General features: G+C 35.0%; 2 long non-coding RNA genes across 2 annotated transcripts; one reads left to right on the forward strand and one right to left on the reverse strand.

The window, feature by feature from the left end:
- Positions 1-593: 593 nt before the first annotated feature.
- Positions 594-77,049, forward strand: LOC140697358 (uncharacterized). Its single transcript, XR_012074316.1, has 5 exons — positions 594-825; positions 9,672-9,745; positions 68,348-68,545; positions 71,853-71,957; positions 76,668-77,049. It is a non-coding gene; the product is annotated as an uncharacterized lncRNA (long non-coding RNA).
- LOC140697359 (uncharacterized) lies at positions 43,130-191,140 on the reverse strand. Its single transcript, XR_012074317.1, has 4 exons — positions 191,013-191,140; positions 190,049-190,216; positions 110,147-110,201; positions 43,130-43,328 (listed from the first exon to the last, which is right to left on the reverse strand). It is a non-coding gene; the product is annotated as an uncharacterized lncRNA (long non-coding RNA).
- Between the last annotated feature and the right edge of the window lie 97,218 nt (positions 191,141-288,358).

Below are 288,358 nucleotides of genomic sequence, written 5' to 3' on the forward strand. Positions count from 1 at the left end.
ATGTATATATTCTACCCCTTGGGGACACAGCTACTGGGAGTCGTGATAACTCATAAGACCAGACGAGTCGAGGGTCATGAGCATTGTACTGCACCCTTTTGCTAAAAAGTGGTGCCTTTGTCCAAGTCCAGGGCAGTGTCATTCTGAGTCTGCCAGTGGGTTAAATGCTTTTTACGTTTTTTAAATAGTGGAGCAGAAAAGGCAAACCTATGCCCTAGATACGTATTCTTTCTGTTCAAAATTAACTGTTGGCTTTTTCAGGGTAGAAGGAGTTGCATGTAATCAATGTGTCACTGGAACCGTAGGTTAAATCCATTTCACCTGCCTTCACTAATCAAGGTTCTTTTAAACTTGCTTGTCCTCCAAATGGCAAGTAGCCTAAACAATAAGATGTTTGCCTGACTTGTTTCCTAGGAACTTCGAATCAGCCGCACCTGGTTCCAGCTGAGCTGATTAAGACTGGCTAGGACCCCTGACCCTCCAACTGGGCATGCGCAAGTGTCCGCGCATGCCCTTTTGGAAGCGTGGGCGGCCCATAGCTTAGTTACGCCTGCGCAGAACACCTTTCACCACGCTCGCCACGCTGCCCACGCCCCCGTGCCTCACACCGCCCTGCTTCTTTGTTATCCCAGCACTCCGGTCCGGCTCCCTTCCTTCCACGGAGGTGGATTTGAGATTTGTTTTTCCATCTCCAAGCCTGGCTGCCTGGCAAGTAAACCCTCACTTCGCTGCAAACGTTGAGGTTTCGGCGCTCCGACTTGCTGTGCTCGAGCAAGAGGAACTGGGTTCGGTCCCACCGCCAAGTAGCTGATTTGTTTCATTGAGGTAGGAAGCTGTATCGGGATGTTGTGTTGGTGTCTGTGGCTGGCAGGTTGGACGTGGTGGCTAAACTAGTTTGGTTGTGTGGGAACTTAATGCCGTTGGTCCCATGTATATCTTCCATCCTTAACAAGAGGAGTCTTTTTTGAAACTATTGTGTCTGCTCTGGGGTGGATGAAGACACAGGCCGGGTGATCAAATCAGAGTTACTAATGCAATAATTCTGTCGTTTTGGTTGTCATAGTGCCCTTTCTGTAGAGGATACTCTCTGGTGGGGTTAGTTAGAAATACAAAGAACCTCGCCCTCTGCACCCACTTCAATAATACCATCAACATGTCCCTTCTGTGACATAAAATTCATGTTTTATGGCAAGGCAAGAAAAATTTAAACAAATTTCCTCTGTCCTTTGGCCTCCTCTCTTCCCCTTACTGTGCACTGTGTATCTGCACTGTGCATCCACCATAGCTCCCCCATCGGCAGAAATACCTGCTCAGCTATAAAGAGCAACATTCTCCTAGTATCGACGAGAGGCTCCTTAAAAATAATGTTCTTTCTTTATAAGGGGTCACGTGGTGCTTAGATCTGGATTGTGAAAACTGTCATAATACGTCACGTACAGTACAGTCCTCTGTCTCAAAAACCTTACATAACTGTGTCTTGACTTCTGCCACGCAGAACTGTTCTCAGAGCTTTCCGAAGTGATCTTCCCGGGTTATAATCCTCCAATTTGGCTCAAATAAAATTTTCCATTCCTTTCTTAGATTGACTGATTAACTTTTCATTGACACTCCCCATGCCTGATCTTCAGATTTTTCTCTTTCCAGGCCTGGACCGATTAGCCAAGTCTTCTGTTGCTGCATGTGTCTTTGAGTATTTTTACCTTGGGCTCCATCACAAAGCACACCACCTGGAGCTTTGCTCAGTAAGAGGATTCCCCTCACTTCTGTCTTCAGTGGGGCAGAAGGACAGCAGCAGGTCATTTTAGCCTGCATCCCCAAACTGAGCTAATCTGCCTGTGAACAAAGCTGGCTACTTTCCTTCCTCTGTGGTCTGGTGATTGAAGACTGCGCTCTACCCCTGTGTAGCCCCAGGTGAAAGATAGCCACAGCAGCAGTGGTAAATGCCACCGGAATCTGGGCCGCACGTTGCTGATGTGGCGTTGCAGGCATCTCCTTTTGTCAGTGGGATCAGGGTCTGGAAATAGGCTCAGGCTCATAAACTTGGCAGAGGATCATGCCTTTGAGACGTCCTCATAAATCTCTCCCTCTTCTCCCCTATTCTTCCTCTTCCTCCCTGTCTCTTCCCTCACTCCTTCCCCCATCCATTTTGTAAATTGAGCAAGATGTCATTGGCTATCCAACTCTCTTGACCCTAGAGACTGAGTTTTATTAACCACATGCATACCTCATTGCAATCAGGCTTTCTTGGCTTTTACTTCAACTTGTCTCTGTTAGGATAATTGTAACTCTACTTGCTTCTGGTTAAATACGTCCACCTGGCCTCTGTTATGGAGGGGGGGTTGTAGGCAATCCTCATTGTGATCAGTCAGCTTGGTCCTATAACAGTATTACCACCACCCCTGTTACAGGGGACAGCAACTACTGAGCTTTCCAGTAACGCTGTGTTCTTCTCACTAGTGCATTCTGTATCACTTTGGTACATGGGGTGCCTTTCAGGTCTTTCTGCAGAACCTAGGAAGCTAGAGGATCTTCTAGTCTGACATTCTATCCACTCTAACATGCCTACCTCTCTGAGGCTTTTGATCCTCTCAGCATCTACACAGGCTTTCCTGTTTACGTTAATGTGGACCATTACTCTCTCCTTAGTTCAAGAGCTGCATGTTAATACTGTTTCCAGAGATCCTTGCCAAAGCATTATGTCCCGTATCATAGAAGAATGCCCAGCACTTCCCCAGGCATATTGTGGCTTTGGTAATTGGTGACTGGCCATGAGGCGAAGTGTGAAAAAAGGTGCATGTGTTGTCTTGAAAGGCAGAGGCTTCAGTTGTATGTTTAAGCTAGAAAGTAGCTTTACCATCTAACAGCAAGGAGTGGGCTACTTTGGCAGGTCCAGAGAGAGTTCTCTGGACTCTGGTGTCTCAAGGCTTTTGAGTTCAGTGAAACGTATGCCCTCAAGCCAGGTCTCGATAACTTTACTCTTTCCCAGCCACGCTTGGCATAACAAACGTGGGGCCTATGGATGAGGCTAAAAGTTAACCTTCCCTGAACTTTGCTACTTATTGAATTAAATTGAATTGCTGGCCCAATTCATTAGATTTCTCTTCCCCTCTTCCCTGGAACTCTACTGCCCTTTATAATTAAGTCTGGGCTTCTTCCTTAGCTTTACTGCCCTCTGGCTATAGGAGATGAGTTTCTTTTTATTCTGCCAAGGAGGACTTACGCCTTGCTCGCTTCCTTTTATTCGGTGATTAATCGCCTGCTTTTTAATGTCTTCCTTCAGTACATAAATGGCACCTAGTAAGACTTGTCAAGATATGACATTCTTATAACTTGTGCTTCCAGGGAACTTAAATGTTACACACACGCCAATGTGTATCTATCTTGTCTCAAAAGTAAGATATTTACTATTGGCAAAATTTAGCAGTTGTATTGCAACAGCCTGCAGCCAGTGGGGTCTTATTTTGCACCTGAGTGTCAGGTGGTGCAGCTCTCAAATTCTGTTTTAGAGCCTGCTTCCTTGGACCATTCCTGGTACCAACAGTTTTATGGTGATTTTGCCTGGGAAACAGACTATGAGGCAGAGCTTTTCATGATGAAAATTTATAAGGGACTACCCTTAGGGTCAACATCTGTGGAAGGGTAAAGGAATCGAGGGTAAGCAGAGGGAAAACTGAAATGTGAGGCAGACCTAGAGGTCTCAGTTTATCCTTTGGGAGCTCTGGAGATGGAAAACCACTTCAGAATTGCTCCAACTGGAGGCAAGGGCACCAGCTGTTTATATCCAGATATCAACCAGTCATTGGCTTCATGCTGACCTTCAGGAGGGAGATGTGACCTCAGATAAGTGTATTCTTTTCAGCTGAGAACAGTTTTCCTGCGATGGAATCAGCTAAGAGCCATCAGTAGCTAGTACTCCCAGCGGCTGGGGGAGGGTGTGCCTTACTTTAGAAGGAGTCCCTAGGTGGCACACACCACTACTCCAGAAAATATGCTGTATTTTAAGTGAGGTTGGCAGAAGATCTATTTAAAATACTTCTTCAAATATTCCTAGCACATATTGCTAGTATTATGTCACCAACAACATGTAAATACACCATTATATATAAGTTTATCTGTGTACAGATATATCCATCATGAATTATGTGGGTCTTATATGTTTACATTTTTCAAACAGCCTGGAAATATATAGATAATTATAACAAAGTATACTAGTAAATCATTTGTATTTTATAAAAATCTGATTACGGTCCCTTTTTTATTATAAAAAGCTGACACTGACAGTGGAAAAAAAGGAAAAGAAGAAACTTAAAGACATGTTACATTACTTGTAGTTTTCAGTACAAGAAAAAGGCAGGAATAATTCATGGTAGCCAAAGGGTTTGAAGAGAATAGAGTTTTACAAATACTTTGGAGGAAAGGGAGCATGAGATGTAAGGAAGGAACATTAATAAATAAAGGCTGGTAACTTAATGATGATTCTGAAGGTTCTGAGCTATTGAGCTCATTTTTAAAAATTCATACTGGAAAGAAATAAAGGAATGAAAGCTTTGGATTATTTATCAATAATCAGGCAGATCTTGGAAAATTACTAAATGATAAGAAAATATGGTGACTATCACCTTTTATAGAAAAAATGTTAAATAAAATATTAATAACTGGTCTTAGGTTTCTCTCTCTTTTAAATTATTCGTGAAGTTATAGCCTCTACCTCTCATCTCCTCACTATTTGGCTCTTGATTTTGGTCCTTAGGCAATTTCAGCAGTGATTTCCATCCCTCTGAGTTGGAGGATACACTGCTCTCCCCAGCCTGGTGACTTCTGCCTTCTAGGCAGCCCACCAGCTGACGCTCCCACTACAAAAATGTCAGCGATCCTCTTTGATGACTGCGCTTGTCAGGCCTTGGCAGTGCCTTCAGGCAGAAGTTACAGGCAAACATTAACACTAAGCTCTCTCAAACTATGACATGATAGATATGTAAACAAGATAATCTTGATCTACTCGTTTTCTTTCCAGTAATCATACCTGTTTGCAAGAGCTCTACATTTTATAAAGTGAACACCGTCTCTGTAAGAGTTCAGTCTATTTTCCACTCTGGATTTGAAATTAAAGTAAAACAAAACCATGCCTGAGGAAAAGGTGAAGTAGTCGTACTGTCTTCAACTAATATTCTCAGGTTCACAAAATGGGTTTTTTTTTCAGCTCTTCCTCATATTCCTGAGAAGATGACCGGCCACAGCCTTGTTTTAATATTACTACTACCAATGATGAATCTCAGTGTTTTCCTATAAGATCTATTTTTAAATTTTTAATCTATTTTTATTATTAAAATATGACAAAAGATGTTAATTTGTGACCATTCATATTACTCTTACCTGCCCAAGAAGTACCCAACAGCGTTTTCCTTTGCCAGAGTGATTCCTGGGCCATTTTTATACATATGACAATAAAGAGCAACAGGCAGTATCATGAAGCCAGAAAGGCCAGTAGGGTTTACACTGGAAAAATAGGTGCAGTTGAGAAGAGGCAGATTGCCCCAGGACAAGTGACTGTGTTAAGGCCTAACTTGTGTCCTCTCCAAATTCAGATGTTGAAGTCTCAGTCCTAGTACCTCAGAAAGTGACCATATTTGGAAATAAGGCCTTTAAGAAGGTCATTAAGTTAAAATGAGGTTAATTAGGCTGGTCCCTTATATGACTGGTGTCCTTATAAGAAGAGATTAGGACATGGACACCTTCTTAGAAGGAAGACCATGTGAAGAGACACAGAAGATGGCCATCTATGAGCCAAGAACACAGGCTTCAGAAGAAATTAACCCCGCTAACACACTGTCAGACATTCATCCTCCAGAATTGAGAAGATAAACTTCATTGTTTCATCTGCTCAGTTTGTAGTACTTTCTTATGGTAGCCCTTGCAAACTAATACGAAAGGAAAAATCTGAAATGGCCAAATAAAGATTGCGTTCTGGGACGTAGGTTGGGGTATTCCAGGAGGAAAGACTGAAACTTTAGGTGAAGGTGCCTTGTGGCTTGGAATTCAGGACAGAACAGAGTTTAAGAATGAATATGGTAAAGCAGTTTGACATTAGGAATAATCCCTATTGGCCTCTTTTTTTTTTTTTTTTGAGGGAGAGGTTGCAGCAAAAATTTCAAGTTATTTTAAATTATTTTTGTGTATCAAATAAGTGTTCTTTGACTTGGTAGAGATTAGAAAAGCCACCAAGTGCTTGATTTCTATGTGTATTAACAATTACCAGCTACTGAGTAGCTACTATGTAACATAAGTTTCAAATATTACCTCTAGCCATGACAAAGGGATATTTCTAGGCCAACAGATGTGAAATAACTTGTTCAATTTAACCTAGAAATTAAATTCCAGAGTTGGAATTTAACCTAGATTAATCTGATTGTAATGACTGGGTTCTAGATCATACTGTGCAGGACAAGTGTGTCTGAAAGGCAGCTGGTGGTTGTGGTAGACTGCTGTTGCCTTGCCAAGATCACCTTTACTGGCCTGAGATCACCTGTTCCCCAGTTTCTGTATGTTGGCTGCTAACAGCTGCGGTTAAACTCTTCTCCCTAGAATTGCCATTAGAATGGGAGACGCTTTGCTTCAGGGTAGGCTGGCTCTGTGGACATTCCTGTGCTAGAAATCCCCATGGGGTTAGACTGAGGCTGCATTTTATCTGGATGTACGTGTCTGTAGGCTTCTTTCTTTCTTCTGTTTTTCTCACTCCCTTATATGTTTCATCTGAGAACAGTATCTCAATAAGTCACTGGCTCAAGAATCCTTATCCAGGGACTAAGCTTCTAGAGAATTGTCGTGATGAGCTAAATAGTAATATGATTGAAGCTTATTATAGGCAAATACAGCGATACCAAAAAAAAAAACTAGTTGGTTTTTGACACGTAGTTAAATAGGCATCACATCACAGAGAAATAGTTTAAAACATGTAATCTGGAAAAAAGTGGTTATTGGGATCTACAATATTATAAAGACAATTAAGTGTTAGTTTTTAGCACGGACTGTAATTTTTGCCAAAGTACATTGGCTGGTACATAAACTTTACAGGTTTTTATGTGTCAGGACTACTTTTGATTGCAAGCGATAGAATCTCAATTCAAATTAGCTTAGTCCAAAAGAAAATTCATTGCCCTTCGTGTCTGTGGAATTCAAGAGTCAAGTTTACTTTAGACGCAGTCGGACTTAGGGGTTTCGGTTACTTATTCTCTCCATCCTTTGCCTTGGTTTGCTTTGTGCTGTACACGTATAAAGATGTCTCTGTATAGGTGACTTTTCTAAGGCCTAGGAAAGATTCGCATTGGCCTTCCCTAGCCATTTGCTAGTTCTGAGGTTAATTACTGTGCCCCACAGTAGGCGGGAGTGCATACAACCCGGTAGTGCAGATGCCACTGCAATGAGAAGAGGCAGATGTTGACAGAATGACTGTAGTCACACACAGTAAGAAGTAGTTCCTAGTGGAGCCATGAAATGGGGCATGTGAAGGTATAGTAAGCAGACAGAAATACTTTTATAATCTACAAGTGATGCTATTAGTGGAACATGAAAAAGATAGCGAGATCCAGTATGTTTGTGACATGCTGGATTAATCAGACTGGAAGGCATTTGTGAATGTAGGGCTATTCCATTCCTTAATATGCTAAAGAAAGCTTTGAATTTCCAAGATGGACATGTTACATATATGTTACTTTCCTAAATTTATATGAATGTAGAACCAGTTTTTAATGTATTCTATGGAATCCGGACACGACTGGGTTCAAAAACAGATGCCTCTACTTATTAGCTGGATAACTTCGGAAAATCAATTGAACTCTCTGGGCCTCAGTTTCTTCAGCTGTCAACTGGAATAATTAAGTGTACTTAACATGTTTGTTATGGGGATTAGAGAATGTGTTATAAATGCTTGGCCTCTATAAATGTAGTTTTTATTGGGCAAGCTAGTATCAACGTGGAGGCCCTTGAATGCTTCCCAAATGTGTTTAAATTGTTTTAAAATAAAGTGCTTTTAAGTTATTTTTTTTAATTGAAGTATAGTAAGTTTACAATGTTGTGTTAATTTCTGGTGTACAGCACAATGCTTCAGTCACATAGGAACCTACATATATTCATTTTTCAGATTCTCTTTCACCATGTTACTGCAAGACGGTGAATGTAGTTCCCTCTGCTATACGGTATAAACTTATGGTACCTTTTAGCTTTTAACAAACTGAGAGGTGAATATGGTGTTTATGAGGATTACCTTATGAGTTGGGTATAGGTTGAAATGAATTTGAGGTGACAAAGAAGCCAGAGATATGGAGGGTAGTGGAGAGGTTATTGGAATCAATTGTGAATTGATAGGTATCCGAACCAAGGAAACATAAGGCAGTAACATACAGCTGTTAAGAACTAAACCATAAAAATGATTAGAAGACTTTCAGAATGGTCCAATTCAGCAGTTTACCATGAGAATTTAATTTTCAAATAGTTGTTTAATTGAATAATGATGGGTGCTAAAAGATGTGTAAGGTCCTCTTTTCCCCAGGTTAATAAAATACCATGCTGTGAGATACAATAAAATTGCAGAAGTGTAATCATCAGTAGAATCTTCCCTTATGTACAATTACTTATTTTGTATAGTCTACGTTTCTGCTAAGAGTGTGATATAAAATAGGAGTTTTATATCATATGGGTATCATTTAAGAATAATTCTAATTTAGAGTATGTACTTAGACTATTTAAATTTAGTGTTGTCTCAGATATGATTATTATATATGGCATTTTATCTATTTTCAAAATTTTAGCAGAGTAATACCATACAAAAACCGAAGAATCCTCAAATACAGAAATGGATTTCTGGGATTAGTGGTAGAAATTAAGAAAAGAGGAATTGAATTTAGTATCTGAAAAACATTGTCATTTATTTGTGTTTAATGGTGGTTTGTTTAATAGGTTTTACAGAGATATAATTTTACCTATATTTGAGTCTTAGTATTGTTATAAAAATACGCTAGAAACAAATTAAGAAAATTCTTATACTTATTGATGGATTTATTACTTACGACTTAAAATATACTAGTGATTAAGTATTTTTCTTAAGCTCATTAATGAGACAGGATAAAAAGCAAGACTATACTTCCGATTTACAGAACACAACTGCCTCCACAAATAGTTTTTTAAATCACTGCTCTTTTAGGTAGGATATTTTTGGTTGCAAAAGATTCGAAAAACAAAAGCTTGAGCCAAGAAACAATAAAAGAGGATGTCAAGGAATGAAAGTAAACGTCAAAAAACAAATGTTGCAGGAACAGAAGAAACCTGGGCAGTTTTGTAGTTGGTGAAGCTACACTGTTAATGTGACTGCTTCAGCTGGCTGTACCTGCCTGCCTGTTTCTTCTATGTGGAAGGTGATAAAATCGGCCTAACTTGGACTATATGTCAACCTTAATTCAATCCGCTGTGGCCAAGTTTCAGGATCCCGACATAGAAGGATCCGTTGCCCTTCTCTTAGAAGAGCTAGTGTGCAGACCCACAATAGGTGACAAGTACATTTGCTCAATCTAGCAAATTAACTACAGTTTGATCTTTAAACAGGGATAGCAGAGAAAAGATATACATAAATTTGCTCGCCTTAAAAATACCCTAATTTTACAATTCTTGTGTTTCTCTAGGTTAACTTAGAGTTGCCATCCTGGGGGTAGTCAGCAATGCATCAGTCACACAATCTGAACATCCTGAGTTCCAGGTAAGCTTGATAGATGAACTTTTTACCTAGGAATCACTCTGAGCAGTTTCTGTTTGGAAAAGGAAAAAACATACAGTGTTTTGTAGTGTCTCTGCTGTTGTTTAATTATTGAAACTGTTTTAAAAATTTCAAATGTAATCTTTTTTTAAACTGTAGTATAGTTGATTTACAATGTGTTTACTTTCTGGTGTACAACAAAGTGATTCAGCTATATATATACACATACATACATACATATTCTTTTTCAGATTCTTTTCCATTATAGGTTATTATAAGATATTGAATATAGTTCCCTGCGCTATATGTAGGTCCTTGTTTATTTTATGTTAATTAATGTGTATCTGTTAATATCAAACTCCTCATTTATCCCTCCCCTCTTTCCCTTTGGTAGCCATAAGTTTGTTTTCTATGTCTGTGAATCTGTTTCTGTTTTGTAAATAAGTTCATCTGTATCATTTTTTTTAGAGTCCACATACAAGTGTTATATATTTGTCTTTCTCTGTCTGACTTACTTCACTTAATATGACAATCTCTAGGTCCATCCATGTTGCTGCAAATGGCATTATTTCATTTTTTATGGTTGAGTAATACTCCATTGTGTACGTATTCCACAACTTCTTCATCCATTCATCTGTCAGTGGACATTTAGGTTGCTTCCATGTCTTGGCTATTGTAAATAGTGCTGCTATGAACACTGGTGTGCACGTATCTTTTTGAATTAGAGTTTTCTCCAAATATATGCCCAGGAATGGGATTGTTGGATCATATGGTAACTGTTTTTAGTTTAAGAAACCTCCATACTGCTCTCCACAGTGCCTGCACCAATTTACATTCACACCAACAGTGTAGGAGGGTTCCTTTTTCCCCACATCTTCTCCAACATTTATTATTTGTAGATAGTTTGATGATGGCCATTCTGACTGGTGTGAGGTGTTACCTCATTGTAGTTTTGATTTGAATTTCTTCGTATACCTATTGGCTGTGTATGTCTTCTTCTGAGAAATGTCTATTTAGGGCTTCTGCCCATTTTTTGATTGGGTTGTTTTTAGATACTAAGCTGTATGAGCTGTTTGTATATTTTGGACATTAAACACTTGTCAGTCGCATCATTTCAAATATTTTTCTCCCGGTCCATAGGTTGTCTTTTTGTTTATGGTTTCCTTTGCTGTGCAAAAGTTTTAAGTTTAATTAAATCCCATTTGTTCATTTTTGTTTTCATTTACATTAGTCTAGGAGATAAATCACAGTGTTTTTTTTTTTTTTTGGTTCTAAGTCAAAGTGTATTCTGCCTATATTTTCCTCTAGGAGTGTGAGTATACAGTCTTACATGTAGGTCTTTAATCCGCTTTGAGTTTATCTTTGTATATGGTGTTAGAGAATGTTGTAATTTTATTCTTTTACATGTAGCTGTCCAGTTTTCCCAGCACCAGTTATTGAAGAGACTGTCTTTTCTCCATTGGATGTCATTGCCTCCTTTGTCATAGATTAATTGACTATAAGTGTGTGGGTTTATTTCTGGACTTTCTGTCCTGTACCATTGCTATGTCTGTTTCTGTGCTTTTGATTACTGTAGCTTTGTAGTATAGCCTGAAGTCAGAGAACATGATCAAATGTAATCTTAACATCAAATTCCAACTTAACTAATAGAAATGGGGTTGCTTTGACTGAAGTAAGAAAAGATGCTATTGGCATTCCTACTTGCTTGGATTTTCTCCTTTCCCCTTATAGTTGACCTTCGAAGTTTCTTTCCAGAGACCCATATCATTGCAGAATACCATCTGAAAATCACTAGTGTAGTAAAAAGAAAAAAAAAAAGTGTGCATAGGATTTTGAATCAAAGGATTAGTTTTATAAAATGCTGACTCTGGCACATGCTAACTTGGAGACAGGCAAAATCATCTAAATTCCCAAAATCTTCATTTCTTCAGCTGAGAACTATAGATAATACCTATGCCATCTAACTCATTCATGACATAAGTCACCCACAGGAAACTGTACAGTGCTATACACTGTTAGTTGATATTGTAATTGGCACCTATTTCATCACCTTCTTAGGAAAACATCCAAACTACTAGCTCCTTTAAGGTCCTCTCTGGTCCCCATTGACCACATGCTCAATGATTTCAACAGACCCTTTTTTTTTTTTAACAACATTTTTTATTGATTTATAATCATTTTACAATGTTGTGTCAAATTCCAGTGTAGAGCACAATTTTTCAGTTATACATGAACATATATATATTCATTGTCATATTTTTTTCTCTGTGAGCTACCAGAAGATCTTGTATATATTTCCCTGTGCTATACAGTATAATCTTGTTTATCTATTCTACAATTTTGAAATCCCAGTCTATCTCTTCCCACCCCCTGCCCCCTTGGCAACCACAAGTTTGTATTCTATGTCTGAGAGTCTATTTCTGTTTTGTACTTATGCTTTGTTTGTTTTAGATTCCACATACGAGCGATCTCATATGGTATTTTTCTTTCTTTTTCTGGCTTACTTCACTTAGAATGACATTCTTCAGGAGCATCCATGTTGCTGCAAATGGTGTTGGTTTTTATGGCTGAGTAGTATTCCATTGTATAAATATACCACATCTTCTTTATCCAGTCATCCATTGATGGACATTTAGGCTGTTTCCATGTCTTGACTATTATAAATAATGCTGCTATGAACATTGGGGTGCAGGTGTCATCCTGAAGTAGGGTTCCTTCTGGATATATGCCCAGGAGTGGGATTCCTGGGTCATATGGTAAGTCTATTCTTAGTCTTTTGAGGAATCTCTATATCAACAGCCCCTTCTTTAAAATAATTATTTTGGCCTCCAAGTATATATTTAGTCAGTGACAATATATATATCTTGACAAAAACCAGGTATTCAATTATGTTGACATCATATAGCTTACTTTAAATGTGCTAGTTGTTATTTATATTCTTTGATCCTAGAAGAGTGAGGAGACTGAGCATGAGCAGAAAGAAAGGCTGCTAAATCACTGATTTGACCCCATCCCAGGAGCTCATGCAATCTAAATGTGAATAGCAACTGTCTCCCTCTAAGGCTCCTCCGAGGTTTGTTCATAGAGATAAAGAAGGGTACCCAAGGGAGATGGAGACAAAGCACCTTCTTAATAATATTCACTTGAATATTCACATGATCATAAACCATGCAATGAGTGACAGACAAAAACTGCTTAAGTTGAGGCATACATTTTCACTCTATTTTGGATGCTGGTACTTTGACAATGCATTTTAAGCTCAGCATTTATTTTAAAAAAAATTCTCATTCAATTGTGTGAAAGCCACTCTTCTCAAGATAGAAGCTTTTCTGTAGTAATGTTGTCTGTTTATATTTGAAGCCACTAGGGCCCTGGCACCTACAGCTGGAATACTCTATTTTTAAAGGTATATTGTGTCTGTTAATACAAAGGTCATGATGTAGATTTTTGCACTTAGAATCAGCATGAGAATGTGGGACTGTTCTTGCAGAACTTGGCTCCATCAGCAAATAAATTAAAATAAACTGGAGGCTTGAAATAGACATAATCCTCCTTCCAAGTGTTTCATTTAGAGAATGACATCCTGTTTTCTTCAGAATATCATGCGTAATTCTGCATATGAATGAATTTTGGAACAGAAAAGGCCCAGCAAATGAAATATATGAAATAACTTAGAATTTCAGGCCTCAGTAATAAAAATAAGTGATGATGCTTTTCCGTTCAAAGTGTGAAGGGAAAAAGGAAACCTGAAGCTTAGTTACATAAAGTTTTAGAATTTTATAACAATTTGTGACAGAATTGTAAGCTGAATTCTCCCTTTAAGAGAATATAGTATATCTTTAGTACAATTTACCATTTATCTTATAAGGAAAATTTTGACACAGTTTGGCTTATCGAAGTCAGACCAACTGTCTGATTATTAATCATCAGTGAAAATGTATATTTAAAAAATGATTGGACCAAGGCGTCATTCACCTGGAAATACTTTGATTAGGCTCCCAAAGAAGCCTGGAAAGGCTTTAACTGAAATCCAAAATAACCACTGTTAAAGTTGTAGAATTTCTCAGTTGTCAATAAAACCCCACTAATATTTTTAAAAAGTACAGTGACATGCTACATTACATCAAAAAATTAATTTCAATTTATAGTCTTAAACATGTCTTCCATTATGTCGCTGCTGAAACTGACCCACTAGTTACAGCATTCTTGGCCCATGTTATCCCTAGTACTTTTATGTTGGATTTTACTACTGTTCTTCTTTTGAAAGGAATTGGGAGCTTAGCTGAATCCCTGTCTTGAGTAAAGAAAAGATCAGTAGGGTTCTTTTATATCTATCATGGCCTAGAATGAAAGAATTTTTTTCCAGACTTAACATCCTTTCAGAAAGTAGTGTGAAAGCTTACACTGGAAATGTCACGGCAATTTTTGTATCAAGATGATAATGGTGAAAAACAATTATTTGGAACAAGTTGAATCTGTAAGATCCATGAGTTTCTGTGAAATTTGTGTCAAAGATTGGCCAGATGCTTATTAGACTCTCCCTTTTCTTCTGTACTGTTTTTTAGTCCTTTTGATTATAGGTGGAGTCATAAGAGTGGTTGCCACCAATGAAATGTGAACATGAGTGATGTCACTTCTCGTGTAAGGCAGTTACAAACTGCTTCACAATCTCTTTCCCTGTTCTGTTGACTGGATGTGAATTTGAGGCCATGAACTAGAAATGGCCAAGTGTTGGTTGTACTGGCTCTCTGAAATTCTCCACACATTAAACCTTTTCTTCCCACTCCTGGGGGGCCATCTTGTACTTTGGCAGGAGCCAGCAATTAACATTTATATTGTCAGTCTTTCAAAATTTGGGCTTTGTTTATTAAATAACTAATATTACTTACTCTAACTAGCACATACTCAAATAGAAAGAGGTAATAGTAATTGTGATTACAAAAGGCAATAGTGATACAAAAAAATGTAGGATGTAGGCAGGACCCAGTAAAGACTGGGAATGGAGTGTAACACTTAGGTAATTCAGATGCAATCACAGCTGTTCCAGGTAAATGATGAACTTGATAAGTAATGGTAATATTAGGACAGGTTTTACTGGGGCCAACAGTTTATCAACATTGGTTGTCATAATAAGCAAATACAAACATGTTTAAATAATACTGTGATCTAAGTGTTTCCCTGGCCAAATGTCTCAAAAAAGGAGAATCGATAAAGAAGACACAAAGTTCTCACCTCCCAGGAGATGAATTTTCTAAATGATACTATTAATTATCATAAAATATTAATGAGTCATGCATAAAATTTTAATAGCGCTGGCAGAACAGGTCAATATAACATGATATTAGGGCAGTGGATTTTGTAATACTGTTAAAATTGGGAGTGGATGAAATACATGTTGAGATTCAAACTAGGTTTCAAAAAACTGATAAGAATGAACAAAAAAGCTAACAAGTTAATTTAACAAATACTTGTTTATTTATTGAGTGCTCACTAATTTTTAGACTTTGTTCTCCATGTTTGGGATATGGGTGCCTACATTCTACATTTTAATAAGTTTAACTATTAAAAGAAATGTCACCCTGATGGCAAGTGTCTTAGGTTTGAATCTCCAAAAGAAAATAATCCTAATCCTGTATTTTGACCAACAAAGAGTAGATGGATAAACTCTGATTCTTGGCTAGTTTGATTTGATACCCTTTTACCTTGACTTCTAATAAAAATATTGCAAACATTTTATAAAGTACCTACTTCATATTATTAGAATCATAAAAGATACTAAAGCAATTAAAGTTATAAACAAAGTTATGAATAAAATATTAGATATAATGAGACATATACTTACCATGATGGTTATATGTAAATAATACTTTAAATTTTTATATTAGTTGTTTTTGCAATATGTTTTATCTGCTGTTTAGGATGACTGAAATGTTAAAAGGCACCCACCCATAATTTAAAAAATTGTATTCAATTTTAATTGTCTAAGGGTTTTTAATCAATCAAATCTATAGGTAATACTTATACTTAAGAATTTAGTTTTCAATGTTTCCTTCATTTGTTCTGAACTCCAGGATGATTGGGCAATATGACTGAATTTACCTTCTTGCAACTCTGTCTTCTGAAAAGTATTGAGCTAAGGAATGTAGGATGTTGACTGGTTCATACTGTATTAAGCAGACTGTACTCAGGTATCAAAGGGGTTCATTGTTAAGTCTCTGATTGGTGGGTTTCAGCTGTACTGAATCAGCATAGTCTCCAAGAATGGTTATTTGTACAGTATAAAAGTTAGGTGAGGAATGAGAGTTAGGCTCCATTCCTAAATTGAAATGGTTTCCGTAAAGTTCAATTTCATCTCTTGAAATGGAATGTTCCTTCTGAGGCAGAGGACATAGAATCTGCACCTGAGATGTTTCAAGAACTCCTGATGCAATTGCTGTTTGGCTGAATGCTATACTACTGTCTGTGTACTTTGAATTTACGTGAGCTGGGCATATTTTGTGTCCTGTGAATCTTCTTTCAGATTCCCAACCAAGGACAAATTGAAATTGAGTCAGCAGTTGTGTAACACCCAAGGCTTATTTAATGTATTTAACAAAATAAAAAAAAATCATGTATGTGAGTCTTTTTCCTTATGGAAAATAATCATCAGAAATTAACAAGTCCATGTGTAACTGCATGTTATTTTCCCGTTTAAAAATAATCCCAAGGGCTTTGTTCCGGAGGAAGTTAGTAATGAGACACAGATAACTTATCCCCACTAACCTCCAGCCCATGACTGACTATGGAAGCTATGATCTATGATGTTTGCACCTAATCATTAAATGTCCTCTCTCCCCCCTCTCTTTTTCTTCTCTCCTCTCTCTCCCCCTCAGTCTGTCTTTATTTTAGTCTCTGTCTAGGCCGCCAGAAGTAGAGGATTTAGTTGGACTTTTTATCATAGGCAAATTGCGTTAGATACAGATCCATACTGTTTATGTTAGATGACTGGTAAATGTTAATTGACTACATTTCATGCTACAAAGAAATGATAGTTCTGTAGGATGAGAAAGTTACCTCAATTGTAGTTTACACATAGTCCTCTAAATTATTTTTATAGTTTAAATTACTCCTGCTTCAACAATAGGATTTGAATTAATTTGAACTCTTATAATTGTAATACTAAAATGTAATGTGTTTGAAGAAGGGAAGAGATTATTATACAAAAATTCTGGTCTATGGGTTGGGTATAGCTCATTGGTAGAGGGCATGCTTACCATGCACGAGGTCCTCAGTTCAACCCTCAGTACCTCCATTAAAAAAAGAAAAATGATAGTCTAATATGGTTTCAGTTAATCAATATATCTTGTTTCCCATTTATCAGTGAAAAAAAGGGACATCATCTTATTGCTTGTTGAAAGGCAGTGTATATCCTTTCATTAGGAGAAGAAAAATAATTTTGCTGCTATTTAATTATGGAAGTATGTATATTTTTAATAAAAGGGCATAACTATGCAACCCTTATTACCTATTTATTACATTGAGGTGGCTGAATATTGAAATATAATCCAGAAAAAAATGTCAGGATGTTAAAAATAATATGGTTCAGGTATGAGGCTGAAAACAAGAATAAAATTTAGGGGAAGGTAGGACCATATATACTTATCCTTTTTCTTTATTTGTCTTAAATAATGGTTATTTGGGTTTTGGCAAGTGCTGCTTATAACAAACTCAAAATCAGTATCTTGGATAGTACTGATATTCTGACTTTTGAATGTTACTGGATTTTCTCTTTTATGAGGAGCCTATGAAAAAGCTATCAGCTCCTTTTGTAAAAATGAGGAAATTGAGGCACAGGGTTGGTTAAGTAACTTGCCCAAAGGAATAAACATGAAGAGGCAAAAGACCAAAGGAGTTTGGTCTCAGTCTGGCTCTAGGACTATTGCCTCAGGGCATCTACTGTGCTGTCCGGAATCATTAGGATCTGGGTAAATGCAGGTTCTGGTTACTGACTGATGGGTGATCCCTGTGCTTTAACAAAGTAAATGAAGTCATAAAATCATCAGCCTGCATTTGCTTCCAGGAATTGTTTCCGGGCATTGTTATCACCCTTCAACCTACAAAACCATTTCAAGGAGGCCTGTAGCTAATACTGTCCTAGGGAAGTATCTTTCTATTTATCCAGATAATTGGTTGGAAACCTCAATTTCCATGTCATAGATTAATAATAGATAATTTAGTATTTAAAATTCCAAAGCTAGGTATTAGAAATTAACTACTTTAATTGAAAGAAGTCAATTAGTCCTACCAATTTAGGGCCTGTCCTGAAATGTTAGTCGTGAAAAATTACACCGTCCATAACTAGGTTATTAAGTAACTGACCTATCTGAATGGAATTATTTAGCATAGTCCTTTCCTAGACTGCAGCCAGAATGATGTGGAGTTTTGGTACAACTGTTAATGTTAGGCTATTTTCCCATTATTTATTTTCTTGTCAAGCAGTTACTTTAACCAAGTATTAAAGTAATCTGTGAACTACAAAAAAGAAATGGTTTTAGTTTTAAGTCGCTGCCTTTTATCATGCCGGTGAATTTCCTTTTTTTTTTTTTTTTCTTTCCTTCCTAAATGACATCTTTGGAAAATCCCACAGGGTTACACTTAGGTTTTAAATCTTTCAATTTTCATAAACTTCTGTCTAGTCTATTTAAAACTTCCAGTCCCATACCCAGTTTAAAGCTTTGTAGCCTCCTTGTTTCCCGTCCATACTTGTTCAACTTGTGTTCACTTGGCCTGGAAGGCAAATTACCCCTCCTGACGTTAAATGCCCTTCCTCCTTTCCTCTTCTTTTAATTTACTCCTCCAGCAGGTTAGGATGGAGAAGAGGAAAAAGGAGATGACTTTTCAGTAACAATGGTCATCTAACAAGGACTCTGGGGGGCAAGTTTCCAAATGCTGAGCTTTTAAGTGATTATTATATGAGGGCCACAGGGAACCTCCAGCTTCAGAGTTCACTGTTTTTGGAAGTTGTCTGTGATCAGATTTCTTCATCCCACATACCATCCCTGCCACTACCACAATATCCTACACTTGACCCACATGAAACCCACGTATACGTGTCTTAATCAGTGAGAATAGCGCAGCCCATTCTGTGGCTGCCTGTCTGAGCTTATTTTTCTCCAAGTCTCTTCAGCCTTGGCTCAGATGAGCACAGGAGGGACAGCACAATCTACTATATATACAGACAAAAAGGTCAGCTAGGGAATAAGACACCTTTACTGTAGACCCCCCAACCCCATCCTATATGAGTGGTTTTCCTGGATGCCCTTTGTTTTCCCTGAATGGAACCCCTTTTCTTGACTCAAGTTCGTAAAGGGGAAAAGCATCAGTCATCCTCCCCATTAAAATCTAAACTATAGTTGTGCAAATTACGTGAAAGAGAAGATAAAAGGGAGAAGATGGAAACAGTTTGAATTCAGTCATGTCCATGTACAGTTTATAGGACAAGGGTGCCCCCAACCCCTGAATTTATTATCAATAATTAATTGACATTTGATATATTTCTTGTCATCACAGTGTAGAAATGCAACAGATATTTGTATATTTTTTTTTATCCTGCAATGTTCCTGAATTTATTCATTCTAATAGGTTTTTGGTGGAGTCTTTGGAGATGTCTACATATAAGGTCATATCATCTGAAAACAATTTTACTCTTTCCTTTCCAATTTGGATGTCTTTTCTTTCTTTCCTAATTGCTCAGGCTAGAATTTCTAGCCCTGTTTTGAATAGTACAACTGAGTCTGCTGTTACCTGTTTGTCATATGTGGCCTTTATTATGTTGATGTATGTTCCCTCTATACCAACTTTTTGCAGAGTTTTTATCATAAATGGATGTTGAATTTTATCAAAAGCCTTTTCTGCATCTATTAAGAGGCTCATGATTTTTATTCAGTTTGTTAATATGGTGTATCACATTAATTTGTGGATATTGGGCCATCCATGCATCACTGGGATAAATCCCACTTGATCACGCTGTATGATTCTTTTAATGTAATCTGGATTTGGTTTGCTAATAGTTTGGGGATTCTATGCTCATCAGTGATACTGGCCTATAATTTTCTTTTTTGTGATATCTTTGGCTTTGCTATCAGGGTGATGCTGACCTCACAGAATGAGTTCAGAAGTGTTCTGTTCTCTGCAATTCTTTAGAATAATGTGAGAAGGACAGGTGTTAACTCTACTCTAAATGTTCGTTAGAATTCACCTGTAAAGCCATCTGCTGCTGGACTTTTGTTTGTTGGGAATTTTTAGCTATTGATTCACTTTCATTATGAGCAGTTGGTCTGTTCATATTTTCTATTTCTTCCTGGTTTAGTCCTGGGAGATTGTACCTTTCTAAGAATTTGTCCATTTCTTCTAGGTTGCCCATTTTATTGGCATATAATTGTTGGTAATAGTCTCTTATGATCCTTTGTATTTCTGTGGTGTTGGTTGTAACTTCTGCTTTTCCATTACCTTTTTTATGATTTATTTTTTAATTTTTTAAATTGAAGTATAGTCAGTTCCAATGTGTCAGCTTCTGGTGTACAGCACAATGTCCCAGTCATGCATATACATATATTCCTTTTCATATTCCTTTTCATTAAAGGTTATTACAATATATTAAATATAGTTCCCTGTGTTATACAGAAAGAATGTGGGTTTTAAAATCTATTTTTATATATAGTGGCTAACATTTGCAAATCTCAAACTCCCACATTTATCCTTTCCCACCCCCTTTCCCTGGTACCTGTAAGATTGCTTGCTATGTCTGTGAGTATGTTTCTATTTTGTAGATGGGTTTATCAGTGTCCTCTTTTTTTCTTTTTTTAGATTCCACATATTAGTAATATCATATGGTATTTTTCTTTCTCCTTCTGGCTTTCTTCACTTAGAATGATGATCTCTAGTTCCATCCATGTTGCTGCAAATGGCATTATGTTGTCATTTTTATGGCTGAATAGTATTCCATTGTATAAATACACCACAACTTCTTTATCCAGTCATCTGTTGATGGACATTTAGGTTACTTCCATGTCTTGACTGTTGTATATAGTGCTGCTATGAACACTTGGGGTACATGCATCTTTTCAAATTATAGTTCCCTCTGGATATACGTCCAGGAGTGAGATTACTGGATCATATTGTAAGTTGCTTTTGCATTTGATTTGGGCCCTCTTTTTTTCTCAATGAGTCTGGCTAAAAGTTTATCAATTTTTTTTTTATCTTTTCAAAGAACCAGCTCTTAGTTTCATTAATCTTTTCTATTGTTTTCTTAGTCTCAGTTTCACTTATACTCTGATCTTTATGATTTTTTTCCTTCTACTAATTTGGAGTTTTGTTTGTTGTTCTTTTTCTAGTTCCTTTAGGTGTGAGGTTAGGTTGTTTATCTGAGATTATTCTTGTTTTCTGAGGTAAGCTTGTATCACTCCAAGCTTCCCTCTTAGAATTGCTTTTGTGTGTCTCACAGTTTGGATTGCTATATTTTCATTTTAATTTGCCTGAAGGTATTTTTTGATTTCTTCTTTGATTTCTTCAGTAATCCATTGGTTGTTTATTAGCATGTTATTTAGCATTTATGTGGTTTTTGCAGTTTTTCCTTGTAGTTGATTTCTAGTCTCATAGCATTTTGATCAGGAAAAAAACGACTGATAGGATTTTAGCTTTCTTAAATTTACCATGATACTTGTCTTGTGGCCTGGCATATAATCAATCTTGGAGAAGGTTCCATGTGCACTTGAAAAGAATGTGTATTTGGCTGCTTTTGGATGGGATGTTCTATATGGATAGATAGATCTTTTACATCAATTTTATCTGATGTGTCATTTAGGGCCAGTGTTTCCTTATTAATTTTCTATCTGAATGATCTGTCTATTGATGTAAGTGGGGTTTTAAATTCCTTTAGTATTATTGTGTTACTTTCAATTTCTCCCTTTATGTCTGTTAATATTTGCTTTATGTATTTAGGTGCTCCTATTTGTGGAGCATATATATTTCAATTGTTTTATCTTCTTGGATTGATTCCTTGATTATATAATGTCCTTCTTTGTCTTTTGTTACCATCTATGTTTTAAAGTCTATTTTGTCTAATATAAGTATTGCTACCCTGGGTTTCTTTTGATTTTCATTTGATGTAATACCTTTTTCTGTCCCCTCACTTTCAGTCTATCTTTCCTTATATCTGAAGTGAGTCCCTTGTAGGCAGCATGTATATGGATCTTGCCTTTGTATCCACTCAACCACTCTGTGTCTTTTGATTGGAGTGTTTAGTCCGTTTACATTTAAAGTAATTATTGATATGTATGTATTTATTGATATTTTGTTAATTGTTTGAGGGCTGCTGTAGTCCTTTTTGTTCTTTTGTTCCCTTCCTTTGTTATTTAATGACTATATTGTTTAGATTATTTTCACTTTTGTATGTGTATCTTTCATAGATTTTTGGTTTGTTATTAACATGTGGTTTCTATATCGCAGTCTATATTGAGGATTATTTTATGTTGCTGATCTTTTAACTTCAAGTGCATTTAAACTACCTTGAATTTTTACTCTCCTTCCCTCCCCCCTCATTTACTGTTTTTGAAATCCTATTTTTCATCTTTTTGTTTTGTGTGTCCCTTAACTACTTTCTGTGGATATAGATGATTTTACTACTTTTATCTTTTAACCTTCTAACTAAATTTATTTGTGGTTCATTTATTATATTTACTGTATATTTGCCTTTATCAATGAGCCTTTTCCTTTCATAATTTTCATGTTTCTAGTTGTATACTTTCCTTTTTGGCTTAGAGAATTCTGTTTAACATTTCTTAAAGATAATTTGATGGTGCTGAACTTTTAGTTTTTGCTTGTCAGTGAAACTTTTGATCTCTCTGTCAAACCTGAATGAAAGTTTTGCTGGATAGAGTATCCTTGGTTTTAGGTTTTCCTCTTTCATCACTTTACATATATCATACCACTCTCTTCTGTACTGCAAAGTTTCTGCTGAAACATCAGTTAATCATTTATGGGAGATTCCTTGTATGTAACTTGTGGTTTTTTAGTATTTTCTCTTTATCTTTAGTTTTTTCCAATTTAATTACAATGTGTCTTTCTTGGTGTGGCCCTCTTTGAGCTGATCCTATTTTGGAGTTTTTCTGCACTGTAGACCTGGATATCTCTTTCCTTTTCCAGGTTAGGGAAGTTTTTAGCTATCATGTCTTCAAATATGTTCTCAGCCCCTTTTTCTTTCCTCCTTCTGGGACACCTATAATGTGAATATTACCATGCTTAGTGTTCCCAAAAGTCTCTTAAACTATCCTCATAAATTTTTCTTTTTTCTGTTCACCTTCCTTGATGTCCACTACTGTCTTCCAGCTAGCGGATCTGTTCCTCTGCATCACTTAATCTACTATTGATTCTTTTCAGTGTATATTTCATTTCAGTTATTGTATTCTTCCTGTCTGGTTTTTCTTTATATTTTGTAACTCTTTGTTAAAAGCATCTGACTTCTCACTCTGTTCATTCATTCTTCTCCCAAGTTTTTTTGATTGTCTTTGTGATTCTTACTTTGAACCCTTTATTGAGTAGATTGCCTATCTCCACTTCACTTAATTTTCTTTCTGGGATTAATCTTTTTCCTTCATTGGAACATGTTTCTCTGTTTCCTCATTTTTCCTAATTTGCTGCTTTCATTTCTATGTATATTGTAGGTTGGTTAAATTTCCCTGTCTTGGAGAAATTGCCTTTTACAGAAGCCCTTATGTCCTAGCAGCACACTCTCTTCTGGTCACCAGAGCTGTATACTCTAGTGGTTCTCCTTATGTGGCTGCATGGGTCCCACATGGTCTGACTGGTGTGGCTTATCTTGTAGTCATGGCTGGCTCCTGTCCAATTGGTTGCCAAGCCCTGCTTTGTGTCGGGGCTGACAGCCAGTGTTTGGTAGGCCTGGGTCATGAGGCATTTGGATGCAGAACCCCAGGGGGTCCTGGGACTAGTGCTGGCTTACTGGTGGCGATAACCAGGATTTGGGGTGGGTAGTTGGGGAGCAGTGTTCCTGGAATTCTAGTGTTGGCCTGCTTTTGTGTAGGGCTGGTTCCTGACATGGCTGGCTGTAGGTTCTGGTGTCTCCTAAAGCTTATGCTGGCAAGCTGGTGAGAGAGGCTGCATCCAGGCTGGCTGGCTGGCTGAGGAGCTGAAGGTATTTCAGAGTTGGTGGGGTGCTTCTGAGAGTGGTGTTGGCCTGCTGGTTGGTGGAGCCAAGTCTTGGAGTCTCTGGCTACAGGGCGCTGATGTGTCCCGCAGCTGTTGTCAGCATGCTGTGGGTGGCACTGGATCCAGGGGCCAGTGGGTTAGGGACCCAAGGTGTTCCAGAGCTGAAGTTCACCTGCTGGTGGGCAGGGCTGGAGCCTGGGAGGCCTCAGGGCTGGTACCAGCTCGCTGGTGTGTTGGCTGGGTCCTGACAATGCAGGTTGTCTTGGGACTGATTTGTGTCCAGTGTTGGGTGGGGTCAGGTTCAAGGAGATCCTGGGGCTGGTGCCACCCACTGGTATGTAAAGCTGAGTCCTGGGGCTAGTGCCAGTTTACTGGTAGGCAGGCCTGGGCCCTGGGATCTCTGACTGGAGGGTCCAGGGCCCCCAGAGCTGGTGCTGGACTGCTGGTAGGTAGAGCTGGTTCCTGACAGAGCTGGACACAGGGTCCAGGGTGTACCAAAGCTTGTGCCGTCCTCTTATGAGGGTGGTCAGATCTTGGGACAGCTGTCTGAGGGTCCCAGATTGTCTCAGAGCTGGTGTTGGTCTGCTGTTGGGGCTCAGTTGGTTCAGGGGCTGGTGCCAGCTGGCTGGTGGGAGGGCTGAGTCTTGACAAGGCAGGCTGTAGTGCTGCTGTGGTCCTGGGGCTGGTGTCCACCCGCTGGTGAGCAGGGTCAAGGCCCTGCATGCTGGTGTGCAGGCCTGGGTCATGAGCCCTCTGGTGTACAGGGCCGTGTTGTGTCTAGGACGGCTGAGAGCTCAGCCAGCTTTCCTGTTGGTGGGTGGGGCTCTGTCTCTGCCTGACTAGTTGCTTGGCCTGAAGAATCCTGATAACAATGCAGGCTGGTTGGTTGGGCTGTGGATGTGTCCTGATGTTAATAATCCAGAGGGAGGATTCCAACATGTCACCTTCCAGCACCAGTGTCTCCGTGGTAGAACAAGCTCCCCAAAACGGCAGCCTCCAATGTCTTTTTGTCCCCATAGTGAGTTCTAGTTGCCTCCTGCCTCTCTAGGAGGCTCTCTAAGCAGGGTGGGTCTGACCCAAGCTTCTTTCCAATTACTGCCTCTGTCCTGGGTCCTGGAGTATGAAATTTTTTTGTGTCCCCTTTAGGAGTTGTCTTTATTTCCCACAGTCCTCTGTAAGCCCTAAGTGAGCCCTGTTAGCCTTCAAAACCAAACATTCTTGGGGCTCATCTTCCCAGTGCAGGACACTCAGGCTGGGGAGCCCAGGATGGAGTTCAGCCTCCTCACTCCTTGAGAAGAACCTCTACAATTGTAATTATCCTCCAGTTTGTGGGCCACCCACCCAGGGGTGTGGGCCTTGACTATACTGTGACTCTGCTCCTATCTGTCTCCTTATGGTTCCTTTTTTGTATCTTTAGTTTTTAGAAGATCTTTTCTCATAGATTGTCTTTCTTGTCAATAGTTGCTCTGTGAATAGTTGTAATTTTGGTGTGCCCCTGAGATGAGGTGAGCTCAGTGTCTTCTAACTCTGCCACCTTTGTATTAGGTCAGGATATGAATTTGTGAAAGTTGAACCATCTTTGCAATCCAGGAATAAATCTCACTTGACCATGATATATGATCCTTTCAGTGTCCTCTAGGATTCAGCTTGCTAATATTTTGATGAGGATTTTTGCATTTAAGTTCATCAAGGACATTGGTCTGTAATTTTCTATTGTCACAGTGTCCTTCTCTAGGTTTGGTATCAGGGTAATGCCAGCCTAGTAAAATGAGTTTGGATGTGTTCCTTACCCTTCAGTTTTTGGTAGAGTTTGAAAAGGACTGACATTAGGTCTTCTTGAAATAGTTGATAGAATTCCCCAGGGAAGCCATCTGGTCCTAGACATCTCTTTGTTGGGAGATGTTTAATTACCAATTCAGTTTCCTTACTCATAAAAGGTCTTTTCAGATTTTATATTTCTTTATGATACAGTTTGGGTAGACGGTATATTTCTAGGAATTTATTATGATTCTTCCTAAGAAATACCTATAATTATTTGGAAGGTTTTTGTTTGATCTATCTTATGTTATCCTCACATTTATTTTAAATTATTTTTCATTTTCCTTTCCATAATAGAGAAACCCACAAATTTGTCCTTCAAGACAACTGCTGATGCAGATAAAACTTTTATTATTTACTATTTCCAATGTAGATTTCAGATGTAGTGCATATAAAACAGGACATTGTGTGTGGATATGTGTGTGTGAGAGTGAATGTATGTGAATGTTTTCAAAGAAATGTCTGCCTTATACTCTAGACAATACATAGCTCTCTGTTTCAATATTACCCTACAGATTATCACTCAATTTTATATCAATATAGTACTTGAATCTTGATGTCAGCGGCAGTCAATAAAGAAGAGGAATCATATCTCCTTTTGACAGCTTTGTGACCATAATAGGGTTTTGCTTCTGAGGTATTTTATTTTGCCTCTAAAGTATCCATGAAGAGTCATCAAAATTAAAACACTCAAAATTAAAGATTAAATTCCAAACTATTGCCACATTTTCAACAAAACTGCCATCATATGCAATAGACATGAGCATTGCAATCTGGAGCTAATGTAGACTCATGTCAATTCAAAAAATCTTGATTGCTAGCCATACATCATATAAAACTGGAATCTGCTTAGCCTTCTGTTGCCCTAATGTTGTACAGTAGCAGAACACACAAATCCTGGACAATTTATTCTCTCTTGTACTCATCAAAATACACCATGCAGAGGTATGAGGGCCTAAGTAGCACATCAGATTGCTTATAGAGAGGTGCCTAGAAAAGAAAGTCACTGTGTTGTCCCCTTCATCAGAAGTGTCCCAGATGTGGTGGGGGTGCACAATAGGGCAACCTAGAACTACAGTATAGAGGTGATAGATGGTTAAGTTCATTCCTGAGGTTATTAACAATTAAGATGATAAAATCACGTAGGCAGCATTGAGGACATTTTATATAATGGCAAGAGGGCAAGCGTCCAACACACTTAAAATATGTATCTTAATTTAATTGCTTGGTCAAATAAGGCAACATGATAATTTAGCCTTAAACTGCACAATTTGAAATTGGAATTTCATTTACCAGAAGCTGTCTTTTTACTCTTATTCTTGAAACAACATCCCAATACTGAACATAGCGGTAAATCAGTAACCTGAGGTATGAGGCATTTTGCTTAACTGAGGCATTCCTGAGCATTTAAATCAAGGGGCTGTGAATCTTGGATCAATAAACTGTGATGAAATCTTACATTGTTCATAGCAATTTTCTCATACAAATAAAGCAAAATAAATATATATATATTTTGTAGTGTAACAGTTGTACCTAAGCATTTTTAACCTTTAGTCAAAGAAATCAGATTTGCAAAATATCTCTGAGAAGAAAATAAAGCATAGCATTTTGAACAATTATCAAACAACCTAAAATGTCAATATTATAGAGAAATAGCTGTTACTCTTGATAACACTTCAAACAACCCTTTACTATAGAATCTGGGAGTACTGTACCTGAATATATATAAGACTCAAACAAAATTGGGTCATATTTACATAAAAATGATTTTATGCATTTTTTTTATGCTTAGGGTTACAAAACTGCAATTAGATACTTTGAGAGGAACACTTTAGTATTTAAGGTTGAAGAAGGGCAAACAAAGACTGGAGAAGATGCTAAGTCTCCATCACAGTGTTTGCAAAGGCCATGTAAAGGCATAAAAACTGAAGAAGTTGAGATGATAGCACATCTCAGCTTGGATATATTTTGCACCAAATTGATGTATAATGTTTATTCTGCCTATGCATCTTGGGAGGAAAAGCCCAATCTTGATTATCATTAAACTTTCTTTTTAGTTTCTCCACTTTATAACACATTAGAGAACTAAGAATGCTCATATCTGCAAAGAGGAGACTAGGACATCGAGTCTTTGTATAGGATCCATGGAGGCTGCATTTTGTACTAAGAAGTCTAGGTATCTTTTTCTTCAATGCTATTAGAAGAAAATTCTGTTCTTCCAAGGAGAAGAAGAAAAATTTATTGTAGAAAGCTAATTTTTGGCCATTAAATCTTTCATGGTATTTTCTGTAGTTTTCCAATTGTATTTTAAATTATTTAAATTTAGATTGAAGATTCTTTTTTCAGTCACCACGAATAAAATTTTTTAAACTGATATGAATACACAAAAGTAAAAATTAATCTGGAAAATTTAGATTATGGAGTAATATAAGTAATACAGAAAGCATGCATTATTTTGAACTGCATACTGTAAAGAGAGAGGATGGATTATGTCTTCTTTTTCTTTTTTCCCTAAAGTATCTGAAGACTAGAGTAATTGTCCCCATAGTAAATCTAACAGGAATGGTTTTATAGATTGTGAAATTGGGGTCCAACAGTGTCAAGACAGAAGGTCATAGAGCAAATCAGTGGATCAGAAAGGACAGGAACTTGGAAATTTCTTTTACCCTCACTATTACTCAATGAAAATGCGTTGAAAAATGAGGTTAAATTCTTACCAGTTGTCTGGTGAATTAAGATTGTGCAGATGGTCAATATATAAGATTTTGGACATGTACTTTTATATACTTCTTTGATTTGGTAGTTTTTCTTGATTATATATTTATATTTCGTTCTATTTGACAAGTATCCATTTTCCTCAACTGTTTAAAATAGTCTTAAGATCATAGGTATCTTTGAGTTGGACTTATGAGAAACAGAAATAAAGGCTAAGCAGAGACGATTGCCATGAAGCAGGAAAACAGGCCAGTAAGCAGAACTTGATGCATTTTCTGCAGTTTAGCTGGAATTCTTGGCATTTTATGTTTTAATGATAAACAGTAAGAATTATGCTCAAGAATCACATGTATCTCTTTAAGTCAGAGAGTAATGCAGACTCCTTGAGCTACTAAAGAGATTTTTTGGTAAGCATCTCTATGTCTGCGTGTTTGGTTTAAAAATTTCCTAGTACACTTATACATTATTAAAGTTTGAGACTGCAAAAGTAGGGGAAGTAATTGAAACCCTGGGTCTTCTTGCAAAGTTATTTCTGCTTATGAATGGCTTATTTCACCCCCTTACCTTGAAGTTTCTGGACACCCTCAAAAAAGCTCAGCTTACTACTTGCCTGCCCATTAGTGAAGTCCACTCTGGTAAAACTAGCATACATCCAAATAGGAGTCAGAGTGAAACGACAGTACTGGGTCTTTGAAGTCAGCAGAGAAATGACTTCAGATCCTTAAAGGTATTGCATTTTCAACCTTGGAGTGGAAATCGAAGAGTAAAATTGACACACACACAAAAAGTGTATATATATATATACATACATACACACACACTAAGCAGATTCAACTTAACATAACATTTTAGAAATATGCTAATTATCTGAAGGGGAAAAAAGTGGTTTGCGTTTAAAAAAAAAATGGAACCCAAAGTACTGAGTCGGAAAAAACAGATGGATTCAATTTAATACCAACTGTTGTCTATAAGATATTAAGGAAAGGATGTTCTCCTCTGTGAAGATTTTAAAGAGATACACAATAAAAGAAGAAATGACTGTGGAGGCATGAAACATAGAGCCTAAAACCTCAGCTCACTCAGGATATTATGACATTGTATGTAAGCGGGCTGATTTGGGGAGAGAAGCAAGCATATCTGTGGCCCTACCCTGGGTGAGACATTAGATGGAAAGTTAGGTAATGTCAAAATCTGAGACAGAGAGAATGATGTGTATAGGTAAATTCCAACCTGTGGATTTGGGAACTTGATGGGTTCTGTAAACCTCCTTTTTCTCTCACAGGCATGGAGGCTGGTGGACTTAACGTTTTTCAGCGTTAGCAGGTCCACATTGCTTTGTCTGCTACTTACCTGTATCCCTGCAAGGACAGAGTTTAGGCTGGGACGCACTAGGGTTCATGCTTTTGGGTGTGCTTATCAGTCAAATCAAGACCGTAGCACACAACAGCTGAATGTTGCCTATGGCCTCTCAGGAGGGAGACCACACAGGGAGGGTGGAGAGAGAAATGTCTATGGTTGGCCAAGTTGACTTAAGAGACAGGATGTAATATAACATTTTTAAATATGCAAGGAGTCAGAAAACAGTATGTCTCCTGTAATCTGCTCTTTTAGAAGAGAAAATGTTAAGGAGGAAACATAAAAGAGATGGCATTCGTGAAACAAGAGATTCCCAAAGGTGAATCATGGCAGGAATTCCCATTAACGACAGCTGCCCGGGCGAAATCAGAGTAGGAAGACAGGTATGGAAGGGTGGTGTCCAAGGGGAAAAAAGGAGCCTGAGGTAACTGGGCATTTGGGACAATTATTGTGCTTTTACAGATCTGTTAAAGCATGTTAAAAATCAGCTACAGAGTCATAGATAAAATGAGTAATAGTTCTAGACAAAGCTGTGGGAATGGAAACTTAATCTGTGTGTATTACACAGTCAACAGTAATGCAACCATCAAAAATTTCATGAAATATTTGAATGGACAGAGTAAGGAGTTTGGAATACAGAGTAGAACAGAAGATTTGAAAGAACTATCTCATAACAGAATGTTGATATTCTATGAAATTTATAAATATGAAAATTATATAAGTACATTATTTAGAAATCTGGAGATTAATGGCAAAGGAAATATTCAAGGGTACTGCAAGTTGCTGACTCAGAAGTGAGACTTAGAGTAAGAGAAGTCTGGAGAAGATTATTTTTGATATATACTTTTCATCACTAGTCAATTTTTTAAAATACACTATTTAAAAAATAATAAACAATTTTTAAAAGTAAAATATCAATAATCTACATATTTTAAGGATGCATTTACTTCATATGTTGTTAGTTTTTAGTTATTAGTCCATAAAGTTTGGTAGGGCATATGTTCTTACTCAGAGTTTTCAGACAGGAGTTTGAACCTCAAAGGGGTGAAGTAACATGCCTAGGTTTACATTTTCCTAAGTGGTGCAGGGGGTATAACTTGAGTCCCTTTCCAGGTTAGTGTTCTATTTACACATTGCTATTAATTCAGATTTTGGTTGCAAGTTTAATATGTTTTCTACACAAGGATACATTTTACTGGAAAAGTCTAAACATAGTGCTTTATTTCCATTATGAAAGTATTGGTATACGATGTGAAAACAGATGAAAAAAATTTACCCATTTAGTAATTATTTAAATTATCAAAAGCACTGAGATTCTTGAGAGCATCTAATCAAGTTCAATGAATTTATAAATAGAATTTTTCTTAATTTTCAACTTCAGACAACTTCATCTTGTTTTTTAACACTGAGCTGTAGGGGAAAAATATATATATTTTACAGCATTAGAAAACAAAAGGAAATTGGCTGTCCTTGTGGAACTCTGCACTGTGTCCAAGGATAGATCTCTCTTGTCCTGCCTTGTTCACATCAAGGAAGCTCTGAATACCTACGACATGTGATATCCACCACACTCAGCGACACTGAGGATTCAGAGAAGCTATGGAAACCAGAGGCCAAACAAAAGACAATTTAGACTCTTGGATCAGATGTCCAATTATGTCACAGATTTTTTTCCTCAAGCTTGATTAAAAGTGATAAATTGTGGGGTGCAGAGCTGATGGCGACTGCATGAGTTCAGTACATGAATGGAAGAGAGGATTTCTCTTTTTTACAGAAGAGCAGAACTAAGGAAACAGAAAGCGTAAGGAGGAGATTGAGCTGATCTCATCTCCCTGTTTTCAGGGTTTTGAGTTTTGTTTCCTCTTGCCTGGTAAGAAAAGAGTTACTGACCACAGAAAAGACATGCTGTGAAAGACACAATGTTTAAACGGAGGACTTAAGCATAAATACAAAAGACAAGAAACATAGCATATAAATATATCTAAACGTGTGGTTGTGGAATTAATTACTGAACTAAGGGCAGTGGAGATCTCTTCTATCTCGGTCCTGTCTAGAGCTCCTTTTCTATTCTTGAAATTGGCTTCTCTTCTAAGAAGCCAGTTACAAATCCTTTCACATTTTTCCAGGTAGATCCTTGGATAAAGATAATTTGATAACTGCAAAGAATTCTGGGGAGTTTTTGCAGTTGTTTAAAGTTTAGATATTTATTTGCAGAAACTTTATCAAACTGTATTTGAATAGCTTCAGTTTTCCAGTTTTTGTTGTTAGACATGACTCCCGTATGCAGATATTTCTGGTAATAACCTCTCTTTTACTGAGATGGGGCAACCTGAGTTATTTTTTTCGAACCATGTATTCCATTCATACTTCATCTGCCACTTGGGCAAGTATTCCTTCAAGTGGCAGTAGCTGTGAGTAAAAATGATGGAGTTACGTTTTTTTTTTTTTTTAGCAATTTCATCACCTTTATATGTTTTTTGTATATGTAAGAGGAAAAGTCAGTGACGTTGGTCCCATATTTGCTTTGAATGTTTTGCCAAAAATTTTATTAAGATTTTCAGCTAGTCAGCTTTTCCATACATCAACTCTTGAGAGTTTCAGTGATGAATTCTGCCAACCTCTCATTAAATCATTTCTCCAACAAACATTTGAGCATCGAGAATATGCTAGGTTAAATGCTTGGGTTTAGCCACACAGGGGGAAATGTGGTAATCAAATGAGGCGACAGGCAAAAACAAATTTAAAAAAAATAAAATTGTGATTGGTAATAAGTGATTTTAATTATGATTTTGAGGAAACACTGGATTCTAAAGCCTCCTCTAAGTCATTAAAGAACATTTCTAGCAGCACTGTGACAAGCAAGTCATACCTTGGTCCTTACATGCCTTTGTATTAGTTTCCTAGGGCTGGCTGCAAAATACCACAAACTTGGTGGCTTAAAATAACAAATTTATTTTCTTGTGTTCTCAAGGCCAGAAGTCTGTAATCAAGGCACCAGCCAGGCCATGCTTCCTTTGAACGTTCCAGGAAGAATCTTTCCTTGCTTGTTCCTAGCTTCTGGGAGTGGTTGGGAATCTTTGGCATGCCTTGGATTGTAGCTGCATCACTCCAGTTTCTGTCTCTTCCCCCTGTGCTGTATCCGTCTGTGTTTCTGTGTCTTCACATGACCTCAGAAGGATATCCGAATTTGTATTAGGGTCAACTCTGATCCATATGACCTCATCTTAACTAGTTGTATCTGCAATGGCCGTAATTCTAAGTAAGGTCACATATATTCTTTTTCACCATGGGCCTACTACAAGATCTTGTATATATTTCCCTCTTCTATACAGTTATAAACTTGTTTATCTATTTAATATATACCTGTCAGTATCTACAAATCTCAAACTCCCAGTCTGTCCCTTCCTGTGCCCTCCCCCCGGCAACCACAAGTTTGTGCTCTGTGTCTGAGTCTGTTTTATATTTAAGTTCATTTGTCATCTTTTTTTTTTAATATTCCACATATGAGTGATATCATATGGTATTTTTCTTTCTCCTTCTGGCTTACTTCACTTAGAATGACATTCTCACGGGACATCCATGTTGCAGCAAATGGCATTGTCATTGTTTATGGCTAAATAGTATTCCATTGTATAAATATACCACATCTTTATCCAGTCATCTGTTGATGGACATTTAGGTTGTCTCTGTGTCTTGGCTATTGTAAATAGTGCTGCTATGAATATTGGGGTGTGGGTGTCTTTTCGAATTAGGGTTCCTTCTGGATATATGCCCAGGAGTGGGATTGTTGGGTCATATGATAAATCTATTTTTGGTCTTTTGAGGTATCTCCATACTGTTTTCCACAATGGCTGCACCAAACTGCATTCCCACCAGCAGTTTCCCTTTTCTCCCCACCTTCTCCAGCATTTATCATTTGTGGATTTTTGAATGATGGCCATTCTGACTGGTGTGAGGTAATACCTCATTATAGTTTTGATTTGCATTTCTTTGATACTTAGTGATATGGAGCATTTTTTCATGTGCCTATTGGTCATTTGTATGTCTTCATTGGAGAAATGTATGTTTAGATTTTCTGCCCATTTTTGGATTGGGTTGTTTGTTTTCTTATTAAGTCATATGAGCTGTTTATGTATTCTGGAGATCAAGCCTTTGTCAGTTTCATCTTTTGCAAATATTTTTTCCCATTCTGTAGGTTGTCATTTTGTTTTGCTTATGGTTTCCTTTGCTGTGCAAAAGCTTGTAAGTTTAATTAGGTCCCATTTGTTTATTTTTGCTTTTATTTCTATTTCTTGGGTAGACTGCCCTAGGAGAACATAGCTGAGGTGTGTGTGAGATAATGTTTTGCCTATATTTTCTTCTAGGAGGTTTACTGTGTACTTCAGCAGAAATTGACATTTATTAGTAAAAAAAAATGAACTTTGGAATCAGACAGACCTAGATTCAAATTTCTTTCTTCTTTTTCACCTTGGGCCAGTTAGTGATCCACTGTCCTTTGTAAAATCTGGATTAAAAACTATCTCAGGTGATGTCAGACACATGGATTCATTTAAAACCAAGCAACGCAAGTAGATGCCATCTCCTTCCTCTCTATATCTGTATTTCCAAAGGAAGAGAGACTGTAACAAGTCTACCCAGAGAAGTGATTCTTGGTCAAGCTGGGAAAGATAATGCAACATTATAGTCATTTGGACTGAGTTCAAGTACTAAGAAAAGGTAGATGACACATTTTCTATGAGGAAAATAATCTTTAAGGAAATTCTCTACCTTTAGAGGGAGAAAACAGTTGCCATGCAGAAAAGTCTTGCTCCTTTAAGCATTGGCCTAAGACTAAGTTGTAAGGACCCCGTTCAAACTCCTCACTGCTGAGACTTTGACCTCATCCTCCAGAGGTGAATCGAGCATCAATAATGCAGTTAATATTCATTATTTATTTATCTGGAATAAAGACATGGCGTGATCTGGAAAGGGATTTTTAAAGAAACTGCAAGTGATTGCTAATGGAACTCAACATTGCTTGTAGGTCTCCTTGGGTAACAGCCTACTGGACTCAAAACCTTATGTGGCCTCTGACTTGGAACAGTTGTTACCCCTATCCGTTCTCTCTCTCTCTCTTTTTTAATAGCACATCCTGACCAAAATGCCCCCGTCAATCTAGTCAGCCCTCATTATACTGCATGGATGAAGATTCTCGGTTCCCCTCTCTTACCAGTTTCACCAGACCTAGTGCAGTTTTCTGATACTGCAGTATCAGATTTAGTCAAATTTAACACCTTTGATTCTGACCATCTTCTTGTCTTTCCATTCCTGGTGGTGCAGTATCAAGACTCAGCAAGGAATTTTTGGTCCTTTCATTATACCTTTAGAAATTGCAATAGCTGAGTTACCTAACTGATTTAGTCTTTTGCTTATTGCTCCATGTGAATATTAAAATAACTGCTTATTTGACTTAGTAGAAAACCTTCAGTGTTACTTTATTTTTAAAAATTCCTTTAAACTTGAGTGTATTCCCTGAGTTCTGTTTTTTTAGAAGTCTGATAAAAATACACATAGATTTCATTGCCATCTGGAGAGGCAAGAGTTGCCCCAGAGAGGCAAGAGTTACAAATAAAAATTTTCCAATTTCTGAAGTTGCTTATGGGGGTGAGAGTGGGCTATAATACATGAGAATTTTAAAAATATTTAATGCATGTTATCAAACTTTGAAATTTTTGCAGATGTTTGTATACATGGAAAATAAACTATCACTATTCTATTACCAAAATATATAATCAAATAACTATAGATACAAAGAAGTTATATTTTTTTGTAGGAAATCCAAGAGATGTGGCTTAAATATTCATAATCTTACTGTTTTTTATTCAGAAGAGAAAATCCTGTTTTTATATTCTGCTATTTGTGTTTTTTAGACTTAGCTTGTGTTTTTGGTATCTGTAAGCAGATTAAATACAACCCTTTACAAAAAGTCATGCCTCAGTAATGTTAAAAGTACAACAACAATTCCATCTGGTGCTTTCAGTAATAAAACCCTTGAAAACCATCAAAATATAACTGCCTTTGTATGTCATGCCAAAGCTAGTTTGGCTATGGTGAGTTTCCAAAATATGTATAATGAATGTAAAATCTCTCCTATAAACATTAGAAATGCACTCTATAAAGGAGTGCTTAAGTGTGAGCTGATCAAGGTGAGAAGAGGTGCAAACATTTAAAAAATCATACAATCTCGTTGTAAACCATGTTTTTGTGGCTAATGTGTTATTTTATTAATTTTTCTACCCATACACAAAAGACGAATAATTGAAAAATAGAAGCAGATTACCTACTGTATCTTAGTGTGTATTTATTGTTGAACTGCCACTTTTTGGTGAGAATATTTAATAAAAATGGTAACCATCATTATCAAAACATTTTAATGTAAATAATATATAAAAGTAATGAAAACATGGTATCTTTATCCTTATTCAGATTACATCACTTGAATATAGTGTGGTGTATGGATTACAGTAACTGCTTCCCTGAGCCTTCAAACAGTAATGTCTTATCATTGTTAACTACTTGGTGAAAGAAAGTGTTTCATGAAGAATGGTTTTGAAATTTGTTTAAAACTTCTAATAAGATAGTACCCTGAATATTATTTCTTTCATTTATATGATAGTTTATACAAAAAACTTATGGAAGCATAGTATTTAATATTGGGAGGAGCTTAGTAGAAATAAAACATCTCAATTGGTCTGCTTCATTTCATCAGACAACACTATGTAATCTTTTATTTTCATTTTCCTTTGGCAGTCAGGAACCAAAAAGCCAACAGACAGAATGATTAATGGCAAGAATTATTTTATCTTGGCTATAGTACAATTACTATGTTTGTTTTCCTAAAATTAAAATTTTTAATTATCCAAGCAGTACATGTACAAAATACCCTTTAATTAAAAAAATCATAGATAAAAGTAAAGATTCTCTTTAAAGTTTACGCTAATCCCAGATGGCAACCAAAGTTTCCTTTAGTTATCGTTCCAGAACTTACCTCTTGGTGCACTTGTTCTACTTTATAGTTGCTAAAATATGAAATCAAATATTTTCAAGGCCAGTAAATGTTTCCAAATTGCCTTCGGGGAGACTCCAACAATTTATATACAGTGACATCCATCCATTCATTAATTCATCAAAAAATATAAATTAAAAAATGTGTATTTCCTTGAGCGTTACAGCAGTTGTAGTCATTTTTCTTTCCCAGATCATTATATACCCATTTTTGTGCCCTGTTCTTTGCCACAGAAGGATCTTCTACTTAACTGTATAAATGGTCTGGTTTCCAACTGGGTTCAACCTCAGATATGTGACGAAAGAGCAGAGAGAGGGAGGAAAGTAAAGGTGAAGCTCAGTCTCTGACTGGCATCTTTGGGCTGAGTGTATCCCTCACACGGAGGGCACATCTCCTTTCTTCTTCCTGAGCCCAGTAAGCACTATTTCGATTCTTTGGGTATCACTGTTATAAGAGTATTCGTGCAGCAAGACCTAGGGTACTAAAATATCCTTTCTGATCCCCTCTACCCGATCACATCTATTTAGTCTGTCCTTCGTTAAACATTCCTTGAATGACCCCAGGCTGAGTGTGCCACTCATTTTCTACTGGGAAACTGATCCCAGAGCATTTTAATTGCTAAACACTGCTTTAACTGCTGGGAATACAGCGGGGTGTGGGGGGAGTGAAATGCAACACAATGGAAGAGTGATTGCTCCCACAAAGAAAAGCCCAGGCCCAGATGGCTTCACTGGTCAATTCTAGTAAATATTTAAAGAAGAAAAACAAAAAATATGAATAGACCTTTAATAAGTAAAGAGGGAGTTTTACAAAAGATGGTTTAAAACAATCATTTATTCAGCTTATAATTCTGTGAGTAAACAATGTATGCTGGGCTCTGATGGGTGCTTTTCTTGGTCTTGGCTGAGCTCACACATGAATCTGTAGTCAGCTGCTGAGTGAGTGGGCTGGCCTAGGAGGGTCTAAAGTGAGGAAGCTCACCTCTTCTCTTTGTAGTCTCTTAATCCCCAGCAGGAGCTCCTGGGTTTGTTTATATGAAATCTAGGCAAAATTACATCAGAGGAGAAACATGCATGGTTCCCTGGTGCATGAGCTTGGAAATGGCACATCATAATTACCCTGCATTTTATTGGCCAGTGGAAGTCACAGTTCCAGCCTCTCTCAATGGGGGACGTTCTAAAGTCATACTGCAAAGGATAAGACTGAAGGCTGTTTTATAAAATCTACTACAATTATCCAAATTCACTTTACACTTAATTGTAACTCAATGCAGAAATTTCACCTGTTCAAATGGCCCTAAACTTACTTTTTCCTTACGTTTTAGGGTTGTTTAAATATATTCTGCATACAAGTTGGTTGTCAGACATGAGATGAGAATATTTTCTCTTAATTTGTGGCTTGCTCATTTCTTAGTGATTTATTTTGATAAGCAGATTTTCTTAATTTTGATGAGATCATATTTAATAGTTACTTCTTTTATGGTCAGTGCTTTTTCTGTCTAAGAACTATTTGCACACCTCAGGCTTGCAGATAATCTTTGTTTTCTTCCAAAGCATTGTTTTATCTTTTACACTTTGGTCTATGATACTGCTCAAGTTAATTTTTGTTGTGATATGAGGCTTAATTTATCTCCTATGTACTTATCTATTTCAACACCATCTTGAAAAGACTTTCCGTTCCCTATCAACTTGCTTTGAGTTAAAAAAGCAACTGACTGTGTGTGGTGGGGAGTCTTTTTCTAGTGATTCTGTTCTTGGTATTGATCTGTTTGTCTATATCTCCTCTATTTCCACACTATCTTGATTTTATAGGAAGTGCTGAGATCAGATAGTGCAAATCCTCCAAATTTGTTCTTCTTTTTCAAGACGATTTTGGCTATTCTATATTCTGTGAGTTTTTATATACATTTTAAAAAAGGCTTGACAATTTATACCAAAAAGGCTACCGTGAGGGAGTGACATTAGTAAGATGGTGGTACAGGAATTTCTAATGCTCATCCCCTCCTGGCAACAGCCACTTGAACACAGAAAAGCTCCTTGGCGTCAGTATTGGCAACGGTTTTTTGGATATGACACCACAAGCGCAAGCAACGAAAGCAAAAATAAACAAGTGGGACTACATCAAATAAGAAGCTTCTTCACAGCAAAAATAAAAGAAAGAGGCATCCTACAGGATGAGAGAAGATATTTGCAAATCATATACCTGATAAATTATTAACCAAAATATGTAAAGAACTCAAACAACTCAATAGCAAAAACCAAACAATCTGATTAAAAATAGGCACAGGAACTGAATAAACATTTTTCCAAGGAGGATTCAGATGACCTACAGGCACAGGAAATGATGTTCAACATCACTGATCATCAGAGAAATGCAAATCAAAACCACTGTGCCATATCACTGCACACCTATTAGAATGGCTGTTATTGAAAAAAAAAATCAAGAGGTGACAAATGCTGGCAAGGATGTGGAAAAAACAGAACCGTTGTACACTATTGGTGGAAATGTAAATTGGTGCAGCTACTAGGGAAGAGAATCTGGAGACTGCTCAAAAATCTTACAACCAGAACTACCATATGACCCGGCAATCCCACATCAGGGTATATATGTGAAGAACATACAATCACTACCTCGAGGAGATACCTACACCCCCATGTTCACTGCACTGTTGTTCGCAATAGCCAAGACATGGAAACTGCCTAAGTGTCCAGTGACAGATGAACGGGAAAAGAAAATGTGTGTGTGTATGTATGTGTGTGTGTATATATATACACATGCATATTACAGACACACGCAGAGGTATGTTATTCAGCCAAAAAAGGAAGGAAATCCTGTCACTTGTGACATGTTTGGACCTTGGGGACATTTTAATAATTGAAATAAGTCAGGCAGATAAATATTGCATGATCTCCTTTATACCTGGAATCTAAAGCCCAACTCATAGAAGCAGTAAAGTTGTGGCTGCCAAGGGCTGGAAAATGGGGAGATGATGGTCAAACAGTGTGAACTTCCAGTTATAAGATGAATAATGTCTGGGGATGTCATGTATAGTATGAGGACTGTAGTTCATGATAGCATACTGGAGAGTTTCTCACCACACACGCACACACACACACACACACACAAAAGTAATTAGGTAAGATGATGGCTATCTTGAGATTTGAGTTTATACTTTTTGGGGGCTTACATTTATATTGTTCCTTAGAGGAATACTGGACTCTGATTCTAGAAGCCTGGAGGACATTTGGAAGAAACTAGTGAAATAAATGTGCTTCCCTTTGCCAATAAAGTGCCTTAGAGACACCATCACAATGTCTTCGGGGAAAGTATCTAGACTCATAAAATAGAACAGGAATTTTTTCTTTTTCCAAGGGAGACTCTCTGATTCCTCTGTTACGCCTCTTTATAGGGCCTTTTCTTTTCACATATAAGTCTGCTTAAAGCTGTGAATTCAGCTTTTATTATAATTTGGTAAAAATTAGATTAAATGAAATTGCTACAATTAATTCTTACACAAAATCAGAGGAATCCCTCATCTCCTGGTTAGATTTTGAGCCAAGAATTTTGGACCTCAAATTTCTAATTGATTTTCTTTAAAAAATTCAGTAGGTTAGAAACAATCAGCAAACCAGCACCTTCTTGGCTTACTTATTATATAATTTTCCTATGACAGTAGAGTTATTGGTTGTTCAAAGCCTTGCCTTCAGTAAGTCCTTCATTCCAGATGTCCAGAAGTTATCACTTATAATGCCAAGATGTAATGGAGGTCAGACTCACATTGGTAAAAAACCAATGAAAGCTTTATTACTATTACTACTACTAATTACCATGTTTTACTATGGGACATGTAGGAATATATTTGGTTTTGAGCATAAGAGGAAATAAAATGATTTTAATTTTAATAAGGTCCTCCTCTATGCTCTGCTGAAAGTAGATGACAGGAACAAGGATAAAGGCAGGGAGGCCAGTAAGGAGTCGATCAGACTGATGGCAGTGACAGATAATAGTAACTTGTAAAAGCTGCAGTGGAGATGGCTATCTTTTGAAGGTAGAGCAAACAGGATTTGGTGAGTAATTGGAGATGAGATATGAGAGCCCAGGAGCCGATGGAAAAGATCACGTTGCCAGTTACTACTGTGGGGAAGACTGCATGAGCAGGAGGATGAGAAAAGGGGAGTAGGGTGGGATGTGGTATTGGGAGTTCCACTTTTGACCTGCTAAGTTTGAGATGTCTATTAGATACTCAAATTTAGATGTGAAGGAAGTGGTTGAACATTTGAGTCTAGAATTCAGGGACAGGTTTAGGCACAATATAAAATTGTAAAAAATGGACAGTCAGTTCATTTCATGTATTGAGGAAATTACATATAATCCCTGAAGAAGTCAGAATAGACAGAGGAAGTTGTTCAAGGACATGCTCTAGGAGGACTATAATCTTTACACCTGCTAGTATGAGAAAGATTAATTGAAATGTTAAAAGATTGTAAGCCATGAGGTCTAAGAAGAATTAGGAGATGTTCTGTGATACAAAGAAAGTCAGTCTTGCCAGAAGAAGGGTGTCATCTAAGTGTCAAATGCTACAGACAAGGCAAGTAAGATGCAGGCTGAGAAACTGCTATTGGGTATGGCAACATGGAGTTCACTGGTGATGCTAACAAGAGTGGCTTCTGTGGGGAAGGAGTGAAGGACTGATTGTATCAGGTTCAGGAGAGAAAACAGAAAACAAAATGTTCAGAGTTTTTGCTCTAATGGGTATGGGGGATGCTGAAATCATTTCTTGTTAAACTATTCCTATTTTCTCATTAATGCACTACTATTTCTTTATGATCATTCTATATTTCTATTTCATAATAGTTTATTATTAATTCTCCACTTTGAGAGATGAAGTTATTATCACTATAACTTTGACTCCAATTTCTCCTTCCCTACAACTTACGTTTTTTTATTTAGAATATATTTAGACCTGGTCAGAGTCTGGAGCACTTACGTTCCTAGTCTGTCTCTTCAGTCCTCCACGTTTCACAATCTTAGTTCCGTATTTTTATGATTTCAGTAAACACGACCAGTCCTTCGAAGTGGCTGCTCCATTTCTGAGTTGTGTACTTCGACTGTCTCTTGGTTAGCCAAATCCCAGTACGTGGTTTTCCCTGAAGGGCTCATTCATGGATGCTGTTGTCTTTGGGTTTCCTTGCATCTGACAATCTATTCCTTTTGTTTTCATACTTGAATGAAAATTAGAGTGAGTATAATTTTCCTGGTAACAGTTATTTCCTAGTTAATTGCAAAATTTTGCTGTTTTATTTCTGGTTTTGTAAATAAGTCTTGAGTCCAGTCTGATTTTTTCCCTTTGTGGGTGACTTTCTTTTTCTACCTAGATGAAGTATACTTCTAAAATACGTGACCTTTTTAACATCCAGTATAGAACTCAATGTTGATTTTTATCTTTTAATTCATTTTGGTATAATTGGCATGTTTAATCTACTTAGGCAATTTTTCATTTCAGGGAAGTTTTGCTGTGTCATTTCTCTGAATTCATTTCTAAGATCTCCTTTGATGCAGTCTCCATTTTGGGACACTTCTGTGGGATCATCAGTCCTCTTTGTCTGTTATCTCATTCTTAGCATTTTCATCTCTTTGTCCTTTTCCTCAGTGTTTTAAGTGGGAATATAAATTTCAGCAATAACTTCTTGCTGTGGCTGGTTTTATTAGATAAACTAGTGTATCGTTCTAGTTTGTAACATGTTCCTTTGTTCTCTTTGTGACATATCTGAGAGAGTTTTGTAGTATAGGTTTTTTGCTCCATTAAATATACTTGGTTTTTTAATGTGTTCTTCATTCAGTTTTGCATCTTTTCTTTGCCAAAAAGAAAAATCTCAGAAAAATCAGGTAAGTTGTTTTAGAAAGCCAGTATGTAGAATGATGTGAGAACCTAAGCCTCTTTTTCTCCTGGTCTAGGTTTTATTCCACAATTTTGTATTCTTTCCAGAGCTTGGTCTTGCTATTCTGTTCCAGAAGTCAAAGCAATTACAAGCCGTGGACAGTAAACTTAAAGCAGCATTGTCTGAACTGGAATGTTTCTGTACATACTCTGACAAAGTGATGATTAATACGCCTAGTCTCCTTCCAGTGCCACTGTGAAGCTAGTTACCTTCCAGGGTACATGGGTGGAAAATATATGCTGGGAGGAATGAAGGCAGGGCAACAGACGAACTATGAAGCTAGAGAAGCTGACATTTTAGGGTCCCTAGCTTGGCCGGACCTTTGCAGGAAAAATGTTTTTCCTCCCAATAGGAGTTTTCACAGTGTTTTGCTGATCAGCTCTTCCTGTCAATTTTTTCAAGTAAAAAATATGTGATCCTCAATCACTACCTCTTTCCAATCTGGTCTCCACTTCTGCAGACTTTCCCTCTTGTCAAATGGCATTGTTGTCTCTACCGAGACTTCTGGGACCTAAGAAAGTGGAATTGGAGATAGATTTAGTTTGAGCTTAGATGAAATTTACATTTGCTTTTTCCAGGAAACAAAGGTATCACTTATCTGGATCAACTACATTACCTTTGAAATTTCCACCCTAATATGCTCACACCTGGGTGTGGACTCAGGCTTTAGTTCCAGATCTTAGCTTTCTTTTTGACATTTGACCCAATGTAAAACAAGTGTTTGCACTGATTAAACCAATCTGGTTTTAGCTGAATTTTTGCTTATTTATTTTGTTCTATTTGGTGATTTTTTTCCCCCTGTGAGCCCAGGAATGCTTTAAGAAGTATGTTTGTGGCAATTCAAGCCTATTTATATGTTAGTAGAAGAGTCTTTTTCTATACATAGTTGTCAGGAATCAGAATTCTTTTAGCATTCAATATTTAGCACATGTGTTTAAACTTATGTTTTCCAAGTATGTATAGAACTGTTCAGCATTTATATTCTATGTCTTAGAACAAAAAAACCCCCGAGTAATCATTCTGTTGATTCTCTTAGCTATCGTCTGTCAAATTTGATCAAAGAGAGCCTTTGTCACTCCTTAGCATCCCTGTTGATTTTGTCAGTTTATTTCCAGATGCATTGATTTGCCCCATTTATATGTATTTGTACATAAAAATTTAGCTTGCCTAATTTCATTGCTCATATTTTCTTCCTGCAACCTTCTTCTCTCTTGGATTAAAGTAAGGTATACTCTAGGGATTTTTCCATTAAAAATTTATAGGTGATATACTTTGAGAATTTTCATGTTTCACTGTTTTCCTCCCACCTCACACTTGCTTATAGAATCTGTTAATTCTCCTTTTAAAAATGTTGTGTACTAGGTTTTATTTTGATAAGTCAGATGTCAGTTTGAATCTGATTTTTTTATAGATCTAATATCTTCCGTTTGAAAGGGTTGATTTTTTTTTCTTTTTTGATGTTAACAATTCTACTACACGTATTTATTTGTAAATATTTATGTATTTGTTTACTCTTCCACCCAGCACTTCCTGGCCTTTCAGTCTGTGCGTGCACCTCTTTCCTCAGCCTTGGAGTATTCTTCTATTTCTTTAAAGAGAGTTTTTCTTCGATTCTCTTTTCTTCTTCAGTCTCCTTTAGAGGGATTTAAAATGTCTACTTCCTTTTTCTGTTTCTTTTGCCTTTCCCCTCCATAATTTCACTGTCAATTCTTCATGCTGCATTCTGAATAGGTTCCATGGCTAGATCCTTGAGGAAAGTAATATGCTGTTTAACTCTTTAAAAACATAAAGCCAGCCGAACTACCATTTTAATATTTAATGTTTAAAAAATATTTCAACAGCCATTTAAAATGTTCAACTGTTTCTCTATATTTTCTTTGATAAACTATCTTCTGTCTTACTGATTATATTGTTGTACTTCTTTTAAAATTATGTTCATTTTAGAATCCCACAGGTCACTTTTATCGCAGGCTTTAATGTTATGAACACTTATTTATTAAAAATCAAAATTTATCTAAGCCCCTGGAGAGGCCAAGTAAACGCACGAATGCTTCATTCTCTGCCTCTACTCTGGAAGACAGAAAGAGATATAATATGAAATGATAATGAAAAACCGTATAGGAAGGTTCTAAGGTTGAGTCAGCATAAAAGGTACAAATTGAAAGTTTGGGATTATAATACATAGGGATTGATTTAACTCTTTGCTCATGGTAGACTCTTATGATACTCTATGCAATTGTAATTAATCTGGTTTGTTGCTATGATACCGAATGGAGCTTGGGTCTGCTTGCCCACTGTGCAGCAAAGCCAGTGACTGACGCCAGGCTGTGGTGGGGGAAGGTACAACATTTACTGCAGGGCACTAAGCAAGGAGAATGGACAGGTAGTGCTCAAAAGACCTGAACTCCCCAGTGGCTTTCAGGCAAAGGTTTTTAAAAGCCAGAGTTAAGGGGGGAAAGGTTGTAGGATGTGTCATCAGCCTGTGGACAATTTTCTGGTTGACTGGTGGTGAGGTAGCGAGGTGGTGGTTCAGGATTCTCTGCCATCAACCTTTTGACTCTAACCAGTCTAGGGTCAACAGTTCGAGGTCTGCAGTTTCCATCCAGTGCGGATCTGGTTTCTGTAACAACTTAAGAATGTGTGTCCGATATTGTTACCTGTTTTCCTCAAGGAGAACTAAGGTCCTATGATCTTAAATCACAGTTTGAATTACTGCTTAGGTTGCTATCTCTTTCCTTGTTCAACTGTTTCGCCTTTGCTCCCATTTCTCCCCTTCTTAAATGATTAACTGCTTGAGCCTGTCCTTTGGAACTCAGGGATACCTGGGAGACTAAAGCGTTTTCCACAAATAAGAGGTGGGGGACACAGAGGGGAACTGTGCTGGGAGGTGCCTCAGGGTCCTGCCTGGTTTCTGTCCCCTCTTTTGTTTGATACTTCTCAATCCTAAGGGGACCCAGGGCATAACGAGGAAGGGAGTAAAGTTTCGGATAGAAGTTAAACTGGGCAGGGGAGTTCAGTTTTGGGGGGAACTCCATTTCAATCCTCACACCTGTTTTAACTTTCCCAAATCTTTGAGCAAGTAGGACAGTGCTGCTGCTCTGGGTACTTCCTGCTGAGAAAGGGCATAGTCTTGCCTCAATTTGGGATGGACACAATCTTGGATCTAAGTCTTGCATAATTTAGATCTCAGTCCCTTGATCTACCGTTTTGGTGCGACAGACCCAACAGGAGGAGGAGTGATAACCTGAACTTTTAATGAACATTGGAAATAGATCTCATCCCCTGAGGAACTGAGGAGAATAAGCCTGAAAACCAGTCTGAACCCGGCACCTTCTGGGGAGACTTCTTGTAGCAAAGTAGCCAGTATAATTTTATCTAAGAAGGTATTAACTTCTGATATGGTATTAACATAAACATAATGGGCGCTATTGGCCATTACACATATGTCTCCATTTTCTGCTAAAATTAATCCAAAGCAAATTTACTGTCTAGTACTGTTCTGTCTCAAGAATCTGCCTTCTGCTGGGAGGCTAAGGCTTGAATTGTTTCATTTGCCACTACCATCCCTAGAGTAAGAGAAAGACTTCATAGTTACAAGAGGAGACCTTGAGACTACAAGGTTTCAGTTGTCAGCTGCTGGCAGGTACTGTTCTGAGAATGGTCGGTGGTGTCCTTGAGTCTGCTACAGTTCAGAAAATTCAGGCTCTCAGTAAGATGCCTGAACCACAGTTACTCTATTTTGATTTTTACATGAACTCTTCCTTAATGGTTAAGAATGCATATAGATAGACAGTGCATGTTTGATAGCCAAAAATAGGCTGTTCTAGTTTAAGTTAAATCATGTGTAAGCCAGAATGACTTCCCCTACCTCAATATGTGAAATTTCCTTCCATCATTTCCTCTTTTTGTTTGCAAATCTTTTGATAGAAAGTATTGATAGTCAAAATACTTATCCTTCAGTGCCAGGATGATTGCTGCCTGTCCTTTGGTTTTAGGTCCACTCTTGTATGTATGTCTGTGTATAACATACACACATACATATCTGCTTAGTGTTCCATGCTAGGGGAAAGCTAAACAGACATAGTTAACAAACTCAGAGGTATGCTAATGGGGAAATATTTTATAGGCTACACATTTTATCATTTATACCACATTGTCACAGAAACATTGTACATGTGCTTTTAGCAGCAGAGTTAACCCAAAGTGATACATATTAAGAGTAGTTACTCTGTGACAGCTTCATTAGAGAATTTTCTTTCTACCCTGAACATTGAGTTCAACAGTATGGTTAGAAGTAACAGTGACTTTCAGTTGTGATAAGGAGACAGACATCTTTTCGTCTTGGTGTGGCTGTCCTTTGAGGTCAGCAGTTCTTTCTGTAGGCCAGTCCAGTGCTGGGGCCCTTCTTAAGGGACTTTCTTAATTCAAGAGGTAATTTCCTTTTCTTTCACTGTGTATGAGCTAGTTAAGTGCACCTGAAAGAGTCCTTTTATCTAGATTGGAGACAGTTCTTTAAATGTTGCCTTTTATAGTATGCGTAATCTGCTGGCTTTACAAGTCATCATCGGGCATTTGATCTTCACTCACAGACAGACTGCTGCCGTAAGCTTCAGAATCAAAGAGTATTCTAATAATTCAATTAAACTTTATAATAATTAACACAGCAACAAGGTACTATCTGGTAATTGAGTCATAAGCAGTACATATAGACCTCAGTTAACAAAACTAGAATTTAATACCCAGTAAAACATCTTTTTCTCTCTGAAATTAGCCTCATTTCTTCCAAGTTTAGCTAAATTAAGACTGATTTGTTTGCAAAATAATTATGGTTAATTGATCACATAGGCTCTTTTAAATTGGCTGTGCTTGAATTTTTCATAAATCTCAGACTGAACTTTTTTTAAATTTTATTTTTTATTGAAGTGTAGTTGATTTACAATGTTAGTTTCAGGTGTACAGCAAAGCAATTCAGACACACACACACACACAGGTTTTCAGATTCTTTTCCATTATATGTTATTATAAGAAATTGAGTATAGTTCCTCATGCTATACAGGAGGTCCTTGTTGCTTATCTATTTTATATATAGTAATGTGTGTCTGTTAACCCCAAACTCCCTCCTCCACCCTTCCCCCTTTGGTAGCCATAGTTTGTTTTCTACGTCCATGAGTCTATTTTTGGCTTGTAAATTTTCTTTTTGATTCCACATATAAGTGATATCATAATATATTTGTCTTTCTCTGTCTGATTTACATCAGACTGATCTTTTAAAAGGCCTCTCAAGGCCAGGAAAGCCATGCCAAAGGCTTGTCGCAGATTCTGCCTATGATATCTATAGATTTTAGGGAATTCTTCTCTTCCCAAGGTCTCCAAAATATCCTGTGATTCCTGCACCTGTCAGGAGGTGACTTGACTTTATTCACCTGGTAATGCTGTGAACATAGGGGTTTCCAATTTCTGGAGAGATCAGGGAAAGAAAAGATAAAAGGGTTTCAATTCTGTTTACAAAGTATAATTTGTCAAGTTGCTGGAAGTCAAAATTAGCTTGGGAGGGTGGAAAGGTTACCACATATCTTGAAAACAGATTAAGAGCCAGTAATATTTCAGACAAAAACCATAAAATTAATCACATTCACTAGTTCACTCAGTCATACCTAACTAATCCTTTCTGCTAATAGTTTTATGAACACTTCCTATTTTTCACTAGGATTCTTTAATTTCTTATCCAGTTCAGTGGTATTATGAAAGGTATCAGAAACCAGTACCTGTCAAAAAGTCCTTTCTATGAATCTTAAAAATGAAGCATTTTTGCAAGAGCATCAGGGTACAATAGTAACCGTCTATGAACGATGAGACTTTCAAAGGCATTGATAAAGGTCCGATTACAATGCAATTGGTAAAGAAACGTGGTTACTGCTATGACATACACTTTAAGATAACGAGAATCATGACTAACATTTTATCATTTCATAACAAATTTTTAGGAGTTCTGTGTAATTTCCAGGACATTTTTATTTATGAGATTTACTCAGATAATATAACCTAAGAAGGTTTGTCACCACTCATTTGACCAAGGGTTCCCATATAATTTGATACCAAATAATCCTGATTGGTTTAATATCTCTTTCTGAGATGCTTCAGGGCCATTTGGAAGACTCAGAGTTAGCTTAGAGGTCAAAGGGAATTGAATTAAGATTTGATCTTTGGGAATTTTGTCAAAAATATCCAAAGGCTTCAAAACACTTGGGCAAATAGGATTATAAGTCATTGTGAAATAATACTTACCTACTTAACCAAAGTGACAATAAAAGATTTTAAAGGCAAATACAGAAAGTTACAACAGGGGACTTAACAGATTGTGAGTTTGCCTTTTATCAAAAGCAGGTCAACATTCCAAGAAAATTTTGTTATCTTAATAGGCAGAACAAAACCAAATTCCAATCCTGTACCAGCCTACATTTAATAATAAACTGTATTTACCTAATTTAATTTAATCCACTTGCAACCTAAGCATGCACAAAACTCTTAGGGTTCCTTTTCCATAAATCTTCTACAATTTTCTTTATCTATATACCATTTACCCCCTATTTTCTTTTCCATTGAGAAATAATCAGCTTTAAGACAATATCACTTTATTTTCCCCTAAAAAAAGGATTTCTATCCCTTATACTTTTTCCCCTTGCAAATAAAATGTTCTTTATTAATTTTTAGTTTTAATTATATGATAGAATTCTCAACACTTAAAAACCTTCATTTCTAGTAAAAACTAATAAGTAAAAAGTTATGAACTGTCTCATATTTGCATTCTGTAGCTTAGAAAATGTATAAATACTATTTCTAAAATCATGCATTTCCTTATAGAAAATGTCTGGTGCCATTTATAAATAGGCTTCCACTTACAGAGAAATTCAAGATATTTAGGACTACTTTTAGTAATTAATGCTTCAACACCTTATTTGTGAATGATCTAGGTAGTTTATAAACCTCCATGATTTCACTTAATTTAACAAAACTGTAAAGTTTCAAGTTACCAAAATCTAGAGACTATTTTTAAGTAGACACTCCTAAAACATAATTATTCTCAAAGACTTCACTCAATAACTTTTCTCATTTGTATCTAAATTTTCATCATATCAAGTTATTTTTCTTTTTTGCAACATCTATAATATCATATTGGACTTCTAGTAAGGCTAGGTACAGTAAAAATATTACATTTAATGTCAACTCTAGAGATACGTCTATGTTAAAGTTTAAACTAACTTTAACACTAGACATTAATAAATATTTCCCAGGTCATGTGAACCTAAAATTCATTTGGGTTAGCTTCTTTTATGTTTCTGTAAATTTATATAAGTTCTTAATTTCCTTTATTTAATTGGATTAAAGATTATTTAAAAATTAATTTTGATAATACCATAGGAAGGTAAAGACATGTCCTATCTATAATGTACACAGACATATATATATCCATATAGACACAGACACCTAATAGTTTTCCTGCTTGAGTTTAAAAGGCATCTCCTCCTCCCCCCCCACCTTTTTTTCTCTTCAGTGCCAGGAATTGGATGAGCAGATAAAAGGTCCTGAGAGCTCAGGTAGAGTATTTATGTCTTAAAGGCGTAGGGAGAAAAATTCAAGTTCCTCCTGTAAGGACCTGTTCCTTAGGGTCAGTATTCTGAAAAGATACATTTATCATACTGGCTTTCTTTAACTGCATGAAAAACCAGTTTTAGAATGTCAAAAGAGCTCCATCTTGACCATTTTTTTCTGGAGTCTAAAGAATATTGTGGCCACGTAGTATAAAAAATAGCTTTTTGGCTTTAGTCATGGAACTAGAACTAAAAGTTGTCCAGTTTTGTAGGATGCATCCTAAAGGACTATTTTTAGGAAATGAACTTTTGTTTTCCATGCCTGCCAATTAAAATGGTGCACATATAAATATATACTCTCACACACATGATCCAAGCCAAACCAATTCGAAAAGGCTCATTTTGATATGACAGCAATAAAAGCTTATACAAAAGGAATTTCAGCCCATTTAAAATACCATTTTCTTTTTGTTACAGCAGCATAACTAAAAAGTTCCCAATTTTGCAAAATAGACCCTAGGGGGACTACCGGGTACAACAGAGCTCTGCTTACCCACTGTTAATTATTCATGGCCAGTGTTGTCAGATAGTGAACAATCAAATCGATGCAAGCAGATGGGTCTTTGAGGGTCACAGTTGTCTGACTAGAGCAGGAGATTCCCAGCCATCATTACAGATAGTGCCAAATGACCCACAGACTTCTCAGTCCAAAAGAGAAAATCCATCAGTGCAATGCTCCACGTTGGGGATGGAGCCAGATGACCAGGTCTCAAAGCACAATGCAGTCAATGCAGTGCAACAGAGAACACCCTGCAGTCCTCTCACGCGAGCTCTGCTTCTCACCAGAGACATCTCAATCAGCCAGTGCCTTCTTTCTTTCGACACCACATCAAATGTGCTGTGGACCCATGACACCCTGTCGATGGCAAGTGCTCAGGGCTGTCCATGAGACAGAGGTACCCAGGGAACTGCTCAACAGGACCTGAGAGCTGCCACCAGCCAGGGGCCTATGTGCCATGGGCAAGCTGCCCTCTCAGGGTGGTGGTCCCTCCATGGTCGCCAAAATTGGTATTGAACTGAACCTGGGTCTGCTTGCCCCCTGCATACCAAAGGCAATCTAACGACACCAGGTTGTGGTGAAGGAGATTGCATTTACTGCAGGGCACTAAGCAAGGAGAATGGGCGATTATTGTGCAAAAGACCTCAACTCTCCAGTGGCTTTAAAGCAAGGTTTTGTTGTTTTTTGGCAAGGAGTTTTAAAGACACGGTTAGGAGAAAGTATTGTAGGATGTGTCATCAGCTCATGGACAATTTTCTGGTTGACTGGTGGTGAGGAAGCAGGGTGGTGGTTCCGGATTTTCGACCATCAACCTTCTAACTCCAACCAGTCTAGGGTCAATGATTTGAATTCAGCAGCTTCTACCTCATGGGGGTCTGGTTTCTGAAAAAAACAACTTGAGAATGTGTTTCTGACATTGTTACCTGTTTTCCTCGAGGAGAACTAAGGTCCTCTGATCCTCACAGTTTGACTTATTGCTTAAGTTATCTCTTTCCTTGTTCAACTGCCTTTTCTTTGCTCCCATTTCTGCCCCTTCTTAAATGATTAACTGCTTGAGCCTGTCCTTTGGAACTCAGGGATACCTGGGAGACTAAAGATTTTCCCACAGACAAGAGGCTGGGGACACAGAGGGGCTTGTGCCAGGAGGCCCTGCAGGGTCCTGCTCGGTTTGAGCTGTAAAACTTCTATGGTGCTGGCTTTCCTAGTATGTTTGTACTGTCTTCTTTGCATTTGAGATTTTCTGTTAGATACTCTTCTGGTCCGATTGCCTAGTTTCTTTGGAGGGTGCTGCAGTTCTAAAAATAGGCTTTTACACTGCCTGTTGTTCATGAAGAGGAGGGTGGGGAGGGATGCACAGAGACAAGATCTGCATGTACCTTCCGGGTGGGTCTTCCTATTCCCCTTGGAAATTAACATTCACCTGAGACACTGCTTTTGCTAATTACTAAAGTGCGTCTTACGCAGAAGGGAAATGATCCCAATGGATGCTTCATAATGCAGAAGGGATTGAATGGCAGCATGTGTGAAAAATACATAGGAAAAATTTAAAAGTATCTTTACATTTAAAAGAAAAAAAGTAACTAAATGTTTGAGTTTTAAAGTAAATAAGGAAACCAAAACCTTCGATAATGGCACAATTTTAGAAATAGGGTAAATGGAATTGAACTGCTGTAAGGTTCTCATGTTTGAGATGTAGTAAAAATACATATTCAAGGTAGACTAGAGGCAGCAATAATCTCTACATTAATTACTAGCTAACCACCAAAAGAATAATACATAACAGTATATAAGAAATAAGTGGATAGAAGAGATAAAATAGTAAAGATAATTATTATTCAAAGGGAGGCTAGAGAAGAAAAATAAACATGAAACAATTAGAAAGTAAATAGCAAAATGATGATTTAAATCTACCCATATCAATGGTTCAATTAAATGACAAGGATAAAACTATTGGATGGAATAAAAATATAAAAGAGCCAAACGTTTTCTCTTTACAATGTCACACTTCAGATGTGAACACAGAGGGACTTAAAAAAAAAAGTATACTGTGAAAATATTCAAATACTAACCAAAATAAATTTGATGTAAGTATAATATGAAAAATCTTCATATAGGAAATATTATTAGAGGCAAGTAAAAACAGTTTATGAGAATAGAATGGTATTTGTAAAATGGAGATAACTGGAACATTATGCTGTACACCAGAAACTGGCACAATGTAGCTGACTGTACTTCAATTAAAAAGAGAAAAAAATGGGGATATAGCAATCCTAAGTTGCTTCAAAATGCAAAAAGCCAAAATTTAAAGATATAACAAAAATAGCCACAATCACATTTGGATATTTGAACACAAATCTTGGTAATTGTTAGAAAAGGCTAGCACAAAACTGTAAAAGGAACAACACAATTAATTGACCTGTCCTATTTGACACTTACAGAGTCCTACACCCAAGACAAGAAAAATGTACATCATTTGTAGTAAAGATGGGACACTTTCCAAAACGAATTTATATGCTAGACGCTTAAGCAAGTATGAACAAATTTCAAAGTATTGAAATAATACACAGGATGTTTTCTGATCAAAGTGGAATTAAACTGGAAAACAACAATGGAAAAATTAGAAAAGGAAATTAAGTATAAGGTTTAAAACAACCCATGGGTCAAAAAAAAATTGCAAAGATAATTATAAAATACTTTGAACTGAGAAAAATAACATGGCTTATTAAAAACTTGTGAGATGCAACAGAAGCACAGCACATAGAGACACAGCATTAAATGTAAATATTGGAAAAGAAGAAGGGATGAAACATTTCATGGACCTACAAGTTGAATAGTCATGAAATATCCTGTGTTCAAGAGTCATTCTACATTCAGGATGGTAACTGATTTATTTGATAATTTTTTATATTTTTTGTTAGTCTTAAAATGAAAACATACACAAAGGGAAGTATGGTTCATAGAAATTAGACTATTCTGTGGTTCTTGTTAAAAATACACAAACTGGATTCCACTCCAGATCTGTTTTATCTAGAATCTGGAGTTATAGTTGGGAAATATGCATTTTTCACTATTTCTCCAGTAAATCTAAGTACCAGAATACTTTACAAACACTTCCAAAGAAACACTAACCAAATGCTACATTAGAACTTTTTAACTGCAATATATACCCTCCATTCTTCTAAATACTCCAAAATTCATACCACTGAGAGACCTCTTGCGTTCGTTTAGAGGTAAAATTGTATCCTCTACTACGACAGATTCGTTAAGATTTGAAAAACACAAAAAAGCAGACTGGCATCAAACTATCAGTTTTCTTTCTTGGAAAACCAAATTATTTTTGCAACTTTTTATCTAAAGATTTCGCCACTTCTTCCCAAATCCAGATCTGAGCCCCACGCACAAGATTTGGTCTGCAGCTGAACGTTTACTAAGGTGGCCTAAGAAAAATTACTGTTTTATACTCATCCTGAGAGGGGGAGATAAATTAGGCTGCCCTTCAAACCTGCTTCTAAACCGCAGACCCAGACATGTACCCAGGTGTGCTTAATTTACGAAACCTGGATTCCCAGAAGGAATGACCTTTCGCTAGAAGCTAGCCTAGAAGTGAAAAGGGAAAACCACCTCCAGTCTCTAATAGCTGAACCCTAGGTAACAGACAGAGGAGTACTGACAGCTGTGAGAATCTTGTCATTCCACCCATCAGATAAATGGCTCCTCCTGAAAAGAAAGAGAAGGGTGAAGGGAGAGGCAAAATAGTTTTCCCAATAATCCCCAAAGCGCTGACACTTCCACTGTAATAACTCCAAGAACTTGGGAAAATTATCCACAGTCCAACATGTTAAGGTACCCACGTGGATGATACATGTTTTTAAACTTGCTTTCACTTAACTGTATTTAAATACTATTTTTGGACTATGTAGAGGAATATATAAGAAATGACCTAGGAAATTTTTATGTTTATTATAAAGACGTTTTTGAGGAAGTGGCTCACTGTGTTAATGCTGTCTTCTCCCAAAGAAGACCTGTGGGGAAAAATTCACTCTGACCTTAGTTCCAGAAATAGTTCTTCTTCTCTTAAGCAGCTGAAAACCCTGTTTGTCCAAAATGAAACTCACCTCTCCTTCCTCAAAACACATTCCTCCTCCTGTTTCTTTGTCTTGAAGAATGGTGCAGTCAACCAAAGATACGGTGCTATTCTTTCTTGGTTCTTCCTCTTTATTCATGTTCCGTATGCAAGCAATCACTAAATTTTGTAAATTTACCTCTTTTATATCTCTCTGTTCCCACTCTGACCACCTTAGTTGCCTGGATTACTAGAACATCATTCCAATGTGTGTCATTGTGTGTCCTATCTTGTACTCTACTAGGCCATGTGCTTTGGTCAATTTATCGTAATATTTTAGGAAGTAGGTTGAAATCAGATACTTATGCATTTGTTTCACAGACTGGACCGTAAACACTGAGAAGATAGGTACTATGTCATGGACACTATAAGTAACATGATTATTTTTCCTTATGTTAGACATCTATAAACTCATTCTAATTTGTATTTCAATTCTGACAATGATATAGGACCTCCTGTATTAAGTAGTATCTCCATGGATTATATCATACTTTGGATCTTAGCTAATTTACTCATTTACTCAATTTTCCTCTAGTTTGTATTTTAAGTCCAAATCACCTTTGGAATTAAGCAGGATATAAATTAATAAAAACATTAATTCAACAGAGAGACCTGGGCTGGCAGACAACCAGCAATGTCCTTGAGGAGAACCAGTTTCCTGTAAGTCAGTCACATCTGGAGAACCATTAATCTTATTGTGTGCATGTCTGTGAGGTTCCATGTCCTTTTATACCTGTAGTCTCAGTAATAACATGCTTCAAGCCAACTCAGCTGTTAACTGTAAGGTATTAATAGGTCTGCCCATAGAATGCTATTTTATTTCATGCTTCACATGCTCAATGGTTTTGACCTTTTAAACATTATTAATAAATGTCATAACTCTCTTTGACCTCATCATCTTTAAAAGACATTTCTAAAAGCATTGCTGAGAGACAGAATATTAAAAAATAATTTTGAAAAACTGCTGAAGATAAGTGTGTAAGAATGTGAAAAAAATCTGAATAGTTTTTCAATTCTGTTACTCATAACCCTTGGGTTATTTGGAGAAACTTCTGGGGCTACTGCAAGGGGAAAGAGGATATAGATAATTGGCTGGAAGGATATTCCTCCCTTTCTTGAGTTTCTGCTTCAGCCACAGTATTCTACTTTTTGGAGGCTTGTGGTGGGGAGTTTAAAAATATATATGTATATATATATATATTTTTAAGACTACGAGTTCAGATCTATGTCATTGTTAGAAGTATTTTCATTTAATCAAAAAATCTTACCCACAAACACCCAACTTGCTGAGTCATTTTCATCTCCTGCGTAAAGCCCTCAATACTGATGCTTTAATCTTGAACAGTCCTAAATTTTAATCTAGACTTTAATAGGATTAATAACACCTTCAAAGATATGTTACTCATCTACCTGCAGAAGAGGCAGAATCTTGAAATATAATTCTTTAAAAATGTTAGATTATTCTTACGTGGCTAGTTTTATACATGCTGAATACAACTGGATCAGATTAAAGTTACAGAGGGAAAGTATTCAGTACACAAGAATTTGAAAAAGCAAGCATGAAAATGAACATTTTTAGCAGTTAACACTAATTCAATTTGTGGTGCAGCTCAATTTGGAACTGAGAGGACTACAAATTGCCTTCTAAGTACTTCTGATTCACTTAATCAGGAAAACTTCAAGAAGCAAATATCTCGGGATAAACTGCACCACAGAACAGTTGTTACTGAGCATCTGGCAAAATACCTAAAAAGGATTATTCTTATGAACAAGATTTTTAAAATCTACGTTTTAAAACCATTAAATGAGCTAAATCTGCATGATCACTACTACTCCATTATCTATTTAAGAAGACAGAATACAAGAACCAGTGTTTCCTAGATGAACCAGAACATTTCCAGAATGATGAAAAGTATTCCAGCCTACTGAGTATAAAATTAGATGCTGGAAGACGGTGGCTGGCTCCAGTTCTGAGGTCATGATGACTCTTCCTTATGCTAAGCAGATGAAATGTCAGAATAAAATCATAGCCTGGCTTTAGTTATGAATCTTAAATTAGGTGAGATAAAAAACCTTTTGAAGTGTCATGTACAATGATTTAAATCTGAGCTGCTCATTCTTATCCAGGGTACTGGAAATTGTATTATCTACCATGAAGACAATGTGCTAGCTAAGCTGACTTTAAATGAGCTTGTACCCACCCTATGGGACCAAATGAAGCATCTTCTCACTGCAGTTAGTTTATAATCATGAGCATGCTTCTGGATTCCACATCTTGTTTTACTTTCTTAATACTGCAACTGGTAGGCAGCAAACCACACAAAGCCAACTGCCTCGTTTCACCCCCAAAGGCAAGATACACTTAATTTAGACAAAGATTGAAGGAGTAAATTCAAATTTGTCTAGTGTTCGAGAAGCTTAAATATCTGAATTGAAATTTGTAGGAGGAGAAAAGGAGAAATTAGCGTGGAACCTGCTGTTTCTGACACCTGACCGCACTGTATCCTAACTCCTACTTTGAGGAATACTGGCTAGGAAGGGATTCAGTATGTTAGCATCAGTACCCTTTGCAGAGGGCATGAGTCTCTAAACGTTTTAGTCAAGGCTACTACCATTATATCCTTAGTATTTGGATAAAAGAAATTATTACCATTATGGATGCTTTGGTGAGCCTAAGAGTTTTCATAGATTGTATAGCCTTGTGACATCTGTAGCTCAGCCTTCTGAAACTTGGAGAACTAATAATTTAGATGCACAGAACTTTTTGATTTAAAATTTTCCTTTATCCACATCAAAGTGTTGGGATAGATAACATTCTCTGCAGGACTAATAACTTCAGAGCTCAAAGGAACAGCATCCTCCAAGTTTAGCTCTTCCATTCAGCTCTACCTGGAGGAAAATAAAATCAAAACTTTTCACATACATAGCTTTCTAGCTCTTTCTCATTTCTTCCTTTGGCCCCCCCGAAATCTTCTGTCACTTTAATATGAGAAATGTATGTCAACATATAAATACATATACACATACTGCTTGTAACAATAAATAATATGCCATCTGAATTATGAGAATTTTTCACCAGACACTCCAGAGTTCTTTTTTTCTTTTAGTTTTTTTAAACGGAGGTACTGGGGATTGAACCCAGGACCTCATGAAGGCTAAGCAGGCACCCTCCCACCGAGCTATACTCACCCCCACTCCAGGGTTCTATTTATGTTTAGTTTCACATCATGTAGAGACAGGCCAAGAGTGTCTGGAATCTGAATTTATTTATTGATTGAATATTAAACATGGTCCCCAACTTCAATTTACATAACAGATTTTCCACCTCTCTAATTATATCTTCCTAATTAATTTTAATCACATTCCACTGCAGAATTTTAAACATGTCTTTGGGTAGTCCCTTCCTGCCAATGCTTTGAATAGACTTCTCTATCATTTTAAGGAAACTGATTAGTACTTCCATGTGTCATCTTTTGAAGGGCTTTCTAGAATTTTAGTAAGTACCTTGGTTCCAGTCAAGTTTGAGACATACTCATGATAACCAGAAGTTTAATTACATAGTATTTTGGGGGGCCAGATTCTTGAAGGAAAATGGAGAGTATACTACAATCATAGTAACCACTTTAAAACAATTTAAACCATATGTCGGACACTTAAAAGAGGTGGAAAATAGGGAATAATAAATTGATAGCTCTAGTCCAAGATAACCTTTATTTTTGAGGTTAGTTTCTATAACCAGGTTGTACAGAAGAACCACTAAGGGTAGTTTTTAATAATACTGGTGTCTGGGTCATAAAATTTCTGAAAGAAAATCTCTAGGGATATGTTTTTCTAAAACTTTTCCTGCATGGTACTTATACAACCATATGTTTTTTTAAAAAAAAGAAAACAAAAAACAAAACAGGCATCTGGGAATCACTAGTTAAGAATTTTATGCTTAAAAGCCCTTAATTAAACTTTGCATCTCATTTCTTACATGTAAAAAGCTTGGAAATCACACCGTCCCTACATTTAAAAACAGCTGGGAAAACTAAAAATTAATGATTTCTAAGCCACATCAAAAACCTGAGGTTGCATAGCCCCAAATCTGTAGAAACCAGTATATCCAGAGAGCTCTAACAACTGGGATCTGCTTACCTGGAGTAGCTGGCACTGGAGCCTTTACATGGTAGGAACACTTGCTGGACAATTTTGATGGATTGCTGAATGTAATTAGTGTAAGAAAGTCCTCAGGATTACCATCTTGGAAGACTCCAACACCTCTAGGAATCCTACCAATTTCTTGCAGTGAAGATCTGAAAAGATGCCTGGTGGCACTGGCAGGGAGAAGGGAGGAGTAATCTGTACGCAATACGTCCAGAGCCTTCACCATAATAAAGATACACTGTCCAGGTGAAGGAACTTTAGCAGAGCATAGTTCTAAGTCTAATTTCATAAAGCCTTCTGCTTTAAGTAAGAGGGGAAAAGCAGAGCCAATGGTGCTCTGGAACCCAGTAACTAGAGAAGAAATAGGTGGCAGAGGAAGGGAAAAAAAAAAAAAAAAAAAACCACAGCTGTACCAGGGGACAAACACACATGAAGGTCATGGCTCTGAAAAACAGGCCACTACAACAATAAAGAGATTTAACTGGAAGATGAGAGAATGCTGCCTTTCCTCATACCTTATAGTACAACAAAATGAAACACAAAGAGAAAAAAGAATAAGGAAAGGTAGAACAGAATATCCAGGAACTTTGGGACAATTTCAGAAGTGTAAAATAAAATATGTGTAATAAATTCCAGAGTAAAGAAATGATAAGAATATCTGAAGTAATAATGGCTGAGAAGTTTCCAAAACTGATGACAGACATTAAACTACAGAACCAAGAAGTTCAGACAACACCAAACAAAATACTAAAAACATGAACAAACAATAACGAAAGAAACTCATTACAGCTACATATATCATTTTCAACCTCAAAGATAAATCTTAAAATCAGCCAAAGAAGAGTATCATCTTAACTTACTGATGAACAAATATAAGATTACAGTGAACTTATCAGAAACCATAAGAGAGAATAGAATGGAGTAAATATATTTATATATATATATGTAAATATATATAAAATTTTGAAAAACATCTATTGAAACCATCCTTCAGATGTGAAGAAGAAATACAAAGTTCCTCATCCAAAAAAGCTGAGGGAATTTATTGCTAACTAGAACTGCCCCACAAATCTTAGAAGACGTTCTCAAAGCAGAAAGAAAAGAATACAGGGTCAGAAACTTAGATCAGAATAAAGAAAAAGAGAACAAAGAAGAAAACAAAGGAAAAATAAAATATTTTGTTTTTTTAAATTATTAATTGATCTTAAAGGTATCTGCTTACTTTAATAGTAGTAAGTGTTTGGGGCATTGCATCATGAATAAGTAAAATAAATGACAGTGATGTTACAAAGAATGAGAGAAAAGAACTGGGAATTCTGTTTCAAGTATTTGTACTACATATAAAGCAGTATAATATTTGAAAGTGAACAGAATAGTTTAAAATGTGTATTAAACTCTAGAGCAGTTACTAAAATTTTTTAAAAATCAGTGTTGATGTACTAAGAGAATCTTGTAAAATGCTCAATTAAAAAAAACAAAAAGCAGATAGGGGAAATAAAGAACAAATGCAACAGATAGAAAAGTTTCAAATATGGCATATTCATCCAACTATAGCAATAATTACTTTATTTATGAATGGTCTAAGTACACCAATTAGAATTGATTTAAAAAAAACCCCACCAAGATACAACTGTGTGTTGTCTAAAAATAACTTACTTTAAATACAAAGAAACAGATGTAAGGAGAGCAGAGATGGAGAAAAATATTATGCTAACGGTAATCAAAATAAATGAATAAGCTATATTAATGTCAAGCCCAATTATGAACAAGAAAGATGATCTCGGTTTAAGAGGTGGTTTAAATAACGAAAAAAGGGTTCAATCCTCAAAAAAACAAAACCCACAATATATGTGCACTCCACAATACAGTGTAAAACACATGAGGAAAAAACTGATAGAGTTAAAAATAGGCAAATCTGCTATTTTAGTTGGAGGCTTCAGCATCTTTCATTTAGGAACTGACAAGTCAAACAGGAAATCAGTAGGATACATTTGACCCAAACAGCAATATAAATATACCTGTTCTAAGTGACGTTTAGAGAATGCTCCCTCCAACGGCAGCAGACTGTACACTATTCACATTATTCTCAAGTTCACATGCATTCATCACAATTTACTAACTTCAGAGCCTTTAACTGTACTTGAAAACATTTTAAAATAGAGATTATGTAAACTATGTTCTCAGGAAAGAATGGAATTAAACTAGAGCTCAAAAACAGGATAACTGAAAAATTTCCAAGTAATTGGGAATTAACCAAAACACTGCTAATACTACATGGGCCAAAGAAAAAGGTATAATAAACTTAAAACACTTTGAAGTATGTGAATGTAAAAATACAATATATAAAAATCTGTGGGGTGCAGCAAGAGCAGTGGTTAAAAGGAATTTTATAGCATGAAATGCATGTATTGGAAAAGAAGGTTGATCTAAAATCAATAATCTAAGCTTTCTCATTAGGAAATTAGAGAAATGAGAATAATCTAAGTCCAAAGCAAGGAGAAGAAGAAAAGCAGTAAAAAATTACAGTAGAAATCAATGAAATGTAAAACAAAAGAATTTAAAAAATTAACAAACCCTAAAACTAGTTTTTGAAAATTTCAATAAAATCCATCAACTAGCCAGGCTAACAAATTTTCATCTAGAAAAAATTAGAATAGATTTATAAGGAAGTTTTGAAGATAGTAAAATTTTCACATGCCCTATGCCCAGTTAACATCTTATATTAATAACATAGATATCACAATTAGTGAAACAATATAGACCCATTATTATTAACTAAAGTTCATGCTTATATTAGTATTTGTTTGTTTCAGCAAGGTCCTTTCCTTGTTCCAGAATTCAATCCAGAATACCACATTTAACAGAAGCATTTAGGAAGTAATTGTTCTACTTCTCAAATTCAATGTCAACCTCAATTTTGATTAGCTGACAGAATTTTTTAATTCCCTAGAAACGTATACTTGTTTTGATGTATTCTCTATACTATCTACCTAGAGGTCTTTCTTAGTTTGAGAAAGCTAGTAGATTCAGGTATTTTAAGCATTCACATTTACTGTTTTCTTAAAAAGTGCATGTGATTTTGAAATTAACTTCTTTTTAATAAGGTACTTATAATTGAGAACTTAATTTAACACAGATTTTCCTTAGAAATTACACTCTAAGCTCCTTGTTTTAGAGATAGTCAGCTTGAAGATACAAGTGAAATGCTTTTCCAGGATAATAGAGCTAGTTAGTGTCAGAGCTCACGTTACAGTACAGATTTCTAGATTCTAAGTTCTGGGTCTTTTCCTCTTCCCAACACTGCTAAATTTCCACCCTTATCTTTATATTCCTCTAGCCTTATGTATAAATTAGGACATTTCCTCCAGTTTTATTCTCATATGACTGGGAACAGATTAGGATAACACTTCTATATACTTTTCCAAAAATTTATAGCTGTAGAATATTTTTTGAAATATAATGCTTCTAAAATGTTTAAGAATTAACTTTTTCAAACATCTTCCAAGATTTTTCTTGACAATGATAGTAAATCACTGCAATACAGGTTTGGTATTTTAATCTCTGAAATATTATAAGCCATTTTAACCAGAAGATGGCCCATACATAGCACCTGCACTGACCTAATAGACAGTAATGGCTCATTTGTAAGTTTTATAACCTAGGGGTTTAATATTTCACTGCAAAGACTCTAATAGGCTTTGGCATGAGAAAAATCTATGGAGGAATCAGATGGCTTTTACAGATTATTAAGTAAATAACCCTCATTTAAAGCATATACCAGTAATAGAAGATTATGCAAATATTAAAGACATCTTTTTTTTTTTTTTCCAACCAACTGCTTGAATTCTACCCTTCTATAGTTTTCTGTCATGGTTCTGGCTTCTGAGAGGTTGATGTGCATACTGTAAATGATTGTTGAGCACACTTGCTTAAGAGAAAAAATACTGAGATCATTTAAGCTCCATTACATCCTCAGTGTCTCTTGTTTCTCTTAGATTACACTCCTTATAACAAACGTTTCATTCAAAACATATAATGGGTGATTTCAAATATTGGTTTTACAATTAGTATATTATTATAAAGTGTTTACTTAATTTTGAATAAAGCTTTTCTACTTATTTTTTCTGCCCCCTGCAGTTTATCAACACATTTTACCAAACTTTTATTTTATACATACAGCACACAGTTATGCTATTAAAAATATAATTTTTTTTCAAGTATTTTACTGTAGAATGCTCTTTAGAAGATATACTCTTATTAGAGTAATATCAAACAATTCTCATGTAAGTGGCCCTGCCTGACAAACTCTTGGAAATACCTGACTCACAGTATGTTGGCCTACTTGCCATTCTGGATGTTGGACAATCCTAGAGAACCAATAAGATCTCCCCCACTCCAATGAATGGAGTAAGCCTTGTCTGAAAAAACCTATCATATCTTATCTGAAACAACAGCTATATTGGTGCATGGTCTGGGATGATTCAAGATGATGTTCACTGAGGAATTACGAAGACAAGGAATTTTGAAGCTATCAACCTGTCAGTGAGGCAGAAAGGCGCAGGGGTGATGACTGCAGAGGAGCGGCCACGCAGACGCTGCTCCTTGGAGTTCAACTATCAGGCAGTTAGGAATATTTATCAAAATTGAGATTTCACATGCGTTCTGACATAGCAATGGTATTATTTGATTTGTATACGGCTGACAATAACTATCATACAGGCATACACAGGTATGCGTATATATGTCTATATATGTGGCTGTTAGAACGAATACAGAAGCTGCTTATCTATTTATATAAAAATTTCAAGATATACTGCTAATTAAATAAATCAGTATTCAGAATGCTGTGTAGAGTGGGCTAAACTTTGGTGTCTAAAGGTGCGTATGTGGATAGTTGTATATGCAGGTATGCTCCTGTTACCTAAAGTATCTTTGAGAATGTCTTTGTTTTTCTTTTTTTATTGAAGTATAGTCAGTTACAATGTGTTGATTTCTGAGACTACCTTTGAAAGCACGAACAAGGACTGAGAACAATGGCTGCCTCTGGGAGGATAATGAGAAGCCAGGGCAGGGTTAAGGTAGAGGTTCATTTCTCCGTCGTGTGGTACTGTTCCCAATGGAAGAACAGATAAAAATGTAAATAAAACATTAAAAAGAATTATACACATTAATTGCTACCATTAGTATCTAATCTATTCCATTGACCTTCAAATAAAGTATTGATGCTTTATTTTGTTTATCTCCTCATAAATGCAGAGTATATCTTAAAAGATGTTCCTCTATTTTATATTCTAGAAGTGCACCTTTGAACTACCTTTATCCTGATTGTTCTTCTGTTTCCATGTTGGTGGATTTAAATTTCACATTAGTATGTAGCTCTCAGTTTAGATGGTTTATTTTTGTTCCTTTTCCTATTCTCTTTATACGTGTAGAAAATATAGCTGAAATAATTTCCAAAAGTGGCACTGTGATTTCCTGGACTCATTTACCTTTTGAACTTGCTTTCCTGAGAACATTTCTATTTATTATCATTAGTAAAAATCAATTTCTTGAGGCTCATTTCTTTAACAAAGTAATTTCCTTTTTCCCTCTGTTTATATTTAGGAAATCCTCATTCAAACTTACCTCCCTCTCTACCCTTGAATAAAATGAGGTGGGTGACTTTAATCCCTTGTTGCATATATTTCTCTTTTGTAGATGTTTTTATCCTTATTAGACTTAGGGGGAAAGGTATCAGTAGCCATTTCTAAACAACTTGTTATGTATTATTCATCTAAAAAGTCAGGATTATATGAAGATGTTGGCTCAGTCGTAAGGAAACATTTTGTTCTATTTGAAGACTTTTTTAAAAAAAAATCTGTCTCGATACCTGGAGAAAGATTAAGTTATGTATACATAACCCCTTGTTCACAATTTTTAAAAGTGCCATAGAAGTATTTTGTATTTCTTGTATTTCTGGGTTTGGGGGGGGTGGGGGAGAATGTCACCTTCATTATATTTCATTCTCATTACACTTCTTGAGCACCCTTTCATATTTTGCATTATCTGCATATTTACCATTAAGTTACTGGTTTAAGGAACAGCCTCTTTGACTTCATTTAAATACCAGGGTGCAGGCTATTTGATAAATAACTTTTCTTTCTCATTATCAAATACAGCTTCTAACTAATACAGAAAGTTTCCTAACTAATATAAAAAGTGACTTTTTGAAGTAAGATTCTTAGTGAGAATCAAAAATATGAGGCATGGACTTAGCAGCTGGATGGAAGGAAGCGGGGAAACTAATACTGGAGATGTACTCCAACAAGAGCCTGTGTCATCTATTACAAACATATCCTTTTCCCTCCTTCACAGTGTTTATACATAAATACACACACATCTGTATACATTTCCCTATACAGCTGTATATATACATACTGAGAATTATAACGTATATGTGTACAGATAAATGGTTTCCTTTGTATAAGGCAGCATCAGAATATTTTTGTCTACTCTTCAGAGTCAGTGGTAAGTATGAAAATTATTTTTACTAAGAAATAAAACTGTTGGAAACAATGTTGGTGATCACATAGGGATGGAATGAGGATTTCCCAGGGAAATGGAAAAGCACATTTTACTCATAGTAACTAAATGAGTGAGATATTATTATCCACATTTAAATGAAGGAAGAGACAAAAGTGAATTACTTTCACTTTGCATAATTGGTAATAGCTTGAGATTTAAATGTAATATTCTGTTTGAAGGAGTTACTGAATTGACCCAATATAAAGATGACACAGGGACAAAGCCACCTTCAAGAAAACCAGGTTAAATGGATATATATCCAAGTTACTTAGGGATCATTTGACAAGAAAGAGTTGAAACTATTAGTATATTTTCATCTCCTTGCTACTGTGTTTTTATAGACTGAAATTTAGATTAAAATATAAAATATCAGCTACTAATACAGCCGTTTTTGAAACAGATTTACCTTCTTAAGTACGGTATTTGCCTTTGTTTGGAAAGATACTGAGGCACATGGCTGATTGTAGTAGGTTTAAAACCTTGTAATTACTAATATAAAATTTGAAATTAGGCAAATTATTGAAGGAATCTTTCACAGATGATGAGTGATTTTGTGAATGATTTTTGTAATTCATTAAACCATTTTCAGCACTGCCTGTTAAAATATTATCTCTAGGTAAATTACTGCTATGTGCCTTTAATGAGATTATAGTACGTGCAATTCAAACACCAGCTAGAACTTAGCAGAAATTTTTTTTTAAAAAGTTCCTCAACCACTACTTGAAACCAACAACTAATTTTTTTCCTTATAAGAAGCTAGTCACATCCCAGACACACATCTATTAGGTGAAACAGTACTTAAACATTTTTTTTACTTATCTATAACAAAACTCTCTAACATATAGGACGGCAATATAAAGACAAATTATAAAAGTCTGAACATTTAAACATTACAAATATAATCAATAAATTTGAAATATTGTAGAAAAGAAAAAATTTTGTTTTCAAAGTACTTTAATAACAACATTAATACATTTCTGGCAGTAAAAGTGAAATTTTATTATCTGGTTATATCTGCCATGCCATATCTGTGTAACAAAATTTCTATAATGGTGGTAAGTTTTGAGTTGAAGGTGAACCTCAGGTTTTTCCTAGGTTTGTGTGTACTGCTATGACCCAAGACTGCACGAGGCAGTGTTCTGACTCTTTATAAAGTTGTGTAGTAGATCTCTTCCCTCATGTACACTGTATCATACACTCTGTTCCTCCTAGGGAATACTCCTGTTTATGTTAAAAGGCCCTGCCCATAAATAGTATTTGCAATTATTTTTGTGTAAGAGTAAATACCGTCAGGAAATCATGTACTTTCTAAGAAAAAAAGGTCAAACTGAAGTACAAGTGATGACCTAGGGGTAAACAAAGAAGGACAAAGAACGTTGCCCACCTCCCAGTTCTTCAAGGACTGAGCTGTAACCCACGGCAGGTGCTGACAGACAGTGAATCATCAGAGGAATTCAGGATGAAAACCCGGACGAAGCGCTTTGTGCTTTGGGAAGACAGGCCCACTGATAGTTAGATGTGTCTCTCAGGATGAATTTTCATGAACCCAGATCCCTGCATCTTCCCATACATAGAAAACCACTAAAATCATTAACTTGAGATATCTGTTCTTTGTGACTAGCAGTAATCTTCTACTAAAATGAATGTTTGCATGCATTCCTCAGCCAAAAAATCATATATAAACTGACCTCTCTCTTGCCTGTTCAGAGCAGTTCTCTCAGAGCTGACAGGCTGTCCACCCAGGCTATACTTCTCAGTAAGATCCCGACTAAAACTTAAATTCACAACTCTTATGTTGTTCGTTTTTCTTTACGTTCACAAAGCTAATCTAATAATGACAGAGAAGCAAACGAGGGATGGCATCTTAGTGTAATTCATCAGCATCGCTGTGATAGTGCTGCACAGGAAGCAGGGGGTTACAACAATTAACATTATTAATTGCTCACGGATCCATGCATTTTTGGCTGCTTCTCTACTTAGTTTTGTATGTTGTGATTTGCTGAGATTACCTCTGCTAGGGTCCCCTGGGACGGACCACAGCGTGCGTGTTCGGATGAAATCTGTTCCACCCATCTCCTCAGTGTGGGACACACACAAAAGAGCATTTCTCATCTGGGACGTGGGTTTTCATGAAAGGAAAAAATGCAAGAGGAGGAAACAGAAACATGCAGTGCCTCTTAAGTTTTCTGCTCATAACTAGCACACATCACTTCCGCTCAAGGAACTTCTGTCCCCTCATTCAGGAGTTCATTAGGACTATGTCTACCCCAAGTTATTTCAAGATATGCTTTGCCAAATTGAGTTCCACTATTAGACATGGCTTGAAAATTTTGTCTATAATAGCCTGATGGCTGATTACCATGTATCTCCAGTGTCAATGCCACATACCTTAGGTTGTGTTATGGCAGTATTGTACATCTGGTATCAATTTCTGTGTTGGTCTGGTTTTGTTATAATTATGCATAATATTCAGCTGACAATTCTGACATTTACAATGCCCTGCATTTCAATCTTGCTTTAGTGTTTAACAGTTTACTATGATTCTTCAGAACTCTACTGGACTTACGTCTGCTGGACTTGGATGTAGGATGTAAATTCGGTGAAACACTGCTTCACGTGTCTCCTTGCTTTGGGAACAAGACCAGGATGAAGGAGCAAATCTTACAGGAGACATGTTCTCATAGTAGAAGACAGAGGAAATTAAGTGGTGAATGCACACATGAAACATCTCTGAAAACCTCTGCCAGGTACCTGCAAATTCTGCTCTGCCCATCTTCCCTGGGTCACAAAAGTCACCTGGCCAAGGCAAAAGTCAGTGGGAAGATAATTTTTCCCCCACATTAGACCATGGCAGGCGTGAGAAAGGAAGACTCATGATTAAATAAGACAATCTACATACCTGATAAACCAGATAAATACCCTTGCATTTTTATGTCCCTGCCATTGGCCTACTTCATTTCAAAGATACATAGTATCCAAAAATACTTCACTAAGTTAGATGAAGTCATTATCCAGCTGACTCATTTGGCTGTTTATAAAATTAATGCTAGAGTTTTGTATACAAATCATCAATTTTATATGGTTTTCAATCTCCACATAATAGAACAAGGTGAAGAAACGATGTTTCTGAAACTAAAGGCCAATACAATAATTATTAAATAACAATTATAATATACTGATAAAGTTTATGACAATACCCAGATCAGGTAAATGTTTCCAACAATACTGGCCAATTTATTCAACTTTGTAGTATGCTGTGTTGAAAGATGAAATTACTGAGATTTCAGCTCTCTAAGGAGTAGTAATAGGAGAGGTTTTGAGAATTTTATTTGTTAGGTTATTAATGTACACATAAGCTCACTGAAAAATGAAGCTGTCTTTGCCTCCGTGCTCAGTGCCATTAATTTTATCACCAGGGAAGAATGTGTACAATAACTGCAGTTTCTATATTTCAGCTTTTGCAAAAAATCTAGCAATGATATGAATCAGAATGATTCTTTAATAATTCTGAAATATATATACATTCAAGCAGTTAGACATGCCTACATGAGACGTTTTGCTTCTAAAGTTCTTTGAACATGACAGGTTGCTAATGCTTTACATCAATATTTTATTAAAATATGTCATAAACTCGATTTGACTTGTCTATTAAAAATTAAAATCCTTGTTCACAAGAGCTGGTCAAACAAGACTTATTAAGCAAACACAGTGGGGCTGAATACAATATATATTGTCTTTTAACCTTATACCAATCTCAAGAATTCTAAAACTGTATAAAATGTTTTTATATTGACAAGTGACTCAGCCCTAACCCTGTACTTAGGGAATAGCAAGTTATTGTCCAAAATGTGTCCTCTCTTTTTTCTGGTAACATGGTGAGACTATATGTCCCACTTCCATTTCAGTGAAGGGTGTCTATATGACTAAGTGATTGGTAATGGAATGTGAGCAGAAGTGATGTTTATCACTTTGGTGTTTAGTCCACAAGAAGGTGGCCTTATCCTTTCCATGGACAGAATAGTTAGAATTCAGTGATTCAGCTTTGAGACAGTGAAAATGGGTTGTGGGATGTGACTGCAACATGATGGAAGACACCTGAGTCTTCGAATGTCCATGTGAACAGAACTGTCCTGTAAATATTAAATATTAATTTATAACTAGTACATAAAAGTGAAATTAACTTGTTTGTTTTTTCAAACAACTGTGTTATGGGGCTTACATTAACACTAATGAACTCATTATAGTCATTTGATTTAGCAACAAGGCATAGTAATTTTAGTATTACCTTCTTATATAGTACATACACAGGGAGATGTTAAGATCAAATCTCTCACCAAATGTCAAGTTCCTCTTTTTATCACTTTTCATCACATGGGCTAGTTAGTATGTTTTTGATAATGGAAAAGATGGACCTCGTTTTACATTATTTTACGTCACACAAAATAAACACACCAAAGATCAAAAAGGACCACTGCTAAGTTATCCATATGCAAAAACATGTCAGTTTTGATATTTCTCATTTAAAGTTAAAATGAGTTATTCCACATTTCTTTTTTAGAGATTATCCTTTCAAGAAGAGACGTTTCAAAAATCAAATGTAATTGAAAACTCACTGAAAACAAATAATACGCAAAATGATATCTGGATTGTTTATATACCAAGTCTGAAACCCTTGTGGATAAGAAATGTACAAGAATAAAGAATTCAGGGTTTTATATTTGTCTTGAAATGTAGTTATTTAAACTTTAGGAAAGGTAATTGTTAACTGTAAAATGATATACTCTATATGAAAAGATATAGAGAAAATGGGTTCTTTTCTACAGTTTAAACCCAGAGGGACTCTCCAGAGTAGCACGGTGCTAGGCACTGACATAAAGCATAAGGATGAATACACATTTCTACACAAAGCATATCTGAAATCTGTAAGTACTTTTAATTTAACTATTGACCAAGTTATTTTAATGTATAATTTTGGGGATTCCCAAGTTTGTTTTTTTCTTATTTCAGACATAGAGCAAAATAAGCCAAGTTAAGTCTCATGCACTCACTCAATATTTGCAACTTGATGTAATAACAAACACTGCCCAGAGCAAATGTCATCATTGACGACTTACGCTTCCACAGTTTAGGTTCTCCCAAGTGCAGTCCTGAGGAGCACAGGGAAAGGGCTGGGCAAAGTGGGACAGAAAAAAGCTAATAAAGAATATGTTAATGAGGGATTGCTCCTAAGGACAACTGAGGCTCAACCTTTCAGGGGTGTGGGGAACATCTGAAAAACACTGTAGAACCCCAGGATTGTCTGACCAGCGGGAAGGTAGTGTTCATCTACTAACTCTCACTCTGCACTGGTGGAGCACCGCTCTCAAGGGTGCTAAGTCCACCCTGCAGAACTGCATCTAGTGGTGCGGAGTAAGCGCCCCGGTGTCGGAGAAAGCCCTCAGGCAGGGAAGGGGGACAGGTGCAGGGCCTGCCTGAGTACAGAAGCAGTGAGCATGTTGGAGACTGCAGCTACAGGTGAACTCAGATGGCTCAAGGCCACGTGCTGCCTCATCGACAGCACCTGCCACACTCCATTTTCTCCCTATGATCCTCTGTTTATCTATTCATCTAATATTTATGGAACACTTTTCATTGGGAATGATCTGTTCTAAATGTCTGGAAAACTGCGGTCAACAAAACAGAATCCTTAACTCCTATGGAAATTTTATTCCAGTGAGAAAGACAGGTGTTAAAAAAAAGCAAATGATTATATATTTAAGAGACAGAGGAAAATATTTAGGATTTAGATAAATTGTCTACATCTCCCTTCCTCACTCCCCCAAGAACCTGGGAATGACAACCAGAAGTTTTTTGTTCATTTTAAGTAAAAACTCTGCCCTCTAGGTATCTGAAAACAATGAAACAGACTGCCTCCTGAATTAAATCGTTGAATTTTTATATGTTAAAGATAATGTAGACTTTGTGGATTACATGAGCTATTTGATTAAATGATAAGTAAACTCTTTTCTGACTTTGATTAGTGATTTAACTTCAAAATTTCTTTGCCTCTTTTAGAATTAAAGAATATCTGAAGTATTTTCATGTCACCAAAGAATATACTTCAAGTTGGATATATCTTTTCTCTCAGGGAATTTCATAAACTATGTACGGAGCATGTGTGTAAGTTTTAAACCCCCAGCACCATCATAACACCTGGTATGTACTGGGCACTACACTATCTGTCCAAAGGATATATGCACAAACTTAATTTAAGCATTAACTTAAATATCTTGAAATTATATTAGTATTTTAATTTTCATATTTGTATCAAAGCCATTTCTGCATACATTTTCTCCTACATATTTTTAAAATCTGGTAGTGAGTTGGCTGCAGAGTTTAGAGAGGAGAAAAAATTTTCAATTATTCTAAAATTTAAGACAATGTTCTGCACTTGAAACTGTTTAAGCTTTGAACACAGTGATATTTCTTTTGAAATTTGTCATTGGTAGGAATAAGCATGCCCCCAACACCTGGTTTCTGAAATATCCTATGTAAAGTGTATTTCTTGTATACAAAAACCAGGAAATTTTGGAGAAGAGTAATTTATGAGAAGTATGTATAATAAGGTAAGGAAGTTTCTGTCTTTTGATTATTTTTCTCTGAACCAAAAACAAATGTTGAAAAATCATAAGCTTCCAAATAGTGGAGACCCTTGCCTCCTCCTGGCTTTATATCAGAACAACAATGTTAGGTAGTCTCTCTTGTTTGTTCTTTGAAAAGTATGATACAGATTGCCTTAGATAAACATTTTAAACCAATAATGAGGTGCATAATATTACAGCACTAATAAAGTTTCAGGCATTTCAAGGAAATTACTACATGTACTATATACACACACACATACACATAGACACACACTCACACACACTAAGTAGAGGCTCTAGCTAAATTCTACAGCAGTTAATAATCTTTGTATAAAACCATTATAATTTGATAGTTTCAAATGAGGGGTATTTAAAATATTTATATACATATTATAATTGATTCCAGAAACTGACAAAACAAGTCCAAAATTATGGTCATATAAACATGATAACTACTTTCCAGGAATCATTTCTATTAGACATATAATTTCACAATAATACTTGTCAAGCTACACTTTTAGATTTGCGTAAGAGTTTGATGTGTATGTTCCTAAACTTTATATATTTATATGATACATTATAAAAGAGAAATACATAATTAGAGACGATGCATTTTTAAATCTACACCCACAAGGTGTTATGTTCAACTCAAGATATCTTTGGATCCCCAATATAGATTTGTGTAGATTTATTCTTAATGACCTGAATAGCCCTTCTTAAGATGGCAAACTCCCTCCAGACTCCTAGAACAGAGGTCTGGAAGCAAGTCACAATTTTGCTACGAAAAATGGGTTGTGTTACGCTACAAGGCAATGGTGGCTTTTTTCATAAGCACTGTGAAGAGTATGGGAAACTGCCTTATGGACGAAAAAGACTAATTCTAAATATAAGTGCGATATTCCTTAGATACATGTTAATACTTACATTCCTGTCTTAGACATATCCTGAACCAAGTTTGCAACCATTTATCAAGGAATGAAAATAATTATCTAATTATTAAGACAAAGTATCTAATTTTTGTGTTTCTTTAATCTCTATATTTAGATGATAGCTCCATATAAAGTGACAGAAGTGATATAAAATGGCACAACTTAATGTAACAATAAAGCCAGTACCTGTGATCCGTTCATTATTCCTCAACCTGGTCAACTGTTTAAGACTGAATTATCTTTCTTTCCTGTAACCTGGGATTAATGTGTGTACAGTTCCTAGCGTTATATCAAGTACTTGAAAGGCCATCAAATTAACAAAACGAATAATTCTTCCCTTTTAGTAAATAACAGCTCAAAATAATTTAACTGGAGATAGTCATCATGGCAATAAAGCTTATCTTGCGTTGATGGATACTTGGCAGGACACAGATTATTAGCATCTGAGATGTAGTGTGTCCTTTCTCCACCTTTTTCTTTTTTCTTGTATTTTTCCTCCTTCCATCTCCCCTTGTTTTCATCTTTCCCTTGCGTGTTTCCTTTTCTCCTCCTTTCCTCTGAATTCCATTCTGTTATAGTCAGACAGGGTAATAAGAATATCCCTGCTAGCCTCCTCTTTACCTTGATTTACCACTTTCAACTTCACTAGCTCTTGTTACGCTGCCTTTCCCACCAATGTCTTTGGCTGAGGAGAAAGCAGATGAAGAGTTCAGAGAGGTTACGCCTCCGTTCATCAACCACTGGCAACTTGTTTTTCATTTCTTATTCTAAAATAATAGTTGGTTAACCCAGTGCTGACTAGTATGGTGCTTATGCCGTATTTGTTTCCTAGAGAGACACTATCTTTGGCTCTTACTGTATACCACTTTAAAATGCTTTGGAACACAAGCTAACTGCCTCAAATTCACTCTGTAACATAGATGATATTGAGGAGGAGTGGGGGAAGGGAGGCTTGCTTGCGTGCACGTGGGTGTGACCGTGCATGTGTAAGCGTGCACATGCACATGCACTCACACACACAGGGTAGGGAACACACAGTGCCTATACTAAAATGTGAAGTCCTGTCTGCCACACACAGCATCGCGTTAGTAAGCGCCACTGAGCTCAATGCGCACATGGAACTAAACTGAAGGATAACAAATCTTCTACATGTTATTATTAAGCCCTGAAAACATAGTGTCCTGAGGTATGCCGCAAGAGCCGCAAATTCTTTAATTCCCCTTTCACTGAGAGTCGGAGTATGTTCTTATTCTCCCTAAATCTGGGCTGGCTCAAGACTCCTTTGATGAATAAAAGTAACATTCTGTGCTTCAGCTCTAAAACATCTAGCAAGTCCTGTCTTAGCCTTTTGGACCTCTGAGTTCCCATGAATGATGTCCAGCGACTTTGCTGTGGAGACTATCTGGAGAGACCCTGAAATTACATCACAGATGGGTCTAGCTGAGCTCAGCCTTCAGCCTTTCTTTCCTTCCCAAGATACCGGATGAGCAAAGCAACCTCGAACCATCCAGATCAGTGCAGGTGCCAGCAAAATACCATGACTGAGGAGTTGACGCATATGGAACAGAAGAATCACCCCGAGCTAGTGCCCAGACTGCCGCCGCACCAAACGCTGAGAGATACTAAGCGGTGGTTATTTAAAGTCCGGCACGTTGTTGTCGGCCACTTATCAGTAGATCAAAAGACCATGCTCTGCAGGCATGAGAAAAATCTACTTAGTCTTCTGATTATTTCTACGGCTTCTGCATATTTTCCATTTTCCATTTCATGACAATATCCTGTGGTCATGACTTGGAGTGGGTACGAGTGGAAGAAAGAGAAGGAGAGGGCACTGAACGGTTTCTCCCATCAAATACCCTGATATATTTCCATTTTCCCTTCCTGTGTTTGTGATTTTAGAGAGAAACAGAGCTAAGACAGAAGAGCACAACATAAATAAGAGGTCTGTCTTAGAGGAAAGGGCCAAGAGCTAGCCTAGTTGATGCCACATACCCACAGTGCTGCACAAAAGGAGAGACACTTCTATGACTTGGGTTCAAAGCTGTGATTTAGTGAATGCACTGCTGCTTGTAAGAGTTACTGAAGAAATCACGGTCCACACAGGCAGCTCTCCATAAGTCTGAGCACATTTTCTGGTTTTAGCAGCTCCTACTTCTATGACACAGTTTCAAATTGGGCTTCAGTTTTCCTTTGAAGCATTTTTTTCTTTTCTTTTCTTTTTTTTTTTGCTCAGTCTGCTTCTTTTAAAGGCCCTCTTTCAGCTTTTAAACAGATGAAAGGACGCACGGAACTCAATTATTTTCAAAAGAATAAGACAGAAAAACAATAATAGAGACTGACAAGTTGGGTGAGAGATACCTTTGTGACTTACTTAAAATAGGTCAAAACATTTCAGACTTCGTGATGTCAACTGTTTAAAATTAGTTTGATAACATGTAGTCTCCCAGTCTGCATCCACACAGAATCTCATCATGTGGTCGCACTGCACTGGCAGAACAGCACCAGAATAACACACAGCCTGTGGACGTTCACATCACCATCGCCAGGTCACGCTGGTGTATTACTGACACGTAACTGTAAAAAACTCCGCTGAAAAGTGTGGCTAAACTCGACAGTATTTCAAAAATATCTTTTCATGACCAAATAACTTGAAAATACGTGGAAAGATTAGTTGGCTGATTTGATAATTATAAAAATGAAAAAATGATGATTAAGAAAAATGAAACTGAAATTCAGAATTTAAGACTTTACCAGACATTGCACTGCCCAGTTTTCATAAATTATTTGAAATACCTGTAAAGATACAAAATAGTATCCTAAATTTCAGCCTTGCAAGGAAAGGTCAACAGTCAATCTATTGCCAAAATCTTACATGATTTTCTGCTAACTGGTTTATGAAATGTATAGCGAAAATAAGGAAAATTTGGCTACCACTTGAAATAATGACTGCTAGCTGAAGCTACTGAATTCCAGTGAAATACCCATGAAAACACGACAAGAGATACAAAGTCATAAAGCAGCTAAAACCTGTGAACACTGATCAAAGATTTGCCAAATCCCTGAAGAAACCATTACCAACCATATCAGAAATAAGACCCTAAAGCAAGAAATAAAAAGAGTTAGGAAGGTGATAGCAGATTTCCGTCCAATCACAAAGAAAGCAAAATCTTCTCAGATTAGAAAAAGGGAACTTTTCTATTCCTTTCTCCACCCAAAATATACATGTATACACCTTACAGGATTAGCTTTCTGGTTTTTCTTTCCCCCAAGAATGTGACTACATTGGATGCTCTTGTTTTCACTTGTTTCCATTTCAGGGCTCAGTCTGGCACCCAGTGACCTGGATGGACCCTAGGACATCAAGTCCATCACAGGGAAGGACAGAGATGGAAAAAGCTGGAGTGTTGCTATGTTAGGGTTACGGTGGCTCATGTCCTGTCTCTGAAAAGGAAAGAACTGCATCCTGCTTCAAGTCTCCCAGTAATAAATTCCTCTCCCTGAGTCAAGGAAAACCCTTTAATTTCAGAAGAATCATTTTAGATAAATGAACCTTAAACAGCAGACAGTTGGGGACACATGTTTTATAATCCAGATTATTTCCTAACTCAGAGATTTAGGAGAGCAGAAACAATTTACCTATTCTATTCATGTCAAGACCTAAGCCAGATTGGAGCTCACTCCATTTAACATGAGAAGACAAAAAGCACCTGCATTTTATAATAAAATCAATTTTTAAAAAGGCAAAATAAAAACTAAAATAGCAGTGAAGATAAATATGAGAATTGTAATTGTGTACTCTTTAAAATTCAAGAAAAAAGATCATAAAAAATAGGTAAAAGCTGAGATGGTAACAATAAATTCAAATGAAAAGTTTTGATAAAAATTAAGTGCAGAGAGAGGGAGACATGAAGGGGGATCTCACTGAGATATAAAAATATTATAAGGAAAATTAACAAATTCTTAAAACTTGACCTGTTTTGAATGAAAACTATATAAATTAGAATCAGTATTATAAAGAAAAGTGTAGGTTTGTCTCTTATATTCCAGAGAAGATAATTAAAATCAGAGGACATTATTAAATATGGGGTATTAATATGTGATGACAGTAAATTACAGATATGAAGGGCAGAGAAGGAAATGCAACAAAATATAACATGTATCCTTGAAAATGAAAGAAAACCCAATCTAAGGTAACATAAAAATGGATACGAGTAAGAGAAATAGCAAAAGTAGTTCTTAAGGGAGTACAAACATAATAAACATACTCAATAACAATTGTCTGGTTATGAAATCTATAATTTTTATCAGTAAAATCAAATATATGTGGGAGGGTATAGCTCAAGTGGTAGAGCGCATGCTTAGCATGCACGAGGTCCTGGGTTCAATCCCCGGTACCTCCTCTAAAAATAAATAAGCCTAATTACCTAGCCTTCTGCCAAAATAAAATAAATAATACAAGAATAAATAAAATATAAAAAAAAATATAAAGTAGAATCAAATGTAATCAATGTTAAAGTATTTCTAATAAATATAATGCTGATTTAAATTTGACAGAATAAGGACAAATGAATAAGGATATCTAAGAATATATTTAAAAAGAAAAGTAATGTGTACTCTAACACTATACTAAACAAGATCTGATTTGGGTGAATGAAACAATATAGGAGTAGCTTGAAACAGTCACTTTGCATCTCATTTAATACCTGCCTTCCATCACTGCATATACTGAACATCAATAGGGTGGTCCTAGTGGGTACAAAAAGTAAAAAATCAACAGGTAAAAGAGATTCATCCCAAAGAAAACTGTCAAAATTTGCTGGTGAGATGATCACTTGCATACAAGCCCAAGAGACTTTGTAAGAAATTATTATAATAAAAAAAAGAGTTCTGTAAGTTTTCTGGAATAATACAAAAGTCAACTTACACAAATCGACTGTATTCCTGAACACCAGCACAAATGCTTAGAAAAAGTTACAGATAAAAAAAGGGGATTTTCCTTTTGTCTCTAAATTTTGGCTAATGCACAAGACAGGGAACAGTGATGTGCACCCACTGATCCAGACGGCCTTAATCTCCCCCTCATCTCCTTAGACAAGCTTTTTCCTGACTCAAGGCCCTGTCCTCCCTTTATGTAGGGCACTTACTTCAGAAAAAAAAGTATCACTAAGGAATACAGAGCGCCTTCCTCCCCGTCTCTGTGGGAGGACAGGAGCCTGACTTCATTGGAGCCTCGCCCCAAGTTGCAAAACTGCTTCCACTTAGGAAGAGAAGACGAAGTTTACTTTTCCCTTAGCTAAAGCCAATTAGCAAACACAGGTGAACTAAGAAACTCTCCAACTCTTTATTTCAGCAGTGTTGGTCTCAGACTGAGCTCCGGCCTCTCTTCCCTATTGCAATAGTTTTGAATAAATCTTCCCTGCCTGTTTAATTTTGTCCAATGAAATCTTTGCTTTGACACCACACTTACATTTGAGAAGAAAGGGGAACCCAGAAATTGCAAAGAGCTTGGGAAAGTAATGAGCAAGGGAGGATACATAAAAGAACTTCTACTCCAGGTCTCCAAAGCATAAGAAAGGGAAAAATCTGAGCTGGGAGTGAGATTTAAATTTTAAGGTGAAATCAACTGGAACTATCATTTTAATACCTAAAAGTGAGTTATAATTACTGAGATAAAATTCGTTCTGTAATTGTAACAAAGTGTTCTGAAAGTGCTGGCCTGTGTCTTAGGAGTTACTCGAGGCACGGATTAGGGGAAGGAGATGAAACAGTTTATTTAAGGGCAGTTGGATAAAAATACAGATATTTCTTGAGGTATTCATCCAAGTTCAATATTTTAATAAGATATCTAAATAACTTCTAAGAAGTATATCACTTACAGTATTAACACAATTAATTACTTTAAATAACTGACAAAATATGTGTAGGACTTTATTGGAAAAACACAAACAAAAAAAAACAGTAAGCCACAATAAAAAGGTATAATATAATCTATTAGGAGACAAAATATTAGTATATTACATATATCCCCAAATAAATTTCTGATTTTAAAAATCCAAATTAGACTGCTAATGTTTCTCCTACCTTTTATCATTTTTAGTCTAAAAAATGCAATCCAGGTAGATTAAAGGATTAAATGTTAAAAGCAAAACTTATAAAATACAGTTGACTCTTGAACAACATGGGGTTTGGGGGTGCTGACACCTCATGCAGTCGGAAATCCGCGTGTAACTTTACACGTAGCCCTCTGTACCCCTGAGTCCACAGCCTCGAACTGAACCAGCTGTGGAGGGTGCAGAGCTGCAGTGTGGGTTTACTGAAAGAAATCTGCATGAAACGGACCCAGGTGGTTTAAACGCGTGTTGTTCAAGGGTAGACTGTATAGGAACACATTTTAAACACGTCACGTCAGGGAAGACTTTTTAATGAAAGGTGTGAACACTATAAAGCCTACAGGAAAAGATTAATATAAACTGACTACACCAAAACTTAGAACATTTAATCAAGAAAAAAATATATAAACAAGGTAAGGAATGAGGATCAGAAACTGTGAGAACCGTTTCCACAGACTGCCACGAGCATCTGTGCACACCTACAGCTCTTGCACCCGACTTCACGGCTCAGAGGTAGCCTGTTCTTGCTCCTGTGTGCAACCGAGCCCCATACCTGTGTGGTAACTTCCATACCCTCTTTTGTATCAAGAACACTGCTCTAGTAATTCCTCCCTGCTTAACCTATACATTCAAATGTTTGCTTTCTACGAGATAATGCTCATTAGTTTACAAGTAGACTGGATTTCTCCCATTCTAAGTACGACATGATACGCAAAGTTTCTCTTGAACCCATTTTCCCTGCCTGCTATTTACTCATTGTTCTGCTTCCCTTTCGTGGCACCAGTCCTTAAATGATTTTTCTATCCTCCTCTCTTTCACTGGCATTCTCACGTAAACCCAATCCAATTAGGCTTTTGCCCCACAGACACTGTGCTCATGACTCACGGTGTGACGCCACTGGCACACTTAGAACTAGCATTTGTCAAGGCTGACCATGCCCTTCTCTTTTATTCACGTTCTTCCATTTTCCCTTATTTTTTCAGAGTTCACTTTTCACCCCTTCGCAGCTTCCTTCGCTGTTTCTTCTCTCCTTTCTTTGCTCTAAGCATTGAGGTAGCCCAGAGCTCACTGCACGTTCCTCTTCTCCTATTTCCCCTTTGAGATCTCACTCATTCCCGGTGCTGGAAGTACTGTTTCTGCACCAGCAGTTGAAAGATTAACATACCCAAGGCCGATTTTTCCTCCTAACATCCAGACCTGTATATATATAATTGCTGATATCATTATCAGAATGAACTTCTAATTAATGATCCTTTTAGCAATATCTTTAAAATATTTCCAGAATCAGACCTTTTCTCACCACCTTCACTGCTTCTTAGTCTAATGGCTACATTCTCTCTCCCCAGATTTCTGTAACACTTGCTAACTTGTCTTTCTGCTTTTACTTTGCCTCCTTCATTGGCTCTTCTTTAAGAGAGCAGCTGCCAGAGCAGAGTTACAGCTTAGAAAGCTAAGTAACTCCTCGCCTCAAAATCCTGCCACAGCTCCCCACTTTCTTCAAGTTAATGCTACTGATCTTACATATCCTGCAAGGGCTGTATGCTCTCAGTGCCCCACTTCAGACATCATCTTTTAAAATTATCTGCTCCACTCCCTTCCATTCAGGTGGTCACTTTCCTTTTCCTCTAACATTCCGGGCGTGTTCCTGCTTGTGAAACTTTGTTCCAAATGGGAAAATATATGACAAATAATTAATGTTTTTATTACATAAAAAGTTTGTTCTACATTTTACATATAATTCATTATCAACCAAATGCAAACCATCACATGTGATGCTAAAAACTGGCAAAGAATGTGGACACATATGTCAGAATATGAAATATAAATGAGCAATAAAGCATATGTACAAGGGAACTGCAGTTGGCAGTGTAATTCTTACTCTTGAGGGCTATTGTACATATTGTATCAGGGACATGTACTATTAATGCTCTTTTAAACAATTCCTCATCAAATGACATGTGCTAAGGAAATAAAATGCTATGATTGTGAAGTTTGACACATACTCATTTTATCACACTATTATTTATGCTAATTAAACTGGTGAGATAAATTTCTGATTTTTAAATAGTGATATAAAATATATTTAGTAGTTATTCAGAATAACATTTTGAGGAATATTTAATGATTCAGAATATGAATTCAAAATGCAAATGCACGTTTATGTATTTATTAATTGTATGTATATGAGTGTGTGTGTGTGTATGTGCGTGTGTGTGTGTGTGTGTGTGTGCACCAGAGTAGAAACACACTGAAAGGGCCAATGATTATGATCTCCAAGTGGTGGGACCAGAGAATATTTCAAATGTATTTTTTATCCTTTGCTATATTTTACATGTCTTATAAGATATACATTAGTGGGCTTCAGAATTTTATAATCAATATTTTACAGATTAAGCTATGTTGTTTCATGTTTGTTATGTCAGAAACATACGGTAATGACCAGGTCAGGACTTAAAACAAACAGGAGGAAACTGAAACTAGAGAGGGTAAACAGAAAGCATCTGAAAGTCAGTAGATTGGTGTTTTTTTTTTTTTTTTTTTTGGTGGGGGGAGGTATTTGGGTTATTTATTTATTTATTTTTAGAGGAGGGACCGAGGATTGAACCCAGGACCTCATGCATGCTAAGCATGCGCTCTACCACTTGAGCTATACCCTTCCCCCTAGGCTGTCTTATTTTTAATTTTATGTGATGTTATATATAAAGGTTTTAGATCAACAGAATATTTCATCAACACTGATGCCATATTATACTCACAAAGCATTTACATCCACTATCTAAGTTGAGTTTTCACAAGACTTTGAAGTAAATGTTAGTATTATTATATGTCTTCCCCAAAGTCAAGCACATTTATTAATTTACAAATAGATTCTGAGTCCCTGGTATGTGCCCAGGGAACTCCAACATTGACACCCCCTGGATTCAGGCCCATTTCCTTTGACTCCAAGCTCATACACTACAAGCACTACACTAAAGTAATAAGCATTTTTTGGTGAGTTCAATTTGAAACTTTTGGGTTTTTTTCCCTTATAGGTTTCTGTTTGTCCTTTCACAAAGTAATTGATCTAAATCTCCACTTTGCAAACAAAATCCAGACTTTGTATACTTTGTAAATAATCCAATTAAAATCTGAATCGTCTAGATGAAATATTTCTCTTCTACGTATCCGTTTGCTGGTGGCCACCTGCTTACACTATACTTAGAAAGCTGCCAAACAAATACATCCTTTCCACTTGGTAACAGGAAATAATTTCCAGGCCATCACCTTCCACATTATGTTTCATCTTGGCATTAATTTTAATGAAATAATAATGTACTTGGCACCAGAATATCATCTACCATCCAAGGATCTCCAAGTATGTAACAAACATTAATTAAGCACAATAACTCTGTAAAAGAAAACATCATTATCACTATCCTGGAAGTGAATAGATTATTTAACAGGGAAAATAATGATGGGGAAACCATTTCGAACTAATCGGAAGGGAGTAAGCTGCCAACTGGATTGCTTTCAGTGCATTACCTTACTCAGAGGAGTAGGAAAAGGGCTGGGAATGAGCGGGGACTGCTAAGAGAAGGAACCCCAAATCCTGAGATTGGGGTAAAACATTTCACCTCTTTACCCAGTTTAACATATGAATGCTCTCTGATAATAAAGTAAAAATATGCTTGGTCAACAATTTCCTTAGCCTGAAAGCACTATATTCAAAATCACACACACACAAAAAAAAAACCCTAGTCAAACCTAGTCCATGAAGATGTTTGTAACTGAGATGATTAGATGAAAGTTAGATATACACAAATACTAAAATTATGGCTCCAGAAAAATGACTCAAAACTCAGTCTTCTGAAATGAATTGAGATGCTTGCTTATGAAATACAACATATTTTAAAATCTAACGTAAAGAACAATGTTAACATTGTCAACAAAGGATTTCATTATCTATAAATAAAAATATGAAACTGAGGTTTTCCATTCCAGTAAAATTTTTTTGTGTGTTAGATGAGCCTATTAATTGCTGGATAAGGAGATCACTTTGATCATTTTCATTTGGCGTGGTAACATCTGATCATTCAGTATCCCAAACTCAGTGATGGTCTTTACCCCAAATAGAAAGGGCCAAAAGAATTTCAGTATGTTATCTGCATCCAGTAAATGTACTTATAAGAAAGATGCCTCATTCTGTTTATCGTGCAGCTTTGTTGTATTTGACTTTATCTAACTTTAGTAACTGCTCGACTTCGTGCACTTCCACTATAAAGAGATTTCACACATTTTGCTGATTTGCAATTGGCAAGGACTTTCAAAGGTAAAGCTGTAAAGAAACATCAGAGGTAAGGGGCTAATGTTTTGCTCAGGTAACATACTACATTTGCATTTCCTAATGCTCTTGCAATTTGTAGAGGTTATACTGTGTATGAAAGACGATTTTAGAATTACTTCTATCCTTTTAAGCATAAGTAGATGAAAAATGGCGAATGAAGATAAGGTTGGTTATTAAACTCTGGAATATGCAGAGAACGTTCTAATGAATTTCAGCTTTTGAATTATGTCATCCATAAAAAATAGTTTCTCAGTATTTTGATTGCCTCTTCAAAAATACTTGACAACTGCATGCTCTGTAAACATATGAACTCTAGGGAATGTGCATGTTCACTTAGTTACAATGTAATAAGGCTGGGATCATTTTATTAAATACTAATTAAATAGTTTACAGGGAATTCTAAATGCTTATTATGAGCTAATCCAATCCTCTAAAAAGAGAATTGTTAATGTTTTAAGTGTTGCACTTAAAAATAGAAAAGTAAATTGATTTTTTGCGTAAAAGTGAAATTACTTACAATGTATCACAGAATTGCTCCTTTTGAAATATTTCATCTCAAATTTTATCCTGCCTACATTCATTCTTATTTCATCATTAATTTAGGTACAACATTTGCACATATGTATCTATTATTTTAAGAGACTATTACTTGGGACTATTAGTCAGGAGTATGAATACTGGAAAGAATACTAGTAAAGATGAGTTAATATATTTCTTATTTAAAATATTAACACTAATATTTACTATTTATTAGGGAATAAACTCTGATTAGACACATGGTAAATACTTTCTAAGTATCTGCTCATTTAACCCTCACAGGGTTCTGTGACATGGGCTCTGTACTACAGTTAGCATTATTATATGTATGCATTTGGGGGAACAGGCACAAAGTAAAAATGTAATTTATCCCAAGCTACCACAAGTAAAGGCAGATCTGGGCTTTGAACATAGTACTGGATTGTGTCTTGCTAAGTGGATGGAGTCCATGAGGCATTTCATTCACCAGAATATATTAGGGAGCATGGATAGTTCTACTTCCCTGCAGCCAATGGATTTAAAGCTGTGAAAATATGAATTTGGTTTGCAATATTTGGTAAGGAAATTTGGGGTAGGGACTCTAACACACAGGTGACAGTGTTTGCATCGTAAAAGGGCTGATAAATTTGGGAAAAATATAATACTGATATTTTATCTTAGTAATTACATTTCCAACATTATGTATACATTATTATGCCAAATCCCTCTCTGTTCCTAGGTTCTCAGGAAGGAACATCCTCCAGATTTACAGTGTAAAATCCTTCCCACATTTTCTGTCATAGATGATCACATATTTCTTCCATGAGCAGACATGGGTAAATTGATGACAGTGATAGGATGCTGTGGAATAACTGTAACTGCTCATCTAGACTAAAAAATATAGTCCGAATGATATTCTACACAGTGTGAGCTAAAAAATTCTAGGCTACTGATAGCTAAGTTTAAAGTACATTGCAATTGAGTTTCAGGTTATAATTACAATAGCCAAATTCTATACAATACATATGAATCTTACAGAAAAACTCTAGAGCATTAGAAATAATACTAAATGCTTCCACAAAAGAGTGCATCATACAATTGTAAACCAAGAGGCAATATTATGGCAATCAGGGCAAATTATGGAGCCAGTCTGTGTGTCAGCATATGAGAGCAGAGCTACTGTACTATGGTTGGTACCCAAAGCTGGTTCATTCTGGTTGCAACACAGTCTCTTACTTGTTACACATACCATCTCACACATAACATTTTCTGGTTAGTATTACAAGTGGCCTTTCTTGTGTGCTACCTAATTTTTTCCCTTTCATTTTTAAAAGCCTCTTTGAAAAATATTATATTTTATAAGTAGTATCTACAGGTTGATTCCAGTAGAATGGATCAGCATTTATTAGGAAAAACCTAAATTCATTCACAAAGCAAAATGTTGCTTAGGGATACAACTTTCTTAATTTGAGATCCTAAAGCTATTATTAGGTATAACTAGTATTTTTCAACATTACTCTATTTGAGAGTAAGGATAAAGTCTTGATAAAATACCTTGGGCTTAAATTTTAGTTTCTCTAGGGTACCTTTGAAAAAAAAAACAATCATGGTATTGATTTAAGCTTTGCCATTTATACAACCATTATTCAAGTATAATCTAACAAAATAATATTGAATTAACAAGTCAGTAGTTCTTATTTCACTGGCCGATTTACCACACAATTTCAGAAATCACGTTCTATTGCTGCTTCCCAAAATAAAAATAACCTTTATGTCTGATGCTTCTGAAAATTAATAAGCAAAAATGAAAAAGAAAAAGGAGGAGGAGATATTAGAGAAGGAACAAAATAGATATGATATAACCTATATAAAAGACATTATTTTCATCCCATTTTACCACCAGTGGGGAACAAGGTACACAGAGAAGCTACATAACTCCCCTAAAGTCACACAGGCAGTGAAACGGACATCTGAACTCTCATGATCTGACTCCAGAGTCAATGTTCTTAATCACTATGATATGTCACCTTTCTATAACTTTGGAAAATACTGCTTTCCTAACACCTTTAAGAGTTCTGTGAACTCTTCTGAACACAAGAATTACTGCCTCAGGGGTGGAATATTTGTTTTAATAATTTTTTTGGTTATAATGATGGAAATCCAATGACCATTCACAGGCTTGCAATCCTTTATGGTGAAAACATGTGTCAGCAAGATAATCTATGGGTATCCTAAAGTCTTGTGCTTGGTCAACTGAAATAAACACGGGAAGCACTTGGTTTTAGAACAAAGAAGGATATCTTTAATTCTGAGCCTTTATGATTTTCTGGAATTAATATAGGGACTCTAAAGTTAAACTAAGTACTTCATATAAGTGAGTGGTCTATGGTAAGTGATGGCCAATGCATGCTATATATTTGACGACTACAAAAAAACCTTTTTCACCCTATTTACTGGCACCTATAATTGCCAAAGGCTGTGCTCCGCCCTGGGTGGCGATGTGGATATGCCTTGTCCTCAGGGAATTTACAGTTTAATAGGGGAGGGCAAAGCACGTAACAGATCAAAGGAAGTGTAGCATCTGTCGGGTAATGTACAGATTGGGTAAAGGAGCAACCCCTACTTGTGAGCGTTAATTCAGTCTAGGACGTTCAGGGAATCAAGAGTTCTGGGGTCTGAAGAAAGCAATTATCAGCTAAAGAGATCTGAGGGGGTGCTAGAGGTAGAAAAAGAACTGTCAGAACAGTATGGAAGGAAGACTCTTCCAAGTGTCTGAGGATTCTGGAAAGATAATCCAGGACTAGATGGTTACGTGCTTGAAATCGAACTGTTTAGTCAGAAAACTCTGTGCTTCACAGACCCTCCTGCAAAGGATGGAGAGGTTTTAGAAGCAGGTCTGAAGAAGGCCTTGGTTGTAAGATGACAGAAGTCCTCTTGCCTGCTTTTACTGCCTTGGGCTCCTAATTCCCTGGTTCCTACTGTGGGGCAGCACCCTTCTTCCTAAGAGGGGAAGCTGCTGGAGCTGTGACAACTACTTACAGCACAAGAGTCTGAGGAACGGGGTGCCGCTTTCTGTGGCCACACCCTGCCGCCTCTCCCACCCCTAAGACCTTCCCTGACCCCAAGTCTTTTCCTGGCATGATGTAGCATGGCTGATTGTTCAAGAGGAAACCAAGCTGGTACCCAAGGGTCAGCAAATTTAGATTTCAAATTCTTCTTTTGGTTTGTTCCAAGTACAGAAGCAATGTGTGTGTGTGTGCGCGCACACACACACATGCATGCACACACGTAAGAGTGAAAAGGCTCTCTCTGCTTAAGTCATGCTTTACAGTATTCTAAAATAAGAAGGATAATGTTTATGAGGAAATTAAATAGTCAAGTGTTGAAGGTGTAAGAGTCCCCATTAGTCTGGGACTCTAAATGAATGCTTGGAGCAGGAACCCGCCACCCCCCAACCCCTACAACTGCCAACACACACATCTTTTCTCACTGAGGTAAGAGAGAAATACATTGTTTTCTGCTTAAGCCTTTACCATTCTGTGTACATTTGTTACTGCAGCTTAAATGGCACAGAATCTCTAAATTCTCATTCTACAGGTAAACAAAACTTTGTAGCCAGTTAATATGACTCACCTACTTCTTGAACAAATAAAGTCATTTGATAAGATCAAAAATTAACCCACTGTATAGCTATTATTGCTTTATAGCTAATTACATTTTGCGCTTTACAAGCAAACCCTGGAAGTATTAGGAATACCATTATTAACCCAAGAAAAATGTTTTATTTTAATGGAGAGTTCTCTTAAAGTACCACTTTTTGGCTGAAGTGCCCTAATACTCGTAATCATGTATTTCAGATACATGAAGTCAACTTCTTATAATACTTCTCTATAACTCTTAACATAAAGATTCAGAATGATAAAATCCTAATTTGGACCTGAAGTTTTCTCTATTTCAACATACATTATGTAAGTATGCTTAACTTTAGTTTGCTCTTCTGAAGCACAGTTCTCAAACTTTCCACATAAACTCTTAAACATTTTAAAAATGTAAAACATATTAATAAGCCACAGTTCTGTGTATTATTGAAATATATTTGCACCTAGTTGGGAAATTATTAATCCTGGTCATGATCCTAAAGTTACTAAAATTTCCCAAGATGCTCTGGAAGGGCTGTGACTTATCAAGCTGTATGTATTATGCCAGGAACATTCAAGGTCAAGGTCTCTGGCAGCCTCTGGGCTAGAGCTATGAATATGAAGGAGTCCTAAGGGTTTCCACTATATAAGCCAAGGCAAATTTCTTCCTATTTCATTATCTTACTTTTTGTATAGATAAGCAAAAAAAAAAAACAATAAAATACACACACCCCTCACAAAAATTCTTTCTTTGGTGAGCCATGATCAAAATACTAAAATACCTAGAGGGACCTTGTATCAAAGAGGACTTTTACTGCAGCTCACTTTTCTGCCAGTAGAGCTTGTACAACAGTGATCTTAACATACAATTTAAAAAAGGGAAGCAGGCCTTCAGTATGAACTGAATTCCAGTGCTTTTCTCTTAAGTCAGTGGCTTCTTGTGTTCTTAGTGTAACTTGTTACAACTCTTCCAAACCAGTTTTAATGCTGCCCAGTTTCTTCTCATTATCTTAGACTGTGATTAGGAACAGAAGTACCTAGGTGTCTATAGATTCTGAGAATCTGGGATTTATTTATTTTTAATTCAGAAAAGGCAGTAACAGGAATGTCAGAAAAGCAGAGAAGGCAGCGTGGGTTCTCATAATCTGTTTATGGAATCAAGCACCCACTATGCCCTCTTCGTCAATAACTCTGAGTCAAGGATTATCTCAATTTGAAACTGCTCCTGAACTCCAACAAATACCCATCTGCACACAGATTCATGCACATACAAACCACTAACCAACCAAAAAGGCTCAGATATTAAGAATAAACTGATACTAGCAAATAGTTTAAGTCAAATAATATTACTTTTTTCTTTTGACATGTGTTTCCATTGTTTGTGTTAAACACAAAGAACAGTGAACAACATAATATGATGATTACTAGCTTCAAGAAGAGAATAACAATGCGAGGAGATACTACTTCCATACTGTGGGTTGATCACAGTCACTGAAAATAGGTGAGTGAGCTGCGATTCCTGGAAGCAAAATAGGGACTCTGCTTCCAGGTGGCAGACTGGATACATACATTAATATCCTTTCTTTAGCTGAAGCTAATAGAATGAAACTCATTTACCTAAGGTTAAACAAAAATGGCTTTAGAAGCATTTGAAGTATTTCATATTACTGGGTACATAATGTTGACATAGATAAATGTTTTTAATACACAACCTGTTAAAAGCTGAGCATGGGGAGCCATCTTTTCATGCTACTTAACTAATAATAAGATCTTTGCTAAAACGACGTATCTTGAGATGAGTAAAGACCACCACTTCCTCTCAGTCAATGGATTTGTCTCATTCTATGTTGCCCTCTCTTGTATTATCTACTCTGGAAAAAAGATACTGACAAGGACATGAACTGAATCAGAGAATGTGGGCTTTTACTCTGCTTCCAGATGTACCATTCTGGATCACTTGTCAGGACTGAAGTATGCAAACAGAAGAAAAGAATGCCTGCTGACCATCTCTGGAACTTTCCTCTGGCAACCTCACACTCACATTAACACCCAAATATGAGGAATCTCTGAGCATCTATTTGCAGAGCTCTGGGTGTTGGTTGGGTCTTCTTCGCAGAAGCACTGTTAAGAAACAGTCTTCCATCGCCAGGGACCAGATAACAACCAGAGGATATGCAGACAAGCATGTTACATGACCAAATCTAAATCTTTTCTGTAAGGGATGGGGGCTGATTCCAATTACTGAGCCAGAATGAGGCGTATTCTCGCCTGCTCTCTAGCCAACATCTCCGTGTGCCCAATCACAGTGATTTATATCCACGATGGAAGGACTAAACTGAGAGGGGAAAGATAATCTTACCGAGTCAAAGCCAAATGAAGATAAGCTGATTATCATGGAAGGTTTGAAGCAAGAAAAACTGGATACAGAACTCTAAACATTTCTTATTATCAGCAAATATGCACAGCAGCTGCCGATAATCGCCAGTCACAATAAGCGGCTCAACAGAAAAGGGGGAAATATTGTGGATGCGCCCAAATTCCAAATCTTGGCACCTAACTGAATTTAGCACAGAGCATCAGCATGAATTCAAATATGTGTGAATCACAGTAATCATGTGAAGTGCTAAATCACACATTTCATGATTTATCCAAGCTTCCCAAAACACTAGTTTCTGTGCGCCAGAAGTTCTACTAAGCTCTGTGGGGTCAGACTTCTAGAGTTACACCACACACACACACTCTTCTCAACAGCGTGTTTTGTTATAGCATTATATAGCAATTATCATGTTAGGAGAAATAAACAACTGGATGTGTGAATCAAATATACTGACAAGAACTTTCATCAACAGAAATTTAACAGAATACCAATTCAAAGAACTATATATATGCTTGTGTGTATATATGTATCTATTTATCCATCCATACACACTCACACAACCAGAAAACATCCAGTATTTACTAAACATCAGTAAGCCCAATCTCATGGAATTTCTTATGCAATCAGGCCAGGTTAGAACACTGGGAAAATTAAGCACAAGAAAGGTCAACCTGAGGAATCCTTGTGGTTTTGGAACTGTTCTGTATTTTGACAGAGGCGGTGATAAACCTATCCTTGTGCTAAAAATGCATAGAGCTAAATAACACACACACACACACACACACAACACAAACACACATAGTCCAATAAATCTGAGTAAGATCACTGAATTATGTATCACTGTCAATATCCCGGCTGTAATATTATGCTTTGCAAGATGTTACCAGAGAGGGAAACTGGGTAAACAGCACACGAATCCCTCTGCATTATTTCTTCCCATTGCATGTGAACCTACAACAATCTCAGACTAAAAGGTTTAATTAAAGCAAAATTGAAATGCAATGTGGCAAGTGCTAAGATAAAAGGAAACGCAAGTTGTTATGGGAGCACACAGTAGGGCTACATAATCTAGACTGGTAGTTTAAAGAGATTCAGTAGAATGAAATCAGGCAATTAGCAAGTCAGTCAAAGAAGTCCAGGCACAAAGATTAGTTTCTGCAAACAATGTAGTTTAGTCTAAAACATTATTTCTGAGGAGTATTAGGTAATTTTAAGTACTCTCCAGGTGAGAGACGAGAGATTGTACTGGACAGGGAGTTAGTGGCTAGTCTTTAGGGAGTATGTGACTACATCAATGCTTATGGATTAAAAACCTTAAAAGATGTGTGACTCCCTTTCAGTCCTGTACCCAGAGACATTAAAATGACCTAACAGCAGTGTGGTCAATGTCACGGATGAGGCTAGACTGGAGGTAAGAGCAACATAAACAGGTGTGCAAATATGGGTGAAATTCAAGACAGAGTGCCTGTCACAAATTGGGACCCGGACAGATATTGGTTGAATGTTAAAGAAGACAGTGGTAGCAGAGATGGTGAGGAGGGGATGCAGAGCTTTGACATCCATTGGATACAGATGGGGAGGCAGGTGAAGTTATCAAACTGACTCCTAGATTTCTTCTAGAGATAATTCAGGAAGGGATTGCTCAAGGGTTACAGGTATGAGTGTTAACGTGTTTAATCGTACCATTTATCTCCACATAAACACAAATAAATGTTAGCCTGTAACCTTGTTTCTTCACTTTCTCCTTTCTTTAATGAAATTTTATAATCCACCTTGTGTTGGAAAACTTGAGTGGACATCAAAGATCACCAGGGGACAAGATAGGCAATGCCAGTTCTTTTGAGTCATAGCATCTTAAACCACGCTATGTCCTCCAAAAAGAGTAAGATTGTATTACATTTTTATTTCACTTTTTGTTCCAAATATTCAAATAGTATGTCCCTACTGGAAATCAGAAGCATAGCAGTCACCTGGACTCTATCAGCAGTGACCCTCAATAATCCTCACTGCTTTGAAGGCTGCCAAACAGGAGGCAAAAACACTAATTTTAACTTCAAGATAACATATTGTATTTCTTCTATGATATCCCTGCAGTGGCGAAAATGGAAATTATTGACTCTGGGAGCCTGGCCTACAGTGCTGTTAATCACCATATTGCTATTAATTGATTTCCTTAGGAGTGAGCCAGACTCAGCAGGACACCACTTATTAGACCTCTTTCCCACTTGTAATGCCGTGATTTTGATGCTGCTTTTACAGTTTTTGGAGTGAAATGTTTGGTTTTCAGAAAAGAGAAAACTCTGTATGGAACAAATAAGAACCAATCAGTTTCAACTATATAGTAATATGCTGACTCCATGAATGAGAGAGACTTGCTCTTCCTTCCTCTGCCTGCATTATCATAAGTAAATAACTTGAAAGTGTGCATTCAAATACTCAGTTCAGCCGTGTCGCTTGTGTGTGCAGAAACCTCCAGACCTTTTATTATTTTGAAATAACACTGAGGAACCCCATTACCTTGTTGAATATGCCTAGAATTCTCATTCCATTTTGTCAAATAAAGCACCTCAAATTGGAAGCTAAAAGCCATCTTTTTTTTTTTTCAAAATCTGTTAACTGGCAATGGAAAGCATGAGATTAGATATTAAATAAAACTAAAATTCACAAGAAAAACTTTATAATGATATATTCAACACACTAGAAAACTATGCTGACATGAATATATTTATGGGTATGTTTCAACAAGGAACATATGTCTGCCTTAACCAGGCAAAATTGAAGGACTACGATCTAATGCATTAGAAAGTTTGACTGACTGATCACTTTGTCCTTTTTCTTAATAGACTATTATAGTCGGCAAAGGAATATATAAAGTGGCCAGCTAATCGATCCGTATCATATTGGAAAGGTCAAAATAGAATTGTACATTATTACTGTCAGAAATATATAAAACATGAACATTTCCATACCATATTCTCATCACAGAGATTATGCTGGGGACTGAAAAAGACACAATATTCGTCCATTCTTATGACTAAAATAGCTATTATGCTGAAAACGGAATGGCATAAATCTAATCTCATGAGAGGTGCTAACTGGAAGAAAATACTATGGATTCATTTCTTTCTTTTGTAGGATCTGGAATTCTCACTCGAGCCATCCTCTACGTACTCAGATACTTTTTCCACAAGAAACACTCAAATTGACAAATATGTACCCATGATGTTCAAAATAACATCTCTGATAGAAATAGGCAAAGGCATAAAAGAATAGCAAGTAGTAAGCGTAACAAAATATAGAAATAATATAATAACTAAGAAGGTCAATTAAGAATTATTTTGCACCTTGTTAAATTGATGCAGTATAGGAACTTGAGAAGAATTACACATAAATGTAAATATTCTATAAATACCTTCAAATTTAATAGGTGATATTTTTAAACATTCCTTGTAACCATTACCTGTGTAACTGTTATTCACAAAAAGTTGTGAAAATTATAGTGTTTCTTATTAAACTTTGTATTAATATGAATTTTGTGCTGTAATATGTAGGATTAAAAAACTGTAGTATGGGCATGAGTTGTACACATATGTATGCACACACCAAACCACAAACTGCATTAATTATATATGCCTAATAGGACGAAACTAGCATAAGAAAACAGACCATATACTTTTACAGATACGAATTCTAAGCAGCATTGAAAATGCGAGGCTCTTCTTAGCTCTGAAGACAACTTGTGTTCTCTGCCTGCTGGCAGTTCAGCTTATGTTGAAATTTATATAGTGAACATCTTATCATAATTCCTACCTCTGAAGAAACTCAGTAATGGCACCGTGCACTGGAGGAATCATTGTTATTTTAAAATACTCTTACTTGGGGACAAAATTAGATGTTAAACTCAGCATAATTGCTGAAGACATAATATTTATGAAAATGAAAACTTCCAGCAAAGTTTTGGTTTGGGGGAAGAAGATTATATTATTAACTTGGTATTAAAAATCAAATGTAAATCAACAACTATTTGAATGTCTGTTAAGTAAGTACAGCATAGTCTGCGATGAACTACACAGACAGTAAGTAACAGGGACTGCTCTCGAGCAGTTTGCAATCCAGCACAGACAGAATAAAAAGCTGAATACCACAGATACTGCAAAAGACATTAAAACATGCAGTGGGGAAAGGTAGTGGAGAAAAGGATAATACAGGGAAATATATCAGAAAATGCTTCCGCGTGAAAGTGAACAGGGCTTCACACACCGAAATGTCGGAGGAGAAAGCCTGAGGTGGACACCCCAAATGAGGAAAAAGAAATTTTGCAAAAATAAGAGGGGTAGTGTAAGAAGACACTGTGAGTAATTCAGGTACTTCAGCAAATAGTTTAAGACCCTTAGTAGGAACTGGGATATGAAGGCTGAAAAGTATGATTGTGTCATACTGTCCAGAGGCTGAGTGTCAAGCTGGAGATGCTAGATTTTACTGACTAGGAAGTGGAGAAACTGAAGCTTCTTGATTAAATATATCTCTGAATAAGAAAGTTTAACTTAGTAACTGTATACACAATGACTTGTGAGAACCACTTTCCCAACTCATTTATTTTTCAAAGGCTGTTATGTAAATTAAAGAGTACTGACCCTAAATCTGAGTCCATCACTTCACACCTCACACAGCACCTCCAAGGCACTCATTTACAGACGTTCGTACAGTATTTGACACCCAAAAAGGGAAGCAAAAAAGCTTTTCTGAATGACTGAAAGAATAAAATGCACAGAGATGACTAAATGAGTTTGAAGACTATAATCATCTAATCAAGTAGAACTAAGGCATGAGACAGGACAGGGCAGTGGTAATGAATTCAAAGAAAGAGTTAAGGGGCAAAAAAAAGGTGGGGGGGACAGGGGGGAATCAAAGTTGATTCCAAGGTTTTGATCTGGAAGACTTAAAAGAATGGACAGCAAGTCATCAACCTACAGGTGTTAAAAGAAGAGTTTAAAAACAGTGGGGGCACTGGTGTTTGGGAACAGCAAATTTCAACTGCAAATGAAAGACTGAGGTGAAGTTAGGTAGAGTAAAGTCATAATCATAGGACAAGATTTCTAGAAAGAGGTAATTTCTAGGGGTGAGGTTTTGCCCAAAATCAACAATACAGAAATGATTAAAACAATGGAAGTGAGTATCGCTCAAAGCATAGAAACTACAAAGAGACTTTCAAGGAAGTTACTACATTTAAATGAAGGAGGGTAAGCGAAGTAAATAGGTAAGTCAGACTGAAGAGCAGAGATACTTGGACTGGTGATGAAAACGGTTCAGTTGATGTTGCTGGCGATGAAAACGGAATAGTATGACCTTTAGCTTCTCCTACGTGCTAACCACTCTGCCAATTATTTTTAATGATTTTCAGATTTAATCCCTGGAACATATATCTGATGCCTATATTATTATTTTTCCTTTTTTGTTTGTTTGCTTAAATATGGGGAAAATGACACCCAGAGAGTTAAAAGGAAGGGACAACCTCAGGATTCAAAAAAGGCATTTCTGAACTTAAGGAACCTCGATCTTAACCTAAAGAATACTTCCCTTAATAAGAAGAAAATCAAAAAAGGAGAAAAATTCATGACTATACACCCACAAAATCTACTTTCAATGGAAGTAGGATAAACGTGCAAACCTGTCCCAGTATTTGAATACACCAGGCAGAAGAATAAATGATGAAAGACTGAGCAAGAGGAAGAAGTCATCTAACAGCCTTCAAGTTGGAGCCAGGAAGAAGGGATGGGAGTACTAACAGAAACCCAGTGTAACCTTTGGAAAACTAAGGATCTGACATACTTGGTACTGTGCATGTGTCGGCAGTGGTACAAAAAATGAGAGCATGGTGGAAAGGTGGTTAAAGGTGGGGGGCAGTCTATATTTGGCCCCTAAGTCCTATATCCAGTGTAGGTGCCCAATGTGGAAATGTCTTTTTTGTATTAAGTTAGTCTCTGACTACCTCCCTGTTTTGCCTAAGCAGATCCAGAAAAACAGCAGCTGAATTTATGGCACCCAGGCAGGACACCTGACGGCCTTACAGTAAATTCAATGCACACAGAGATTCCAATCAATTTTTAGTACCTCACTTGTAAATATAAATGAGCTGCCAACACTTAAGGATGAATGATTTAGACAAAGCAAGCAGAGAGAAAAAAGGAAATGGTGACAGTGAAGAAAAAAATATATATATATTAGTAATGTCTTCAGAGACATTGGAGAAGTATTAAACAATACTTAACAATCATTTAGAGAAAAAGAAAAGAGGTCTTGGACATTTTAAATATAACAGCTATAAAAAAACAGTAAAATGATTGGAAGAAAAATCGAGTGTTCTCTCTCAGGGAAAATAAAAAGAACACAAGATGATGTTCAACAGGAGGAAATAGATGAGAAAATTCGTAGAGAAATTGAAGTCATCCAAAATCTGGCTACAAGAACTTCAACAAAAGGAGAAAAGTGAAACTAAAGGAAGTGAACTTTGGAAAGCAATTATTAAAAAAAAATGAAATCTCAGAAATAGATGCCTGGATTTTCAGAGTGATAGGGTCCAAAAAATGCCTGGCACAGAGGATGAAAAACAGACTCTTACTAAAACATTTTACCATGACATTTTAGAACATAGAAAGTAAGAGGAAGTTCCTAAACGGGGCGTAAGTCCCCAGATCAGTACTGTTCACTGCTTTGATGTTTGGTAAAATCCATACCTCCTCAGATGGCCTGCTCCCCACCCCACTCTGCACCCGCTAAAGAGGTTCCCCAGACAAACAAGGCTTCTTATCAAAGAGATACCAAGAGTTCCTGCTTATCCCTGGGGTTCAGTTTTCTGTCAGCCCATGGATTAAACAAGCCAATCATTCTCCCACAGGAATGAGGGGCAGTCCAACCTCTTGGTGTTACAAAGCCTGCCTCCCACGACCACTTGTGGTTTACCCAAGGGCACCTCTCTGAACTATTCTCCTCCCCTGGGCTGTAAGGACTTGTGACTAATAAAACTCTGTTAATCTCCTCTGCTCAGGGTCAGGGGTCACATGTGCAGACATCCCTGTAACCCTAGAATGTCAGTCCCTCCCTCACTAACAGGGTGACTAGAAAACAAAACACTAAAATATTTCAAAGAACAGGTAAAGTCAAGTACAAAGGATGGTGAATCAGAATGATGGATTCTCAAATGCAGCTGCAGGAGCAAGAAGAATTTTGAACAATGTTTTCAAAATTCTGAGGAAAAATATATTTGCAACCTAAAATTCTTCACTCCATCAGATTCTCGAATACATATCAGAGAATGATAAAAGTATTTTTAGACTTTCAAAGTATAGAAAATTCGACTCTCCTGTACCTTGAATCAGGAAGCTCTCTGAGGATGACTTCTGTCAAAACAAGGAAATAAACCAATCCAGAAGAACTGTGATCCAGGGAACAGGAGATGTAGTACTGCAGAGAGATGACAAAAATTCTCAAGAGCGTGGCAAAAGGGAAGTATTCACGCGATAGCTGTACTGTAGGCCTGGAGTGCACAGAAGTCCTATTTCAGTAGGAGGTCAGGTGTCTCCACTGGGCAGGTGTTCGGAAAAACAAAATATGCTTGAAAATGAGCTAAAAGCTGCGATCATATGAAAAAATTAATGAAGCACTTTACAGAGCTTTTCTGGGATGACACTCATAATCTGCAAGTAAACAAAATCAAAAGGGGGACAATTTTTAACTCCAGTAAAAAGAAAAACAAGTAGAAGAGCATATTTCTTGGCTCAGCAGTAAAGAATATTTAAAGTCATCATGGAAACACTAAAGGTTTTTAAGCGAAAACTGAGGCATAATTATATTGAGAGGAAAACAGTCAAAATAATAAAAATTTTACAATAAGAATCTGTCATTTAAGGTTTAAATTGATTAAGTGAGATACGACAGTGTATTCAGATTCTTTAGACCTATGAAAATAATTACCAAACAAAAGAGTTAAATATTAAATGTGTTTGCCTTTGAGGTGTAGGACTGGTCTTAAAGTGTCAAGGAATAATTTTTTTAAAATAATCATTTCAGAGATAGTTTTTTTTTTTAATTCATCTAATACATTTATTGCAAATAAATACTAATTTTAAAAAGCAATCTGGCTTATATTTCTGATTATTAAGAATGTGTCCCATAGTCATACCCACTAATAAGGCACTTGAGGTTTTCTAATATTCTTCTGTTGAAAATATAAGTGTAATTGCTTTTAGTATGACAATTTTTGCTATATTAATCTTAAATTTTTTTTGCTTCATTTTAGTGTAATTCATTCCCCTCCAGCTCACATAGTAAATTAATTGGAATCTTAAGAATCACTTTGAAGCTCTCATTAAGATTACCCTTTTGAGATCAAATTATGTTAAAAATAAAATGGTTTCTGAGTTCTAATTTATCTCTAGTTTATGGCAATTGGCAACCTAATTTATCCAATGATGATCATCCTGAAATGCAAGGCCATGGGTGGTGATGGGTGCCTAATCATTTTTTAGAACATTGTATATATCTAAGGATTCTAGTTATGACTTGAGATATAAAAAACAAGTTAATGATTCATTAAAAATCTATAGCAAAGTTAAGTTAAAAAGCTACTCTTATAAAAAGCCTTTTAAAGGTCTGATAATTCACTCTGAGTCTGAGTGGTATGATAATGTAATGAAAGACTTAGAATTGAGTTTGTATTTCTGCTTTTGGAAACTAAGTATTTCCCAGATGGGACCCTGGAACCTAATTTGTATCCAATCTAGTATTCATTCAAATCTTTTCTCTACTGGATATTCAAAGATGACCCTAATGGTAAATATGCTTTTACAGATCTAGAAATCTTCTTTATATTTGTAAGAACACATATTGCTGTTCGGTTCTGAAGCTATGGTCACATGAAGTTACACATACAGGAGCCTTTAGTATTGTGTTTAAATCCAATATAAAGCTGCGGTTTGGCACTGTGGTTAAGGATTGAGAGGGTCTATATATAGCAGTACCTATAGAGATAACTGTTGGTGACAACATAAATCATGGGAAGCTCCAGAGAGCTGAGCCACCTGAGAGTATAATAAAAAAGAGGATAGGTGAGCAGTTAAATACATATATCAAGGGTTATAAAACAGGAGTGGCACACTTGAGGCCACTCCAGGGTAAAGAATATTTTGAAAATGAATCCCTAAACTAACATTTCATTCCATGCATATATATTTTTTAAATGATTCTTTTAATTTCGATACATATAAAACACTTAATAAATTATCAAAACTAACAGCTTAGTAGTGAACACTTAGACTGAACTGTAAAACAATCCTCACTGATTTGGAAATGAATGTTTGCTAGGCTACATGTATACTTAACATTTAAGACATTTGTTTCAGACTCCTTTTACTCTTGAAACAAGATGAACACTGAAAAAAAATTCTGCGTAGCTCAGCAGCTGGCAGAACAAACTAATTTACAGAAATTTTTAAAAAGTCACATGGATGCATCAATAATCCATATGAATCAAGGGATAAATATATATTTATCAGATATAATTGAATTACAATTCTGGTTAAATATTATTAAAATAAATATCACAAATATTCAAAACAAGTATCAACGGAATATAAATACGTATCAAATAAATTTCCAATTAAAAATTCAGCCAATTAAAAACACACACACTTAGAAATCAGAGACGGCAGATAGAGCATGCATTTTATCACGGTTTCAAATGATTTAAAGAGCCACAGGACCCAATAAACCAATTTCAGGGGTTTCTGTAGTCTGTATGACAATACTCATCACTTCAAATGAGGTATGTAGGCAGATTAATTTAGCTTTATAAATGTCTAGGTACATTTTTCTTAAAACCCAGTGATAAGTCACACGGATCCTCATTTCTCCTTGTTTAGTTTCATCTATACTAAAGGTTTATTAAATTCTAACAAGCTATAGTACAAAAATATTGGCACTTTGCTGTAACAGATAGAAATCATGTGTACAGGGAAGAAAGGTAATGCAAAACTGACAGCTGAAATCTGAAGTTAACACAGGAATCACCATCAAACCTACCAACTCTAAATCAAGGAAACTGCTACGGGGGATATTCCCTATGTTATTACATATCTACCTCTCCAGTTTGTGAACAAGTTTAATAAGGGGATTTGTCGTCTTCTTGCCTCAGGACATGACAGTGTCCAAGTATAACGAAGAATTAGAAGAAAGTCTTCTTGACTAAGAAAAAATGAAACAAAACCTTATTTTTACAAAGCATACAACGCTGTATTTAACCAGATAAAAGAAAGCGAAGAGAGATCACTATCCAGGTAACTTACTGACACATCTTGTCATTGGAAACTGATGGTAACACATCTAGCATTCATGCTGCCTCAACTGGTCCTCTCTTTTTTTTTTTTTGCGGGGCAGCGGGAGGGTAGGTTGAAGCTTTAGAAAGTGAATTTTGCTCTGCACATGTTTATAACTGACTAACAGATGATTTGTCTTTTCTTTGAAAAACCTGAGCTCACTATTTCTAAGGTTGTGAAACTAACCCAGTTCTCTGCTAATGCTCACGCCTATACTGGCTGTTATCTCACTGCAGGAAGATGCCAGCTGAGCTGCCTGAAGGGTTGAATGGAGTACTTTGTGCTACTGATGCATCATTCACTCTTACTCAGAAAACAGGGGGATAGGAAACTGACAGAAACACTGCAATAGCAAACTGACACATACTTACACCAAACCATTTCCTGTGAAATTAAATATTAATTTTCTGTAGGTGAGAAATTGCCTATAAAATAAAAATTATCTTGAGTTATTATTCCAAGATAATATGGCGTTTATTCATAGTTTAAACTGATGTGACCTGCAGAGTTCCTGCAAAGTGAATATAATGGGAAAAGGCAGTAAGTAACAGCATGTTCCATTTCACAAAGTTGCCTTGTTCATTTCAGATAAAGAGCCTGTAGAAGAGAATTTGGAGAAAGAGAAATGGCAGGACCCTGATGGAAAATCTGTCCACAGACAGGCAAGATTTTGAGCCCAATGACATCCTCATGCAGATGACATTAGCTTGTTTTATAATCTACCAGACTAACTCTGACACTCTCAGAGAATACTGGGGAGATGATAAAAGGAAAAAAAAAAAAAAGAGCAGAGGAAAACATGAATTAATTATGAATTACTACAGATGGAAGAGGGAAAAAAAAAAGCCTGCCATTTATTGTAAAGAAAATCTTACCAGATCTATGTTCTTAAGATGTGTAAAAATAATTTACTTTTCTAAAAGCATAGTAGAGAATCCTACTGTGCAACTAAAAACTACTACAAGCTAAATTAGTCTGTATCGTGTGTTACTAATTTAACAAGCACCTTAGGAGTAAAAATCTATCTTGATAATGGATTGAACAAGTAAAGTTAGAGATCTAATCTATTCTTTTTCTTAGTGATTCATGCTACCATTTCGTTTGGGACCAAACCTGGAAGATCTGATTGCTCAAAAACATGTACATGTTCATACCCCAAATGGAACTTACATATATTTAATTGAAATTCCTAGTTTTTCAGAGGAGGTAACTGTAGCCCATTTGGACGATGCCCATGCCCAATGGCACAGAACAAACCATTAATACGAACCCTTTCACTCTCACCTGCCACTCTGTTCTGCTGTATCGCATGTTGTCCTTGCTTGTGTGAAGCTGAAAAAGTCTAACTTGATGCCATGTGACTTGGTAATACTGGAAATAAATATTTTACAATACTAGAGGGAATCTCATATTTCATTTTTTCTCTGAATATCTGATGCCAGAAACCTTTTAAGTTTTTCCAAAGCACACAGAAGCCAGTTATTTATCAAATATGATATTCTATTCTCATCTCCGTGATTTTGCTCACATGAAATGTTTGGGTAAAGAAGATAAAAAGGCCACCATTTCAAAACAATATAGGAGGGAATCGTGGTGATAAACAGCTTTTCAAAGACATGACGACAGACGCCATTAAAAGCCACAAGCTGTTAAATCTAGAGTCTCATATGTGCTTTGTTCTTGATTTCTAAACTTATCCCAGGTTTTAAGAACTTAAAACACAGTCATGGGAGGTTGGCGATTAGAGAAACTATTTGAAGTTTCACAACCAGAACAGCTGGTCCAGAGATGATAGAAGACGAGGCTGAGTCTCACGAAGCAAATGCAACGCAGTAATTGGGGAATGTTTTGGCAAGTAATAAGAGAAACCATCAGAGACTTATTGCAGGTGTCAAACTGCATTTAGGTTAAGTATGTCTTCCAGACCCAAAGTTCCATTGACTCTCTTACCTCTAAGTGAAAAAGCTGTATGATTATTTCAGAAATACAGAAAGGAACAGAGTTCTGATTTCAAAACAAGCATAAAACTATACATGAAAGGAATATTAAACGGAAAGGTCACAAGTTCTACAGGCATAAGATCATCATCTCTCACCTAAACTACTATAATCACTCCTTACCTGGTCTCCCTGAATAAATCTTCCTCCCTTAGACAATTATTTCTAGGGAATACAGAGTGACAATTTTTTTTTTTTGACTCAGGTCATCTCATTATTTCACCCCAAATCCTCCAAGGTCTTTTACCATGTTTAGAATAAAATTCAAACCCTTCCCCTTTGCCTGAATAGCTCTGTATGTTTTGGCTCCTATTTCTCTCTCAGCCCGTGTTTCTATCCCATGCTGAGAACACAGTAGACATCTTGCTGTTTATCAAACATGCGAATTATCAATCCATTTCAAGATTCTTGCCGTTGGGAGGAGGGGATAGTTCAACAGTAGACCGGATGCTTAGCATGCTTGAGGTCATGGGTTCAATCCCCAGTACCTCCATTAAAAATAATAACAATAAAATTTTTTTAATTTTAAAAAATTAAAAAAGATCTTAGTCCTTGATGTTTCCTTCATCTGGAATATTCCTCAAGACATGTGCATAACTGGCTCTCAAACTTCATTCAGGTTTATGTTCAAATGTCACACCTTCTTGCCCCCTTATCTGAAATAGAATTTACAGTGACTCTATATGCTTATCCTGCTGTATTTTTCTTTACTTAACATTGCTTGTATTTTGCTATCCATCTGTTTGCTTTATTTACTCATTATCTGTCTTAGAAAGTAGAATCTATTCTGTATTCTATAGAATTAATTTGGTTGCTTTGGACAAAAATGATTTGGTCCTTTTGTAAAAATAATAGTATCAGAGCATCAACAAGAGAGCACAACTGTGTGTTCCCTACGAGTTCAAATCAAAACCACCTGATCAGTGGGATAATTTTTGGTTCATTCAACATTGTGCTGGGAACCTGGTGGATTGTTGGGGATGATGCTTTCAACTAGAAACATCCAAAGAAAGAAATTTACTAATATACTAGAAAGGAAGGAAGGAAGGAAGGAATGAACTAGAATCTGAACTCCACTAGGTCAGATTCTTGTCTGTCTTTTGTTTATTTTGTATCTTCAGTGCCTAAAACAGTGCCTAGCATATAACAGCACTCAATAAATATCCCATTAAGTAAAAATGAATAAAGATATCTTTATATTATATTACTGTTAAGGTATCCAGGTGGTTTTAAAGTAGATAGGGTAATTAAAGTTTAGCTCATTTAAATACACCAGGTCCTTTAAGGGTGGAGGGGTCCTGCTTTATCCTTCATAGTATCATGTCAGAATATACTTATGGTCCAGGCTTTATCTCTTGACTTGGATGTGGCTCTGATCTATTCATATTGATGTCTATTATTAATGTCTTCTCTTGGACCATTACTTGACTATCATCTCATTTTAATTATATTCATTCCCAAGTGTTTGTTGTAGAAAATTATGGATTTCCAGTTGGATCTCAAGTATCACCTCAACAAGCAAAAATGTACCCACACCTAGTTCTCCATTTCTCCAGTTTCCCCCTTACTTTTGTCTAAAACATCCACCACACCAGCCCTGATTTAATGACATCTCCAACTCTGTCTGGCAAAGTAGAACAACTTTCAACTGGATCACATCTCTGCTTAGATCAGGAATGGGGACTCATTCTCTTGGCTCCTGACCTTCTCAGATATGTTCCAAGAAGCAGGAAATTATATTACTATTGGCATAATGCTCAACTTATTGAGACTGAAGAAATCTACTGATACTTAGCAATTAAAATACTTCTTAATCCCTTAAGCCAATTTACACAATGGTATCTCAAATTCATTGCATAATCTAAGCAATGTCATACTCAAATCGAAACTGATGAAGTCTATGTGGCACTCTCCTTTAAAAAGGAGGATACTGCAACCATTCTGACAGACACAGTGGGTCCTGTAGCTGCAGGGGAGGAGGTTAGCCTGAGGCACATGAAATAGACGATTACCTCTCCACTGAAGTGTGTGCTGTAAGATCTCTGCGGGATGTCATAGTTTTGTTTTCACACTGTGTTTCTTGAAGGTTTTCTCTTGGGTAAGGAAACAGGCATGCTTAAATTGTCTGACTCAGTTGTGAATTTACTTTATTAAGAGGCTAACATATTTCTCAGGGTGGCTTACCTAGAAAAATGAGCACAACGCAAAACCTTGAACTTTACCTCTGGTTCAATATTATCAGTCTTGCTGAGAAATTGCTCTTTCAAAGATGAAACATTTCACTATTCCAGAGGTCTGTCAGTTCTGAGGCTTAGCATTGATACCCAATGCCATTTTCTATGTTCCCCATCTCTCTTTCATGAGATCTGAGTCAGGTTCATTTTGGTTGTCCCTCCACATACATGTTCTGCCTTCTCCAACCAGCTTTATGCCCTGGGAGACTGAAATCTGTGGATTTACCCATGTGATCCTTTGTGCTCCAGTTAAGAATAGAGAATGAAGAGCACTCACTGGTTGAGGCACCAAAAGAGGGAGGAGGGTAAGACAGATCCTGGCTCTCTTCTGTGGGCTCTTTGGCTGACTACATCCCACTGTTAGGTAGTTACATCAGCGGGGGCACCGGGCAGCTAGTGGAGGAGAGGGAGGATGGACTCAAAGATGACAAAACTGGTCGGAACCCAACAGCCACGACTGCACAGTAGTAGAAAGGACTTAATTGGACACAACCCAATATTCATTGTATTATAATTAACACTGAGGTTTAGGCTCCCTCGCCCATTGGTTTTTCTGTGTACGCCATGAGTAAGGGCATGCACAAGGGGGCCAAGCATGACTAAGCACTCCAGGGACAAGAGCTGTCAATCAACCAAGAAACCACCTCTAAGCGAGGGTGTGAGAGAAAGGGGAGACAAAACCTGCCGCTTCCCCTCCCTAGATCAGCCCGCCTCCTGTTCTTGGAGGGGCGCTCTTCCTTTTTAAAATAAGTCCTTTAAAATCTTTCGCTACACAACACACCATCTCCTGACTATTTACTTATCTTTCAGGTATGACAAGAACTGGGGGTCTTTACTTTTGACGTAATAATGACAGCTCTCTCTCTGGCTCATTCCACAAATTCACGCACTGTTGCTGGCACGAGGGTACCCCACGGCTACCTGTGTTTTCCTCATTTGGTTTCCTGCCCACATCTCTGTAAAGCAGTGTATTTATTAAATTCTCCTCCAATTACTTAATTTGAGGGTCATGTTGGGACTGATACATCATCCAAGGTTAGAGAAATCATGGGGAGAAGAAAAGACAAGCCCTGTGCCTGCCACAGAGCTTCAAAGGACCGTTTCCCATTCTAACTTTTCCCCAGGAGTACCCACTTGACTGTGAGGGAAGAATGTTTTCACACATGTACAACACATATAAACTAGGCTTAAGGAAGTGCAATGAGGAACAGAGAGACCAGAATACTATTTGATGAGGTAAACAGCTTAGCCAGTTTAATTTTTAATATCATCGTTTGATATTCTATTGCCTTGCTAATTCTGAGCAACTTTGGAAGTGACCTTAAAAGGAACAACTTTAAGGTAAGCCCTTCTTCGCTTTCTTCTTTAGGATGCCAAGTTTAGGATACACTGTTACGTGAATTGTCTGAAAAGCTTATTAACATTCATTCTGAATACTCAGGATGCATGGATTGGTCTGGCAATAATGTTTGCTGTTTTTAAAAATATTTTTATTCATTGATTCAAACATTCCACATTTTATTCAGCTATGACAAACACATTTGTTTTTCAGAAAATATTTTTCTTACTTAGGAAAAATATTTTCCTTCCAAATTCTCTTTGATTGGTAGGTTTTCATTTTAAACTCGATCTTAATTTCTAGAGTTATTTTGTTTTAGTCAGAATATGAATGACTGATATCTTACTTTGGGGAATTCTATGAGGTTATATTTGTTATTCAAAATAGAAACAACTGTGGCTTATTTCCCATGGAGGTAGACATGCACCCTTATACTTTATGAAATGTGAGATATTTGAAAGGGGCTTAATAAGTAACACCCCTCTTCCTCTCTGAGCTTTGAGATAATTGAGAACTTAGACAGTCAGCAGATAGAGAAAAAGTACTAATTTTATTAATAGAGAGTGGGTTGGAAGACATAAGTTACTACAGACCCAATGATTTACTTGCTATTGCTTTCCCTGCAGTGCAGACTCTAGATCAGCACAATGGAATTTGAATCTGCAGAGCAGAAAAACTTACCTAGGTCTGTCTTTAAGGAATAAAATGTCTATTACTGGCACTGGGTATAAAAACATAACACATTTTATTTAGCCTCTCAAAGGGGTAAGAATTCTTCAAAATTCAAATCTAGACTAAAAACATCAGAAAAAACTCTTAAATTTGGTAGATCATATAATTTTCTTCCTGTAGTGTATCTGTCTATCATTAACTTATTCATCTATCCTTCTATTCACTTTTAAAATACACGAAATCCTAATAAAACCTTATCATTAAAAACTCAAAAACCAGATAAATTAATATCGCTCCATGTCAAATACACAAACTTGTTTTCCCACGTTAAGAGGTAACCCAGGTGAATTTAATGGCTAAACTTCCAGACTCGTTTGTGTGCACTGACGTATTCATATTCACATGCATGCATAGAAATATGCAGTTTTGCTTTGTATTTGTTTCGTATAAATTTCCTTGCAACCTGCTTCTTAAACTTAATACTTTGAGAGGTTTAGTGGTTTATTGGAGACACAGGCACAATTTCTTTTACGTTGCTTTCCCGCAATATAGGGCCCTTAGGCAGGGAAGGAATGATCTGAATGGGTCCAACAGCCACTCTTTTCCATTCCGTCCAAAATGGAGCAGTTACGGAAGTAGACATTAGAGCTGCGGGTTACATTTCTTCCTAGAAATGTGGATTTTCTCATCAACCTGATGAGAACACCAGTATTAGGCTTTGCCACTCGCTGCTGCTGTCCTCAGGGCTGGCCTTTGATGGCCATGACAGCCATTATTATATAGTTGTTTCTTTTTTTTTCCTCCAAGTTTATTCTTTTTAAAATCCCTTTTTCTGGTACTAAGGATAATTGCCCTCTTTTTCCACTTACATTTCTGTTATTTCTTTTTATAGTTACAGTTATCAGTCTTCCCCAGTGTAGTCCTTTGAGATTCCAGCAAATAAAACCATGAAGGAAGAAGACTCAGCAAGTTTTAAATTTCAACTGTTTGCTTTTCCATTGTGTATTGTTTCCCACCTTGTTCTCACTACTTTATCCGGCCTACGCTGAACAGGACTGAGGGAAACACCCAGTCCTTTTCTCCATCAGAAACGAGAAGTCTACTGTTGTACGTGATAGGGAGGAAAGGTGCATAGAAAGTTCTCAAGGAAGTAAATAACAGCCACAGAGTTTTCAAATAACCTTAGGATATTGTGAGAAACTATGTGCATGCATGGCAAAAAAATTTAAGAGCTATTAAACTGATACATAGTAAAATTTAAAATCTTCTGATTTCTCACTCTCACCTTCCAAATTCATATGGGTAGCCACTTTCGACATTTTTCTTATACATTTCCAGAAATATTCTGAACACAAACAAATGTATGTAAGCATACACTTTCACATGCACACCTTCCATACAAATAGTTTTATATGTATTTATACACACACACCCGTACGTGTACAGACACATACACACAGATACTCACACATATACACACACAAATCTGTAACTCACTCTATTTCACCTTAGATTGTCTTTTTCATGTCTGTATACCTTGATCTACCTTATTCTTTAGTAAGTGATAGCTTTTGCATCGGATTATCACAATTAATTCAGCATGCCTATTGATTTTTACATTCATTCCAGTTTTGCTACTAAGAACAATGCAACAAAAAGCATATATATGTCAATCTTCTAATGCACTTGAGTCAGTATAAACACTGGCAAAATTAGTAGTAATTCACTCCTCATAAATTCATTAGGACTTCTGCATAAATGTTTTTAATCCTCAGCTTTTTTTGTATCTGGTATTTCTCACTGCCTTGTAAGAGATGTCTTTGCTTGATTGCTTTCAGCTTATAAAAGGTAAGTCATTAAACTTCTCATTAATATTCATACTTATCCCTGAGTGGACACCACTCTACCTGTTTATTGCACTGAAACAAGGGGAGATTTTAAACAATACCATATCTATATTATGATTTTTTTTACAGCTATAACAGATTTCTTCATAAGGGTTCATAATGATCTGTTCGCAATTATAAACTTTTTTTTTTCTGAGAATGCCCAGATTTCAATGTAAACATTCTTTTATAAAAGAATTAAGAACTAGTTTTAAGAATTTTTAAACAGTTTTAGAGAATTGTTAAACTCCTTTGAACCTTTCCAACACATGCTGAATTTAAAAATGAAAGTAGTTCTTTAAATTTCAGCATTTCTCTTCAGGTTCTTTTAACGTAGGTGTAGGATGAATGGGGTCCTTGGGTCTCCCTTCCATTCTTGGGCTCTTATACTTTAATTCTGCATCCCCAGGGACATATTTCCTCAGGACCACCCTCAGATCATGCCCCTAACCTACATGGTTTGCACTTTCCCCTTTCTCTCAGAAAAGACCACTTTATTGGTGATTATGATTTTTTTTATTTTGTGGGAATTTTTGTGCTCACTGGGGACTTAATGTTTACCAGAAGCTTGTTACAAACAGTAGTGTGTTAGGGGAAAATTTAAGCTTCGTGAAGTTGAATAACTTCGTCCACTGTCCACACAGCCTCTCTCTTCACCACAAACCCCGAGCCGCGAACGACCAGCGGCCACAGATGACAAGGCAGAAGACTGCTATGTTTAATCCTTAGAGGCAAAACTCTCACTTTACTCCCTAGAAGTGGTGCATGGGTGACTACAGTGTTTCATAAAGGTTCTCTGTTTCTGTTTGGGAAACAAGGGACCTCTCTTAGTTTTCCATCTCAGATGGCCATAGTCAGTGGTCTCTGGTTCACAGCAAAGGGACCAATCCCACACACAGTTCCTGCACCACAAACAAGAGGAGCTCCACATATCAGTCTCTGTTAGGCTCGATGAGTTAGTTTTCAGGAAAACGTTAAGTCATAAGGTACATGTATATTTTCCCTGAAATACAATACTGTGTGTGTGCACACAATGCAAATTAAGCATATACATCCATATATATGCCACATAAATATAAACAGATAGGTATACACAGGCACAGAGATACAGAAACATAGTACAGAGCAGTGGTTCAGAGCTTGGCTCTGAGTCAAACTGGGTTTGAATCTCAGCTCTGAATATTTTTTTCATTAATAAATTGATTTGATATCTTACCTGAAATGCAGTCTAAAGGTTGAAATAATCACAACACAAGAAACAAAACAAAAAGGAAGAAACAAGAAACATTTGAAGGCTAATAACCATAATTCAAATTAGAGCCCGTCTACTTACCAGACATACGTTCTTGGATAACTTACTTCTCTTCTTTCTTCCTTACTTTTCTCATCTGTAAAGTGAGAATAAAAGTCTAGTCACCTCATACAGCTGTGAGGAGTCATGAAGAGCGTCACTTAGAATCATACCTGGTACATGTTAAGAACTGTAAAAGTATTAGCTATTATTGCCATTCAGTCTATTCAGAAACCAGGGGACAAAATGGGCGACTTTTCATTGCAGGCTTCTCAGGTTTCAGCATATGGTTTGCAAAAAATATGGACTGCAACCCCCGCTAGAAGTGCTGTCTCTCTACTTGAGTATGGACAAACATACACAAGCTTAATGTTCTTTGACAATGATCACTCTTTAAAATTCTGACAGTGCTTATGAAACAAAAAAATAAAAAAGTATGTGATTTAATTATATTAATTGAAAACAAAAGAATAAGTATCAGTAGAAACAAGTTACATGAGTGACAAAGTAAGGCACTGTTTCTGTGAAGTAGAGAAGCCAAACTCTAAAAGGTAGGTGAAGGCTTATGTCCAACTCCTATGCCAGTTAGGCTGGCTCAGAAAATTACGTTTAGCTCAGCGATCATTGACCGTCCACTCCCTTAGATGTGATATCCTTTGGAAGAGTAATTCGAGTTCCACTTAAGAAGTTACTGTCAGAAATAAAGGTTATCTGGTAAGAACGCAATGATCAGAAGTAACCTATGAGTTTACCTGGTTTTGACTAAATCATCACGGGGTCCCCGGGACACCAGTTAATTACCACTGATAATAATTCATAAGTAAACAGATCATACAACTCAACATCAAAAAAAAAACAAACCCACCCAATTAAAAAATGGAAAGAAGACCTGAATAGACATTTTTCCAACAGGCGCATAATAGATGCTCACCATCCTTAATCATCAGGGAAAGACAAATCAAAACCACAATCTTCACAGGAAATCTTTACATATTAATCGTTAGCCTTCTCTATTTGTTCAGAATATTCCTCCCTAAATGTTGTCTATTAACTATATTTATGATATTTTTAATAAAGAAGATCTTCATTTTGTGTAGGCAAAACTGCTGGCCTTTTTTCCTGATAGCTTCTGATTTTCTCTTGTCATCTTTTCCTAACCAAAATCAAGTTAAGCAGCAGGAGCTCTGGATGAAATAATTCAACTCAGAGAATACTTTTTTACAAAGCAACTGTAAATTAGTGAATGTGATTATAATTATCATAACATCAGTATTATATCAAAGGCGTATCACACAACCAAGAAGGATATGCAAAGTAAAGGCATGTTGTCACTGCTGATCACAGGCTGTCATTTGATGATACGTCTATGCAAATCTCATAACATCTCCACTTTACCATTTTAGAATAAGCATATGCTTCTTACATAAAACTTGTTGTGTTCCTTCTTATTTAAATTGATTCATCTTTAGATATGCTAATGGTGGCCAGAACTACAATCACACTACATTAAGAAAATCTGTACTTTTTTCTAGGAGATACTGATTTAAAAAATATTGAAAAATAATGTTCATACCAAATTTAATCATGGTTCTGGTTAATTATTCATACATTATGCCATCACTAAGTCGATATACTAAAAGGAAAACAAAAATGAATCTGGTAACGGTACAGAAGTATAAGGGGTTCAGACCATTTGGGCTGCTATCACAAAAACACCTAAAATTGAGTGAGAAATTTATTTCTCACAGTTCTGGTGGCTGAGAAGTCCAAGATTACTGTACCAGCAGATTCAGTATCTGGTGAGAGCTCACTGCCTAGTTCACAGACACTGTCTACTTACTGCGTCTTTATGTAGCAGAAGTGATGGAGTCTCTTTTATAAGGGCATTAATCTCATTCAAAAGGGCTCCACCCTCATGACCTAAATACCTCCCAAAGGTCTCACCTCCAAATACCTTCACAGTGAAGATTAGGTTTCAACCCATGACTTTTTGAGGGGACACAAATATCCAATAGATAGCAAGTGTTAAAAAAAATATGTATCCCATCTTCAGTGTGTGGCTAGTGTTCACTTGGTGATTACAGGAAAAATATGAACTACATTCTTCAATCGTTTGCAAATGGAGGAAATGAACTCAAATCCAGATTTTTGTTATCCAAGGTCAGATATTTTATTTTCCTTTGTTTTTCACCATGCAATTAAACAAGCTAAGTTAAAGGCCTCTTCAAACATTACTAAAATAATTCAAATATTTATTCTGTGAAAGCAAACATTACACTGGACAAAGTTAGTCAGGCAATGAAGACATTATTCGAGGCTATGTGAACAGGAGAGAGAGGCTAGAACTAAGTTTAAACTCAACTCCAATGAAGTACAGGAGCAAGGTACCTGCAGAAGTTAGGTTCCTACTCTCCCACAGCAACTGAGAGGTGAGAGGACAGGCATAACTTAGAGGTACTGCAGGTTCAGTTCCAAACCACTGTATGATGTGAAGACTGAAATAAAGCAAGCTATACAAATTTTTTTTGTTTTACAGTGCATACAAAAGTTGTATGTTTACACTATGCTGCTGTCTAGTAAGTGTGCAAAATATTATGTCTAAAAAACAATGTACATACCTTAATTTAAAAAAATTCTTTATTGCTTAAAAATATCAACCTCATCTTAGCCTTCAGTGAGTTATCTTTTTGCTGGTGGAGGGTCCTGCCGTGATGTTGATGGCTGCTGACTGATCAGAGTGGTGGTTTTGGTTGCTGAAGGATGGCGTGCCTGTGGCAATTTCTTAAAATAAGACAACAACGAAGTTTGCCACACTGATTGATTCTTAATTTCATGAACAGTTTCTCAGTAGCATGTGATGCTATGGGATATTATTTCACCCGTAAACTTCTTTCTAAATTGGAGTCACTCCTCTCAAAACCTGCCACTGCTTTAATAGCTAGTTTTATGTAATATTCTAAATATTGTTGTCATTGCAACAATCTCCACAACATCTTCACCAAGAGTAGATTTCCTATCAAGAAATCACTTTCTCTGCTTGTCCGTAAGATGCAACTCCTCATCCATTGAAGTTTCTCATGAGATGGCAGCAATTCAGGCACAACTTCTCATTCTTATTCTCTTGCTATTTCCACCACATCTGCAGTTACTTCCTCCACTGAAGCCTTTAACCTCTCAAAGTCATTTATGAGGGTTGGAATCAATTTATTCCAGATTCCTGTTCATGTTGCTATTTTGACCTTTTCCCAGGAATCACAAATGTTCTTAATGACATCTAGAATGGTAAATCCTTTCCAGAAGGGTTTCAATTGCCTGCCCAGATCCCTCAGAGGAATCATCATTTATGGCAGCAACAGCCTTAGAAATATATTTCTTAAATAATAAGAATTGAAAGTTAAAATGACTTCTTGGTCCATGCAAAATGGATGCTGTGTTAGCAGGCACGAAACCAACATGAATCTTGTTGTACACTGCCATGAGAGCTCTTGGGTGACAAGGTGCATTGCCAATGAGAAGAAGTATTTTTGAAAGGAATCTATTTTTCTGAGCAGGTCTCAACATTGCACTTAAAATATTCAGTAAACCATGTTATTAACAGATGTGCTTTTACCGAGGCTTTGTTGTTCCATTTACACAGAACAGAGTATTTAGTATATTTTATAAGAACCAAGGATTTTTAGACTGGTGCATGAACAATGGCTTCAACTTAAAGTTACCAGCTGCCTTAGTCCCTAACAGGAGAGTCAGCTGTCCTCTGAAGCTTTGGAGCCAGGCGTTGACTTCTCCTCTCCAGCTATGAACATCCTAGATGGCATCTTCTCCCAATAGAAGGCTGCTTCATCTACACTGGAAAACTGTTGTTGAGTGCAGCCACTTTCACTCATTATCTTAGCTAAATCTTCTGGATAACTTGCTGCTTCACCTTGCACTTCTAGGTAATAATGGAGATAGGTGCTTTCCTTAAATCTCATGATCCAACCTCTGCTAGCTTCAGACATTTCTCCTGCAGCCTCCTCACCTTTCTCAGCCTTCATAGAACTGAAGTGAGTTAGGGTTTTGCTCTGGATTAGGCTTTGGCTTAAGGGAACAATGTGGCTGGTTTGATCTTCTATCCAGACAGACCACTCAAACTTTCTCCATATCACAGCAACAAGGCCATTTCACTGCGGGGGAGGTAATTAGGTATGTATGTATGTACGTATGTATGTATTTATAAATAAAAATGGAGGTACTGTGGATTGAACCCAGGACCTTGTGCATGCTAGGCATGCACTCTACCACTGAGCTATAGCCTTCCCTCTTATCATTCCTGTATTCACTGGAGTAGCATGTTTAATTTCCTTCAAGAACATTTCCTTTGCATTCACAACTTGGCTAACTGGCACCAGAGGCTTACTTTTCAGCCTGTCTGTGCTTTTGATATGGCTCCCTTATAAAGCTTAATCATTTCCAGCTTCTGATTTAAAGTTAGAGATCTGGCACTTTTTTTTTTTCACTTGAACATTGTAGGGTTACTCACTGGCCTAATTTCAATACTGCGTGTCTCAGGGAATAGAGGGGCTCACGGAGAGGGAGAGAGATGGGAACGGCTGGTGGGCAGAGCAGTTAGAACACACACAACTTTTACTGATGACGTTTGCCATCTTACATGGCGTGGTTCGTGACACCCCCAAAACAGTTACAGCAGTGGCATCAAAGATCACTGATTACAGATCACCACAACAAATAGTAACGAAAAAGTTTTAAATATTTTGAGAATTACCAAAATGCGACACAAGAGAGGTGAAGTAAGCAAACTGCTGGAAAAATGGTGCTGACAGACTTTCTCGATGCAGGGTTGCCTCAAATCTTCGATTTATAAAAAAATGCAGTATCTACAAAGCACGATAAAATGAAGTATAATAAAACTAGGGAGGTAAGCCTGTACTATCACCTGTGATGATTATCTTTCAAATAAATGGTTCTCAAATCCTTGAGAAGAACATTCATTCCTAGGTTGTAAAACTTCCAAGAGGCTTTTTAAAAGTTTCACATCTCAAAAGGGCAGAGAAATTTACAATTGCAAGTAAGTGCTCTAAGTAAAGGGAGGTCAGGGGCCTGCAGCTGTGAAGAAGCTTGTCTAAAGCTTAGGGAAGCTGGCGGGAACATTAAGGCCATCTTGATGAATAAAAACTGAAAATCTCAAACTAAATGTGGATCTTTCAAATGATGCCACTTGTAACCTCAGCACGAGACTCAAACTCCTTTGAGTGATATTTAAGTTTCCATTACATTCAGAGATGTATGTATTGAATTTGTGAATGAAAAACACTGCAAGCCACATCAGTAAGCAAAGAATGCTGAAACCCTCAAGTCATCAACGGCTGCCGCCACCCCCCAGTGAAGACAAGCCTGCAGCCCAGCCTCTGCAGCCACTCACAATGGTGCACCCTGAGGGGACTCAGAATAAGAAAGGACAGGATTCTGGCCCTAGATAGCTAGGTGCTTGTCAAAGGAATGAATTCAATGAGCCCAAATGCAAATGTTTGCTTCCTCCCATACATAGAAAAGCACTAAATTCTTCAACTTGAGATGCCTGCTTTTCTTTAGTTAACAAGTAATCTTTTTATGTTCCAGCTACCTGATCTTTGTTGTAAAACTCCTATATACCCTAGCTCCTCCCCTACCTCTTTGGAGCAATCCGAGAGGCTGTCATCCCGGGTTGAGTCCTCAAAATTGTCCACGGAATAAAGCATAACTCTCAACTTCTAGGTTGTGCATTTATTTCAGTTGACAGATTTTAGTAATTAGAAGAGTGTAGTTCTTTTTGGATTGAGTAAAAATTTATTTTGTTACAATTCACCTTACATGGAGCGTGAAACTAAATAGTAAAAAACATAATTTATCCTTCTAAATTAAATAATTCATTCTTCTAAAGATAATTTATCCTAAATTATTTTTACCCTGTACAAAACTGTAAAATTAATAATTTATCCTTCTTCAAGGCATTTGGTTTCCAACACTATGCAAACTCTGTCATTTGTATTTACTTTAAAAAACTAGGTGGCTGTGTATTGTACTTTTAATAATCTTCATCTATTTTTTCCTTAAAAATTGCTTTTCAACCAAGTAAAGCTCTTTGATTTTATTTTAAGCTATTTCATTGCCACAGATATTAAAATCTAACTCTCCATACTTTTTAACTAGACTGTAGATTCGATCTGTTGGTTGGAATGATAATTTTTCATTGATTACGGATGATTTAATAAGTAATAGTAGAAATATACACTCAATAATAAATACAGCATTTGCTGGCAAATGTCTAAGTTTCATATCCAAAACAATGTGTTAGAAATGACACCTCTCCAGGGCATTGCTTAATAATATACTGGAAGTTCACAGCATTCATTGCAGCAATTACTGTAATGATTGTGCCTTTAAATGTGTCTTCACTTGCAAATTTTTGGGCAATTAGCTTTAACAATGCCGACATATTTTCACATATCAAACACCTCCACACTTTGGTAAGCTATTATAAAACTCAAATGCCTTACAGTGAAAAAATATATTACACACTAAACTGGAAAGAAAGAACTGTATCTACATATATTCATATCCTGTAATGTGAAAGAGAGAGAGATAGCTAAGGGGGCAAAATGCTATAAAAATATTTGACAAGAAATCTAAGAATGCCCAATGGAGAAAAGGCAGTCTCTTTAATTTAAAAAAATGGGACACTCACATGCAAAATAATGAAAACAGAGTAAGAATGAAAACAAACATAAAAAAGAATGAAAACGTTTTATACTATTCACAAATTGAACTCAAAATGGATTAAAGACTTAAATGTTAAAATCTGAAACTATAAAGTTCCTGGAATAAAACGAAGTTTCTTGACCTGGATCTTGGCAATAGATTTTATGATCTGACACCTAAGACAAAAGAAATCAAATGAAAATTAAGCAAGTGGGATGATCAAACTAGAAAGCTTCTGCAGAGCAAAAGAGATGAAAGCGTAGCCTGAGGAATGGGAGAAAATACTGGCAAACCACACATCTGAGAAGCGGCTGATAATCAAAATATATAAGGAATTCATACAATCCAATAGCAAATCATCATCATCATCATCTAATGAAACAATGGGCATGATCTGAAGAGATGATTTTCCAAAGAGGAAATTCAAATGGCCGACAGATACACAACGAGGTACTTAACATCATTAATTACTAGATAAACGCAGATCAAAACCACAAAGAGATATCACCTCACAGCTTCTGTAAGAAAGGCTATCATCAAAAAGACCAGTGATAACAAATGACGGTGAGGATGTAGCTTCTGGTTATGTACAAGTTCTGTGGCTGCTCTCTGATACACAAAATCTGACCCACCGTCCAGCAGTTTTCCTACAGATCCTAACAGAACGTCGCAAAGATGTGCAGAACACCATACTGCTCAATGTGTTTAAGTTGAAGGGCACATTAAAAAAAAAAAAAAGGTTTAATAGCTTTCAAAAACTAGTTTACTAGATGAAGAAATTAACATAAAATTTAAAACACTGGCAAATTGTTCCTGAACCTTTAAAAGAACGGTATAAATCAAATTATTAACTAAATAAAATTCTCAATCTCTTATATGAATATAAGCAGATAATAAAGAAAATATTAGCAGAGACACTAACATCAGACAAACCATCAGAATGTATCATATATTAAATAAATATCTGAAAGCATATACAGATAAAACTGTCTTACACATAGTGTCATAATGTTAAGAGACGATACGTAAGATACTAGAGAACATGTAACTGCTTTAGAGAGCTTGGTCAAAATTTGAGCCTGAACAGATGATGTAAAAATGGCAGAACTGAACTGTACCACATTACCATTTTCTTTAAATATTAAAATAAATGAACATTATACAGAAAACCCTTTAAAATGTCTGCTTGCCAAAGTAACATATGATTCTAGAAACTGGAAAAACTGCCAAGAGTATTGGCAGTCAAGATTATTGAAGCCCACAGATAGGCAGAGGACAGAAAATTCTTAATATTAGCCTCAAAAATGAAGAGTAAAAGTCTGAGACTGTGTTCTTATCTTACGTTTATTAAGACTGGTGAAATCTATAAAGGGCTGTCCACATGAAAGGAGTGGAACAATTTAAGATCCACTGTATTTTTGTTTCTGAATATTTATTCCCTTCACTTGAAGAGAAGTATACACTTCTTCCCATTGGTATTTTTAGTGCCTCCCTGAGGATAGCAGATATATTTTTTTCCCCAGTATCAGGCTCAACAGTGTGTCCTGTCTGTTTGGGCTAATAAATTATGAATGAATGCAACAGTGTGTCAGTTCCAGTTTTATGTAGCATTGTATGAGTCTGCTATTTCTACCTGAAGTGTGAATTTCAAGCACAATGAATAGGAGTAGAAGAGCAGTAACCATTCAGTTACAAGACAGGTATTCTGGTCTAAGATAGTTATTCCTTCTTTCACTAATAACCATGTATTGAGCATCTACAATATGCCAGATTCCACGGCAGGCACTGACATACCTAAGGGCGGCATTCAACATTGTTGCAGAAACCAAAGCAGAGCTTGGGTTTTCTGACAAGGACTGCACACACTGCCTAATTGGAGCTTTCTCCTTCATCTGTCATGCTCTCATGCTACAGAAATGTGGTTAAAAAAGGAAATAACTTAGTATTACACAGCAAAAAAAAAAAAAAAAAAAGCAGAAAATAAACAAACAATATATATACTGTGATATCATAGTGTGGACGTGACAAAGTGAAGAAAAGATCTGGACCAAGTGCCAAAGAAAAATGTGAAAAGACACGGAATGGTAGCAATGCAAACTAATTCATGAATAAAGGCCAGGATTATATTATGCACAACACAGACTAATTTGTATAATGCTGAAACAGAAGAAAATTTCCTGCAAATGATTTCAATGCTTAAAATAATGTAACAATATTTTAGTAAAAAAAAATGCCTCTAGGACAATGTAAAGGGAAGAATAGGATATAAATGTAGCTTTGCAGACTTTAAGTCAGATCAATGAAAAAAACAGCATTTGAGAAAATAAAATTCAAACCAGCAAGAAACAGAATGCACAAGGTAGAAACGACATAATTGTGGAGCTCTTTATGGTCCTTTATATTACAGAGAAACATTACAGAACTTCAAGTTTGAGAAAAGATTATTTTAGTCACCAAACGAGGCAAAAAACTTGTATAAAGGGAAACCAGTCAGCACAGCCTCAAACATCTCTTAATACCATGAAATGCTTAAAAACAATGCAGTGATGACTGAAAAGCTCTGAATGATAGAAGGTATAACCTAAGAATATTGCATTCAGTTTAGACGTTTTCCAAGTTTAGGATACAAACGAGTAAGCAGTGTCAACGATGGAAGAACTCAGGGATGACCACATGCATGAGCCTTCCTTGATATCTCTACTTGAAGACAAAAATCCAACTGATTAAGAAGTGGTCTAAACAAAGAATTCAAGAAGAAAAAAGCCCAGAAGATGAGTCCAGTTGAAATAAGACTAATATAAATACTTACCTAACAGATTGAAAATGTTATAATAATGTTATAATAATACTAACAAATTAAAAATGAGAAAGATTATTTAGAAGATGTTTAAGAATCCCAATGACTTAGTAAGTTGGTGAATTTTAAAATGAAAAGTTAAAAATTACCAAAGGATTCCAGTCTTAAGGTGCCCCATCATTACTTTTCTTATCCTTAGAATAACCTTTTTGAGATCAATATGTTTTGTTGTGAATATTTTTAAATTAAAACGTCCATAATTTCTTTATTTTTACTTTAGCTTATTTTTTAATGTTAAAGATTAACGAGTTTCTTTAAAGCATAAGGATTTTGAACTATTTTAGTAACAATGTACATAAGTCAATCTATTATCCATGTATATGCATAAAATATACCAGGGCTGATGTTTTTAAAAATAGATAACAGAATATTAGTAAGCTGATTCTATCAATACACAGAAAATTATACGTCACAAACAAGTGAGGTTTACTGAAGGTGCGCTAACACTGGTTCAGCATTTGAAAATCAAATAATAGAATCTACCACATGAACATATCAATTAAAGGAGAAAAAGTGCCAAATTAAATGAGTACATACTGATGTATATGAATGACTAAACTTAAAATATAGTGAAGAAAAAAATTCCCCCTGCAGAATTCAAAGTAATTTATGTCCATACCACATTCTTAAGGAACTGCAGCATAATTCTTCACTTCTTAAATGTGGGATTTCTAGAGTGACTTTCTTCTTAAGAATGTAATATGTAAAGGGGAAATAAGTAACAGTGGAGAAACCTGATCTACACTACACCTCAGTAAGGTGACAGAGGTCAATGTCAATTATAATTAATTACAATTAATGTTGATAGTATGCACCCTTAACGTGACATAAGGAAAATGGTACTTTACCTCTGTGAGCTTCCTCCCAAAAGACATTAATCATAGTTTAATAACAAGACAGGCCCCAACAAAGGGACACTGTATGAAACATATGATCAGTAATTATCAAAACTGTTAAGATAATCAAAGGCAAAGAAAATGTGAGAAACTATCAGAGTCAAGAGAACCTTAAGGTGACATGGAAACTAATTATAATATGGTATCCAAGATGAGGTCCTGGACCAGAAAAGAGACATTAGGTAACAACTCAGGACAGCTAAATAAAACAAACTTTAGTTAATAATGATTCATCAGAATTCATTCATTAAATTTAAGAAATGAGTCATACTAATAATAGGGGAAACTGAGTATGGGATATGGGAAACCTCTATTACATCATCTCAGTTTTTCTGTAAATCTAAAACTGCTCTAAACAATTAAGCCTCTTTAGAAGAAAATTAATGATGGGAATAGCTGGATTGTAGATTTGGAGAAATGCTTCTCCATTAATGCTTTACTAAAAGAATTTAACTTACATAAAATGTGTTTTTTAAAAAACAAAGATCCATTTTAGAAATTATAATTCCATGATACCGTGTGTAGTTGTTCTTCTGAGTCCATCCTATATAGCTAAAATTAATTTTATTTTATAAAACATTTAAATATATTTTATAGTGCTATAGTTTATCAATGGCTACAAACTGACAAAACCTTTCTGAAAGAAAGACATAATGTACAAACAATTCAGTGCATTTCTCCTTCATGAAGTATCTACTGTACTTTCTTCTGTATCTTTAAGCTTAGATGTTGAAAATGTAAATGGCGAAAACACTGAAAAATTTTAAGAAGGTTTATGTATCATAAAACTTTCTTATCTAAAGCATACAATTAGACTTACAAGGATTTTCTCTACAACATAGTGTATTTGACACACAAACACATATGCGGGTTTCTTAGGGTTTGGGAAAACCCAAGACTGCATGTAGCTACATTAACACATTCTCTTCAAGTGTCTTTTCTTCTAAAACAATCCAGCTGCTTAACCTGTAAATCCACTTTATGATTACTGCATGTTGTCGGTACTTTTCAAAATATGTTGGCACTATTTTCGTCTAATTATTAGTCTGTGGTATTAGAAGTACCAGGTCCTTTCCAAGTTGGAATATTTCTACCAGTATACCACTGACACTTTCCTGATATTGCTACTGTAACAAGTTAATGAAAGCACAATTGTATAATATAAGCTGGTTAACAAGATTATGTTTCTGTAAAAGGTTGTCTTGCCTTAGGTGTTTTTCAGTCCATAAAATCATGCATCCTGCTTGGGATAAGTCACAGTTGTTTTCATTTACAGGAAAAATTTGACTTAAGTGCCATAAGTCTTGAATTGATGTATGGTGTATAAAAATATTAGAGAAAATAAATATATGCATTAGCAGGCAAAGGCCTGCTAACAGAGATCCAACCAAAAAACTACAATTTTGTTTAAATTTTTCTCATTCTTTTTTCTAGTCCTCAAACATGCACACACAGAACTTGAAACTTAAGAGTCTCTCTCTCACGCACACTTCAAGCTTAGACATTTTCCTGGAGCCCAGAAATATGCAGAATTATTGAATCTTGTGGATTAATACAGTATTTAAGAACACACAACTTCCAATATATCATCTTCTACCACTCCACTAAAATACTTAAACGTACACACATAATAATGAAAATCCACAATTCTAAAAATCAGAATCAACAGAAGAATATAATGTCAGAATCTTGTCATGTGCTCCCCTATCCAAGGCCCAGCCATTGTATGGTGAAGAATTCACTGAGCTTCCCTTTATTACATAGCATGGTTTTTTGTTTATTTCCACTTCTCTCTCCATCTCTCTCTCTTTCTCATAATACAAAAGGCTGCTTGGGAAACGGTTGAAGATGCCTTAAATTTTTCTTACAGCCTAGCTGATGAATCAAAAATCAGGCTTTTTTAAGACATGAAAACTAAGCAATCCAAACTGGTGTGGGCTGTTTGCTGGTGCTTTTTCTTCTAGACAAAGTATTGACCTTTCAGCTACCGACCATTTTTCACTTGCATTCAAAGGTAGCAAATCTCCGGAGAGAGAAAAAATCATGGAAGCTAAGCGAAGGGTGTGTGCATGTGTGTGCAAGTGTGTGTGTTAGGGGGTTGCTAACGATGACATTTTAAAATTTAAAACTGTACAGTCCCCACAAATAAGGCATGAGAAAGAAGTAGAGGAGAGGAAAAATCCTCCTCATGTCAGAGGTACAGATAAATAGGACAGTCGCAAGAGGATGCTGCCTCATTAGAGGAGAGATGCACAAGCTAAGAATTGGAGGGAAATCGTGGGTTGTGCTTGGAGCTCTAGATGACAAACTGCCCTTTGTATGTAAACCAAAAAGGGAAATGTACAACTGGGCAGAAAGAAGTGTGGTAATAGTAATTATTAGTAATCGCTAACAACTATTAGCTATTATTATAATAACAGCAGCAACCACTAAAATTAGTAAATATTCTTCAATTTGGACTTTGCATATATTGTATTATTTAATTTTCAAAATAACCAAGAAACAGTTACTGTTACGAACCTCATATTACAGATCAGGAAACAGAGATACAGTGTTAAAATTAACTCACCAGCGTCACACAACTGGTAAACAGTATTTGAGGTGTTAACACGGTATACAGGGCTTAAGTTTGTTGCAGAGCTTGACCTGCAGGACAGTCCTGGATGACTGACAGAAGATATGACTTGACAGAAAGAAAGAAAAAACCCTCACTGCATACAATTTGAATAATTTTATTAGGAATTACACTACATAACTATGTAGTATTTGGATATGAACTGTATTTCAACCTTGGATCCTATAGAAATTTGCTTCATGTTCTCATTCCCTTTCTTAATATTTTATTTAAAATGTTCTAAGAAACTGTCTAAATCTTTACAATCCCAGGTCTTAATTTATTTCATCTTTAAATAGGGAGTCTTTAATGGGCCTTCTCCCCCAAGAGTTACCTAACTTGAAGACCGAGAATGCCATAACCTTTCTGGATGTGTTTCTAATTGATTAGTAATTACAAATAATTCAATTAAATGAGCTCATTTTTATTTTTAATGAAGTTGTTACTGTACTAATTGTTTTCTGAGCACTGTATTTCAAGTATTTAAACATACTTATTCTATCTGTTCTATTCACCTAAAGAATTGTTCGTGCAAATTAAAACAATGCTTCTTTCAATACTTAATCTTTTCCCTCATCATGAAGATGTCAATAAACCACATTTTTGGGTAGTTTTGCATTATCCAGAAGCTGCCACAATATTTTCAATGATTTTATTATGTTAAGTAAAAACAGAATAGTTTTAACAGGGATGTGGAGGATCACATGGCAGCTACTGTCTTTTCCAATATTGAAAAACTGCCAGGGTAAGTCCAGCCACAGAAAGAAGAGCTGGAGCGCAGTTGAGACATTGATTAGCACACAGGTTTCCTGTATTAATGTTATGAAAGACGGAAGAAAGAAAAGCATGCCTTAAATTTAAAAAAATCAACAATAGGAAGGATGTTCTGGAAAAAAGGAGGAGGTAGGAAATTTAAAGAATCAGTATTTCAAAGTTAAAAAGGTACAGTGACTAATAATTCAACTTACATGTTTTCTCTGAGGGGGTGATTTCTACTTAAGGAGAAGAAATTAAGCTAATCTTTGAGTTAGAACAGAACTTGGGACTTTCAGGATATGTATAATATTTTCTGCATACACACTTATCTCTAAAATATGATCATGTGGAACACTGACAGGCTCAGTCATACATGTCAGTGCACCCAGCGAGACTCAGTATGAAGAGAATGCAGAAGACACCATATGAAATAAGAGAAGCAAGGAAAGAACTGAGGAACATGCTTGCCCTAGGCCAAGAAAAGTCTTATAGTAGTTGCAGGCATTTCCAGGAGACACAAGATAAACTGGTGATTCAGGTGATTGAAGCAAGGTCAACGTCCTGCATTTGTTGAACCAGGCAGACAGGCGATAGTGATTAACGGACTGACTTTTGCAGACACAGGAAACTGAGAAATGGTATTGATGATGAGACTGGGAATAAGGAGGTGATTTCAGCTTCCTCTGTTCTAGTTTTTTAGAGGATGAAGACAAAGAAGTTAATCTTTCCAGAAAGGGCACTGGTATCTGAAAAAAAAGTCTTCTGGCTCTTTAACTCCTTCAGAAGAAATGCATTTTCTAGCACTTCTTGTACAAAGAGAAACAGTTCAGTAAACTGTACATTATGAGGGAAATTAATTCAGTATGTTGAGTGTGTCTGATGATGTAAGATTTTATCACGGTAAATGATGCAATACTACCTTCTCTGAATATTTTCCGAGCTATGAATGCCGAAATACTTAACTGAAATATTCTCAAATACTTTAGCTGACTTCAGATGAGAAGACATCTTCTGTAAAAAGGGAAACATCGGAATAAAGCCATATTGCATCTTGAAAACAAGAAAGGAAAATCTTCAGGGAATAGAAAAGGAACGATCTGCAAACAAAAATACTCAAAAACAAAGAGAAGTAAAAAAGAAAATATAACCTTCAAGGATTAGATTACCTACAAGGGAATAACAACTTGTTACTCATTAGGAAAATAAATATATTTTGATTTATCTGAGAATACAAAATTAAAAATCACCACAGGAAAAAGTAATGAGCCTCAAGAAGAACAGGTAAGCAAGTAGAGCACTATATCGCTCACTCATGTAACTGTATTTTTAAAACAGTAGTTAGAATAATCCAAGTTGATATGTTTAAAATGGAAAGTTTAGATACTGGCAATAGAAATTAGCAAAGTGAAAACTGAAAAGAAAATTAAAGCAAGCTTGTAATTTACTGAAAATATGCACATGTATGTATTTTTTGTTAAAACTTAAGGAAAAAAATCCTAAAATTATGTGTAGAGGTATATATCATCCAAACCAACAGAATTAAGAAAAATCAAAGTCCAGTCAGTGTAAGAGAAGTCAGGGAAAGTTAGTGAAGGAAGCACAGAAGAGTAATGTTAAATACAAACACAGAATGATACAGTTCAAGTAATTTCAAATAAATCAGCAATTATAATGGATATGAATAAATTAAACAAACATTTCTTTAAAAAGCAGAGTTTTTTTATGGATAAAGAAAAAAAACTATCAAGGATTTCCAAAGAAATCAGTAATCATAAAAAACATGAATATATAACCTTTCAGTAAGCACTAATTCCTTTTGATTAAAACAAAATCCTTAGAAACAGATCAAATGTTTTGAAATGACTATGGATAAGCTGAATTGAAAGAGAGAAATTATAATCAACAAATTCTTCAAAGGGGTTTTGCTGCAAAGTAGAGAAAACAAGTACCACAGTAGCTGGTAAAAGCAGTGCTTTTTAAGAAAAAAAAAAAAAGGGCTAGGATTGTGTGTTCATGGAAATGATGTAGTAAAAAGTGAAAAAAACTGAGGATGGAGGAAAAATATGGTAATTGCTAGAGCAATACTTTACATAGGGAACAGGGCCTGCTTACAGTTCACAAATCAAGAAATAATGTTTTAATACAAAAATTAAATCATGAAAATAACACATAAGAGTAGAGTAAGGAATAATGATTACGGTAAGGGTCTTAATTCATGACAGTACATCAACAAATCTTCTTAAACAAATAAGCAAATAGGCTCAAGAAAGCTATAAACTTTATATACATGATAAGTATAAACATCAGAAGAGCTAAAAACAAACTTTTAGTCCTGATTGCCTTTGTGAGGGACACAGATGAAGGCTTTTATTTTGAATTCTATATTCTTCTGGGCCATTTGAAACCTGTCACCACCTGTATACATCATCTCTATATTAGAAAAAAAGAACTTCCTTATGGTAACAAATTACGGCGTATTTCATCAAAGGAATACAAGGATGCAATTACATAGAGTAAGATAAATCCACACATTTTGACAGAGAAAGATGTTCCAAGATATCATTATGTGAAAAAATTCCAGCTGTGGAAAAATATGTATTAAATTCTAAATACATGTATTTGGGTATTGGATTGAATTGAGGAAGGGAAAGGAAGATCTGTTTTCAAGTTGGACCCTAAAAATCATGAGCATGATTTACTCAGATAATGATATTCTTAATAAGTTTTGATAGCCAGTAAGAATTCTAGAAATAAGAGGTTTCTGAGAAATTTTTGAATCACAGGTAAGGATGCCCTCATTTTGGAGGATAAAAAGCTGTTTTTCTTTTGATGCTGGAATAAAGTCATGGAGCCTCCATTAACTTACATCAACTTGATCATTTTCAGTGACATCAATTACTGACCACTGAGGAATGAAAACCTATCCATCCTTCATTTAGAATCTCTAAAGAGGTGAGGACAGTAGGTCAGATCTTACCTTCTGCACTGACCCCCTGGGCAGTACTTCCTATAATCTTGAATCTCCACATAGGAATTAGGAGAACAGCTTCGATCATTTGATAAGGCCATCAGGTATGTTTACATTCCATTAATTAAATACAAGGTGACAATTTTTATTTGAAAAGAGAAATGTTTTAGACATTTCTAATTAAAATTGTATCAATCACTGCAACGTTATAAAGTAGCCTCATCTATGTTTTGAAGCTAAATCTAAGTGTAGAACACAGAGTTTAAACTCAGATTCAGGAGCCAGAGAGTACCTGAAATTAAATGAATATGTATATGTATCACCAGAAATTGACAAGACACTATAAACTGACTACACTTCAATAAAAAAAAAAGAAAAAAAATCTTTCATAGTGCTAATATTTATCAGCTGTGTGGTTTGTAAAAACCACTGGTAACATATCTGTATGCTTCAGTTTACTCATTTGTGAACAGGAATAAAAAATAGCAATTTATAGGGTTATTCTGAAAATTAAATTAAGCATTATTTGTAAACTGCTCGGAAAAGATCCTGGCAGATAGTAAATACTATATAAAGTATTTGTTAAATCAATCAATTAAATATGAATTACTAGGAAAAGAGTTTGCCCAGCAATATGTTATTTTAGACACAATCTTTTTCTCCAGTCCATTTCCAGTCACAAATTTTACATTTTTGAGACATTCATTTTTCAAAAGTAGATACTGAATGGAAACACACATACATTTATTTCCATGTGTCTTTATAAAATTAAACGCCATCTTCCCATCTCATGTTAGAGTAACAACATGATAAACCCATGCTGCTGGAAAATTTCTGTCAAATAAGAGAAATCTAGCATATTCTAAATATCCATACATACTGGATGAACTAAAGTATCAGGTTAACTGGTTACGAATCAGCTTTAAAAGATGGTTCCAAACCTAGATAGTCACAACGATCCTATGAAGAACTTTATAAACGTAGATATTCAGATGCTGCCACAGTTCAGTGATCCTGAATCCCTAGGTCACTAGGGTTGGGACCCCAGAATCCCTCTTCTTTAAAAAAGCAAAATAAAACAAAACAAATGAAGAAAACCCTCTCCAGATGTCGTAATTATAATAAGCACACGTAGGAACCTCTGGCTAAAAGATCTCTTAAGGACTCTCAAATATTTCCTTCTATCATTGTTTTATGTAGGAGTGTGAGTCAGTGTGTGAATTGATGGCCAAGTATTAGCATCAAAAAACTTAAATGATGCTTTCCTTTCTTCATCTATGTGGTTCACTACATCCTTAATGGTCCAAGAACGACCAAGTTGAAATCACTGTATACAGTTGCCATCATTTTCCCACGTGCTCAATTTGTAAGGTATGAGCAATACGAGTCCTACAGAAACAATGGACTCACGAAGACAAAGGAAACACATTTCCGCTGCAGTCACTGATTAACAGGACAGCTACAACCAGAACAGTATCTTGCTTTCAAAACTTTATCAGATGATTAGGCCATTACCCAGTGAGTCACTGTATTTGAATATGACAACTAACATAGAAGACTGAATTTTTTTTAAAGGAGATGGGCAGAAGGATTGCCATTCTAGTTTACAATGGGCCAGCTGACAAAGCTCCAATGCATTTGGGGACCACATAGTGAAACAGAGGAAACAAATATACTTTTTTTTTTCCACATGATTTGGCAAATCACGATTTCACAGTGCTGTTATTTATTTCCTAGATAAAAAAGACACAGCTACATCGTTAATAAAAACAAGGTATGCGACTATTAAGAGGTGATTTGTTTAAGAAATATTAGGTACAATAGCTCAGTAGGCAGATCACATAAATCCTCTTGCTTGTTGCACCGATTTGGTACAAGTTGCTGGTAATGGGATTCAAGTAAATTATAAGCAGATGGTTTATTGGGAGGAGTTCACACTGAAGTGTTGACAAACATTTCAAAAAGACTGCAAGGGGTTCCATTTCATAGTCAAATCAGCTATAATTGTCTATCTTTCATTAACCGGTAATAAAGAGATGCATTTTCACAGGGTCTAATTGGTTTTAGATTATCATGTCTTTCATCTCGTTTCCATAAAAGCTCTGGAAGTAGCCTGGAAAGGTACAGACAGTTCTTTCATTTCTTTGGTCTTTATTCACAGAATATTTGACAGTAACTCTGCTGCTACTGGTTTCTATGGGAATAACATGTTTTCACTTAAAATGAGTAAATACATGTAAGGACTTAGAGACTTAGAGATTTTCATCTGCTGCTCTAAGATGTTTGTCAAGCAAAACGAATTACTGTTTGCATATGATGTTTTACCAGTACTTCCTTCTATGGCTCTGCATTTTCTCCCTAGGAAGGGTCACAAAATTTTATTTTTGTTCAGTTTTTAAAATTTCCTTGCCTCCCATTTTCCTTTTCTATTCAGAAAAATAAAATATTTTAGGTCAATGGGTCGCTCCTCTGAAGTTGTCTTTTCCAAAAACACAAATAAGAAAATCAAAGCAATTCAAACGAGCTGTTTCCTGACATGTATCAAAATAATGATGTGATTCACACTTTACATGGACTATACACACACACACGGCACGACAAAGGCAAAATTTATCGGGGCACTTCATTCTATCATAGTCCAATTCACTTGTTCTGACACTGCCGTTCTCATAGGGCAGCAGGGAAAAGAGTGCTACTTATTCTAACCCTTAAGTAAGCACCCTTGCTAGGCTGAGTCAACCTTGCTGAATACAGTAAAAGTCTGGTGGTCTCAATTGGGCAGATGGGGATTTGGTGCCAAAAGGCTCTCAAAAATCACTCTTACAAAATTGTATTTTTATTAACAAACATTAAACTTCCTAAAGGCTTATACAGTACAGTTTTAGAAGACAGTTAAGAGCCATTTATGATTGTCACATGTCTTTTAGAGCAGAACAATGTATCTGTTCCACCATAGATGGACTATGGATTGTGGACATACTTACGCTTTACAAAATCAGGAAATAGTGATTTTACTCAGGAGAGAGAAAACTTGACATGATTCTATAACTGTTGTAACAAGTACATACACCATGCAGATAAACCGTAGGCATACTCTGCTCTGAAATCTGATATCTGAGCACCAGATAGAAATTAGAGTTCAGTAAATCTCTTAATATTTTCCATACAGTGTTTGGGGAAAATATTTTTCAAAATGTTTTTACTCTGAATTAACTAATAGCTTCAGCAAATAAAATGGTGAACAGTTTATCCAATTTTAATAATTTAAGAAGATAATATAAGTATATATTTTGGTTGTGATTATACATGTCACTAATGTAATACCTCTTGTTAAATTTTCTCCTACCTGAATTGAAAATAGTGCAATAGACCCCCCCCATTCATTAGTTAACTTATTTATTATTTGTTTTTGGGTCTCTGGTGATTTGCCAGAGGTGGATTATTCAGTGTGTGGTAACTGTGTAATTCCTTGCAATAGTATTGTTAGCTGCTCATGCTTTTTAGAGTTCATATGCTTATGAAGTCTCTCTGGCAAGTACCTCCTGCATGATACACGACACACATACGAAGAGAAACTGCACTGTAGAACACTGTTAATTATACCAGCTGAGCTTTAAATGCTATACAATGTAGCCTATGAGTAGGGTGAACTCCCACCTTCTGTGCGAGCGCAATACTAGATATAAAGACTGTTCTGGAATTCTAAAGCTGAACAAACATGGAAAGAATATAGAACACCAACTACAAAAGAACTGAAGGAAGCACACCGCTCTTTTTCCAGAAAAGTTTAAATGCAATTATTCAGTGTTATCTATGACAATTAATACAGAAATATTTTAAGGAATAACAAAGTAGAATAAAAATTCAATTTTATTTATATAACTATTTTCCTTATTGTAGAAATGGCTACTTTCATGAAAACTCGTAAATATATCAATTTAAATCTAATAACATTTCTTGACATTTGCCATAATTTAAAATGTCCCACAGAAATAATTTTAGCCCACAGTATTAATGAAAGCCATATTCCTAAGTGAAATACAGATGTAAAAACAGTAAATGCACATGCTAAGGTAATAAGCTGAATGTTATGAAAAGATAGTTTCACCATTAGTAACACTGGTCCTTACCAGAAAGTGAAAACAGAAGTTTCATCTCAATGAAGGAAAATCCATGGTATTTTGGGAAAAAAATCAAATATCTACAATTTGGGAGAAATGGATGATAATAGAGTATGGTGTTGATTTTAATCCTAGGGATAGAAGCAAAATGTGAAAACCGAGTAGCAGATATAGCCTCTTTATCTTGGCCTAAATCCCTAGAAATAACTGAAAGATGTTTAAAAAAAAAAAAAGGTGTATTTTTATGAAAAGACACATGGATTTGAATGAAAAAGGAAGGCACAACTCCAAAGGAGCAGGAACAGACTAACGCAAAAGACACTGGATACGGGTAGGAGAGTTACCATCAAGCCAACATCCGGATCAGTGTTTAGTGTTAGAATGGAATCCACCAGGCACATTAACATTTTGTTAAAAATGGTGAGCAGGGTAGCAGGATCAGTGAGTGTGAGACTTCGAGGAAAAGTGGGACTGGGGACCGAGTGGCAGAGGAAATTTAGGAGTATGGAGAAGCCTCCTAAACCAGAGAACAGTTACTGCCGCAGACAGCCTAGCAACACGAGCTGAAGTGCAAAACCCGAGCCCAAGAATTCATTCAAATTACAGTGTGATTTCTACTGCTGTTCGGCTGTTCTTTGCAAACCAGCATCCGTATCCTCTAGATCTTGTGATAACATCTTACTTTTCTTTTGAAAATCTACCTCTGCTTCACTCTCAGTTCCTGGGTCTCCGGGAGGTCTGGAGCAGCTGCTGCTGCTGCCCTCTTGAGATCACAAGGAGAAATATTTTCTAAGAAGGAAGATGACACACTTAGAAAAGCCTAGCTGAGATAAGAGACACTTGAGAACACATTCTGGGATTTTGAAGCTGCATCGGGTCCGTTTTGTAGTCAGAGCTACTCTTAACTTTCCATTTAGATGAGCTCAAAAATTCTTTTTTAGATTGACGCACTATGAGTGAATTACTTGCCACTTGGCAACAGACCGCTTCTAACTAACAGGTAGTATGAAAGTCAATCAATATATGGCAAGGAAGATACGTTCCAGGGGCACAGGGCATGGATATAGAGGTACAGAATTTCCAACCTTTTTTTTTCTAATAGGAACTCTTAGAAATAGAAGTATTTTTAAAAATGAAAGAGAATGCAGAAAATCAAATGGGCAAACTGTAAAAAGAAAAAAAAAATCAGGGTCAGCTTAGCACTTAGCAGCATGACTAAATGAAGACACACACATCTAGATATATCATGATAATATCTAAAAACTGGCTAGGAAAACGTGGAATTTAAAATTCCACATTTCCAAACATGGAAATTTGCTCTGCCTGACTCCATTTTTGAAACCTGTAATTTTCTCTAAGCACAACTATGCAGTATCTGTTCTAGTCTTCTTCAAAATTCTTGAAAGTTTTTTTTAATGTCTTTGATTTCTATGCCCTGTGAGAATCTTCTATTCATCTACACTCCCCTGTCTAATGTATTTGCAAAATGTGGATTCAAGTTCTAAACATATATGCATTCAATGTCCATTTGTCACTTCTTTTCAGTTTTGGCCACTCACTGCTTTGAGTAACCCCCATGTTCCATTCAAACTTCTCAAGGGGCCACTGGGGCTCTATTGTCATCAGTGCACTCACTTGACATGGATAATTTCGTTTTTTAAGAGATTCAGCTTGTTTTCGGATTTAAACATTTTGAGCTACTGGCACATATAACAACTGGCTTCTGAGTATAAAAGTAATGAAAAGTTATTACATTTTTCTAGTTTACTAGCAAAATATACATTAAACGTGCTTATGGGCATTTTAAGAAATTCTGAAGTTATATTCTGCAAGAAAACTCTAGGAATTCTGCCAAATATTCCATGATTTGGATGATATTCAAGAAGAATTTTATGGGGCAAAATTTTATGACCCCATTCTGTATGACATTGATTTGCCTTTGAACCCAACTAAAGTCCATTACTCCATAACTCAAGTTAATGGGTATATAAATAGGAAATTTCCTTACCACAGCGTTATGTCTCTCAATATTTTTTATTTATTAAATTTACTGAATGCTCAAAATTAATCAACATCCAGGAGCACTTCAAAGAATAATGAGGAATGATGCTGAAATGCATGCATCACTACAAACCTAGTATGAAACAGAGGTATGGGGGAGCTTTCCATAAAACATAAGCCATAGAATTTTTTTTCCATCTTTTTACCTGGATAGCATAATATTTAATTACCGGGGATAATTAAAATTTGTTCTAAAAACAGTAATTTAAAAATAGAAATGGTGCTGTTTGGCTTGTAAGTGCCTAAATGCCTTAGACTTCATTTTGACACATATTCAGTCATAATTTTGATTGTTTTATGATACAATTACTTTGCAATGAACTACCTGGAAGCAATACACTTAACAAAGTAAGAGATTTAATCCCAGACAGCTGAGAAATGCTGATAATAATTGAGAACTTTAAAATAGCTCCTCTCCTTCTAATAACCATTTTTGAATCTCGAGTCACTAATCAAAGCAGTGATTCTGAGAAATGGCTGAATTACATAAGATAATCACAGCTGATATCCCAAGGGACGGACAAACAGTCCACTACCACCGAACTGATCAACCTCGAGATAATGTGCCTCATCTCCAAACACTCCGTAAGGAATCAAATTACATCTCCTTCTGTACTGCATAAATATATTATGTTTCAGCTGAGGTAAGAAAAGTTGGGAGGTGAAAAAAGAGGAGATAAATTATTGGATAATTTGGGGCCTTTCCATATGAATTTTACAAATGGCTATTGTGAATTTTGCATCCCCCCCAAAAAATCTGCTGAGATTTTCAGAATGTGCTAACTAAATGTATTGAATTGAGATAATTAACATATCCACAATATTTTAATCCATGAACACAGTATATCCAATCAACTACTACTGTTTTTAATTTCACTCAACTTTTTCCAGTTTTCAGTGAGCCCCTGCATATATTTCCCTACACTTATTCTACAGCTATTTGTCATGAAATATTATTTCTTTGTTTGATACCACTGTATATGGTATTTTTTCCTGTGTGTTTTTGCTGATACATAGAAGTGCAATTGCATTTTTTATACCAATTTTATGTGCAGTGACTACGCTAAATTCACTATCATTCCTAGTAGTTTATATTGGATAGCAATAATCACATGGCAAGATGCTTAACATTAATATTCATTTGGGAAATGCAAAACTTTAACATCATGGTATGCTACTATATGTATACTAGGAAAGCTAAAATTAAACAACAAAAGAGACCATACCAAGAATTGGTAAGGATTTGGAGCAACTAGAATTCTCATAAGCTTCTGGTGAGAAGGTAAAATGGTACAATTCATTGGGAAAACAGTAGAAGCTTCCTAAAAAGTAAGACATATATCTATTCCATTATTCAGGCATATATTTCAATGTATTTACACAACAGATATGTGAGCATACACTGACATAAAATACAGTGACAAGCACAAAATAAGGGGAAATGGAAGTATGCTCTTTTGATGAATCAACTCCTGTGTCACTATAAAATTTTCTTAATCCCTGACTTTATTCCTTAGTTTAAAATTTACTTTGTATGATCATATAGCCAGGTTTCAATCCCCAGCACCTCCATTTAGAAACAGAGTGGTAGAATTATTCACTGATTTGCCTCCTAATTATCAATTATTTTTTCTGCTTCTTGTGAAAAAATAAACATAAATTCAAATATGTTTAATAACTAAGTATCATGCGTTTGAACTTTATATACTTGGGTGCTAGATTTATTGGAGAGCATTGTAATATTCTTTGAAATATTTTTAGCATTTTTCTTTCATTTAGTTACATTACTTGAAAATGATTTGATCCTTTCAATGTGTGATTTTAGCTTTTGCTATGTTTCAACTCCCAGGGAGTAGAATAATCTTTCCAGGGGTAAGCTGGCCCCACTGATAAAGCAAAAATGCTTCTGTGTACTTTACATGATTTGCAGCATCTTGGTAGGTTTCTCCACTCCGGCAATCCTACGGATCTCTGGGAATCTTGTCCTGCTGTTGGTGTGAATGCTTGCCTTGGCTTTAGATGGTTTCCTCACAAGTGTACACTGTTTGGTATCTGGCAAAAGGCTCAACCAGAGTTCTGTGTGTAGATTTCTTCTCTTCAGTGCTCTTCCTTGTGAATTCTTGCCACCTTGGTTTCCCTAAACTCTGGACCATTTCCACAACTCAGTAAACTACTTCCTTTGTTGTGGCCTAAACATTCTCTCCAGGTGATCTGCTGGAGACAATCCACAGCTAACCTCGTTAGCTTGCTTTCTCTCACAAACTACTGTCGTTACCAACTATGTTCCACTGTTTGAAAATTCTTTTCATCTGTTTTTTTCCTGCTCCTTTAGTCGTTTAAGATGACAGAGTAAGTCTGTTACTCCATGATGGCCAGAAGTTGAGGTCAACAGTATATTAACAAGCTTTGAAGATAAATAAAATTTAACAATGATTAATAAACAAATTCTAACTAAAGAAATAGGGGGAAAACAGAATAGGCTTTCTATAGTCTGTTTAAAGGTAGTTTATAGAATACTGGTATCTAAAAGATGACCAACAAAACAATGTATGGTATGTTACATAATTAATACAAATATTTTTCTGGATTTTATTATGTTTGTGTCATGTGTCAGCTATTTAAAATTTATAGTGTTATGATCTATTTTTTCTATTGAAATAAATGTTCTTTATCATACATAATTAAAAATAATTATTTTGTATTTATTTTTTACCTAAAGATGTCTCCCAAACTGCCTAAATTTAAGCTCCCACAAAACTTAGGATCACCACTGCCAGCATGTGAAACACAGGTAAACACTGGCAATTTTAAATGTATAGCCATTCTAATTTGAAGGGTTTTATGTGTTTGGTATTTTGCCTCAATTAAAACTATATCACACTTAACTCAGTTTCCTCTCTTCCTACTCCATTTCAAACCCCAGGAAAATTTCAAGGTATCTTCTTTTGTTTCTAAATTTTGTTTCTAAATCTTTTTTTGTGATCTTGGATAAGTCTCTGGTGTCCTTTCACCTTGAAAATGTTACTTCTGTCCTTAAATATCCTCTTGTTTGAAGCAATGAAAGATGGATCTTTTTTATTATTATAGAGTCAACAACGAGTTTGACATAGGTTTGTGAAAAATAAAATTATCAAATTTATGAAATTAAATATACAAGGATTATCTCAATACTTTTTTGGAAATTCCCTCAGGATTTATATAGAAATATCCTTATCGATTTAATCATATCATTTTTAAGCAACAAAAATGATGCTCTGAAGCACAGAACCAATTCTACCCTTTCTGTATCTAGGCCTCCTTCACAAATATAATCTTTTCCGTAAGAATTAAGGGTATCACATGACTGATTTCGCTGACTTCCGATGACTTTTATAAATGTCCAAGCTTATATTCCTGTGCAAAGTCACCACACATTTCTCTTGTTCTATTCAAAAGCTCCAGTACTATTGTAGCTGAGATTCTGTATTATTTGCTTCAGGTTGCTGGGCTTTGTAAATGAATAACCACTAGCTTTCCGGGATCTCGTAAATAATTCCCTTTGCTATTCTATTGCTATTCTTTCAACCCCCTCAGCCACAAATGAGTTCCTTCAACACATCTGAAAATACACCTCAGTGAGTCTGTAAACATACTCCTCTCCATCACTTAAATTATCACACTTGAGTAGTTTATATTCCCCACTCCATATTCCTCTTATTTTTTCTTTATTCCCAGCCAGTAATCTGAAGTATCTGTGTGGCCTGAAATGGTTTCAGCTGCCAGATAAATTGTTCTCTGGTTCTGGCACAATCAGATGCAGAATCTGGTGTGGTACATACCTTGAAAACAGTGGCCAAACTATACCAACTATACTTGGGCACTGAGATTGGGGAAGACTAGAGACTATTTGAGAAAGTTAAATACTTGTATTTGAATGATACAAAATTTATTTGAATGATATTCTTCAAAATGGTACTCATCCTTTGGAGAACAATATTGTTTCTAAAAATCTACCCTAGGAGCAGTCATAAATGAGGAAGGATTATAGCAAAAAAATTTAAGAAATACCTGAAGTATTCTTATTCAACATAAAAACACAGGTAACAAACCTACTATTACTATCATTATCATTTAATAATTTTTCTAGAAGCATGTAAAGTTAGATGATGATTCAGATTAAAAATATCTATTGGGGAGGAAAATATAAAGTACAAAAAATTGTAAAATTATAAATGAATAAAATTAGCACTTTTCCTTAAGAAGTCCTTTATCTCAACAATAAACTAGAGAAAATACTTGGGGCACCAATTTTTCTTAAAGGAACAAAAAATGTATGTGACTTATACATAATTATTATTGAGAAATGTAAAAAATGTTTTAGCAATTTAGAGATGGAAATCATATCTCTTGCTTACAAGTATTAATTTATAGGTTTAGCATCATTCACTAAGTAACTTCATATGATTTTTTTAATCAAGTTAGTTAATGCCATTCTAAGAAACATCTATAAAGATACTCAGGTTTTAACAAATTTCACAGTGTTAATAAATCGTTGTGATAATGTAGGGTATTATTATTTGATATAAAAATACTCAACTATATTAATTGAACCTGAATACATTACAATCAAGAACTGAAATGGTGGAACAGATGTCTGTGTGTGCAGATAAGATTATACCATAGGAAATTAAAAAACTGCCATCCCTTTAATTAGCTTAAGCTAATAACTTTATTCCTCTCACATACTTACTATAAAGCCCTATCAATTCTAAACCCCAAACAAGTCTTAAATCTTCCATCTGTACTGTCATTACTCCAATAAAAGAAATCATCATGTGTAACATAAATTATTACAATACCCTTGCAAAAACCTGAAATACAAAGATAATCATGAGAGTTCTGATGTCAAAGGAAATAAAAGATTTAAGCAGAAAACTGTTTTAAGGGGAAGTCATTATCGTCACATTAAAAGTTTGTCTTGGAGTAGTTTAGTTTGAGACTACGGTAGATTAAAAATAACTACCATACATTTCTGCAATTCTTCTTATCAATGGAAGATGAAGGCTAGAAGACCTGAAGTATTTTAAGGCAGCAAAATAGAAAGGAAGGCGGACATCAAAGTTAGTGCTGATAAGCAAATTGAGAAAGAAACAGCCACTCTTAACCATCTTCTCGACTTCATATTTTGGCTTTATAACTTGGCTTTTAGCTCTTCTTTCTGGAAATGGACTATACCTTCTTGTGACTGCAACCATTAAAAACAGTGATGCATTAAGTACAGGCTTTAAGGATAGGCTCATAATGGGTAATAATTACAATAGAACAATAAACTTTATATGTCAAAAAAGAAACAAATCTATCAGATGATCTTACAAAGATTTGTTTTTAAAAAATTTCTACTGAAGAATAAAAAATAGTGCACATAAGAAAGTATCAGAAAAGTGGAGAAGCAATTTTTCATACTCATAGTTTTGGACTTACTCCTCTCTAATGAAATACTATCACCTTAATTCTTTTCCCAAATTCTGCTTCTTAGAAGACCAGAGCTAAGAAAATAAACTTTCTGAGTATATGAAGAAGATAAAAGAATAGGGCATTTATTCTTGTGTCCTACAATCCAAGATTACTTAATTCAACCTGGAAACTGGTAGGGTTAGAGAAGACTAACACTGGGCACCAAGATAATATTAAAAGACAAGTCTGGGAAGATAATAAGATAATAATATGAAAAAAGCTGGATTTTCCTGGATTTATTTAATATAACTCCTCTCATAAACTCTCTGCCTAACACTGTGGGAGAGGCACAGCCAGTACCTCATTACCCACCCAGTCATTATTTTGAATTTCCCAAGTCAGAGGTTAAGATGAGTGTAGAGGCCAAGGAGCCAATGGTCCATATGGAAACTATAACCTAAATCCTAACAGGATAAACAGGGCACAAGTGCCTGTTGGATAGAGAGAACTTTCCAGACAGGAAAGTCTAAGTGGGCAATATCTCCAGTGCTGCTTAACAGACCCTGGATTTTAATAAAAATAAACTAAGAAGCTTTCTCTGTCTAACTTTCTTCACTTAATATGATAATCTCTAGATCTACCCATGTTGTTGCAAATGGCATTATTTCATTGTTTTTATGGCTGAGTAATAGTCTACTGTGTATATATATAGATATATATATATATACACACATATAGACCACATAGACAAATATCATATGATATCACTTATATGTGGAATAAAAAAACATACAAATTCTACGTATACACCAAAAACAGACTCATGGACATGGAAAACAAACTATGGTTACCAAAGGGAAAAGTGTGGGGTAGGATAAATTAGGGGTTGGCGATTAATAGACACATATTACTATATATAAAAAACCAACAAGAACCTGCTGTATAGCACAGGGAACTCTATTAAATTTCTTATAATAACATATAATGGAAAAGAATTTGACAGGAAAAAAGTATATGTATGTATATGTATAACTGAATCACTTTGCTGTACACCTGAAACTAACATTGTAAATCAACTACACTTCAATAAAAATTTCTTTTAAAAATCTTCAAAGGCTCAAAAAAAAAAAACAAAAACCCACAAACCTAAGAAAATCATTAAAAAAAAAAACCTTAGTTATATTTTCACAAAAGTTTAGGAAAATTATATTTTGAAGCCTGGTCTACAAAATATCTGTATTAGCAAAACCCTTAGTCTACTCTCTGCCCGCCCGTCTAAGATGCTGGCCGCTAAGGAATACACTTTGCAGAATGGAAGGCCATCTGCGTGTTTATCTCAGATTTATTTTCAAGATGGTAAGAAACAAGGGAGTACAGAGGATGTAAAAATAGAAAACAGAACAACAGCAACAAAGACAAAACTTAGTTCACTGCCAGTTTGGGGAGTCCCTCCTCCTCCGTATTTTAGGATACACGTGCTATGAATTAATAACAGTGATACGAGGTTTTCCATGCTCTCCTCTCAAATTAAAAAATTACCCATACCTGTTTCTTTTGGGTGTTTATTACATTTGTGACTGAATAAATATACAACTATAAATTATCAGATGTTGGTGATAACTATAAATTATCAGATGTTGGTGACTTACAGTTGAGCATAACATCCCCTCAAAATCCTGGATTTGAAGCTGGATGTTTTGATAATATGAGATTATTATGTTCTTTTGGAAATATATGTTGATATATACATATATGCATATGAATGTGGTTAATCAAAAGTGTAAACTAAGTAGTTCTTTGCTTCTGTTATTTAAAGTGTCCTTTGTTTTTACTGGTTGCATTGCAGGATGTAAAATGGAGGCTACTTTGGAGAATCTGAGAGCACAGCCAGTTGAACAGAAACGTTGAAGGATCAAGAAAACTGTTCTCAAGTATTGTTTAAGCAAAGAACTCAGCTCTACTTGAAGCAGCATTACCTGTACATTTCTTAGGTAAGAAGAAATTGAATTCTGTTATTGATCTAACTGGTGTGAATCGGATGTCCAGGATTAGCTACTAGGGAAATACAATTTAAAAATAACAAGAAAAATGATTTGATATATAATTTAATTTGCTTTTTTGGTGATTAATCTCTTTAGTCACTGAGACTTCTAAAGAGCAATAAATTACAATAATCTAGAAATAGGCTCGTTTACCTGTGGTCTGACCATTCACTTCAGCGATAAACAACCATATAACAAAGCTCCCCAAAATATATGATTAAGATATTAATTCTTAATGACACTGTAAAAATCACAAAGGATGTTTTGTTCTCCTCTTATTACATAGAATAAATAGTCTATAAGGGCAAAATATATTTTTCCTGTAATTTTCATAGGGGACATAATGAAAATTGTGTGCTTTCTTGAATATTCAATATATTCAAATGATTAACTTTCATCTTACAACTATGTCCTCTCCAGCTGATTAATGGCTACTGTGGAAACAGTGATGCTTACCTTCAAGCTCATTGGATTTCCATTTGTTTTACAGTGACTGAAATTTCAGTATCTTCATGTTTACAATAAAAAAACTTGCAATACATTCTAAAATTTGGGAATTATTCTGGGTCCATGAGCAAGAAAAACTATACTTTTTGGCAGTCTTCCAGCCCCTGGGACTATAGTTAAATAAGAAATGGTTTGAGAGAATATAGAACTGTAGGATGAGAAAGTCCAGGAATTTAAATGACTTGCTTGTCTCATTTGCCTTCTCTAGAACAGCTAGCAGAACACAAATTTGATTTTTGGTTTTTGAGCACTTCCACTGCATTTGCTATCACACACATACTTTTGCTTACAAAAGTGTATCTCACTTTACTAGTTTTACTAAAACTCATCTCCTTATGATGTACTGTGAGGACTTTATTTTATCTGAGTGAACCTTAGACTGCATGCTGGTTATAAGCGCATGGCAAGGTTGCTTTTGTTGACTGGAAAATCTGGCAAGGCAGTAGGTGATTAAGTGTCGAGAAACCAAGAGTCCTACTCTGGCAACTAATACAGAAACTCATCAGGCAAGAAATCAAGAACTGATTATCACGTCCTACTCGAGGACATTGGTTCTGAAGCATAAGAAGTACATACAGACTTACTACATGAATGGACAAATCCCTATATGCTATTCGGCTGTAGCTGTCCTTTAACTTATGGGGTGGGGGAGACACATCGATTGCCAGAGCAGGCAGTATATTTAATTCTTCTCTCTACTGCAAAGAAATTATTCCTTCCTAAGGTTTACTTATTCAATATCTAACGGATTTTATATTTCTGCTTAAAACTGGCTATGTGCAGACAGTTAAATAAAGCGTCCTGTTGAGATCTACAAATACATGACTTTCATGTAACACACATTCCAGATGATATTCTTTAGGAATTATGAAAAACTGAACTTCTGCTTTGTTCTACTTAAGTTTTACCAATGATTTAAGAATTTTAGAAACAGTGGGATTTTTCTTTGTTACATTAACTTAGTAAATATATTTGTGATTCCCTTAAGTATAATTAATGGAATGGGATTTGTACAACAGGAGTGGGCTGTAGTCTTTAGTGACAGATTATTTTTCTTTCAATGTTGTCTGAAAGGACAGAATTTTAAATTAACATAAAATAACTATTTCCAAATGTAGTTTTCACATGTTAATAAAATGAATTTCATTGTAATATTAACTATCCACATGTAGAGAAACATGCTTACATACATAAGCATGCCAAGCAAAGAGCAAGTGAGCCACTTGCTTCAAACTCTTTGGTCAAGCGCATCTATTTAACTGGGGCAATGAAACTTTGCTTGCATAAAGCAGGAAGCTTCCTCAAGTCTCTTATTTATCAAGCATGGGTATGTAATGTTTTCGGTTTTCTTCTGTGCCTTAAATTATATATTAATACATGGCATAAATGTTGGAATACTCAACATTACAAAAGTTCACCAAATACGATCAGAATAACCAATTGCTTTATTTTTATATGAACCACATTTATAACTAATTTGGGCTGAGAGAGAATTGGAACTGATAGCAGACATGATTTAAGAAGATGTGCCTTCTGACTCAGTAGCTGTTTAGCCATGGCAAATCACTTCACTTCTCTGATCCTCCATTTCCTCACTTGAAAATCTGAAATTTAAAACATCTTCCATACCTCCATACCTCTTCTGAGAGTTTTATTTGAAGCTTATATGAAGCCACGAGAGTAAGTATACCATTAGTGCTCTATTGCTGTAGGCTCCACATCCAGCCAACCATGGGTCAAAATATAAAAAAAAACTTCAGAAAACTCCCCAAAACAGAACTTGAACTTGCAACATGTCAGTGACTACACAGCACTTACGTCACATTAGCTATTACAAGTATTCTAAAGATGATTTAAAGTATGCAGGAGGATGTGTGTAGGTTTTATATAAATACTATGCCAATTTATACAAGGGACTTGAGCATCTGCAGGTTCTGGTAACCTCAGGGATCCTGGAACCAATTCCCTGTGGATACCAAGGGATAACTCACTGTACTTGATCAACTGAAAACAGTACATAAATGTGGGCTGTAAATAGTGGACACCATACTATACTTGGCAGTAAGTACTAGGCATTAGTAAGCCCCCAGAACATTATTTGCTCATTAATTAGATTCTACTTCATACAATGGAATAGGAATATTAATTCCACTTAGGATTCTTCTTTTTTTTTTTTTTCTTTTTCTGCTTTCCTTCCCATCCCCTATCATTAAATGAAGGAATGGGTCTTACCTTCCTAAGCAAGGTCATGAGAAGTCCACAACAATTGTTCATGGGCTCTGAGGATACCCACAAAACTTCAGGCATCTCACTCTGGCCCATAGGGCCCTGTGGAGCTGCCATGGGAGGTAAGTGTGGTAAGAGATTTCTGGAAAGAGCCTAACGTATATCCCTGGGAGCCTGGGTAATGTAGAGGATGAAATGGTGGTTCAAAGGTGGATTCACTAGTTCAAATGGATGTGACCTTACCACGGACCACGTGGATGCCACAGAAAGGAGCTGGGCTTGAGTTCTCTTGCTAATGCTCCATCCCAAAAGGCTGGTCACTAGGCCAAGGTCCCTTGTATCCAAGAAGCTGTGGTATGTACCACGGAGAGTGACACCCGGAGGCTGTGCATAGAAAGCAGTCATAGCCAGGGAAGATTTTTCACACCAGAGCACTCTTCAATGGGGAAAGCTCCTACAGAACCTCCAGGACAAAAACACATCTGTGCTCCTTGAGGGGACAATACTGGAATGCCTGCCAGAAAAAAGGAATCGGCCTCTTTAACCTCCTTTCACCTTGTTTTTTTCTTTGCTGAATGAAGAACAAGGCAAGGTAGAGGTTGTGTGAAATGGAGTGAAAAAAAGAACTAACAGAAGAAATGAACCCTCCTCCTCATTGCTGGTACACTGGCCACAGATCAAGTCTCTGATCAACTGAGGGACAAAGCACTGAGCTGGTATAAACTGAAGTGATGGTTTAGACTGCAGTACACTCATTTTAATTACAAAGTCAGTCTTAATTACCAGAGGGATAGTGTTCTTATTAGTGAACACGGATAGACAGCTGCAGAATAAGCTCAAGGTGTTGACAAGAGATAGGAAATGGATATTCAAGGAAGTTTGTTTGAAGGGGTGAAGAATAAAGATGTTTATTCTATAAAGTTCCAATTATTCATTGTACTGGTGTGTGTTGAATCTCTGTTATCACTTTTTAAATTTTGCTCTGCCTTTTCATTCTAGGAAACTTTCTCAGTTTTGCCTTCAATATTAGTGATTGTTTTCAAAAATGTAAAATCTGCCATTTAATTTTTAAAACATTGGGTTATTTCAAACCACACGTTTATTGTCTCATCTATCTTTTTTATTTCAGATCACTTCTTAGATTTAAAAAAATTTTTAATCTCATTTATTAGTTTATAATCTTACCTTAAATTTGCTTCTGATAATTTTAAGAGTGGTCTAGGTTTTAGGTACTTTGCAATCCATTTAAGACTCTTTTGTTATAACATCCCAAGTCTCCTATATTTTGGTTTTATAGAAACTCATTATACGAATAATGCTGAGAGCCAATTTTAACTCATCCAGATATCTTATAAACAGAAAACTACAAAATACAAACAGAAACATATACATGCATGTATGAGTCATTCTTGCTGGGGTAGATTAAAATAAAAATGTTACATCTTGTCATATACATTGGTTTATAGAATTATTGTAAATTTCAATATATTCTAGGCCATTCACCAAGCAGAAGGAAAAAAGTAAATAACTGAGGGGGATAGTAAAGGAAACTCAAATTAGCATAAAAGAATAGGCAAAAATCAAATGTGTTCAAATTGATTAAATCTTCAAAAATTCAACTAAGTTTGCAAGGTTGTTCTATTTGCTGTTAGGTAATAAAATGTGGTAAAGTGTATTAGTGAAAAAATAATTTTATCAGATGCCTGATGATAGCCACTCTTTATGCACAATATAATGATGAATTTCCAATGGCAATTCTTCTAGATTCATGAGTGAATGAATTTATATTTTGTGCAATATAATCTATGCTATACAGCAAATTTTATACAAATGTTAACATTTTGAATCATTAACAGAATAGTCATTTTTCTTATAAATAATCAGAACATGCAAAAACTCTTTCTTACTTATGGAAGACCATTATGAAACCTGGAATTCATCATTAATGATGTTAAATTAAATATATACCATATTAATTACACATGCCAAACCATCTGTTTAATAAAATACTTGTGAGTTGAAACATCAACATGCTTCCCAGTTCGATACTAAAATCAGTATGCTGAAAAAGCAAAAATGGCAAAAATAAATAGTCCAAAAAAGATTTATAGGCAATGAGAAATCCAACACTTGAAAAATACTATATTAGGTAAGATTAGGATGGTGGGGGGAAAAAGATATGGAAGTTAACACCTAAAAACACCTTACCAAACAAAAATTGAACACTATTTAAATCAAGCCAGGAACAAACACAACATATTGATCAAAAGCTGTATCTCATGAGCAGTCTTTCCTGGCCTTCCTAACGTTCCCTTCTCCCATATATTCCTGCTATATTTAATGGTAGTACTTGGAGAAAAAAGTGTTAAGAGATGGAATCACTAATATATAAAATAATGGGAGTAAGTATTGCATTAAAATAAATTATTCTAAAATACGTCTCTTGAACAAAATGAAAGAAAATGAACAGTTCAACAAACTTAAATGAGCATTAGGAAATAAAGCTTTCTTTACAAAACAATTTATTAAATATGACTGGACATATACTTTAGAGAAAATGATAGTTACATCAGAAGGTCTTAGAAAAAATTGTGTAGTACCCAATTTTTGAAATTAATGGTTATATTCCTTCTCCTTCACTCTGTTATTAGACAAGTCTGAATTTATATAAAGTAAGATAGTCTGTAAAGCTGAAAACTTTCCAAGTATATTAATATTTTTCTTTAAAACAATCTTCACACAGGTTAACAGTGAAAAAAAAATACATGAAAAACTAAATCCCTTGTCTCCATCCCCACTTTTAATTGATGCTTCTTAAATTTACAAGAAGGATTTGCATATTCAAATAATAATGTCATAAATCAAAGATCAGGGGAAGTATAGAGGGAATTTTAGAAAAATGTTTCTTTTTTCAATTAATTTAGTCTCCATTTGTATCCACCTTCATATCCTGTTAAGCCCTGAAACAAGCGTAATGAGGAAACAGGATTATTACTGCTCTACTTCAGGGACAGGCTTGTGGTTCTTACCAAAGATTATATTGATACTGATGACCTGAATGTAGTGTTTATATTTTTGAGAGAGGGGAAAATATATTCCAGTTACACTCTAAATGTTATTTAGTTTAACTCCCAGATACAAAACTCTCTAAATGCTGAATACATAGCACACAGTAGATACTAGGTAAAAGCTGATTGACTGAACACATCGCTGCCAAATTCACCACTATTTTTCTCTTCTTACGGACTTTATCCTTAATTCTTGCTTAATAACTATCCCAAGTGGAGGAAAAACTCCTAGAATTCTGTTCATTCACTATTTATTGCTCATTTAACATGTGTCATCCTGCTCCGCATAGTTTTAAGCAGTTGTCACCTCCACATATCCCAGTCCAGAGAGGAGGCTGAAGATTTGAAACTTGAAAACTTAAATGCAGGCTAGAACACTGCTTAAGTTAAAGTAGTGGGCCAGTTTCACTAAGTCTGATCTAATTTCTTAAATTTCAAAAATTCTTCTGCATTTGAAACTTACCTTCACAAGGATAAATAGTAACTTGGAAAACATTGTAATAAAAGTATCTCAACAAAGGTCCCATATACAGAGAACTTCAATGAACGGTCGGTTTTCCAGTCTCAAAGTTTAACTTGTTTTGGTTTCAAACATTTCCCCATATACTACATAATATGGCTGAACAAATCTTTGTTTGTACTGTGGATATTTTCTCCATAATTATATAATCCAAAATAGTTTTATTTTAGATTAGTTCTAATTATTTGTAAAGAATCAGTTATTTTTCTATAGTGACTTGTTTGCAAATGATTATTAATCATTACATGTCTTTGTTAGTATGCTTGAAGGGACAACTGAAGGTCATGTTCATATTTATTCTGAACAAGGATAATTACTAGAATTTTCCTTCTCACTATTCGGTTGATGAAAAACAAAAACACCAAAAACAAAACAAAACAGTAACAAGTATAAGGACAGATTTCAGCAAAACTTTTCCATCCTGTCTGAAAAGATAAAATACAACCTAATTATTTAAGTTCTGTTAAAGTATTTAAACAAAGAGGCCATTAGACTGAGGTGGCTCTACTGCCTTTCCAAGCAAAACAAAGCCTATGTCAGAGTTAATGTACTTGAATCCAAGAGAATAAAACTTAAGGATAATCACAACCAACCAACTAGGCTCTACTAAATAAGCCAACTATTTACACTACAGCCAATCAATTTCCCGGCTTTAATTCCTGATCTTCTCTATTTAAACCACTCTCCTAGCTTCTGTGGCACTACCTTAACCATCTTTGGTTTGGCACTGCGGGATTCCAGCTCGTGCACGCACAGCTGAACTCTTGAAAATTTTACGTGCCTCAGTTTATCTTTTAACAGAGAACATTTGAGTCTAAGGACTTAAATAAATACCTGTGATTTGGGGGCATTTTTTGGTTTTATGTTCAGAAGATTTCTCTTCTACAAAATGCTTGTTTAAAATATGCATATGTATCTTTTAAAGAAGTTATAACAACATCTGTGTTCAAATATCAATGTATTAAATATATGTATTCTTTACTACAAAAAGACTTGCACTGAAGAGGTTTCAATTATTTAAAAATTTTCATGTTTTCTAAAAATACTGATTATCCTTAATCTGTAATATTTTTATCGTAATGTAATTAATATAGACAATTTTTTCTGGTATGGTGTGCCTTTGCATTACATAAACTATAATAAAGCACCTTCTTTATGTTGTATCAGGTATACGAGATACATACTTAATATTGTGTCCACATTATTTTCTATCCCAAAAATATTTACATTTTTATATTACAAATGATATACCCAATAAGGGGTTAACGTTCAAAATACACAAAGAATTAAGAGAACTCAACATAAAAAAAAGTCTGATTAAAAAATGGGCAAAGTCCCTGAATACACATTTTTCCAAAGACGCATATGGAGGGCTAACAGGCACATGAAAGATGCTCAAAATCAACAATCATCAACATCAATCATCATCAGGGAAATGCAAATCAAAATCACAATAATGAGATATCATCTGTCAGAACAGCTGTTATCAAAAAGACAATAAATAATAAGTATTGGAGAGGATGTAGAGAAAAGGGAACCCCTGTGCACTGCTGGTGGGAATGGTGTTGGTGCAGCCACTATGGAAAACAGTATGGAGATTGTTCAAAAAATTAGAAATAGAACTACCATACGATCCAGAATTTCCCTCCTGGGTATTTATCCAAAGAAAAACAAAAACACTAATTAGAAAAGATACATATGCACCCGAAAAGCAGCATTATTTACAACTGCCAAGGTATGGAAGCAATCTAAGTGCCCATCGATAGATGAATGGCTAAAGACACACAAACACATACAATTGAATATTACTCAGCCATATACATGAATGAAATATTGCCATTTGCAACAACATGGATGAACCTATTTCACTTGTGCTCAATGAAATAAGTCAGAGATAAGACAAATACTGTATGATTTCACTTATATATGGAATCTAAAAATCAAAATAAATGAATAAACATAACAAAACACAGGTATATATTAGAGAATAAACAGGTCTCTACCAGAGGGGAGAGGGCTGGGGGAGGGGGTGAGGAGAAATAGGTAAGGGAGACCAAGAGGTACAAACTTTCAGCTGCAGAATAAATGAGTCACAGGCATGAAATGTACAGTATGAAGAACAGTCAATAACCATGTAATATCTTTGAATGGTGACAAACTATGACTAGCCATATCATGGTGATCATTTTGAAATGTATAGGAATATGCAATCACTACGTTGTGTAGCAGGAGCTAACATATTGTTGTAGGTCAATTATACTTCAAAATAAAACTAAGTCAAAGAGAAAGATCAGATCTGTGGTTACCAGAGGCATAGGATAGGGATGGGGAACTGGATGAAGACAGTCATAAAGTGCAAAGTTATAAGTAGGTACTAAGGATGTAATTGTACAACATGAAAATATAATTAACACTGCTGTATATTTATATGGTAGCTGGTAAGAGTCGATCTTAAGAATTCAGATCACAAAACTTTTCCATTTATTTCATTTTGTACCTATGAGATGACAAATGTTCACTAAACTTATTGGGATAATCATTTCATTATGTATGTATATCAAATCACTATGCTGCACACCTTAAACTTTTACAGTGCCGTATGTCAATTATATATCTCAGTAAAACTGGAATAATTATGTTTTTATCAAGTGGCATTTTGCCAAGATTCTCATTCATTTTGTCATTTCTAATCATGCTTGAATTTTTATCTATAAAAATTGCTTTTCTTTCACATGGGTAATAGCTAAATGTTATTTTGAACTAAAACATTAACAATAATGAGCATTAATGGAGGCTGCATTATTCATAGGAAAATGGATTATTTTGGTCTTGCCATATTGGCAGTGGTACTTCTTTAAAAACCAGTAAGATTTCTCCTCCTAATAAAATTGATTACTTTGAAATTGAGCATTTGAAGACATGAAAAGTAAGAGCAGTAATATTCTTGATTATGTTTCAGGGTCAAAGGTTCAATCCTGAAAGAAAATACTGGGGTTCCTCCATAAGTTAATGTTTCATAGTGGAAAGTAAAAGCACTTGAATTTTTCGGACGGGCTGCAGAGATCCACAAAACATTGGCAAAAACATAAGCAGAGCTTATTGCAAGGCTGAGTTCATTGATAGTGCTCACATTAATTTGCGCTGCAGAAAATAAACGAGTGTCGTGAGAGCAAGGGCAAAGTTGCCTCATAAGGAGTTTTCCTTTTATTGTGCGAAAACGGCTCAATGCTCAAAGCTTAAGGGCATTTTACTCTGGCCTTACTCTGAAGATGCTTCCTTCTGCTTAGTTATCGCGGGAAGCCTAATCTGATTTTAAACGTGTTTGCAGACATTGTTCTTATGCTTTCAATTTAGCAAATGCTATTGGTACATTATTACAGGTCTAGGCACTTTCTTGGTACAAAAGACCAGGGAAATTCTCCTTCCTCAAGCTCAATTTTCATAATATTTTTATTATTTTTATTTAATATTTAGGTAACAAAGAACTCTTACAAAATAAGCCATGAACGAACATAATCGATCATTTGAATTAACATGTTAAGAGTTTATAGACTCCAATGGAGATCGTGATTTGGCTAAGACCTTATGAAAAAGTTTTGGAGTGGTCTTCAATCATGTTGAGGATCTTTTTACCTACTTTTACTGGAGGTAAATTTTGAGCTTTGCTTTCTGGAAACAGTTGGGCTTCAGTTTAGAGTCAAACAGTAAGGGAACAATTAAACTAAAATAATCATATTTCACTGATGAGATGGAAAATTAGACTGTAAGCTAAAACTTACTTCTCTGTATTAGTTTTATTTCTATATGGTGTGGCTAGACAGAGTAAAGAAAATTTAAATGGTCTTGGAGCACAAAACAGTTCAACCATGTCAAAACGAAAATACACCCCCTGGAACCTGACCGTCCAAATCGCAATGCAAATAAGGCTGAGCGTCACCCAGAGCCGAAAGGAAATGAGAAAGCAGCCACTGTCCCATGATTGTATGCCAAGTAAAGGGTAAAACTTATATAACATATACTCGGTAAGTAGTAGTTGCACTGAAATAAATGGGACTGGGAAAAAACAGAAGGTTTTCTCTGAAGAGAATATTAGTTAGCATTTGATTAAATTTCTCCTTGAATTATTTCCTATTAAGACTTTCATAGGCAAATATGATAAACTATCTCTTCTGCTTCTGAAATACTGTACTAGAATTCCCCACCTAGATGAATACTAAAATATTTCATTATTGATAAGATAAAGATTATTTTCACTCCCCAGGTTTCTAGGCTATTCACTTGGGTCTACATATTTATCTCATTAGAAGACAATTTTTGTTTTCACCAGAAGTCCTTATGACTCTTTGAGGTTCTCTGAAGAACACCACAAGATGGCAGTATTTCAGAAATTAATTCAGGGAGAGAGCAATCATTTCTATATAGTACCTAAAATAATGTAATGTATTTGGCTACATTTTTAGAGACTAAAAATACTTCAAGTCATCACTAAAGTGATTAAAAATTAATAATACCAGGATGTCTGTTTAGTAATAAACAAGTTGTTTCCGTTAAGTAATGTCACAATCACTTTGTACCGAGACATTAGTAAGCTTCATCACCATACACGTGAACTGATGCTAAAGATCATCAGGAGATTCATAAATCTCATAATTGCTTACACACTGGTTTCTGACTATAACCATATATTTAAAATTGTTTGAAAACTTACCTCATATGAATAAAACATCCATTGTATTTTACTTCTACATGATTGTTTAATAACCAGTTTTAGAACAAAAAAACAGAAATTAGCAATTACACATTAACTATATCATTTATACTTTTCACCTGTTCAGAATTAGGAAACAGCAAGCTTTTTTACTGTAACTACTCTTATAAAACTTCAAATTATTGCTTGTAAAAGAAAATACAGTTTAAATGAAAAGAAAATACCTGTCTGGAAAATATAGACTATTTCATATCTTCTCATAGAAAATTATACTTTTCCATTGTTAAAAAAGATAGTAATGAGATTTACAAGGCTGGGAGGATAACTACTCTGGCTCTCATCTTTCCAGGGATCACATATAATTATTAGACAAGACTTCAAACAGCCCCTAAAAATGCATGTCAATCATACATTTGAACGGTATAGATTCTGCAATAATAGTAGCGTAAGAAAATCATACCCACTTTGCCTTCACAAAGAAAGGGGACTTAAATACAATTACTAGGTTAACATAAGGATATGTAATAGTCTGGCAGTAGCAAACAATCTAGAGAGAGAGCATTTAAGTCATAATTTAAAGGTAGGTGATCATTTTCCCTACACCCTTCTAGTCTCTTGGCTGAGACCCCTGTGTAATAATAAACAAACAGATTAACAGAAAAACAAACAGAAGTTTCATAACATAAATACCTCCTCTATACGTGAGAGAAACCTAGGAAAACTGAGTAACTCGCTGAAATGGCCCAGGCCACCACCTTAAATATTATTTCCAGCTAAGGATAAAAGAAAATGTTAGGGGTTAGAGGAGCAAGTTATTGGGGGGCAATCAGGAAAAACATAGTAAACAAAGGGTAAATAAAGTTGTGGACACTTAAGTCATCCCCTTCTCCACTGATAAAGAGTTTCTAGAGATGTAGTCATCCTTCTCCTTCTGGTACAGGGAGGGAGACACCCATACAAATGGAGAGTTCCCTAATAAATGTAAATTTCTCTTACAAAAGGGTAACTTCCACTGATCTTCACAGCCTTTCCTCCCAGTAGTATCCATTTCTATTATTCTTCGGTATATTGGTCCTTTTACAACTTTTTTTTTTTAATAGATATCCTGAAAACTGGCTTCATTGTTCACTTTCCTGTCATTTGGTTATTGTTCTTCAGGAAATCTTATTGTCACCTCTTCTTTTCATTCCCAATGACCAACATACCCTACAATTATTGTTACTTGTGGGTCTATACATATCTGCCCATCACGCTGATTTCATCATTTTGGGACTTATGTACAATGGTTATGGTTGTGCAGAGGCAATTCCACTGACCTGACCAAAATCCGGGACCACTATAACTAAAGCTCATAAAGCTCATTTATTTCCTAATTAAGGGTTTAGGCGACTTACAGCTCTGAAGCCTAGAGTATTTTTTTTTTCTTTTTCCCTCTGTGTTTTTGCTTTGTTTTTTAATTCAAGTCTTGGTTCCAATATGAGATCCTTCGTTTTTCTACCAGGGCTTTCATAGCTTTTTCTAATTATCTGGATTCTACTAATGTTTATGTGTTACTGCCATAAAATGTTTTCAGTTAAGGGTATTTCCTTGTTTTCATTCCCCCTTTGCCACTGAATTATTATTTTTTTATTGGAAAATGTGATAAATGTTTATTCTTTCATGCTATCTATAGGTAATAAACATATTTTGTCTTTAGGGATGTTTCTATCCATTATAAATTTCAGGGTTTTTTCTCCTCTACATTTACTCATAGATAATACGTGTGTGCACATGTGTATGGGTATGCATTTTTTTATATTTAATTTTTAAAGCATAATATTTACACTGTACACTCTCTCATTCTCAAAGCATCTATCAATCCTTCTATTTTTTTTTTCTATAGCAGCTCTAATTACACTTAATTTAGTTTTGTTCTGTTGGTGGTGCAGATCTCAATACTATCTTTATAATTTATTCTATTCCTTCTATATATAGAGGTCAGTCCTCTATACCATTCTGGTTGTGATCAGTATATCCATTTAATTCTTCCAATATGGTTACTAATTCAGGCTATTATGGCTTTTCATGGCTTTATTAGGTTCAGGCCATCGAAGTTTGCATTCTTTGTAATTCCTCAGTAAAGACTTGGTATATTTACTCCATTCTTTGTATTCCTCAGCAAAGACTTGGTAATATTTTTATGCATGACTATTGCTTTTAATTTTTTAAAATATCTAACATCTCTTGCTTTACTTCTTGATCTGCTAGAAGCCAGTATCTTCTTCCTTTATATAAGTAGAAACCATGGAGCTTCTGATGCTCCTGACTCACAGCAGAATCCTTTCATTTTGTGGGTCCCCCCTAACTTATGAGCTGGTTTCTATGACATTTATTCATGTTACTCTTTCCATTTTAAAATCTTTTCTTTAAATCACTGCTCTAGCTGTCAGAGACCCATTATCATCATCATCCTTTATACCAGGCAATCTATAGAACTAGGATCATATGGGTCATCATCTGGCAGACAGTTAAGCATTTACATTTTACCACATTTTCTTCCCTACCTTTCTGTCTCTCAACACTGCATAGAGTCTCTAGGCTTAAACGTAGGACACAAAAAGGCAGATGACATGCAGAGATGTCACTGATGACAAACACAGACTTGTTTAGTTTAAGATTTATATATATTTTTGTTCAACTAGCTGTAGTTAACATAGGAGAAGGAAGGGTATTAGGGACACGCTACATCATCAGAAATGGTCAGCCTCTCACTGCCTTTGAATCACAGTGACCTTTGAATCAGAATTGTTCTAGCAAGATTTTTTTTTTTGTCCTGTGAAGGACATCGAGATTGCTTCACAGTTAGTGTCACTATCTGCAGAATATCTCATTCTCCAGGAGAGACATGTGGGGTTAATGTTTACTTCTGAAAGCTCAATGGCAGTATAAGCGGACAAGCCTTAATATTAAAACTTCCACTAAGGGTCTGGGGGAAAGCGGGGCATAGCGTAGATCCTTGTTACTGCTTCCCTGTGCTTTCTTTCTCAGGCAAACATTTTATTTACGTTATACTCTTTCCAGGTAAAAACATGTTTTCCACTTTTTAAATTTTTCTCAAAAACAACGTGTTCAAAAACAAGTTTTAAATAAATATATTTATCACATTTTTCTAAGAACAACATGTTTTCCCTTTGCAAAGTAAGGTGAAAACACTACCAAGATAAGCTCATATTTCATGGGACAAGAGATGAACCATCCTTAGCATTTTCATGTAAATCATGCACATTACCTATATGCATATGCTAGCTATGCCAAATAAGTAATTCATAAAGATTTTTTTTTCAATTAGTGGAACATTATTTCAGATTTTTATCTCAAGAAGAAAGGCAGTTGTTTTTTAAAAAGTCAAAGCTACATATAAAAGTAAGGATCAATCTAAAGGAAGACACGAGCTCTGTTCTTATTCTCCACTCAAGTACCAGCAATTCTCCAAAACAGAAATTCAAGTTGGAATTATAATTACCTCATAGTTCAAGTTTTTGGAACACATAATGCATGCTAACTAGAAATATTCATAATACTGCTTATTTTAAGTTCCAATCATGAATTTTTCTGATTATCTTTCATCACTTACCTCATTTCATATAACTGATTGATTTATGTTCTATTACATTAGTTTAGATTATGTCAGCTTCTTCAAAATAGTTCATATTAAAAAGTCAGATAATGCTATACACTTATTTTGTATGGTAACTGTCGGAGAGAGGGAAGTATCCTCAAGAGTGGTACTCCTGAGTTCTTGTGGCTGAACTAATAACAAAACTGACACAAGATAAGTTAACAGGAGAAAAAGAAGAAAGAATTTTAACTCATGTGCATGGAGGTCCCTAAAGATCCCTATGGGACCTAAGAAGTGGCCGAAGTAGGCAGCTTTTATACTTCACAGACAAAGAATAGATCTGTGAGGAATTGACAAGACAAAGAAACTTAGGTTTTGGGTTCCCAATTAGTGAAGAATCTAAACAGCTTGGGCTTGGGGGAGTAAATTCAAGAAGTAACAGGTTTGTTTAAATAGACTTCTACGGGTGAATTCTGTATCTCTAATTCAAAATAATTAAGCGCCATTGAGGCACATTTGAGGCAGCCTACCCTAGGCCCCAACATAACTATTTTCTTGGTGGCATTATAACAAGGAAGTTTAGATTTAGCCCAACTTCAAAGAGAAAAGTGAATTAATTTATTTTGGGCAATACTGTTTAAATGTTGGCCCTTTCTCTACTTTCTGATCTGTTATGTTTATGCCTATAGATGATTTCATTCACTACAACAATTCAACTTAAGGACTCAAGACATTCAAAATTTAGCCTAAATTCAAATTCCATTTTCCTCACTTATTATAAGCAGGTGACAACCTTCAGTGCCTTTGTTTTTCATCTTAAAAATGAAAGTAGTACTAAATTTAGTGTACTTATCTTTTTGGTTTGTTCTGAGGAATAACTGGAGACATCATAAAGTACAAACTTAAAATATTGTTTCCTGTCATTTTCACATGCAAAAGAATCAGAATTTAAGTGACTTTTCCAAGTACATCCAAGTCAGTGGTAATATAAGAATCAAGATACTCATACTGATGAATATTTAGACATAATGGCCATCTGATTATATTGATAAAGACAACACATGCCTTTATGGATAAATTCTGGGCATGAGATAATTAATTTCTACTTCTACATTTGTTAAGGTAACTGGGAAAAGCACATTATTTTAATCATTTTTGTCTACACAGCTTGTTAACATGACTAAATAACTTCTGATCACAGAGACAGTGAGTACTGGAGCCAGTATCTGAATGCAGAAAAAAGACTGGCTTACAATAGTAAATTGTTTCTAATACATCACTAGGTTCTGTGTTATTTTATATTGGACATTTTGGCAATACAAACTATGCACAGAGTTTCTGCTTTTAAATGGCTGCCTATTTAGGAAAAAGAGATAAGGACAATAAAAACAAATGTGCCATGCATGTTATAAATGACATATAAAGACAGTATGAAAGCTCACAGAAAGCACAGGATTGGGTGACAAGTGAATGGTGCAGGCAATATACAAGGTAGGAATTTAAATGAGGGAAAAACCTGTCTGTCTTGCTTCTGGCAACTCTGCTAACAGTTGGAACGGCAGGTTTAATACGCTCACCCCAGTTTCTCACCCCAGTTTCCTATCCAGGTTTAATTTCTCATATAAGCCATTAACTTCTACCTCTCCCTTTGACAATTTTTCCTCTGCTTTTAAAATAAAGTTAAATGAATTGTTTCAGATTTCAGTGTCTATTATGTGCTGTGCAGTAGATCCAGGATATTTTGTTGTACCTATGCTGTGTCAATGTCCATCCCCTTTCCTCTTAGAGACATTCTGACAATGAATATAGTCACTGGCTGATCTGTGTGCACTATCATATATATTCAGAATTGTACTGATTGGCTTCCTAATACTCTTTGACACTTGAATCAGATAGGACTTGTCTTAAATGGTTATCAGACTAATACACTAATAAGCAAAAACTATCAGAAACAGAAATTAAGAAAACAACCCTTTATACAGTTGCATTCAAAAGAAAAAGATAACTAGGATAAATTTAATGAAGGAGGGGAAAGACCCTTACACTGAAATCTATTAGACTTTGATAAACTGAAGAACACACAGATAAATAGAAAGATGTTCCATGCTCATGACTTGGACAAATTAATATTGTTAAAATGTCCATACCACCCAAAGCAATCTACAGATTCAATGCAATCCCTATCAAAATTCCAGTGATAGCACTATTCATAGAAATAGTACAAATAATCCTATATTTATGGAGAATCACACACACACACACACACAGAGCAAAACCAAACAACCCAAATAGCCAAAACAATCTTGAGAAAGAAGAGCAAAGCTGAAAGCACACTCCCTGATTTCAAACAATATTACAAGCAATAATAATCAACACAGGATGGTATTATTGGTCTAAGAAAAGACACATCAATGAAACTGAAAAAGGAGTCCAGAAATAAACCCAAGCATACAGGGTCAAGTAATTTACAGCAAAGTAGGCAAGAATTTGTAATAGGGAAAGTATAGTCTTTTCAATAAATGGTATTAGGGAAACTAGACAGTCACATGCAAAACAATGAGAATGGACCATTATCTGGCACCACACACAAAAATCAACTCAAAATGGTTTGAATATTTGACTATAACACCGGAAACCATGAAACTCCTAGAAGGAAGTATAGGTGGTAAGCTCCTCGACATTAGTCTTAGTGATGATTTTTAAAAAATCTGACTCCAAAAGCAAAGTCAACAGAAGCAAAAATGAACAAATGGAACTAAATCAAATTGAAAAATTGTTTAAAAAAAGGAAACCAAAAAAAAAAAAAAAGGCAACCTACAGAATGGGAGAAAACATTTGCAAATTACATATCTGATGAGGGGTTAATATCCAAAATATACAAATAACTCATACATCTCAAGAACAAACAAATAATCCACTTTAAAAGGGGGGCAAAGGACTTAGATATTTTCTCATGGAAGACATACAGACGGCCAAGAGGCACATGAAGAGAAGCTCAGCGTCACTAATCATCAGGGAAACAAATCAAAACCACAAGGAAACATCTATCACCTCACATGTGTCACAACGACCATTATCAAAAAGACAAGAAATTGCAAGCATTGGTGAGGATGTGGAGAAAAGGAAACCCCTGTGCATTGTTGGCAGGAATATAAATTGGTGTAGCCACTGTGGAAAACAGTTTGGAGGTTCCTCAAAAAATTAAAAGTAGAACTACCATATGATCCAGCAATTCCACTTCTGAGTATTCACCCAAAGAAAATATCAACACTAATTCCAAAGGATGTATGTACCTCATGTTCATTACAGCATTAATTACAACAGCCAAGATATAGAAAACACCAGTGTCCACATATGAATGGATAAAGAAACTTATTATCTATATACATACAGACATCTATATATCTATATACAATGGAATATTATTCAGCCACAAAAAGAAAATTTTACCATTTACAGTATTATGCTAAATGAAATAAGTCAGACAAATACTATATGATCTCGCTTATATGTAGAATCTAAACCAAAAACCATAAACCAAGTTTATAGATATGGGAAATATACCGGTAGTTGCCAGAAGTGGGGGTAGGAGTACGTGAAGAGGGTAAAACGTTAAACTTCCAATTCAAAAATAAGTAAGTCATAGAGATGTAATATACAGTGTGGTGACTATAGTCAATAATACTGTTTTGCATATTTAAAAGTTGATAAGATAATAAATCTTAAAAGTCTGAATCACAGGAAAAACATTAGAACCATGTATGGTTACAGATGTTAACTAGTGACTGTTTTGCAATATATACAAATATTGAATCATTATGTTGTATGTCTGAAAATAACATGTTATGTCAATTATACCTCAATTTTTTTTAAATCCAAAAAAAAAAAATCAGACTAGATTTTTAAGAGTATACACTGCTTGTTAGACATGCATAAAATGTATTACTGCATGTATGACTTCTATCTGGACATAAACTTTTGCCAGAAAGTATATGAATATACCTACCTAAATGTAAGAATTCTATTATCAGAGAAAACATGAGGGTATCTGTGAGGATGGACTGAGCTATGTTGGGGTAAGAAAGCCCTAATGAATGGTATACTTGTTCATTCACATGAATAACATGGATCAGCAAGAGGGCTCTGTTCGGCATGGTCCTTCAGATACCCAGACTGATTGAGCAACTACTCTCTCATAAGTTGCTGATCCTATGGTAGAGGAAAGAAAAAGAGCTCTGGAGGGTCTGACATAATGCATGGCTCCAGCCTAGAAGTGACACACAGTGACTGAGCTCATGAAGGATTGATCAGGATTAGTCACATGGACCAGTTACATGGGTGCTAGAGAAAGAAACAGGAAGAACACAACAGACGTGATGACCAGCACCTCAACTACAAAAGTGGCTTTGCCCAAGTCATCCCTTCCTCAGGGCTGATCACATCCAGCAACAGAGAGGTGAGCTAGAAAGGCCTGGTATTTCAGATCAACACAAGACAACTCTGGAGGCAATACTTGCCCAGATCTTCCACCCAACTGGTCAAAGCTCTGACAAGCTCACACCATAGCTTGGCTTCATCCTCTGATCAATTCTGCTTCTGCTCCCTTCTCTTCAGAGATGTTGCTCCCTATTTAATATCCTGCACCCTAAACTCCATCTCAACTGCTGCTTCTGGTGGACCCAAACTGATGGCCTGAAATTGGTTCAGCCTTTGTGAACACAGCCAGTCTAATTTGTAGAAAATTTTCCTTATTATACTAATTTTAACTTTCTTTCTCTAGGGGCAAGAAAATACATGTACCTACTAAGTATTTTATTTTATAAAATTGTATTTTATTTGCTTAAGATCAGAAGTTCAGTTGTACTATTTCCTAACAATTTTTATAGAGTTAATTAAAAATATGCTACTTTTTATACTCCTTTTTAGTTTGGAGGCTGGGAAGTTTACTTAATATTTTTTAATTTATCTGTGTGTTCATGTGTGTGACAAAAACCAGAGATTTTGTCCCCTAATATCTCTTGTTCTCTTCTATAGCAATAAAGCCTTTACATTAACCAGTTCTTACACTCATGTAAAGACTACATTTCCCATTTTTTTTTTAGATAGATATGAACACTAATTTATGGCCAATAAAATGTGCAGGAATGTGATATACAATTTCCAAGACAGAAAATGAAGACATGTCCCTTATCTCTGTCAAAATAATCAATAGAAACCTCAAATATAGTTGGAAGATCAGTTTTTCTTATTTAGATCAAGTTTATGCATTCCTCACTGGAATGTTACTAGGACTTATTAGGTTATGCATGTTAAAGAAAACAAAATTAATGGTTGGAGGATATGATCACTCGTCTCTTGGTGTCAGGACTCAAGGTCAGTTTATCAGAAAGGCCTTGATGCTTCCTATTCCAGATCTTCTATATGTTTAAATCGTTTTTAGAATGAGCTTGCTAATTTCCACAAAGAGTTCTGCAGATATTTTGTCCACATCCATATTCAACATACAAAAAGAAGAAATGGTATCATCATCACTGAGTTTTTGAATCTATTACATAGCAAATATCCATTTATTTAGTTTTTCATTTTACTAAATGTTTTGAGATTATCAGTGTTTCAGGACTTCAGAAGTTTTTTCAGAATTCACACGACCTTCCTTAAATATATTTCTAAAGGTTTTTAAATATTATTATCAGTGGAATTGATTTATAATTTTATTTTCCAATTGTTTCCCATGATTATGTATAAACATACAATACATACTGGTACACTGGCCTTGAATCAAGCAATTAAATTTATTAGTTCTAGGGATTATCTATTATATACATCCATACAGACAGACATATATAAAAGCCAGCTAGTATTTCTAAGAAAATAATCACATTATCATCACACAGACAATTTTACTTGTACCTTCCTAATTAATAGTCCTTTATTAATTTTATCTTCAATTACTTCACTGGCTAGAATTCAAGTAAAATATTAAGTAGAAATGAGAGCTGACATCCTTTACTTATTCTCTATCTTATTAGAACGAGAATCACTATTTCAATAGAAGTATTGACTAAAATGCTGAATAGAATAGTGGTTTCATCCTTGCCTTGAACACAATTTATGGGAAAAAAATTCACTATTTCACTGTTAGGTATGATGTTACCTGAGCTTCTGGTAATTGCTCTTTATTAAATGAAGATCTCTGCTGTTGGTAGACAGTTTAGAGCTATTATGGGTATATGTTAGATTTTTTTCAAATGCTGTTACTAATGCATTGAAATTAATTGAGGATTTTATTATTTATCCTGTTCATATGAAGTATTTTCAAATATAAAAAACAAAACAACATGTAAAATTAACCCTCAGATTGGTGGAATAATCCCCTTCATTCTAACATTTTTATATATTGATGGATTAAATTTGCTAATATTGGCTAAGAAATTTGGCTTTTATATCAATGAGTGATATTGCTCTTTTATTTTACTATATTCTGCAAAATATGAGAATATTTCAACAATTTAATTTACTTTCATGCATCCAAAGTGCGAGTGATGTCATATACACTATGAGACCTAGACCAAGTCAGTTTAGGAGAAGATAGTAAAGCAAGCCATTTGCACTACTCACGTATTTACTATTTCTGGTGCCCTCCCCTGGCTCCTGCAGGATCCCAGTTTCCTTATGGTATCATTTCCCTTCACTATGAAGTATTATCTTTAGGATTTAATATACTGCTGTTTAATTTTTTACAGCTTTTGGTTATTTTAAAATATTTTACTTTCATTTCTTTGAAGAACTGTGTTGGCTGTTTATAGGTAGCTGAACTGAAGATTATTTTTACTCCTTTCAGCAAGTTAAACATGTCATCCCATTGTCTTTCAGCTCCATTTAGTTCTTAAGTCATCCATTATTTGTGCTGTCTTTCCCCCGACCCTCACCACCCATCTATATTTCTATTCTCTAGCAATGCTTCAGACATTTTCTCTGTACATGTTTTTGGCTGTTGGACATACCATTCATCTATCCTGCTTGGGTTTCAGACTTCTCAAAACTGTAGGCTCAATTTTCTTTTTCTTTTTTTTTTCTTATTCTGGAACTCCCATTATGCATATTTTGAATCATGTAATAATATCCCACAGTTCACTGATCCTCTTTATTTTTTATCCTTTTCTTTCTTTTTTTCCAGATTGGATAACTAATAATGATGTGTCCTCACTTACTTCACTTACTTGACGTTACTTTCTCCTGCTGACTTTAACCTGGTCTAATTTTATTATAGTCCATCCACTGAATTTTACATTTAATTATTCAGAATTTGACATGCATTCTGGGTAGCTGCTGGAAAAAATACCCCTCTAATACTAAAATATACAATATTAAATAAGCAGCCTGGAACAATGTAGTAAAGGCTAAAATGGTGGTAATCCCTGTTGGCTTTCATAATATATTTGGTAAACTGTCATCTGTGATAACTTTAAAATTCTTCCTGAGCATTTACTTCCAGTGATAGTATTTGTGGCAAAATCTAAAAATTTAATGGGTGTTAACTGTTCCCCACTAAGTCTGGCAATTATTATAATAAAAAAGAGCTCAAGAAAAATTTGGCAAGGTTATAAGCAGACATGCAAAAATAACAGATTTCTAGATAATTTGCTTCTGGCCCCAATACCGGTGGAAATAAGACTGAAAATATCTATGCAACCAAGGCCAATGAAGACTGTTCAGTTAGGCAAAGTTATTGTGAACTAAGGCAAAGACTGAAATTTAATGTGGCTTCCCCACCAAGCTTACATAGTTTTACATTTTTTAGTTTGTGTACAGAGGCATATTTAAGATGAAATAGATAAATTGGTATCAGTCAACAAGTAAATAATTTAGATATGAGAATAATGTTACTGTAACATGGATCTTCACAGAAGCAAATAGATCAGAAGGCTACTAAGCTTTTACTACATTTGCTGTGTTACTAGGTTCTACTATATTACCAAACAAACCACTTTTCAAAAAGAAAAAAGTTTGTGACTAAACCTTAAACACCAATTTTGGGTGCTCAAAGCCCAAATGAGAACAAGTAGTAAGTGTGACAATAAAAGCTACTATGATACCAAGACAACCTACTAAATGGGAGAAAACATTTTGCAAATGATAATGGTCTGAAAGGGGTTAATATTCAAACATAAACATAAACAGCTCATATGACTCAATATATAGCTCATGCAACTCAGTATCAAAAAATCAATCAAAAAATGGGTACACAACCTGAATAGACTTTTTTCCCTAAAGAAGATATACACATTAGCCAACAGGCACATGAAAAATGCTCAACACTGCTAATCAGAGATATGCAAATCAAAACCACGAGATATCACCTCACATCTATCAAAATCGTTATTGTCAAAAAGTCTAAAAACAAATGTTGGCGAGGATGTGGAGAAAAGGGAACCTCAGTACACTGATGACAGGACTGTAAATTGCTGCAGCCAATCTGGAAAACAGTATGGAGATTCCTCAAAAACTAAAAATAAACTACCATATGCTGGGTATGTACTTGAAGAAAACAAAACCACTAATTTGTGAACAAATGTGCATGTTCATAACAGCAGTATTTACAATAGCCAAGATATGGAAGCAACCCAAGTGCCCATCAACAGATCAATGGATAAAGATGTGGCATACATCTATATAATGAAATATTACTAAGCCATAAAAGATGAAATTCTTCAATTTGCAACAACGTGGATGAACCTAGAGGGTATTATGCTTAGTTACATAAGATCACAACTCTATTACTAAGGTGTATAATCTAAAAAATAAAATAAATGAATGTATATAAGAAAACAGACTCAGATATAGAATATAATCTCCTGGGTCCCAGGGGGGAAGGGGAAAGGGAGGAGAGAGATTGGTATATGAGATTAAGAAGCACAAACAACTATGTATAAAATAAGTGACAAGGATACATTACACAGCACAGAGATATGTAGCCATTAGTTTACAACAACTTTAAATAAAGTATAATCTATAAAAATATTTAATTAGTATGCTGTACACCTGAAACTAATATAATACTGTAAATCAATTACACCACAATAAAACAAAGAAGCTAGTAAGATACCCAGGAAGGAACTTGAAGAAATTCTAAACATTCCAACACCTGATGATTAAGGTGAGAGCAAAATAACAGACATTTTTCCTATAAGAAAAATTTTCTTGTATTTTTACCTTCATGACAATCTTATTTGGAATATGGCAAATACCAGCTCATACTTTTAACCTTTTGCTATCTTCTTACACTCTAAAGTCAAAGTCATAATTTCTATAAGGCACAATATCATCATAGTTCTATCCACCTTTTATTAATGTTCTGACTTCATGGCTTCTCGCTGCTGCTCAAACATTGCAGACATATTTTTGAATTAGATTCTTGGCATTGCCTGTTGTCTCTACTTGGAATCCTTTTTCCTCAGCTGTTAGATGATCTACAGGGAATCTATAAACCAAGGATTAGTAAAGTCCCTTTTCCCTTCTGTGTGAGAATTTGACCTTCAGTTAAATGTCTATTTCTTTACCATCAAAAGAGCAATATTAAGAACAAAATTACTAGGCGATATTGCTTTTCATAAGAATGATTCCTGACTGCTCAATTTTATCAGGAATGGGAGGAAGCATATATGAAATAAAAAATCTGAGGAAGACAGTACTGCCTGGGACTATGTAAGTGCAATGACTTTCAGTGACTCTTATAAACGAGCACATCCCTTGTAAGGCCCCCAGAAACAATGCATTTAGAGGCATAGAAAAGCTTTTGGCTTGGGGAACATAAGAATTTAAAGTCAAGCAGCTCCACAGAGAGGGGAAAAACTGTACAATGAAAACTGTGACAATAATGAAAAAAATCAGACATAAATAATTGGAAAGATATTTCATGTTCATGGGTTGGAAGAATATTGTTAAAATTTCCACACTACTGAAAGCAGTTTACAGATTGAGTTCAATCCCTATCAAAATTCCAATGGCATTTTTCACAGAAATAGAACAAACAATCCTACAGTTGTAGAGAACCACAAAAGACCCCAAATATCCAAAGCAATCTTAAGAAAGAAAAACAAAGCTGGAGGCATCATGCTTCCTGATTTCAAACTATATTACAAAGCTATAGTAATAAAAACAGTGTGATACTGGCATAAAAACAGACACATAGATCAATGGAATAACACCAAGAGCCCATAAATTAGCCCATGCAGGTAGAGTCAATTAATTTATGATAAAGTTGCCAAGAATATACAATGGAGAAAAGACATTCTCTTCAACAAATGGTGCTGGGAAAACTGGACAGCCACATACAGAAGAATGAAAACTGGACCACTATGTTACACTATATACAAAAATCAACTCAAAATGGATTAAAGACTTGGGCATAAGACCTGATACAATAAAATTCCTAGAATAAAACATAGGCAGTTAGCTCCCTGACATCAGTCTTGCTGATGATGTATGGGATTTGACCCCAAAATCAACAACAACCAAAAAAAGTGGGATGACATCAAACTAAAAAGCTCCTGAACACCAAGAAAATCATCAGCAACATGAGAAGGCAACCTATAGAATGGGAGAAAATATCTCTAAATTATTTATCTGGTAAAGGATTAATATCCAAAACATATTAAAAACTCATACAACTCAAGAGAATAAAAAGCAATCCAATTTTTAAAATGGACAAAAGAAGTAGATCATTTTCTGAACAGATGGCAATAGGTACATAAGTCGCTCAGCATCACTGATCATTAGGAAAATACAAACCAAAACCACAATGAGAGATCATCCCACACTTGTTAGAATGGCTATCATCAAAAAACAAACAAACAAGTGTTGGGGAGGATGTGGAGAATAGGGAATCCTTGTGAACTGTTACTATGGTAACAGTATGGAGATTCCTCACAAACCTAAAAACAGAACTCCTATATGATTCAGCAATTCCATTTCTGGATATTTATCCATAGGAAATGAACTAGAGAAGATATCTGTACCTCCATGTTCAGTGTAACATTTTACTACAGTAGCCAAGACATGGAAGCAACTTAAGTGTTCACAGGTGGATGAATGGATAAAGAAGTTGTGGTGTGTGTGTGTGTACAGGTATATTTACATGCAATGAAATCTTACTCGGCCATAAAAAATGAAAGCATGCCATTTGCAAGAACGTGAGTGAACCTGGAAAATACTATGCTCAATGAAATAAGCTAGACACAAAAAGACAAATACTGCTTGATCTAGTTAGTATGTAGAATCTAAAACATCGAACTCATAGAATCAGAGTGAAGAATACAGCTGTCATGGACTGGAGGGCGTGGGAAATTGGAGATGTTGGCCCAAGGGTACAAAATTTCAGTTATAAGATTAATAAGTTCTGGGGAATCTAATGTATATTATGATTACCATATTTAGTAATATTGTATTGTATACTTGAAATATGCTGAGTAGATCTTAAGGGTTCTCATCACACACACACAAAAGAGGTAACTGAGGTGATGCATGTGTTAAATAATCTTATTATAGGGATTACTTCACAAAATACACATTAAATCATCAAAATGCACACCCTAAATATACATAATTAATGAATAAAAATTGTGTATCAATAAAGCCAAGGGAAAAATGAGTTGAATGCTGAAAAGAAAATGTTTCTTTAAACTATTTTTTCATGTAAACTATTTTTAAAAGAGTAGATTACGTTAAACACGTAGATTGCCCACGTGTGTCATAACTGTAGAATGCATTCTAGAACTTTTTTGTCTCTGGATACAAACACTGCTTGCGAACATGAGACAACATATATTATTTAAAATACAGCTGAGCAGGTATTTTACATGAATTCCTCAATCAGCCTTGGCATTTGTTAACTTTTAGCTAGCAAAGTGCGTTTTTTTGTCAAAAGATAAAAATAACCTCTACATTCAATTAATTTTCCCATGAGTAGTTGCTTTGAAAACTCAAGGAAAGTAACATAAAGAAAGCGTTTCCGCATGTGTGTAGTGCATACATGTTATAAATTCTTTCATAAAAAGCATACTCTTTATGGTTAAAAAGCTACCTGCAGATAGCAGGTAAAGAGAATAGGGTATACTGTTGTATGTTTTAGAGTGTTTTTCTTTCAGAGTAAAAAAAATAGTTTCTTTTTTCTTTTCATATCAAGGTTGTTAATTCCCAGGTGAACTAAAGTGAAAGGTTTAAGCATCAAGCCAGCAACTTTGTCTAATCTTTTCATTTTTTCAAGGTAGAAAAGAGGCGGGTGGTGTTTCAACTTTTATTGAATAGTCAGGAAAATGCAAGCAAAACATAACCTTGCTTGTTTCCCAAAGGTCATACAACTAGTCAGCGGTGACAAATGTTATAATGTCCATGGTTTAACTGAGTGCCTCTGTATGAGGTACTTAGCTTATGTTGTACATTGTGATGTATATTTTAAACTCTGAAATGCTAACCTTATTTTCCTTTAATGAAAATTATGAAACTGAGCCTCAGAGAGACTTGATAATTTGCCTCACCTCATACTAAGTGACAAAGCTGAGATTTTAATAGATGCCTATGCCCCCTAAACTGGCTAATTTTGCCCTTTCAAATAATTGTTTATATTCTTGAGAGTTAAATTATGCTGTGAATGCTAAGAGAGGCACTATGGAAGTTTACTAATGGGAGGTACCATACTGGTGGATCGGCTATACAGTATTTTTAAAGAAAGAGAAATTTCATCCCTTTCAATTTACATAGTAACCACAGTAATAAAATGCTTCCATTTAGAATCTTGGTAATTTAAGTAATAATGAAAAATTTCATACTGTGGTTTCCAAATACTGTAAAGTATACATAAGGGAAGTTTTGTCTTTTCAAGAAGCTTAGTAAACATAATAGCCATTACTCTAATTGCAATTTTTTTAAGCACTGAAAAACGTGTATTTTATACCAACCTTCAGATCACAACACGGAGATGCAACCATTAAACAATAATTAATGGAATCACATTTCTCTTGCCTGTTCCCTAAACCAGTGTCTTATTTCCTAACACACTACAAACATTTGGATAGGACGGGCTTTCCTCTGCAATGTGAAACCAGGTGGAAGAGCTTCTATTTAAATATCTTATAGGTTACAAGTAAGAGCTGCTTCATGAGAGAGAAAAATACTTAAAATGTTTATTAACCATTGAGTAGTTACACAATACTACTAGTAATGATATTTTACATTTACATTGAACTTTTTAGTTGGGAGCAATTTTCAGAGACTGCATCCAATAAAAGTAAGGCATCATGCATTCTTCTAATATACCAAGGTAGGACCATAAGTGTCATTCAAGTAGAAATTTCAATCAACAGAAAAAAAAAACCTGGCAGCTAAAATAAAGTTAAGTACCATATCAACCTGAATAGCAGAGGGATTTTTTTCCTCTCTCTGTGCAAGGAAAAACTCGCTAGAGTAAAAGGGTGGTATAGTAGAAAGGAAAGAGCACTGCATTTGGATTCAGAAATCTTGACTATGAACTCTACCACCTGTGAGACCTGTTGCAAATTACTTCACTTCTCTTCAGTTGTAAAAGGGAAATAATCAGTCTTGACTAACGTACCCTCAGAATTAATGTAAACTTAAATACAGTAATATGTATTAACACATTTTTAAATGACAAAGCTGTACCAAAATCAGATTCTTCTGTTCTTTGCTACATTTACTGTTAAGCTGGCTCTCATGGTCAACCAAACATTCTAGACAACCTGTGAAACTAAGTATTTTCTAATCCTAGTCTCATTTCATCAAATGTCTGGTAGTTGACCGTGTTCAAAATCAGTGTACGTACCAATGAGTAACTGCCAACACAAATTCACATTAATGGGATTCAAACAAAAGCAGCAAAGAAGATTCTTGCAATACACTGTGAGTTTTGTTGGGTGGAGATGACGCTCATCAGAACCCAAGGTCCTGAAATTACTTTGTATTTAATGTTGCTTGAGATGCCTTTTTATTTCTAAGAAGGATTATTCTCCCAGTCTTTTAAGATGATTTTCTGTAACTGTGGGAGAATTATGTACTCTACAATTGGTTCACAGTATCCGGTAACAGAATGGTGCACATTTTCCTACAAAAAAATATGCCTGAAGTATTCTTAGTATGATTGAGACTTGTCTGTATAATTTATGTAGATAAGCAATGCAAAAATTATGATACTACTCTGTATTAACACCTTTCTTTGGGGCTCATGCTAATGAGTCATGAACTCTTCTCATAACACTGGATGTTTCTTCAGTGACCTCAACACAGCACTCCAGCATGTACTGCCAATTAATTGCCATTTAATCCAATTTACTCTCTCTGAACTAAGGTCTGGGTTAGTCTTAAGAAGTAGGTCATGGGAGCAGATTTTCAGTTCTCAACTTAGAAAAATCATGCCCTTACTGGGATACTTAAAAATCTTTCCTATTTTACTGTGATTCTCTATCTGCTATGGCACAAAATGATAAGTATATTAATAATTACTGTCATTAATTTAAAATATTTATTTATGTCACTGAAAACAGTTAATACTTTCTTTGACTCATCAAGTAAGTCTACAAGATTAACAAGAACTCTGCTTTCAACGAGGAAGGGAAAACTGTTATATGTACTGTCAACAGCTATAATGTTGTTCAAAATTAATGAAATTAGTTCAGAAGAATGGACAATAGGCAGCATGAGACAGCGACGTCTGAAAGAAGAGACACTAATGAGGTGGGCCCACAACCACAGTTCCATGGCTTGAGGCAATTTCCCAACGTGGCACAGAGAAATAAAACCCAAGCAGAGCACAGCTGTACCACTGAACTGAGGATGCAGAAACCAGAATTTGGCATCACAGTAAACACAGTCAATCTTCTTAATCTCTCTATCTTCCTTCTGAGGAACCTTAAGAATAAACAACAAATCTTAGACCTGCACTAACAAGGCCTAATGAAGCCCTAACAAAACTCACAGTGGTGTTGGGTCCAGCAGCAAAGAGGGGCTTGGGAAACACACTACAACAAACCACCCAAGTCCAAACTGACCACCCACGATTTCAACTGCTTGCTATTCTAAGAATTAAGATTCTTCACAGGAAAAGAATAAAACTCAGTTTCTATCTTATCCAAAATGTCCAATGTTCCACCAAAAATAGATTTAAACAAAAATATGATTCATAATCAACAAGATAAAAAACAGGCAATAGAAACTGAATATAAGATGAACCAGATGATGGTGAATATAGCAGATAAAGATTTTTTAAGTTTATTTTAGGGATGATATAAAATGTATTAAAATAAAAATAGCTTCTTAATGAGTAAAATAATAGAGGATATCTGCAGAGTAATAAAAATTGTAAAAAAAAAAAAAGTCAACAGGACATTTTAGACCCAAAAGATATAATCTCAGAAATGAAAAATGTATTCAATGGGCTTGCCATCAGATTGAAAATAGTAAAAGACAATCAAAGAACTAGGAGGCATACCAATTAGTTAACAGTGCCTTTGTAAACCATGGGACAAAATAAGTTGTCTGTTCTGCATACAACTGGAGTGTCAGAAGGAGAACAATGTTAGAAAATCATGTTAAGATATTGTCACATATCACTTCCAAAATTTCATGACTATCATTGATTTATCTATCTAAACAGGATAAATGTATAAACAGAATCATATCTAGGCATATCAGAATCATACAGCTGGACACCAAATGTAAAGAAAAAAAAAATTCAGTCAGAGATGAAAGAGACATCATCTACCAGGAAAGGAGGGTAAGAATGACAGCTGACTTCCCTGGGAAATCAACCAAGTGAAACTCTTAAACGACTCAAAGAAAAAATTAACTATAATTCTAATATATCAATATTAAGCCTTTTTAAAGAAAATGAGACTGTAAACAAGTATCGAAACAACACAAGGTAAGAATACTCCTTGCAAGCACAGATAACACACTATGATGAAACCTAAGGGTGCCTTTCAGGCTGAAGGCTAATGACACCATACAGAAAAATCTCATCTGTGAAAAAAAATGAACACAAGAAATGATAAATATTTGGTCAATTTATATAAGAATATACTTTCTTATAATTTTCTTGAAAATTAAGAATTTGAAGTAAAAGTCCAATAAAACGGTATTACAATATATGTGGAGGTTAAGAATACCTAAAGGATGTGGGACATGGAAACAGAATTACTATGGAATTTGTGAAGTGGAAAGGTAGAAGCAGGAAACAGACAGTGGAAGTGGGAAACAGGAAGAGTGCAGTGAAAAAGCGTGGAGTGCCAGATGTGGAGTGTAAAGTTTGAAGACTTGATCAAAAATAGAACCTGAGAAGCTAAGGATGCATATTGTTAGATCTAAGCAACTACAAATAATAAAAAGTGCAACTAAGGAGATTGTGGGGGAAACAAAACGGAACTCTCAAAATTTTCAATAACCCAAAAGAAGGCAGGAAATGGAAGAGCAGAGACCAGAAACAGAATGAAAATCAAAAAGCAATTAGCAAGATGGTAAAGTTAAATCTAAAACAACAAATCAAGAATTAACCATAAGTGGACTGAACATCCTATTTTACAGTCTGTGAACTAGATGAAAAAAACATAACTAGATGCCATTTATACAATATGCGTTTTAAGTAAAAACACAGATGTTGAAAATAACTGAATGGAAAATAAAACATCTAGCAAACAAGCAAGCAAGCATAAAAGACTTTTAATATCAGACATACGAGACACCTCAGAGCAAAATGTATTATAAGACTTAAGAGGAACATTATACAATAGGAGCGATTTCTAGGAAGACTAAGCATTTCTTAAAATATCAAAATTCATGAAGCATAAATTGATAGAACTAAGGGAAAAAAGACAAATTCATAATAATATGGAAGATTTCACAGTCCTTTTTAAATCACTAATTGGTCCATAAAAATTAACTATACAAAAATTCTAAAAACCCATTATCAATCCCTTAAACTGACTTCTACTGATTGCTATATTCAATACCTGTCAAATACTATATTCAATGCCTGTTGAATACATGCTATTTTTAAGTATACTTGGAACGTTCACAAAAACTGACTATTTTCAGGGGGTATAAAATAAATCTCAGTAGATTTCAAAAGGGTTTTTGGCCAGAACACAATCACACAAATTAAAAACCAGTAACAGTAAGTCATGTAAAAAAATAATCCCTACATATACGGAAATTCCCATACACACGGGAAATAATGCTTATCTAAAGAAATGTGAGGCAAGAAGGAATCACAAGAAATTTTGAAATGATTTTAAATACATTATTTCTAAAGAAAATTTGAGCACAGTAAAGCAGTGACTAGAGGAAAATGCATAAAATTAAACATCAATATTGCCAAGGGTGAAAGTCTTAAAACTACTGGTTTTAATGTCCACTCTATTAAGCTAGTAAATGAAAACTAACCCTAAAGAAAGTTGTAGAAAATACGGTAAGAGCGAAATTCAAAATAAAAGTGACAACCATTAGGGAAAGGCAAAGCTGAAATTGGTTATCTGAACAGATTAGTAAAATTGATAAAACCACAGAACTACTACTTAAAAGAAGAAACTGTATTAGTCTCCTTGGGCTGCCATAACAAAAAACACAGCTGGGTTCTGGTAAAAGCCTCTTCTTGGCTGGGCTGCCTCTAGCACTGTGCCCTCATATAGAGGAGAGAGTACTCTGATATTTCTTCCTCTTCCTTTAAAGAAACTAAGTCCACTATAGGGGCTCCACCCTCATCTTAACCTAATTACCTCCCAAAGGCCTCATCCTAATATCCTAATAGATGGAGAGTTAGGGCTTTACATACGAATTTTGTGTGCACACATTCAGTCCATAATAGAAATAAGATACAAATTAGCAATATTTGAAGTGAAAGTAGGGTTATCATGGCAATTCTCACAGACATGAAAATAAGAGAATATTATGAAATTTTATGTCAATAAATTCAACTAGACGAAATGAAAAACTTCCTTTAAATGCACAACTTTCTGAATCTCAAAAAAAAAAAAAACCTGCATAGTTTTATATACATGTAAAACTGTTTTAAGAGTCTCCCACTAAGAAAACTCCAGGACTGGAGGGTTTCAGTAGTCAATTCCAATAACAATTAAGAATTAATGCAAAACCTATAGAATTTTTTAAAGAATATAGAGAAAAAGGAAACATATCCTGACTCACTTTAATTTTATAAGGTGAGCATAACTGTTATTAAAACCTAACAAAGATATTATAAGAGAAAAACAATTTTCAGAAGCTAACACACAAAGAGCTTCAACAAAATTTTCAAAACAGATTCTAAAAATATATAAAAATACATCTTGATCAAGTGAGCTTTTCCATATGATGTAAAGTTTGCTCAACATCAGTAGTTATCAATGTAATTTTCCACATTAATAATAAGAAGAAAAATTATAAGACAGATCCAGGAAATGTACCAAAAAGCCTTTGACAAAATTCAACGTATCTTTTCAAGCTAAAAATTCTCAGAAAATTGCCTTTTACAGAGTATGGCAGTCAGACAAAAAGGTGATTCCAGGTAATTCCTGTGTGCAGGTGTTGTGAAATCCCCTTATCTTGAGTGTAGGTAGGACCTGTGACTTCTTTCTAACCGCAATAGGGCAATGGTGATGGCCTGTCACTTTCAAGATTATGTTACACTCTATAGGGCTTTATTTTGCTACCCAACTAGCTAGAAACTCTCATTGCTGGTATGATGAGACCATGTTAGGAAGGTAGACATACAAGGAAATGGACGTAGCCTCTAGGAACAGCCATCAAGAAGCTGTGGCCCTAGATCTTACAACCACAAAAAAAAAAAAAAGAATCTGCCCAACAGAGTGAGCTCACAAGTGAATTCTTACCCAGTCAAATCTCCAAGTGACAGCACAAGCCACCTGAAACCCTGATTTCAACCTTGTGAGACTTCCACACAGAGGACTCAGCTAAGCTGAGCAGGGACCCCTAACTCTCAGAATAAATGAAACAGTGTGTACTATTTTAAACCACTATGCTGGTAGCAGTTTGTTAAGCAGCAAAAGAAAGTCAACTGCAAATTCTGATACCAGGAAGTGAGGTTGCTACTGTAATAAATATCTAAAATGGCTTTGCAATTATGCACAGGATAGAGGCTGGTAGATGTTGAGGAGCATGATAAAGAAGACAAACAGCCTTGAACGGACTGTTAGTAGAAACCTGAACTTGGAGGATACTGCTGGACAGCCTTCAGAAGGAAGTGAGGAAATTGTTACTGGAAAGTAAAGAAGAGGAAATCTTGTTACATAATCAGTAATGTAAATCAACCTTGTATTTCTGTTCTCAACCCTACAGAGTCATGATATATTAAACTTGGTATAGCTTTGTTATGTTATTATTTTGCTTAGGGTTTTTGCATCAGTATTTCATGAAGAAAATTGACTTGTCTCAGTCCTCTAGTGTCTTGATTAAATTTTGTTTCCTAATTAGGCCTTAATAGAATGAAACGGTAATTGTTCCTTCTTTTTCTGTTATTTGAAAACGTTTGGGTAGAATTACAATTACCTGTTTCTTCAAAGATCATTTTTTGAAGGCAGTGATCATGCCTCTCATCTTAAATTCTTCCAGTTTTTAGACTTAACAGAACTTGGTAGTTGATAAACAGCTATTGAACTGACTTGATATAAGACTTTCATTTGTTCAAGAAACTTCCCAGTGGGGAAATATCCTGGACTTCACTTAATTTATAAGTAGTGCATAATATTGGGGATGCAAATAACAGCCTCACCTATATATAATTTTATAAAAGAGCTGTGGTAAGTACTTTCATAAAAGTAAAATTAGTAATAATCAACAGGAATTATAAGAATCATTTGAAATCTTAAGTAAAATATATACATGGGCATCAGAGTTTTCATAAAATGTAGTATGCACAAAAAAGTTTTGCAAAAAAGGATTTGGCTTCAAAAGGATGATTTGGCTTCAGTGGACAGAGAAGCAAAGTATTTTTGGTAACAGATTAATTTAAAGAAATTAACTTGGCAAAATCAAATATGTGGCTAAGCCTCAGCTGTATTTGAGTCATGTGATCTTAGTTAAGAATTAAGTTCTCTGAATCTCCGAGTATTCTTTACCAGCAAACAGCAATTTAAGAATTGAAATAGGCTGTATATTTTAAGCACCCGTGAACTATAAAGCACTACACAAATAGTGTTATTAGAGCTGATTAGGTATCAACTGAAACATGGCAGGTGAAAAGACTTTGATAAAAATCACATGAGAATGTAAAAATCCCTGAAAAAACATTTCTTTTATATATAAGGAAAGAGTAAGCTAGGTAATTACAGAAGCTAAAGTTTCAAATGCACTGCCCAGAAAAAAAGGAGACAAGCTTAAGGAATATTTTTGAACTATGGAAAAAGAACTTTTTTAATGATTTTCTGAATGCAATTATCTACTACTTGATTGGAGATAATGTATGACTTTTGGGGCAATATTTAGTATAATCAAGTAGTATCTATCAGAGGATAGTGAAGGATTTCAATGATGAAACTGGTAAGATGTTTATCTAAATGGGCAGCCTAAAATTAAAGTAATTATATGGTAGGCAGATGGTCTCCAAAGATGTCTCCTGGAGCCGGTGAATGTTATATTGCAAGGCCAGAGAATTTACATATATACTTACCATTACAGACCTTAAAACAGGGAAGAGTAGCCTGCATTATCCAGGTGAACCCAATAATGCCTGATCCTTAAGAACAGAATTGCCTCCAGCTGGAAGCAGAAGAGAGCTGTAGCAGAAGTCAGAAGGTTCCTACCCTTAAAAGGATTTGTTGTATGACTGCTATTCTGAGATGCAGGGTTCTAGGTTTAATGAAGAAAACAGGCCTCTAGAAACGAAATGCAGTACTCAGCTACTAGCTAGCAAGAGAATGAGGATCTCAGTTCTAAGACCTCCAAGAATCGGACTTGACGAACAATCTGAACGAACTTGCAAACAAATTCTCTTGCAGCTTCCCCACAATGGCGAAACTGGCCAACATCATGATGCTGGCCTTGTGAAACCCAGAGCAGAGAAACCAGTGTCAGCCGTGGGAGGATGGAGAGGGGTTCGAGGAGGTGAGCTGCCCAACTGGAAAAATGCGTGAGGAGCCGCCACATTGAGCAAAACAGCACTTTATTGCAGTACAAGCAGGTGGCGCAAGCTCAGGTGCACGCACTTCTCCTTTTATTATGCCCGCGCATGCGTACTGTTCAAAATGCTTACTCATGCAGTGGCGCATGCGTACTGTTCAAAATGCTCACTCATGCTACTAGCGCTTGTATACATTTACTTCTTACCCCATACACATGCAAGTTATTGTGAACTTTGACCTGGGCCCCACGGCCTACTCACTTAAGACTGCCAACAACCATCTTATCCAATCCAGAGCCTACAGAACTATTTAAGTTATGTTAAACTGCTAAATTTCTAGAAAATATGGCAGCAATAGAAAACTGATACAAGCCACAAGAAAAGGTACGAACAGATTTAACTACAAGGACAGGAGACTGAGAGGTTAAATGCGTCTCTGGTTCTTACAAGTGGTCCAACAGCCTCGGGTCCACAGCGTTAAACTTTACTATGGAAAAGATACCAGAAATATATTAAAATATTATGTCTCAGTGCTTGTTTAGTTTTTGAGAAGGAGGCAAGGAATAATTTAGGCGTTTAGAAAGCCTTTAAAAATGTACCAAATGAGTATTACCAACTTCAGTTTAAACCATTTTACTTTCGGGTTTCCTTTTTTTTTTTTTTTTACCATAAAGAGCACCTAAATATTAAACTCTTCATATATTTAAACCATTAACTAACAAAGAGAACAAATAAAATTACACAGAACTCACACCTACAAGAATAGCATGAAATTAAACCTATACAGATGCAGGTAAATAAATGTCCGAAACTGTAAAATGAGTTCCAGCTTACCAAAGCAACTGGGAGGAGACTGGACTACAAGAAATGGGAAAGGGGCCAAGTGGAGATAAACATAAAAATCACTCTTGTGATTCAGTATCTTGTAATAAACTAAGATGGAAAAGAATCTGAAAAAGAATGTGTATTTATGTATAACTGAATCACTCTGCTGTACACCTGAAACTAATATATTGTAAATCAACTATGCTTCAATTAAAAAAAAAAGCACTCTTGTGAGACAGTTCTATTTTGAAAGGGAAAACACTAAGGAAAACTCTGAATCTTGGTGAATGAGAGAACTGGGTTCAGGGAATTAAAAACAAGAAGCAGTATCTAAGGAAGACAGTGGTTACAGGGAAAGAAAAACTTCTTTGAAGAGGGAGGTGAAGAGAAAGAAAGCAAGGAGGAGAGCATTTAAGGTTCTATTAAAGTTCTATAGGAACAAAAGAGTACCTCAAAATCAGAAAACACAATATTCTCTCCAAAAATACGCCATCCATTAGAGAAACTGCACTTACTTATACCAACAGAAAACCACCACGCCGATTTAAGAAACCTGAGAAGCTGACCAAATTCTTCCATACTGCTAACACAGAAATACCTATTACTGATGTTTCAGGAACTTACTAGAAGTTTAAAAATAAAAAAAAGCATTCAATATCATAAAATGCTACTAGAGGAAGAAAACAGAAAATGATAAAGCATTAGAGGTGATGAAAAAATCCGTCCGAATCACAGAGGAAAACTAATGCAAAACTTCAAAACAATATTCTTAAACAAGCATTGGGTGACATTAAGATCTCAAAACAAATATTACTCAGTATATGAATGGCTACTCAAAGGAAAATATTATGAAAGGGGTTACTGAAATTTCCAAGTAAACAGAAAAACACCAGAAAGACTCATGTCAGTAATTAAGATTACATGACAAGGTGTGCAAGGGAGATTAAATCCAACTCAGAGAATAAAGACTACTGAGAAATCTAAAAAACTATTTTAAAAAAAATGAAAAAGGGGTAGAGAAAATATAATAGGTGAAAATCATAATTATCATAGAAAAAAGACAAATACCCAAAATACAGGATACTGCGAAACAGAGGAACTACACAGTGGTGACTTCTCTGCATTTTCCTGTTGCCTCCTATATCCCTGACTTGAGGGCCGGAGTGACCCAGAAACGGCACAGGTGTGTCCTATTTTTTTTTTTTTTCCCCCACAGAGGCAAAACAAACAAACAAACAAAAGCACGTCCTCTCCCCACAAAGTCTGTTCTCTCTAGCCAGGACCATTAAAGGAGCAAGGAGTCAGCCAGAAAACTTTTAGAAAATAACCACTCTACTTCACACAAACACCATATAAAAAAGTTGATACCCTCATCCCTATCCAATCCAGCAAAGGCAGGTAGGACGCTGTTTTAGGGTTCTCCAGAAAAACGCAACCAACAGGATGCACATATATACAGAGAGAGAAAGATTTATTTTTTAAAAAATTGGCTCACCTAATGGTGGAGGCTTGGTGCATCCAAAATCTGATGGAGCAGGCTGGCAGGCCGGAGACGCTGGAAAGAGCTCCAGCCCAAAGCAAGTCTGCAGGCAGAATCCCGGCTTGCTTGGGTGAGATGGGCGTTTGTTCCAGTAAGGCCTCACCTGATTGGCTGAGGCCCTCCCACAGTCTTAAGGGCGAATTACTTTACTCAAAGTCCGACTATTTACATATTAAAAAACACAACAGAACTGTTTCACAGAAACATTCAGAATGTTTAACTAAGGGTCTGGATTTCATGGCCCAGACACCTTGACACATAAAATTAACCATCACAGTTGTCTAGGCTTCCACTCTGTGGAACTTTCAGAGGCTGAGTAAGGAGTTGGGAATTTCAGCCCATCAGGTAGTAAGAAAATAACGTATCTTACTAAAGCACTATATGCATACAGAGAGGTGCACAAAATAGATGTCAGCATCTAACTGAATTTTAGGAACGTGTCAGTGCTGACTTCAAGGCGTGGGTGCCCTTCTACGCTCACCTGTCAGTAATGAAGCAACCCTCCTCCTCCGCACTGGGGCCGGTACTAGAGGGAGCCTAGTGGGGAGCTAGGACTTTCACCACTTCCCCGCAGCTGGAACCACTCCCAGCCAGGAGTAATGAGGAGTTCTTCCCTCACCAGTGTTAATGGAGGCGGGATGGGGAACCTGGACTTCTACACAACTCAGCAGCAAAAAGACCACATTCCTTCCTCTTTCTCTGTCGGTGTGGTGTCAAAACAAACCAGCTAATATGATGTTTAAATAGGATCAAGCATCTCGTAGCCTAATTCCCGAAATGTCCGCATTTCACTTGAAAATCACTCATCATACCAAGAACCAAGAAAATAGCAAATGGCAAAGAGATTATTAAGATACTGAACTTAGCTAATAATGAGAGAGATTTATACTAAAACAAGAATGAGTGTCGACAGTCTAGGCCGTGGGACCCAGGTCAAAGTTCACCCTAACTTGCTTGTATATGAGGTAGGAAGTAAAGGGTATGCCTGCGCTAGTAGCATGAGTATGCATTATAAACAATACACATGCGCCAATAGCATGACTAAGCATTATGAACAATACCGTGCGGGGGCATTATACAAGGACAAGTGCATACTCCTGAGGGGTGCACCACCCACGTGTACTGCAGTAGAGTGCTGTTTTGCTCTATGTCGGCTCCTGGCGCCTTCTTCCAGCTGGGCAGCTCACCGCCTCAGATCCCTCTCCAGCCTCCTGCGGCTGACATTGAGATTCAACTTCACACCAGACAGAGGCTCCATATTCATGTTGAAACTCAGCAACATACCTATCCTCCATCAGTGAAAGTCAGCGAATGTGCTGAAAATAAAGTGTCCAATAACAATTCCCTGAAGGCCCTGTCAGTCTAATTATTTCACTAAAAACAAATTCATCACATAGCAAACTTGCCTTTTTTTCTGAATTTGTCAATAACAAATCCAACAAATTGATCAAGATCTTGTTTTTTGCTTAATGTCTTAAGAGACTATTCAAAATGTTCAGTGCACTTCTGGGAATTAAAATTTTGTGCATTCAGAATTTTAAGTGCAGAGCATGTCACGATTAGTTTCTAAAAACAGTTTGGAGTTTATTTTTTCCAAACCATTTTCAATCCATTTCACAGCCTTTCCTGCCTTCTTAATGGCTTGAATTTGTATTCTTGGGGGGAAGAAAGGGGAGGGGGGCATAGTTACCAATAATTGGAAGGATTTTGGCAGCAGTGTGCAAAAAGAATCTTGATAATCCAAAACTTAAAACAATATAAAAATGTGTTTCACATTGTATGACTTCCAGAACTTGAGGTACATGTTTTTACCTTCCTAATATCCCTTAATCCAGTTGGGGTTTCGGTGCCATTATCTGGTGAAATCATCTTCACCTGTACACGGGCCACATCTTTCACACTTTCTGGTTCCTCTCTCCTTTCTTGCGTTTTCGCTTCTCTCCAACAGGTGACTTACATCCCTTTGGTGATCAGGAGCTAGCTCTTTTATCACTTTATATTATTACCCACTATTTTTTTTTATTTAAAAAGTGCAGTTTTTTGTTTTATTAAACTTCAGCATTTAACATTTGGAACAGAAGTTTAGATCTCGGAAAACACTTTTTGAAAATTTCTCTCGATAGAGAAAAAAGACTGTTGCCTTCAAGACAATTATCTCTAAGTTTTACATATTTCTTTTAAGACTCCAGTTATTTAACTTCAAGTATATATGCCCTGCCTCTCAAAGAAGTGAATATAGAAAGTTATCACTTCTTCCTAAATGGTAAAGGAAAAGCTAAGAATACAAAAAATTGAGGGGAAAAAGTCTCAGTACATCAAACCTACTCCTCTACAAAATTATTTAAACATATTCTTTCCCTTGCACATGTAAAAACGGAATCTCGGTTTTATCATGTGTCTATTTTGTGTATAAGAAAAAAAAAACACAAACACACACACACACAGACACACACATACAACACCAATGAAACCTTTGTGGTAGCACAGAACACTTTCACACCTGACCTCTATTCAGTAAGCCAGTAAAGACAGCATGACAAAGCACCTTGCAAAGTAAAACAGAGGACATAAAATTAAAAAGTGCAGCTTTTGTCCTCCATGAGTTCATAAACTAATTCAAGAGATAGACATGTGTCTAAATGCCAGACATATTGTAAGTGCTTTGATAAAAGTACAAACGCAATGCTATGTTGGATATTAATTCCAAATGATGAGGTTTGGAAAGAATTCTGAGAACAGAGTATATTTAATTTAGTTCCAAGAGACACACAAAATACTGTATCCTCAAACTCCAGGGAACATTAAGGATATAAATTGTTTAAGGTTAAATTTAGGAAAACAGAAACGCTGAACGGAATGGGAACAAGTCTCAAGAATGTGCTGGATGACAAACTAAGATAATTGAAATTCAGGTATAAGTAGCCTAAACAATATATTGCATGGCTAGATTTCCACTGGAATTGATTACCTGGACATAAAACAGGCACTTCCCACACTTAATATGATATATCAACTTTATAACAAAAATTGATTAAACCAGATTCAAAAGTAGCTGTTCAATATATTTGTCACAGATTTAAGTTAAAACATGTATTGTGGCGTAATGCATTTTATCAACACATCCCTCTTTATCAATATCCACTTCTCTTCCTTTTCTTCCTCCTCTCCTCTCTCTCTCTCCCTCCTCACTTCCCCTCTGTTTCTGTCTACCTCTCATTTTAAACATACCAGCCATTGAGCCATTGGAGAAAATAAAACAAACCACCTCAGACCCCCCACCCAGACTTAACTTTAACATTTACTGCTATATATGGCTGATTTTGATATATTATTTATGCATTGCAGATACATATGAAGAGTCCTGTTTACCCTTCCTCACCTATGTATAAAAATACCAATTTTCCCCAAATTTGAATTGAATTGTTCCAAAATATTTTCATATCATACCATATATATACCCATAAAACACACATACTGTGGTGTTGCCATCATTCTGAACTGTGCTTCACTGACATTTGATTCTGTATCAGTTTATCCACATTGATACACGTATGTAGCTCAAGTTCATTCAAATTCATTGCTATTTGTCATTTCATTGTAAAAACCACAAAACATTTGTCTATACTCCTACTGACAGAAATCTAGGTTGTTTCCAAGTGACTGCTCTTACAAACAAGTGTAATAAATATTCTTGCAATTTTTTCTTGTTCATTGGTGTTATATTTCTATAGGTAGAATTATAGGTAGAATTTTAGGGTGTTATGTGTTTTTTTTTAATTATTGTTGAGATTAATCTCAAAAGTGGCTCTACCAAATTACACTTCCTCCACAGCTATGTGAAGTTTCCACTGTTTGATACCTCAGCCTCATTTGTTATTGTCGCATACTCAAATTTTTGCAAATATTTTTAATTTAAAATTTATTTTGTATTTCACTGATTATAAGAAGACTATGAGCATCACTCATAGATTTTGACTGTTTTCCTTCTTTTGTGGATTGCTGATTCATGTTTTTCCTTCATTTTTCTATTAGGTAACATTTTCTTTATTAATTAGTATATTTGTATACCGGCTATAATTTTTGTTAGTTAATTATGCACTGCAAATTAACTTCCATATGTATACTGTTTGATTTGTGCATTGTTTATCGTGAGATTTTTCATACAACTAATATGGCTAAATTTATCAGTCTTTTTCTAAGTGGTTTGTATATTTTGTGTTTTTAAATGTTTTTAAACATTTAGGTCATAAAGATATTCTACATCATTTTCTTCAAAAATGGTGAAGTTTTATTTTTGATTTTTAGAATTATTTGCCAACTGAAAATATTTTCTGCTAAATCAGATTCTATTTATTTATCATGGAAAAACAAGTGACTCTGAACAACCTATTGAAAAGTCTGTATTTTCTTCCCTGGTCTCTGTCACATAAGTTTTCTCATGGGAGTAGGTTTTTAGGTCCTATATTTTATTGATTAGACATATGTGTTGATCTAGGAACCATATCACAATGACTTAATTATTACAGTTTTATATAAAATCTTGCTTTGAGTGGTAGCATGTGCTATTCTATTTTTCAAATAGCATTGGCAATTGTTAGCTCATGTGCCATGTAAGTCAACCTGTTGATTTCCAGGGAAAAACTGTTTTGAAAAATGCTTTTATAATATGTAAGTTTAGATTACTTTGAGAAAATGATAATTATTTTCATATTATACTATAAGTGCTGTCTTACAAGGAAACTGCTGTCTTACAAAGTGGTATTATTTTATACTTCTACCATTTATATTGGAGAGTTTCAGTGACTCTACACTTCTGCTACAATTTTGTGTGTCAGGCTTTTTAATATTCTAGGGATATTTTAATTCTCAAGGAGTATATAGTGGTAGCTCCTTATGGTTTCATTTTCAATTTCTCTACTAATCAGTACTGTATGCAACCTCCTCTGCCAATAATGGCCATTTTCATACCTTCCTTTGTGAAATGTCTTTTCAAGTTTTTGCTCATGTGGGGACTGTTTATTAGTTATAAGAATTGTGTATATACTCATAATATAATTTCTTTGTCATATCCATATATTTTCACTTTTTATGAACATATATAAATTGTGAATATTTTCCGTATTCATAAAATATTTTCTCCTAGTCTATGGCTTCCCATTTCCTTATTTACTGCCTTATCTACTTCCTCTTTTTGATGAATAAAACATATTTTTGATGGATATTTTCACTGAATATAGATAATTTTCTATTAATTCTATTTGACCTTTTAATTCTTCTTCTAGCATTTCAAAGCTTTCACTGCATTTTATGTTGGCTTCTATTATTTCTACAGAAAAGTCAGTCATCATCATCATTATTGTTAACATTTTACATAATTTTTTTCTCCAGGTGTGTTTAATTTTGGTTTTCAGCTATTTGAGTATGATGTGCCTGGATGTCTTTTGCTTTGTATTCATTCTATTGTAGATATGTAGAGCTTCTTAGATATTTTGCTTGATGTTTTACATCAAATTTTTAAAATATAGGTCATTAATGTCCAGTGATTTCCCATCATCTCGCTCCTCTCCCCTTGGAAGTAAGTTACATCTTCATAAATTGATCTTTCCTTTGTTGTGTTCAGTGTGTAGTTAAACCACTCAATTAAGTTTTGACGTTTTTAATTGCCATCCCTTTCGTATTTAGAATTTCTATTCCTCTCCGTATCTTCATCTATTTCTTCCTCTTTTCCCTTAAGTTATTTTATACAATTTATAATAAGTATATTAAATATCCTTGTCTGCCAATCCTAATAAGCTCAAAAGTAAAGTCCGTCTGTAAGCCTGCTTCTAGTGTTAGTATTTTTGTTGATTAAAGTTTCCTTGTTCATGCTTCTTTGCACATTTTAAACATTTTCAAATTTTTATTCCAGATATCAGTTTTTCAATAATAAGGAATTATAATTACGTGGTTTTGTTCTGCTGATTTCCTCAAGATGGGAAGAACTTTCCTATTTATTGCGACAGAAGAGAAGGGCTAGTTATTCAGATTCTTCCTAGAGTTGTGTTAAGCAGGTGGTCACCCAGTGCTACAATTAGATTGAGTTCACCTGTGATTAGACCAACTTTCAATATTCTATGCCCTCAAAAGCTTTTTGACCTTGTAAGCATTCAAAGCAAGAGATCTGAGCTGCAGGATTCAGACATTTTTAGTACATTTAAGGATTCATCTCCAGCAGGAACCTAGAATTAAAGGAGAGAAAAAAAGGTACAGGGTCCTGCAATTCCTCTTTGTTTTTTTCTCCCTTGTATGAGTCAACTCTTCAGGCCTAATCACTCATTTTTACATTTGATGCTCTTCCATATTCTGCTGAACCATACCACCATTAATGTCTTCATCAGTTTCTCCTTTTCTTTGACCATTCCCACTAACCTGGCCAGGCTGCTCCTTTGTCTGCTGTATATAAAGAGCCAGCCTCACCTATTTAAGACTGGAAGGGGCTAACAGATGTAAATTGTTTATTTCTCTCTGGAATGGACTTAATTAAGTCTTTTCTTGCAACCAGTGCAAAGAGGTTGAAAATATGAAAGAGAAGTTAAGTGAACAAGTGACCAAGAGATGAAAGAAGAAAAATCAATATGCAAATTATCTGAGGTCCTGAAAGAAAAAGCACAGTGTGGGGAAGAGGCAATAACTAAAAACATAATGGTAAGAATTTTCAAAAACTAATCAAAAGTGTAAACTGATAGTTATAGAAATTATCTTTAATGTTAACAATATATAATTGCTCAATAATTCAGAAGTCAAATAAGATACTTTGACATTCAATAATAAGGGGAGATCATGTACCAAAAAGGGATAAGTAGGCTGATATTATAATTCTTCATATTATACTGAAAATCAGCAGATGATGTTGAGAAATTTCAGTCTAAAGCTGTGGACTGATCAAACTATTCTCAAGATGGAAAGTAAAACAAATGATATTTTCAGGTGAGCAGAAGCTGACAGATTTATTTCTTACAGAACATTTAGATTTGTTTGTCACATTCTCCTTTGCATCTGGAAATTCCCTACATGCAAATTTTTTTAAATTGTACGTATTAAAATTTAACTTTTGCTGTAAAGTTCTATTCACTGTAAGCACTTTAATAAATGTCTTACATTCACCATCACAGTATTTGACGGAATGCTTTCACTGCACTAAAATTTCCTGTACTTAACCTCTGCAGTGCCCCCAACACAACTCCTGGAAACCACCGATCTCTTGGGCATCTTTAGTATTTGCCTTTTCCATAATATTATGCAATCCAAGTGCACAGTATCTAGTTTTTTCAGACTGGTTGCTTTTTCACATAGCAACATGCATTTAAGATTAATCAATGTCTTTCTGTGGCTTAAGAATCCACTTTTTTTATTGCTTAATAATATTGTGTTGAATACGTGCCACATTTTCCAATCCACTGAAAGAAATCTTGGCTATATCAAGTGTTTAGCAAATATGTATAAAGCTGCCTTTAATATCCATATGAAGGTATGGATAATATGTTTTTTTTAATTAATTGGGTAAATACCTAGGAGCATGATGACTGGACATTGCCAGGATGAATCTTCCACAAAAGTAATTTTAGTGTTTTTCAGTATTTTCAGTAGTGAAAGACATGATTGCATTAATGGTAATTAATACATTAATGGTAATATTTTCTAGTTGTGCATGAGTGTGGTAATATTTTACTAGTTTTCGCAACTTAGTAAGTTTTGAAAATTGTTTAAATATGTAATGTTAAGCTTAGATTTAAAAAAGTAAAGCTGTTAAACTGAATCTTTGTTATTTGCTTAAAAAAAAATAAAATAAAAAAAAAAGAGTGTGTGGAAAGATGTTTTAGTTTCATAAGATCGCTGAACTGTCTTCCAAAGAAGCCATCTCACTTTGTGTTCCTACCAGCAATTGAAGAGATTTTCTGACACTCCACATCCTCACCAGCACTTGGTATTATCAATTTTTTTTTTCCTTTGGACTTTAACCGTTCTTATAGGCGTGTGGGAAGTATCTCTGTTGTTTAAATTTGCAAACAAGTTAATTTAATAACAAGCAATGTTGAGCATCTTTTTATATATTTATTTGCAATCTGTGTATTTATTGTCTTTGGTGAGATGTCTGTTCAAGTCTTGCCCCCATTTTTTTTAAACATTTTTTTATTGATTTATAATCATTTTACAATGTTGTATCTTGCCCCCATTTTTAAGTTCAGTTGTTTCCTTATTCAGTTGTAAGAGTATTTTGTATATTTTGGATATAATACTTCATCAGATATGTGTTTTAAAAATATTTTCTCCCAATATGTGTCTTGTCTTTCCATTCTCTTAACAGTGTCAGAAAAATTACATTTTAACAATGTCAAACTTTTTTTTTCCAGTAATTGTGCTATTGATGTTGTTTTTAAAAGCTCATTACTAATCTCAAGTTCATATAGTTTCTTCAAGAGGTTTTATAGTTTTGCATTTTATGTTTCAGTCTAAGACCCATGTTGGTTAATAGTTCTGTAAGGGGTGAGGTCTGTGGCTGGGTTCACTATTTTGCACATAGGTGTCCAGTAGTTTCAGCACCATTTCTTGAAATGAATAGCCCTTCCCCATTGAATTTTTGCCTCATTCAAGTATCATTTGACTTTATTTCTGTAAGTCTCTATTTCTGAGCTCTCTAATATATTCTATAGATAAATCTAGCTGCCTTCCCATGCCTTCTACCTATATTTTCAATAATATTATGCTGCCTTGATTTCTGTAGACATACAATATGTCTAAAAATTAGATTGTGTGAGTTTTCTATCCATGTTCTTCATCTTCAGTATTGCATTAGCTATTTTAGGTCTTTTGCTTTTCCATGTAAACGTGAGAATCAATTTGTTGATAATCTATAAAATAGATTCTTGGGATTTTGATTGAGATTGCATTAAAGTTACAGATCAAATTGGGAAGAATTAGCATCTTAACAATATTGAGTCTCCCAATCCATGAACACAGAACATCTCTCTGTTTATTTAGATCTTCACTGATTTTTTTAAAACCAGTGTTTTGTAGTTTTTCATATATAGGTTCTTTAGAAATCTTTCATGTTTTCTGTTATTATAAATGATATATTACTTTATTAATTTCAAATCCTAAGTGTTTATTGCTGGTATACTGGAAAGCAATTTAATTTTTATATTAACCTTGTATTCTGTAATGTTGCTATAATTGTTTATTAGTTTCAGAAAGCCTTTTTTATTTATTCTTTGGGATTTTATACATAGCCAAACATGTCATCTTTGAATAAAGGCAGTTTCATTTCTTCCTTTTCTGTATGTACACCTTTTAATTAATTCATTTTACATTTCTTTCAAATTTTCAGCCCAGACAATAATGTCATCTGTGAACAAAGACATTTATTTCTTCCTTCCCTATCTGAATACTTTTTATTTCCTTTTCTTGGCTTATTTGGCTAGCTAGTACTTCCAGTATGATGCTTTAAAGGAGTTGTGAGAGTGGAGATCCTTGCCTTGTACCTGTTCCTAGTGGGAAAGCTTTGAGTTTCTCACCGTTAAGTATGATGTTAGCTGTAGGGTTTTTGCAGATAGTCTTTTATCAAGTTGAAAAAGTTTTCCTCTATCCATAGTTAATTGAGAGTTTTTAAAATCATGATGGGTGTTGGATTTTTGTCAGATGCCTTTTTTATATCTATTTGATGTGATTGATGGATTACACTAATTGATTTTTTTTAATATTATACCAACCTTAGGATAAATCCCATTAGGAATAGTGTACAATTCTTTTTACACATTGTTGAATTCAATTTGCTAATATTTTGTTGACAGTTTTGTATCTATGTTCGTGAGAAATATTGGTTTGTAGTTTTCTTTTCTTGTAGTGTCTTTGTCCAATTACGGTATTAGGGTAAATCTTGCCTCATGGAATGTGCTGGGAAGTATTCTTTCTGCTTCTGTTTTCTAAAAGAGATTGTAAAGAATTGGTATAATTTCTTTAAAAAAATTTTTTTTTTGGTTGGGGGAGATAATTAGGTTTATTTACTATTTATTTATTCTTAGAGGAGCACTGTGTATTGAACCCAGAACCTCAGGCATGTTAAGCATGCGCTCTGCCATTTGAGCTATACCCTGTCCCCTAAGAACTGGTATAATTTCTGCCTTAAATGTTTTGGCCATTATTATTTTAAAGATTTCTTCTGCTTCATTCTATCACTCTCCTCCTACTGGTACTCTAATGATGCATATGTTACAGTTTGACATTATCTGTTGAAGATAACTTGGATATTCTGTTTTACTCTTTTTTTCTTTGCATTTCTATTTGTGAAATTTCTATTAGCAATATCTTCAAGCTTTGTTTTCCTTGGCCATGTTGAGTCTGTTAGTGAGCTTATCAAAAGCACTCTTTCTTTGTTAATAGAGTTTTTTTTTTATTTCTATCATTTCTTTTTGAGTCTTTTCCAGAATTTCTGTGTGTATGCTTACATTACCCATCTGTTTTTGCATATTGTCTACTTTCTCCATTAGAGCTCTTAACATATTGATTGTTGTTTTAAGTTCCCACTCTGATAATTCCAACTTCTATGTCATATCTAAGTCTTGTTTTGATGATTGTTTGGCTTTACAAGTTTTGTCTTTTCTTGCCTTTTTGCCTTGTAATACATTGAAAACCAGGCATTTTTTTTAGTCATAGTAATTGCAGTAAATGAGCCATTAGTGTGATGATTATGTTAATCTGTCTAGGATTTGGGCACTCTTCAATGTTTGCAATAGCATTCCAGGCTATGCAATATATATATGCAATAGCCATATATATATATATATATACCAGAGACTTTACATTCTTCTAATATTCTTGCCTCATCAATTCTTTTGGTTTTGGGCTTCCCTAAGTACTCCTCCTAAGACAAAGTCTGTGTCTTGAAGCTCTTTCATCTATAACCCACTAATGCACAGGAGCTCTGGTATGGTGGTAAGGTGCCTAAGAGAGAAGGCTTCTATGTTTTCTTCTTAGGCAGCTTCCCCTCTCTCAGGAAGAACAGGAAGGCCAGAGTGGGCAAGAGTGGGAAGAATGCCCTTCCTCCACTGCTCTGGGACCAGGCTCTGATAATGACAGCTCACCCACTTCCGGAAAATAAGCCTTTGTTATAGAGAAGACTCCAGGGGTGTTTCACAGTAGTTACTCTTCCCCTGCTAGAGCCACCGGGTGAGCTTTCTTGAGAATCTGGTAGGATTCCTGGTGAAAAAGCCCAGGGAAGTGTAGGGGTACTTTCTCACTTGCGTGCTAGCAGTTCAGCCTCTAGTGATTCATCAGCATCACCATTTAAGAGTACTTACCAGTTTATGGTTCCAGCTCCAGAAGCTTTTGCTCCAGGTAAAAAGTCTCAGCTGTACCTTTCTGGATTTGCCTATGGAAACTTCTCTGGCCCAAGAAGAGTCATTGATTTTTTTTTTTTCTTGTTTAAGGAGGGGAGTAACAGTTTCCAAGGTCTTAACATGTCAGAGCTGAAAATGAAACCCCAAAGAGATTTTAGAATTTTTAAATAATAAAATTTTAAGGACAAATGACATAAAAGACGAAATTTTTATAAATTACTTTTATCTATTTCCCATGTTAGATCTGCTTAATTTTAAGTCCCTGAATCTTTGGGTCAACAGCATGGTTACTTGTACTTTCATGTTGATTTAGTAAAACCACGAAAGCTGAAGAAAAATCAGATTCAAATGACTTTGTGATTGAAATTCTGTAATTAATGATTAATTTTTTTCCTTGTGTGACTAGCCGAAGAACTAAATCCTAGATTACTCTTGCTGCCAGTTACATTTCAAAGAACATTTGGGGGAAAAAATATGGCTAACAGTTAAATTTTTTTTAAAAAAACACACATTTTTTCCTTTTGTTTTCTCATTTGTTATATCTATTTTACTAGTTTATTTATTCAGTATGTTCACATTTACAATCCAATGTGAGCAGTGCTTCTATTTTGGCTTATTCTTTGTATGAGTTGAAATCAAAATAATAAAGGCAATGGTAAGTCAGATTTTCTAAATTTTCTTTTGAATGCTGGAAGAATAATAACCCCCAGGAACACCATGCTACATTTTTTTAAGACAAAGTATTAGGCCAGCAGCAGACTTTGTCCTCATTTTCTGCCTCCCCCACACTGCCTCTGGCATTCCAGGCTATGTTTTTTCAGTCTGTGATCCCTATCATTAAAGGGTTGGAACTGATACAGAGCCAGTTCCACCCACTACACAGATGCAGGAACCAATGGGGGAAAATGAGGCTGAAAATAAGTACCTGTTAGGAAATAGAGTTGTCTTCAAGGCAAAACATCAAGGCATTGTGAAGGTAAAGTATGATACAAGTGAGCTATGTTAGAACACCAAAATGGTTTAATTGGCCACATCTCGCAACTAAAAACTCTGCCTAATGGTTTTCAAAAGAAAAACAATGGTTAATAATGAAGTATTCATTTAAACATATTTTTATTGCTAGTATATATATTCTTATCTGAAAAATGCCTTTCTATTAGTCAAAGTCCATATTTTAATATTAAAAGAGGGGAAATAGTGCTGGATTTTGAGCATTTCCAAAGGAAGGAGTCTTGGGTAATTCACATGTGCTGTTTTCCTGCTTTCACTGTATAAAAATATATACTAATTGGGGCTGTGCAAAGCTTTGGGGATTGGGGCTGAAAAATGATTTGACTGCTTTTAGGAGTGTACGTTTTCATGATGTATTTTTTCTTGTGACATTTAGTTCAGCCTTTTGAGTACACTTAGAGTTTCTGCTATTAAATCTTTAAGATCAACCGACAGGAAAGATTCACTAGAATAATTTCAAAATTGTCTCTCTTTTACTTAAGAATAAATATTTCTGCATGAAGATACTTAGTAACACTATTTCCCTCTTCTATGCGTTGTTGTTCTCAGAAACAAATTAATAGAGAAAAACTGCCCCAAGGGGCACAAGTTTTGCCTGTTCTGATGTACCATTTTGGCATCTTCACTGTCCTCTCCAGAGCACGGCACATCTCTTTAGTATTTCTATGAAGGTGGAACATCCCTGGAGCCTCTGGACAATGAAGGCACTGGTTCTGTTACGAAGAAGCAAAGCATTTTCCCAAAGTAGCTATTGAGCTGCTTGACAATGAGAGAGAGATTTTCACGGAAAAGACTAATGAAGTTCAAAAAGTAGTGAGTTCAGTTCTTCTTGGTATAATGTTGTAAAGCTTTTATTTCTTCCACAGACAAAAGCACTCAGTTTCCCCTTGCCATCTTTCCCCTTTTCAGCTTCCATAGCCACTTCATTAAGTGAAACAATGCTGTCGACATCCGTCATCTGCCAGGCCTTAATTCCCAACACAGCCTGGTACCCTGCAGTCCCGGCATGCAGGTCGCAGGTTCCATCTGGGTTTGCATTTTAATCTATGAATTTATAACATCCATAAGTTTTCTACGAATATTAAAACTCTGGAGTGAAAGGGAGCAAATACATGTTTCTCTTTTCAATTCAGTTTCTGACACATAATTCTTTTCATATTTATTTTTTTGGAAACAGGTCTTCGTCTTTTTTGTCAACTGCCATATTCCAATCTCCAACAATATTTTCTGATATGAAGTGGACTGCCAATATACATGTTGAATTGGTTGGAATAAAAATCTCATACTTGGAAAACAGATATATACTACAAGTTATTTGCATAATTCTGTACTTTCAGCTAGCTCAGTACAATATATAAAACATGTGAAATAAGAAAATGAATAAAAAATGAGAAGGTTCAAAATAATTACAATAAACCACTTAAACCACAAAAGATTTCATGAAATGTAGATAATCATGCACAATCTGCTCACTAATACATTAGCAGTTTCGCCCTCTGCTTTCTGCTCTCCTTGTGCTAAGGAGCAATTCTGTTATTTCAGGTTTAAAACCTACAATTACTCTCAAACACACAGGTTTTTTTTAACGATTACTCATGGTCAGTCACTTCCCTGGGACATTTGACATTAAGAAAAAAAAAGGATTTGGTTTGAGCTATGAATGCTAACCCTCCTCTCCTCTGTCCTTGTTCTCTCTATATGGAAATACAACTAACTACATACTTGAGTTCATGACTATTTGCTTATATAACCAAATAATTAAGTGATGCTTCTAAAAGCTTGCAAGCCAGGTTGTTTCAGAACAGCTCTTTCCTGTGATCCCACTGTTTCTAGTGCAAACACTAGAACACAGTACTATATTTTTGTGGTGTATTTTTTATTCTTCAATACATTTGATTTTTTCACATAAATCCACATATAATTCTGTAAGAGCATGATTTGCAATAAAGGATTAATGATAAAAATATATATATAGCTCCTGTGTAAATTCAGTGCATATATATGTGTGTGTGTGTGTATATATATATATATATATATTTCCTGATGCACTATTTGTCACTCTGATCTCAGAGTTTAATCTTTATTGTGGAAAATTCTTTGTTTTCAACCTGATTCTCATTCACCTCTTGTCTTTTCTCTCTTAGACAGCATACTTACAGGTATCTTAACCTTTCTCTGTGCATCCACATGTCTGTTTTGACTGAGACCTTTACGAATACCCATGCCATGAAGTGAATCATGAAGAAGGATATATAAATGCATTCAGATATTAGAGCCTCATTGGTCATGACTAAGTTCAATCCCTTGAAGGCCAGGAGGTACTTACGAAACAGAAGGAAAAAAGATATTACACTTATTTCCTAGAGCTGCTGTAACAAAGTACTTTAGACTGTGTGGCTTGAACAGAAATCCTAACCCTTTGAAGGCTAGAAGTCCAAAATCAGCGTTTGACAGGGTGGGCGCCTTCTGAGGGCTTTGAGGGAAGGATCTGCTCCAGGCTTCTGTTCAAACACTGCTTGTTGATGGCTGACTTCTCCCTATGTCCCTTCATATTGTTCCCTCCATGCATGTCTCTGTCCAAGTTTTCCCTCTTTATAAAAAGGACACAAATTTGACTGGATTAGGGCCCAAGCTAATAATCTCATTTTAATCTGATTATCTCTGTAAAATAGCCAAATAAGTCATAATCTGATGTACTGGGAGTTAGGGTGTCAACACATGAATTTTTAGGGGTCACAATTCAGCCCATAATGAGACTACACTGGATGTAGGTCTGAGAAGCTGGGTGAACTCAGGATCATATTCTCTGGCATCCTGCATGACAGCAGATGCCACTTTTTTCTTTCTTTCTTTCTTTAAGTGAAAGAAAGAAAACATAAATAGAATACTTAGCATTTAACCTACAAGGCACTCTGGTGTTTTCTGCCGCTGCTCATGTTAGTGCCGTGTGCAAGCTCTCATGCTGCTAAACCTAGTCCTGCCAGAACTTTATAGGTCATGCCAGTGGCACAGCACAACTCCTTAACAAAAGTCAGGGGAAACAGAAGAATCTCAAACCCTGGCCTCTCGACATCCTACTGTCTTTCATGCAGGGATCAGGAGGAGGTTTGCTCCTTCCTTAGAGAATTAGAATTTAACTCTTTGATATTAATTTACAACAGAAGTTTTCATATATTTGTGATGTGTACATCCTAAGACCTGGCAACAGCATGATATCTGCTTGTCGTGTGTTTATCCTTCTTTCATAGGCAGAATCATTAAACACTAAAGATTAAAAAAAAAAAAGAGGGATATTCAGGGAATTGAAAATGTGAAGAGCACAGTATAAAAAAAGTACATAAACTGTTCCTCAGAGAGCATCTTTGTTCCCTGCTTTTGTTGTTCCTGGTCTGGATTACAATATGTGACTTCCAATAACTTGTTTCTGGACTAAATACTATTTTTTCCCTCACCCTAAATTTACAGCCATTTTTCCTGCACTCCAAGGTGGAATATAACTAATATCTATAAATATATGTGTGCATGTATTGGTATGAGAATATCAAAAGTTCAACAAGCCTTATCTGGCATGCACTGTGGACAGGTGTCATGGCCTAGGGTTAAAGACAATGGTCCCTGAACCTCCAATAATGGGTCCCTCAGAGCTTTGATGGTCACAGAATTGTGGATCTCTTCAAATTCACTTTCCTTGCTACTTTAAGACCCTTGAACTGAGTGATTCTTCCTAAAATCTTACTAAATTGATGATGATAGTTTTATTTTTTGGATCCTAGACAGTAATAGAGTCATGCTTGCTCCCATGTTTCCTGAATGTATATAAAACACTGGGGTGAATCATATACTTATTCAGACTTCAGACTTTGAATGTAGCCTTCAAAACATCCAGATCAGTCCATGGAAACTTGTGATATGGGAATAAGCAGTTGAGAATATTATTCCAGATTCAAATTCTTTCAAGGAGAGAAAATAACTCGAGAAAAAATGTTTTGCCCTCCCCAAACTTGCAAACCACCTCTTCCTACCAGCAAGCTCTACTCACATCCATTCTTATCAAGATCTCTTAATAATGTTTATGAAATGCAAATATGATTCTGTTACTTCTCCTTAAATTGCTTTGAGTCTCTTCATAGCCTTTTAATAAAGGTACTTTGACAAAGTGCCAATTCTCTGGCATTTAAGATCTTGCAAAATCTGAGCTCACTTCTTAAAAACATTGTCCATGCATTCTACAATATAGCCATCTCAAATGACTAGAAAGATTGTAAATGATTCATTTCCTTTTTCTTTCCCATGTCTCTTTGCATGCTGATTTCTCTGTCTTGACTAGACTGTTATCACATTTCAAATATTTCTTCCCAGCCAGTTGAAGGTCAACAATTCAAACTGTGATATAATTTGCTATGCACTCATGAACATGGCTGATAAAATAAAAGGTCATAAATATTTTCCGTAAGTCACTTTAAGAGAGTTATCACATAGTTATAATTTATTTGAAAGAGTTTTCTGGCATAAAAGAGTTAACGTTGTTCTATTACTCCTTAAAAATTTAACCAAAATTTGAATCAAGTTAATTTCTGCTACAACTTTGACAAATTTACTAAAACTATAAGAAGTTAATCCTTAATTTATTAGATGTTCTACATATTCTCACTGGTGTTTGTAGAAATTTTTGCCTCCAGTGACTATATACTGAACATTCTTGAAATTATTATTAATTGAACCATGGTTATGAGGAATCTGTGTGTATTTTACTGAGACAAGCCAAACTTTATTTATATAATTCTAAGGTGAAAAGAAAAATATATGCACAAAATATATTATACTCAAAATGCTTTCCTTTATATAATTTTGCATAATAATAAACACAAGTAATTTTACCCATTAATGTACATCCAACAGGACCCCTACTTAACCTTATCTGGTTAATAATCAATCTATTACTAAATGATATTAAACGAAAAATAATTTAATCTTCCCTAAATAATTAATAATGCATAGCTTTCATTAATTCAAATACTTTCCTCCTCCCCCATCCCTCACTTACACATAGAATAAAAATATTAATTTTTTCAAAACCCAGTGACATGCTAAGGCATTGGAAAAAGCAGCATTTGATTCATCAATTTTCAGGAACACAGAGCTAGTTGTGCTGCTGAATATATACAAAGTTTCTGGTCACCATATGCATTTGGGATTGAAGAGATTTCAGTATGTTATTACATTTCTTATGACAGGTTGTAGGGTACTAATGTACTGAAATTGTTGTAAGAAACAAACCTAGGGGAGGCTGACTGTCATGAATCTGTCATGAATGAAGTTTTTTACTAACAATAAAGCAGTGAGTACTGCACTCCCCTAAGAACACTCATTTTCAAAATGCTCCTATTTAGCGTGTCTCCTAATTCTGATCATAGTTTAACTTTGATTATTTTACATAGTATTATGATATTTGAGAGATGCATTTAAAATGGTGGTGTCTGTTATTTTTGTGGTATACTTGAAATCTAAGTTCACTAACAGAGATATAGAAGAATAATCGCCTAAAATAAAGAAACAAATGGAAAAATATAAAGTGCCAGTGGGGTTCATAGTTCAATGATATAAATGTAAATGTGTTCCTAATTACACCAGGTAAATATTTTAATTGGTTCGGTAAATATGAGTCTAGTGTGCTAATTTTCCACAGAAGATTCTCAATCTTAGTCTCCTTATTTTGCATGTTTAATGAGTGTCACTGATATTAATTCCACACCTGAATCAGTGTAGGAAGAAAGTCTGCTACCGTTTCCATTTGTTGTGGTTAATTTAGTAGAAAATAGCTAGCCCCTTCGGGTGTGTCATGAATCATACCTATTTGCTGTTGTCCAATGTTTGAAGGAATGCACCAGGCAAAAATAATTTAGAAACTGACAAACAATGCCCCGATACTCTCTCTGTAATAGTGTCAACCTAATTCAATTTTATCTTTGTGCTATAAATTTTAGCTTTCCCCTGGTAGGGAAAGTTATCCATCTTTCCCTTAAACATATAGCACTTGTAAGGACAATATTTGCACTGACTTTTAAAAATGCAGTTATTAATTAAGGATCATTCCTGTTGTATTACAATTTCACATTATGGAAGGAGGAATAGAAAATCAACCTTTTCATTAGCACTGGGTGTGTACGATGGTCGAAAAGCACTGAGTGGGACAGACACTTTGATTTTAGGGTCAATATTCCACAGCCTGACACTGACAGGAAGGCAAGACCTTTCTGTAATGAGGCCCACAGGATCCGAAAGGCCCTGGGTTCCATGCTGGTGACTGTGAACTCTGGGGAGCCTTCAATGCAATGAGAGTCTCAGGGTGAAATCAAAATAAAAGACAGTTTTATCTGCTGAAAAAAAAAAATAAATAAAAATAAAAACAAAAACAAAGGATGCTAGGAAACTTTGGGAAGTGTTCAGTATGTCTTTTACCTTGATCATTGGAATGGTATCAGGGGTGTTTGCATATATCCAAACTCTTCAAAATTGTATATATATGCTGTTCTTTATATATCAACTATACCTTAAAAAAAGCTGTTAAAAAAAGATTTAATTCAGGAAGTACAGGCATGAATCCGGAGGAAAAGCTGTAAGAAGATTCAACTTCATGCTTTTGGTTCATCTGAGTTCAGTACTTAAGTCAGTTATTCTGGAAGGAATGTTTTTGGCCAAGACTGTCCTGATTGGACAGACAGGGAATACTGCCTGGGGTGTGAAAAACAGAGATTCTGGACTGTGCTTGGAATGTGCATATGAAAGTCTGATAGCAAGAAAGAGCAAGCTATTAGTCATTGTATTAGTTTCCTAAGGGTGTTGTAATAAAGTACCACATACTGGGTGGATGAAAACAACAAAAAACAGAAACTGATTCTCTCACAGTTCTGAAGCCTAGAAGTCCTAAGGCAAAGGGCCATGCTCCCTTCAAATTTTCTGAGGAAGAATCATTCCTTGTATCTCCCGGCTTCTGCTGGTTGCTGGCCATCCTTGGCTTTCCTTGGCTTTAAGCTGCATCGGTCCAATTTCTGATTCTGTCTTCACATAACCATCTCTCCTCTGTAAGCATCTGTGGGCCTGCAAGTTTCCCTCTCCTAAAAAAGCATCTGTCATTGGATATATGGCACATCCAAATCTAGTATGACCTCATTTTAACTTGATTACATCTGCAAAGCCCGTATTTCCTAATAAAGTCACATTTCCAGGTACCTGGGGTTAGGACTTCAACCTATCATTTTGGGAAACATAATCAACCCACAGCAGTCACTTTATAACCATTAAATCATACATACAGAGTGAAAAGTTACAGGAGAAATAATTTGGAAGCAGGAGTAGTAGAATGAAAACAGGAAAAAAAAATGCCCCAAGATACCCATTTATGAAAATGAGAAAAAAAGTTTTTAAAAACGTAGAATATTCACATAATAATGATGGCTGCATTAACTTAATGGAAAGAGAGCTTACAGTAAACACTTTTGCTCACATATACTTATGTGTCACATATACTTCCAGAGGATAGATTCTTAAAAGGGGAATTTCTGTATCAAGGTTATAGGATATTACATATTTCTTCCCTCCATTTTAAGTGAAAAATTTCCCTAACCAAGAAAATAATATTTCTTTCCTGTATATAAGTTGAATAAAATATGTTCTAATGCATTTTAAGTTTAATTGATCACAGAATATATTTCATGGGACTACGTATCAAAGGGAGTATTGTCTTAATGAGATTACTTCCCTTGCATTTCATTTGGCTAGTCCACTGGCAGAGTTAAATAAAAGAAAGGCAAACTGAGTGAGGAGCACTGCATCTCAAGGTCCCTCCTTCTATGATTGCACTTAGAAACATATCTCAATTTTCAGTTATTTTGCAAACTACTACTTTGTCACCATGAACCCACTACTCATAGTTCAACTTCTTTATTGTCATTTTAAAAACAAGCTGCCTCAAATATTCATGGATTTTAAATATTTCTTACAGTGTACAAAAGAGGCAAAACTGAGAAGTACTCACTGACTAAAAATAAAATCCTCCATCCCAAGGTGAGATTTACTTTTCATAACTACAAAATCAGAAAAATTCAGAATCGTTGAAAGATTAAACGAGGAAAATAGTGTAGAAACATTAGCTCCAACTTGGCACATGGCAGGTATGCAAACATGTGCTGAATATGAATGTGCAAAGTAAAAGTGGATTATGCAATTGCCCAGATTATTGGATCCAAAACAGAAAAGTAAAAACAGTTGCATCAATTAAGGTATCTGCAAATGTCAGTTGAAAGTTATTTTGCCGGTAAATTATTTAGCAGATAGACAAAAACTAGAATGCTACATTTTCTTTAGCAAACATTTTTATCATCAGCCCTCATTGGATAATTTATGAGAGATTAAAAAGACCAATATACAAATTCATACAACAACCTGTTTCAAATTTTTTCAGTCATCCTTAGTGTCTGATGCTTCAGACAAATTAATAACATTTTAATGAAAATGTATATATATATAATACAATTTTATATAACAGGATATTTTGGAAAAAAAAAAGAAACAGAAATCAATGATTACCAACAAATGGGGAAGTGGGAATAAGTAATGGACAGTAAAGGGTATGAAATTCCTTTGAGGATATTTTTCTATATCATTTTTGCCTTCTGAATTATACTAACATTTTCCATATTTAAAAAGGAAAATTAAATGCACAGGATGGAAAAAAAATAACTAAAACTGAATAGACATGCCAAACAATGAATATAACCTTATATAAAATTGGTAACTACGTGGAAGAAGGAAAAAAAGAATTAATCCAAATATATTTGAACTTGGTAATTTAGAGATTCTTACCTAGATACAGTCTAAATCTTGAAGTTAGTTACTAGCTTTGATGTTGTTAGTAGCACTGGAATGATAATAACAAAACTATTTTTTAACCAGGCTATTTGAATAAGCAAGTTGGTTAATATGCTGGTATTTTTTGGAAACAGTGTTCTCACTATAAAAATTTTTTTTTCTAATACGATGTACTGAAGACATAGTACCATTTATGTAGAATCCCTGCCAAAAGTGTTTAACCAAAATATAATAGTGAAGAAACAATGACATATTCCCTAACTTAGATTCACTCGGCAAAACAACTAGCCTTGATTCTTCAAATATATCCATACCATGAAATATCAAGAAATGAGGGTCTGGAATAAAGGAGACTGAAGTCAGGACAAATCTTTGTATTCTGGGTCAATTTCTAGAAATTTGAATCTGTGCTATATATTAAGTATTAATAGTGACATGGTTAAATTTCCAGTGGTGATCATTGAGAGGAAGAAAAGGTGGGAAGAACGTGAAAGGGAGAGAGAAGGGAGAGGGAGACATATTTAACTGGTGTATCTAGGTGAAGGTTATATATTTGATTTTTTTTAATTGAAAATATTCTGCAGAATGTTATATTCTAGCTTCATTAGTTCTAGAGGAATATTTCTACAAGATGGAGTCTGGGTAATTATTACTAGCCAAGTTTACACAAAGAAATTTGAAATGCACTTTGGGTCTTCTAATTAAATCTAAGAGAAAAAAATGGAAATAATTAAAACACAAATGACTCCTTTCTTTTAGAACTGGAATTTAACTGTAAAGAAAAGGATTCTTCTGAATTATCTGTCGCAGCAATAGTGAACAACTAAAACATCATCTAAGAAATAGAGAAGAGAAGTTAAATATTTTGATTTCTCCAGAAAACGACATGCAATCTTAATATGAAGGAGGAAAAACAGGAAAAGAATCTGGAATGGTGCATTTCTAAAAGTATACCTATTTTTGTCTCTAAATTGTCACAAATGGGAATCTAAAGGACACCTTAAGGAGAAAACTTCATTCTTTTAGGGAGAAAGAATTAGATGATTAAGTAAGTTTGCTTTATCTTTCTCTTATCTCTATGAATCTTTAATTCACTTTCCATGCACTTCATAACCATTCACTATTCAAGTAAGAACCAAAAGAAACATAAAGTAGTATCTGATAGAATGCAATTTACATTTTATAATACATCAACCTTAACATCTATAATAATGAAAATGTGGAAAGTAGTTTGAAAATGGCAAACAAGGGAAATTGATTTGAGTCAGTCCTAACAGAAGTGTTTCTCTCCAATTGAAAATAAAATTGTTTTATAGCTTGTGTATAGACTCCAGCAAATCTGGTCTAGTCTACCTAATCTATCATACATAGTGTTCAAGAACATGGTTGTGTAATAGAAAAGAACAAATCTGACTCCATATTAGATCTGTTCCTTTGGCTTTAACCCTGTTCCCTGTTTTCTAGGCTTGGTCTTGCTTGCTCTGCACTCAACGTAAAGCTAACAAGTTGCAGAATGGAGATCAACATTTGTTTTGTTGGAGATTTTGCAGGAGCACCATGAGCTGGCCCACGTGGACAGCTGCAAGAACAAAGAGTTCCTACACCAAGAAGTTTGCAACAATCAACCACACCTCCTCCCATGATTTTTTGTATAGAAGGAGCCTGTATTCTGACTAGGGGAGAGAGGGGGGATGGTTCTCCAAGACATTAGTCTGCCATCCTCTTGGTCTGCTGGCTTTCTGAATAAAGTCTCTATTCCTTGCCCCAACACCTCGTCTCCCGATTTACTGGCCTGCCGTATGGTGAGCAGAACAAGTCTGGACTAGGTAACAGTTGTGCTGGCCTTTTAGAGAGATGGACAGAGATAAACATCTGGTACAAGATCCTTCTGGATAGAATGAGCTTCGTGATTAAAAAGGTCTTTGTAGCGTTTTAGAAGTATGAATTACATGTTTTTATTTCAGGTCAATGCCATTAAATAAAAAGGGTGGTCTAATTCAAATGACTGTGTTTCTCATATTTCACCAAAATTCTTCATATGAGTGAACAGAATACATACTATATATAAATGTAGTACGTAATTCCATTTAACTTCTATGAACATGAAAGTAAATAACAACATCCAAAAATAAATTGCAGTTTATCTGCATCTCCTAATTTCTGTAACAGACCTACAGCCCCATTTTCCCATAATAGATTAATGGATGTTCACTACACCAAAGATTCAGAATTAATAGGACGAATATACCTCCAGGTTTGCCTGGGACTGCCACAGTTTAAATCTGCTTCCCGATGCCCCATCCAATTAATACCCTCTTTCACTTTTGTAATTGGGACAATAATTTATAATGGTAACTTTACTAATGTCCATGTACTCAGTGCTTCCACTGGTTGAGTCACATACTTAGAATGCTGTCTTTTTCATGCCACACTATCTATGCCTCTTATACTTATTACTGCAGTCATGTACTTTAAAGAACATACAAACTGATAAATATGAATAAAGAAAAAAGTTTTTATATTAATTAAAACTGGGTTGAATAATTTGTAAAACTTCATAATAATAATTTGCTCCTATTGCTACCCAATTAAGCATGAGTAAAAACTGTAAAATATATTTTTAATTCTGAAAATTGGTATATATGCCTATGTTAGATGGGGATACCTGTATTTTTATATTTTATGTTTAAAAATATTTAAGGGGTGGGTATTTATTAGTTACTACAGGGACATAATTTTTAAAGTAAATGATCAATTTCTAGTCACTACATAATCAGAGATCTACTGTATTCAAAATTGCAAACAGGATATCTTAAAAAATTATTACATACAATTGTTTTAAATTAGAACAGATAGCAAGGTATAACCTTGTCCCTTTTCACTATTTCAAATATCATTCCTTGATAACAATGTAATTTTTCTCCTATTTCTTGTTTTTCCACTTCTTCTACCAAAAATAAATTTTAACACTTTGCTTCTTTATAATTCTATAAGTACTGAAAATCCCTGGGCCTGTAGCACACTTTCTTTTGCTAAGGTTTTATTTGGGAGTCTTTTGATGGCATCACATTTTTATTCTGCCTGAATGTGCTCAGTCCTCTCTAGCTATCCAGTCTCAATTTCTCAGCACAGAAGAAAAATTGGCTTCTAGCTTCATACATCTTCGCTTATCGGGGGAGAGAAAAATATTACCAGCCACATTGTATTTGCACATCCTGTGATTTTTCAATAAGTGTTGTATTTTTAAAGGAGAAAAAAATTTCTGGCCCCTTCCCCATCAAAAATACCAAATTAAAGTATCTTTAGTTTATTTATAGGATGCTGCCTGTAACTAACATATTTCTGACCCAAATTATTTCTAATAAATCTAAAATGCAAAACATAATTCTTCTCTATAAATTCTAAGACATCTTAGAGAACAAAATTATCATTTCTACCAAAGTGAGTTAGTGATTTCTTCTCGGGTGTGCAATGCCGTGTGAAATGATTAAAAAGAACAAAGAGTTATACAATTATACTGTGAATCAATCAGGAATGTATGGAGCTGCAAGTAAAAGAAAACCTAACCTTCACGTCTTAACTAAATTGGATTTTATTTTCCTTACTCACAAGAAGTCTGAAGGAGGCAGCTGCTGATGCCGGATCAGCTGTTCAATGATGCCATCGGAGACGGAAGCTTTTTGCGGTTTTTAGTTCCATCTGATGGCTGTCTGTGACTGCAGCGTCACAAGATGCTTTTATAGTTTCAATCATGAAATCCCACTTTATGGCTATAAAAATGGACAGTCAAAATGATAACCTAAGCTGCATCTCTACCTTTTTGTTGGGAAAGGAAACTTGGCCCAGAACTTAACACTGAAGTCATTTGTTTATATTCCATTGCTCAAAATTTTGTCACATGTTTACTCTTAGATACATAGGGATGCTGAGAAATTGTGTACTTGAGTGTCAGCTTCCAAGCAGGGGAAAAAAAAAAAGGAAAGAAGGAGTTTGGAATTAGTTCTGGTGATCCAAGTTGCAGGGTACATCACAAAAGCTGCACAAGGGTTTGACACCACCATAAGACAGGAAGAGAAAAAGTAATATGTCCCAATAATTTAAACAAAGTGTGTCTTACATCAACAGAACTCTAAAATGCAGCGCACAACTGCTGTCATTGAACCAGGAAGAATTCGCTGTGCCTGGATCAAATAAATGTCGGTGTTATTCTTCAGTATTTTAACCACCAATGCCACAGAATCAACACATACCAGATAATAAGTACATACTTGATAGCTGAAAGAATAAATAGCACCATAAAAATACATACCAGGTTGTAACTACTAAGTAATATAGATGCTGTTAAACTGAGATGTCTTTCTTAAGTATAGATTCACCCATTTCTTTATTAATTCAAGAAAGATTTTCAGTAGCTAGCACGTGAAAGTTATTTGATAGATGTTGGGAGAGAGGAACATAAATATATGGGCCTAGTTTCAGTCCTAAAGGCATCTATTTTTCAACTGAATTGAAAATAAAGGGATTTCATATATGTATTCTATACTTAATTAAAATTATTGAAAAAGCACTTATAATTTGTTTTAAAAGAGACATATACAAAATGTTTCTTCAAGACAGAAAGAAAAAGGAAGACATGTGAGTTTGAAGGGGCATACTACTCATGATTTAGGGGGTCAGTAAAAACTTTATGGAAATAATGACCCTCCCCCAGATCATTTCAGAACAGTTAATAGAAGGATATAACCTTCCCTCTGTGATCATGAAAAATTGGCAACTCTCCCTTTATTCTTGCCAGTAGATACTGTGGTTGTGATTTTATGCTGCTGTAAGATCCACAGACATAAAGGGAAGCAAAGGGAATCAGAACTTATTGCACGGGATTGTAGAGCACAAGAGTGTGTATGTTCACTTAAATGAATTGCCTCTATTGAAAGAGCTTACATTGCTATCAGTTTTAACAGTGAAAATAAATACAATGCATGGCCATAAAGATTAAAAGCCATATGTAGTAATAATGGATTGCTAATTAGAACATGGAGGGTGAGAGGTGAGATTTAGTACTTGGTACAGGATTATTAAAACTTTAGGAGCTGTGTCAGGAGACCATCATCCCAGCTTCAGCAGGAGCTCTCTCACCAGACTGAGGGAGAATCAGCAACTGAACTATATTTATGTGAACTAAATCTAGAGCAATGTAAAATGGATGTGATAGGAAGCAAATAACTATTTCAATGAACAGTATTTCAGGTTCTGTAATATGAAAATGGGCCCCTGTTTTCAAACTGTTTCATGAAAACTGAGGTTTATAGTCATCCTAAAGTGATGCACACATATGAAATTTCTTTCTCCATTGATTTACAATCTCTTTCAGCCCTAAAGTCAATGATTCTTACTGTGCTTTCTAAAGTGCTTTATCTTGATTGCATGTCCTTAAGTCTAATTTCCTCCAACATTCTGTCTTCTCCTTTTATTCATTCACCAAATATTTATTCAGCATCTATGAGTCAGGCACAGTTCTAAGCACTGACTTCATATTTGTTTGACATTATATCCATTTTATTTATAGCGAATGAATGTTTGAATGATATTGTAATAGCATATGCCTAAGGTAGTGAAAGTCATAAGTTATATTGAAATGGAAACAATACAGAGAGGATTGAGCAGTTAAAACTTCAGGAAACTGAGACAGAAGTAGTGAAATGGAGAAACCAAAGATTCTTGATGTGGAGAGGTATATATTGGAATAATAATCTAGTTTGTATTTTCCACCCCTTTTCTCTTCCTGCTTATACTTCAGGGACTTTTCTATCCTATGGCCTACATTACATCAGAGAAAAAACATTATTCAAAGAAACTATTTCCTTTTCAAAGTATCCAATGCATGATTCAACTGTGTATGAGGTTCTCAGCTAATGGAGCCAAAACATTTACAGCTTTTCTACATATACAAGAATATATGGAATCAGAAAGGAGTGAAATTGATTTAGAAGAACAGCCATTTGATCTAAATGAAAAGTAATGCTTCACAGAGTGATATGTCGTTGAACCTTCTGCAACTGCATGTGCTAAATTATCTTCTTAACATGACTACAAGCTTATCAAATAAATAGTGATGCTTTTTAGGAAGACTTGTGACATTTGGTTTTCATGAATAAATGATATCATCTGTGCCCATGTAGAACAGTAAACACCAATAAGTACAAGTCATATGGACATCACCAAACTCCTTGAATATTTGAACTTGGTATTTACATTTACATTGAATTATGCCTTTCCTGCTTTTGAGGTAATCGCTACAAAAAGGTATTCTTGCAAAATTAAAGTGTTTACAAACAATAACATAAATAAACAGTAGACTTATTCTACATAAAAGTACAAAATCATTGTACCAAGAACATGCAGACAACCATCAATTTATTTCCTACAATTTTTTAATAGATCCAACCTATAATTTACCATGTTTCCTATTGACAATGTCAATAGCCTGCATGGAACCTTATTTGGCTAGCCATGACATGATGCACGTGGTTGGTACACTGAGGAACCAGGAAGGGAAGTAATATCAAATAGATCTACTAACACCTAACACTGGAAACAGCTGTTTCTAGCCATTTGAATCCAAGATAATTCATTTTCCAACAAGCACTGTGCACACTGAACTTGAAAAGTAATTATCAGTAAACTGTGCTTGAAGAGAATCAGAAAAGAGGTACCTTTTGCTGGCCATCTTTCAGATTTGCACACATATTAAAGTAAGAATTCTTTTACTGCACATAGTTCCACTTATTATTAGAACAGACCATGGCAGGGGAAAGAAACTTATTTTAATACAGTGTTAATAATGATAATGAAATCTTAACAAATGCTAAGTTGGAACCATAGTTCTAAACTATTTAAATCTACATATATGTTTACCCTAATTCTGCCTGGTCAAAGACTGTTAAGTCTTCCCTTAATGCTCCTTTATTACTTTTGTTTTGTACATATAGCCTCTCAACTAAAATAGATTCAATAGTTTTCTTAAAGGAGTTGAGGTGAAAAGCATATATCTATCTTCAAAAAGCAGGGAATAAAATTAGATTATGAGGTTAGAAGAAACAGTATTAAAATATTTTCATTGGGGGATGATAATTAGCGGTTATGCTTCAGAATGGCGTAAAGGATCACTATAGGTACTGATGACCCAGGGGTGCAGCTTGAAGTATAAACAGAGGAGCAGGCAGACTGCCTGGGCTCCCAAGGAGAGCCTGCTTTCAGTTTGTCGAATTTGAGGACTGTGGTTTCTTTGTAATAGTGCCTGACAATTTATGCCCCAAATAAATACTTCTTGAATGGAATGGAGCTTAATTTGAAGAAGGAATATGTGATTTCAATCATGTGTGATTGTGATGGTCAAAGGCCAGGCAGGAAAACAGAAACCACACTAGGAAGCCAAGGGAGGGAATTTTGTAGGAAATTAGGTACCAAGGTGTTGGAGAGCTGAAAGCATAGAGAGATAATAACGCCAGGAAGCAGCTAGCCTTTCCAGGGCGTGGGGAGCTATGAGGCAGAGGTAGGGATTAACAGAACCTAGAGCTTAGAAGAAGAACCGCACAAAGCTGGGGAACACTCATTCTTCCTAGTCCTCCGGAACATTATGAATATGAAATGATACAGTCATCAGCTGAATGTATTTAAATGCCTCCCAGGGCCAGGTCGGAGTCTGTGCTTACTGTTTTGGTTGTTCCCATCATCATTACTAACACCATCATGAAGAGCTCCCAGTACAGTGTGCAGTGCCTGGTAGGTAGTCAAACCCCACTCAATGTAGTATTTTTAATCTCCCTGAAATGAAGCATGGGAAGTGAAAATACACTGTAAACCTGCATGCAGATACTGCTTACTCTCACTGTATGATCAAGTGCCATTCACTTAATTTCGGGTGACGGCTCATGTCTTACCAGAGATTTGAAAACTGAATGCTCATTTTTATCTTCAGTTATTAGATTTTGCCCTTTATACTTTTCTAATATAGAGGGTGATTGAAAAAGGTCCCCCAGAACACATAACCCAAGAGTTACCCTCTGGTGAGTGTAAATAAGCCTCCACCTCTTCTGTCCTTTTCAGCATATTCACTGGTGCATGCTGTGTTGAAGCTTTTTACAAGGACCATCAATCTTAGGTTTTTCACTACGTCTATTTCCCACATTACAGACTTCCGCAGCAGTAAACTCACACTTTATATCGATATAAAATTCACTTACACTGTAAACAAGGGGCTGTTGAGAAGAAAATCATACAAACAGGTATATGTCTTCTCAGCACAGATGGTGTTTTCATTCCACTGAGTCAGCTCTTGTCAGCACTACAACAGTTGCATTTTTAGCTATGGTATAAGATAAACTTGCTCATTTCTTTAGGGTTAATGTCACTTTTTCCTACTCTTTAATTAAATGATTAAAAATACACTGTTACAGTCTAACAGCTATAAGGCCAAACCCAGAATTTATCAATGTTAATGGAGCAATATATCTCCATCTGTAGGCAGCATACAGTGAAACCACTGATAAATTGTCAACCAATAATGAACCTAAACTAAAAAAAAATTAGTTCTGACATAAATCTAGTAATTATAAACACACTTTGAAGCTCTTTCCCTTTGTGCTCATCTCTCATCAACAGATCCATTTCCCATACATTTTTAAGCCAATAATCTAGAAAGCTCAGATTTTTGTTGTCTTTTAATAGGAAGCCTTAAATAGTAGGATTCTTTCTATTTGAGAAAGTGAATGGCCACTAAATTTCACTTTAAAAGTTTTTGAAAAGTAACGATAAATAACCCATTTATTTATCCCGTATTTGCCAGATACTTGTTTAATAAGCATCTCAAATATATTAATTACTTCAGTTATCAAGATAAAGCTCTGTGGTAGGGATGGAATCAAGGGCTGCATCCACAGTCCTAAAACTGTCCACTCAGTGAATCACGGGAAAGAACCACATGGCTCAGCATAAAATAATTCTCATGGCTAAGATTTATTACAGCAAAGAATAGAGTATAGGAAAGACAGGGCAAATATATACATAGGTTGAGGCTAGACAGGGCAAAAGAGAGCTTTCCTATCTTTCTCTGGGGATTTCATGGACACATCTTTCTCTCCAGCTGCTAATTGCAGCAAAACGTGCGAGGTATCCTTGCCAGGGAAGTCTACTTGAGTCTTGTAGTTCAACACCAGCCATTATGTAAGCTCCCAAACCAGCCAATACGTACATGTAATGAAACTTCATGTTTCACTTTAAACATGCCAACAACCTGGTTCTTCTTGACCCACTGCTCTGAGCACTGGGTAGAAAACACATCATTACTAAGCAATTATGAGAACATTACAATAATTTAGTTTTCAGTGTCTGACCAAGGCCATCATGACAGTAACAGATGAGCAAGAACTGAGGTAAACAGACCGGCTGTGTTATTTCCTCTCAATAGCGCAGAGTGCTTAAGTAACTTACCTAAGGTTATATAGCTAGTAAATGTCAGAGTTATGTTTCAAATTCAAATAACATGGCCTCAGGTCCCATACTCTAAGTTGCTAAATAATAGTTCCTTTCTAATATCATTTGCCATAAATTAGAAAGCATATGTTCAAGGTTTTGTTCAGAGGCTCGGTGATGTCATCAAGGACCCAGGCAAGACCTCTTTTTCTGTCCTGCCATTCTCTCATTGTGGCAGTGACTCTTTTGTCATGATCACAAGAGGGTTATAACTGCTCCAACATCATGTCTGCACTGAGTCACACCCAAAAGCAGAAAGGGAAGGGCAGTACCATACTGTGCATCTGATCCTCTTATTAGCAAAATTAAAGAGAAAAACTTACCCCCAAAATTCATGATCATGCTTTCCTTTGCATTTTCCTTTAAAATCTGGATTGCTTTAATCATTGAGAACCAGGTGTGTTATTACAATGATTAGTTCATAGTAAAAACAATTTACCCCATGGCTGTATTCACCTTTCATGAGCATTTCCCATGGGACATCTGAATCATACTATGGTTCTGAGAGTAAAGAAGGTGGGGTTGGAAAGAGGGGTGGGGAGAAGGGTGACTGTTGCTGGGAAACAAGTGTCTGACCAAGGCCATCACGTGCAACCAGCGTGATTGCATCAAACCCTTATCTGACTAACTTCATAGAATCAACCATAATTTGAATCTTCAGTTACTTCAAGTAATTAAGCTTGATGCCAAGTATTCAATATCAAATCACATGGAAAGAATTTTCAAAATATGGCCTCATTGCAATTGAAATCACCAACTACTTTTCCACTGCGCACTTCTTTAATTTCACATCTTGCTGCCTTTACTCTTAACGAAAACATCATGCTCTTTCGCATTTCCATGTCTTTGTATGAGCTATTTTGCCTTCCTAACATGCAGAGTATCTCACGGAAATGTGAAAGCTAGGTGTCAATAATATATACATTGGCCAATCACAGTGAATCCTTTTATGTTTATTCTTATAATTACAAACCCTTCAAAATTCCCATTGCATTATTTTATCTATTCATTTTATTGTACATTTTGTTATATTGTAATTCATTGTTTTCTTTACTATACTATAATTGTATTTTTGGTAAGACCCTCGCTAAATGAACCATTTCTAAGTCCCCAAGGAAATTACAATGTTCCATAAAAATAGAATGTAAAAAATTCAGTAACATGTTTCCAACATTTTCAAAACCAAGGACCACTTTTATTATTCTTTCCTTTTCACCTGTGCAATTAAATACCTGTTTTAAAATTGTTTTAAATCTATTAATTCAATTTTACTTACATAAATTAGAATTAGCTACAAGCAAACATAATACTAGTAGATATATCCTATGATTTATAATAATCTACAATTTACTTACATTGCAGATAATTAGAAGCTGAAGTTCTTAGGTTTGGAACCACTATTTGCTCCTTCAGGCCCTTTCCACTGATTATATCTGGTTTTGGGCAGGTCACAGCATCTATGTAGATTTTTATTAACTTGTATGTAAAACGTGAATAAAAATACTTTGCCCACCTAAAAGCTTACAGATGAAACAAGATGATTTTTCGACTATGTTGATATATTGAGCTCAAGTTATCATTTTAAAGTACTTAACCATTGGTCTACTGGAATTCATTCTAGTTCACTTTTCTTGTTGAGTTTTTCAATCTATATCTTTAAATATTTTCTCTTGCACCTATGTATAATGTAAGAAACTATATGAAGATTATACACACACACACACACACTAAACTTTATATATATTTTATATATATATATATATATACAACAAACTATATACTTTAACAACAAGCTAATGGTTTCCAAATTTATACTTTCAGGGTCTAACCATTTCTTCTGAGCTTAAGAATTACTTATATAACTATCTACTTGAGCTCCATATTTAAATATCTAATGAACACCTCAATTTTAGCATACCCAAAGCAGCACTCATAAATATTTCCCCTTTAAAATAAATCTTCTTCAGGACTTTCCTTTCTCAATGAATGGAATTAAATACTATTCATTTCATAAATCAAAATTCTAAGAGTCCCACTTGAAATATCCACAATAATCACACCATAAGTCCAATCGTCAAATCAACTAGTCAAATCAATTTTACCTTCTAAGTATGTCTTGAGTCTGTTCGTCTCTGATCATTTACAGAAACAGCTTACTCCTACAGACCATCATCTTCCAAATAGTCTTTAATGAATTATCCAAGTGTGTATTAATTACCTTGCCATGTTTTAAACGATCTACCTCGTATTACACCCTTTCTTCTACACTCTCTCAGTTCCAGCGATGCTAACCATCTAATATTTCCTTTAATGTCTCATCATCTAATTCATCCTAATCATTTGTGTCTGAATTCCTTTTGACCTAGAATAGTCTTTCATGCTTTTTCTACATAAATATCTTTAAATAGCATTCTTCAGTTTCAGCACATTTGACTCATAATTCTCATATCAGCCTGCATGCTTACTTCATAGCATTTATTATATATTTTAACGATATGCTTGTTTGGTAATTTGAATAATGCCTTTCTGTTACAGAAGACTGTGTGCTCAGTTAGGTCAGAGACTGTGTCTATCTGGGATACAATCTCATTAATAAGAACTGTCATAAGTCACAGATATGATATTCATTAATTTATATGAATAAATGAAGAAACAGCCATTTTTATTCTATAGAAACAATGGTTCATTATAAGGCAAATACTGAGGAAAGATTTTAGAGAAGAGGAGATGTTAGAAGCATAGAATTGAAGAAGATAAATACTTCCTAATTTCACTGATGGGGAAAAAAAGAAGTTGCAGTGAACCAGAAAGTGAAAAGAATTTTCTAAAGACTATGACAGTCTAATACAACTTTGTTTCTCAGTTATTGAGCACCTCCTACCTAAATATGCAGGTAAATTGCTACCTGAATTTCTAAACAAGTAACTCAGCCTTTTATATGAGAGAAGGAGGATTTTAAAGGATCCAGAATCCCTTTCACACTGTTATGAGCTGAATTGTCTACCCTCCAAATTCGTATGTCGAAGCCCTAACACCAAGTACCTCAGAATGTGACTGTTTTGGAGATAGGACCTTTAAAGAGATGACTAGGTTGAAAGAAAGCCATTAGAGTGGGCCCTAATCCAATCTGACTGGTTTCTTTATAAGAAGAGAAAATTTGAACACAGAGAGATACCAGGGAAAAGCTATGTGAGGACACAGTTAAAATGCAGGCAAGCCGAGGAAAGATACCTTAAAAGAAACCAAACATGCTAGCACCTTCATCTTGGATGTCTGGCCTCCAGAAGTGGAAGAAAATTAATGTATATGGTTTAAGTCACCCAGTGTGTGGCATTTTGTGATGGCAGCCCTAGCAAACTAACACAACCACCATATCCCAGACTAATTTTTTGAATTACCCACTGCCTATTCTCAGCCTTTTCATTAAAATGGAAAGCCAAATTAATGAGGTTTATCAACTTTATTCAAGATCAATAATCTGTCTCAACCGATCTATACTGTACATATTGTACATATATCTGGAATGAAGACAGGTGCTTTGGCATGAGATTTGTATTCTTCAATAAAATACTCAATAAAAGTACAAAAAAATTTAAAAAGACAATAAACTGACTTGATGGTATATTTTTATATTTTTGCAGATAAGTTTTAGCTTAGATATATATATTCTTAGGAGTAATATCAATAGATTATTAAAAGTTTAAGAGATTTCAGAAAAAAATAATTGTTTTTACTTCATCTCCTTTATTACCTCACTTTATGATGTTTCCAAAAATAACTGCTTTATCTAAAGCCATTTTCAACTTGCTGTATTTTGTTTCTGTATAAATAAATCGTTGCCATGATATCTTTTCAGTATCTGGGGAAAATGTGAAAGTTAGGTAACAATTATAGTAAATCCCATTATACAACTTATTTATTTCATTATCAATCCAACTCCTATACTAAGCAGAGAAATTTCTTTTAATGAATTTTGTAGTGTCATAATTTTGAGATATGCATCATGCCATTGCAATTAATAACTGATGTGATTTAAAGGAAAAATAAAACTCACCATTTTCTGAGTATAAAGAGGAAGAAATAATTGGGCCTTCACAAGGCACCAGAGTATCCCTGAGGACTCCAAATATCTGACTTCTCCTTGATTTCTTCAAGTGCCTTTCTTCTTAAGAATCTTCAACAAAGTTTGTTGCAAACATTGCTGTTTCAGGGTCATTCAGTTCATGTTTCTAAACAGGAAACAGTTTCAACAAATCAAATCTCACAACACGTTATACACGAAAAATGAGAAAAAAATTCCCCAAACAAAGGAAAAATATCTTTATATGATATTTAATTTATGCAAGAGAGTACACTCTGGATGACTTAAAGGGGGAGGTCATGACCAAAACAAAGCAAGACACAAGATTTGGGATTTATTATGTCATTTTGATGTTTGACTAATTGTTCACTGTATCAGCTTTTGAAGGCCACAAACTACCTCAGACTGGGCAGCTTCCACAACAGGAGTGTTTTGTGGCACCGTTCTGAGAGCCAGAAGTCTGCGATCGTGGTGTAGGTAGCACAGGTTGCTCTGAGGGCTGCGGGGGAAGATCCTTACCTGCCTTCTCTCTCTGGCTTATAGACAGCTGTCTTCTCCCTAGTCTCTTCATATTATTTCCCATACATTCATCTCTCTCCAAATCTGTCCAGATTTCCCCTTTTTATAAGGATACTGGCTGCACTGGATTAGGGCCTACCTTAATGATCTCATTTTAACTTGATTTCCTCTGTAAAGACCCTATGTTTAAATAAGGTCACATCCTGAGATACCTGGGATTAGGACTTCAGCATATAAATCTAGTACGGGAGGGGACATAATTCAACCCATAATACTTACTAGGATGCAGTAAAATTTTGAAGTGACTTCCTCAGAAAAACAGGCCCATTCTTGAACTCAAAATTATGACCTGAGGACTTTTCGTATGTTCAGCTACACCCTAAGAAAGTACAGAAATGAAGGACGAGATGAGAAACATCCACTAATTTCAAAGAGTTTACAAAATGTTTTCAGAAAAGCCCTTAGAACATCATTTAATAATAGAAGGTATATAAAGATACGTACTAAATGAGTAATACAGATGTGTTGACTCTCATCTGCACATACCAATTCCCTTAAGCACTAACACCTGGCAAATCTAATAATATCTATTAGGTGATCCTTAATGTTTTTCTTTCAATCATTTTCTAAAAGCCCTTTCTTTTCATATGCTGCAATATCTGTATTATTAAACTGCTTATATGCTGTTTAAATCTAGGTTTCAGGTTTATCTACCCTGTTTTCAGCTTAGCCATTTAGTCGTTCATAGTCATTCATGATTGATCGAATGCCCGCAATGTTCCAGATGCTGTGTGGGGCCTGGGAAAGCACTGATGAGTAACACAGCGCTCTTTCTTCTTAAGTCCAAGTCTTGTGGATGAGAGGGAGATGCAGACTAATAATCATGATATTTAGCTTAAGTGCTAAATAGAAAGGACAGGCTCAGAGAGTGGGTAAATGACTCCTGCTTGAGGCTTTTATGAAAGGTTTCACTTAAACTGAACCTACAGAGGGAATACAGATTTCACTTGGCAAAGGAGAGTATGAATGTGAGAGGGAAGTATGTGTGGGGTTTGGGGAATGATAGGGGTTCGAACTGGGGGCACAGAGCGGAGAAATGGGAGAATATTAAAGTCAGAGAGAACAGTACGCAAGATGAATGTCTGGTACATCCTGGGAGCAGTAGGGAATTCGGCCTAGAATGAGAACAGAACTCACAAGGGAAAATCTGAGTGATGAGGCTGGAGAGAAAGTGAGTAGCCAGATTTTTATGGCTCTTGTGAGTTCTTTGACTCCAAATCTTAGCTTCACCCAATGGCAAAAGACATGATATTTCACATCATTGTTTCTTTAAGTTCTTTCAGAGTCCTACAGGATTAAAAAGCACATGAAACAAGAGAGGGGTAAAAAAAATTTTTTCTCAGTGGTTCTTATTTTATTTTTGGTTTATCTTGGGATTTAATTAAGGTACTAACTGGAACTGCCGCTCTGTTCTTACTCTTTTGTTCTTAAAAAAAAAGCATTTCATCAAATCTACATATTTTTCATTTCTGTAAAATAACAACTTAAGTGCAACACAAAACTGTTGTAGAACCATATTCAAACCTAAATCAAAATTGATATCATGATTTGCTTTATTCTAATATTATTGATCTGGAATATATTGGGCAATTGGATTTTCCTTTAGATTTCCAAATATCTAACTAATCCTACTATATTTTTTGGTGCAACATGTGCCAAGTCAGTTTGACTGAAATAGACTACTGTAATCACCTATCACAGTCTTGAAAAATGTCTCCTTAAAGGTCCATATTAAGTTATATGAATCCATTCCACAAATATTTGCTGAACAAATTGAATGTATCAATATTACCAGACAATGAGGATACAAACGTTATTAAGATAAGAGTGCTGCCTTCTAGGAGAATTTTATCATCTGCTAGGGAAGAAAGGCACATACATGTATTATTGCAAAAGAGTGAATTGAGCCCATAAATAATCTATTCAATAGCATTATTTCATAAATTATTTTCTGTTACTTTATCTCTTCCTTGTAGCCTTCCTTCTGCCTTGCTCTCTTTATACATATTTTTGCTTATCTTTTGTTTTTCCAGTAACGTAGCTATGGGAAGGGTTGTAGTGTATTTAAAACCTAGGAGAATATCATCTCTGCATAATGAAAATGGAATAACATAGTAGAGAAGGTCAATTACAGCCAATAATTCTTTAAAGCTAAAACATTATAGAATGTATGTTAGAGACATCAAGGGAAAACTATCTTTATTAGTATACATACACTGTTTTTGATATCATATTCTCCTAGTGACCATCATCTCTAATGGTGATTGAGCAGGAGGTGGTATTGGGATGTTAAGGCTTTAACAGTCAAACACTGTGGAGATAGAGATGGCTGTTGTAGCCCTGGTTCGCATCAATCTAGGCAAAACATTAGCTGTTTGTCCAAATTCCAAAGAAATAAAATCATACCAGTGCTATCCAATCTTTGGTAATTTTTCCAATGTCTGTGGGTCCAAATAGAGAAATAATATTGAACATGATGCAACTCTGAAATTCTCATGAAATATCCTTCTTCAAGTTCCTCCAGCCATCACGTTTGTTCCCTATGGAAAAGTTCAGTTCCTTCTCTCTCCTCTCTGCCTTTTTTATTAGTTTTCTCTGAAGATATTATTAAGAAGCAAAACAAAACAGAAAGGGTACATTAACATAGTAAAAATGCAAGCAGTAGAAAAGATGCCATTAGACTGATGGCACTATAATAGCCAATGAAAAAATAATTCACCATCTACCCTACCAGAAGAAGCAAACCATCATGAACACATTGTACATTACTTCTAAATTGGCCAAATGCAAACAACCATTTATATGAATACATAACACAGTAAACTTACATAAACAGGAGCTTAAGAGTACACATTGTTCTGCATTCTTCTAACTCTAAATCTAGACTCACACCCAGGAATTCTTCCTGTATCAATTTACATAATTCCCTTACTCATTTTATTAGTTTCTTGGTGTTCCATTGTGTGGCTTTCACACTATTTTTTTTTAAAGTAGTTCACATTTGATGGATAGTTAGAACATTCAGTCATATACTTCTGCATGAAACTTGGATGCCAGATTCTTCACTGGCTTATATTCATCAAATACTCACAAATCATCTCTCCAATAAAATAAAGTCAATCTCCTAAAATTAATTACAATGTTTACTATATAATTTATTTCATATTAAAAAGCCTCTTTAATTTTAATGTTAGAAGGATTGGGAAGAAATATAATTTTAGGAGTCAAAATGGTAATAAGCTAGAAATTTTAATACATCGCTTTTTACCTGTACAAAAGTCAACTCATATTTACTTCCTAGTGGCCTAGAGTTTATGTGTACACATGGGTTTTTTGTTTGTTTTTTGTTTTATTTTATTTTATTTACTGGATATAAACATTAACAAAGCACATCTTGATTTAATATTAGACAACCTTTCTAATAGTTGCAGCTAATAATAGAATACACTTTGGAGGATAAGTTCCAAATGACCATAGATATATCATGTATGAATAAACATGAGTAAGTGGTAGCATTTGCTGATTAGATGACATATTGAAGTTAACAAAGCACAGGGAACTATATTCAATACCTTGTAATAGCCTATATTGAGAAATAATATGAAAAGTCATATATATAATATATATATACGTATAACTGAATCACTATGCTGTACAGCAGAAATTAACACAACATTATAAATTAATTATACCTCAGTAAAAATCACTGGGGCAAAATGGTAGTGAATAAAAATCACAGGACTCAAAGAACAGTATCCTTTTTGTTTGCCCTTCGTCATTCAACTGAAAGAATATAGAGGTATGACTGTATTCATGGGTGGTAGGTCATTCAAAGTCCTTGCAACACAGGACACCTCTCTTGGCACTAGAAAGAACATGCTGAGTCCTCACAGGGACAGATGGATTTGATGACAGTAATACTGAATAAAAGGTTTTATTAATAGTCTTTATTTTTAGCTCAGCATATGCTATTCTTTTATAAATGTTTAATCATTTTTGGAAACTTACTAAGTTTTTTATCTCTTATAATATCCTTTTGGAAAAAGTTTCAGTTTAATTATATATTGCTTTATAAAAGATGACAATAGTATAGTGACCTCTGAGTGTCCCAGAAGAAAAAATGCTAGCTTATGTCAGCCTGAGTTTTCCTAATCCTATTATAGAGATTATGGCTTATTATAGAAGATGAGACAGTAGAATGGAAATTAAATCTGTAAATTTATCAATGGAATGAACATAAAATTAGATTACATATAACCAATATACATATAAAATTGTACTTTCAACACAAGGTACATTTCCTTTCAGCAAGCCTAGTAAATTGGCAGTCATCTAAACTTTAGAATATCATTTATAATCATGACATTGATAACAGCATGACATTGCACCCCTTCATAACTGTTTATAAATACTTCATGATAGCCCATGATATAAAAATTCCACATCATAGAGAATATAGTAATTATGAAATATAAATTAAAATGAGGTTTAGACAACTACAGATATTTCAGACTTTGTATCATATCTAACCTTTTATTTATCCTCTTTGGAATGGCTCTTTTACTCTTTCCCTGAGAAAGTTAAATTACAGAATGACCCAGATGTTATTTTTAAATACATCAAAAGAGAATATTATCCAGTGAGCTAGTTTCTAATTCTAGTTCTTCTACTAATTAACTCTATAATTTTTATAAGTCCCCTTTGCTCTTTTATATAATTTGAGGGTTGAAATAGATGATTCCACTGCTTTCCATCTTTAAAATTTTTGCAAATATATGGGTCTAAATATAATTGCCTCTATTAATATCCAGAAAAAAATTACATTTTAAACATGATTAACAAGGCTGTTCATAAACTTTAGTCATGCAAGCAGATTTCACTGTATAAATTACAGATAATCCCCAAAATGTTTTCAAATAATTTTTTACTAAAGAATAACTTATTTGCATAAAATATACAATCTTAATTATAAACCTTCATGAGTATTTGCAAATTTGAAAGAATATCCCCTACATAGCAATCCTCCAGATAAAGACATTGAACATTACCACTGCCAGAGAATCCTCCCTTGTGCCAAATTATAGTCATTTATCCCCATAAGAATAGGTTGAAAAATAAATTTCCCTTAAATAGATTGTTTAAATGTAGAAGGAGAAAGGACACTATGAAATTCTCTCCTATTAAAATACTAAATATTAGGATAAATTAATAACAACAATTAAGAAGGTGGAACGTCACTGAGTTAGAGTTTAGATGTACTTGGCTTTTATTAAGTTAATGTCATGAAATCAGTTCAGTTGCTGACATCATTGTACTGTTATATTAACAGTATATATAAACAAATACAATGTAGATAAATTAAATTAAATAAAAAGGTAGACAGAGAAAAAACAATACTTGAAATATAATGAAAATCTAAAAACAAACAAACAAAAAAACTGTTGCAGTCATGAGGAGGTGACCTTAAGGTGGCTACTCCCTGTGATCTTGGGACCAAGAGAAAATACTTATGCATTGAAGACAAAAAGAGGCAAATGTCTCAGTCTGCTTGGGCTGCTATGACAAAATACCACTCACTGGTGGCTTACACACAAAACAAATTTATTCCACACGGTTCTAGAGGCTTAAAGTCTGAGATCGGGGGCCGGCATGTTCATATGAGGCCCTCTTTCAGGCAACATAATTCTCATTTTATTGTCACCTGGGGGAGGACTGAGGGAAATCTGCAGTCTCTTTTACAAGAGCACCAATTCCATTCATGAGGGCTCCATACTCACAACCTAAACACCTCCCAAAGGCCCCACTTTCTAATATCATCACATTAGGATTTAGGATTTGAACATATGAATTCTTTGAACACAGAAACATTCAGCCTATAGCAAGAAATATGTCTTACAGAACTTGAATAACTTCCAGACTAAGGCTATCATCACCTTAAGAACTACATCAAATTGTATGTGTATGTTATATGTATGTTGCATATGTGTATATATATGTGTACATCAAATTGTATATGTTTACACGAGGTGAGGGAGTGTTTAACAATGTGTATAAAAAGAGGCACTTATAAAGGCATATTTAATATGTCCTACATAGAATTATAATGTTATGAGTCAATATAAATCAAGCAAAACTCTCATGATTTAGTTTCCCATGTAGTCTGCCTATGAGGAGAGAATGTGCAGGACCTGTCAAGTGATCAGCTTGACTGTATCTCTCATTATAAATTAATAAATCTTCCTTCTGGAATTATGCTTTAAAGCCTTGTCGCCATCAACCTCAGGATATTAACAAAAATAACTTTTTACCATTCAAGGACAGTTGATATCATAAGGTAAATGCCTCATTCTAGGACAAGTCAGGCTTACTAATAACCTTCTAAAATTCCACCTGAAGTGCCTTAAACTTACATTCAAATCTCTGACTCTACAAACTGGGGAGTGAAAGGTGAAGAAAATGAAATCTTTAAAAGCAGAAAAAACATCAGAAAAGGCAATTTTGAAATAAAGACATATATGTAACAAGATACACATCATACTTTTGGTATAAATGATTTTTGGGAAAATTCAAGCAAAAGTAGGCAAAAATATAAAAAAATTATAAGAAATTGGCATCTTGTTGTCTAGGGCATATATATAAGAGGTGAACTGCCTCTTAAGTCAAAATATGGGTATGATAAAGTAGTGCGAGTAAAAAGAATTTAATTGGATACTAGCAAAGAAAGAACAATCTATTTAAAACTGGGTATTACATTGGGATTATCAGAATGTCTTTTTAATTGTAATAATCTATGCTTTAAGGTAACTGATCATTCAAGGTAATGACTGGTAATAAAAAAAAAATCTACTGAGTCTTTGAAACATCTAACATCTGGGAAGAGGAATAGAGGGGAAAGAGGTCTATTTTTACCTTAACTCTGTAATTTTTTAAAATGGAGGTTATTTTCTTTTCCTCACCTAAGACTTAAAACACCTTTAATGGAAAGTAACAATTGTTAAGATAACACAAGATAATGATGTTTAACTGCTGTGGTGCTCAAGCAATAGATAACTCATTCTTATCTGTAAATGTACATTTACACAAGCAATATTAATTTAACAAATGTGTATCCTTCAATATAGACAATGTACAATTTTTTAAGGTTTCTTGAAGGTAATGTTCTTTTTTCAAAAAATAATTATGCTTTGTCTTTTACATTCAAATTTTAAAATAACTCAGTTCTCAAAAACAAATTGTGGCACTGTTTCTAAAATTGTTTAATTCAGCTGTTTCAATATCTCTCATTACTACCCTTGATTATATCATCAGAATTGAAAATAGTGGGTCAAAGTTAATGACGAGAATAATGTAGCATTCTCTGTCTCTGTAGTCTGATTGATCTGGATTTGAATCCTGATTTTGTGAACAGCTGTGTGAACTTAGATGTTTTTAACTTTTAGTTTGTTAATCTATAAAACATGGATAGTAACAGAGTCTATGTAATAGAATTGTTGAGATTACATGAAATAATGCAAATAAATATTCAGCAGGGTAAGAATGCAATACGAATTATTATCATTACTGCAATCTGTTCTTTGGGTTGATGCATGAGCGGCAGTGATAAGGTTATAATATGACTTTAGTAGTAATGATTTTTAAGGCGTTCACTTGAAAAAATCATTTAGAGAATCTTAGTTACTTCCACATATGCCTATAAGCTACATTCCCAGAACTCTGACATTCAATTTTATAGAATTCAACTTTCAATTTTATTAAAGATGGATCCTTCATCCTTTCTTCTTTGTGTTTATGGAGATCACCATTATTCAACTTTCTTTCCATTCCCTTAATTAAGTCTGTATTCCTCAGTTGTAAAGAAGTCTAGGAAATATGCTACATATTTGAAGCAGTAGCACTGAGTCACTTTCTGTAAACAGTCACAGAAGATCAAACTTAAGCCTAATGTGGATCAGTGGAAATCTCCCCCTAGTCCAGCAGCTAGAAGTACAGGCCTTGTTAAACCCATTACCAAGTCACATACTGTCCTCAGAGTAATCAGGCTAATTGATTCCTGTAAAACAGTTGTGAGTTATTTGTCACTTCATACATTTATATGACAGATTTATTTTCTTAATGCTCTCAGTTGAAAAATAATTGGGTTGCATATTATAAATAATAAAACAGAACCTTTTAATAATGCCAAAGAGGTAACACATATCAAACAATGGCAGAGGTTCATCAGGAAGCTTTTTGAGTGATGGGAGTAATATGTTACTAATGATACTGGTGACACAGAGGAAAGAAATTAGCTTAGGCTTAGCCAAAACAGCTGATTAATAGACGTGAGTAATGCCTTTGATACCCATGAGGTTTAATGGATATCATTATTTAAATGACTGACTTGTTATCAGCCACAAGCATTAATGTTCTCCAAATTGTGGTAAAGGTCAAAAACCACCATTTAGTTTGATTCATTTTATTAAGCAGAAGGTTCTGTGTTTTATAAAGGTCTCCCTGTCTGATATTATTCTTGCCATACTTGATACAAATAGAACATTTGAAAATTAGAAGTGCCTCAAACACACATTTCTCCAGAGTTCTTGGCCTTACTGCATGTTTCTTCCACAAGAAGCAGGTCTATTTTCTCAATCTGAAACATCTAAGAATTATGAGATTATCCAAAAAGGATAAATCATCAAATAGTATGCAAAATACTTTCTAATAAAGAAAGATTTATAATTTGAGAATAGGTTTCTTTTCCCTTCAGAGTTTGAGAATTATTTCAATGCAGATTAAATACTATGCTTGGAAGTTTTAATTAACTTCAGTTTTTATTATAGAAGATTTTACACCTAAATAAATTTATGGAACTATAACAGATATCCATTTACAAAATTATAGAGTGCTATAAAGGTAAAAAATGAACATATGCAATCATGTAGTTGACAAATTTTTTAGTAGAGAAAAGACCCCCTTTATCGGTGAGTTCTCCCTTTATTCCCAGCATTAGACTCCCAGAACCATGCTTACAATGAACAATTGATTTGTTAAGGAGTAGTTCTCTTCTGAAAAGATTATCATTAGTTGTAATAGCTTGTTTCTTGGAGAAGTGTACACACACACACACACATATACATGTTAGGAAAGTTACCTACTCTTTCCCTTCCCTCCTCTTCCTTCTCTTTTTTCCTTCATTCCGTTTGGCTTCCTTCTCCCTTTCCTACCTCTCTTCTCTTTTACCCTTCCTCCATCCCTCCCTTCCTTCGTTCTGTCCTTTCCTTCTCTCTTTTGTTAAGTTAATGTGAGTTGCTCACTATTAACTTGCAAAAAAATTGTCTTTGACAAAGAAACACCTTGCTAGTGTGTGTGGTTCATTCTTATCTCCATAATTTGAAAACTGGGAGCAGATAAATGACAAAATAATTGTGAATAATAATTAGATATGTATTTGCCTTTGTGCTATGCATTGAAATGCTGTGCTATGAAATTCACATATATTCACAATAAACAGAAGTAATTTGTACTTTATAGTATAGAGCAATGAGCAAAAACAGTATTAACATTTTAAAATATAAAAGGGGATGGGTAGCTATCATTTACTAAATTGCTATGTGTCACACACAATGTTAGGCACATCACTAATTTTTGAAAACTTCACAGTTGCACTATTAGCATCGTTATCCTCATTTCTATCCAATTAATGAGAGTAGCTACATTAAAATGGGAACATCTTTTCATCAAAAGTCACCTCAGAGAAACTGAAAAGACGAAATTTGAATATGAAGAAGATATTTGCAAGAAAATACTAAGATAGTGACTCCTGTGGAACTGTTACATGTGCACAAGGAAGATTCAAGGCTTAGCAATACTTTTTTTTAGATTTACTTATTCATCTCACAAAACTATGTATCAAAAAAAAAAAGCAAGGACATGATCAACCTAAAATCTAGGATAGTGATATTTTTAAGAGGGAGGGCAGATACAGTGGGAGAGGTGGGGGAGAGAACATGGGTAGAGGTGAGTTACCAGTAATGTTTTCAATTTTTGTTTTTTTATCATTTTTGTGGTAGATCCATTAATTGTTTAGTTAAGAAAATAAACGATGGAGTGGGTTAATGAATGAGAAATAAATACATATAAATAAGTAAAAATTTACAGCAATAAAGAGTCACCCCCTCAAAAAAAAAACAACCTAACTTTAAGTGTCTTACTAAAGGTCACCCAACTGACAAATGGTGGAACCAGCACTAAAAACATACTCTTCTTTGCCTTACATCAAAGTACTGTCTTTACCAAGAAACTACTTCAAAATGACAATGAATACCTTGCAATCTTTCAATAATATTTGCTACTGGTATTAATTTTCGGTGAAAGGACAAAATGGAGATTATTTGACTAGAGGGGTTTTTGTTTGCTTATTTCCTTAAACTCTACCATTCTTTATATCTCTCACTTCTGTCTTCTATGTGACTTTATTCATCATTCTACTACATCCTCTCACTTTTTCTTTCATCTTTATTCACATTTCCTCAGATTGATTCCTAAGATTCATTTCTAACTTCTTTAAGCCTTTTTCTTTTGATCATTCATTTTTACTATCATTTTATTTCTTCTTCATTTTTTTTCTTGACTTTGGCTCTCCTCTTTACACATTGCCTATCATTTTCATTTTATATTTTTTGTAGACACAGAAGTAGGTGAACATTAATAAAAATATACCTCTCAGCAGTATATGAAGCCTTCTTGTATGTTTGCCAGTAGAGATCTACCAAAGATGAATGTGAAAAAGAGGATTCTAGTTCCAGAGACTATCAAAGTCACTTTCTGGTCCTGCTAATGGTCATTACTCCTTTCTGTCTTTTTCCCCACTAAACTCAGTCAGTATTAAGAATTTTTATTTAACTGTTCTCCCTCAGAGTTTTCAGATGGAGTGATACCTTTCCTAGCCTTCGAAAGGGACTAGTGGACAGCAAGTTTATTTGCCCAAGATGGGGGGAAATAATTTTATTACTTCAGATGATCTGAAACAAAGTTCTAAATAATTTATTTAATTTCAATAAGTATTCATTTAAAATTGGTGAATATAACAATCAATTGTTTATATTCCCCTATGTCAGGAAGATCAGAGTCTAGCCATGGAAAATAGGCAAAGATCTGCAAAATATAAATGTGAGTTGAAAAAGAGTTTAAGATAAATATCTAAACACTTGGCATTGGGTTCCATTTAAATAAATCTACTCTGTAGGAATAGTAAAGAAATAAACAGTGGACAATTTAAATGTTTATAAAAGGAAGTATTAATATAGATGATCCAGTCAACTTATGTGGTAAGTTATCATCCCTCAATGTAAAAACATAAAATAGTAATTCTTGGTTTATTTATTTAAAAAGCAATTAAAAAGACATTTAATATTTAAAAAGACATTTCTCCAAAAAAGTTATACAGATGGCCAATAAACACAAGAAAGGATGTTCAACAATATTAGTCATTAGGGAAATGCAATTCAAAATCACAGTGAGATACCACTTCACACCCACCAGGATGGCTAGAATTTCAAAAAACTTTTTTTTTTTTTTTTGGTCTCTGTTGCAATTTGACTTCCACTAATGGTCATGCTTAGAAAATATCAGAATAAAAACCCTTATGTAACTCTTTGTCCTTCTGAGTAAAGGACATCACCTCCACTTAGACACTGCATTTCTTTTTTTCATTATTCAGGACACCATTCCACTCTCATCTTCACTCTTTTCCCTAAATCATTGTCCACTCAGTTTGCTATAACAAAATACCTCGGACTGGGTGGGTGGCTTTTAAAGAGCAGACATTTATTGTGCACAGTTCTGGAAGCTAGAAGTCTGAGATAAAGGCGCCAGCACGGTCATGTTCTGGTGAAGGTCCTCCTTCTCTTTCAAAGCCTGCTAATTCTCCACTGCGTCCTCAAGTGGTAGAAGTTGGGGCAGAATCTCTCTGGAGCCTTTTTTATAAGAACACTAATTCTGTTCATGAATGCTTCCCCCTCATGACCACAGTATCTCCCAAACCCCTACCTCCTAATACCATCCTCTTTGGGGGTTAGGGTTTCAACATGTGAATTTCAGAGGGGAACACTTTCAGACCATAAACATCATCAACATTTCCCTCTCTGCTGGGTCATACTTGGTGGCTTACAAACGTCTTGTAATTTTCCAGTCTTAAAGCCAAGCAAACAAAACCCTTTTCTTCCTCTCACTTCCTCTCCAACTACACTCCCTATACTTCCTCCATTAGAACCAACTTTCCTGAAAATGTTATCTATTTTTGATTTCTCTAATTCCTTCTTTTATGTCTTCTTGGAAATCTATTCCAATCAAGCATTTGTTAGCAGAACCCATCTGCAACAGCCTCTGACGTCATTCAACTCCAGGATTCAAATCTCGATTTTGAGGGAACTATTAAAACTTACACATCACCAGCACAGTAAATCTCTCCCTTTCCCTTGGAAGATCTTTCTTCTCTTTGTTTTGTACATTGGTTTTTCTCTTACCACCTCATCATTCCTTTACTAATTTCTCTATTTCTCCTTGTTGAAGTGAATGGAGTTTCACTCTTTGGCCCTCTTTTAATACATAACTAATTTCTTTGGTGACCTTTTGGCTTCAGATACCACTTTTTCAATTGCTGATGATTATAAAATTTATATCAATGACTTGAATATACGCTATGGAGACCAAAATTTTTAAAGTAACTGATTATTCAATATCTTACTTGTTTTCTCAGACAGACCCTAGTGTGGCCCGCAGTAATATCACCTCCAAGTGTCCATGCCATTGTGTAATCCCTTCCTCTTAAGTGTGTCAAGAAACTGTGACTTGCTTCTAACTAGCAGAATATGGCAAAGGTGATGAGATGTTGTCCTTAAGTAGATCACGTTATACAGGAAAGGTGACAGAATAGCACTTCCATGATTATATTACATGATATGAGACTTTCTTGACAATCTGGATAGAGAGAAAGACTCTCCTTTTCTGGCATTAAAGAAGTAAGTATATGTGAGATGACCTATAAGGGGGGCCATGCATCTGGGAACTGCAGGTGGCCTCAAGTAGCTAAGCATCTCAGTCCTAGAACCACAAAGAAATGAATTCTTACAACCGAATGAGTTTGGAAGCAGATTCTTTCCCAGTCAAAACTCCAGATGAGAAAGTAGCCTGGTCAACACCTCGATTATCACCTTATGAGATCCTAAGCAGAGAATCCAGCTAAGCTGTGAACAGACTCCTAACCAAAAGAAAAATGTAAGATAATAAGTATATTTGGTTTTTACCTGCCATGTGTGGCAACTTAATATGTAGCCACAGAAAATGAATACACTTATCTTAGGCATTCCAAACATAACCTATAAAATACTAAATTGATGTTTCACCATACACCTGTTCAACTCCTCAATTTTTCCATTTGGGTTTAATGGGAATTATTGCTTTTCAGTTGCCCAGGGCAAATCTAAATACACAAACATCCTACAAAATACCTGGCCAGGTTCTTCAAAAGTGTCAGGTCATGAAAGACAAACAAAGATTTAGAGGAATAAAGAAGAATAAAATGTCATAATAACTAAATGCAATGTGGGACTGTCGACTGGATCTTGGATCAGAAACAAGCTAATACAGGCATAACTCGCAACATTGAAGGTTTGTTTCCAGACCGCCACAATAAAGCAAACGTCACAATAAAATGAGTTCCATCAATTAATTTTGGGTGTTCTGGTGCAGTCTAGTTAGTGTGCAATAGCATTATGTCTTAAAAATGTTCATACTTTAATTAAAAATACTTCATTGCTAAAAATGCTAGCCATCATCTTAGCCTTCAGCAAGTTTTTGCTGGTGGTGGGTCTTGCCTCAATGTTGATGGCTGCTGACTGATCAGAGTGGTGGTTGCTGAAGGTTTGGGTGGCTGTGAAAATCTCCTAAACTGAGAAAACAATGAAGTCTGCTGCACTGATTGTTCCTTCCAAGAACAATTTCTGTGTAGCATGCAATGCTGTTTGATAGCATTTTACCCACAGTAGAACTTCTTTCAAAATTGGAGTCAATCTTCTTAAACCCTGTACTGCTTTGTCAACCACATTTATGTAATGTTCTAAATCCTGAATTATTTCAACAATCTTCACGGCATCTTCACTAGGAGTAGATTCCATCTCAAGAAACCACTTTCTTTGCTCATTCATAAGAAACAACTTCTCATCTGTTAAAAGTTTTATCACGAGATTGTACATCACCACCAGAGCTCTTGGGTGACCAGGTGCATCGTCAATGAGCAGTAATATTTTGAAAGGAATCTATTTCTCTGAACATTAGGCCTCAACAGTGGGCTTATATTATTCAGTGCACCATGCTGTAAACAGATGTAAACATCCAAGCTTTGTTGTTCCATTTACAGAGCACACGTAGAGTTTGTTTAGCTTGTTTAGCATAATTCAAAAGGCCTCAGGATTTTTAGAATGGTAAGTGAGCACTGGCTTCACCTTAAAGTCACCAGCTGCATTAGCCCCTAACAAGAGAGTCAGCCTGTCTTTTGAAATTTGAAGCCAGGATATGGATTCCTCCTCTCTAGCTATAAAAGTCCTAGATGGCATCTTCCAACAGAAGGCTGTTTGTCTAGACTGAAAATCTGCTGTGCAGTGCAGCCACATTCATTAGTTATCTTAGCTAGATTTCTGGATAACTTGTTTCAGCCTTGACGTCAGCACTTGCTGGTTCATCTCACACTTTTATATTATGGAGATGGCTTATTTCTTTAAATCTCATGAATCAACCTCTGCCAGCTTCTAACTTCTGCAGCTTCTTCACTTCCCTCAGCCTTCACAGAACGGAAGAGAGTTAGGGCCTTACTCTGGATTAGGCTTTGGCTTACGGAGATGTTGTGACTGATTTGATCTGTTTAGACAGCTACAGCTGTCAACAACAAGGCTGCTTTGCTTTCGTATCACTTGTGTGTTCACTGGAGTACCACTTTTTACTTCCTGCAGGAACTTTTCCTTTGCATATAACTTTGTATAACTTTGCTCACTGGTGCAGGAGGCCTAGCTTTTGGCCCGTCTTCTCTTGTATGTCCTCCTCCCTAAGCTTAATTATCACTAGCTTTTGATTTAAGTGGAGAGACAAGTGACTCTTTCACTTGAACATTTAGAAGCCATTGTAGGGTTATTAACTGGCCTAATTTCAATATTATTGGGTCACAGGGATAGGGAGGCCCAAAGGAAAAGAAAGAGAGAGCTGGGGGAAATGTCCATTGAGTGTAGCAGTCAGAACACACACATTTACAAGTTAGTTTTGCTGTCATATATGGGAGTGGTTTGTGATGCCCCAAAACAACTATAATTGTGACATTACAGATCACTGATCACAGATCACCATCACAAATATAAAAATAATTAAACAGTTTCAAATTTTGTGAGAATTATCCAAAATGTGACAGAGAGACATGAAATGAGAAATGCTGTTGGAAAAATGGCATTGATAGATTTGCTCTATGCAGGGTTGTCTCAAATCTTCAATTTTTTAAAAATGTGATATCTGTGAAGCCCAGTAAAGCAAAGTAAAATAAAACAAGGTATGCCTGTACAAGCATTTTTTAAAGCTCACACATATATTAATAGCATTTATTGATATTAATTTCCTGATTTTGATGATTATGCTATGCGAATATATGATGTTAAAATTTGGGAATGCAGGATGACAGACATACAGAAACTTTACATTAATTTTGCAAACTTTAAAAAATTTATCCATAAAATTCAAAGTTTTAATGAAAGTTAAAAAAGGTTTTTATGACATGCCAATTATTAGAAAACCTATAGTGCCTCTCTCAGATTAGATTCAGGAGCAGAAAATGATAACCAGAGGTAGCAGTTGAGTAGTTTCGAAGGAAATCTATATAAAGTGTCTTTGTGCCCACATCCTACTGAGAAAGAATCTTTAACAAATATATAGATAAGGAAATCAGCTATAACAAAATGGCTGATGACTAATATGATGGGGGTAAATAAAAGGCACCATGGAAAAATAGGGAAAGCACTCATAGGTATCTTGACTCATCAGATACTTTAATATTCGCATTTTCTTTCTCTTTTTCCCTCCCTCTGTTCATATTTACATACAAATCTTCCTGAAGTACAATGGTGTTACATTCTGATAAACCCATCATAAATTGAAAATACTGTGAACTGAAAATGCATTTAATATACCTAACCTACAGAACATCAGAGCTGAGCCTAGCCTACCTTAAATGTTCTTGGAGCACTTAATATTAGCCTGCAGTTGGGCAAAATCATCAAACACAAAGCCTATTTTATCATAAAGAATTGAATCTCTCATGGAACTTACTGAATACTGTACAGAAGGCAAAAACCAGAATGGTTGTATGGGTACAGAATGGTTGTAAGTGTACTAGTTGTTTACTTTTGGGATTACATGGCTGACTGAAAGCTGTGGCTCTCTGCCATTGCCCAGCATCACAAGAGAGTAACTTACTGCATATCACTAGCCTGGGAAAAGACTGAAATTCAAAATTTGAAGTAAGGTTTATACTAAATGCATATTACTTTCACACCATGGTAAAGTTTAAAAATTCTATGTTGAACCATAGTAAGTTGGGGACCATTTGTATATAGATTTTATTTATCCATTCTGCTAATATCTACCTTTTGATTGGTATGTTTAATCCATTTACATTTAATGTGATTCCTGATGAAGTAGAAGCTGTCTCTGTCATTTGTCATTTCACTTTCTTTTCCACATAATTTTTACATCTGTTCCTCTAATACTGTTAGCTTTTGTGTTAAAAAGGTATTTTGTAGGGTACCATTTTAGTCCCTTCCTTTTTTTACTATATATTTTTTAGTTAAACTCTTCATGGTTTCATTGTGATTTCAATTAGCATCTTAACTTAAAATAATCTAGTTAGGATGATACTAATTTAATTTCAGTAGTATGAAAAATTTCCTCCATTATATCATCAACACTGTTTTATAATCATTGCATTATGCAGGGTATTAGTTTCTCAGGCTGCTGAAACAAATGACCACAAACTAGGTGACTTGAAAGAAGAGAAATTAATTTTATCACAGTTGTGAAAGCTCAAAGTCCAAATCAAGGTGTCAGCAGGGCCATATTCCCTCTAAAGGCTCCAAAGAAGTGTCCTCCCTTTCCTCTCACAGCACCTGTTGGCTCTCAGAAGTCCTTCGTGCTCCTTAGATTGCAACTGCTTTATTCTAATTTCTGCCTCCATCTGCACATGGACATGCAGGGCTGTATGGGCTTCTATCATCTGTATCATAGGTCCTCTGGTGCAGCAGAAAGCTGCCCAGCACTCTTGTTCTCAGCAGTCTGCAGGCACTGGGAGAACACTGGGTCCTGTCAGCACTCCAAGACAGGCAAGACAGAAACTCGTCCCTCTGGCAATCCTCTGAAAAGCCAAAATGCTGGAAGCACATTCCTGAAGGAAAACCCAAGAGTTGGGATTTTTCTCTCACTCATTCCACACTGAGCTGGAGGGAGGAGCTGAGGCAAGGGAGTGCGTGCTAACCCAAACCCTCACTTTCATTCTCAGCAGCCCTCAATCTGATGCCTTTACCTATCAGTGAGTTAACTCCGGCATGACAGAAACCAGTCCCTCGTGCAGCTCCCCCAAATGTCTGCACATTGGACTTACGTTCTTGTCTTCCCTTTCTCTCTCCAAGAAGCTGGGGGCTGGGAGCTTTCTCCTAGTGGGTCATGCAACACTTAGCCAGAAGGAAGGACTATGGCAAGTAAATGCCACAAATTTTCCTATCAGCTTCAATATGGCTGGTTTTGTGCTCACCCAGGGTGCCGAAGCCTCTTAACAGCTATATGTTTTTTTAACAGCTTTTTCACAAAGGGAACTATTTTGTTTATTGTTGATGAATCAATGTCTCCATGGGGGAAGGAGGGCCTGAGGCTTCCCATTCTGCCATCTTGCTGATGTCCCAGAAAATAATCCTATAAACTCCAGACAGTTTACATATAACGGAGAATTGATTCTTGTATGATGCTTTACTTTTCCCTTTGTGGCATTCATTTACTTGAGACTTGAAACTTAGGGATATAACAGTTGACCCTCAAAGCTCTGAAGCAGATCACGTACGTGCTTGCTTCTTTTTTCATTTGTTTGTTTAATTTTCTTTGAGTTTCAGAGACTTGGGGACTGAGGCTTAATTAAGTTTCCATATGCTTCTGGGCTAAATGAAGTTTTTTTTTGGTTAAATAAAAAATAAAAGAAAAATTCGTCTATGGAGTGATTTCCCTGTGCTCTCACAGTTCAAGTTCAAAAGTTTCAAAGGCTAATTTTACGATGGGATAAAAGCAGAAAAACAAAAGTAAGAAAGAAAAATGGAGAATCCTTCAAGATTATGAGAGCACAGTGCAGATTTTCAACTGCTTGAAGGCACCAGGTATTTATGGATATCTGAAGAATGCCAGAGGAACAGACTCAAGTTGCCTACTCCCCACACTTCTTAAATATGAGTTTTCCAGGGTTGATGTTTATTTTTATCTAAGAAGTTTTCTGACTAGGTTCGTTATTTTACCTTAGCCTTCACACAGGACCCAACTATGAATTTAACATTACTAGTCTGAACATCCTGTAAGTGATGAGTTTGCTGGGTTGTGAGTGGATTTGTGTTCATTGAAGAGCTAGACCACATCTGAATTTTATATTCATGTTTTATGATAAATAGAACAAAATGACACTTTTGTGTAGGATCCATTTCTAAGTAATTGGTTAATTGCTTATAAAGACTCTTCGTAGCATTTTATGTTCTCATATAAGAAACGGGGTTGAAGTTGGTGGACTTAGTCAATTTAAGTAGTATGTTATAAGTTATAAAACGGCTGTCTTTTGAGGTATTTATGGACCACCTCCTACTTGATTCTTAAGAAAGTGATTTTCAATTAGAGATTCTTAAAGGACCTGAAGCAGATACAGGACTACTTAAAATAAGAGAATACAGAGAAAAATTGAACTATTAAAACTCAAAGCCCGGTTTGGGGCAAAGATCACAGTGTGTATATATCAAAAAATGCATCCGAAGATTACCCATAGCTCTGTGTCCTTTTGAGAAGATTGTACAAATAATGAGGCTTTATAATCATTCTAGTAATTGTAATTGAAAAAAAAAAGCTTGTCTATTTTGAAAATAATGGTTGAATCTTATTTTAATAAATTAATGAGGCACTCCAATCATATGTGATAATTTGTTCACTATTTAAGCTATAGTACGCTGCTTTTATAACCTGTGAAACATAGGGATGTTGATATTAACCTGTGCATTTATTTAACATTTAGAACTCATTAACAGACTGTTATCTGCATCCAATACCATTAACTCTTCTTTCTGGGAAAAAAAAGAAAATCCTTATTAATGTTTAAATAGTCTACACATAATTGAAGTTTCACCTTAGTAAGGTAAATTAAGCAGGTAAGAAGTTATATCAGTAGCATTTACTATGGCTTTTTCTTCCTCCTTCAAAATTGTGCTAAATTAAATGAATTACACTGGGAAGATTTTGTGTTTTTCTATTTTCAGTGATTAGCAAGATTTGAAGGGTTTTTAAAAAACATGAAATTCTAAATGTGCATGAAAACCTTTTGTGCAACATCTCCTTGACTGTGGTACATTTTCATGTTCTTTAGGCTGAGGAATAGCCATTTGACATAGATTGATTGTAGTCACCTACTCCAGATCAGTTTCAGTCTAAGCATGGCTTGTGGTTATTTCCTTCTATCAAGAACTAGATAGTTAGAAAATTGCCCTCTGCTTCCTTCCGTCCTCAAATTGAGCATGAGGATAATTTAGTCATTCTTGCCATGTTTCCTCCATTCATGAACTACTGCCTCCAATACATTTCAAATTACATGGTGCAATCCCCCCCAAAAAAAACAAAAACGTGGAAACTTCACAAATTTTAAGCATTAACATATTGCTTAAACTACTGTTTAGAACTCTGTGATCTCTTTGTAACATTACTAATCTGCTATAAAGGTCCATGCATTTCATTCATGAAATATTCCAAATGCTGTCCTTTAAATGATTTCTCTTCTAGTATCTTTGTTTTCTAGCTTAAGTGACACAAGTCATTTTTCCAAGTCTATGTGGACTCAAAAATTATATTCCTAAATGGCAGGAGCTTTGAGGCATGCAGTGTACTTTAAAAATAGTTCAGCATAGTCAGTGTGGTATTATATACTCCTTAGTTAAAGCTGCATTCTAGGATTACTCAGATTTCTTAATAGAAATTTGTATCTGAGAGGTATCTAGTTAGCACTCCGATTAGAAAGATCACACAACATAAGCAGCTTCCAAAAGTGCTTCGTTTATCTTTATATTTGATTGACACCAGCGGCTTTTTGATTAGAATAATGAAACGTTGTTAGAAATGTTTCTCTTGTTGTGTGTTTATGTTTTAAATAAGTAGAGTTCAAGTATGTGGATTTTCTACATATCATTGAAACAGTCTTTACTTTTGCAAGAACAGGGTATAAAAACTTCAGAAATTGTGCAGCTTATAATCTTAGGGATAATAGGGCTTGTTTCTTAAATTTCCTGGGTTATCCTGAATTAAATAATTAGCATTATGGCTGATGAAGCCAATAGGGTTACCTCAAATTGCCTCCAGCACATGGACCTGTTTACATCAAATAAATTATTCTTGAACAATGTGATCTGAACAGTTACACAACAGAGGGGCTAGAACTTTATCCAGATGACAGAAAAATTTAAATAATTATTTTTACGCTTGCTTGAGAATCAGTTTTTAGATAGAATTTGAAATTCAATCTGACTAGACATACTTTTCTTTTAACCTGGTAGTTAGACTTCTGGGTAGTGACTCATCCTTGCCAACAATTAGAGATTACTTTCATCTACTAAAAATGATCTACTAGTTGCACATGACAAAAATCAGTATAAATATTTTGCAACAACACGTGTCTATTGTATGCAATGCTCAAAATACGAGATTGAGCATTTGGGGGTCATAGTTTTTTGTTGTCTGTATTTGCTCAAGAAGACTCTCAGTACATTTCTTAATGCCTAAAAATCTCTTAATATTTATTATATAATTAATGATATTTTTTCTCTCAAAGGAACCAATTAAAATATTGTGACTGTTAAGAAAGTCACCAATTTATGTGTCCTTCTGAAAAAACAAAATTTACATTATTTGAAATACAACAATATGTAAAATTTGTAACATTTCTATGAGTACTCTGCTCCAAAATTGTGCCACCTTGCTCTATAATACTGTCATTGAAAAGGATCCAGCTATTGTATCCACCTCAAATGATGAAATAACTTCGTGAAGATATCAGTAGACCTCAATATAGCCAATCTTTTCTATCAAAAAAGGTAATAAATGGGATTAAAATACCCTGATTCTCAATTTTAAGCAGAACACTGAGATTTTCCCTCCATATATCTAAAAAAGAAAGGATATTTTAAGATAATGCAGGTAATATCTGAATTTTTTTTTATAAGTAGAAAATGAAAGCTTTTTAAAATGATTAACCAACTTCTCTTGCCATTTTAAAATTTATAAATCATTGCATATTTTAAAGAACCAAAGTAAGCCTACTTTAAGGGGGTTACTCTTGATTTCATTTATCAAATGCCTAGGAGACTATTTATCTAGTATTTTGACCTCATGCTATAATTAGGAAGCCTGTATGAAACAAGACTGTATATGGGTTAATTTAGTCCACTTCATGTTTTTAAAGTTTTCAAAAGAATAAAATGTTTATTGTGTTACAGATCTTGAGAGAAGATGAGACCCACAATAGTTTTAAACAGTAAGCTGGATGCACAGGTGAAATTGAAAAAAAGATAATAGGAGTATTTATACATTATAAAGCAGTAATAATACTATACTCACAACATGTAAGCATTTGACAGAAAAAAATGTAATACTATCTAAGCAGTCATAATTTCTGTCACTTTTGGGCCTAAGAAGTAAATTGTGGAAAGAAATTCACTTTTTCAATAGGCTCAAGTCATTCCACGCTCTTTGCGATTTTTCTTTCCCTCAGAAGGAATGTAGTTTTTCAAGACAAGGTCACGTTCTTGGGCCACCAGCACCCCATACATTTATTATCCCATATTGATTTCAGATCTAGTCACTTAACAGAAACAATCCCAGACTGCATCTATTGACTCTCTCAAAAGATGATTAAAATGTATAAATTCTTAGATTTTGATATTGGGATATGCTGGCCTAGTAAAATAGTTTAAAATTGTTTTCTCTATATATTTTTCCTGAAAAATATGTAAGACTGGGTAAAATTGGCATGTTTTAAAATTTCACTCCCTTTTTAGATTATAAACTTCTTGAGGGCAAGACTAAGTCTATTTCTTATTGAATATCTCCCTACCACCCGGCACAATGCCATACATATATTGTAGAAAATCAGTGAATATTTGTTAAATTACTTGGACATAATTTGATTTGAGATGAACTGAATTGCTCAATTTCATTAATCAGAGAAATGTTCTGTTTTTTTTAGGCATTTGTTTAAATACCTTGTATTTTCAAACTAAGCACTTTAGTAAAGTGTCCTTTGTAGTCATGAAATATTTGTTTTTTCTTTAAACTATTATTTGGAATTCTTTTTAAAAATACAGTAAGCACATTTCAAATGGTCATATTCAATTTTTTTTAATTGAAAAGGTCATATTCTGATGGGTAAAGGAAAGAGAAACACTATTTTATTGTGCTAGCATCAGTCAGTCTACATAGGTGGAACTAAGGAGAGACTTTTTTTCCATTCATATTTGTTATCTCCATAAATTGACAGGCTCATAATAATTGGACTGTATCAATTTTTCCCCAGATGCTGATAGGCGAATTGGGCAGAAACTATTTGAGGCTACAGAGCACAGTCCAAAATATTTCTATGAAGCTTTTCTTTCCTATTTTGTTTCAGCTAAGGTCTTCCAGGGCTTAGAAGCTCAGACTAATGTTATGTTTAGCTTGTTTTTACACAAAGGATTGATGTATGAACAAAGAGGCAGACACATTCTGTCCTCCCACCCCTCTTCCTTCCATATAATATCTGTTTAGGACAGTAATACCTTTTACGAATATCAATCAACCAACTAAAATGGATAGTATTCTAAACTGCAAGTTCAAACCTTTTAGGTAGATAGAAGCCTAGTGCACAGATCTTGCATTTAATAGAAAAAACAATCCAGTTTCTGTTCTGTACACTTTGTATTCCTCTCTATAACTACAGTTTGTACATTTACACTTCAAATAAAGAACAAGCAGACTGAAAAGCGTAACTGTGCCTTTTCGGCTTACTTCATATGTGAGATGAATACTAATATTTCACTTCCTTCAAACAGTGTGAAAAATTGGTCATTGAAAACCCTGAGTATGTTGGTGGTGCATTCGCTGGGTTCAATGCTTCATTCATCCTTACCTTGCTTTAAATTGAATTTCAACTCACAGAGAGGACAAAAAATGGGAAAAGAAAGAAAAAGAATCAGTAAAGGTAATAAAAAGTGTAGTGAACATAAATATAAAACTGCTTCTTTTCATTCCACTACAAAATATCAGAAATCAGCTTGACTTCTTTTTTTCTTGTAGTTAAGCATTTGTAGGGAAGTGCAAAAATCATTTTGTGCTTTTTTTTTTTTGGTTTATCTGTTTGCAACCTAGACTGTCTTGATTAAAAAAAACATGTGTATGTAAGAATTGATTTCATTTCTCAAAATTGTGTTAGGGGTAGTTTTAAAAATGCAGAGAAAGTAAAAGTATCTTAGGTCAATGCTTGAAAGAAGTTTTATTTTCTTGAAATGTATGCATAAATATTTTGATACTATGTGATTACAGGATCACTTGACTCCACACTTTTGACTTCTTCCACATTCTGAAAGCACTGCCTTCTCTTGTCTCCCATACTACTACACTCACTGGGTTTTCTTCATTCTTCACTGGCTTCTATTTCTGCAAAAAACTTGCATGCATCATGTCCTAGGCATATATAATGGAGACTGGTGTTCCTCAGAGTTCTACTTTATGTCTTTGAGTCTCTAAGCATCTCAACCACTTTACTTATTGTCTTCACTAACTATGTATGTCTGATGGCTTCCAAATTTATTTCTACCAACTAGACATGACTATCATATATCTGACTGCTATTAGGTGTCTCCTCTTGAATTTATCACATCAGTATCATTCAAAGCACCGTATCAACTTGCTTCTCTGGGATACCTTGTCCCACTAGACTCTAGGCTATCATCACTTATTCTCCCATTTTTTTGTTTCTCTTTTTTATCTTTATGGTCAATCAATAAGCAGATGCTACCAATCCTCTTTTCTAAAATGATACAATTGTACAAGTGGTGATTCTAAAATTGCTTTAATATATTAATACTATCTGCATGAAAACATGAAATTAAAGTTTAACTACTTCCCAAAATAAAGAGAATTCCTTCTTGGTAGTTAGGTGTGTGCTTTGCAGGATCTTCTAATGCCATTATACAAGTACTGAGTTTGGTACACTGTGAATTCTGTTTTGACGTATGTGTGACTCTACAGTCACTACCAGTTATACAGGAGGGGATGACTTAAGCACTCTTTGGCATATAAAATTATGCAGCATTTTGAATATGTGTTTAATACCATTAATAAATTTAAGTTTTATTTAATGGACACCATTGAGGAAGATGTGTTGATAAACTTGATTTGTTTTATTGTAAAGTAGATATAAATGTGCTTTTATCATGCTAAAGTGGCATATTTTGTATTTAAATCAGTCATCTTTAATGAAAAGTAGACACTTTATGAAGAAGTTATGAGCATACAATTTCAGTGTTTTAATATTTACAAGTGAATATGTGTAAAGGTAGAATTCACTTGAAACAGAGAAAATGTCTGAAGTCTTTAATTATATGTAATTGTCATGCATTGTTCCCTTCTAAATGTGGCTTATTTGAAAATTGCATTTTGCAAATTATTATTCTAAATACATTTATTTCACTAGGATTTTATTTTTTGATAGTATACTTCAGCTCCCATCAAGGATTTTTTTAATTAACATGAAATTGTCCTCAAAAAACAGTTTGAGATCATGCTATAATTTTAATTATAGAACTAAAAACATACATTTTAAAAGAGCATCTTAGCTACCAAAGACACAATATGGTGGAAATGCTGTAAAAAGAGGGAAAACAAAGAAAGAACCCGCTTGCCAGAAGCAGCACCATGTCAGACTATTAAAGCAAGCACCCAGGAAGGCAGGTGGTACAAAACTGACACCATTGGAGATGTAAAGAGGGATTCAGTCATTTTTGCTAATTGGAAAGAATTTGCATTTATATGACATGAGAATCAATATAAGTATTTAATGTTGCTTCATCAGCACTATTAAGAACTATCTTTCCTGTTCTATAGTACACCTTAACGATTTTGTCCATATTGATAGAAATTCTGTTGTAAACTAACTTGTATTAATAGGCACATATTCCCAGAAAACTACTGTAAAAATGGAATAGGTTTGCTAGCAAAAGTTGATGTTAGCGGACAGGAATGTTTTAAAAGGACTGTCTTCCAAACACGTAGCTCTGAGAGATTTTTTTAAAAAGCAGAATGAAAGGAGTAACTACTCTTTGACAAGGGAAGAGAAGAAACATGGAAATTTTAGGGTCTTTCAAGACAAAAGTAAACCACAGAGTCAGATGTAACCCTTCTGTGGGGTGGGCAACTCTCCCCCATTTTTGTCAAACAGACAAAAAAGTTATCACTGAAGTGCTTATACTCTGTTAAACTGACAGAAACTGGTGCTAAGAGTCTCATGAAACAAACCAGTATAACAAAATTAATAAAAGGAAAATAAAGTCCATAGGAACTATTTCAAAAAACAAGGAGCCACAATTTCACACCTCAAATCCTCCTGCTGTCCATAAGAAAAACAACTATGTAGTAGAATGAAATCGTTCACATAAGGACATGGAAAATCACTTCGAATTACATTTTCAAAAACTAAAAAGTAGAATGAAAAAAATAGGGAGAGGTCAAAAGAAAAGTTAACTGAACTCAGAATTCTAAGATGTGATAGAAAAAGAAAATTATCTCACATATGAAAAATAAATTACATGATATCCAAGAGAGAATTAATGCAAATAGAAACTTTAATAAGGGGACTGAGTATACATAAGAAAACAACCAGAGAATGAAAGCACAGTTAGACGATTATATACATATGTGTGTGTGTGCGCATGCACGCATGTGTGTGTGCACGTGTGTGTACACGTATACATACATTTCAGAGAATAAATAGTGGAAATAGAAGACAAGAAAAGAAGAAATGATCTTTTTTAAAATTTGAAGCACATGAAGAAGAAAATTAAAATAATATTGCAGTTAATATTTAAAACCAACATTCAAGAAAACTTTCTAGAAAAAAAGTAACATGGAACTATCAACTCCAAACTGTAACCCGAGAAAACTCTTGGACATAATCTTTTAGATTTATTTATTTTTCTTTAAAGATAGGTTTCTTTAGGCCTCTAGGGAAGGAAGATAAAATAACGTACAAAGGCAGAGTGAAAATACTAGTGCCAGAATTTTTAAGGACACCATCAAAGTAAGGGAACAATGATGGAGTAGCATAGAAAAAAATTAAAATATGAAAATAAACAAAAGTGAACCAATAATTAATAATTATATTAAATCAGCTTTCTTTCAACACATGAGAACTTCAAAATTTTCTGAATCCATTAGCCTTTCTGAGAAATATACTAGGTAAGAGGTTTTTTGTTAATGACTGGACAGGAAATGATTTTCACTTAGTCAGTCATATCTATTTGTTGCAATTCCTCAAGTTTTTCATTAGTGAGAAAGCAGATGTAGAAAATACGTAAACAAGTGGGGATGATATGTAAACTGTGTTCCAACATAATAGTATTCATATAAATACACAGAGGGCCATATATGGCCCAGAGGATGAAGTCTGTCAACATCTGTACTACATGATAAGCTTCACTCAGCCAAATGATGACTGGGGAAAACTTCAGCAAGAGGACTGATGGTGGACATTTAAAAATATATGAATGTACATATAAGACAAAGATGGGGGTGATAGTGGAATATTAATGTACTAATGTTATTCACTGTGATAAGTAGAACTAATGCAACTAGAACATTGGGAAAGAATAGAAAAATGAGGAAAATAGAAAGAAAGGTCATTTTTTGGTACAGCAAATATGTAGATGTTACAAGTTAGCCAAAACAACTGGTAAACCAGACAGTAAAAAGGAAAATAAGAAAACAGGAAATTAAGTGCACTAAAAAGTATAAGTATAAAATCCTTCACTAGAACAAAAATACAAACCTTCCTAAAGAGCAAAAAATATGCATTGCTTCAAGAAACACATCTAACAAAATACAAAGTATTATAAAATATTTTGACAGAGTCAAAGCAATGACAATAAATAAAAAGGAAATAAATTATCTATTAATAGAAAATAAGTTTCAATTTGCCACACTAGAAAAGACTAATCTATATGCTGTATATTAGATGTATGTTGTATGTTTTACACATGTAAAATAAAGTAAATTAGAAAGGCTAAATACAAAGGATAAGAAAAAAAATAGACAAATAGGAACAAGTAGCAGGTATACTGTTCCTAATATCTAAATAGAGTTCAAGAGTTCAAGACAAGCATTAGAGATGTCAAAGAAACCCATGATTTAATGCACAGATCTAGAACATGCTGTGGAGATACAGGAATACTTAGGAATATTTATGCATCAAATAACACAGCAATGACTTTTATGAAATTAAAACTACAGGTGTTTCAAGGAGACTAGAAAGTCACTAATACCAGGAAACTTTAATCAGTTCTCTCGGTAGAAGATTGATCAAGTGAACAAATTAAGTAAGAAGAACATCTAAACACATACTCTATAGTTATATATCCTGTAGACTTACTTTAGCTACATAAATGTTAAAAACATTTTCATTTTGTTTCTGAAAAAAGAAGGTTGTCTTACTTTGACACATTTGCCAAAGGAGGTAAGAATAAAAGTTCAGACTAGATTATATATTCTTTCATTTAGCCCCAAATTTCATACATTACATCCTTCATTTATTTCTTCCCCAATTAAATACTCTTTACAGACTTGGTCTTCATTCTTCAAAAAGGTAAAGGAAGGTAGCTTTTCATTATTAAAAAACAATCAAACAAAAAAGCATTTATATGGCACAAAGCATAAAGTCAAAAGATAACAGAAAATATTCAAGACATATACTATGGAGAGTTATATCAATAATATATAAAGAACTCTTAAAAATTGAGAGAGTAAGCACAAAAGACCCAATAGGAAGGTGTATATTTTTAATCTTGCACTTTACTAATTCTCTTAGCCTGAGATTTCTGGTGGGGAAAGAAGCTTTTTGACCTCCTAAGACCATGTTTCAATTTTGAATCAAAATGGAAGATGAAATTGGAAAGAAACTAGATTTTATAGAAATAAAACCACATAATTATATCAACACTAATTACAAATCACAGTAGCTTAAGAAAAGAAGTCAGAGGTTTTTTTTTTTAAGGGCAAAAGGTGAACAGATGAGCTTTTTGAGAAAACTAGAGTGTAAATTTAATAGAGAAAATCAAAGCAAGTGTGTATGTGTCTTAAATTTTCACACCTGACAGCTTTTATAGGTTTGTATCATATATATATATATTTCCTAATGGATAGCTATGTTAACTGTGAGTTTATTGAGCTAGGAGAAAGGAATTTTACTATATTGACCAATGTCAATTTTAGGCAGAATTTAGAATATGTAGTGAATTTTGGATGTCATCAATATTCCCTTAATTCCACCTTTGAAATCTAATTCTCTACTTCCTACTCTTTAAAATCTACTGTAACATTTCTTCACACACACTAAATATTGCCTGACTGATCATGGCTGAGAGTGGTATCTGAAGGGCATTAACATTTTATAAAGTACTTGAAGTGTGAATGTTGTGGGTCAGATATCAGAGAGACAATAAGAAGGCCATTAGACCTTTCCAGAATTCTTGAAACCATGTCATGCTTACTTTGAGTAAAGCTGACCTGTGCACATTTAGTTTAGCTGAAAGAATGGTTATGCATATCAACTGCCTTATCTCCCAACCTACAGTTTCTAAGTCATACTGTTTGTCCTGTTACCACTCTTGCTTCAAAAACTTTAATTTGCCCTATTGTTTGTAGTTGTTTAAACTCAACAATATCCACTTTACCCATTTTTAATGAAAATGAATATGGACAAATGTTGTAAAAATTTCTATATCATAAACAGATTTCATTCTTTGAACTTCCATACCAGTTTACTTCCTAACACGCTCATCCATGTAAATTGCCCCAGTCACTTCATGTCTGACTGACTTGGCAGCTTCAGGGGAGATCATCTCTAAAATCACACGATAATGATGGCATTTAAAGCAAGACTATTATTAAATTCTGTAATAAAGAAGACAATCAATTTCCCTACATCGCATATGTAACTTTGCTTATTGAAATTTGGTAGGAACGACAAGTTTATAAAGAGGGACTGCACATCTGATTCCTTTTTTTTTTTTTCATTGTAGTAAGAGCACACTATGGGACTAACAAATTTCTTAAAGGTCATGCGTGCAGTACAGTATTATCAGCTATAGGGACAATGTTGCACAGCAGATATCTCGAACTTACTCATCTTGTACAACCAAAACTTTATATTCTTGAGATTAGTGAGATGGAGGAAAAGTTTTTGAGAGATTCCACTGCTCTGTTTAAGAGTGCATCTTTGCACATATCAAAAAAAAATGGTTTTTGTGTTGTACAGTATACTACCAAGAGTATTGAGATGAACAGTATCGTTTTTGAGCTCGAGTCTAAACATTGTTACTTACAAAATATTTGACTGAGATTCTTTTTTACTCTTTAAAATAGGCATAATGATAGAATTATTATGAGAAGAGTGGATGTAAATAATATAAAGGTTTTGTTTTAAGTGCAGAGTGCTGAATATTTGTAAGTTAATGTACTTTTATCAGGACCGTATCTGATGTTTCATCAGTATACAGTATTCTTTAGGGTTTCCTATTGGACAATTTAAATTTGGCACTAAATGAATGATTTTTCTGGTGTTGCAGTAGAAATGTTGTTGCTTGAGAGAACAAGGAAGAAGGATAATGCCATTGGCTCATAAGTTAACACCTGTTTACGTGAATATTCATAGACTGTATACTAGACGTATGTATCCCCTGATACAGCAGTCTGAAAGTTCTGTTACTAATTTGTATCTTACTGGGACTCAGTTTTCTTCAAATGTAAAATATCCTGGGCAGATACTCATTTTATTCAAGCTGGACAAGACAGTGACCCACTGAGGGTCAGTGAGAGCAAAATGATGTGGTAAATTCAGGCTTCGGGGATCCCTGCCTGTCCCTCTTCAGTCAATACAGTTCTACTTATCTTCTATGGTTTCACGAAAGATTTACCATACAAATACAGTTCAAAAGATGAAACTGTAAAGATACTTGTGGCTCTAATCACCTGTGATTAGAAAATTCTATATAAAGCTCCGGTGTGGAAAATTGAAAATCTACACATGAGCTTCACAAAGAAAAATGTAGTAATGGCATTACTTTCAACCAAAAGAAAATAAAATAGTAGTTTCTGTGATTTATTCCATAATATGTTGGAGACACAATCACCCACATGATTATCTCGCATATCTTTCCTCAATTGCTATATTTTTTACACTGATGATGACAGGGCAGAGCTAACCAGGAAAAGACTGGAATATTTTGCAGGTAAACAATTCAAGAGAGACAGACAGAAACTAAAATATCAGCCAGGAAAAGAGGAGTAGGCAAATAGTAAGACTACGGCATGGAAATCTTGGAGAGTCACGCAATAAATGTTCAAGTCAAAAAGATCTGAAATCCAGGCAAACAGAGGATCAGTGACCTCTTTCAGAATCCCTCTGGCACCGGATCTAGTTGTAGCAGCCATGATCTCTGAGAGTTAGGGAAAAAAAGCTTTGTTGTGTGGGGAAAGTGGTGGAAGTGAAATCTCTGCTGGTGAATACGCTTGTTACCTGACGGTGACATCATTGACCTGGATACTGGTAAAATAGCAACTAATATCTAAAGTAATTTCTTTTCAGAAGTAACTACAAAGAGGTATGATGAATCTAGAATGACACTGATCTTCACAATGGAGCATGATGGGAAAAGCAGATAAATACTGAACCTTCAAAGTTCTTCATATAGTGTGGATTTAACGTGAATGTGAGCATTTTATGGACTTAAAGGAGACCAAACGGTTTCCGTAGTACTCCAGATGAACATTTTATAAGTGTAAGAGAAGACAGAAAGGACCTTAGTAGAACTTTATAATTTGTTTCTGTTCAGTTTTCAACCAAGAATTCAGTACCTGTGTCATGAGTCTCTGGATAAGGAACTAAAATGATGAACCAAATACCCTACTTGCTCTCAAACAACACAGAATATAAAGGAGTATAAAGAGAGAATAAATGATATGCAATATGATAAACTCCACAATAAAAAAATTAACAAAATGCTGTGTTAGCATAAATGGAAGATCCTTTCCCGGTATTCATTTGACATCACTTTAAATTTTTATGGGTCAAAGGACTTAAACTTTAACTGTTCATATTCAAATATGGACAAGATATCAGCTGGCCACTCTAAAGGGAAAAATCAATTGGGCATAAATAAATGTCTTGCCAGTCACTGCTCTCAATAACACACTGTACATTTTATTGGAAAAAAGCCAACTTGGGGTTTTAAAATAACAGTATGTAGTTTGGTAGGGAATGAACTGATTGAAGATATTCAAAGAATCACTGTATAATTTGATATTGGAATTCATTATTTAAAGTAGTCACATTGCAAATAGATTGATTTCAGTATAAAATATAAGTTATTCTAGCTAATAATATATAGATATTCCTTATTTTACTGTTTTCTTTTTGAGTATTAGGTTGAATTTTCTTTAGTGGTTTTTCTTTTTTTAAAAAATATACAGAAAGTCATCTTTATTAGAATTAGCATTTTATCAAATGCTAAAATAATTCTGCTTTTAATATTTAAAAAAATCGTAAAACTGTTTCCAGAAAATTAAAGCGACAGGCTTTCATGTTCTTTAAATAATGTCAGATACCATTCTTCACTGGCAGAATTGGAAAAGCTTAATGAACTACACCTTGTCAATTATGAGAAGCTACTAAATTCCAGTGCATAGACTTCCGTTCTCTAGTGCTTTTCCAGAACATAGCAATGAAGTTTATGGTACAACTGGGATGAGGTCTACATCAAATGATAATGTGTCCAATCTGTGCTGATTATGACTCCCTTCCTATCTCAGCTAATGTCATGGCAATACGGGGACTTAATAGGGGATCAGTAATGCTCGAAATGGAATATGCACAGAAAATCTGGTGTGGTTACCCATTTCCTGGATGTTAATAAATTTTGTATATTGCCTTCCTACCTCCCTTTCCCCAGCAACAGACTAGTAAAACACACATGCACACACACATACACACACATACACAGTGTGACTGAATTTGGAGATAAAGCCTATAAGGAGATAATAAAAGTTAAGTGATGTCATAAGGGTGAGGCCTTAGTCCCCTCAGATGAAGCAGCAAGCAATCTATGAGGGGCCTTTGAAAAGGAAACCACTAAATAGAGAGTAGAGGAGAAGTTTAAAGATAGTACACAATTACGCTGTACAACAGAAACTGACACATAACTGACTATACTTCAATTAAAAGAAACTGACATTGTAACTGACTATACTTGAATTAAAAAAAAAACACACACCAAAAAATCCCAAAACAAAACAAAAAATATTAAAGATAGTACAGAAAACATGTCATAGGTTTGGTTTGGGGAATGCTAATGATCAGGAACTGCTTTATTATTTGGAATACTGAAAAGAGTGCAGAGAAAAGAACATTGACTACTGGCAGTATGAGATTTAATTGTTTCTTCCTTAAAATCTCACAGTGTAAACACATGCCATATTCAAAGTGAAGAAAAGGTTCCTGATAATTTGATATACAGTTAGTTTAACCAAATTGATAAATATTATATACCTAGGCATAACCGGAGCTAGGAACTGAACCCAGAAAAGTACTCTTTCCTCTGTATCTTACTCCCCACTGCCACTTCCCGCCAAGTGGCTATTGTTTGTACTTGACACTTACAGAACTTAAGAAGTGATTAACTATAAGGTATGATTTTAGAGTATAGATTACCCAGAAAGAATCGCCATTTCATAATCTGAATTTTCCACTGTTACTTATCCCTTTGGTTAAAGTATTCAAGGCACTGTTAGAATTAAAATAATACTGAGAAGCTGGGATCAAAATTTAAGTTGTTGCCATCTTAGCACATGTAATTCATCATTTTATTCAGCCTTTTAAAGAAATGGACCACTGAATATACAGGTTTTGATGCCATAAATAATCAGAATCAATGTATTTTTTTGAAAGAAAATCTTGAGAGAATGCCTTGAAGATGTCCCTAGAAGCTCAACATCAGTGGGAATACACTAGATTCTTTAAGAGAAAAATGCAGATGCTACTGAACCTCAAATGGGAAATGCAGATGCCCGGTTGGTCCAGCATAGCAAATCACCTTACATATAATAAGACACTGCTTAACAGGTGAATCAAATAGCAGAAACATATTGGCACATATGGACATGCACACACACACACACACACAAACAATAGTTTCAAAATATCTAAAACAATTAAAATCCATTAAAATATCATCAAAACCCTCAATATATCTCATGTGAAAAATAGGCACTACACTATTTTTCTTCTTCCAGATCTCCTGTTTGGCTCAACACTATCAAGGTCAAATCAGTTGATTCCTTGCTAATCTCCCATAATCCTTGAGCAAGTTTCTAAGGTAGCACTTACTAGCTTTTAGCAAGTATTCACTTATACTGCTATCTTTCTCGTTAGACCTACAGACTCTAAGAGACAAAAGATTACTTATTTGGTGTTACATTTCTTACTCATAACTCAGGTGCTGGAACATAGCAAGAAAGAAGAAATGCTTTTTGTTTGAATCAAAAAGCATCTATGAATAGCAATGATAACATTAATGAAATATAAAAACATTCTTAACTCATTTTAGGTTTCAGTAAAACAAATACTGGTAAATGGTATATATAAAGAATTCTATCATGTATTTGTTCATCAATAAAGCACCAAATTTCCTTTTTTTATCTGTCTTATATTATGGTTTTTCACTTGACACTGACTAATGGTGCATGAAGCTTGAGGCCTGAAGAGAAAAATCTGCCTTTGACAGCTACTGGCAATTCTGTATTTCCTCTAAAAAGTAGATTTTATGGTATATAAAACAAATCCCAATGGGAATAAATTTTTAAAAATCCAATCCTAAAAAGCATTTATCAGACCATGGGGGGTGATTTAGTGCTATATCATTTATTTGCTTTTAGAAAAATGTTCAAAATATATATATTATATATATATAACTAATATTATATATATATATAATTAATAAAGTATTATTGGGATATATTTACAAAATTTCTAGAATAGGTACATTGTTTTGAGTAAAGTCAGAAGTATGCTGCATTTAGATTTTGATTGACACTGGGTTACGAGTAACAAACCCAGAAGATGAAATTAAAGGGACGTTGGAAGGTTTTTTCCTGACGACCACATGCCAATGTGCTGCTGCGGCCAAAATGGCTGCCAAAATGGAGGAATTCATCACAAAGAGTGTTATAAACCAAACAACTTGCATATTTACACTCCTCAACCATGTGCTTGTTCTACTGGAATACTCTGTGCAGTAAAGTTTCAGTTACTGCACATCAAGAATAAAAATTATAAACATTCCAGGGAAAAAGCAGTAAGAGAAGTTTTCTGTTTGTGGGAAGGAGAGACTTGTTTATGTAAACATGGCAGAAATATCTCCCTTTAGTCTATCAATACAAAATGGTGTAAACAAGTTTACTAAATTGTTTGCTACAGCATACATCAGAATTGCAAAGAAAACTGTCAGTTTTATCTCAACCTAATATAATCTGAATCATGGACATGTTTACTGTATTGTTTCTTGTTATGTGGAGTTGTTTGTTTTTGGTGGAAGGGGTTGTGTTTTCAGCTGAAACACTGTTAAAAAAAAAAGTCTACTGAGGAACTTATTATTTCTGACTGTAGACAATAATCCAGTTCTGACCAATAGACGGCATGAAACGTAGCAAAAAGTGCTGAAATAAATTTAATTAGTATAAGGACAGAGATATCTAAAATTATCTATCTATCTATCTATCTATCTTTTAATTACCAGGGCTAAGAACTTTAACAGTATTTTTTTTGCTTTTTTTATAAAAAAAAAGAAGACAATTACATGCACAGCAAATGATAGAATCCTTTCTGCCCTAGAAATAAAGGGTTCAATCGACAACTCATATGCCATAATTCTTCGTATATTAGAGCTATTTTTATCTCTGAATATCAGAGTCATTTTTATCATAAACTACACAACCACCTAGCCTAAATATCTACATGTACTTTATTCTCACTCATTCTGTGTGACTGTTTTGTGTGATTATATGCAGAATACACTGCACAATTTGGTACACTCTACCTTGAAGAATATTATAGTATATTATGGGTAATATACATACAAAAGGTCGTAACAGGAAGTTGGAAGTGGGTTGTATATGTGGCATAAAATTGTAAAGTTCTGAGCTAGATAAAAGGACTGAATGATTGTTCCCCTTACACATGAGGATGCTTTATGAAACTAGATTACATTTGATTTGAGTCCTGTAACATGGAGAGAATTTGAATATGAGAAGGAGCAGAAGAGAATATATTTGAGAATCTAGATGTATAGGTAGAAGAAGTTACATGGACAAATCCTCAAAGCAGGGATATGTTTGGTGCGTATAAAAATTAGCTGGTAGTTAATCTGAGAAGAAATAAAGATAGGCAAAAATAGTGAGAAATAAGATTTAAATGTAAAAATATTTAGTTAAAGAATTCTAAATAAATTTTTATCTGTATGATAAAATGGAGATGAGCAGATTTTGCAAACTCAGGCATAATTTAATCATAAACCATGAAACAAATACACCTTAAGTAAAAGAAGTGGAAGAAATAATATACAGACCAAATCTGAGATACTATCTTTCAGAAAAAAAAAAGTTTGCCTCAAGGGATGAAAAAGGAACAGTTTTGCTGTGTTGTATTGTAGAAAAGGAGGAAAACAATTTTGAAATTTTAAATGAGAATCTAACAATGAACAATTTTCCTCAGATGAGTCACATATCTTAAGGAATCTTTTTGTGACCTGTAGTAATCCTGAAATATTTGAGACTGGGACCTCATCCAATTTCTGGGTCAATAATGTACAAAGCACCTGTATTATGCTGAAGATATATGAGAATCCATAAGCACATCTGAATCATAGTTATTTCAGGGCAAAGCTTATAATAAGGACAACATATTCCACTCAACATAATTCCACACAGACATAATATGGACACAGACTTTCTAACCCTGTTGCCTATTTGTGTAAGGGTAATTCTATTCTTTCAAGAATATGTAATTTTTTATATTTACAAATCCAAACGATAACTGATTGATCATTTTCTAAATCTGTCTTATCAGCTGAAATGCATAAAAACAAATGTTTTAATGCCTTAATATAAAAAGTATAGGCATATATTAATTGAAAAGTTTTATATATATATTATCATTATTGGAAATTAATCAATAAGCAAGCAACTGCAAATTGTGCTTATTTTTAATAAACATACCTATACAATGTAGGGATGGCCCATTTATGACAGATGTTAAAACATTTAGCAAGGCAGTACTGAATGTTTCAGTTGAAAATACTGAGCCTATCCTATAAATTTTATAACTCAAAATTGATTATAATTATTTGTTTCATTCAGATTTGTTGTGCTTTATTTGTTTACTTGATTATTTTAAACCTATTACAGAAGACATCCTTCTTTTGTGCTGTGGCCTTTGTAGGAAGTAGTTATCTCTGCAGTAAAGACTAACTCTGACCACACTAAAAGTTAAATTTCTTAGCTTCTATATGGTAGGTGGCCCTTGGTAAATGTAATTAGCCATCCATGATTCAGAACTCTTATTCAAATGTATTTATTTCTAACTTGACTTGTCATACATGGCTACAACAATAGATTGGGGTTGTAAAGTCCAATATGATTATAATAGGATTCAGTAAGTTATAGAATAAATATACAAATCAGTTTTAAATAGTTTTAAAGTTACCCATAGCTTAAAACATCTCATGGATAGCCTAAGAGGTGGCATAAATTGAAAACCTCTAGCTAATATAGTATTTAATGGAGGTATTATACTTCTATATCAATCAGGGCTTCAGCAGAGAAGAAAGAATCATTAAGATACAAATAAAGATATAGAGATAGATAATTAATATATAATAGAAAATGGAATAACCTTTACTTAAATAGACAACTGGGTTAGAGGTTCTGTATTATCCATACAATGTCCATATTTCACTTGTGACTTGAGTGGAATACACTGACCTTGTTATAAGCTTTTTTCTGAAATACACTGGCTCAGGTGATGGTGAGGACGCACTAGGCAAGTCTGAAATCCTTAGAGCATGATGTCAGAAAAGGGCAGACTGGAAACTGTGCAGAAGAACCTACTGTGGTCCATAGAAAGAATATTTTCTTGCTCTAAGAAACCTCAATTTTCCTCTGAAGTAATTTCAACTGATTAGATCAGACCCACTCAGATTATCAAGGTTAATCTCCTTTACTTAAAATCAATAGATTATAGATGTTAATCATAACTACGTAACAGCTTCACAACACCTTACTTAGTCTTTGATTGATTAATTGGGGTCTATATCTTGCCAACTGGAAATATAAAACTATCACATACCCTAGAGGTTAGGAAAAAGTTGGGGTATCCTCCTTCATCACATTGTACTAGAAATCTTAGCTAGCACAATAGGACAAGAAAACAAAAAGTTAAACATGTCAGCAAGAGAACGCTATAACTGTCTTTACTCACAGTTGACATGATTGTCTCTGAGAAATTCTCAAAGAATTTACAAATAAAACCCTTCTAGAACCAATAAGCAAGTTTATCAAGGTCAGAATATGTCATATCAATTGCTTTCCTTTACACCAGGAATAGATATTTGAAATGTGAAATTAAAAATCAGTATTTATAATATCACTCAAAAAATACTTACATATAAGTTTGACAATAGTTGTGTAGGATCTATATTTAGAAAACTACAAACACTGATAAAAGAAATCAAAGAAAATTTAAATAAATGAGGAGATATTCTATCAACATAGATTAGAAGAATCAATACTGTCAAGCTGCCAAGTCTTGCTGATTTGATCTATATATTTAGTACACTCTCAATCAAAATTCCAGCAAGGATTTTTATAGAAATTAATTCTAAAATATATATGGAAAAACAACTGAATGTCAAAACCAATTTTGAAAAAGATAGGAACAAAGTCACAAGACTCATTTAACATTAATACATTTTCATATATTTTATTTTAAAATGCCTAATAACATAGAAGCAGTTTGGCAATAAAAATTAAGAATAAAAGTTCATTTTCTCCTCAGAAAGTATTATTTTGTCAATAGTTGAGGACATAAAGTGTTAAGCCTATCTAAGCCTCAAGGAGATCAAATTTACTTTCCAATTTCCTTCCCCATATGCGAGCAAAATCAGAATAAATTCTGGATCTTGTCAGGGCTTGATGCAAATTCAGAATTTCCTAATAGAAACTGAAGTATAAAGGTGACCAGTAACAAAGTTCAGAAGAAGTAATTCTTTTACATCAAACTAAACAAATAAAAATAAAGTCACATTGCTAACAAGATTTTGGGAGCTGCTCCTACACCAGAAAATGAAATTGTGAATTCTCCTTAATAACATTCTTTGAGAAAATAAAAAGGCTTCGTGATTTATTATTTCAAATAGAAATGGCATATATGGCAACACTGTTTCTCCTGTCCACATCACCAAATGCTCCCTTTTATTTCAAGCATCATGTTTTTCGTTCTGCCAGACATTGTAGACAGCACATTGCCTACTCTTTCTATTATAACTCTTAACATATAAAAGGTAAAAACATATTAAAAATAAACATAAAAATAAACCTTAAAAATTCCCTGTCTGATAATTCTAAATCTGCTTCATATGTGTGTCTGGCTTTAAACTAGATATGCCTCTTCAAATTATGTTTTTTCTTGCCATTTATCATGTTTTATATTTTCATGTTAAATCCTGTTTCTTGGGTAAAAGGCACTGAGATAATAGGCCCCCAGAGGAGGTTTTATGTTAATCTGGCTAGAAACTGGGCTGTTTTTCAACGTTTGTTGTAGCTGTAGGTGCCAGTGGTTTCAAATTCCTCGAGGGTGCTTGTTTAAACCTCACCAGTTGTCTTTGTGTTTCTTTAAGAACTTCTTAAATAGAGTTGGAGATTTGTACCTCCCTCAGCTATAATCCGTTGCTATTATACTGGAGCCCTGCTGATGCGGTCACAAGAGGTTCTGGGAGGGAATCATTCTATAATCATATGACTAAATGTGAGTCTCATTGGATCTGTGCTCCGGGGTGTGAACTTCGAAAGTGTTTCCAAGGAATTGTTGTATAATGATAGTCTGTTCAATTTCTTTGTTTCTATCAACTGTCACATCATCTCTTTTGCCATCAGATGTCCACCAACCTTACAACCTCTTTGCCATAATTTTGTTGATGACCATGCTTCCAATTTCACCAAGAAAACAGAAGCAGGAATGCAACAACCTAATTTTGCCACCTCAAATTTATCACTCTACCTACACTTACCCCTTACCTACAGATTTTGGCTTTATTCCACTTTCATTCCAGTATGGGACCCCTGAGTTACAGTGAGACCCCATTCTTCTTTCCTACTAAATGGATTCTCCTGTAAGTAACTCCTCTACTCCACCATCAGTTTTCTCTCTTATGTGAACATTTCTGAAAAGTTACTAAGAGCTGTAATATTCCTTAATGCAAAATTCAACACCATATTTCGAGCTGCTGCTCCTTTATATTCCATTATCATAGCAAAACCACTCAGGGAGGTTTTCCATGCTCACTGTCTTTATTTTCTCATGTCTTGAATTCTTCGCAGCTTTAAGCACAGCTAACTAGTAAGTGATTTTAACCATTATATCGTTCAACCAATATTTCATGAGTGTGTACTCAATGCTAAGCACTATTCTAGGCACAAGACAGCAGGCACAAGAGAATGTCTGTACTTTCATGGAAATTACATCCTAGAGCAGAAAAGAAAGATCATAGAAGGAAAAAAAAAGAAAAATAATTTGTAATCTCAGGTACTGATGTGTGCTACAAAGGGAAAGAAAACACAGTATGGGTATAAAATGTGAGTATAAAGAAAAAATGTTTCCTATTCTAGTTCTGTAAGAATCAAGCCATTAGGCACGGCAGATGCCCACCAACAGGGTACCTGGGGGGAATTCAGGACAGAGAAAAACAGGAAGCATTCTGTGCTTTGTATATACTGGACCATAGATATTTAATATACGTATCTAAGGAAAAATTTCAGTGACTCCAGATTCTTGCATTTTCTCATACAAAGAAAAGCACTAAAATCATTAACTTGAGATGTCTGCTCTTTATAATTAACAGTAATCTTCTGATATTCAACTACATGTTTTTCAAGACAAAAAATTCATATATATCCTGACTCTTCCCTTACCTCTTGGGGGCAGTTCCTCAGAGGCATCTGAGAGGCTGTCTCCTGGGCTATACTGCTCAATAAGGCCCCCAAATAAAACTTCACTCACAATTTTTACATTATGCATTTTTCTTTCAGTAGACATGAGGAAGAGAGGAAGAAGGCTTTTATGACAACATGGTCCACTGAGTCCACTCTGTCTCAGTGACTCAGCATATACCTTATCGCAAAGCTCTGTTTGTACAGCTTCTGAACCTTGCCTTTGTCCTGATGTCAGTCTCCTTTTCTAAATTCTCCTCATCTCCCTAACTTTAAATATTATACTGCTCCTTGTCTCAATCCTCTCATATTTCTTTTCTGTATATGTTCTTTCCAAAGATGATCTCTATCAGCTTTATAACTTTAAAAAACATTGATAAGCTAATAATTTCTAAATTTATATTTTTAGTCTTGATCTCTACATGCAGCACCAGAACCATATACCCAATTATCTCCTTAACGTACTTCCTACCTAACATGTTCAAAGCTGAAACCTTCATTTAGCCTCTCTCCAAATCTCTGACTCTCTTGTCTTTCCCATCTCAATATTCCCCACTGTACACTCAAATATTGAAACCCCAAACTCCTGCTGAAAAAAGCACTGGATGACATCCGGTAGCACAGCTTTGAAGTATGGACGGTATGTTTGTGTGGGTAGAGAATTCCAATGCCGGTCAATGATGAAGAGACTACTGTGCGGAAATTGCTGTCTCTTGTCTTCTATATGGTTAATTCTGGAAGGCAGATCCCAACAGCATCAAATCCCTAAAGCAACACACCTCTATATTGCTTGTCTTCCTTCCTTGTCTTATTCTCCTCACTTTTTTCACATTTTTTTTTTTAGTGAGATTAATTCATCCTAAAAATATCTGAAACTGAATACTTTTCTCAGGGTCTACTTTTAGGGGAATCTGAATTCACTAAGACATCCTTAACTTCTCTGATCGTGATTACCTATACTCAAGCCATCAATCTGAACCTTACCTGTAACTCTATCTTCTAAATACATCTCAAACCCAACCCTGTCTCACCACCTCTACTGTTTCTCTAATAAACTATACAATCTTTATTTCTTATGGTTGGACTACATGGACTCCTTTCCTTGGAGTGTATCTTTAACCTCCTAATCATCACCTTTCTTTCAATCTTTATCCCCTAAATCTTCTTCTCTATACAGCAGATAAATTGAGCACTACAATGTATAAATCAGATCCCTTCTCTATATGTGACTTACTGCCACTTAGCAAGTCTCTTTTTCCAAAGGCCATCATAATTTGTTTCTGACCTACATGCCTGACTTCATCTCGAAACATTCTCTCCCTTTCTTACTATGCCTTTCTTCTTACTATGTCGATTTTCTGATCTTTTCTCCTGTTGAGTATTCAAAGCTTGTCCTTGCAGAGGACCTTTTTATTTACTGTATGTATGCCTCTCAGGCTTTTCTGCATCCTCTTTTGTTAGCTAGTTAGGTAAGTGGGGGCACCAGGCAGATAGGTGGGGAGGGAGGATAGTCCAGAAGGTGGCATTATGCCCACCTCCAGCATAAAGGGATTTTACTTCTTCTGAATGAGTGACAGCAAAAAAACCTGGTTAAAACCCGACAGCCAGGACTGCTTGGTAGTGGAAAGGACTTAAGGAGACACGACCCAATGCTCATTGTATTATAATTAACATTGCGGTTTAGCAACCCCCTCACACGCACCATGGGTTCTTCTGTATACACCGTGGGTAAGGACATGTGCAAAGGGGCCAAACATGGCTAAGTACTCCAGGGACAAGAGCCGTCAATCAATCAAGAGACCACCTCTAAGCCAGGGTATAAGGGAAAGGGGAGACAAAACCTGCCGCTTTTCTTCCCTTGGATCAGCCCGCCTCCCGTTCTTGGAGGTATACTTTTCCTTTTTTTAAATGAATTTTAAAAATCTTTTGCTACACAACGCACCGTCTCCAGACTGTAAACTTGTCTTTTGCGTGTGACAGGAACTGGGGTCTTCACCTTTTGGGGTAACACTTTGCTTGGCGCTCTCTTTCTCATGACTTTGGTCTAACTTCATACAGCAAAACCCCAAAGAGACTTTCTCTGATCACCCAATCTAACATAGCCCAGTCCTACCCTCTTTCCACCCTTCTTTCTCTCCTTATCCCTTTGTATTGCATTTCTCACCATCTGGAATTATATTCTTATTCTTATAATCTTATTAGTTTAATTTTTAACTGTCATCTTCCTCCATTAGTATGTAAGTTCCTTAAGGCAGAAACTTTGTCTTTTAACAGAAGGAATAAAATCTCTGCTGTACAATATGAGTAAAGTAGCAGAAACCAAAAAACATTTTATCTCTCTCTATGTTTTGATCATAGCAAACAGAAAATAATGTTGTATTACAAATATTATAAAGTATTAATAAAATGAAGTTATGATGGTGATGGGATATTATTTGGAACATAATTAAACATTGTAAAAAAACATAGCCTCATTGGAGTTGAATTTACTTCAGATAGATATAAAATATATACTTTATTTGGGAGCTAAAATTTAATTGAACCTTGGGGAAAATGTGAGAATACAAATTCCAGTCATTTAAATGAAGGTGATAAGTGTTCTGTGTGATAAAACCATGAACTGAGTTGAGTTTAATGTGAAATCGTTTATTGGAAGAAAGTAGTACACAGATCAATAGTTGCTTTGGGAAAAAAGCACATTCTGCTCAAAAGCATATAAATATTTAATGGTATTTTTAGTACAGAAACCTTTTAGTCATCGAGATTATATTTTACCTCTTTGTTCTGTGGATCTAAAGCATGCACTGTGAAATTGTCATTTACATTCATCTTGTGAATGATTGATAACTATTAGAAACACAAATGTTCACATACATAATTAAAACTGATGTATGCTATATAGTCTATAAACTAAATAAATGAGAAGAACGAAATCAATTTATCAATAGTAACATTTGTGCAAAAGACCTCTTAAATTAATACTGACATAACTTTTTAAAAGTAGCTGATGTTATCTTTTAGGAAGCCAGACATTTTGCCTTGCAGCCTATGAATCCTGAGAAGGAATTATGTAGGAAATGGACCTCATATTATTTAACTAACCTTACAGACTAGGAAACTCATTATTTAATTTGCATAGACTATAGAAGAGTAAGGTAGCAAAGAATGATGATTTTTAGTGTATTTCTTCTTTTGGTGATTTTAATTCCTTTCTAGAAACATTAGTTTTCCACTGATGCTATAACAAATTACTACAAACTTAGTAGCTAAAAACAATACCAATGCGCTGGCTCACATTAGAAACTGGACCACTGAGCATGGTGTATCAGGGTTTTCTGCTCAAGGTCTCATAAGGTAGAAATCAAGTTGCTGCAGGCCCATCTCACCTGGAGCTAGGGTTTTCTTCTAAGCTTATTCAGGTTGTTGGAAAAATTAAGTTTCTCCATGAACTGAGGGATTGTCCTCTTTATCTACAAAGCCAGGAGAAATTTCCTTACATTGTTCAATCTCTCTCATGCTTCAATCTCAGAATTCCTCTGTCTCTGACCTCTAAACCCAGATTTAAAGGATTCATGTAATTAGGTCAGGCCTGCCTGGATAATCTCTTTCTTAAAGTCCATTGTGACATATGAAGTATCTTTATCATGAGAATAAAATCCATTACATTCACAGTATCTGGGATTATTCAGGCACATACATCAGGGGCATTGATCTTGGGAGGCCATCTTGGAATTCTGCCTGATTTCTGAGTAATGAAACTTCTCTAAAACACTTGCTCTTTCTTCTGCCATTTAAAAATAAATTCAATTACATTTAAGCTAAATGTTTATTAAAAGCTTTTACTCTATTAAGAACTATATTGGGATTTATAGTGAGTTATATATTTATTTTTATATATTATATATAAATAAGGTTATATATAGTAACTCTGCCTAGGGAAACTTTTGAGAATTTGTGTGTTTTTATAAGTAAATGAAAAAGAGGTAGGCTGAGTTTTAAGACAAATGTGCCTCTAATATAAGTATACAGGAAATACAATTTTCTTTTCATAAAATACTTTCGCATAAATCCTTTTGCACACTGACACTTGCAATCACACATGGCACTCTCTCCATGTTTTTTAATAATTCAGAGTATGATTAGAATACACACTTGCATCAAGATAACTTCTCAAGTCTACAGAAAGGATGTATCACCTTGTGGAGATGATATACCATATTATTTTCCTGACATTCTAAAATTAGGCAGCTCCAGTTTCGGTGTACATACCATATTATTATATTCTGACTAGAATGCTCTTTCTCTAACCATTTCCTTTGCCTAGTTAATGCTTACCAATTTTATTTCAATCACAAGCCCAGGAGTCATATTCAGAACTATCTGGGTACAATATTAAAATGACCATACATTATTTGCAGCTCCTCCCATTAAAAGGTGGATGCTATTTCCTTATCCCTTGACTTTGGGACTTGCTTTGACCAACAAAATTCACAGAATTGAACTTTGGGTGAATTCTGAGCAAGGGCTCAAGAAATATTACATATTCTGCTCTAATTTTCTTGCTGCTCTGAGATTATCATGTGAAAATAGCTTGAGATTTACAGTTTAGGACACAAGACCACATAGAGAGAGAAGCCTCCCTAACAGCCACCTAAGACTGTCTAGTATTTTCAGCTTCCAGCTAATCAAGTAATTAATTAAAGCTTACTTACAACCACATGTTTAATTTTATTAAATAATTTGAAGTAATCATATTCATTTAAGTTATATTTTGTTGACTTGATGGTAAAATCAGCCTCATACTTTTGTATTATATTAGTCAAAACCAGAGAAAATATATATAAATCAACAACAATTCATAAACCAAATTTATTGAATGTGTAAAGAAGTATCTGTGTTCTTGGCTAGTAAGTCAGTTAAATTTCTAGTAACAGTATTTTAGCAAAGGAATACAGCAGGTTGTTAAGAGTATGAAATATTGGGAGAGCAGCCCTTAATTGGAATCTTGACTCAGATATTTACTAATTCTATGAACTTGAATAGAATCTGTTATCCTTAGTTTTCTCATAAGGAAACTGTAGGTGATTGACCCATAGAGTCACTGGAAATTTGGCTAAGTTAATGTATATAAATTCGTATAATAGTTTTCTATTGCTGTGTAACAAGTCATCACACAGAGAGCTTAAAAAAACACACACTTACTATCTCAGTTTTTGTGGGTCAGAGTCTGTCCATGACTTAGCTGAGTTCTCAACTTTAGGTTCTCATCAGACTGCAATCCACATGTCAGTGAGCACTGTGGTCTTACCAAAGACTCTACTAGAGAAAGAACCTTTCTATCTCTCTCAGACTGTGAGCAGTAATCATTTCCTTTCAGTTGCAGGGCTCAGGGTTTTTGCTGGTGGCCACACTCAGCTCCTAGAAGCATCATAAGTTCCTCGCCATGTAGGCTTCTACAACATGGCCACTTAATTCATGACAAATTGCTTCAAAAACAGCAACAGAGAGCAAGCAAATTTACTAGGAAGATGGAATCTTACATAATATATCATAATTACAGAAGTGAAACCTCATCATCTTTGTCACAGTTTGTTGGTTAGAACTAAGTCAGAAGTCTCACCCACACTAAAGAAGAGAGGATTATTCAAGGTTGTAAATATCCAAAAGTAGGAATCATTGAGGGTCAATAGGAACTCTTCACCAAGAGTCCAGTGTGTGGAACAGAATAACTGGACATTAGCTGTCTAACAACTGTTATAAAATCCATGGAGTGTAACTACAACAAAAATCTTACCAGAATAGTATTGATTAATCCTTCTTCCTTTTCTGATTTTAAGGTTTATGCACAGAAAGAGACAGTAATCAGAAATAAATATAAAATACTCTAATGGAAAGATTCAACTAGAAAAGAGAAGACAAACAAAGATATGTGACTTGGGCCACTTTTCACTTACAATCAACAGCACACATATCTGAGAACAGAGGACTTATTCATTCTGGCTAAGTCTAGAGCAAAGAATTTGCAAAAAAAAAAAGTACCTAAGGCAGTATATTTGATAGAATCTGAAATCCATTGGTCATTCTGAGAAGGTTTAAGATAATCTATGACTACACTTTTTATTGCTAAAATAAAGTGAGTTTTTTTGGTTCTTTTTTCTACATTAGTTTTCAAAATTTCTGTTCCATATGGGAAGATAAAGGAGAATCTGATAACTGTTTACAAGGGGGTTATCTGTTATTTTTTTTTCAGATGGCTTCTTAGAGCTTTATCATTTTAAGGTCTTGGTACACCTTGTCTGAGAATGATTTGAATTTAGTGGCTTTTTAGGAAGAATTGGAAAATAATACTCAGTTTATTCCCAAGAAAAAGGAATTATTTCCCTCTACTTGCTATTGCTTTTATACTAAAATAAGCAGGCATTTTGTTATTGCTGCTTTCTTAATTAACCTTTTAATTTATGATTAATATCTTTCTCATTAAGTAAATTCTAAAAAGGTGAAAAATCTCTTCAGGCAATTTAATAAAAAACATAAAGGAAAATTACCTGCACAATCCACAGCAGTAATACTGGGACCAATGATGTGCTGAATAAACATTCTGTTAAATGTGATCATTTTTCTTCCTAGTTTTATTTTCCAGTACTGAAAACATTAGAAACTGATAGATATTTGCATACACTGGTTATTTCTTGTAGTGACAAATGAAGCCCACAGTAGTGTATCTGTGGTTTCCACATAATAACTGATTCACTTTGCTAATACAGAGCTTCTGTAGTGAGAGATGTGGATTAAGGAGCAACACCATTTCTGAGTCAAATGGAAAAAAATGTCATGAAGCACAACTTTCTGCATTATAATATAAATGCAATACTTATTATGGAAACATAGGTTGCCAACATTTTATTAAATTCAGTGTTGTGAATTTTTAAACAAAAGAAAATTATTATATCAACAACTAAATCACTGGTGACTATCCATGAGGCTTTCGTTTTTAGAGGACTTCAGGGTTAACCTCAAGAGATGAGATGCTGGGAAAATGCTGCTATGCCTTCTATGCTCTAACAAAAATATTTTATAATGAGGGAAATGAATGGATTTCATAAAACACAAATGTGGGAATATAAGATGTGCAAGAGGGATATTAACAACTTCAAATTCAGATGTTAAGAATATCAGTAGAAGTGTATAAAAAGTAGCTATTTTGAATAACATAATTTGCTTTAATTTGTTTTATGTGAATATTTTGATTTAGTACCTAAGAACTAATTTCGACTTCACTAAAACTGGATTTCTGGGACAATGGTAATTTGACATAAAGTGGACATCTACATATGGTTTAGTATCTAAATTAGTGATGTAGAAGAACAATATAGAAAACACTTTAACAAGAAATGGAAAAAAATCTCCTAAAAGGAATCATGCAGATGGTCTTTCAAATCCGCACATTTATAAAGTTCTGCAGTTTTGTGATGGCAGATTCAACATATTTCAGCATTAACCATGATGGAGAGAGCTGACTTGTACTATGTAATACCATTCCAATAGTCAAATTAGCTGGAAAGTGCTAGGTATGCATGCCAATTTATAGGGAATTTCACAAAGCTTCTCTTTTACTAAACAGATCACGTCAACTCTCTCAGAAGTAAAGGTTTCAGGAAGTTAATTAGCACATATGGTCAAAACCCTTAATTTCCTATTATATAAAAATTAGCTCTGCTCTTGGAAAAATATAGTCATAACTTTGTTTCAAAATTATGAATTTATGTATACATACACACAGCACACAGTTCTGTCAGGAGGTTTTGTACTGACTCTCCACGCTGCCTATCTGTGAGGGACTGACAATAAAGATACAGCCTGACTATCATCTTGAAGCCAAAACATACTGGTAGTGCAGATACACTGTGATGTTTACCAAAACACTCAAGCCAGAAATAGATGGCACAATATGGTAGATTGGGTATTTTGAGAGATGGGAATTCACTTATATAATGGGGAGGGGACTCACTGTAACAGATAGAGGATAATAAAGAAAAATGATAGCATAGCAATGAAACTAGGCCTTTTACAAAGAGAAACGCAAGTAAAGCAAGGATTCATCTGAACTGGAACTCAAAGGCAATTCAGAAAATGACACAGCACAATCAACTGAATATTCATTCTGGGTCCTCTGAAGATTTTGGCCAAACTAACTATAATATTAATGTGTACTAGCTTTTCTCTGTATGCTTTCTGCCTCTCCTTCCATTATCAGCTGTCTCCTAATATCTCATATTTAAGTTCTCAAATATTTGAGAAGAGATTTTTAGGTAACGTAATCTCATATTCAAAGAGCTTCCCATAGGCAGGTTCCTGCCCCTATTTATTTTGCAAATCTATTTGTTCATCATTGGTTATTTCTAGTTACTAAACAGTATCTCCTATCATCAGTTATGACCATTGAAGAACTTCTAAATGATGCAAGTGTCACACTTATGAATTTCTTATTGTTTCAGTAAAAGAAGTGTCTTCTGGAATTTCCCAAGGAAGGAACAGAGTTATCTGGTAGGTCTTTGGGTCTTATTAAATAGATTTATTCTAATGCATATCTGGTTCCTTCCTTAAAAGTCCACCAAGATAGTTCTGACATTTCCACCTCATACATTATGGGCAATAACTTTTTCCAGTGTTCCAACTGTCATCTTAGCCTTGTGATAGGACAGTTTCCAGGGGCATTAGACACTGAAATAGGAGTTGTACTCATATCAACAAACACTCCCTTATTCAGATTTATACTCTATTCTACTTGTCCAGGACTTTCAAGATAACTTCATCATGCTTTACAAGACCCTGGTGGTGTATCTTATCTAGGTCCTATTGTTCCTTCCATGAATGACTCATTTTCTTCTTTGGCAGAGTCTGCACTGGCCCCATCCCCCGCTGAACCATGCTGAGACCCTTTATTACAGGCTAGTGACCAAGACAGAAGCGGGGGAAAGTCTTGAGGAGGACAAGTGTTATCTTGTAAGTCATCTACAAAGACTTCATCAGAGTGGAGCCTACCATCTTTGGCACTGAGGATGGGAATCAGGGGCTCAGTATTTTCAAGCTTATCCACCCTCATGCCCTCACCCCAAATCTCAGAGTCCAATTCTTTTCATATAAGGGCCCCGGCTTTGGTTAGAAACTTGCTGAACCAGTGGATACCGGCGTTTTTGAAATTCTGACACTCTTATCATCAAGTTGCTTGCCACAGCATCACCTGTCCTTCATCTGTGGAAGATGAGGGTCTCTATAAAAACTACCATAGGTGCTTTTTTATCCATTAAATTAGTAATTCTCTGTTCTATGACTCTAAATTTCTGTCTTCAATACAGTTAAAAAAAACCAAACATTTTTGGTCCTTATAATTATTATTTCCATCTCTCTCTCCAATATGAGGGGTATCACATAATCCAGAGATTTTTGGCTTTACTATGGTTTCAGTCATTAACACTAAAGAAAACTGAGATATAACACTGTCCATAAATACAATAAACACCCTCATAGTCTCCATCTTTTGTTTGTAGAATGGCATGTTCCCATATACATCATTTACATTTTATCAGTGTATACTGCTGAGCCATTCCATCCTAATTAGAATTTCTCTCTGACAGCCCACAGGTGGGAGCTGTTTTCTACCAAAGTCCAGTAACAGACCAGTATTTTACTTTGAAGAATATATATTTAGCTGATGTGTCAGGTAACTTACATCAAAGGTAGAGAACACTACTCAATACTTAAAAGAAGCAAATAAAAAATGTTGATTCATTTGCTTTCCAAGCAAGGAAGAACTGTACTTGTGAGGCAGCAATTCTTGGGTTCTGCAAAAATCTTATAGCAACTGAAAAAATCCCCAGTGAATTCTGGAAGGATTCAAGGATGTTCCCCATCCACTCTTCTCTTAAATGTTTACTGCAGCAGTAAATTAAGATAGAAACATTTTAAGCATAATAATTGGAAAAGGAGAAATAAACCTGTCGTTATTTACAGGTGACATTATTATGCACGTGGACAATTCAAAAACAACCTTTAAACAGCCTGTTTGAATATATCGTGAAAATGCATTTGACATTCATCTTACTGTATGTTTCATTCTGCATCTAAATATGTTTCTAAGTCATACAAGAAATCATAATGGAAACAAAATAACTCTCAGAACTAAACTGTAAAGAAAATTCAGTATATTATGCTCAGATTATAAGTAAAATAATGTGAAGATCTGAGCAAAACAAAGACGACTATTAACACTATATATGTTCAACATTGTAAGGTGGGTCCTCTCCAGTATAGTAAAAATGGAAAGTTAAATATAAAGATTAGAAAGGAAAAAATCAAACTGTCATTATTGAAGAGTATGTGATTTACCTACAAAGAATTTTAAAAATCTGAAAATAGCTAGAATTATGAAAAAAAGCTTCACAAGTTGACTACATATTAGAGCAAAACACACAAATCATTTCAATATATCAGCAACAAAATTTAGGAAAGTGATTTAGAAAAATTATTTTTCCTAAGAACTATAATCATAAGGTATAAAAAATAAATTTAGTGAAAGAGATGCACAAAACTTTATTAAAAAATTAGAAATTATTCAAGAAAGTAAAGGTAAACTTGACCAAATGAAATGACACATTGCATTCATGGGTGTGAAAGCTCAATGAAAACAAGTCTGCACAAAATAATTTTAAAACTCAGAGTATTTTCTGTACCATTTCCCAAAAGGATATTAGTGGAGCTCAGAATAATGACAATCCTTAATTTAGATTAAGAATAATGATCCAAGGGTAGACAAAAAAATGAAGAAAGAACTAAAGAATTTTCCTTAGATTGTATCAAGATAAATTATAATGTGATAGTAAATAACATACCTTCTTCCATTTACCCTTTTCTCCATCCACTATCCTCCTGCTTGAAATTAACATCTATCATTCTGGTAGTCTCTTCAATATCCTGAAAGGTATTTTATCCATTTTCTTTTTTATTATATTAAAGTGACAAAAGGCAACAAACATCCTCTGTCTCCATGGTTGTCCTAATGTGTTGAATACTTTTGGAGAAAATTTCCGATTAAGGATATTTCCCCACTTACTTAAGTAATGGGTGTCAACCTTAATGAGAATCTAAACAAGCTAGTCCTGCTATTTTAGAAAACCACTTGGCTTTCTAACTATTTACAAATACCAGTAAAAACTTCCTGGTATTTCTCAAACATTTACCCTGCCACCACCTCCCTATCTCAACCCTTCTTAAAGGGGATGCCCTTTAGTGTTCTATCGCAATACCCACATTTTTATTCTCTCAGCCTTAGTACAAGTGTCTAAGCACATTTATCCAAATTTCATGACACTATATCCTCATTTTTGCCCTATACACCCTCTACTTTAACCTTATCAGGGAACTTTTGCTTTAAATTCTTCCCACCTGCCATATCTTAAAGTTATCACCTTCTATTAGATTATTCTGAATTGCATTTATATATGATCTCCCAGAGTTAAAAACAACAAGACAAATACCAATAGAAAGTTTTCAATCCCACTCTATCTACCTTCAGGAGCTCTGTAATATTTGTCCTTTTCTTTAAAACCAAACTCCTGAAATAAAATTTCTGTATTTACTATTCCAATATCCTCTGTACCAACTTTTCAATGCACTAGGAGCTGAACTTTACCTCACCAGTCCAGCATAGTTTTAATCATTCAAGACTCAAACAATTTCCATATCTCTAAATTCAATGGACACACCTTCCCATTCTCAACTTTCTTGATCTCTCATGGTGCTTTTACTACTTTATTTATTGATCATCTATCTATTAGGCAATGTATCTGGTTATTAGAATATAATGGTGATCAAACCCTTATAGAGTCCTTACTCTAATGAAGCTCAGAGTATGGACGCAAAGAATAATCACAACTATCAAGGGTATCATAGGGAAGTTACAGAGTACATTATGAGTACAAAATAAGGGAGGGCAAAAGTCTGTGAGCTGATATCTGAAATAGATTTAAGAAGATGAGCAAAGGGAAGTGTTCCAGACAGAAGAAAAAGCTTCCACAATGGCCAGGAAGTTGGGAGGACCATGGTGAGGATGGAGAACCAAAAGAAAACCAGCGTGGCTGTGGAAGCAAGAATGAGAGGGCATTTGTGGGTAACAGACCAGAATTACTGGAATGAAAACTAAAGTCAAACATAATAGAAAAATACATCCCTGATTTAAGACTACAATCTAATTATTCAAAAAGGTCAGTACACACCAAAAAAGAAAATAGTGCTGTGACAGTTTTCATTAATCTTCAGTTACTCAAGTAATACACCTTCTTTCGTGGAAATAAGAACAATATACATATGAAGTTTCTCTAGAAATGTGAATCCTCATCCATTCTGGTACCCTTTGCCTCATGATAGCCATTTTAATGCACTTAGTATAACCCTCCATACCCCTTTCTTATGTAATAAAGCATGACCAACAAATAACATATAGAATTATTTTATATTTTAATGTGTGAGAAGTTGTCTTTATGCAATGGAAGGCTCAAAGCACATTCTCAGGCAAGCTATTTCAGAGGTTATGGACTAGACCAGCTCTCAGGCCAAATTAAGATCCTTGAATCACATGGCAGTTGAAAACATGCAGCAAGAGTCAGGCGGAAAGCCATGGGGTATGATTAAAGACCAAACTACCTGAATCCTGGATTACACAACACAGTATGTGTTTGCATCTCCCTCTGCCATGTTAGTCTTCCCGACTGCTGGCTGGTTCATGAGGACCAAATTTAAAGTTTGAGGAAGGAGCCCAACAAGATAAAGATGTCAACACAAATCTATGTACCTGTCAGAGAGACAGCAGGGAAAGTAGTCCTGGTCACAGCGATAGCTGTCTACTGAACAGTTACTTGTTTCACTTGTTTCTTGGACAGAGTCCATGAGAGACCAAATACAAATATGAGTCACAAATAGATGGCCAATTTAGAGATAACAACTGTCAGCCTACCGGTGCCATAATCATACCTTATGACTTGATCTTTTCATTGATTTCCATTTAAAAGCAGCACTTCTGTTTGTTTGAATTACTCCATTTATCTTTCACGTGTCTTAAAGGTTACTAACTTACAATTGTATTTAACATACTTAAGAATTCTATTTATATCACAAGCTTGTTGACTTGTGTAGTTATTATATATCTTAACACAACTCACAAGATATTGCTTATATCTTATAAGCCATCAGCTTATTGTCTATATTTGCTTAATGTCTTATGTGTTTTATCAGTTCTGTTTTTTTGTTTTGTTTTGTGGAGCAGATTTTAATATTCTCATATAATACTTCAAACACAAATTACATTTAATATAAATTGTATCAAACTCTCTATATTATTTGGTAACTTTTTTCTTTTTCTACATTACACTTGAATGCTACCAAAGGTGATTTATCCACATGGACCTAAATCATACCTTTATAGGGGGCTTATACTCATAATTTTGCATCCATTGTAATTAGCCAGTCTGAAACTATGAAAGAATGGTTTGAGATGGTACCCTACTTTCACCACATACATTATGATACCACACACACACACATGAACAATCAGGAGTTCCCTGGGATCAGAGACAGACTTCCAGTTACTCACAAAATACCTTATGCCTGTTCCCACACTCCAAATCGCCCCAAAGGGAAGGGGTGAAAGCAGATACCAGCTGCATGCAATGCGGGGTCTGCAGCACAAGAGCGTAACCTCAGACTCAGATAAGGTGGCTGGGACATCTGCCGCTCTAGAGATGGAAAGAAATGGAGGTTTGCTCTGGAATACAAATAAGTATTCTCTGGGGAAAGGGGAAGGTCTCTAGGTTTACAACCCGGGGAATGTAAACAAATGGCTCCAGGGAAGACTGGCTATAAATCTCTCAGGAGGTCTCTATATTTAACTTCCAAGGCTCATTTTCCCTTCAATCATCCTTTACATAGGTTGTCAGCAATCTTTGCTCGGTAAGCCTTGAATGTGAGGTAACATGGAAATATTTATGGAACATTATTTCCTGACAGCTGCAACAAATATCTTCATAATTTTTTGCCTTGCCAGTTAAATTTTTATCCAGGATATAGTAAGCAAAATTAGCTTACTTTCAAAAAAATAAAAATCAAGGTAGGCCCATATTTCTTCCTTCAAAATATCAATTACAAAGAAAATAATTGAGAGTCATCATAATTCTTGGGAGAAGTGCCATGACGCTAGAATCCTGCAGGCATCCAAGGTCTCATTCATGTGTTTAAAGAATGAGAAAAATCAGAAATATTTAAAAATATATTTTGACTTCTTACTGCCTCTTCAGAAATACTGGATGGAGTAGTTTTTATGGGTATATAACTTTCATTTTTTCACCTTAGATTCTTTATAAATTAGTTGCCATTGTTGGCAGAGAGAAGTGAGCCTAGTAGATGTTCCACATAATTTCCATATTTATAGTGTATGTAGCTTGAAAAGATACACAGCATTATGAAAATACTTTTATATTAGATAAATTAAACCCACTATATTAGATAAGGAGAAAGAGTAACTTGGCCTTAAAGTAATATAAAATGGAATCAATGTTGATATCTTACTCAATTTATTTAGAAAATATGAAGAAACTTATCTGGGCAACTTTCCATGTGTGATTTTACAGTGGAGAGAAAGATGAACAAGTCATAATAATAATAATGATGGTGAAGATGGTGATGATGTTAATAACATCAGCTAAATTGCAAGAAAAATGTGTCATGTACTATGTTAAAATTTCCCGTGCACTGTGCAATTTAAACTTCACAAAGCTCCGACGAGGCTGTGATATTTATTATCATATATTTACAGGTAAATAAATGAGTCTTGCAGCAGTCAAGTAACATGTTCAAGCGCCACATGGCCTGTTCACTACAGGAGCCAGGATTGGAACTGTGGTCTACCTGAACTCAGACTCCAAGCTCTAACTGGCAAAAATCAATAGCTTGCATAACTAGCATCACAAATTACTATTTGAAGTTATCCCTTTTATCTTATTCCCAACTACCCAAATACGAATCTCAAGTAATGTACTGTCACAAAACTGTATGGCTGACACGTCTCAAAAGTGATAGCTGAACCGCTGCACCCCACCCCTAAGAAAAATGAGCAATGTCATGCAAGACTATGATTGCTGCAAACGTCTTCCTATTGCCTATCTTATGAACCAACCCTTGAGTGCATGTTTACTTTTACTTTACATCTCAACTTACGAAAATAATTCTGAGCACTATCTAGTAACAGAAGAGTGCTACAAAAAACAAGTACTCTATATCAAAATAAGGAACCCCGTGTTACAGACTTCAAGCATCAGAGCTTTTAACAGGATAGAAAACAGTGTCACACACTATCTTTAACCAACTCTAGATTATAAACTCCCTACAGTATCACCCTTATTCATGGGAAGGATGCTCACAAAACAAAAGACTAAACATTAGTTCCTGAGGATGAAAAAAAGACCATTAAATATCTGACAACACTTAAAAGAAGACAACAAATCCTAGACCTGAAAAGGGCAAATTAACAGCCTGTCAGAACAAACGATTCAAAACTTCTCAAATCCTGGCACGGTGAGTGAATTAAGGTGGTCTCTGGAGAATCTAAATCCTGTTATTATTTTTTAGCTCAAAACCACCACCCAGAATTCTGTGAAGATTCTGATAGGAAGGCATCCTAGCAGGTGGCGCACAGGTGGCAGGCTCTCCTCCTTGTTATTGGAGGAACTAGAGTGAGTGTGTGGTCTCTCTGTGTTTCTAGCCACTGATCCATAATCTTAAATCAGTATGTTTTAATGTTCAAAGACATTCATCTGAATATTTTCTATTATGTAAGGTTATCTTCCATAATATAGATTTAAAATTATTTTCTATAAAAATAATAGTTATTCCCAAGCCCCTCTTAAGAACGTTTTTCATCCTAAGTGACCCATATTTTAAAATTAAGGATTCAAATGTCTGTCCTTTGAGAAACACCATTTTTCTTTTTTTTTCCTTCTTTAATCCCTAGAGAAGAATTTATACCATTAATATCAAATGAGAAAGGCAGCTACTAAATATATACTTTCACGAATGAAAATTATAGTAGGAAATAGTATGGTTTTAACTAAATATGAATTGACTGAGAAGATACATACATTTCCTGCTAATTTCAGCAAGCTTTATGAGACTAGAAGGAAGTCAGCCCAGTTCTTGTGGCCATCTGTGGACTTCTATGATGTGTTGTGAACAGTACATTACCCTCATATTGACACTGATATACCTTCATAAAGCATCTTCCATTCTATGGCTGGCAATACAGTTAATTTCAAAGCATGTCTGTTTTCTAAAATATATCATCTTAAACACGTTAAAACTACTATGGCTTCTGTGTTTTATGTTGTAACAGAATCTTATTTTTAAACTTTTAGTAAATGGTCATTAACTCTAAACTTAATAAAAAATAAAAGGGAAATTCTAAGAAAACTACTTTATTTTAACCCTTAGTAGAAATTGAAATTGATGTTAACAATAGTTATTTATAACATTACAAGGAATTATGAGTAGCCTGTGAAAATCAGAATTATTTTTAGAATGATCTTATGACTTGCTTACATTGCCTAATTTTTTAGAAACTGACTACTTCTTTTTTTAGTTTTATTTTTTATTGACGTGTAGTTGATTTATAAAGTTAGTTTCAGGTGTACAGCAAAGCAATTCATTTATATATATATATGTATATATATGTATATATATATACATATATATACACACACACACACATACATACACATATATCTTTTAGATTCTTTTCCATTATATATTACAAAAATTGAATACAGTTCCCTGTGCTACACAGTAGATCCTTATTATTAATCTATTATATATATATATGTATATATACAACTATAATTAATTTCAAAGTGTCAGTGTCTGTTTTCTAAAATATATCATCTTAAACGTATCAAAACTGCTATGCTATATTGTAACAGAATCTTAGTTTTAAACTTTTAGTGAATGGTCATTAACTCTAAATAAAAATAAAAGGGGAATTCTAATAGAATTGGCCTCACCTGCCACAATGAGCACACAATTGTATAAACTGAGTATTTACACAATGATGTTATATTTATGCTCAGTAGCTATCAATTTAAGTAACTGGTTCTACTAACCTTTCCGAAAAGCCTCCCCATTCCATTTTTTTTGTATTTTCATTTGTTTGTTTTTAATTTTTGTGAGTATATTGTTATTGTTTAATCACCCTGGCTTCAGTACAGTTGAGAAGGAAATGACAGGTAAAACAATCTGGTATTTTTGAAACTAGTAAATGCATATTTCTACTTGATTCCATGATACTTCAAACTTGAAGTATGGGCAACTGGAGATAGGCTCAAATTTTTCCCCATTGTCAATGAAAGCAGTTACAAAAATAGAGAACTTTTATGCAAAAATAAATTGTTAATAAAAATTGACACTTGCATTGCTTTCTCTTCAAAATTTCAAAAATTAATTAATAGTGACCATATATGAAATTAAAATTATAGAAGGGTATTTTTCATATATTCAGAACAATAGACTTAAGCTTACATTTCCATTAATTGCTTATTAGGTACAACCATAGCAATCATATCATTTATTTAACCCTTATGAGTAATAACAGTTTGGCACTGCTTATTGTACAGTAGCTAAATATCGTTATTTGATTTCTGGTTGGACTTGTACTTCTTTAGTTAAAACCGTACCATTTCCTTTGATCATTTTGATGATAGCAAGTATATATTTCGTAGTCACCTTTATCATTTAATATAAATAAGATAAACTATTCTCCGGGGACAAAAAGAAAGAAAGAACAGTGGTGTTTCTGAAAGGGAAGACATGTGGCAATTTCTTACCTTTAAAATATGGGTCAATTAAACAAAGAGCTGTTTCTCTGAAAATATAAAAAAAAATCAATAAGTGTTTCGCTACACTCATCAAAAAATGGAGAGGACCTAAATAAATAAAATCAGAAATAAAAGAGGAGAAATTACAACCAACCACAGAAATATAAATGATCACAAGAAATTGCTATAAACAGTATATGCAACAAATTTCTATTCCTAGAAACATAAAATCTTCCAAGACTGGATTAGGAAGAAATAGAAAATCAGAACACACCAGTAACTAGTAATGAAATTGGCAGTAATTGGATCAGTAATTGAAATCTCCTAACAAAGATCTAGGACCAGATGACTTGACAGGTGAATTCTACCAAATATTTTTTAAAAAGAGTTGATAACTATTTTTCTCAAACTATTCCAAAAAATTAAAACATGAGGGAATGCTTCCAAATTCATTTTATTAGGCCAGCATACCCTGATATCAAAGACACCACAAAAAGAGAGAACATTATAGGTCAATATCACTGATGAACATAGATGCAAAAATCCTTAACTAATTATTAGCAGATCAAATTCAACAATACATTAAAAGGATCATACACCTAGATCAAGTGGGATTTATTCCAGAATGCAAAGATGATTCAGTCAATAAATACGAAGCACCATGCTAACAAAACGAAGGATAAAAATCATATGACCATGTAAATAGATGCAGAAAAAGCATCTGACAAAGTTCAGCATCTATTCAAGAGTAAAAACTCTCCACAAAGTGGGTATAGAGGAACATACCTCAATGTAATAAAGACCAAATATGACAAACTCATAACCAACATAATACTCAACAGTGAAAAGTTGAAATCTTCTCCTCCAAGATATGGAACAAGACAAGCATGCCCACTATTGCCACTTTTATTTAACACAGTATTGGAATCATACAACATAGACTCAATCAGACAAGAGAAAGAAATAAAAGGAATCAAAATTGGAAAGGAAGAAGTAAATCTATCACTATAATATGCAGATGACATGACCCTAGAGACAACACTAAAAATTATTAGAACTAATAAATGAATTCAGTAAAGTTACAGAATAAAAAAATAATATACAGAATTCTATTGCATTTCTATACACTAATAGCGAGCTCTCAGAAAGAGAAATTTTAAAAAATCATATTTACAATTGCATCAAAAAGAATAAAATACCTGGGAATAAATTTAACCAAGGAGATGAAAGATCTTTGCCCTGAAAACTACAGGACATAGATGAGAGAGATTGAAATGACATAAATAAATAGAAAGATATACTGTGCTCATGAATTGAAAGAATTAATATTGTTAAAATATCCCTACTACCCAAGGCAATCTTCAGAATCAATGCAATCCCTACCAAAATACCAATGACATTTTTCATAAAACTGGAAAAATAATCCTGAAATTTGTATAAAGCCCTTGATAGCCAAACAATCTTAAGAATAAATAACAAAGCTGTAACAAAGCTGTAAGTATCACAATCTCTGGTTTCAAACTGTATGACAAAACCATAGTAATCAAAACTATGGTAGTGGCACAAAAACAGACACATATAGATCAATGGAACAGCATAGAGAACCTGGAAACAAGCACAGAGCCAATTAGTCTACAACAGATAGTCAAGAATATACAATGTAGAAAGGACAGCCTCTTCAATAAATGGTTTTGGGAAAACTGGACAGCCACGTGCAAAAGAATGAAACTGGATCACTTTACTATGTCATGTACAAAAATCAACTCAAAATGAACTCAAGACCTAAATGTAAAACTTGAAACCATAAAACTCCTATACTCCTATAAGAAAACATGGGCTGTATGCTCTTTGACATCAGTCTTGGCAATGTTTTTGGATATGTCTCTTCAGTCAAGGGCAACAAAAGTAAAAATGAACAAATGGGGCTACATCAAACTAAAAAGCTTTTACCAGCAAAGGAAGCCACTGTCAAAACAAAAAGATAGCTGACTGAATTGGAGAAGATACTTGCAAATGATATATCTGATAAGAGGTTAATATCCTAAATACATGAAGAACTCATAAAACTCAATATCAAGAAAACAAACAGTATGATTTAAAATGGTCAGAGGTATAATGCAGGGAAAAATATTCAATATCTTGTTATAACCTATAACAGAAAATAATCTGAAATAAAATTTTTTTAAATGGGCAGAGGACCTCAGTAGACATTTTTATAAGAAATATATATAAATGACCAATAGACACATGCAAAGATGCTCAATATCTCTAATCATCAGAGAAATGTGACCAAAACCACAATGAGATATCACTTTGCATCTGTCAGAATGGTTATTGTCAAAAAGACAGGAAATAACTAGTGTTGGTGAGAGTGTGGAGGAAAGGGAACACTCCAGCATTGTTGGGGGAATATAAATTTAAGTAGCCAGTATGGAAAACAGTATGATGTTTCCTCAAAAATTGAAAATAGAACTAGCATACAATCCAGCAATTTCACTTCTGGGTTTTTATCTGACAAGAATGAAAATTAATTTGGAAGCACTAAGGGAAACACTGTGTTCACTGCAGCATTATTTACAATGGCCAAGATAGGGAAGCAACCTAAGTGTCCATCAATAGATGAACGAGTAAAGTAGATATACTATATTAATATATAGAGAGAATTTTACTCAGTCATAAAAAAGAATGAAATCTTGCCATTTGCGACAGTATCAGTGCCCTAGATGGTATTGTGCTAAGCAAAACAAGTCAGATAGAGAAAGAAAAACGCTATATGATTTCACTTATATACGGACTCTAAAAACAAAACAAAACAACAATAGAACAAGAAAAACAGAAATAGATTCATATATACAGAGTAAACTGGTGGTCATTAGAGGGGAAGAAGATAGGGGGTTAGAGGAAATAGGTGAAGGGATTAAGAGGTACAGATTTTCAGTTACCAGAGAAACACATCACAAGAATATAATGTACAGCATAATGAATATAGTCAATAACATTGCAGTAAATTTGTATGGTGACATGGTTATACATTTACCACCATGATCAATTATAATGTATATAATGTATATACATATCAAGTCACTGTGTTGTGCCCTTGAAACTTAATATTGTATTCAACTATACTTCAATTAAAAAAATTTTTTTAATGAGAAAGGAAAGGGACAAGGGACTGAACTGATAAATGGTAACATAGGCTTAATATTATTAGTAATCTTGGGTTTTGTTTTTAATTTATTACTAATTATCAGATGAAAATTTGGAATTACTCAGAAAAGCCCATCAAATTTCTAGTCAATGATCTAATGCAGCCCCACTCCAGCAGAACATACGCTAATTTTTTACCTATTATAGTTATTTGACACATTTCATGAGAAGTATAATGTATTGCTTCTCTTTAATGTCTTATTTTGTTGTGTACTATAAATCTATCAATTTGCTCCTGCTTAGAAATATCTTTTTTTCTTGTAGGGTTTCACTAAGTTGAATTTTAAAGGCAAAGAAAAACTTGTACCAATCCTCTTTTCCTTTAACCAAATTGAATATGCCTGAATGATCAGTACTCTCCATTTCCTTTGAAGATAACTGGCAGACATTGATGTCTCTACTTTTAAGTAACTGTCAAAGAGAACACTAAGAAGCTCTGGGGAATCTAGCAAGCCATTCCTAATGATGTCAGTAGGTCTAAATATCATGCTAACAGTGAATCACTCTCTCATTCCCATTAACAAAATTATTTCTAAAATAACCATCAGCATTACAATTATATCTTATTTCAGCAAGTGTAATCTTGTTATTTCATTATTTAGTTTTCCAGATTTATTCATTAACATTAGTACAAAATGTGATATTTTTATAAACCTTTTCTATATAAACTGAGAAAATATTACTAACAGTAAGTGTATTTTATGCTAAATAATCTATCAGAGCTTTTAATAACTATTTATAAGGTAAACCTTTTTTTTTTGTCTCAGCCTACGTAAAAAGCCAGGTTTAATATTAAGCTGTAATTATTTTAAAGGACTTTCCTACATCTTTTTCACTTCTGATGAACAACCATATTTAAGTTCATACATCATAATTTTATCATGCTGATATTTAATATATATGTATTTGAAAGTTTTAATTCATATATATGTACTTAACACATTAAATTACTAACTACCTACTTAAAACAAATGTTCTTTAAATAGAATATTTATTCATACATATCCAGAAGATAAAGTTCACAATTGTCTGAAATTATTAGCTCTTCACAAAGTCAGAATTTTAATAATTTTTGCTAAAAGTAGTTTGATAGTATGAGCATATACTAAGCACAAGGACAGATTCATTTTTGAAAACAGAGTTAAATTTCTAGTGGATGCTAGAAAGCAAAAAATAAATAGGTCTCAGAGAGCAACAGTAAATAGAGCAAATGTTCTCTCTTTTTGAACGTGGTTTATACTTACCCTCTAATTCTTACGAAGAGAGGGATACAGAATGAGGCAATAGTCAAGGGGCATTAAGCAAGACAGAAAATCACCAAAGCAGAGAAAATTTTCAGACTATATAAGTAATCAAACTTGTACCAGATCACATATAATTTCTACTGCACTTTACTAAGGACTTTTACATTCAAGACAGTTTTAGTCACTTACATAAGTTTTTAGGAAGGCACTGTAAATGAATTACTAGATATAAGAAAGAAAATCACCCCAAAGTCACAGCCTGCCACAAATCTACTAGGAATACAATAAATACTTGATGGCTGAATGTTGACTAAGTGACTTATTATCTAAAATGTTCTGTGGTATAGCAATGGACTAGTATTTTAAGTGGCAAAAATGAATCAATGTAAAAATATAAAGAATGTAAAAAAAAAGGACAATGCTTTGCTATTTATATAAAAGTATAAAGTATATATAATGATGCTTCATTATATATCATATAATATTATGTGTATTTCACACACACTATAAAAATATATATTTTTAAACATTAACTTACCTTGCAGAAAAGTAAATGACGCAGCAGAATTCTAAAATATGGAGTGGTATGCAGAACTTCTGATGTTAATGGACAGGCAAGAGGTATAAACTTGGCCTGGGGCCTGCAAAAGATGGAAAGCCAGAATGGAGAGTCACCAATAACACATAACTCCATAATTGTCACAACTTTCAATGAAAGTATGAACAAGAAAAAAAATCCATTCTGCACAATGAGATCATAATTAAACCTGATGACATAAACCTTGAGGTTAGGTTGAGGGCAAAAAACGTCTTTCACTAAGAATTCAAAATTATGAATAAGATTTCACCCTGAAATTGGTGTCTGAAGGTCTGATAAAATCCAGGATAATCTGAATTTAAGAGGTCACAGTTTTGACAGTACCTCCAGGATTTTAGTGGGGGCATACAAATCCTCTTTAAAAAGATGAGTTCAGCCCGTATAAAATCCTGATAACAAAAGAGCTCATCATTAAATACCCCAAAGCTAGAGAAGTCACTATAACATAACCCAAAGTAAACAGACATATTAAAGATCTGATTCAGCTTCTTCAATTCTGTGGCTCCACCATCTTTCGGGGCCTCAGAATCCTCTGCACAAGAGATAGAGAATGAGAGTAAGAAGAGTGTTTAACTGTTCAACTATCTTCACTCATATGAGCTATATGTCAGTTTTGCTCAATACTATAAAATATACTATGTGGTCCTCCCATTTAAACAGTGATGGTGGGGAAAGCATACTGGACTGGTGGCTACAATATCTGATGTGGCTAAGATTTCTCAAAGATATACTATGCAGAAGGCACTTCATATTACTGGATTTGAAAAAGACACTGCCTCATTGATAAAAATCTTGGAAAAGAAATAAAGAACAAATATGTAACTCCTTACCACCTAGCAAATGTTATTATTTTAAATGTATTGTTATGAAAATAGTCATGAGTCAACATCTCTGTCCCATAGTTAACTTCCTCACTTACAATATTAAAAAGTAACAGTAATAATTTATATTTCTTCACTGGGAGGTTGTGAAGATTAAATTAGTTCCTGCATGTAAAGTAATTACTCCGGGGTTGGCACACAGTAAGAGCATTATTTCATGTTGTCATTGTGATTATTATTATTACTATCATTATTATTTTTGATACATATTGTTTCCTGGATAAGCATTTAAAAGACCAAAAGAATCGGGGCTGTGAAATGAAGGTAGAGCCTCACTTCCATGTGATAACCTCTCAATTCTCTGTGATGCAATAAGAACCCTCTGACAAGTTTTCACTTGTGTCACCTTGCCAGCATCTAAGCCTCCAAAATGTAATATAAAAGCCCACCACATGTGAAGAATCCTAAGATAAGCTACCCTGAAAGACGCCAGGAGAATGTATCTCAAAAGTGCTGAGACGTGATGCAAAGATGTAAATTCTTGCTTTGGATGTCACAAGCAATGGCATGAAATCCCACAGATTTTCACTTTTAGTAAGACAAAGTGTTACTCACTATTAATCTACTAAGAGACTTATTAGCATTATAGACATTTGACAATCATTTCCTAAAAAAAAAAATAGCACAGAGTTAAATTTAACTAAAGATTTTATTCAGCATTCTGCTAAGACCAGCTGTCACACCATGCCTGGCAATGTTGCAAAGCCCCTATCTGCATGCACATTCACAAATACTAGGAATCCTTCCACTTTTTATGATGGATGTTGCATTTTTAGTGCAACATCTGTGTTGTCTTGTGTGTGTTATGACTTTTAATCCTTGAGTTAATATACATATAGATAGGTTGTTCTGATTGGGGTTTATTGATCATTTTAATTTCATATAGATGTTGAATCTTCAAATATTTGATTAAATTGTTGAAAATGTGATTTGATTTTACAAAGGAATATGCATGTACTTAATTTTGTTTATGATCTGCTTACACGTATAAAAAATGTACTTCAGTAATAAATTTTAAAATACTGGTATACTTTCAGTTATGATTGTTATAATTAAAAACCAACTGATATTTTTTCAATAGCAGTAGGATTTTACATAAGACTATGAAATAATGCTCTATAATTATATGCAGTTCCAAAGCCAGTGCTAGGAAAATAATCCTTTTATAGTTCTCAGATCTAATAATTCTTATTTAATTATTCAACTGCTATAAACCTCTGAAATGTCTTTACAAGTGCTGCGTTACATTTCTAGCTGTGTGGAATTTTGCAGGTTTATTTGTTTTTCTTTCTGTATTCAATTTTATTGTTTGCTTTTTAACTTTTAATTTGGAAATAATTATATACTCAAAGAAAGTTACAAAGATAACACAGAGAAGACACTTGTACTCCTCACCCAGTTCCACCCAATGGCTGCAACTTACTAATTATGATACAATATCTAAACAAGAAACTTGACATTGATACAATGCATGTGTATAATTTTATGTAATGATCATATATATTGATTAGTGTAACCAGCACCATAATATAGATACAGGACTATTCCATGGCACAAAAATCTCCCTCATGGCACTCTTTTATAATCAAAACTATACCCAGCTGACCATTCCTAATAGCTGCTAAGCCCCAATGTATTTTTCATCTCTATAATTTTGTCATTTCCAAAATATTATATAAATAAAATCATACACTAGTAACTTTTGAGACTGGCTTTTGTGAATCAACATAGTACCTTTAAGATCCATCCAAGTTATTGCACGTATCAATAGATAATGTCTTATTATTTATTAACAGTATTCCATGGAATGGGTGTATGGTAGTTATTTTTAACTTTTCACCTATAGAGAGACATTTTGCTGTCCCCATATGTTGGCTATTTCAAGTAAAACTGCAATGAACAATTATGTACAAGTATCTATGTGGACATAGGTTTTCATTTTTCTGGGATAAAAACCTAGGAGGTCAGCTACTGGGTCATATGGTAAGTACTTCTTAAGAAACTGCCACAGTGTTTTTTGGAGTTGCTACATCATTTTACTTGTATCCCACCAGCAATATATGAGATTTAGTTTGAATGAATCCTCAGTACCATTTAATATTATCACTGATTTGTTTTATTTGAAATTTTAACTGTTCTAATAGGTGTGTAGTGATATCACTGTTTTAATTTGCATTTCTTTTACAGTTAATGATGTTGGAAAACGTTATCATGTGCTTATTAGCTATCTGTATATACTTTTCAGTGGAATATTTCTTCATGTCTTTTGCACATTTTCGATTGGGACTTGTTTGATTTTCATACTCTTTGAGTTTTGGGAATTCTTCACCTATTCCAGTCATGTTTCCCATGTGTCACATACTAAGTTTGCAACTATTTTTTTCCCACTCGGTATCTTGTCTTTTAATCCTCTTAACAGGGCCTTTCACAGAGTAAAAATTTTTATTTTGATGAAGTCCTATTTATCAGTTATTTTATCTTATTTATTGTGCTTTTGGTATTATATTTAAGAACTCTTCACCAAGCCCTAAATCCTCAAGGTTTTCTACTATTTAACTTTAAAAGTTTTACTGGTTTGTATTTTGTATTTAAATCTATCACCCACTTTGAGCTAATTTTGAGTAAAGTACTATAAGGCAAGGTTATTATTTTATTTATTTAGCCTATGGATATAATTTTTCCAACAACATTTGTTGAAAAACCTATTCTTCCTCTACTGAAGTGCTTTTGTCAAAAATATCAGGTGGACATACTTCTGCAGGTTCATTTCTGGATTTTCTATTCTACCAGAAAATAGCCTATTTATTGATCCGTGTGTCTGTACATCCACCAGTACCACACAGCCTTGATTACTGTACCCATATAAGTCTATCAAATATCTTTCTGGGATTTTGGTGTATGTTAATCCTGAATGTGAGAAGAATTGACATATTTACTATGTTGAGTCTTCCAATTCATAAAGAAGGTTCATCTTCATCTCTCATTAATTTAGATCTTTGATTTTTTTCATCAATATTCTGTAGCTCTCAGCAAAGACATCCTGTACTTTTTTTTTTAAGATTCACATCTCAATATTTCATATTTTGGGTAACTGTGAATGCACTGTGTTGGCAATTTTGGTGTCTGTATGATTACTGCTAGTATACAGAAATACAGCTGATTTTTGAATGGTGATCCTGTATCCTGCAGACATAGCTAAACTCACTAACTACTTTTAAGGATTTTTTGTAAATTCTTTGAGATTTTCTGCATAGATAATCATGACAGCTGCCAAAAAAAAAAAAAAAAGTCTTAGTTCTTCCTTTCCAAACTGTATATTTTTTGCTCTCTTTTCTTGCCTCCTTTCCCTGGCCAGAAGCACCAAAATTATGTAAAATAAGAGTGATGAACGTGTGCACCCTTGCCTTGTTTCCTGTTTTAGGAGAAAAGCATTCAGTCTTTGACTGTGAAATATAATGTCAGCTATAGGTTTCTTGTAGATTTATTATTATTATTATCGATTTAAGGAAGTACTCCTCTAGTCTTTATTTTCTGAAACTTACTTTTTAAAAAAAATCATGAATGGATGTTCAATTTTGTCAACAGCTTTTTCTGCATTAATGAATATGGTAACGTGATTTTTATTCTTTGGCCTGTTAATTTGATGGATTAAATTGATTGTTTTTCAAATACCTAACTAGCCTTGCATCCTTGAAAAAAACGCCATTGGGTCACGGTATATAACAAATTTTATATATTGCTGAATTCTATTTGTAACATTTTGTATAGAATTTTGTATCTATATTCAAGAAGGAAACTGGTCTATAGAGTCTGAGTGTGTGTGTGTGTGTGTGTGCGCTGCGCTGACTTTATCTGGTTTTGAAATCAGGGTAATACAGAATTTACAGAATTAGTAGGCAAACAGTTTTTCCTTTTCCATTTTCTGGAGAAAACAGTATAGAATTGGTTGCTAATTCCTTTTGAAATGTTTGATAGAATTCTCCAGTGAATCACCAGGGTCAGGAGATCTCTTTCCGAGGAGTTTTTAAAAGTATGATTTAAATTTCTTAATAATTATAGGGCCATAAAATTATCTACTTTATATTGGATAATTTGTGTTAGTCTGTACTTTCTGAGGAGTTGGTCCATTTTATCTAACTCGCCCGATCCTGACATCTAGGTTTAGCATCCCTCCCTCACTACCGTCTTGGTGTCGGCACGGCCTGCAGTCGTACCGCCTGTTTCCTTCCTCATACTAATTATCTGTGTCTTCTCTCTCTCACTTGTTAGCTCTGGTCAGACTTCCTAAGGATTTATCAGTTTTATTGATCTTTCCAAGTAGTTTTGCCTTTTAAAAGATCTTTATTTATTTGTAAGGGTGTTCACAGACTATACTGTAATGTCGTCCTGGTGACATTTTGTGAGTGAGACTGAGTGAATGCTCTGATACCACCAAAAGTTATCCTGTGTAAGGCATCCTGGTCATACGTGTTATGCTACATTCTATTTCATAATAATGAGGGTTTATGTATTTCTTGATTATTCTGCCACATTTTTAGGTCATAGTAAGAAGAAAATATGATATCAATAAATGGAACAGTAGAAAACACGATTTAAAAAAATAATTTATATGCATCTCTCTCAGGATATTTAACGTTTTTTTAATTTACAGAATTATAAGTAACTTTCAGTTTTTCACTATTTTATAAGTATTTCTGATGAACAATGATTCTACCAGTGTCTACCTAATGTCCTTTAAAACATTTTTAGGGGTATAATATTGTGCAAAATAGTATTTTTAGAATTACTATTAATAATCACAGTAATTACAATGATTTAAAGTTTAGTTACATAGAATTATAATTGACGACCGGATTTAACTGTAAAAAATCATATTTTAAAATTAACTTGCTTCATTTTCTGTGACAATAAAATATGAATCTTGGAAAAATGTGAATTAATTTATATATTCATTTATTTCCTATATAATTTGTGTTTAAAATAACTTATCCATTTAACTCTTTTTTTTTTAGAAAACAAATTAAATACAGGGTGGCAATTTTGTGTGCTGTTTTGTTCTTATGTGAATTCAAACACATTGAGTCATAAACTCCTGAAGAACTGCCTGTAATAAAATGCTGCCAGCAAGATCTGCTATAATTAAGCTTTAAATAATAACAATGATAAATAAAATTACAGGTTTCATGTGCATCTTGAGTTTTAAAGAGCCCTTAACTTCAGTGCTAGATGATGAACGCGTGTGTTAGTCTCAGTGAGTTGGGTTAATAAGAAAAGAAATCACATTGTAAAACATTTAGATCTTTGTCTGCATCTAACAAGCTTTAAGTCTCACAATAAATAATTATATATAGCCAGGAAGTCATAATCTTATTGGGCAATAATAGTCACTAATGCTTTCTTCATAATAAAAAAAAAATTTGTATTCTCTCTGGAGCAGAAGTTTCATTGTCAAGTTTCTATGCAACTTAAAACATTGGTACACTTTTAAGTTTTAAACTACAAAGTAGAAAAGAAAGTTAAAGCAGCTAGTTAATTCAATCAAAGCTTTCCCCATTTAATTTAGATTTGTTTAAGTTTTTTTTCTTCCATTTTAGTTGAGTGTAAGAAATTGTCCAGAACTGTTTGCAATATAATAGATTTCCAGATAAATATTCAGTTCTCTATTTAGTTTGTTTTTGAAACAAGAAGCTTGGGGATCATAAGTAAGCCTACTAACTAAAATCTAGGATCAGCTGTTCCTTATAAGGACACGTGCCAGGGACTACAGACCAATCTCAACTGGGGAGACTGGATTTGTAGGTGGCTTGCCCAAAGGCACTGCAGGAGATGTTCTGGTATTACAGATCCTCCAACTATATTAATTCTATGACAAGTTGTTGGCATTAGTATAAAAAGAATAAAACACAAGACGAGACAATTTGAAAAAGATAAATAATATTCATATTAAGTGTCATTTCACAAATTAAATTACTTAGCAAGGCTGCTGGATACAGTATCTGCATATAAAAATCAATTTTTATTTCTATATACTAACGATTCATTGAAAATTATAAAAAACTACCATTGAAAATAGTATCAAAAGCATTAAGTCATTAGGGCTACATCTGATAAAAATGAAAAAAAATTACCATTGATAATAGCTTCAAAAGCATTAAGTCATTAGGGCTAAATCTGACAAAATACCTTCCAGTTTTATGTGCTAAAAACAAAAGATTTATGAAGACCTCAGTAAACAGAGATGCAATGGATCATGTATGAATAGACTCAATCATTTTAAGATGCAGTTGTCACAAATTATTCTGCCAGTGAATGCAGTTCCACTCAGTATGGTCCCTTCGTAACTATTTAGCCTACATCCTTATTTACCACGTATCTGTATTTTAGCCACACTGACTTTCTAAATTTTAGTTCCACAAAATTGCTGTGATCCTTATAGCCTTGGCCTTTTTCACCTCTGTATGCCACTTCCTTGCCCGTAAGCTCCCATCATTCAGATCGCTCCTAAAATGTCATTCCCTCATTGCAGTCTTCACTACCCCTTCACACTAGGTCATGGGCACGCATGTAGCCTCTGATGAATCCTGCGTATTTTCTTCATAGCACTTCTAACCGTTGTTACTTTGCATCTAAATTAATATCCCTGTCTTCACCCACACTGTAAGTTTCTTTATAGTAAGACATCTTTTTTTGTCATTTTAGTCGTCTCATATAGAACAGTGTCTGATTTAATACAGGGACTCAAAAAATATTAGCTGAAGTAAGGAAAGAACTGAATAGATCAACACTATCTTCTGTACACACACACACGCACACATGCACACACATACACTTACACAGAATCAGATACAGTATTTGCTCTTTATCTGTACCAACATGTTAAGTTAAAGTGTCTTGGAAAAAACCCTGTTTTCTATAGTTGCAATGTTATGTTCTGTATCCATTGTTATAACATATTTACCAAAGTAGATAAGAGTAAATTTGAAAATAACAAGAAATATTAATACATGATTTTCAAATACATATTAACTACGCAAAATAAAATACTTCATACAAAATCTGTCAATGTATTTCTTTGGCAGAATTTGTATGTTTGTGCTGTCCCCACTGAGTAGACTTAAATCTGAGCCCATTGAATTCTGGACAGGAGATGGTAGCCATTCTCTCTGATACATTTTAATGTGACAAAAATAAGCATTTTTTATGGATCTGAATAACTTCAGAATCCCTTAAAATTTAATGTTAACTCTCAGTTTTTTTCTGATTCAGGAGTCTTAACAATGGCAAAATTCTACAAGGAGGTCAGTTTCCATAGAAACAACTTCCAAGGGTTGTTCTGTTCCTCCTGTTTCCACTATTTGTCTTCCTATTCCCACTTTTCTTCCTGCTTTCAATGCTCTTATTTTTTCCTTTCCCTATAGTTTTTCTTGTTGTTTTTATTCTTTCTTTCCTTCCTTTATACACTTTTGTTTCAATATTAAGTTTGTGTGATTGAGATTTCTACCATTTAACAACCTTTAGAGGAGAAAATTCTTATTTAATTTGATGTACATAATCAATCAGTTTGGGCGATGCTTGTTACAGGCTTCCAGGCAAAATTTTTTAAATTGTCTAAAGAAAACAAGTGATATTCTATAAAATTATTTTAATATTTCAGTGATCAACTTTTAAGCTTTACTAACAATTCTTTAAAATATTCACTGAATGTCTTTCACAGTCCTTTGATCTTTGCTGTATTTTCCTTATTGATTAATCCAGACAGGCTTTTAAAAAGCTCTTTGAAGAAAAAAATAGACCCTGGGGACAAAATGAGATTGATTCACAGTTTGTACTGTTGGTAGACAGAAAAACAATCTTTAAGTAAGGACACTTCTTGTGACAATTCAGAATGATTTGAGATGTTCTAAATCAATTTTGTTTTAAAATAACGTTTATTGCAGTAATGCATGTTGTGATATCTGAAGTAAAATGGTAAAAAATCCTTTTGTATTCTCATATTCATTTTATCAGAACTTGTGACTCAACGTCTTGTTTAATTCCTGAATGCTCTAGGGTTCTCAGCACAAAAAAAGTAAGGAATCATTTCAGTTTGTTTACACTTGTTGCATCTGTGCCCAATAACACAAGCAACATAATCAATCATCTTCCCTGTTTAGACAGGCTTTGATTTCATTTTTATTCCTCATCTTGTAGAATCTTGCAGACATTTGTTGGCAAAATAATAAAAACATAAAATAAATATTAAGATCTTATTTTGTGTTACACTCTATTCTACATTCTTCACATATACCATTTCATTCAATCATCATAGGAAACAAAATAGATGTGCACTAACATTGCTCCATCTCAAAGTTGATAAAACTGAGACATAGAATGTTCTGGTAATTGCCAAAAGTCACACAACTTGAAAGTGGCAGATCCATTTGCAAGATCCAATGACAAGATTTATTTCTTTGTGATGAGAACTTGTAGAATTTACTCTCTTAACAACTTTCACATATAACATACAGCAGTGTTAATTATATTTACAATATTGTACATTATATCTCAAGTAGGATCCATTTATCTTTAAACTGGAAGTTTGTACCTTTTGACTGCCTTCATTCAATTCTCTCTCCCCCTACTCCCTGCCTCTGTAACCACAAATCTGATCTGTTTTCTATGAGTTTGTTTGATTGTTTTTGAAGTACAATATGTTAGTTTCTGTTATACAGCATAGTGATTCAGCATTTCTATACATTTCAAAATGATCACCACGATTAAGTGTAGTTATGATATGTCACCATACACAGATATTACATAGTTATTGACTATATTCTCCCACACTATACATGGGATACCCATGACATTTATTCTGCAACTGGAAGTTTGTACCTCTTACTCTCCTTCATCTATTTCTTTCCTCCCTCCAACCCCCTCCCCTCTAGTAGCCACCTCTTTGTTCTCTGTAACTATAATTCTTTTTCTGTTTTGTTATGTTTGTTAATTTGTTTTTACATTCAACATTCTTTTATATTCTACATATAAGTGAAATCACGTAGTATTTGTTCTTCTCTGTCTGAATTATTTCACTTAGCATAATAGCCTCTAGATACACGGCACAAACGGCAAGATTTCATTCTTTTTTTGGCTGAGTAATATTCCAGTGTGTGTGTGTGTGTGTGTGTGCGCACGCGTGCATGTATGCCACATCTTCTTTATACATTCAGCTACTACTGGGCACTGACATTGTTTCCATACTTTGGCTATTGTAACTAATGCTGCAGTGAACAGAGGTGTGCATATATCTTTTACAATTAGCATCTTTTTGTTGTTTTTATATAAATATCCAGGAGTGGAATTGTTGGATCATAATGTAGGTCTCTTTTTAGTTTTTTGAGGAATCTCCACACTACTTTCTATAGCAGCCACACCAATTTACATTCCCACCAAACCTCAGATTTTTAAAAATTTAAAAAGCAGATGATATCTTTGCTGAAAATTTTGCCTGGTTCAGAAGAATATGGATTTTCTCTAT

This window comes from Vicugna pacos, chromosome 7, assembly GCF_048564905.1.
Source record: "Vicugna pacos chromosome 7, VicPac4, whole genome shotgun sequence".
Lineage (NCBI taxonomy): Eukaryota > Metazoa > Chordata > Mammalia > Artiodactyla > Camelidae > Vicugna > Vicugna pacos.